The 243,793-nt window shown below is 51.5% G+C and overlaps 6 protein-coding genes, 3 long non-coding RNA genes and 1 pseudogene across 9 annotated transcripts in view; 7 read left to right on the top strand and 3 right to left on the bottom strand.

The window, feature by feature from the left end:
* The first annotated feature begins 13,498 nt into the window (after window positions 1–13,498).
* Window positions 13,499–215,308, top strand: LOC135291581 (zinc finger protein 23-like; annotated as a pseudogene).
* Window positions 26,757–30,108, top strand: LOC135291567 (serine/threonine-protein kinase pim-1-like). The gene is made up of 6 exons (XM_064405846.1): window positions 26,757–27,225; window positions 27,874–28,050; window positions 28,299–28,448; window positions 28,624–28,773; window positions 29,396–29,530; window positions 29,816–30,108. Exons 1-3 carry the CDS (start codon window positions 26,757–26,759, stop codon window positions 28,403–28,405), a joined length of 753 nt encoding a protein of 250 aa, XP_064261916.1. The 3' UTR covers window positions 28,406–28,448; window positions 28,624–28,773; window positions 29,396–29,530; window positions 29,816–30,108.
* LOC135291566 (olfactory receptor 14A16-like) lies at window positions 42,421–44,106 on the top strand. The gene has a single exon (XM_064405845.1). The coding sequence runs from the start codon at window positions 43,174–43,176 to the stop codon at window positions 44,104–44,106; it is 933 nt and encodes a 310-aa protein (XP_064261915.1). The 5' UTR covers window positions 42,421–43,173.
* Window positions 66,373–71,532, bottom strand: LOC135291565 (TOG array regulator of axonemal microtubules protein 2-like). Its single transcript, XM_064405844.1, has 4 exons — window positions 71,228–71,532; window positions 69,850–70,066; window positions 68,692–68,778; window positions 66,373–66,608 (listed from the first exon to the last, which is right to left on the bottom strand). Exons 1-4 carry the CDS (start codon window positions 71,297–71,299, stop codon window positions 66,373–66,375), a joined length of 612 nt encoding a protein of 203 aa, XP_064261914.1. The 5' UTR covers window positions 71,300–71,532.
* On the bottom strand, window positions 72,629–73,953 carry LOC135291626 (uncharacterized). The gene is made up of 2 exons (XR_010354394.1): window positions 73,842–73,953; window positions 72,629–72,908 (listed from the first exon to the last, which is right to left on the bottom strand). It is a non-coding gene; the product is annotated as an uncharacterized LOC135291626 (long non-coding RNA).
* LOC135291620 (uncharacterized) lies at window positions 93,626–95,320 on the top strand. The gene is made up of 3 exons (XR_010354388.1): window positions 93,626–93,714; window positions 93,848–94,005; window positions 94,489–95,320. It is a non-coding gene; the product is annotated as an uncharacterized LOC135291620 (long non-coding RNA).
* Window positions 106,671–112,044, top strand: LOC135291564 (serine/threonine-protein kinase pim-1-like). Its single transcript, XM_064405842.1, has 7 exons — window positions 106,671–106,738; window positions 109,301–109,407; window positions 109,935–110,041; window positions 110,413–110,526; window positions 110,668–110,779; window positions 111,427–111,603; window positions 111,851–112,044. The coding sequence occupies exons 1-7, from the start codon at window positions 106,671–106,673 to the stop codon at window positions 111,955–111,957; spliced, it is 792 nt and encodes a 263-aa protein (XP_064261912.1). The 3' UTR covers window positions 111,958–112,044.
* On the bottom strand, window positions 146,760–147,583 carry LOC135291625 (uncharacterized). Its single transcript, XR_010354393.1, has 3 exons — window positions 147,462–147,583; window positions 147,071–147,219; window positions 146,760–146,889 (listed from the first exon to the last, which is right to left on the bottom strand). It is a non-coding gene; the product is annotated as an uncharacterized LOC135291625 (long non-coding RNA).
* LOC135291563 (olfactory receptor 14J1-like) lies at window positions 185,824–186,588 on the top strand (the record flags this gene model as incomplete). The annotated part of the gene is made up of 1 exon (XM_064405841.1): window positions 185,824–186,588. A coding segment is annotated over one exon (765 nt), but the record flags the coding sequence as incomplete, so codon positions are not given.
* A 27,747-nt stretch (window positions 215,309–243,055) lies between the features above and the next one.
* LOC135291597 (zinc finger protein 3 homolog) overlaps window positions 243,056–243,793 on the top strand; it is a 3,183-nt gene continuing 2,445 nt past the window's right edge. Inside the window, exon 1 of the mRNA XM_064405878.1 lies at window positions 243,056–243,793. This exon is cut by the window's right edge and continues 1,112 nt beyond it. The gene's annotated coding sequence lies outside the window, so the exon portion shown is untranslated.

Raw genomic sequence — 243,793 nt, 5'->3', positions numbered from 1 at the left:
CTGGGCCACAGCCAAACTCAGCCCAGGCCAAAGCTGGGCTCAGCAGCCAGGGCTGCCAAGGGCTGGGCACAGAGGCTGGGCACTGACAAATGTCCTGGGCCCCCTCCCTGCTCTGTCCATGCCCCCAAGGGCACAGAGCAGCCTCCTCTCTGGGGCACTTGCCTCTTTTCAATGCCTTGCACAGACGCTGGCCCTGCCCCACACAGCCTGGGCTGAGTCCTGCCCCTGCACGCCCAGCCAGGCTGAGATGGACACGGATGGTTTCTGGGGCAGGTTCTCTGAGCCCAGCCCAGCTCCCTGCAAGCTCTGCCAGCTGCCCTGAGCTCTGGGCAGCACCAAGGGCCTCTCCCCAGCCCAGCCCAGCTGGCTCTGGCCCCACAGCTCTGCTCAGCCCAGGCTGCTCTGGCCACTGGCCCCACGGCCTCAGCCCCTGCCAAGGGCACAGCAGCAGCTGCAGCTCACACAGGACTCAGCCCCAGCCATGGGGGAAGGTGCTGGGCAAGGCCAAAGGAGGCTCCCTGGCTGCCCTGCTCCCCTCTGGCTCAGGTGCTGAGAGCTCTGCAGCCCCTGCTGCCATCCCATGTGCCCAGGGCAGCTCAAGAGCCCCGGCCTTGGGGCCCTCAAGAGCTGCTCCTGCTCCAGGCCCAGGGCCCATCCCAAAGCTGGCGTAGCCACAAAGCTGTGCCCATTGCTCTTCATTGCTGCTCTGATGGGGATGGATCCTCAGCCACTTGGAGGTTGATGATGAATTTTCCTACTCCAGAGTCCTCTTCTTTCTTGACCTCTTCAGTTCAGGAATTCAGTGAGAAAAGCTCATACATATTTGATCAACATGCCCAAAGAAGAAAAGCCATTTGGAATAACAGAAGTTTTCAAGTTTTCTGTAATTAATTAGACAGATATCTGAAGTGTATTCAAAGTGTATATACTGTCTTGAAAACAATGCAGAGAGAACAGTTTGTTCTGTTTAATTTTTTTCCTGTTTATAGATTGATATAAGCAATGTCCAGTTGATATTGACCCCCAGCACCTTCTAATGCAGACTGAATAGGTATGAAAATCAAGACCCTTCATGGCTGAGAGTCAATCAGACTGTGTCTCCTGCCCCCTCCCGACCATTTCCCTCATCCAACCCCTGGCACTCCTATGGACCAGGAATGGTGTCACCAGCAGGACCAGGAGAGCAATTCTTCCCCTGTGCTGGGCGCTGGTTGGGCAGCACCTCGGGTGCTGTGTCCAGTTCTGGGACCCCAAATTTAGCAAGAATGTGGAGGGGCTGGAGTGTGTCCAGAGAAGGGCAACAAGGCTGGTGAAGGGTCTGGAGCACAAGTCCTGTGAAGAGAGGCTGAGGGAGCTGGAGTTGTTTATCCTGGAGAAGAGGAGGCCCGGGGGAGACAAGGTGGTGTCAGGGCACAGGTTGGACTTGATGATCTCCAAGGTCTTTTCCAACCTTGCTGATTCTGGGATTCTCTGAAACCACCCTTGCAGCAGTTGCAGGATGAGCCCTGGGCCTCCTCTTCAGAAGCTCCAGCAGCCCAGGCGCCTCAGCTTCTCCTCCTAGGCCCAAAGCCCATCCTGTCAGTCCTGCAGAGCCTCTGCAGCTCCTCCTCATTGCCCAGAACAGGGAGCCCCACAGGCAGACACAGCAGCCCAGATGTGCCCCCCTGGCCTGGGGTGCCTCTGGCAAGGGAGCAGCACCAGGCACTGCAGGAGCCTGCAGACAATTCCTGCAGCACTTGGAGGATGATCCTGTTCCCCAAGGGATGTTCCCATGGTGCCAAGTCAGGAACTGCAATGGGGAGTGGGGCCAGAGAGGAAAGGGCAAACAGGGATGGGCTGTTTGCAGGGCAGGGAACAGGGCGTGGCAAGAGGAAGAATTTGGTACAAAAACAAAGGGGAAAAAAAAGCAAAGATGAAGCCAAGGAAATGCTGAGGGCAGTTTGGGGGTGGCTGCCAGGCAGCCCTGGCTCTGAGTAATAGCATCTGCAGTGGAAGAGGAATCTCCCATCTAATGGGAACAAACTTTCTGGCTGACTGCAGAGGCCAGGACAAAGCTGAGTGGTTTCCCTGGTGTCCCCCAGCCCTTGCTGGCCCCAGGGGCTGATGGCATTTGTGCTCCCTCAGGTTCATGTCCCCACAGCAGCAGCATGGGGGTGCTCCCGCCTGCTGTGTGCAATGCAAACAGGGGCTCCTGAGCCAGTGCTGCCGTGGCTGTGCCTGCAAGGATGCGGCACCTCTGTGAGCTGGGGGAGAGGCCAGGGCTGCAGAGGGGGGATGTTGTTGACAGCTCCATCAGAACGCTCTGGGACGCTGCCCTGGGCTGTGCAGCGCACTGGGGATGGATCAGCCCCTGCTCTGCTGCTCCTTCCCGTCTCCCCCAGGGCCCTTGCAGAGCCCCAGCCATGTTGTTTGCCCCCAGCCTGCCCACGGCCAGCCTGGGGCTTCTCACCCTGGGGCTTTTCTGTGCTGAGCATTGGCCTGGCCGTGTTCTTGAGAGAGCCTGGGCAAGGAGCCTGCAGCCCCCAGGGCCTGGCCTGAGGCGTCAGCGCTGCCCCAGCAGTGCCCATGGCCTGTCCCTGCTGCAGCCCCGGCACTGCCACCCCCAGGACTGTGCCCGGCCCCGAGAGCACTCAGGCCCTGCAGCAACACCAGGGCCACCAGGGCAGCGGGGCAGGGCCACGGCAGCAGCACTGCCAACACCAAGTGCTGCTGCTGCTGCTGGGCACAGCTGCTGTGCCAGCACTGATCTGCCCCAAGCTCTGCACACAGACATTGCTGCTGCAGCTCCAGAGATGGCAAGAATAGAGGGATCTCTGCAGAAAACTCTGCTGGGAGATCCTTTAGTTCCTTTTAAGCCACTGAGAATGCAGCCCCTCACTGTCAACGGTCTGTGGCCACAGTGAACGTGGAGAGAAACAAAATGAACAATGGCACAAACAATGACATTTCTTTGTGGAATAAAATATAAAAGTAAAACAAACAAAAAAAGGAACCTCCAAAATGAAACCAACAGCAATTGTCAAAGTTTATTTTTATTACAAATGATTTGTGGAAATTTGCCAGCAGTTAATGTTTCTGAAAGCATCGAGTTATCAGTACCCACACTGCAGCCTTGAGCTCCTGGTTCCTCTGACTGTAGATGAGGGGGTTCAGGGCTGGAGGCACCACTGAGTACAGAACTGACACCACCAGATCCAGGGATGGGGAGGAGATGGAGGGGGGCTTCAGGTATGCAATCCAAATAGTGCTGACAAACAGAGAGAGCACAGCCAGGTGAGGGAGGCAGGTGGAAAAGACTTTGTGCCGTCCTTGCTCAGAGGGGATCCTCAACACAGCCCTGAAGATCTGCACATAGGAGAAAACAATGAACACAAAACAACCAAGCCCTAAACAGGCACTAACTGCAACGAGCACAAGTTCCCTGGGGGAGCTGGAGTTTGAGCATGTAAGTTTGAGGACTGGGGACACATCACAGAAGAACTGGCCCAGGGCATTGCCATGGCACAGCGGCAGGGAAAATGTATTGGCTGTGTGCAGCAGAGCATTGAGGAAGCCACTGGCCCAGGCGGCTGCTGCCATGTGGGCACAAGCTCTGCTGCCCAGGAGGGTCCCATAGTGCAGGGGTTTGCAGATGGTCACGTAGCGGTCATAGCACATGATGGTCAGGAGGAAAAACTCTGCTGAAATGAAGAATAGAAAGAAAAAGAATTGTACAGCACATCCTTTGTAGGAGACGGTGCTAGTGTCCCAGAGGGAATTGTGCATGGCTTTGGGGACAGTGGTGCAGATGGAGCCCAGGTCGCTGAGGGCCAGGTTGAGCAGGAAGAAGAACATGGGCGTGTGCAGGTGCTGGCCGCAGGCTACGGCACTGATGATGAGGCCGTTGCCCAGGAGGGCAGCCAGGGAGATGCCCAGCAAGAGGCAGAAGTGCAGGAGCTGCAGCTGCCGCATGTCTGCCAATGCCAGCAGGAGGAAGTGGCTGATGGAGCTGCTGTTGAACATTTCTTCCCTCTGGGCATTGTGAGCTGTTCAAAGAAGACATTGACAATCTGGGACTAATTTCTTTGAGTCAATCCCATTGTTTTTGGTTTTTTTTATCCCATCAAAATTACTTCTCTTCCAGAGAGGGCAAGGTTCTTCCTGAACTTGGCTAAACATTTTGAGTTCGGGTTTGTACTGTTGAGCTACTGCCTTATCTTCAGCATTGTTGTCAGCCTGAACACTGGGGAGCCCAGAGGGAAAACAGGGCTCCCTGTGCCCCAGTGCAGTCAGACCTGCTAGAACAACACAGGTGCTCTTTCCTCATTTCACCTCTCTCTATTTCAGCCTCATCACACTTAAAACTTTCTTGAAAAAGGAAGTGGACTTTTTGAATTCTCCAGTTTAAAAATATTTTTCTCCAAACCCTTCTCTCTTTCCCTGTGCACCGGAACCAGAAGGGACACCAAAGGTTGGTCTGGCTGTCTGCTGCCTGCAGTTGTGCCTATTCGGAGCTGTTTCTCTCTACCCAAGCCTTGTCCCTGCCAGTGCTGCCAGAGCCCAGCCCAGCCCTGGGGGCTCAGCTCTGCCCTGCAGACCCCTCCCAGCACAGGGCACTGCCCAGGGGCATCTCCCTGGCAGCAGGGCCTTTAGGGCAGGGCAGACAAACAGAGATGCTGCAAGCCAAGGTGCTGCTGCTGCTGTCTGTAGGGAGAAGAGGCTCAGGAGGCAGTTTCAGAGGGAGATCTGAGGCACATCTGCTGATGTCCAGGCTGACAGTGCAGGAGTTTCAGTGATACAGCCAAAGCTGGCAGTCCTTTCCCTTCCCTTTAGGAGAAAGCTGAGAGCAGCCCTGGCCATGCAGCACCATCTCCACAGCAGGAGGAATCTGCCCTGAAGGGGGTCGCTCCTGCCACCTCCAACTTCTCCCCTGCAGTGTCCATGGGGAGCTGCCCCTGGCTGTCCATGGCTGAGACCTGCCCCTGGCAGGTGGCACATCCCCTGGGCTGGCCAAGAGCCCTGAGGGCTGCAGGCCCTGCTCTGCAGGACAGCCCTGGCAGCCCTGGCTGCAGCCCCAGCTTCACCCCCTGCAGCCGTCCCTGGCAGCAGGAGCCGTCCTGCCCTGTCCCTCTGATGGTGCCCAGGGCAGCCCCGCTCTGCAGCACATCCTCCCCCAAAGCAGAAAACAGCAGCAGAGCCATCCTTACAGTCACATCAGTCCTGTCCTGGGTCAGCTTTAGGAGATCCTGCAGCCAGAAACTGTGTCAGAAGTGGTGAAGATTTCTCCATGAATGAGCTCAGAATTGTCCTTGCTGCTGCTTTGAGCCTCTGTCTGCTCCACTGCTCTCAGGTACCTGCAGGCAGTGCCTTCAGCCCTGCTGGGCTGGGAGAGGAGATCTCCTCAGGAGAAATGTCTTTTTGAAGCTCTTCTTGGTTGCCAGGAGCTGCCTCTGTGCCAGGAGCCCAGCCCAGCTCAGCAGCACAGACACAGCACAAGGACTTTAATGACCCTCCGGCGACTTGAGTGTTGTTTACATCAGACTTAGTCCCTGAGAGAGTCTTCAAAGAACTTCTCAAGAACTCAAACTCAAATTAAAATCCCAAAGTTTCTTGAAGTTTTAATAAGTCCCTCTGAGAAAGTGTCCCAGGTTCCAGGCACAGCAGAACACTGGAGGCAGTGATGACAGCTGGGGACAAACAAGGCAAAGGTGTCTCTGGTGCTGAACAAACCTGGATGTGTTTCAGGAATGCAAAGGCCCAAGGCCTGAGCCCCAGCCCCTGGCCAGGCAGATCCTGTCCCTCCCTCATTGCTCAGGGCTCTTCCCGGGATGGGCTCTGGCATGTGGGGATGTGCAATGCCAAGGGCAGCACCATGGGGCGGCCCCCGCCAGGCTGCTGGGCAGGGACAAGCAGCCACCCTGTGATGTCACACAGCTCCTTGGATGTCACACAGCCATCTGTGATCTCATACAGCATCCTGTGATGTCACAGAGCACCCTATGATGTAACACAGCCACCTGTGATGACACAGCCTACTCTGGGATGTCATACAGCACCCTTGTTTTGTCACAGAGCCAATTCTGGGATGTCACCCTGGAATGTCATGCAGCTGCATTGTGATATCCCAGAAGACTCTGTGATGTCAGAAAGTTGCTTTGTGATGTCACAGTCTGTTCAGTGATGTCACAGTCTTCTCTATGATGTTACACAGCCACCTAGTGATGTCACAACCCACTTGCTCATGGCACAGTGACACCAGCTGTTACGTCCGGATCTGCTCTATGGCCTCATACCCTACTCCATGATGTCACAGACAGCTCTGTGATGTCACAACACCCTCAGTGATGTCACAAAACCCTCTCTGTGATGTCATGCTGCCACTCTCTAATGTCACAGCACACACTTTGACCTCAATCTCCTCTATAATGTCATACAGCCATGCCATGATGTCACAGCCTGCTCGGTGTTATCACACAGTCTCCTCTATGATGCTGTAGCTGCTCAGTGACCTCACACAACAAACTCTGTGATGTCATAGCTCAACCTGTGACCTCACACAGCCCACTCTGTGCTGTCACACAGCCCCTTGCTGACATCACAGCTGCTCTGTGCCTCTAGGACACAGCCACAGAGGTGCCGCTGTGACACAGCCCCCTCTGGGACATCCCCCAGCCCCTGCCAGTGCTGAGCCCCTGTCAGCTCTGTCTGTGCCCTGCTGGTGTCCCTGAGCTGCCCTGGCAGTGCCCCAGCCCTGCTGGGCTGTGCCCAGGAGCTGCTCCTGGCCAGAGCTGTCTCTCTGCAGCGCTGCCCTTGCCAGGAGCTGCCTCTGGGCCAGGAGCCCAGCCCAGCTCAGCAGCACAGACACAGCACCAAGACTTTAATGACCCTCTGGGGCTTTGTGCTCTTTGCATCAGACTCAGTCCTTCAGTGTGTTCTCAAAAAACTTCTCAGGGACTCAAATTCAAAGACCAAACTTTCCTTAACTTTAAGTGGGGCCCACCGTAGGACATAACTCATGTGAAAGTGTCCCTAGGTTCCAGATAGAGCAGAACACTGGAGGCAGTGATGACAGCTGGGGACAAACAAGGCAAAGGTGTCTCTGGTGCTGAGCAAGCCTGGATGTGTTTCAGGAATGAAAAGGGCCAAGGCCTGAGCCCCAGCCCCTGGCAAGGCAGATCCTGTCCCTCCCTCATTGCTCAGGGCTCTTCCCGGGATGGGCACTGGGATGTGGGGATGTGCAATGCCAAGGGCAGCACCATGGGGCAGCCCCTGCCAGGCTGCTGAGCAGGGACAAGGAGGCAGTGAGGCCCCAGGCCTGCAAGGGTCACTTGTCTCCTGCTCCTGGCTCAGGTCCAGGGCCAGCAGCCATGGCCAAAGTGCTGCCCAAGTTGGCTCTGTCAGGGCCTTGCAGCTGCTGCCCATCCCTGTGCCCTGTGCAGCCCAGGCTGTCCTACGGTGTCCCTGCCCTGTGCCTCTGTCCCTGCAGGCTGTCGTCATCCCCCTGGCTGCCCCACCTGGCTGGCCCCTTCCTTTGCTGACAGCTCTGCCTCCTGCCTGCCTCTGCCTGCCCACACAAAGCCTTGGGCTGCTGCAGGCTCCTTCTGGGGGATGTGTTGCACCACAGCCCTGCCCTGGGAGGAAAATTCCTTTCTCCTGGTGTCCAGTCTGGGCTTCCCAAGCTGTCCTTGGTGCCATTATCTCTTTCTCTGGCTGTTTTATACAATAAAGAAAAACTCCGAGATGTGTGAAACCACCCTTCAATCCCTCCCCAGCTACTCGTATTCTGTCCTCAGTCTCCACACCACTGAGCCCAGAGTCTGCCGCCTCTCACTGCTGGTTATGGGATGAAGCCTCCAAACCTCATCTTGAGAGGTTTTTGGATTCTCTCCAAGGTCTGTGAAAATGAAAACAGTGGTCAAAGTTATTTTCTCCCAAATCTTGCAGTGACAGAACAAGGCTCAATATCTTTGAACTGAATGAGGGTAGATTTAAAATTGTTTAAAGGCGAAAATATTTTACATTTATGAGAATGGCACAAAACTGCAACTGTTCTTCCAGAGAATTGGATTCCCCATCTCAGGAATTATCCAAGAGCAAGAGCTTTGTACAACCTGACCCAGTGAAACCCGCTCATCCCCAAGAACAGAATTCCTGTTGTGTGGGTTCTCTGCTGTGCTGGGTGCCCTCACAACGCTTCTGGCCAGAATGTCTGCTGAGGGCAGCCAGGCTGCTGCAGGGGCAGGGACCTCACAGCCATCACCATGGCAGCCCTGTTCCCTGGTCCTGGCTCTCCCCTCTCCTCTGCCCCTGCCTTGTCTCTGCTGGCATGAAGAGTTTTCTCATTCATATCTTGTCCCCAAGGTACTGGGGCCAATGGCTTCCCAGGCAGGCTCCTGGAACAGAAGTGGCTTTTCAGAGCCCAGGCAGAAATGAGCCCTGAGGCAGCAGCTCTGCAGTGCTGGCCACCAGGCCGGGCTGCCAAGGGAGGCTTCTGGCCATGGCCTGCAAACAGCTGCTGCTGCCAAGGTGCCTTTGGTGCCTCAGGCTCTGCCTGGCACAGCTCCCAGCACGGCACTCTGCCCTTGTGCCCGAGCCCTTCCCTGTGCTGGGGCTGGCCTGGGGCTTTTCCTGCAGCGGGACCTGCCCTGCTCCTGGCACAGGAAAGGCAGTTCCTGCTGGAGCAGGAGGCTCTGCCTGCAATGGGCTCCAACAACTCCAGCAAGGCCCCGTTGACTTCAAAATTGCTTCCTAGAACAGCATATTCTAATAATTGTTATAATTCCAGTACTGTGGTTAAGATCTTTCTGACTAATCATGATCACAATCCATCAGGGCTGTATTTATAGAAATTTATCTGGTATTCCATCATTAATCATGTGGGACAAATTGCATTAAGGTTCAATTCTACCTGTCCAATCTTTTATACATAAACCTTTGACAAAGTCTGGGGCTGGGATTGGATCCAGCCTCTCTCAGTCTCCTCTCTTAGAAGGAATTTTACAAGTCTAGGGGGTCCTGCAGGGGTTTGAGGTTCCGTGGTGGCTGTTGGAAGTAATTTCTCCACCTCATGTCTCAACAGGAGTTTCTGTAATAAAGAAATGAAGCTTTTGCCTGAAGCTCCCACTGTGCCCATGACAGGAACCCCTGTGAGTGTCTGGGACATCCTGGCTCTGTGGCAGCCTGGGGACTCCTGGGATATCACCATGGAATGGCTGTGACTGCTTCTGAGCACAGGGCTCTTTACCATCCCCAGAAACACCTGGGAGGTGTCCATGGAGCCCCTGTCTCTGCCTGTGACATTCCAGCACTTGAACAGCCTGGAGACTCTTGGAATGTCCCTATGGAACCCCTCTGAGGACCTGTGACAAATCTGATCCTTAGCAGGCAACCATCACCAGGACCCTGTTGCTATGGGTCATGGGATCCCAGATGCACAGAACTGGCTGAGCTGGGAGGGACCCATCAGGATCCTGGAGTCCAACTGCTGGCCCTGCACAGGACACCCCAACAATGCCAGCCTGGGCCTGGCAGCGCTGTCCAAGCGCTGCTGGAGCTCAGAGAGCCCTGGAGCTGGGAGCCTTCCCTGGGGAGCCTGAGCAGTGCCCCAGCAGCCTCTGGGGAAAAACCTTTTCCTGAGATCCAACCTGAGCCTGCCCCAACTCAGCTGCAGCCGTTCCCTCCAGTCCTGTCCCTGGGCACCAGAGGGAAGAGGTTCCCACAGCCCCAGCCAGGGACCCGCTCCCAAGGCTGTTGCCATGGCCAGCAGGGCTGGGACCAGCTGGGATGCTCGGTTTCCACAGTCTGGAGTTTAGGAATGGGATTCCCCAATTTCTTGCTCCTGCTAAAACCGCGCTGCCGCTCGCTGCCCTCCTGCCTCCCATGGAATGCACAAAAGGCAAAGATCCTGGGCTGGGATAAGAACAATTTATTGGGAACAGCAACGAGATAAAGGACAAACAGGAACAGAAACAATACTGCTAACAGAAGGGAAAAGAAAATCTATTTACAGGGAAAACCAAAACACAACTCACTGGGTCATCCTGGCCACATATTTCCTCCTGCCTGGGAAGGACAACCTTCTCTTCAGGGAGAGAGAGACCCTTTCCTGCCTCTGGCAATGACCTGAGGAGGGATTGGATATAATGACATGGCCCTGGCCAGAACCTCATGTTCTTCCATCCCACATCAGGTCATTTCCAGGGGCAGGAAAAGGGACAGGTGTCTTCCCAGCATGGATTACATTGAACATGGATCACAGGTCTCTTCCCAACGTGGGTCCTCCAATTGGGTATGAAGCTGGAGCCAGGCACAAAGCTCTCCCTGTAGTTGGGGCATATGCAGAGCTTCCCTTTTTGGTGCCTCTGTTGGTGTCTGGTCACGTGCAAGCTGTGGGTGAAGCTCTTCCCACACTGGGCACACTCGTAGGGCCTCTCCCCAGTGTGGATGCGCCGGTGGGTGACGAGGTGGGAGTTGTACTTGAAGCCCTTCCCGCAGTCGGGGCAGAGGAAGGGCCTCTCCTCTGAGTGAATCCGCTCATGCAGGAGGAGATTGGAGCTGGTGTGAAACCTCTTCTGACACTGGGGACACTCATAGGGCCTCTCCCCAGTGTGGATGCGTTGGTGGGTCACAAGGGTGGATCTGCAGCTGAAGCCCTTCCCACATTCCCCACACTCGTAGGCCCATTCCCCAGTGTGGATCATCTGGTGGCGGATCAGGGTGCTGCTCTGCCTGAAGCTCTTCCCACACTCCAAGCACTTGTGGGGCTTCTCCCCATCACGAAGCTGCTCATGGATCACCAGCTCTGATCCCTGGCTGAAGCTCTGTCCACCTTCCCGGCACAGGGTGGGTCTTTCCTCCTCAGAGCACCCTCGGCTGGGTTTGCAGGCCCTCATCCTGTGGGATCTCTTGGGCTTTACCTCCCCGTTCGATTCCTGTGCCATGGAGTCCTTCAAAACAGCTTCTTCCATGAGGTTCTGTTGTGAAGATTTGTCCTCTCTGGTCTCCGTCCTCATCTTCTTCTCTGGGGAAGGTAGGACAAGGAGAGGATGTAATTTGCCTCCATGCCAAAGGGAAAGGGAACGAGATACCCCCAGTGCATCCCCAGCAGGATGGCCAAGGCAGAGGGGCTATCCTGCAGCTACGGGCCATGCTGAGCTGGGAGATGGAGCAGGAGAGAAGGGGAAAGGGACACTGACTTCCTCCTCACCTGCCTGCATTTCTCAGGGCATCTTTCTCTTCCCTGCAGCCTTCTCCTCCACTGGGCCAAGGTTTGGGAATGGGAAAACCTGGTTTCGGGAAAAACAAGGGATGAGCACAGTGAGTCTGAAGGTCCTCTGCCCAAGTCCATTTCCAGAAGTCACCTGGTGTCCATAAAAACCTTCAAAAGGCAAAAGTGAATGAAAAAAGCCACCAGGAGTGTCCCATTTCCAGTCTCATCCCTCTGGGGCTCTGGTGGTGCCTCCTTTCATGGCTGCTGAGGATCCCTGGCCTCCCCAGGGATGAGAACGTCGGAGAGCCCCCCCAGGCCTGAGCACCTTCAGCGGTGAGCGGGACACAGAGCCCCTGGTTCCCAGCCCTGCACAAGCATTTCTCGAGGCCAGCGGGATGGAGACTCCCTCAAGCATCCTGCAGGACGAGGGGACGAGACTGCCCTGAGCATCCCCTTGACATGAGGGTGAGAGGGAGGGAAACCCCCCAGGCATTCCCTGGGGTGAGAATAATGGAGACGCCCTGGGGAATGGCCTGGGGTGACAGGGACAGGGACGCCCCCCTGGGGGACAGGGACACCCCCTCAAGAATGGCCTGGGGTGGGAGGGACAACGCCCCCCAAGCCCTTCCCAAGCATCCCCCAGGGCGAGAGGCGCAAAGACCCCTCCAGCATCCCCTGGGCACTGGACAAAATAAACTTGGCAGAAATTAAATTTAATACTGTATAAATCAGTTTTATGAAGATTTGATTTTGTCAGAAGTCACATGTGAGGAAAACACAAATAAATCCCAAACATTAATAAATGAACAATAGAAGCAATTCTGTGGCAATTCCAAGTTTCACGGTTCCTGCACAGCTCCAGCTCAGCTGCTGGAAGGTTCTGATTAAAAAAAAAAAAAAAAAGAAATGGAAGTGAAAATTTCACCCAGTAGAGATTATAGAAAGGAAGGAAAAATCTGTATAGCTGTGACAAAGGTGACAGGGACAATAATTGTTCTCACATATGGAAAAGTCCCCAAGCCTCAGAATGGTGGAGTTATTCGGGAATTTAGCTACTTGAGGTGGGCTTCTTCTAGGACTTTTAGCAGCCTTGTGCTCCTAACCCTGGGGTGAATGAACCTTATCAGTCTCCCTGGTAACATTTGCAACCTTTCCTCTGGTGATTTAACAAACTTTTAATGGAAGGATAACAAAGTATTTTCTTTACACTGGCCACCCACAACAGCCATTTTCCTCATCAGTTCTCCCCCAAGCCACTCAGAAGAATCTGCATTCAAGCTTCCAAGTTTCCTCTGGAAAGAAAGAGCCCTCCTCCCACAGAGGAGGGAACCATGCTGTTGTCTTGGTCAAAGAACAGTGCCTGAACTCACTGTGCCAAAATATTGTACACAATCTGGTTAAGAAAATTGTTAGAGATGCCTCTGCCCCAATTAAGGTGGTAAGGAGACCAAATGCAAAGTGGATTTTATTGAACAGTCAATGTGAGGTAGAGAGAGATGGAATAAAAGAGAAAAAAGGGGGAGGGCAAGAGAGTGACAGGGACAGAGACCTCCCCTGGGTCAGGGCAAGTGTGACATTGTCCCCCATGTGTGGCCTTCCCAGGGTGGGGGTTTTACACCTGAGCCAGTTAGGGTAGGGGGGGTGGTGTTCACCCCCGCAGTAGGGATTACCCCACTGTTTCAGGTTGCAGTCCAAGATGTAACCAAATGCATGTTTTCCATCTTCACCTTTAGAAACTGTTATAAACAGGTGGGGCAGTGTTCTTTATCTCTTCCATCACTCAGCCCTGATAACGCCCTCCAGGGGCTCTCTTCTGTGAATGGGCCATTGAGTGTCCCTGCAGGACTGGTAAAATGACATCATCCCATTGTGGGATGCTCCGCCCAGGGGGAGGAACCAAGCATTCCTACCTGGATATAAGCTGAGGCTTCTGGCACCAGGAGCACCTTGCCTACTGGATTCCCAGAGGACAAGAGCTCCATAAGCACCACTGGACTTCAGACGAGGACCAGACCCTTCTCCAGGATCACTGCTTTGACAGAATCACGATCATCACTGCAACAGGACTGCAGTCACCATTTAAGGGGACTGCTACCACCACCCTGACCAACAGGGTGTCAGGTCATATCCTGACTCTTTCCATTTAAGGCAGTGTTTCTGTATCATTGCCTTGATCTTAATTTTCTTATTAAATTGTAATTCTGGCTTAGACTCTCCCCCTAGTTTGCCCTCAAACCAGTACAAAACTCAATGCATTAATCTCTTGTTTTCCTCCCAAAACAGAATTTCCCATCCCCAAACCACTGCCAGATGGAGGAGAAGGCTGCGAGGAAGAGGAAGATGTCCTGGGACCACCAGGTAGGTGAGGAGGAAGTCACAGCTCATTTCCCTCTCTTTCCTGCTCCATCTCCCTGCACAGCACAGCCCAAGGCTGCAGGACAACACTGCCTTCAACGCCGTCCTGCCAGGGATGCACGGGGAGGATCTCCTTCCCCTTCCCTCTGGCACAGAGGCAAATCCCATCCTCTCCTTGCCCTGCCTTCCCCAGACAAGGAGCTGAGGATGGAGACCAGCGACGACAAATCTCCAGAGCAGAACCTTGTGGAAGAGGCTGTTTTGAGTGGCTCCATGGCACAGGAATCCAGTGGGGAAGAAAATTCCCTGAGATACTGCAGGAGGAGGGGCTCCAAATCCAGCCCAGGTGAGGAGGAAAGACCCACCCTGTGCCAGGAAGGTGGACAGAGCTTCAGGCAGGGATCAGAGCTGGTGATCCATGAGCAGCTTCATGATGGGGAGAAGCGGTACAAGTGCTTGGAGTGTGGGAAGAGCTTCAGGTGGAGCAGCACCCTGATCTGCCACCAGATGATCCACACTGGGGAATGGGCCTACGAGTGTGGAGAGTGTGGGAAGGGCTTCAGCTACAGATCCACCCTTGTGACCCACCAATGAATCCACACCGGGGAGAGGCTCTATGAATGTCCTGAGTGTCAGAAGAGGTTTCAGACCCGCTACAATCTCCTCAGGCACCAAAGGATTCACACCGATGAGAGGCCCTTCCTCTGCCCCGACTGCGGGAAGGGCTTCAAGCAGAATTCCCACCTCGTCACCCACCGGCGCATCCACACTGATGAGAGGTCCTTCCTCTGCCCTGACTGCGGGAAGGGCTTCAAGCGCAATTCTCAACTCATCACCCACCGGCGCATCCACACTGGGGAGAGGCCCTACGAGTGTCCCAAGTGTGGGAAGAGCTTCACCCACAGTTCTAACTTAACCAGACACCAACAGAGGCACCAGTAAGGGAAGCCCTGCAAGTTCCCCAACTGCAGGGAGAGCTTCATGCACTGCCTGCAGCTTCATCCCCCATTGGATGACCCATGCTGGTCAGAGTCCTGGTGATCCATGTTCCCAGTGATCCGTACTGGGAAGACACCTGTCCCTTCTCCTGCCCCTGCCGATGGCATGATGTGGGATTGATGAACATGAGGGTTTGGCCATGGCTGTGTCGTTACATTCACTCCCCCCTCAGATCATTGCCATGGGCAAGAAAGGGAATCTCTCTATCTTCCTACGAGGAGAAGAGTGTCCTTTCTTGGCAGGAGGAAATTGTGTCTGGGAAGAGTCAGCTGAGTTGTAGTTTTCCATTTTTCTTATCCCTTTTGTTATCAATATTGTTGCTGTTCCTGTTTGTTCCTGATCTTGTTGCTGTTCCCAATAAATTGTTCCTATCCTAGCCCAGGATCTTTGCCTTTTGTGCTTTCCATGGGAGGCAGGAGGCTAGCAACCTGCAGCACGGATTTAGCGGGACAAGGAAATTGGGGAATCCCATTCCTGAACCCCACCCTGTGGAAACCAAGCATCCCAGCTGGTCCCAGCCCTGGTTGCCATGCTAAGGATCAGATTTGTCACAGGCCCTCAGAGGGGTTCCATGGGGAATTTCCAAGAGTCTCTAGGCTGTTCAAGAGCTGGAATATCACAGGCAGAGACAGGGACTCCATGGACACCTCCCAGGGGTTTCTGGGGATGGTAAAGAGCCCTGTGGTCAGAGGCAGTCACAGACATTCCATGGTGACATCCCAGGGCACCTTGGGCTGCAAAGGCACCTATCTGTCTCAGGCACTCACGGGGGCTCCACGGTGACATTCCAGGAGTCCCCAGGCTGCCAAAGAGCCGGGATGTCCCAGACACTCACAGGGGTTCCTGTCATGGGCAGAGTGGGAGCTTCAGGCAAAAGCTTTATTTCTTTATTGGAGAAACTCCTGCTGAGTCATGAGATGGAGAAATGACACCCAACAGACACCATGGATCCTCAAACCCCTGCAGGACCCCTAGACTTCCAAAATTTATTTTATGAGAGGAGAGTGGGAGTGGCTGGATCCAATCCCAGCCCCAGACTTTGTCAAAGCTGTAAAAGATTAGACAGGTAGAATTGAACCTTAATGCAATTTGTCCCACAGGATTATCGATGGAATACTAGATAAATTGATATAAATACAGCTCTGATTGATTCTGATCATGATTAGACAGAATGGTTTGTTTACACCACAGATTAAATTTTAAAAAAGAGTTATTTACTCCACAGTATAGGAGCTATAACAATTATTAGCATAGAGTGATCTAGGAAGCAATTTTGATGTCAACAGGGCCTTGCTGGAGTTGTTGGAGCCCATTGCAGGCAGAGCCTCCTGCTCCAGCAGGAACTGCCTTTCCTGTGCCATCAGCAGGGCAGGTCCCGCTGCAGGAAAAGCCCCAGGCCAGCCCCAGCACAGGGAAGGGCTCGGGCACAAGGGCAGAGTGCCGTGCTGGGAGCTGTGCCAGGCAGAGCCTGAGGCACCAAAGGCACCTTGGCAGCAGCAGCTGCTTGCAGGCCATGGCCAGAAGCCTCCCTTGGCAGCCCGGCCTGGTGGCCAGCACTGCAGAGCTGCTGCCTCAGGGCTCATTTCTGCCTGGGCTCTGAAAAGCCACTTCTGCTCCAGGAGCCTGCCTGGGAAGCCATTGGCCCCAGTACCTTGGGCACAAGGTATGAATGACAAAACTCTTCATGCCAGCAGAGACAAGGCAGGGGCAGAGGAAAGGGGAGAGCCAGGCCCAGGGCACAAGGCTGCCATGGTGATGGCTGTGAGGTCACTGCCCCTGCAGCAGCCTGGCTGCCCTCAGCAGACATTCTGGCCAGAAGCGTTGTGAAGGCACCCAGCACAGCAGAGAACCCCCATGACAGCAATTCTGTCCTTGGGGATGAGAGGGTTTCACTGGATCAGGTTGTACAAAGCTCCTGCTCTTGGACAATTCCTGGGATGGGGAATGCAGTTCTCTGGAAAAACAGTTGCAGTTTTGTGCCACTCTCATCATTGTAAAATATTTCCTCGTTTTAGCAAATGTAAATCCACCCTCATTCAGTTGAGTGATATTGACTCCTGTTCTGTTACTGCAAGATGTGGGACAAAATAATGTTGACCACTATTTTTCCATTTTCACAGACCTTGAAAAGTAACCAAAAATCTCCCAAGATGGGGTTTGGATGCCTCATCACATAACCAGCAGGTAGAATGTGGTGGCTCTGGGCTCAGTGGTGTGGAGACTGAGGACAGAACAGAAGCAGCCTGAGAGGGATTAAAGGGTGGTTTCAGAGAGACTGGAGTTTTTCTTCATTGTATAAAACACCAAGAGAAAGAAATAATGGCACCAAGGGTGTGGAGTTCCCCCACCCCAGGAAGCAGGCATTCTACCCAGACAGACAGCATCGGGTGAGGGGCGTGATTTAAAGAGGATTCCGCTCCTCCACCCTGTCGGGCATGCCCCTGCAAGCCCAGGAAAAGACACTCCACCCCATCTGGTCAAATAAGGAGTGGCCACAGAACATTTTTCCTTTTCTGTACTCTCATTGGTTCAAATTCTACTGCAAAGTCCCTGCCATAGATTTTTCCATTGGTTGTCCTCCTCGATTCACTCCTTTGCAGTGCCCTGCTCCATCTGCTATTGGACCCCGACCCTAAACTCCACCCCTACCCTGTCATATAAAACCCATGACAAGCCACCACCCCCTCTCCCCCTTCATTTCTTGTCTTGGTCCCTGGCACAATAAAGGATCCTGTGCTTTTCTAAACTAGTACCCATCCTGTTGCCTTCCTTTCCCTGTTGGTCATCGATGCCTGCCTGAGGTCTGAGACTCTGGGGCCTGGGGGAGTTGTTTTGCTACTTACTGCAGTGGAACACAACACAAGGGCAGCTGGCGAGGCCCAGACTGGACAGCAGGAGAAAGGAATTTCCTCCCCCAAGGCAGGGCTGTGGTGCAGAAGGAGCCTGGAGCAGCCCAAGGCTTTGTGTGGGCAGGCAGAGGCAGGCAGGAGGCAGAGCTGCCAGCAAAGGAAGGGGCCAGCCAGGGGGGGCAGCCGGGGGATGACGACAGCCTTCAGGGACAGAGGCGCAGGGCAGGGACACCGTAGGACAGCCTGGGCTGCACAGGGCACAGGGATGGGCAGCAGCTGCAAGGCCCTGACAGAGCCAACTTGGGCAGCACTTTGGCCATGGCTGCTGGCCCTGGACCTGAGCCAGGAGCAGGAGATAAGTGACCCTTGCAGGCCTGGAGCCTCATTGCCTCCTTGTCCCTGCTCAGCAGCCTGGCAGGGGCCGCCCCATGGTCCTGCCCTTAGCATTGCACATCCCCACATGCCAGTGCCCATCCCGGGAAGAGCCCTGAGCAAGGAGGGAGGGACAGGATCTGCCTGGCCAGGGGCTGGGACTCAGGCTTTGGCCCTTTGCATTCCTGAAACACATCCAGGTTTGCTCAGCACCAGAGACACCTTTCCCTTGCTTGTTTCCACCTGTGATCACTGCCTCCAGTGTTCTGCTCTACCTGGAACCTGGGAACACAGTCACATGAGTTGTGTCCCTCCTTGGGACCCATTAGAAGTTAAAGAAAGTTTGAAGTTTGAATCTGATTTGGAGTTCTTGAGAAGTTCTTTGAGGATACTCTGAGGGACTGAGTCTGATGCAAAGAGCACCAAAGCCCCAGAGGGTCATTAAAGTCCTTGTGCTGTGTCTGTGCTGCTGAGCTGGGCCGGGCTCCTGGCCCAGAGGCAGCTCCTGGCAAGGGCAGCGCTGCAGAGAGACAGCTCTGGCCAGGAGCAGCTCCTGTGCACAGCCCAGCAGGGCTGGGGCACTGCCAGGGCAGCTCAGGGACACCAGCAGGGCACAGCCAGAGCTGACAGGGGCTCAGCACTGGCAGGGGCTGGGGGATGTCCCAGAGGGGGCTGTGTCACAGCGGCACCTCTGTGGCTGTGTCATGGAGGCACAGGGCAGCTGTGATGTCAGCAAGGGGCTGTGTGACAGCACAGAGTGGGCTGTGTGAGGTCACAGACTGGGCTGTGACATCACAGAGTTTGTTGTGTGAGGTCATAGAGGGGATTCTGTGACATCGCAGAGCAGGCTGTGACTTCATGGCATGGCTGTATGACATCATAGGGCAGGCTGTGAGGTCACAGTGTGTGCTGTAGCATTTAAGAGTGCCAGTATGACATCACAGAGAGGGTTTTGTGACATCACTGAGGGAGTTGTGAAATCACATAGCTGTCTGTGATATCATGGAGTAGAGTATGGGGCCATAGAGCAGATCCTGCCATCATAGAGGGTGGCTCTGTGGCATCAGAGAGTGGGTTGTGACATTCTAGGTGACTGTGTAACATCATAGAGCAGGCTGTGACATCACATGGTGACATTGTGACATCGCAGACTCTTCTGTGACATCTCAGTGCAGCTGCATGACATTCCAGGGTGACATCCCAGAGTTGGCTCTGTGACACCAAAAGGGTGCTGTGTGACATCATAGGGGGCTCTGTGACATCACATGATGCTGTGTGACATCACAGGCTGACTGTGTGACTTCATAGGGGGCTCTGACATCACAGGGGCTGTGTGATGTCACTGGGGAGGTCACTCTGCCCCAGCTCCCCTCACAGTTCCCCCAGAGCAGTCCAACGCTGCTCGTGCACAGCGGGGTCCCCTGTCCCCCCGGGTCCCCCCGCTCCCGGTGCTGCAGCCTCCCCCAGAGGATGTTCCACGAGATCGACCCCAGAGCCTGACACGGGGTCGGGGGGCCGGGGCCCTGGGGGGTGGGACAGGGGGACAGGGACCCCCCGGCAGCATCCCTGTGTCCCCCAGAGCCAGAGCCTGGGCCAGGGCTCCTTCACCCTGTTCTGAATGAGGGTTTGAGAGCGCTGAAAATATCCCCAGCAAGGGAGCAGCAACAACCAGATTTAATATTAAGGGACAGCACCACAAACTTCCTTGGCAAGACACATTGTTGACTGGACACTTCAGGCACACCAAAGAAACAAAGCAACAAAAAAACCAAACAAAATCCAGGCAATCGAACCAGAGATGAACTGAGAACTGTCCCTGACTCTGTGTGTGACACAAGGACAGTGAGGGCAATGGTAAAAGGAATACGGCCTAAAAGCGTAACAGAGCTCAAACGTAACAGGACTTAACTTGTACCTCAACCTTAAGTGATAACTTCAGCTTCACAATTTAGCAAAAGAACAGAGCTTAACAGTATTTAACCTAAATTATAACCTATGATTTTTCAATTTAATAGAGGAATAACACTTAATGATGTTCAGCTTAGCTTATAACATATTAAACATAACAACTTAGCAAAAGAACAACTCTTAGCAGCATTTAATGTCACTTAGACCTTGTGACTTAACCTTTCTTACAGGCCTGACTGACTCAGCTATCCAAGGCACTCAAACCCCTCCGAGAGCAGCATTTCTGCCACATTTCCCCAGCACATCAGGTTTGTGTCCTTTGAGGGACCAGGAACTGGTGAGACTAGAGGCACAGGAAGGTTTCTCTTCATGGAAAACAAAAAATGTCAACATGATAAAATTTAATAAACATCAAAGCCTTCATTCAGTTTCTTGTGACATCCCAGCAACATCTGACATGTGCACCATCCACAAGGGATTGCCATACAGGAAGGATTTTAGACAAAGACATAAAAAGAGGTGATAGAAAAGATAAAACTACAACTAAGATGCTGACTAAGGAGGTATTTAAACTTCTGAAAGATTGGGCAATTCCCTGATGCTCAAATCATGAAGCCAATCAAGGATGATACATTGGAATCAGCAGAGAGCATCTGGAGGAAGACTTCTGGGAGCAATGTGAAGGACAAGGATCCAGCTGCTCTAAATGAAGAGATGTCCTTAGACATGGCCATTTCAAAAGGAGAGCTGGAAACACGTAAAGGAGGGGGTCATGAAATATTAGAGTGAATGATGTTCATGGCAAAGATAGAGGGGAAGATCCGTATTTCTCCACTTGCCATAAGTAGAAGAATCTAGTAGAATCAGGAAATTTCTGCTCCTGGTGGGAAAACTTGGCCATTTCTTAAAAGTACTCAAATGACCCAGATAATAAAGATTTCCTTGTATATTATGAAATGTACAAATATTAAAACCTGTCCCCTTTCCAGGCAGACATCAGCTGTGTGCCCATAAACAGGCAGTGCCACTTGTGCCCTGAGGTGTCCAGCTGGGATTGCATCCCTCCAAGAGCACCTGAGGGAGAGCAGAGCACCTTGCAAGCTGCAGATTGTCCCTGCCAGCCCCACAGGGCTCCTGTGCCATCAACATCTGCTCTGCTCCAGTCTGAAACAGGGCCCAGCATGGTGCCGGGATCATCAGAGAGCTGAGGTGTGTGCTGGAATTCAATGCCCTCCCCATGCTGCAGCAGCCCTGCATTTCCCTGCTCCAGCCTGGGTCTCCAGCACAGCCATGGAGGCTCTTTGGGCTCCTGAGTGTTCCTGCAGCCCCCAAGGGCAGCTGAGCTCTGCCTGTGGCACAGTCAGCCCTGGCCAGCGCAGGCCATGCTCAGCAATTGCTTGTGTGTGCCTGGCCTTGCTGTCAGCCCCGGCAGCGGCTGCGTGGCCCCTTGGTGGCCCTGTGCTGGCCCAGCCATGGTGGCCCAGCCCCTGTGCAGGCCCAGCCCAGGCCAGGAGCATTGCGGCTGGGAACGGCCCCTGTGGCGTGCTGCCCACGGCAGCCTTGGGGCTCTGTGCCCCATGGCCTCCCTGCTGGGCAGCCTCTGCCAGCTCCTGCACAGCCCCTGGCACCTGTGGGCCTGCACAGACAGCCCTGGCCCGGGCTCTGCCGGCCTCTGGGCCAGCAGAGAGGCCGGCCAGGGCGGGCCATGGCCGGGAACAGGCCCTGAGCCCTGCAGGAGGATGGAGCTGGGCCACAGCCAAACTCAGCCCAGGCCAAAGCTGGGCTCAGCAGCCAGGGCTGCCAAGGGCTGGGCACAGAGGCTGGCACTGACAAATGTCCTGGGCCCCCTCCCTGCTCTGTCCATGCCCCCAAGGGCACAGAGCAGCCTCCTCTCTGGGGCACTTGCCTCTTTTCAATGCCTTGCACAGGCGCTGGCCCTGCCCCACAAGGCCTGGCCTGAGTCCTGCCCCTGCATGCCCAGCCAGGCTGAGATGGACACTGATGGTTTCTGGGGCAGGCTCTCTGAGCCCAGCCCAGCTCCCTGCAAGCTCTGCCAGCTGCCCTGAGCTCTGGGCAGCACCAAGGGCCTCTCCCCAGCCCAGCCCAGGCCAGCTGGCTCTGGCCCCACAGCTCTGCTCAGGCCAGGCTGCTCTGGCCACTGGCCCCACGGTCTCAGCCCCTGCCAAGGGCACAGCAGCAGCTGCAGCTCACACAGGACTCAGCCCCAGCCATGGCGGAAGGTGCTGGGCCAAGGCCAAAGGAGGCTCCCTGCCTGCCCTGCTCCCCTCTGGCTCAGGTGCTGAGAGCTCTGCAGCCCCTGCTGCCATCCCATGTGCCCAGGGCAGCTCAAGAGCCCCGGCCTTGGGGCCCTCAAGAGCTGCTCCTGCTCCAGGCCCAGGGCCCATCCCAAAGCTGGGGTAGCCACAAAGCTGTGCCCATTGCTGTTCATTGCTGCTCTGATGGGGATGGATCCTCAGCCACTTGGAGGTTGCTGATGAATTTTCCTACTCCCAAGGCCTCTTCTTTCTTGACCTCTTCAGTTCAGGAATTCAGTGAGAAAAGCTCATAAACATTTGTTCAACATGTCCAAAGAAGAAAAGCCATTTGGAATAACAGAAGTTTTCAAGTTTTCTGTAATTAATTAGACAGATATCTGAAGTGTATTCAAAGTGTATATACTGTCTTGAAAACAATGCAGAGAGAACAGTTTGTTCTGTTTAATTTTTTTTCCTGTTTATAGATTGATATCATCAATGTCCAGTTGATATTGACCCCCAGCACCTTCTAATGCAGACTGAATAGGTATGAAAATCAAGACCCTTCATGGCTGAGAGTCAATCAGACTGTGTCTCCTGCCCCCTCCCGACCATTTCCCTCATCCAACCCCTGGCACTCCTATGGACCAGGAATGGTGTCACCAGCAGGACCAGGAGAGCAATTCTTCCCCTGTGCTGGGCGCTGGTTGGGCAGCACCTCGGGTGCTGTGTCAAGTTCTGGGACCCCAAATTTAGCAAGAACGTGGAGGGGCTGGAGTGTGTCCAGAGAAGGGCAACAAGGCTGGTGAAGGGTCTGGAGCACAAGTCCTGTGAAGAGAGGCTGAGGGAGCTGGAGTTGTTTATCCTGGAGAAGAGGAGGCCCGGGGGAGACAAGGTGGTGTCAGGGCACAGGTTGGACTTGATGATCTCCAAGGTCTTTTCCAACCTTGCTGATTCTGGGATTCTCTGAAACCACCCTTGCAGCAGGTGCAGGATGAGCCCTGGGCCTCCTCTTCAGAAGCTCCAGCAGCCCAGGCGCCTCAGCTTCTCCTCCTAGGCCCAAAGCCCATCCTGTCAGTCCTGCTAAGCCCCTGCAGCTCCTCCTCATTGCCCAGAACAGGGAGCCCCACAGGCAGACACAGCAGCCCAGATGTGCCCCCCTGGCCTGGGGTGCCTCTGGCAAGGGAGCAGCACCAGGCACTGCAGGAGCCCGCAGACAATTCCTGCAGCACTTGGGGGATGATCCTGCTCCCCAAGGGACATTCCCATGGTGCCAAGTCAGGAACTGCAGTGGGGAGTGGGGCCAGAGAGGAAAGGGCAAACAGGGATGGGCTGTTTACTGGGGAGGGAACAGGGCGTGGCAAGAGGAAGAATTTGGTACAAAAACAAAGGGGAAAAAAAATCAAAGGTGAAGCCAAGGAAATGCTGAGGGCAGTTTGGGGGTGGCTGTCAGGCAGCCCTGGCTCTGAGTAATAGCATCTGCAGTGGAAGAGGAATCTCCCAGCTAATGGGAACAAACTTTCTGGCTGACTGCAGGGGCCAGGACAAAGCTGAGTGGATTCCCTGGTCTCCCCCAGCCCTTGCTGGCCCCAGGGGCTGATGGCATTTGTGCTCCCTCAGGTTCATGTCCCCACAGCAGCAGCATGGGGGTGCTCCTGCCTGCTGTGTGCAATGCAAACAGGGGCTCCTGAGCCAGTGCTGCCGTGGCTGTGCCTGCAAGGATGCGGCACCTGTGTGAGCTGGGGGAGAGGCCAGGGCTGCAGAGGGGGGATGTTGTTGACAGCTCCATGAGGACCCTCTGGGACGCTGCCCTGGGCTGTGCAGCACACTGGGGATGGATCAGCCCCTGCTCTGCTGCTCCTTCCCGTCTCCCCCAGGGCCCTTGCAGAGCCCCAGCCATGCTGTTTGCCCCCAGCCTGCCCACGGCCAGCCTGGGGTTGCTCAACCTGGGGCTTTTCTGTGCTGAGCATTGGCCTGGCTGTGTTCTTGAGAGAGCCTGGGCAAGGAGCCTGGAGGCCCCAGGGCCTGGCCTGAGGCGTCAGCACTGCCCCAGCAGTGCCCATGGCCTGTCCCTGCTGCAGCCCCGGCACTGCCACCCCCAGGACTGTGCCCGGCCCCGAGAGCACTCAGGCCCTGCAGCAACACCAGGGCCACCAGGGCAGCGGGGCAGGGCCACGGCAGCAGCACTGCCAACACCAAGTGCTGCTGCTGCTGCTGGGCACAGCTGCTGGGCCAGCACTGCTCTGGCCCCACCTCTGCACACAGACATTGCTGCTGCTGCAGCTCCAGAGATGGCAAGAATAGTGGGATCTCTGCAGAAAACTTTGCTGGGTGATCCTTTAGTTCCTTTAAAACCTTTGAGACTGCAGCCCATCATTGTCACAGTCTGTGGCCACAGGGATGGTGGAGAGAAACAAGTCAGAGATGGCAGAAACAATCGTCTAGCTTTAGGAAGAATATTTAAAAAGGCAAACGACAGGGAAATCAAAGAACCAAAGCAAAAGAGCTATAAATGATGACTTTTATTACAAGTGATTTGCCGAAATTGGCAATCAGTTTAATGCTTCCTAAGATGTCCAGTCATCAGTCTCCTCACTGCAGCCTTGAGCTCCTGGTTCCTCAGGCTGTAGATGAGGGGATTCAGGGCTGGAGGCACCACTGAATACAGAACTGACAATGCCAGATCCAGGCATGGGGAGGAAATGGAGGAGGGTTTCAGGTAGGCAAGTACTGCAGTGCTGAGAAATGCATTTCTCCTGCATTTTCCCTTTTCAGATTCTTTCAGTCATCTCCTGAGAGGTACAGTTTATTCTGGTGCTTTTAATGAACTGATTGTACTCTTGATTTAGATGGAGACTGTGGAATTGTTTTCAGATGTAGAAGTATCTGAACTGAAGACAGAAACAAACTCCCTGTCAGGCCATTTTCATCTTCTAGATAATTTTCAAGATGTCCTTGGGGGTGTTGGAATGATTATCACACAGCTCTCCACTTCTGGCTGCAGGCTCTGCAGATTGTTTCTCTGCATTCAGTCAGGCTTGCATTCCCTAAGAGTTCTTGGTAGCCTGTCATGTTTTCTTAGGGTAGAACAGTAACAATGAAAACCTTACCAATGGCACAACTGCCCAGCCCACAAGGAAAAGAAAAGAACAAGCTCTCAAATTCTTCAAATATTTCTCCTGCTTTGCTGCAAGAGTTGTGCTGCACACACAGTGTGGAAAGCTGCAGTTGGTGGCACACCTTGTGACAGAAGCTGCACCTCGTTCACCAGGAAAGGTTCTTGGAAAAAGCAAACAGGACTGAGGAGAAGATTCTGGAAAAACTGAAAGAGCTTTTAAGAAATTAAATGAAAATTGAAACAATTCAAGACGTTTTTCTCAATTTATTTTTATGCTCCCCTTTTCCATCTTGCACTAGTTGTCCATCCCATTAATTCCAAACAGATCTCACCGCTAAGATCCACGAGTTGGCAAGTTTTAGACATTTTAAAATACCATGACCTGCACACAGTTTGACTTCCCCTGTTTTTCTTGGAAAGCAATGTTGGAGAGGTAAGTGCAGTGTTTGTGTCAGGTACAAATTCTGCAATCAGGGAACACGCTCTGAGAGTGTTTGACCCTCAGCAGGGACAATGCACAGCAGGGACCGAGGGGATTCCTGAGCCACTGTGCAGGAGTCCAGACTCTGGATGAACTCGGCAAAGTTCCCGTGTTTGGACAGGCTCAGGGGCTGCCCTCGGGGAACGTGGGGCTCGGGGCGGGGGCGAGCGGGCAACGGACAAACGGACACGGGGACAAACGGCCCCGGAGCTTCAGTTGCAGCAGCGGCAGCAGCGGCAGCAGCAGCAGCAGCAGCAGCAGCGGCAGCGGCAGCAGCAGCAGCGGCAGCAGCAGCAGCAAGAGAAAAAACTTTAGATTCCGTTCTCCTCTCCCTCTCTCTCTCCCTCTCCCGCTGTCCCGTACCTCTCCCGCTCTCCCTTTCCCGGTCTCCCCTCCTCTCCCCACCTCCCTCTCCCCGTGCCGGGCCGGGCCATGCCCCCGGCCCGCCCCCGGCCGTCCCACCGAGGTCTGGTCCCCGCCCGGCTCTGGCCGTGCTGGCGCTGGCGCTGCTGGGCGGGGTTCAGTGCCTGGGGCGGCATCGCCGGCTTTTGGCTCCGCCTGGCCCGACCCCGGCCCCGGCCCCGGAACCGGCCCCGGCCCCGAGCCCGACCCCGGCCCCGGCCCCGGCTCCTCCTGGGTCCCGCGGAGGACACACGCGGCGCGGCCGCTCCCGCCGCCGCCGCTGCAGCTTGCCCGGCCCGAGCTCCGCCGCTCGGCAGCGCGGCCCCCGGCCCCGCGGCTCCCGGGTCGCATTGCAAAGAGCGAACGCCGGGGGATGGCCGGGCCGGGGCGGGTGAGGGGCGCTCGGGGGCCGTTGCTGGCCCCGGGCCGAGCGCTGACAGCCGCGTCCCGCCCGCAGGGAAGGCGCAGGAGGCCCTGCAGGAGCGGTACCGGCTGGGTTCCCTGCTGGGGTGCGGCGGATTCGGCAGCGTCTTCGCAGCAACGCGGCTCTCGGACGGCGCCCCGGTGAGCGGCGGGGCCGGCGGCGGGCGGAGGAGGAGCGGGCGCAGGAGGAGGAGGATGGGGCTGGGCAGGGGCGGGCGTTGAGCTGAGCCCGCTGCTCCCCTTGGCTTGCAGGTGGCCATCAAAAGGGTGCCTCGGAACCGCATCTGGCATTGGAGCGAGCTGGTGAGTGAGCCAGGACAGCGGGAGAAGCCGGGCTGTGCCGGTCGGGGATGAGCCGAGCCCCGGCAGGGTGGGAGCCGCCAGGACGTCTCGAGGGGGAGCGGGCATGGGGCCATCGCAGGGCGCAGAGCATCCCGGACTGGCTGAGGGGTTGCCCAGCCCTGGCCCAGCATCGGCCCACACTGACGGCATCGTGCTCCTCCCGCAGCCCGACGGCACCAGCGCTCCCCTGGAGGTTGTGCTGCAGGACAAGGTGTCCACAGGCTTTCCCGGTGTCGTCCAGCTGCTGGAGTGGCTTGAGCTGCCCAGCGACATTGTGATGGTGCTGGAGCGGCCAGAGCAGTCTCAGGACCTCCTGCATTTCATTCGGGCACGGGGGTTCCTGCGCGAGGAGGTGGCGCGGCAGCTGTTCCGCCAGGTGCTGGAGGCCGTGCGGCACTGCACCAGCTGCGGGGTCCTGCACCGCGACATCAAACCAGAGAACATCCTGGTTGACCTGGCCACCGGGCAGGCCAAATTGATTGACTTTGGCTGTGGCACCTACCTGCAAGAGACAGCCTACACTCACTTTGCAGGTGAGCCTACACAGGACTGTGCTCCTGCTCCTGGCATCTCACGGCCCAAGATCTCACAGCCCAAGCTGGGTGTGGCAGCGGGGATTCTCCCTTTTGCTGCCACTCATGGGACTGAATCTGCAGCTGAGTTGCTTTAGAGCAGGGCTGGGTGGGGAGCCATCTTCCAGCCCTGCTGGCAGCCTTTGCCCACCACTGTGCCCAGGACTGGGGCTGGGCTGGGGCAGCCAGCCTGACAAAAACAGTCGTGGGTCAGGGTAGCAGAGAGGGAGGTCAGAACCTGTGCCCCAGCCGGTTTGGTGTGCAGGCAAGAGGAAAGGCTTGGACTGCTCCACTTGCCCTGTTTGTCTTGCCTTTATAATATGTTTGGGGCAATGCAGACAGGGAGAATGAGGGCATGGTTTTTCCCCAGCACGCAGTGGGTATTTCCTTTGCATGTCATGGTCAGGCCTAGCCAGGGCTTCCACTGTCCCCTTCCCACACCAGTGGCTTCTTTTGCAATCCCAAGTTTGTACACCAGTCCCAGATGCTGGTGAGAGGACAGTGGTCACCCTGTGTGCCACTGATGCAGCCCCCACCCGCCCAGGGATGCTGGGGCCAGGCTCTGGGAGCAGCAGCATCCCCCTGATGAACTCCATCTGTATTCCACAGGAACACCATCATACAGCCCCCCAGAATGGACCCGCTTTGGCTGGTACCATGGCGAGCCAGCTACCATCTGGACCCTGGGCATCCTGCTGCATGAGATGGTCTGCGGGAAGATGCCTTTCAGGAGGGGCTGGAACTTCAGCTGGGGCCAGCTCTCACTGCCACAACGGCTCTCTCCAGGTGAATCCTCATCTCTGGGCACGGGGGGAATACCAGTGCTGGGAGACAGCAGCGGGCTCGGGAGCATCCCGCTCTGGCAGCTGCTGAGGAGGTGGCACATGTCCTGCTCTCCCCCAAAACCAAGAATTGATGGGAAAGTTCAGGCCCATCTCTGAGCGCATCCAGCATGGCCTGGGCATGGGAATAGTGGGGCAAAGCAGACAGGAGCCTTCTCCAGCTGACGGGCAGTTTCTGGTTTCTCTCCCCAGAGTGCCAAAATCTGATTGGGTGGTGTTTATCCATGCACCCCTTGGCCAGACCCTCATTAGAAGAGGTGTTCTGTCATCCTTGGATGCAGGATATTCATCTGCCCTAGAAGAAGGGAGAGAGCCACAGGCACACTTTGATCCAGGGCCCTGGTAAGTTACATCTGCACACATGCCTTGGCAATGAGAAGCAAAGGAACCCAGCCTGTGTCACTGCACCAGGGTCATGGGATGGGAACACGCAGCCCTTGTGCTGGAGCTGAGCTGCTCTGCCCAGCCCTGGTGGCCACCATCCAAGCTGATTTTGCTTGTCCTGGTTCCCTGACAGCTGGGGCCCTGGACAGAACCCTGACAGCCTGGTCTGAGCCCAGGGAAGGAGAAGGAGCCCCCAGAGAAGCTGTACCGGGTGGGGCTGCTGCTGCAGGAGACAGCGAGGATCACATCAAGGATGACAGCCTCTTCCTGGACCTGGCCACTGGTAAGCTGATGGACTTCAATTCTGGCACCTTCTTCAAAGCCTGGCTGCACAGCAAATTTACAGATGAGTCCACATGCAGGGGCATGCTCCCAGATTTGGGCATTGCACAGCCTGGCCTCAAAATAAAAGTTCCCACCCCACTCATTGCTGGGATGGATGCAACTGATCCTTCAGTCAGCTGTCCAGCTGCTTTTGGCAGGGCTGGGGGCATGGGCTGGGGTGGGTATGAAATGGGAGTGGGCTCCTGGCCCTGCCAACAGCCCCCAGCACCCACCGTGCCCCAGGCTGGGGCTGGGGCAGCCAGCCCGACACAAACAAACCCCTGTGGTGGGCGCAGAGGTGGGACTCCCAAATCTGTGCACAGGTGCTTTGCTGTGCAGGCAAGGAAGGGCTTGGGCAGCTCCACTGCCCTTGTTTGCTTTGGGATCATGGTTATTGTGGGGGACAGTGCAGGGGGAAGGGAGAAAACCTGGGCATTGCTCACACATGGCTGGGTTTTTCCCTGGCATGCAGGGCTTGGGCCTTCCTCAATCCCCTCACAGACATATGATTTTTCCCTTTGTTCTTTTTTTCCCTTTTTGTCTGTAATCTATTTTCAACAATTTGTTGTTTGTTTTTCTAGAGGAAGCATTCTGGTTGGTCCAGTCTGGATCAGGAAGTTCTTGGGAGCAGCTGCGGCGTGGATGGGCCGTGTCCTTGGAGCAGGCTGAGGACATCGTCTGGGACCAGCTTTTCTTCCAGCCATGGATGGCATGAGGTGGGTCCCCGTCTGCTTGGCAGGGTGGGATCAGAGCTTTTGGGAGATGGCAGCGAGCACAGGAGCATCCTGCTCTGGGCAGCTGCTGAGCAGGTGGATGTGCCATGGCTGGCTGCAGGCTGGGCACACGTCCTGCCCTCCTGCCCTGCTCCCAAAGGCAGCACTGATGGGCAGCTCTGGGCACTGCTCTGGGCACAGCCAGCATGGCCTGGGCACCACGGGCAGCTGGGACAAGGGGACAGGAGCCTTCAGCTGACGGGCAGTTTCTGCTTTCTCTCCTTGCAGCCAGGCTCTGCGGATGCTGAGGCTGCTCTGGGCTCTGCCAGGGCTCTGCTGGAGCTCAGCACCGGGCCGGAATCAGCCAAAGAAGAAATGGTGTCACCTGCAGCACAGACTTGCTTGAGCATTTTGGCAACACAGCTCAAGTTTGCAGAGTGACACCTCCCAAAAATTAAACTTGTTCAATACCTTCTGAAATCAAATCAATCTGGGATGACTCCAAATGACATTTTTCAGCTTGCTCAAGATGTAGCTCAGCCCTTCTCTGAACAGTTCTCTCCCCCACCTGCCTTTTACTTCTCAAATGCTCCCTTTTTTTCCCCAGTGAATTCCCAGCCCATTGCTGTCTCCATCACTCTGTTGCCTTCCTTGATGCCCCTGACCACAAGGAGGGCTGAACCCCAGGTTTAGGGACTCATGCTGTCACTGGCTGAGGAGCAGCAATGTCTCAGAGGTCCAGTGGGATTTTAGTGTCATTCAGAGCCACTCTCCAGCCCTCAGCTCTCCTCACTGCTGAGTTCCCACTCCCTTTTCCTTGTCCTTGCAGCAGGATGAGCTCTGTGAATCCCCTTGAGCCTCCCCACTCTTCCCAGCCCACGCACCCACCTCAGTGAGGCTGAAGCTGAAGCTTCTCTGTCTCCTCTGGCACACCAGTCCAGTCCCCTGTGTGGGGAGCCCCAGCCCCAGAGCACAGCACACAGCAGTGCAGTCCAGGCTGGAGCAGCTGCGCTGCAGCCCTGGCTTGGCTGTTTGTGGCAGCTGAATGCTCCCTGTTTCCAGCTGTCCCTGCAGGATGGCCCCAGGGCAGAGCCCAGCCGGGCTCCCACTGCAGCCCCTGGAGCTTGGGGCAGACAGTGCTCCCAGAGCTGAGGTTCATGGGGAGCACCCGGAGCTGTGCCTCGCACTCAGTGCTGGCAAGTGTTGTGTTCTCATCTCCTGCAGCCTGAGGGGAAAACAACCTGTGCTGCCAGGCCAGCACTGCCCCTCTGGGCAGGGAGAAGGCTGAAGAGCTTTCCCATTCCAGAGGATTCTGCACTGAGCCTTGGCAGGGCCTGGCAGGGCTGGAGCCGGGTCTGGCCTGCTGTCCGGGACTCGCTGCCCACCAACCACCCCCACCCACCACGCTCCATCCTCTAGAGACAGAAGGGTCTGTGTGTGCCAGGGGCTCTTGGATGTCTCTGTATCCAGGGACAGAAGGGTCTGTGTGTGCCAGGGGCTCTTGGATGTCTCTGTATCCATGGACAGAAGGGTCTGTGTGTGCCAAGGCTCTTGGATGTCTCTGTATCCAGGGACAGAAGGGTCTGTGTGTGCCAGGGGCTCTTGGATGTCTCTGTATCCATGGACAGAAGGGTCTGTGTGTGCCAGGGGCTCTTGGGTGTCTCTGTATCCATGGAGAGAAGGGTCTGTGTGTGCCAGGGGCTCTTGGATGTCTCTGTATCCAGGGACAGAAGGGTCTGTGTGTGCCAGGGGCTCTTGGATGTCTGTGCATCCATGGACAGAAGGGTCGTTGTGTGCCAGGGGCTCTTGGATGTCTCTGTATCCAGGGACAGAAGGCTCTGTCTGTGCCCGAGTTTCCATAATGTCTCTGTACCCATGGGTATGGGATGAACATGGACAGTGAAAGTGTCAGTACCGTTGCTTGCACACTCCTTCCTTTGTGTACAAGACACATCCATGCACACCCCCACATATTGGTATATTAATAGGATAGGAATGGATAGAGACTTCGCACAGAGCTCTAACTTTGGCATAACTCACCCTTTAGCCAGAGACCAGATTTTTTTCCCAGCTCTGTGTGAGAAGGTGTCCAAGACCTGAAGGAGCAGCATTCAGAAGCAGTTTCAGGATTTCTACACTGGAAGTAGAGCTCACAACCCTCCATATAACTTGCCATATTCATCGGGATGGGCTGCTGCTTCTTTAGGAATATGGCCCAATGCAGACATGAGACTTGGAAAAATCCCAGCTCTCTGTGGGTTTGTGCAAAAGGGGGAGCAGCACAAACACTTTGTGCCTGCCTGGGGGCACAAGGTCCAAGGAGCTTTGCTGGCAGAGGGTGACCTGGGCTGGTGGCAGGTGAAGTTCCATTCCATGACATCTCAGAGTGGCACAGGACAAAGATCCAAGTACCCCCAACCCCACTGATGAAGTCCTTGGAGTGCTGCACATCCTCTAGGAAAAGCTGCTGTCACACAATCCATTGGGATTTATAACTTTCATTTGCAACACTTTAAATCCAAATTCCAAACTGCAATATTTTTACACTCAAGACACAGTCATGCACAATCCATCTTTCAATTTCCTATTGATTCAACCACAATTTAAAATTACTTAATATTGCAAACAAAACCCAGAATCTTTTAAAAAAGTGATGCTGAGGTCAGTAATATGGATCCATGCCATCAGAACCTTTACAAAGTAACTGAGTTCTCTTTTTAAAAAGATCAGTTCCCTCTTAATCCAAAGTTAGAGAAGATTTTCACTACACATTTGTTTTTTGTTTTTATCTTTCATATTTTTCTTTTTTCCTTTTTTTATTTAACAGAGAACTCGTAATAAAAAAGGAATGTACAGCAAAATGAGAAACATTTCTGATAAACAATTAAAATGTAGGCTCGTCCTCTGTTTACTTTTCTCTGGGAACCCTGAAGAAAAAAAGCTAGCAATTATGAGCAGAGGTGTGAAGTGTTTCATTTGGACTGTGCTGGAGTTCAGCACTGCTGACATCCTGATCCAGTCAAGAGCTGCAGAATTCTTTTGCAGATCTCGAACCCTGTGTTTGCAGGCACAGCACCTGCAGTGCTGACGCACCAATGCACATGAATAACTCTGTTATTCCCTCTCAGAATCTGGGCTCTGCCCCAGCACGAGGTGCTGCAGCCCTTTGCTCCTGGTTCCCATGTGGAGCAGCTCCCTTCCTGCTGGCTGAGCTGCTCAGGCAGAGCTCGGCAGCTCCTGGCCCTGCAGGGCTGAGGCTTTTCCCCACTGCTGGGCACAGACTGATGGAGCAGCACTGCTGAACACGGGCACACAGAGGGACCAGCAGCAGCTGCCTTTGGCCACCTGAGACTCCAAGGCCCAAACTCTGAGCAGCCAGGGCTGGAAGAGACTCGCAGGCTCCCTGGTGGCTGTGCTGCCCCACTTGTGCCCGGCCCAGCTTTGCCTGGGGCAGAGGGAGAACAAGGGGCAGCTCCCTCCCAGCCCAGCCCAGGGACCCCTCCAGCCCCGGGGCTTGGGGCACTGTCAGCACCTGCTGCTCCAGCCACCGCTCCTGCTGGCCCTGACAGCAACACCCAAACTGGGGCTGATCCCGAGGGAGCAGCAGCAGGGCCTGGATCTGATCCCTGACTCTGGGGCAGGCCTGGACAAATGACCCCACAGCAGCAGCAGCAGCAGCAGCACATGGAGCTGACTTTCAGCACAGCCCCTGCCACTCTTCCCTCCTGTGTGCAGCAGTGTCACAGCAGCCTGAGGCACCTGGGAGCCCCCAGTGCCAGCAGGGACTTGAGATGGCAGCCCTGGGCTCCTGGAGGTTGTGCAAGGAACAGAGCTGGGGACTCCCTGTCCATGGGGAGCTTCCAGATGGAAAAGGCTGCTGTGCCCAGGCAGCTCCAAGGCCACAGCAAGGAGGGTCTCGACCACTGGATCTGTGCCAGTCCCACAGTCCTAGGCAGCAGCCACTGAGCCCTGGGGGAACAGAGGGCACAGCAAGAGGGACAAAACCAGGCAAGGTCAAAGACTGGAGAGAGCCAGAGCCGGGAGCAGGAGCAGCTGCTCCATTGCACTCTTGGAACAAGCTCCTGGCTGGTTCAAAGTGCTGAAAGGCGTGAAGGGCAGAGAGGAGGCCACAGCAAACAATGCTCCTGTTTCCACACCCTCTCCTCTCTGTGTCCCAGAAGGAATTGCATGGACTGTATTCATCTCTCCAAGTCGTCTCGTTCAGCATGAGCAGCTTAGCACCAGGAGCTGAAGGAGATGAAGCCTCAGGCCACAGGAGCTGAGCAAGAGGGAACTTTTGGAGCGAAGTAATGCTGCTCAAATAGACATAGCTGAATGCAGTGGATATAATAATGGAATCACAGCATCCTTTCTGTTGGAAAAGACCTCTGAGCTCATCCAGTCCAGCCGATCACGCAGCAGTGCCAAGCCCAGCACTAAACCACGTCCCTGAAGTGCCAAGGCCTGGACAACAGCCCTGAGTGAGGCCTGAACAGCAGGCCCTGAGGCAAATGTGACTTCTGGATGAACCTTCCAACCAAAGGTTATCTTTGTATCTGCTCACTGAAGAAATATGCATGGTCTTTAGCACTGTGATAGATGTAGCCACTCCTTAGTGACACATGTATTGATCTTTTTGTATTTGCAAGGCAGACAAGGCCATGAAATCTGACATCTGGCCTTGTTTGGGGCTGAAGGATCAAAGTCACCTCCCTTGGTTCCTCCTTGAGCCCTGGCCAGGCTTTGGGAGGAACCCAAGAGGAGGATGAAAGCAGATGTTCCCACACTAGAAGTGCTGTCAGTTTGTTCATTCAGCACTGTCAGAGCTGGGCCCTCTCACAGCGAGGTTGGAGCCTCACCTGTGGCTGGAGGCACCTGCAGGAATTCCCAGTGTCCAGGAGTGGCTCTGCAGCCCTTGGCTGTGACAGCTTCCCCCAGCTGCTGTGTGGATCTGGGGGATGGTGAAGTCTGAGGGTAACTGGTGCTGGATCTTTCTGCAAGCAGTCTTTGGTTCTGATGGTTGGGTGCATTGCTGAGGTGCTCCTTTTGTGATTCTTTGCTGCTTTGAGCTGCAGTAAACGACACTGATTCCTTCAGTTGCAGTCTGTGTCTTGGTGCTGACCCTGCCCACTGGTTAAACAAAACTGGCACAGTCTGGCCAGATCACAGCAAAATGTCTCTTTTTAAATGTAAATGTGAGGAATCAGTGCCATCAGAAATTCCCAGATGGGAAGCCCTTCCCTGGAGTTCCCTGGCTCTGGAGTGGGCTGAGGTCGCAGCACCGTGTGAGCAGTGGGGCAGTTGGTTAAAAGAAGCTGAACCCCTGGATGTCTTAAAAGGCATCCAAAAATTGCATACAGAAAAGGAAAAGAACTTGTGGGTTTGGGCAGACAAAGATGAATTTGTTAACAGTACATTGGAAACAGCACCTTCAGGAGGGACAGTTCTTGTTGGAATGCTACCACATGGAGCAACAGAAGAAGGTTTTAATCTTGAGCTCTGATGCATTTGTGCAAGTGAAATATTAATATAATAAATAACTATGTACATATTTGTAGTGTAATAAGACCTTAATATATATATTGATATATATATATATATTATATGTATGTCTATACCTATCTAGCTATATCTATATTTCTATATCAATATCTATATCTACGTATAAAATAGTAATAATGTGAAATAGTGCTGACAATACTAATTTGGTAGCTTTGGCTGCCCAGGGATGTAACATTAAACACTCTACAGAAAAGGATTGGCCAGGACCCTAATGTCAGAGGTCAGCTTTGTGAGATTGTATACAATGAAAAAAGGAGGAGGGGATAGAATTGTCTATTTTTACAGGGTTTGCTGATACTGTGATGCAGAGTGCTTTGTCTGTTACTGTGAAAAACACTGTGAGTAAGACTGCAGGGTTTTTCATGTGCCAGACTATCCTCAAGCTGCAGGATTTGTTGAATGGGTGAAGGGGTTGTTAAAAGAGCAGTTGAACAAATGAGGAGATGGGAAGCTGTCCCCATGGAGAACCCATCTCCCAGATGTGCTCCATACCCTTAACAATGGCCCACTGGGGAAATGGAAACCCCTGGCTGTGCACAGCTGCACCCAATTTGCAACTAAACCATGGGCAGTGAGACTTGGACTGCCTGGGAAATTGTTGTGGGTGTGATGGCCCCTGGCAGGGCCAGCCCAGAGGCTGCAGGGCTGGACCTTCATGCATTGGAATTAATTAGGATAAATCCAAAGCAAATGAGAGCTGTCAATACTGAGACAGGAATTCAGATTCCTCCAGGACACTTTGGTTTGGTAACTGCTTGCTTGGAGCTTGGTCTTGCAAAGTGTTAATGTCATGGCAGGAGGAAAGGAGGAATTGATGTAGAATATAAAGGAGAAATTGCAGTAATTCTGTTAAGCAATTGTCAATAAGATTGGGTTATTCAACCCCATGACAGGGTAGCACAATTATTGATAATGCAATTTTAAGCACAATTGTGAAAAATGGAGATCCACCTCCAGTCATTACCATTTGTGGAGATAAAGGGTTTGGATCCAGCAGTCCTAACAATGGAGTCAGAGTGTGGGCCCAGAGGCCAAGAGGCCCTCCTGAGGCAGCTGAAGGAACAGCTCTGGGGAAAGATAATATTGAATCCTGAAACCTGGGCAGGAACAATGGGAATATGTCCCTGCAGCCAAGTGTTCGGTGTGAGAACAAATAGATGTTACAGGATACTGTGTTACACATCCTGCCAGACCAAATCTCCCTGTTTGCCCCAATGGCCCCTTTGGAAAATGCTCTGACCCACAGGGCTCCCTGTGAAGGCTGCTGTGACACTGAGGGACTTGCACACAAATTCTATCCAGGAGCCTGGGTGCCCTCAGGGACTGGGACCCGGCCCCCTTCCAGCCAAAGGGGAAGGGGCCCCACCAAGCCTTGTTAGCCACAGACACCGTGCTAAAGCTGAACAGCAAAGGACCTTGGAGCCATTGTTCTGGAATTAAAAAGGCAACAGCTCCATAGACAACACAATTTTTTTTCCTAACTCGAATGAGATTGAGCGAAAAGAATGAAGAACAGTGTCACTAAAGTACTATTGATGTCTGGAGGTTGTACCTTGATAGTCAGCCAGAATCTTTGTTTGCCACAAAGACCTCCAGTGTTTCACCAAGGGATTATTCATCAAAATTTAATGATTAGTTCTGCAAATTTCAAGATCAGGGTAGCTAAAGTACTCCATGTCACTAATTGCTGGGTATGTTCTCAGCTGAAGTTGGGAGGAATGGGGTTCCCTTGGAGGGCCCACCGTGTGGGGTGGCCAGAACTCAGTCCATGGGCTCTGACTTGTAACTGTCAGTGAAGGGACAGTTCAAGAAAACACAGGAATACAATGATCCCTTTGACAGGACTCACTAAGATTTCCCTTCAGGAGAAACCCAAGCCTGTTCTAGTTACAGAGGCCACAGTGTGAGAGGATTTCTGTGCTTTACCATCACTCCCAATGTCAGTAGAGCTTGGGCTGCTGGAGCTGGTCGGTGTCAGTGTTACCCCACTCCTGGCTGCAGGGCCACCATTTAGGGTCCTTCAGCAACAACCACAAGGAAGAGTTGGGACCCAGAGAACATTTTCCCCCCAAGGAGTGCCTTGGGTTTCAGAAAGCAAAAGATTCTGGTTCATCCTGTGCCCCATGTGTGCTGCTCCGTCCTGTGGAGTTGACTGGATGGATTATTAGAAGTAGCAAATGATGCTGTTAAAACGTCCAGTAGCACATCCTATGGGCTCCAACAAACACAAATGGGGACTCCACAGAACCGCATGGCCTTGGATTATCTGCTTGCTGGCCAAGGAGGAGCCTGGGTTGTCATGGCACAGGAATGTTGCACTGCTGTCAGTGATGGGTTTGAAGGCCAACAGTCAGCAATCACCTTGACTGAAAGAGCAGGAGAAGAGTGGCAGAAAGAAGAAAGTTCTTCTTGGTGGGATTGGCTTCATGGCTGCCAAACTGGAGGCTGCTGTGAAATGCATTTGTGGCAGTGTCTGTCATCATTGCAATGTGTGCGCTTGGTGTGCACTCTAACATTCCATGTTCGAGTTGTTGTGACACTTTGTGCTGGGAAGTGGAGTATTGAGACTTGTCTTAAAAGAGACAGTCTCAAGAAAAGAGAGCATTTCATAAATAACGGAATAACAGCAACTCTTTAGGCATGTTTGAAAAGGAATGTGAATAGCTCTGAGTAATGAAATTTAACAGCACTTAATTGAAGCACAAGAGGAGATGCCTTTATACCTAATATCTAAATCTAAACTGTGTTATTGAAATAATTGTTATGAAGCTTGTAGTTCATTGTAGGTCTCAGGACCCATCCAAGTAGCAAGACCTGAACAGGCTGGGATCAAGGCCTGAACAGGCCTGAAGGCAAAGTTCATCTCTAGATGAACCTTCCAACCAAATATTATATTTTTATCCACTCCCTAACAAAGCATTATTAACAACATGATCAGTGGATGTGTTCCTTGATAAAACATGGATTTCTCTTTCTGTATTCAGAAACCAGACAAGGCCCCATCTGGCCTTGTTTGGGGGTGAAGGATCAAAGTCAACTCCCTTGATTCCTCCTTGAGCCTTGGCCAGGCTTTGGGAGAAACCAATCAGGAGAATGAAACCAGATGTTCCCACACTAGCAGTGATGTCAGCTTGTTTGTTTGACAGTGTAAAAGCTGTGTCCTTTCACAGAAGGCTTGGAGGCTCCTTGCCTGCAAAGGTGGAGGCACCTGCAGGAATTCCCAGTGTCTGGGAGTGGCTCTGCAGTCCTTGTCTGCCCCAGCTGATGTGTGGATCTGGGTGATGGTAAAGTCTGAGGGTAACTGGTGATGGATCTTTCTTTAATCACTGCAGGCAATCTTTGGTAGTAATGACTGGATGGATTGCTGAGCTTCTTTTGTAATTCTTTGCTAATGATTATGTGCTTTGCTGAGATTATCCTTTTGTAATTCTTTGCAGCTGTGCATGATATAAATTACAGGATTCCTGAAGTTGGTGTCTGTCTTCGGTACTGACACTGCCCACTGGTGAAACAGGGCCCCCTCTTGCCTAAGAGTTACCTGGGAAGGCAAAAACCCCCACTCCAACATTCCCTCCTTCCTCCTTGTTCACCTAACTTCATACACTGAGCATGATGTCCTGTGGTCTGGGGTATCCCTGGGGTCAGTTGGGGTCACCTGTCCTGGCTGTGTCCCCTGCCAAGCTTCCCCACAGCCCCAGCCCCTGCCCAGGGTGGCTGGAGGAGGGGCAGGACAGGCCTTGGCTCTGTTGCAGCTCAGCAAGAACAAAACCATCTCTGCGTGCTCAGCCCTGTGCTCAGCACCCGGCCCAGCCGTGTCTCAGTGCCAGTGTCTGTGCCCTCAGTCCCTGCCAGGGCTTTCCATGGACACTGCCAGGACAGGTGACCCAGGTGTCACCCCCAGTGAGGGCTGCCATGGAAACAGTGCCAGCACTGCCCCTTTCTGTCTGGCTGACCTGGCCTTTGGCCCTGGCAGTGCCCTTTGCTGCTGGTTCCTGGTGCCTGAGCGGCCAGCGCGGCACAGGGCAGGTGGCCATGGCACAAGCCCCCAGCCAGGGATCCCCTCTGGCCCTGGGCAGTGACAGCATCCCTGAGCAATGGGCTGGCGTGCTGGGGTTGGTGCAGTGTCCATCCAACAGTGTCTTGCAATGGCCCAGTGCAGACTGGGATGATGATCCACCCTCACAGCTGGCCCAGGGCAGCTCTGCAGTGCCCTTCCCCACAGCCTGTCTGCACAGAAGCACTGGCTGGGTGCTCTGCATTTCCCTTCCCTCACTTCTGCGTCTCTCCCACACCTCCCAACTCGGAGCTTTCAGCTGCAAGGAGTTCAAAGCTGGTCTGTCCTTCAGGAGTTGGTCTAATTCTGCCCTGAGCAAACTCTGGATTTGTGTTTATTGCAGAACTTCCTGTGTGTCTAAAATATTCCTTGCAGGGTTCTGCCTTAGGGAAGGGGAACCTCCTTGGTGGCAGCTTGGGCTTGGCACCCACTTGAGGAGGATGTCTGTTTTCAATGGGGAAACTCAGGAGTTTTAGATTGGTTCAAAATACAAAAGAAGATGACCCCTCTTTGGCTGTGTACAGCCAGTTCTCTGAGCAAAGCAGGTCCCAGGTGAGTGAGGAGAGACAAAATGGGCATGGGGAATGTGGAGCAAGGTTGTCCACGCTGCGTCAGACCTCAAGGCACAGCTTCTCTGAGCAGGCCAGAGCTCCTTAGGAGAGTCCCTGCTGGATCAATATCAGTCACTGAATGCTGCAATCACCTGTTGTGTAATAAGAACAGCAATAAAAGACACCCTTTAAAATAGGAATACATACTTGCTAGAAGCTCTTTGAAATATTTCTCCATAACTGAAAAAGGAAACCCTCCTAATGAACTGCACTAGAGTGGAGGTAAATCAAGGCAGAGCCATGGTTTGTCAGGACTTGCTTGATGCTAACAAGCCCCATGGTGCATTTGGAGCTGAGCCCTGGAACCTCAGGACCTGAGAGGAGATTGTACAAACCTGTCCAGGAGTCCAAGTCAGAAGAAAACCTCAAAGTATGTCAAGGCATGAATGGGTCCCACTGAGGTCCATCCCAACACAGGCTCCTCATGGACTCGTTGGAGGAGAGAATTGGGAGCCAGGATGGCACAAAAACTTCTCAAAGACTCGGTGTGAAAAGGAAAATCCGAAGTAATTTAAAAACCTTGAGTACCTCAAAGTATTAATGAGCCCCACAGAGTGTCAGTACAAAGATCTCAAGGGACTCGTTAAAGCAGATAATTGGGGCCATGATTGCACAAACCTCTCACAGAATCTGCATCAAAAGGGAAACATCGAGTACCTTAAAATAACTGAAGTACCTTGAAGTATTAATGAGCCCCACTGAGTGTTGTTACTGACAAAGCCTCTCCAGGGACTAATTACAGCAGATAATTGGAGGCCATGATTGCACAAAACTCTCAGAGACTCCAAGGCAAAAGTAAAACCCAAAATTCTTGGAAAAAACCTGCAGTCCCTGGGAGCATTCAGGAGCCCCCAGGGCCATTGCTGAGCAAGGCTCCTCAGGGATTCCTTCCAGCAGATCCTTGAGGCCACTGGGATGTGGGCTAGGGAGGGATGCTGAGGGCAGGACAAGGGGCTGACAGTGCCCAGCCTGGCTGGGGCTGTGCCAGGAGGCCCCAGGGCCTCAGGACAAGGTGTCTCCTCCCTGCCCTTGGTGGCACAGACCCTGCTGTGCCCCAGGCCACCAAGACTTGGCTTCTCTTTGTCCCCACCTGTCATCACTGCCTCCAGTTCTCTGCTCTGCCTGGGGCCTGGGGACACTTTCTCATTCGTGTCCCTCAGTGGGACCCATTAAAAGTCCAAGAAACTTTGGAGTTGGATTCTGCCTTGGAGTTGTGGAGAGGTTTCTTCAGCTGCCTCTCAGGGACTGATGTTCAGGGCCTGAGCACAAAGCCCCAGAGGGTCATTAAAGTCCTTGTGCTGTGTCTGTGCTGCTGAGCTGGGCTGGGCTCCTGGCACAGAGGCAGCTCCTGGCAACCAAGAAGAGCTTCAAAAGCACATTTCTCTTGATGAGCAGCTCTTCTGCCAGCCCAGCAGGGCTGGGGCACTGCCTGCAGCCAGCCCGGGCACAGCCCAGAGGCACAGAGAGCTTCAATCAGTCAGGGCTGGGAAGGTGCTGAGAAGTGCCTGGGGCAGAATCACTGCCAGCCCTTGGCACAGGAACCTCTGGCTGCAGGAGAATGCAGCTGCAGCTCCTGGAGCCATCTCCTAAAGCTGGAACATCCCAATGCCTACAGACCCTGTGAGTACAACTCTGAGTATTTCTGCTGCAGGGGAGGTGAATTGCTCCTGAATCTCTGACATGCTGGGGGCTTCCTATCAGTCACAGAATATTTCCAGGACAAGGATTTTGATAAATATGAGGAAATTTCTTGAGACTTTGCATTCAGTTTCATACTATTAGAGAATGGAAGAAAAGGGAGATCAATATTAAAGGTTTATTATGAATTATATTATGAGTTAGGAATTATTGAATTATTATGAATCATTAATTAAATATTAGTTATGAATTTTGACAAGTGCTTGAGACATCCAAACTGTTACTTTTAGTGATCAGTAGGTTCACAACAGATCCATAATGTTCCTTCAGCCACTCTGTCCATGGACAACACCAGCATCACCTTTGCTGGACCCATCAGGCTCAGTCTGAGCTGTCCTTTCTCCAGGCTGCAAACAGAATCTGCCCCCAGCCAGTGCCCTGCAAACAGGCAGGATTCTGTCAGGCCAGGGAGAGTGCACAGAGATTTGGGGTCTGTGAGTGCTGGCAGGGAGAGATCAGGCACAGGGAAACACCTGCAGGAGGAAAATCTCCAGGAAGCAGAGAGAAAATTGGGGAAGGAGAGAAAACAAAACCCAGCAATGCTGTGGCAGGGAGAGTTTACAGATGTCCACAGGAGCCCTTCCAGTGCAGCCCCTCCCTCTGAACAAGCCCCCTCCCTCCTGTCCCCCAGCCAAGCCTCTGCCCTCAGGGCCGGGGCTCCAAGGTGTGAAGCCCCTCCTGTGCAGGCAGAGCTGCAGCAGAGCCGTGGGGCAGCTCTGCAGCCCCGGGCCCAGTTCCCTCTGCCAAGCACAGGGCTGGGAGCAGCTGCCCGGCCCTGGGGGCTCTGGGAGGGGGCACAGCTGGCTCAGGGTGACGCTGTGCCCAGTGCCCGGCTCTGGGCAATGCTGTCAGTGCAGGCAGGGAAGGAGCTGCATCTGCCTTCATCCAGTGCCAGCATAAGGACACTTGGAAGTCTCCCTGAGATTTCCTTCCGAGCTCTGAGCTTCAATCCAGGATGCAAACCTGTCCTGTAGCATCTCTGTGTTATCTGAAAGCCCCAGGGTGAGACAGAGAAGGTCTATGATGAGAAAATGCTGTTGGGTTGATGACATGAGCCCCGTGTGTCCTTGGGTACAAATGTGGGGCTGAGACCTTGAGAAGGGGATGGAGATTTGGTGGACTCTGAGGATTCCATGTGCTCTCAGCAGTGTCAGGATGGTTTTTAAAGGAAACATTGTAGGGTGATCATCTAGTTTCTAGGAATGGTGAAAGCCCAGAGAATCCTGGAGCAGGACAGGGAGATAGACCTCCTCCCCTCACTCTCCACTCACTGCCTCGCCTCAGAATACTCACTCTCTTCTCCCTCAGGGCAGCAGAAATGGAGAGAGGTTCTGACATCCAAAACTAGTCAGCAGGAGAAATGAAGAAAAGCTGTAAAACTCTAGTACAGGGGAGTGCAGATGCTGACAGGCCCTTCTGTGTTAACAGGGTTTCAAAGTGGAACAATAGGACAGGTCGATGTCCCCATCCCATGTCTGCACAGCAAGGCTGAATTAGAAAAACCCTGTGTATAGCTGCCCTGAAGCTGCAGTCCCACTAAACAGCACCAACCAGGGTTCCCCACTTGGAGCTGAAGGAAAATCTCCTAGAAAATCTAAAGCTCTCAGAGTGTTACAGGTGAAGGGTCTGTGGGAAAAGGCTTTGATATTGCTGGAAGAAGTTTCTCCTAACATGTCAATGACTTTTTTACATGAACATCTCCCAATGGCCAGAGACAGTAAATGTCCAACAGCAGCTCCATCAGCCACTTCCTCCTGCTGGCATTGGCAGACACGCGGCAGCTGCAGCTCCTGCACTTCTGCCTCTTGCTGGGCATCTCCCTGGCTGCCCTCCTGGCCAACGGCCTCATCATCAGCGCCGTAGCCTGCGGCCACCACCTGCACACGCCCATGTTCTTCTTCCTGCTCAACCTGGCCCTCAGCGACCTGGGCTCCATCTGCACCACTGTCCCCAAAGCCATGCACAATTCCCTCTGGCACACCACCACCATCTCCTACAAAGGATGTGCTGCACAGCTGTTTCTGTTTGCCTTTTTCATTTCAGCAGAAGTTTCCCTCCTGACCATCATGAGCTACGACCGCTACGTGTCCATCTGCAAACCACTGCACTATGGGACCCTCCTGGGCAGCAGAGCTTGTGCCCACATGGCAGCAGCTGCCTGGGCCAGTGCCTTTCTCCATGCTCTGCTGCACACAGCCAATACATTTTCCCTGCCCCTGTGCCATGGCAATGCCCTGGGCCAGTTCTTCTGTGAAATCCCACATATCCTCAAGCTCCTCTGCTCCAAATTCTACCTCAGGGAAGTTGGGTTCCTTGCTGTTAGTGCCTGTTTAGCTTTTGGTTGTTTTGTGTTCATTGTCTTCTCCTATGTGCAGATCTTCAGGGCTGTGCTGAGCATCCCCTCTGAGCAGGGACGGCACAAAGCCTTTTCCACCTGCCTCCCTCACCTGGCTGTGGTCTCCCTGTTCCTCAGCACTATCATGTTTGCTCACCTGAAGCCCCCCTCCATGTCCTCCCCATCCCTGGATGTGGCCCTTTCAGTTCTGTACTCAGTGATGGCTCCAGCCCTGAACCCCCTCATCTACAGCCTGAGGAACCAGGAGCTCAAGGCTGCAGTGAGGAGCCTGATGAATGGACGATTTCAGAAACACTGAACTGCTGGAAAATTTCTTCATATCACTTGTAATAAAAATCATGTTTGATACATCTTGTTGGTTTTATTTGAATGTTCTTTTTCTTTGTTTTACTTTTTAATATTTTCCACAGAAAAATACTATGGTTTGTACCATTTCTCATTTTGTTTCTCCCCACCTTTGCTGTGACCGATGCACTGTCAATGAGGAGCTGTACTCTCTAAGGTTTTAAACAAAGTAAAGGATCTCCAGGAAAATTTTCAGAGGAGGTCCCCTTTTGAACCTTGTCTGGAGCTGCAGCAGCAATGTCTGTGTGCAGAGCTGGGGCAGATCAGTGCTGGCCCAGCAACTGTGCCCAGCAGCAGCAGCAGCACTTGGTGTTGCCAGTGCTGCTGCCATGGCCCTGCCCCGCTGCCCTGGTGGCCCTGGTGTTGCTGCAGGGCCTGAGTGCTCTCGGGGCCGGGCACAGTCCTGGGGGTGGCAGTGCCGGGGCTGCAGCAGGGACAGGCCATGGGCACTGCTGGGGCAGCGCTGACGCCTCAGGCCAGGCCCTGGGGGCTGCAGGCTCCTTGCCCAGGCTCTCTCAAGAACACGGCCAGGCCAATGCTCAGCACAGAAAAGCCCCAGGCTGAGCAGCCCCAGGCTGGCTGTGGGCAGGCTGGGGGCAAACAGCATGGCTGGGGCTCTGCAAGGGCCCTGGGGGAGATGGGAAGGAGCAGCAGAGCAGGGGCTGATCCATCCCCAGTGCACTGCACAGCCCAGGGCAGCGTCCCAGAGCGTCCTGATGGAGCTGCCAACAACATCCCCCCTCTGCAGCCCTGGCCTCTCCCCCAGCTCACATGGGTGCCACATCCTTGCAGGCACAGCCACGGCAGCACTGGCTCAGGAGCCCCTGTTTGCATTGCACAGAGCAGGCAGGAGCACCCCCATGCTGCTGCTGTGGGGACATGAACCTGAGGGAGCACAAATGCCATCAGCCCCTGGGGCCAGCAAGGGCTGGGGGACACCAGGGAAACCACTCAGCTTTGTCCTGGCCTCTGCAGTCAGCCAGAAAGTTTGTTCCCATCAGCTGGGAGTTTCCTGTGCCACTGCAGATGCTGTTGCTCAGAGCCAGGGCTGCCTGGCAGCCATCCCCAAACTGCACTCAGCATTTCCTTGGCTTCACCTTTGCGTTCTTTACTTTTCCTTCTACAAATTTCTTCCTGTTGCCCAGCCCTGTTCCCTCCCCTGCAAACAGCCCATCCCTGTTTGCCCTTTCCTCTCTGGCCCCACTCCGCATTGCAGTTCCTGACCTGGCACCATGGGAACATCCCTTGGGGAGCAGGATCATCCTCCAAGTGCTGCAGGAATTGTCTGCAGGCTCCTGCAGTGCCTGGTGCTGCTCCCTTGCCAGAGGCACCCCAGGCCAGGGGGGCACATCTGGGCTGCTGTGTCTGCCTGTGGGGCTCCCTGTTCTGGGCAATGAGGAGGAGCTGCAGAGGCTCTGCAGGACTGACAGGATGGGCTTTGGGCCTAGGAGGAGAAGCTGAGGCGCCTGGGATGCTGGAGCTTCTGAAGAGGAGGCCCAGGGCTCATCCTGCACCTGCTGCAAGGGTGGTTTCAGAGAATCCCAGAATCAGCAAGGTTGGAAAAGACCTTGGACATCATCAAGTCCAATCTGTGCCCTGACACCACCTTGTCTCCCCCGGGCCTCCTCTTCTCCAGGATAAACAACTCCAGCTCCCTCAGCCTCTCTTCACAGGACTTGTGCTCCAGACCCTTCACCAGCCTTGTTACCCTTCTCTGGACACACTCCAGCCCCTCCACGTTCTTGCTAAATTTGGGGTCCCAGAACTTGACACAGCACCCGAGGTGCTGCCCAACCAGCGCCCAGCACAGGGGAAGAATTGCTCTCCTGGTCCTGCTGGTGACACCATTCCTGGTCCATAGGAGTGCCAGGGGTTGGATGAGGGAAATGGTCGGGAGGGGGCAGGAGACACAGTCTGATTGACTCTCAGCCATGAAGGGTCTTGATTTTCATACCTATTCAGTCTGCATTAGAAGGTGCTGGGGGTCAATATCAACTGGACATTGATGATATCAATCTATAAACAGGAAAAAAAATTAAACAGAACAAACTGTTCTCTCTGCATTGTTTTCAAGACAGTATATACACTTTGAATACACTTCAGATATCTGTCTAATTAATTACAGAAAACTTGAAAACTTCTGTTATTCCAAATGGCTTTTCTTCTTTGGACATGTTGAACAAACGTTTATGAGCTTTTCTCACTGAATTCCTGAACTGAAGAGGTCAAGAAAGAAGAGGCCTTGGGAGTAGGAAAATTCATCATCAACCTCCAAGTGGCTGAGGATCCATCCCCATCAGAGCAGCAATGAACAGCAATGGGCACAGCTTTGTGGCTACCCCAGCTTTGGGATGGGCCCTGGGCCTGGAGCAAGAGCAGCTCTTGAGGGCCCCAAGGCCGGGGCTCTTGTGCTGCCCTGGGCACATGGGATGACAGCAGGGGCTGCAGAGCTCTCAGCACCTGAGCCAGAGGGGAGCAGGGCAGCCAGGGAGCCTCCTTTGGCCTTGCCCAGCACCTTCCCCCATGGCTGGGGCTGAGTCCTGTGTGAGCTGCAGCTGCTGCTGTGCCCTTGGCAGGGGCTGAGGCCGTGGGGCCAGTGGCCAGAGCAGCCTGGCCTGAGCAGAGCTGTGGGGCCAGAGCCGGCTGGGCTGGGCTGGGGACAGGCCCTTGGTGCTGCCCAGAGCTCAGGGCAGCTGGCAGAGCTTGCAGGGAGCTGGGCTGGGCTCAGAGAGCCTGCCCCAGAAACCATCAGTGTCCATCTCAGCCTGGCTGGGCGTGCAGGGGCAGGACTCAGGCCAGGCCGTGTGGGGCAGGGCCAGCGTCTGTGCAAGGCATTGAAAAGAGGCAAGTGCCCCAGAGAGGAGGCTGCTCTGTGCCCTTGGGGGCATGGACAGAGCAGGGAGGGGGCCCAGGACATTTGTCAGTGCCAGCCTCTGTGCCCAGCCCTTGGCAGCCCTGGCTGCTGAGCCCAGCTTTGGCCTGGGCTGAGTTTGGCTGTGGCCCAGCTCCATCCTCCTGCAGGGCTCAGGGCCTGTTCCCGGCCATGGCCAGCCCTGGCCGGCCTCTCTGCTGGCCCAGAGGCCGGCAGAGCCCGGGCCAGGAATGTCTGTGCAGCCCCACAGGTGCCAGGGGCTGTGCAGGAGCTGGCAGAGGCTGCCCAGCAGGGAGGCCATGGGGCACAGAGCCCCAAGGCTGCTGTGGGCACCACGGCACAGGGGCCGTTCCCAGCCGCAATGCTCCTGGCCTGGGCTGGGCCTGCACAGGGGCTGGGCCACCATGGCTGGGCCAGCACAGGGCCACCAAGGGGCCATGCACCCACTGCCAGGGCTGACAGCAAGGCCAGGCACACACAAGCAATTGCTGAGCATGGCCTGCGCTGGCCAGGGCTGACTGTGCCACAGGCAGAGCTCAGCTGCCCTTGGGGGCTGCAGGAACAGTCAGGAGCCCAAAGAGCCTCCATGGCTGTGCTGGAGACCCAGGCTGGAGCAGGGAAATGCAGGGCTGCTGCGGGATGGGGAGGGCATTGAATTCCAGCACACACCTCAGCTCTCTGATGATCCCGGCACCATGCTGGGCCCTGTTTCAGACTGGAGCAGAGCAGATGTTGATGGCATAGGTGCTCTGTGGGGCTGTCAGGGACAATCTGCAGCTTGCAAGGTGCTCTGCTCTCCCTCAGGTGCTCTTGGAGGGATGCAATCCCAGCTGGACACCTCATGGCACAAGTGGCACTGCCTGTTTATGGGCACACAGCTGATGTCTGCCTGGAAAGGGGCACAGGTTTTAATATTTGTACATTTCATAATATACAAGGAAATCTTTATTATCTGGGTCATTTGAGTACTTTTAAGAAATGGCCAAGTTTTCCCACCAGGAGCAGAAATTTCCTGATTCTACTAGATTCTTCTACTTATGGCAAGTGGAGAAATACGGATCTTCCCCTCTATCTTTGCCATGAACATCATTCACTCTAATATTTCATGACCCCCTCCTTTACGTGTTTCCAGCTCTCCTTTTGAAATGGCCATGTCTAAGGACATCTCTTCATTTAGAGCAGCTGGATCCTTGTCCTTCACATTGCTCCCAGAAGTCTTCCTCCAGATGCTCTCTGCTGATTCCAATGTATCATCCTTGATTGGCTTCATGATTTGAGCATCAGGGAATTGCCCAATCTTTCAGAAGTTTAAATACCTCCTTAGTCAGCATCTTAGTTGTAGTTTTATCTTTTCTATCACCTCTTTTTATGTCTTTGTCTAAAATCCTTCCTGTATGGCAATCCCTTGTGGATGGTGCACATGTCAGATGTTGCTGGGATGTCACAAGAAACTGAATGAAGGCTTTTGATGTTTATTAAATGTTATTATGTTCACATTTTTTGTTTTCCATGAAGAGAAACCTTCCTGTGCCTCTAGTCTCACCAGTTCCTGGTCCCTCAAAGGACACAAACCTGATGTGCTGGGGAAATGTGGCAGAAATGCTGCTCTCGGAGGGGTTTGAGTGCCTTGGATAGCTGAGTCAGTCAGGCCTGTAAGAAAGGTTAAGTCACAAGGTCTAAGTGACATTAAATGCTGCTAAGAGTTGTTCTTTTGCTAAGTTGTTATGTTTAATATATTATAAGCTAAGCTGAACATCATTAAGTGTTATTCCTCTATTAAATTGAAAAATCATAGGTTATAATTTAGGTTAAATACTGTTAAGCTCTGTTCTTTTGCTAAATTGTGAAGCTGAAGTTATCACTTAAGGTTGAGGTACAAGTTAAGTCCTGTTACGTTTCAGCTCTGTTACGCTTTTAGGCCGTATTCCTTTTACCATTGCCCTCACTGTCCTTGTGTCACACACAGAGTCAGGGACAGTTCTCAGTTCATCTCTGGTTCGATTGCCTAGATTTTGTTTGGTTTTGTTGTTGCTTTGTTTCTTTGGTGTGCCTGAAGTGTCCAGTCAACAATGTGTCTTGCCAAGGAAGTTTGTGGTGCTGTCCCTTAATATTAAATCTGGTTGTTGCTGCTCCCTTGCTGGGGATATTTTCAGCGCTCTCAAACCCTCATTCAGAACAGGGTGAAGGAGCCCTGGCCCAGGCTCTGGCCCTGGGGGACACAGGGATGCTGCCGGGGGGTCCCTGTCCCCCTGTCCCACCCCCCAAGGCCCCGGCCCCCCGTCCCCGTGTCAGGCTCTGGGGTCGATCTCGTGGAACATCCTCTGGGGGAGGCTGCAGCACCGGGAGCGGGGGGACCCGGGGGGACAGGGGACCCCGCTGTGCACGAGCAGCGTTGGACTGCTCTGGGGGAACTGTGAGGGGAGCTGGGGCAGAGTGACCTCCCCAGTGACATCACACAGCCCCTGTGATGTCAGAGCCCCCTATGAAGTCACACAGTCAGCCTGTGATGTCACACAGCATCATGTGATGTCACAGAGCCCCCTATGATGTCACACAGCACCCTTTTGGTGTCACAGAGCCAACTCTGGGATGTCACCCTGGAATGTCATGCAGCTGCACTGAGATGTCACAGAAGAGTCTGCGATGTCACAATGTCACCATGTGATGTCACAGCCTGCTCTATGATGTTACACAGTCACCTAGAATGTCACAACCCACTCTCTGATGCCACAGAGCCACCCTCTATGATGGCAGGATCTGCTCTATGGCCTCATACTCTACTCCATGATGTCACAGACAGCTATGTGATTTCACAACTCCCTCAGTGATGTCACAAAACCCTCTCTGTGATGTCATACTGCCACTCTTAAATGCCACAGCACACACTTTGACCTCACAGCCTGCCCTATGATGTCATACAGCCATGCCATGAAGTCACAGCCTGCTCTGCGATGTCACAGAATCCCCTCTATGACCTCACACAACAAACTCTGTGATGTCACAGCCCAGTCTGTGACCTCACACAGCCCACTCTGTGCTGTCACACAGCCCCTTGCTGACATCACAGCTGCCCTGTGCCTCCATGACACAGCCACAGAGGTGCCGCTGTGACACAGCCCCCTCTGGGACATCCCCCAGCCCCTGCCAGTGCTGAGCCCCTGTCAGCTCTGGCTGTGCCCTGCTGGTGTCCCTGAGCTGCCCTGGCAGTGCCCCAGCCCTGCTGGGCTGTGCACAGGAGCTGCTCCTGGCCAGAGCTGTCTCTCTGCAGCGCTGCCCTTGCCAGGAGCTGCCTCTGGGCCAGGAGCCCGGCCCAGCTCAGCAGCACAGACACAGCACAAGGACTTAAATCACCCTCTGGGGCTTTGGTGCTCTTTGCATCAGACTGAGTCCCTCAGAGTATCCTCAAAGAACTTCTCAAGAACTCCAAATCAGATTCAAACTTCAAACTTTCTTTAACTTCTAATGGGTCCCAAGGAGGGACACAACTCATGTGAATGTGTCCCCAGGTTCCAGGTAGAGCAGAACACTGGAGGCAGTGATCACAGCTGGAGACAAACAAGGGAAAGGTGTCTCTGGTGCTGAGCAAACCTCGATGTGTTTCAGGAATGCAAAGGGCCAAGGCCTGAGTCCTAGCCCCTGGCAGGCAGATCCTGTCCCTCCCTCCTTGCTCAGGGCTCTTCCCGGGATGGGCACTGGCATGTGGGGATGTGCAATGCCAAGGGCAGCACCATGGGGCGGCCCCTGCCAGGCTGCTGAGCAGGGACAAGGAGGCAATGAGGCTCCAGGCCTACAAGGGTCACTTATCTCCTGCTCCTGGCTCAGGTCCAGGGCCAGCAGCCATGGCCAAAGTGCTGCCCAAGTTGGCTCTGTCAGGGCCTTGCAGCTGCTGCCCATCCCTGTGCCCTGTGCAGCCCAGGCTGTCCTACGGTGTCCCTGCCCTGCGCCTCTGTCCCTGCAGGCTGTCCTCATCCCCCGGCTGCCCCACCTGGCTGGCCCCTTCCTTTGCTGACAGCTCTGCCTCCTGCCTGCCTCTGCCTGCCCACACAAAGCCTTGGGCTGCTCCAGGCTCCTTCTGCACCACAGCCCTGCCCTGGGGGAGGAAATTCCTTTCTCCTGGTGTCCAGTCTGGGCCTCCCCAGCTGCCCTTGTGTTGTGTTCCACTGCAGTAAGCAGCAAAACAACTCCCCCAGGCCCCAGAGTCTCAGACCTCAGGCAGGCATCGATGACCAACAGGGAAAGGAAGGCAACAGGATGGGTACTGGTTTAGAAAAGCACAGGACCCTTTATTGTGCCAGGGACCAAGACAAGAAATTAAGGGGGAGAGGGGGTGGTGGCTTGTCATGGGTTTTATATGACAGGGTAGGGGTGGAGTTTAGGGTCGGGGTCCAATAGCAGAAGGAGCAGGGCACTGCAAAGGAGTGGATGGAGGAGGACAACCAATGGAAAAATCTATGGCGGGGACTTTGCAGTAGAATTTGGACCAATGAGGTTACAGAAAAGGAAAAATGTTCTGTGGCCACTCCAAATTTGACCAGATGGGGTGGAGTGTCTTTTCCTGGGCTTGCAGGGGCATGCCCGACAGGGTGGAGGGGCGGAATCCTCTTTAAATCACACTCCTCACTTGATGCTGTCTGTCTGGCTAGAATCCCTACTTCCTGGGGCAGGGGAACTCCACACCCTTGGTGCCATTATTTCTTTCTCTTGGTGTTTTATACAATGAAGAAAAACTCCAGCCTCTCTGAAACCACCCTTCAATCCCTCTCAGGCTGCTCCTGTTCTGTCCTCAGTCTCCACACCACTGAGCCCAGAGCCACCACATTCTACCTGCTGGATATGGGATGAGGCATCCAAACCCCATCTTGGGAGATTTTTGGTTACTTTTCAAGGTCTGTGAAAATGGAAAAATAGTGGTCAACATTATTTTGTCCCACATCTTGCAGTAACAGAACAGGAGTCAATATCACTCAACTGAATGAGGGTGGATTTACATTTGTTAAAACGAGGAAATATTTTCCAATTATGAGAGTGGCACAAAACTGCAACTGTTTTTCCAGAGAACTGCATTCCCCATCCCAGGAATTGTCCAAGAGCAGGAGCTTTGTGCAACCTGATCCAGTGAAACCCTCTCATCCCCAAGGACAGAATTGCTGTCATGGGGGTTCTCTGCTGTGCTGGGTGCCCTCACAACGCTTCTGGCCAGAATGTCTGCTGAGGGCAGCCAGGCTGCTGCAGGGGCAGTGACCTCACAGCCATCACCATGGCAGCCCTGTCCCCTGGGCCTGGTTCTCCCCTTTCCTCTGCCCCTGCCTTGTCTCTGCTGGCATGAAGAGTTTTGTCATTCGTATCTTGTGCCCAAGGTGCTGGGGCCAATGGCTTCCCAGGCAGGCTCCTGGAGCAGAAGTGGCTTTTCAGAGCCCAGCCAGAAATGAGCCCTGAGGCAGCAGCTCTGCAGTGCTGGCCACCAGGCCGGGCTGCCAAGGGAGGCTTCTGGCCATGGCCTGCAAGCAGCTGCTGCTGCCAAGGTGCCTTTGGTGCCTCAGGCTCTGCCTGGCACAGCTCCCAGCACGGCACTCTGCCCTTGTGCCCGAGCCCTTCCCTGTGCTGGGGCTGGCCTGGGGCTTTTCCTGCAGCGGGACCTGCCCTGCTCCTGGCACAGGAAAGGCAGTTCCTGCTGGAGCAGGAGGCTCTGCCTGCAATGGGCTCCAACAACTCCAGCAAGGCCCTGTTGACGTCAAAATTGCTTCCTAGATCACTATATGCTAATAATTGTTATAGCTCCTATACTGTGCAGTAAATAACTCTTTTTTAAAATTTAATCTGTGGTGTAAACAAACCATTCTGTCTAATCATGATCAGAATCCATCAGAGCTGTATTTATATCAATTTATCTAGTATTCCATCGATAATCCTGTGGGACAAATTGCATTAAGGTTCAATTCTACCTGTCCAATCTTTTACAGCTTTGACAAAGTCTGGGGCTGGGATTGGATCCAGCCACTCCCACTCTCCTGTAATAAAATAAATTTTGGAAGTCTAGGGGTCCTGCAGGTGTTTGAGGATCCATGGTGTCTGTTGGGTGTCATTTCTCCATCTCATGACTCAGCAGGAGTTTCTCCAATAAAGAAATAAAGCTTTTGCCTGAAGCTCCTGCTGTGCCCATGACTGGAGCCCCTGTGAGTGTCTGGGACATCCCAGCTCATTGGCAGCCTGGGGACTTCTGGGATGTCACCGTGGAGCCCCCGTGAGTGCCTGTGACAGATTGGTGCCTTTGCAGCCCAAGGTGCCCTGGGATGTCACCATGGAATGGCTGTGACTGCCTCTGACCACAGGGCTCTTTACCATCCCCAGAAACCCCTGGGAGGCCTCCATGGAGCCCATGTCTCTGCCTGTGACATTCCAGCTCTTGAACAGCCTGGAGACTCTTGGAAATTCCCCATGGAACCCCTCTGAGAGCCTGTGACAAATCTGATCCTTAGTGGGCAACCACCACCAGGCCCCTGTTGCTATGGTCAGTTTCCATGGCATCCATCACCAGGCCCCTGTTCCCCCAGATCCACAGAATTGGCTGAGCTGGGAGGGACCCATCAGGATCCTGGAGTCCAACTGCTGGCCCTGCACAGGACACCCCAACAATGCCAGCCTGGGCCTGGCAGCGCTGTCCAAATGCTGCTGGAGCTCAGAGAGCCCTGGAGCTGGGAGCCTTCCCTGGGGAGCCTGGGCAGTGCCCCAGCAGCCTCTGGGGAAAAACCTTTTCCTGAGATCCAACCTCAGCCTGCCCCGACTCAGCTGCAGCCGTTCCCTCCAGTCCTGTCCCTGGGCACCAGAGGGAAGAGGTTCCCACAGCCCCAGCCAGGGACCTGCTCCCAAGGCTGCTGGCATGGCCACCAGGGCTTGGTTTCCACCGGCTGAGGTTTAGGACTTTGGGTCCCCAATGTCCTGCTCCTGCTAAAACCGCTCTGCCCTCACTGCCCTCCTGCCTCCCATGGAAAGAACAAAAGGCAAAGATCCTGGGCTGGGATAAGAACAATTTATCGGGAATAGCAACAAGACAAAGAACAAACAGCAACAGAAACAATATCGATAACAGCAAGGAATAAGAGAAAGGATTTGCAGGAAAAGCTACATTACCACTGACTGCCTCTACCCAACCATGTTTATCCTCGCTCCCGGGAAGGATACCCTTCTCTTCAGGGAGACAGGGAGTCTCTTTCGTGCTCCTAGCACTGACTAGAGATGGGAGTGAATGTAAGGACAGGGCCATGGCCTGACCCTCATGTTAGGCCCACATCATGTTGTTGGCAAGGGTAGGAAAAGGTACAGGTGTCTTCCCAGCATGTATCACAGGGACCATTGATCACCAGGGCTCTTCCCAACGTGGGTCTTGCAGTGGGGGATGAAGCTGCAACTGGGCATGAAGCTCTTCCTGCAACTACGGCATTTGCAGAGCTTCCCTTACTGGTGCCTCCGTTGGTGTTGAGTCAAGTGAGAGCTCTGGGTGAAGCTCTTCCCACACTGGGGACACTTGTAGGGCCTCTCCCCAGTGTGGATGCTCCGGTGGGTGATGAGGGTCGAGTTGTGCTTGAAGCCCTTCCTGCAGTCGGGGCAGCGAAATGGCTTCTCCTTGGTGTGAGTCTGCTCATGCAGGAGGAGATTGGAGCCGGTGGGAAACTGACACGATCCGTCCTAAGGACGTGATTCGTGTAGGTTCTTTTTCACTGATCTCAGGGTGCAAAAAACTGACACGACAAGGGGATTTGCAGTAAAATCAAAATACATGTACTTTTATTAAATAGCCATAGAGAAGATGCGTTAGAGAGAAGGGGAAAGAAGAAAGGGAAAAGAATAAGGAAAAGAAAAAGAAGAGAGGGAGGGCAAGGAGGTATATAGCTACCAGACATGCGGATGACAAAGTCTCTCGAAGTCCGGTCGACGAAGAGGCCTGTCGTCTTCACGTCAGGGGAGATCTCGAAAGGTATCAGTCAGGTCTAACCTTTTTTATAGTCCTTTTGAAATGGGGGAAGGGGACCCATTTCAAAATAGTCTACAAGGAGTCCATCAGTAGTCCATCAGGAGCAGGTGTCGTCAGCAGCAGATGTCGTAGGCAAGAACCATTGTCTTCTCGGTCCAGTGGTCGCTTGCAAAACTTGCTCCGGTCCCCACGCACACCTTCCCTCACCCTACGGTGGGGATTTCAGTCTCAGTCCTTTTGGGAAGAAGAGGGGAACTTTTCCATGTAGGGGTCGCATGTCTCAGTCCTTGAGGGAGAACCTTCTCCCATCTCAGTCCATCTGTCACGGTGGTTGATGTACGGTAAATGGAGGGTCCTTTTGTGGTGACCCCCGGGAAGGTCATTCCAGAGAGAAAGTCCAGCCAAGTCAGAAGGGTGGAGAAATTCCAGCACTAGCGTTGCTAGGTGATGCAGGTGAAGGAGAACACACTGCCCCTTCTCGGGTGCAGTGTTCCATGAGTTGAGCAAACACACCCGTAGGCAATAATCTGGCTTGATGGACCAGACAGACCTGGATTTTCAGAACACGATCTTTCCCTTTCCCCGGTGGTCTTGGCTTTCATGACGATCGAGAGGCAAAAAATGAGGGAAGTTTTGGACAGACACTCACACGACCCCGTGACTCACGATTGTCTTGAAAGGGTCTTCATCAGCAGGTCTCAAGTCTCCTTCACGCTGGTAGCATACCTCAGAAAACAGGGACAGTATGACAGAGAGAGAGGAAAAGAGAAGGAAAGATAAGAAGAAATAAAAGAAGGGCGAAAAAGAGAAGCAATTAGCAAAACAAAATCAAAACAATTTTTTAGCAAATAATTAAATAATAATTGAAAATTATCAAAATAATATTATAGCTTGAATAATTGGAACAAACTCACAAATTATTATAATGGCATTATAGCTTAAATAATTTGAAAAATCACAAATGGTAATAATCAATCAAATAATCAAAATAAAATCACAAATGGCCAAAAGTAAAAGCAATAATTAAGTAATAAAATGAATATAAATTTAACAAAATCACAAGATGGAAGGTAAAAGGTTTTTCAAAACACATCTACTGATTCATAATCGCCTTGTGTCAATTGTCTTGGGGACGTCCATAGTAAAAAGGACATCAGCCAAATTGTGTGCATTAATTATGGACCTCAGTCTTGTTAACCGTTTCATCATTCTCCAATTCATGACAAACAAGATTGCTGACAAAACAAAACCAATTGAAACCAGGATCAAAAGGACAACAATAGGATGACACATGGTGTTCAGGACACTTGTGGCAGTTGGTGACCACCCAAAAAGAGTATCCCACCACTTGTGTTCAGCATCTCTCTTTACTCTTTCCATGACACGATGTATTTGTTTTACATTGTGATGAACAGTTACCAGGGTCTTCTGCCCATCTTTCTTGATCTTTCTCAGAATCTCAGCCAGGTCCTGGTGGAGCAGCAACTGCATTACCAAAGTGAGGTTCATCCCAATTGGAGTAGGTATCAATTTGTGAATCAGGGTGTAATTGGATTGCAAAAGCTGGTGAGAGGTAACTGGAGCTACATAAGAAAAATCATATCATACAATTCTGGTAAAATTACAAGCGCAGAAATTTGAATGATTCCTAGTATCCACTACTACATTTTCTACAAATACAAGATCACAGGCAGTTCTAAAGCATGCACATCCATTGCCTATGTATATGAGAACTGTTTCAGAAGTCTCGTTATGATGTATTTCAAAGTGACAGATATTCTGCTCTGTGTCCAGACAGATATCCTGGGCTATGATTCCATTGCTTTCACAGATGAACCCTTGTTGTTCACGGACAATACAAGATTCCAGATTGACAGTTTGCCATTTGTTGTTAATCTGACGGGCCCATTCCCTATGCTCCGAAGGATAGAGAATAGCTCCGTCATGATTTATCCCTAATGCTATAATAGGAAAAACCAAATGCACTGAAGCACTGCGTATGGTTAACACAAAAGCCGTGGCCACGTTTGAAATGGGGTCATAAGTGAAATTTACCAAATTCCACCAGGATTGGAATTCTCTTTCAAAGTCAGCAGCACTGTCCCAGATTATTTTTCAAATTTCAGTGGGAAAAGTGCCTTCTTCACCTTCTTTTATAATTGAGGCAGCAACTGACTGCATCCACAACTGAGCCCGAACACAGCTGAGAGCCAAGGAAACATTATTTTGTGTGGCATTGAGTGCATCAATCACCAATTTGTGGTTGTTTACATTTACCTTTTCCCAATTTGGTAGTATGTTTGATAGCAGCCACTGATGTGTTAAGGATGATTGCAGTGGTTGCTGTAATTTGGTCAGATTTTTACTTGTAGCAGCCAATTTGTTCATTATTACTTAATTTACTTGTTAAGTGTAATGTTATCACTTTGTGTTACCATAAAGGGAAGGGAAAACATTATATTTGTTGTACAATGCTAGTGTTATCATGGTTTCTCAGGTCTCCATGTCCCACGGAGTTCTTCTGTAAAAATAAGCACAACAGAATCTACTACGAAGAGGCAGAAAGAGTTAGAACAATGGGGTTGTCAGAGAGGTTTTTAACACCAGTGGTACTTCCCCTACAATAGGGGGTGGTCCACCAAAAAGAGGTTGTCCAGGGTAATGTGCTGGGTTCTTGAAATCATCTGGTCCGTGTAGTGAAGGAATTATGCTTGGAGCTGTCGGGCAAAAAGCAGTGATTTTAGGACACCCATCTGCCCCCCATCTGTCGTAAGGGGTGTGAGAAGTCCATTCAATCCCTTCACCTTTTGCCCAATCCTGCGCACTTTTGACAGTAAAGTGAGAAACATTATCAGATTGAATTTCCTGTGGGCTTAGGAAAATTCCAAACCATCCCTGTATTGCTTTAACGGTATTATTTCCTGTAGTTCTTTTAAAAGCATTGGCCTGAAACAACACAAATACAAGTGCAGCATAGGACTTGATGTTAATACAGACAAGAAAATAATTCTGTCCCTCACACTGGAAAATACTACAAATGGTTAACAGTTCCTCTGCCTGAGCACTGCCTTCTCCCTCTCTGTTAGCAGAAGCAGGGAAGAAAGGAGGGGTTGCTTTAATCACAGAGGCAAGTTTGTTTTGGCTGCTACCCAAGCTCTCAGTTTCTTGTATCGCTAAGTTTTTTTCTACTTCTATGAGAGTTAAGCCAACCACGGACAAACCTCTTTCCCAGGTAGAGTGTCTTCTCTCATCATCTTTGAAACCATGGGAATAAAAACCAACGGGCCTTGTTGGACCCTCGGGAGCCCGCTGCCCAATGTGTACTGATAGCCCTGAGGAGGCAAATCCCCACTCTACCTGAAAGGGATCTGTAGGATGGATAGGGTCCAGTGCTTGGTGAGCTGTTGCTTCAAAAATCAGCGATTGCAGTGCTTTCTCTTGAGAAAGACTCCAATCCCATTTTATCCCTTTTCTCGGCAAGTCATAAGAGGGAACAAATGGGTTATTCTGGTTAGTAAGAAGTTTATCTGGTGTTTCTATAGGGGACATAGCTGCTATGGGTTTTTGAGGGAAAATTGCTATAGGTTTAAGTGTTTCTGTAAACCTTTGAATTAAAGAGGTCATAATTTTAGACTTTACAGGTGATTGCATTGGTGACTCATAGTTTGTAGTTGGTTTTCTTTCATGCATTATTTGCAAGCAGGCAGCTTTTTGAATGTTTTCCAGGAGTTGGTCAGGGGTACCGGCTATGGTTAAAAGGTTTCCCCTTTCCGAGGGGTTAAGCCCCTCTGTCCAATAAGCTATATGCTGAATTAGGGACCATGGGATGCGTCTGTCTCCCGTTGTTAAGAACACTCCATGTCCCCAGTACCCACCGGCTTCTTGTTCTGACAAATGTGTTTGAACTTTCCCAGTGAGAGATTTTGTTTCAGTTTTGTGGGAGAGAAGCCCATACTGCTTTGCAAGTTTTGTTAATTCAGTAGCAGTGTATGGGATTTCTTTAGTGATTATATGTGGGTCAAAATCCTCATCATTAATATAGTTGCATTCTGTTTTAATTTGAGGTTTCATGCTATTGCAACAACAGTGTTCCCCAAAATTTTTCATCAGAAGTAATTCTTTTTGGGGGTAATTTTGATTAAGGTGAGAAGTTTCCTTCTCCTCTGTTTCTTTTGAGGAATCAAAGTTCTGTGAATTTTTAACATGCACCTCTCTCAAGGCAGCCCGTAATAAATTATTTTCATTTCTTTCTTCATTTAATTGTTTTTGCAAAACTCCAACTAAGTTTTGAAGGGAGTCTATTATAGCATTTTCCTCACTTCTTCGCTTAGAGCGAGTTTCTATGGCTGCTGTGAGGCAGGCTCCCAAAACTGAGCAGAGGATGGTTTTATTTCACCAAGTTTAAATTTTGTTTCATGTTGCACAGAACATATTCTACCAACAACATTTTCTAAATTAAACCAATTGCTCTTTGCCCAGGCCTCTCCGCCTGGTGAAGGTTTTGCATTGTGTTTAGCAAGTAGTGTGTAAAAATCAGTTTTTGCCTTGGCACCAAAATCTTCATTCATCTTGTGAAGGGACTAGGGACCACAACAGAGAGGTGTTTTCGGTTACACAATCACACACTGTGTATTCCCTTCACTCAACTTTTTCCCTGGGTGGCTGAAGAGACAGAGTCAATCTGGGAGGCCCTGCTTAGTTTCTTCAGGGTGTCTCTTCCTTCCCAGACAGTTAAACACACACACACACAGTTGAAGAGACAGTATCAATCTGGGAGGCCCTGCTTAGTTTCTTCAAGGTGTCTCTTCCTTCCCAGACAGTTAAACACTCTTAGAACAGAAACAGTTTTTTTCCCCCTTTTGCACCAAGAGATCTTTTGTGATATTCTGGAGACAGAACCCTCAAAAAGAGTTTGGAGGATGCTTTTTCCGCCTTGGTTGGTGCAGTATGCGGGAAATTCGAATCACAGCCCTTGCTTTCTAAATCCGTTCAACCCCTTTCGGGAAAATTGACGGTTTCGGTGCGGCTGCCGTGAAACGTCCTTCCCCTGTTACAAACTACACGTAACCTGCAGACTCCTCTGTCCCCAGAACCCAAGATCCGTGACGCCAATTTATGACACGATCTGTCCTAAGGACGTGATTCGTGAAGGTTCTTTTTCACTGATCTCAGGGTGCAAAAAACTGACACGACAAGGGGATTTGCAGTAAAATCAAAATACATGTACTTTTATTAAATAGCCATAGAAAAGATGCGTTAGAGAGAAGGGGAATGAAGAAAAGGGGAAAGAATAAGGAAAAGAAAAAGAAGAGAGGGAGGGCAAGGAGGTATATAGCTACCAGACGTGCGGATGACAAAGTCCCTCGAAGTCCGGTCGACGAAGAGGCCTGTCGTCTTCACGTCAGGGGAGATCTCGAAAGGTATCAGTCAGGTCTAACCTTTTTTATAGTCCTTTTGAAATGGGGGAAGGGGACCCATTTCAAAATAGTCTATTGATAAAGGGTACAAAGAGTCCATCAGTAGTCCATCAGGAACAGGCGTCGTTAGCAGCAGATGTCGTAGGCAGGAACCATTGTCTTCTCGGTCCAGTGGTCGCTTGCAAAACTTGCTCCGGTCCCCACGTACGCCTTCCCTCACCCTACGGTGGGGATTTCAGTCTTAGTTCTTTTGGGAAGAAAAGGGGAACTTTTCCATGTAGGGGTCGCATGTCTCAGTCCTTGAGGGAGAAACCTTCTCCCATCTCAGTCCATCTGTCACGGTGGTGGATGTACAGTGAATGGAGGGTCCTTTTGTGGTGACCCCCGGGAAGGTCATTCCAGAGAGAAAGTCCAGCCAAGTCAGAAGGGTGGAGAAATTCCAGCACTAGCGTTGCTAGGTGATGCAGGTGAAGGAGAACACACTGCCCCTTCTCGGGTGCAGTGTTCCATGAGTTGAGCAAACACACCCGTAGGCAATAATCTGGCTTGATGGACCAGACAGACCTGGATTTTCAGAACACGATCTTTCCCTTTCCCCGGTGGTCTTGGCTTTCATGACGATCGAGAGGCAAAAAATGAGGGAAGTTTCAGACAGATTCTCACAATTGGCAACATTCACATTATTACTTACTGCTTGGTTAAGGAACAACATGGGGAAAAAAAGCAAGAAACAAAATTCAGTCAATCAAATGAGAAACATTCTGAGAATTCTGTGTGTGTGTGTGTGTGTGTGTGTGTGTGTTTAGGTGCATTTGAGAAAGGGACAGAAAGGACAAGGATCAGAAGGAATACGGCCTAAAAGCTTAACAGCACTGGAGCTGAGCAGTGGTTAAACTGGAGCCTCCAGGAGTGGGGCTCTTGGCCCAGGATCCATGGCTGCTCAGTCATGCTGCCAGTGCAGCAAGCTTGAGAGTGCGCTGGCCCTGCGAGGCCCCACTCAGAGGGAGGTTGCTGCTGGCACCTCTGGGCTCCAGGAGAGCCCCAAGGGCCTCCTTTGGGAGCGCTGTTCATGGGCCACAGGCGAGGGGCCTCAGCCATCAAGGCTTCATCGTGGCCGCACTGTGGGTCAGCAGCCTGGCTCTGAGAGTGGGAGAAGGAGGATGTCATGCCATTGAGGCAGGAAAAGCGGTTTCCAAGGCAGTTCACAGGACACCCCAGGAGCTGGTCAGACAGCACAAGTGCCTGGCAGCGCTCGGTGTCTCTGGGAAGCTCAAGAGGAGCTGGGCCCAGGGGCTGCTCAGCAAGGCCCAGGCCTGACAAGCGTTTCTCAGGTCACCGTGTGGCCGGACAAGGCCAGGGCTACTCACCACCACAATCTGAAGCACGAGGTTTTGATGTAGGGTAAAAAGGCATGGCCCAGTGGAAGTGGGCTGTGTCCTCAGGCCTGTGGGAGAATCACAATGCAGATCCTTGTGCTACTGATTCCATCTCTCCCATTTTTCTGAGTTCTTGGTGGCAAGGTCATTTAGGTCACACAGCTCTCTGAAGCTTTCTGCACAATGAATTAAAGTGAGATTACACATCCCAGATTGTGTTCTGTTACAGTTTAACTGATTGATTTAAGGAATTTCTGGAGCAGAAAACTTGCTTCCTCAGATATTTACTGTGTGTGGCACCAAGCACAGAGGAGAGATTTAATGTCAAAGGCATGGCCCAGGCAATGCTCTTTTGACAAGTTCTGCCCTGAGCTTTCCTGAGGAAGATCTGAAAGGTTCGATGTCACTGGCACAAGCTCCTGCAGTGGCTGCTGGCCAGCGGAGCAGGGCCGGCAGCTGTGCAACAAGTGTTGCCACAAGCAGCAACTCAGCCAGGGCAGCAAATCAAGAGCTGGGAAGGAGCTGATCTGAAGGCCAAATTTAGCTCCTAAAAGAGTTGGAACAGTTCCTCATTCCAATGAGGTGCAGTGTTGGACACGGCTCTGTCTGAACACTGGACACAAGTTGCTCCCACTGAGTGCTGTGATGGTTTCTGCAGGAGCTCTGGGCTCCTGTGTGTGCTGGACACAATGAGGAGAGAAGGAGCCAAGTGCACTGACACACCTTTGCCTTGAGCATGACCCGGCCTGGACCAAACACACTGCAAGCTTTCCCCTTTGGCCCATGTCTCAAAATGTCAGGTCAGCTGTTGGACGACTCAGGTTGGTTTGGTGTCAAAGAATTCCCCTCAGAAATACTGGGTTTGTCTTCCTCTGTGCCTTCCCCTCAGCAGCCTTGGGGCTGCTCCTGTGTGAAGCCATGTGTCTCACACAGTTTGGGAGAACTTGATACAGGACACTCTGCAATGAGTCGTCTCCTCTAAAGTGTTCCAACAATCCCCTTCCAGTAACAGGAAATGAATACTAATAGATGAAAGTGGAAAAAAATTGCAACAGTTTATTAAGAAGTGGAATGGCTGAAAAGCAAGCAAAAAGGCCAGTGAGTTCTAGATATCAAACTGCCAGACCTCACCGTCCCCCTGCTGGGACAAAGACCCAGAATGCCGGAGGAAAATCCCCCCAGGACACGCGTTACAAGGTGGTGCTGGGTTCTCCCTCTGGAAGAACAGGAGCTGTCACGGAGCAGCTCCAGCAGCAGATGAAAGCTCCATGCTTGTCCAGCGCCGACTTTCTCCCAGAGGCAGAGCTCTGTGGAGCGGTCACGGCAGGTGAAGCAGCTGGGCTGGAGCCCCTCCGTGTCTTTTCTCCCCGGCGTGGCTCAGCTCACGCTCTCAGGCTGGGAGCGGGGCTGCTCCACTCCTGCTGGCACCATGTCCCTGGGCTTGGACAGTTTTCTGCCAGGAGAGCCCAGCATGCTGTTACACAGATCTCTCATAAAGGCCCAAACCAACTCCAAACACTCTGCCTACAGCAGCGTTTCACAAAGGGCTGCAGAAATCCAGGACAGCTGCAAGTGAGTGTCAGACGGCTTTTGTCTTGTTCTTGCCAGCAGAATTCTTGATGAACTGATGCAATTGTATTCAGATGTAACACAGGAGCTGTGATTTTTTATTGAAATATTTCATGAGGAGTAACAAGCCTTGGGAGCATGAGGTACAGGTCTGACGTGTGAAAGCATGAGCATATCCTCCAAAGTCACCAGTTTAATTGTCCATTTTATTACCCTTGTATTTATTCCACACTAATAAGCAAACTCAAGCTTTGCTTAGATATAAAACAGACACGGCATACCCTATGGTCTCTTGTAGGGTCCCCAGGGCTGGCAGTGACAAAGCAGGCAGTCTGCTTCATTGGGAATCACTACAGATCTGCATCACAATGTGTTTTTAAGTAGCATGGTATTATTAAGATCCTGTTTTCTGCACGAGATACAGAAAGGAGGTTCCCAAATGATTTCCATGCAATCAGGCAGTAAAGAACTGACCCTGCTATCCTAACAAAGCTTTGGCTTTGGCAATTGCACTCTTCCCATTCATCTTTTGACGCAGACACTCCAGGTTTTCCCCACACCCCTGCAAGGCTGGCAATCACTGTTTCCCTTTTACTGTTCTTCCCTGGAGCAAGTACAGTGGCTGCTTTGAAACTAAAAGCCCTGAGATCTGGGCATCTTGAAGGAGCATGAAATGCTAATTAAGTGTTCCCATTGGTAATACCCAGGTCTGCACTTCCCAGAGCTCTGAAGCAGCAGCAGGAGGGCCATGCATCATTCCTGTTGGTGGATGTTCATGTTTCTGGTGTGCAAGAGCAATGCCTTTGAGGAGGGACAAAAATGCCCCTATCCAAACAGTGATTGTGCAAGGGTATGTGAAGTTTCACTGCCTTTTTCAGGATATTTTAGAAAGATCTAAGAGAGTACTGTGGCATGGAGCAGGTCCCTAATTTTGTCTCCAGAGAAATCCCCAAAGGACACATCGGCTCTGCTGGTGATGGCAACCCCATAAGCTCGTGGACTTGTTTTCCCTGCAACATGCCACCCTGCCTGGGCTTTACTAGGCCAGGACTAGACCCATAGCTATGCCAACACATGCAGCCACGTGACACAGAGTCAGACAGAGTTCTCCTTCAGAAAACTCAATTAACACAGTCACATGCAGTTTCTTCTAGAACATCAGAAGCTGGCAACCATGAGGACTTTGCTGTCACAAGGTTACAGTTTGCACTGGGCCCAGAAGTATTCTTCCCTAAGGCAAAACAAATTGAAATGTGAAGTTTAAATCTTCAAATGACTATGAAAGGAAACTGTAGAATAATTTCTGGAAAGGCAGCATTGTCAATGTTCATGCAGCCCACCAAGAGCTGGAGCGGAATCCAGAATTGCTTTTTCCAGCTATGCAGGAATTCATTACCCTGGCAAGCACTGGTCCATGGCAACAAATGATCCCATAGCCCTGGGCAGAAGGGCACCCAGGCTGGAGTGGAAATAGATTTGAGGAATCCTTGTCACTTGCTATTGGCCTCACAGCCCACTCATCCCTTGGCAAGCAAGTTGCAAAAAACACTGTTGGACTGCTGTCCTGGGTAAATCTACATACAGATGACTATTCCAAAGCAGGGCATCTTTTCCCAGTGAAATACACATCCTCTTCTTACCTATGAAATTGTGCCTGAAGTCACCTGTGAGCCAGATCTGTGTGAGATTGCAAAGGAGCAAAGCTTTGGCATTTGGGCACACTTCCCTTGGTTTCTTTGCTCAGGGCTTTGTTGAGCACAGAACACATCCAGGTAGAAAACTTTTGACCATACAGGATCTTTTGTTTCCATTGTCCCCCAAACATGTGAAGAGGTGGTGCTGTTGTAATGCCAATTTAAAAAAAGTAGCACAAATGACACAAAAAAGACAAAAGAGGAAGAGGAGCAGCCCAGTGAGGAAAGGATGTGGTGAGACACTGGCACATGGAGTGAGCTGCACTCCCATAACCTCTGGGCTAGCAGGTCCTGGTCACACATTCTCCTCCTGGTTTATTTAAATTTTTTTTTATTTATTTATTTACCTTTTCAAAAAACATCAAAATAAAATATATACAATTAAAAATATGTCATCAAAATTTAAAGATACAATCAAAACACATTTATTCAAAACTATATTTAAAGATCAGAACATATGTACATCTCTAACTATGTAGACTAATGCATAAATCCTATTCTTGAAATACTCTTCATGCAGGCGGCAGCTTCTTCCTGAGCTTGGAGGAAAGAGAGCTCTTCTGAATGTGAGGGTAGGAGATAATGGGAAGTCAGCCCAGAAAACCTGTTGGTAAGAGTGTAGGCAGTCAGATCTGCAAAGTGGAGACACAAAGTACAGCAGAGGCCACAGTGCAAACCAAACACTGCCAAAGCACCATATTTCATGGGACATATTTCCTGCCAAGATCTTTTATGGGACATGATTTCCAATAGCTGCACAGGGAAACATGGTCCTGCTGGCAGACACTTGAGGCAGGCCAGGGTGCAAAACCCTGCCCCACTTCCACAGAGCTGCCCCAGGAACAGCCTGGCCTCTGGGCTGCCCTGGGACAGCAGGGAGCCCAGAGCCCTGTGCTCTCCAGCAATGGCTCAGCTGCACATGCACCCTCCTGCTCCTCTCCCTGCCCCACAGCTGAGCAGCCCTCCAGCTGCACGGGGCACTGGCAGCAGCACAGCTCATTGCAGGGCCACATGCAGGGCACAGCTGTTCCCTGGCAATGTGCACAGCCTGGCTGGGCTGCCACAAGACCCTTCCTCCCAGCAGAGAGCGGCCCAGCTCCCCCCTCACCTCTGTGTGAGGCTGAGCCAAGCTTGGCCTTCACCTTGTCCTCGGTCTGGAGTTGCTTCAGGCCCCACACGCCATGACTAAGAAGAGCGATGGAGAGAGCAGGGGCAGATGCACACCCTTCCTTAGTCTTTTGTCATTTTTGGCACAGCTAAGAAGTCACATCCGGAGGTGTCTAACTCAGCTCTTGGTCAGCTTTCTGGAGAACATGATGGCTTCACCAGCCCAAAAGGCTGTTGAGGTTTTCCCGCACGTGGGGAGGCTTGCTGGCAGCACACTTCCTCAGCTGGGTGCCCATCACCTCGCAGAGGGCACAGGCCAGCTTGGTGAGCACAGTGCGGACGCTGGCACTTCGCACCGGCAGCGCCTTGTTCTCCAGGCAGGACCAGAGCACGGGCAGGGCGCAGCGCTGGACCACTGCAGGGCTCCTGGCATGAACCCACTCCACGAGCACTGCCGGGAGAGAGACACAGCTCTTTACCCACCAGCCTCAATGCAAACAGGGATCTGCCTCTGCTTGTGCTTCTTGGGAGCCTCTCTGGCTAAGGTCAGTGAAACAGCACACAGAGCCCCATGACCCAGAAATGGGCAATGCAGCTGATCATCCTGGAAACAGAACCACCAACCCCTCAGGACTAATTTCTCCAACCAGAGCCTTGTCCCTGTGGCAGACTGTGTACCTTTCCTAAAGCATTTCACAATCTGTTTCTGCAAGAACAATGACTGAAATGTCAAATTGCTTTTTATTTCCATTAAGAAGTTGTCTAAATCCACACTGAAGATTTGGAAATGCACCCTAGAGAGGCAATTGAGAGATTTCTAATAAGAGGGATGATTCAATTTCTGTAACTTTGATGTCAAGGGCCAGAAGTCTAACCTGGCTCTCCCCTTTGCTCAGTGGTGGAAAGCAAAGGGCAGCATTAGAACCCACTTCAAAACTCCAGCCCACCAGAGATGAGTGCTGCCTGACAGCTGGATGAGAAACACCAGTGACTAGCTGGTGTCTTTGGCAGAATGCTTTTGAGGCTTCCAACAAAATGCTGTTTCAAACCTCAGGGTGTCTTAGAGAATTACCCAGACCCCATTGCTGTGGCATTAGGACATCTCCACATTTTAATGGCATTTCCACTCCCAGTGTTAATGCCATTTTTTCTTATAATGTCCGCTGAAATAGGGCATAGCGGGAGAAAAATGCTGCACAGCGGATGGAAATTTAACCAAAACACAAGTGTTTTCTCACATTTTTTCTGAAATTTGCACTCTGCTCATTTTCTGAACTGAACCATATCAAACACAGACAAAAATTTACTACCAACAGGCTTCTTGCATGGCAAATTTGGCTGGGACATCAAAACCTGAAGTGGTCTGGAGACCATTCTTATTTTCTGATCAGGCAAAATGTTATGTAGTAGCCATTTATTATCCTGTGCTGGAAGAGACTTCATTTTCTCTATGCTGTTAATCCACCAGCACCCTAATGCAACAATTCAACATTGAAACAGCTCCTGAAAGACCCCAAACCAATTCTGCTAAGCAGGGAAAGGATTATGGTACCCCTTTCTAAATGGGAGTTCATTTGAGTTTAAATGTAATTAAAGACATTGGTGACTATTGAAGGTGAGGAACAGCTGTCTGTTCCTACTAAATCTCAGAGAGAACATCTGCTCTTTCTAAAGTAGTCCTAATTTATGCTTAATTCCTTTATTTGAAAAAGAGATCAAAAGAACTGCAGAACTAATTTCCCTATTATTTAGGGATATTTAGCATTTAAAGATGCTGCCATAATTAGCAGTGGATTTAGCCCCAGCTAATGCAAGGCTAACAATTGTCTTCTCTGCTATATATTGAGATTGTAATTTTTCCATTCTTTGGCTACTGCTGACATAGCAAGCTCCTCTGAGGAATCCATTAACAGCTGCATTTGCAGCATTTTGGACAGTGCAGACACAGGCAGACACTGTTTGCACACCCTGAAATGCTCACTCCAATGCCACTTGGATTTCAGCACAGGCAGGGAGCCCAGCACTCTGCTTCTGCCCCTGTGCCCCCAAAGGCTGCCTTGCACTAAATCCGTGCCTCTAAGACGTGTGTTGAGTTTTGACCTAAGATGTGACCCCCAGGCTCTGCACGGTTCAGCCTCAAAACTTCCCAAGAGAAAAACAAGAATTCTGTGAGAACAAAACAAACCGATTCCCTGAAACAGCGTTTGCCACCATTTTCCCTAAAGGATCACAGATGTCCCTGAGCTCCCAAGAGAGGAGCCAGCTGGGGTATTTGAGCCCCTCCCTTTCCTGCAGGTGGGTTCTGAGATGCCCCAGTGAGGGCTCAGCCCTGAGGCCGAGCGCTGCCCCATCTCAGGTGCTGCACAGCTCTGCAGCAGCCAGGGAAACCTGCCAAATACACCTGCCTTGGCTGCTGGGCAGGAGGGACAAGCTCAGCACCTCCTGGTGTGGAGGAGCTACTCTGCTGTCTGCTCACAGGCATTCCCTGTAAATACTCCCTCGGAGACCTCTTGGCTTAGAAGGGGAGGCCATACCTGCGATACTCCCGGTGACATCCAGCAGAGCTTGGCCACTCAGATGACTCCATTGGTGGCTGAACTCTTTCAGCAGTGATACTTTATCTACAAGTGAAACACATGTTTCTGCTCACTTGTCTGAGGTCATAGGAGAAAGGAGAGTGGGGAGGGAAAGGGCAGGGGCAACCCCATTTTATCAAAGAAAGTAAATTTCTGCTGATTTCTGAATCGTTATTGACTTTCCTTCCTGCCTACTTGGCAGGGTTTAAAATTCCAAAAGAAAAGCTCTCCTTTCACATTTGCAAATCCCAACTCATCTCCTGTACCAGGAGCTATGTTAAAGCATTTCACATCAGGGACCTCAAGAGGAGTTCAGTCACATGTAAGAAGCAGTGGAAAGGTTTTGCATCCCAGAGCAAAAAGGAAGAAGCCCATCCTTGGCACACAGAAAGGCACTAAGTCAGGCAGTTCATGACTTCACAGAGCAGCTGAGGTGGAGAAAGTGCAAACTCCCCTTGAAGATCTGCCTCCTCAACACTCCATTTTTCAGGCATTTTCAGAGCTGACATAAGTCTATGTGGCAAAGGAATTTAGGGCAGCCCTTGCCTATGTAGTTCTTTGCTATTGTCATCTTGCCCCACACAAAACAACATGTAGAACAAGGCATCGTTGCAGCTGGATTTAGACTTGCTTGTTACAAAGAAATTAACTTGGTGAATCATAAGTTCCCCTTTGAAAAAAGAAGAGAAAGAAGAAAGGTAGAACATAGGCAGCTAATGCCTATAATGTAGAGCCTGCCAGGTGGCTGCTCTGCAGAAGCTCTGATGGGCCAATGTCCCTGCATGCCAACAGCAAAGCTGTTCATTTGGGAATTCAAATGGGGACCAAGAAAACTGCAAAACCCCTTTCCCTCTGATTTGTAGCAAAGCTGTAGTCCAGGACTTGCTCTTCAGACCTGCAGCACAGAGCCAAGGGCTGCTGGGACTGTTGGGCAATGCTGCTGCACATTCCAGCCTGTTGGGGACTGGTGCATAAGGACTGCACCTGCACAGCTTCTGGTGGCTGCCAGCTGGAGCCTTCCACAGACAACAGCAGCTACCAAGGCACTCAGCGTTCTCTTGTGTGGGAGAGACAGAGGCACAGGAGAGGAGAGTCCGTGCCAGGGCTCAGCCTTACCCAGATGAGCAATGGATTCTTCCAGTGCGTTCACAGCTGCGGCATGAACCCCGGGATCCTTTGAGTTCAGGTTCTTTGTTATTCCCTGCACCAAAGGGATCATCACCGGGTTCAGGGCATCTTCCAGGAGGCCGATGATTTCAGCCAGCACGTCCAGAGCCTTCTGCTTCACTTTCTTGTGGCTGTCAGATATTCTCAGGACAAAATAATCAAAAATCTGTGAAGAGAACAAGCAACATGAAAGCTGGATTAGAATGTCTGTTTGAAGAGTGGATATAGCACTCAGCAATGTAAGAGATGAAAGTGATCCTCTCTCTCAGGTCAGCACTTGCTTGCACAATTGCACTGTTTTCCTGTGGGCCACTCACTGGAATGGTAGCGCAACCTCATGCTGCTTGAAAGATTTTCTTCTGTTTTTAAGAGGTTTGGTTGGGGACAGATTAGTTCTATTGTATTTCTCTCCATCTAGAAATCATTAAATCAATTCCATTTGTTAATGCAAAAGGCTACCTTTGCTTTGCAAGTATGTAAGCAGATATTTACAATGCCCATTTTTCTATACAGTTCCCTCAAGTACTGAGGGCAGCTATGATTTTGGCAAAACTATGGCTGGAGAAGATCTAAGTTTGATTTTGTCTGTCTCAAAACTTGTGTCTGGAGAAGGGCAGGGCTCTGATCAACTCTTCCAGGATCCAGATCATTTCTCTAACTAAGAGGGAGACTTCTGAAATGAAATGTGCTGTACAGCTCTCCTTAGAGCAGGTTCAGTCCCTTGACAGCCACAGCATCAGGCACCATATTCTGGAAAAAGAAGCTACTGGGAGGAGAAAGGATGGATCTGTCCTTAGCTGTTTTCTTCCTTTCCAAAGAGAACAAAAGGCCCCCCAAGAAGGGTGAGCACTGTCTTTACCAAGAGGAATATGGACAAGTGGAAATGAGTTCCAGAGTTGTGCCTGAGCAAAACAAGATGGAGCTTACAGAAAAATTCTTTAAAAAAAAACTGGCTTTAAACCAACCCAGCCTAATACTTCTCTTCCCCGTGCAAATCCATCATTTCTCTAGAGAACAACAGCCATGCTTTCAGTGGCTGGATTCCCTTCACTTAACCCAACTAGCAGTAGGAGTCAGCAGCAATTACAGCAGCAGAAAATGCTGCCATCATCTGATGAACAGCATCAATGGGCACCGGCCAGACAAATACAGCTGGACTAAAAAAACTTTTTCTGAAGCCTGAACCTGGTATAAATTTGTCTGGGTAAGAGGGACCAGACTGTCCCAAACAGCCAGGATGGAGTGCCAAGACTCACTGAATTAACTTTACTTCTGCAGCCTTAGGAAAGGAGCTAAAGGAAAGGGACAATGAAGACACCCTACATACTTGGACAATGTTAGTGGAGATGAGCTGGGGGCTGGTTTTGCACAGGTCTAGGAGGAGTGCCACTCCTTCCATGCGTGTCTGAAACCCCTTGGCCTCCAGGAGATGGTAAAGCTTCTGGAGCGGCTCCGTTTCTTCCACAGCTGCAGGCAGCGTGACCTGGGCTTTGGCACGGTGTACGAGGCGTCCATCAGAGGTAGGTTTCACCCTGGAAAATAAATCCAAATTAGGACCTGTTGGTGACAATGCCTTCAGTTAATTGTGAGCAAAACAGCTTGAGGAGCTTTCCTAATGATGTTATTTCCAGCTAGAAAATCATGAGGCTCGGAAGAACAACATGGACCTTGTGACTATCATTATGGGAGACAATCTGCAAGGAACATTCTCCCAGTACTCACTCAGGAAAACCAAGGATGAGATGCATCTGATCTATCTTCAGATGGCTTCCAAGGCACACAGGTTACATTGCTTTGTGGGGAAAGAGAGACACTACTTCCAAGTTTAAATGCCTCTTCATATGGGATGTGTGTGCCTTATAATAAGGAAACTCATCACTCTGGAGAAGTGTCTCTACAACCAGGCATGACAATCTGCAAAAGCAGCTCAGATGCATCTGAACAGATGAACAGGGGCATATCTGAAGGATCCAGAAAATCAGTAACAGAGATAAAACCAGAAGCCAGACATCCCAGAACTATGCTCACATTTTGTTTGCTTCCCTAGAGACTAGATGCACAACTCAACAACCCCACAGGGAACAATTCTCCTGGATCAACCTGTCTCTTCCACAAGCATGGAAAGATGCTAGAGCCATGCTACTGAGGCATGTGGTCATGTTCCTGCCACTGCTGAGCATGACAGAGCTAAATAAATCCCCTCTGTTATCAGAGGAGCATAGGTAGCTCTGCCACTGGCATGAAGAGACAGCAAGGACCAAATTCCTGTCTTAAATGCTGATTGCAGCACAGGGGGAAATAAACCAAACACGCTTTCCATCAAGCAACATATACGAAGGACAGGAATATCAAGACAAAAAGTCCACCTTGAGGCAGCTGTTGACCAAAGCTGCAAAGGAATTGCCTTGCTACTTCCTACTCAAACTTGGTACTGTCTGAGGGTAAGAAAGCCATGACTCAGCCAGGCCAAATCACATGGATGAGACCTGCATCTTTGTGGAATGGCACCTTGCTTCTAGTCTGGGACTCCTCATCAAAACACCCATCTGAAAAAGACTCCACTCAGATTAAATAAAAAACCACTCTAGTTCAATTTACTTGTCCCAAGTCAGGCAGCAGCAAAGTGGACCTCTCCTAGCCTCCACAACCCTGCCCTTGCCACTGCACTGGATCATCTGAGCTGCCACCAATGGATGTCTTTTTGTCTCCCCATTTTTTGTGGAAAGCCCTCCAGAGAAGTTGTGTTCAGCGTAATGCAGAAGTAGACATTTTTTATCCTAGAGCATTTGTAGGGAAAGGAAACAATCTCTGGCACTGGTCATCTCTGCCAGAAAGATTTGCCTGAGGAAGAGGCATGTGAAGCTTGCCATGGGCTTTGTCACATCTGACAAAAGTGCTCAGTACCGTTTGCTAGAAGGCAATGTGGCCTGGGGCTTCTTGGAGCCATCGTTCCTCTTCTCCACCGGCTCCTTGACAGATGGGCATTCACCCTTCTGGTTTTCCATCCCCTAGAGAGACATAAAGAAACCCCATCAATCTTTAGGATATAAAACACAAGTTAGAACCAGAATCACTGCTACCAAGGCCTAGGGAAACATTTCCTAACTTACAGAAATAAACAGACCAGAGATTCAGTGATGCCAACTCTTTGTTTTCAATAGCCCAAGGCAGGTTATGGGTGCTACCAGACTGAGCAGCAGTCTAAAATCCCAAATTCATTAGTCCTGAGCACAAATGGGAATAATGCAAACTGGTGGGCAATGAGTGGTCTTAAAGGAAGCAGCAGAAAAAGTTGGACTCTTTGGGGGTTGGCCCATTGTGTTGGAAGTTGATTTGGTTCAACACTCAGTCTCCCTGTGCCTGCACAAAGGTACACTCTATAATGTTGATTAAAAAAATAAAATCCCCCTCCTAACAAACAAAGGATTTTTCACTGGATGCTGCTGAATTCACCAAGCTTCTTCCAGCTCCACAGGGCTTGACAGCAGGGCAGTATTCCCAAAAGACAGACAGTAATTGTAGTAACTAGGATTGACTTGGACATCTTTTGTAGATTTGGAAGTTTTCTTGGTACTACTGCTTCCATGTCTTTTGCAAAGACTGTTATCTTCAGACTCTGTTATGTTCAATTCTCACTTAATTGCTTTACTGGGGGCAGAGCAGGGAGAACGTGGTGGGGGCTTACTCTTAAAGGTAAACCCATTTTCTCCTCTTTCCCTTTCCTCTTTGTGACCCATATTCAAAGTATTCAAAACCCCACTTATTCCCTAATAATAGCAGTTTCTTTGCGGCCTGCAGATGAACAGGCTGAGGATTAACAGCTCATTCCCAGGAGCAAAATGATTCAGCAGAAGAGAAATGAGATAAAGACACATTGGGTATGCTTGACCTAATGTAAGCATACTAGCACAAAGGAGACATTTCTCGTGTCAAGCACTTACTTTCTTCTTAATTCTTGTCAGAATATCTTCCAGATCACGCGTGGAGAGAGATTGTTCCAGAAGCATTTTAAATTTTTGATGGCTCAGCAACATCTTCACCATCTCCTGTCCATAATGCCTGAGGAAGGATAGAAGGAAGGGCAGGAGAAAGGAAGACAGGTAGGGAGGGAGGCAGAAAGGAAGGCAGGCAGGAAGGAAACAACAGTGAAGAAAGGGAGAGTGTTAACAGAAGAGGCTGACACCTTAAACTCATCAGTGCAACCCCTGCATGAGAAGGCATTACCTACTCAGCAAAGAGGGAGATTTACCTCCACTTGACACTGCACAGTGCTGTCAGCTGAACACAAGAGGCAAGAGGAGAATGTGGGGCCACAGAAAAATACCATTTCACTCTGACATTGTGGGTGTTCCCAGGGAATAAGAAAAACACACCTGCTTTGTTGTCAGAGCCTATTAGCAGTGTCTTGCTGCCATTGCACAAAACTTTGCCTTTCTTTAACTGGCAGGGAAGCCGAGACAAAACACCTCCTGCATCCTGTTGCTTATTCTATACTATATGTATGCACAGGGGTAGCTAGTTGCTCTGGTGATCTTGGCAGCTATTAATGGGAATTTCATCATCAAAGTAAGGGGATTTTGGTGGTTTGGGTTGATTTTGCCACCAGGAAACCACAGTTTTCTTCAAGAAGAAATTTGGAGGTTGTTGAACCACAGATAACAGTATTCTAGAAATCTGCAGAAGGGGTTTTAGAAAGAGTGAATACATTGTCTAAAGACCCCTGAAATATTTCTAGGAATGTCTTAAGTTAATGAGAAACAGATGTTTGGGATCCTTCAGTGATGAATATTAGCCAACACTTTGGCTTTGTGCTTTGCACCTAAGGCAAATCAAAACTGTTGGACTGGCTAATCTGAGCTCTTTTGAACTCAGTAAAGAATCCTTCAAGTCACAGGAAGCTGGCAATGCTCCTTGCTGGCCAGCCTCAGGTTACCCAGTACAGTCATTTCCCCAGGCATTCCAGAGCAGTGGTCACAGCACCAAGTCTGACTGAACTCAAGAAGCATTTCAACAATGCTCTCAGGCACATGGAGTGACTCTTGGGGTGCCCTGCTGTCCTGGGTTGACTATATGATGCTTTTATCCCCAGTCGTCTTGTTCTGTTTATACTAAATAATAAGTTTTACACCTTTAAGACTCTCTTCCAGACAGTGAAGAGGGGAGGGAAGAAGCGCGCAGTTTGTTTTCAGACTGCTCTCACTCCTCCACATTCCTGCTCCTGGACTGTGTTGTCTGTGGATGGACAGACAGCAGGACAGAGCTCCTTTTTCCGTTTTTTGGGGTTTTTTTTGCTTTTAGTTAGTTTTAGCTAGCTGAGGCAAAGAAGTTCCCTGGACTGTGATTTTTTTTCCTTTTTCTTGGACCTGTTCAAGCCTGCTCTGGACTGAACACCCAGAAGAGCACCGGCAGCTCCACCTGTGGCCCCCCTGGCCGGGCCTGGGCCGCAGCGTTTCCAGCACCAGAGAGAATGATCAGAGACTGAGTGAGCCGAGCTGCAACCCGGGGAGAGGACTGTTCTGAATTTGCCCTTTTTTTGGAGCAGTGAGAAGTTTTATTGTTTAATATTGTTTGGGTTCTATTGTTTAACAAACAGGTTTCTTTCCACTTTTTCTCCAAGGAGATATTTTCTCCTGAACCGGTTGGAGGGGGGAGGGGCAATTGAATCTGCTTTTGTAGAGAAGCCCCTCTGGGGGTTATCTCCCAAACTTGCCCTAAACCAGGACATGGCTGGGAGCTGGACTGGATGACCCTGATAGGTGCCTTCTAACTGGGCATATTCTGTGATTCTATGACCCTTATCCACACAGTGAGGTCACTTATTATTTCCTTGAGTTTCCACTCTTTTCTGGTTTTACCTTTAAAGCCAAACACAAAACGGTTTTCCTGTTTCAGGAAGTGAAATGAAGATCATTACCTTGTGTCCTGGTGACAGTCCTGAGCAAGCGTCCCTGCCACCTGTGCCAGCCTCTCAGCCCTGGCTGTGCCTGCCAGCTTCGTGACTCCCAATTTCTGCATCAAGGACTGGAGGAGTTGGGCCGCACACTTCCGCACCTGGGCGTGGCAGCTCCTGGGAAGGAGAGAGCAAACCCTGGGGCACGGGGAGAAGGAGCAGCAGCAGCACAGGCCTTGGCCAGAGCCTGCTCCCTGTCCTTGCTGGGGGAAGGGGGCCTGGCTTCTCCCTGCAGCTGCAGACACCTGCAGAAGGTTCTGTCCTCAGATAAACACAAAGTTAGCATTGGGCTGCTCTGTGCAATGATCCTGCTGATCCTGAAGGGCCCCTTCCAACTGGCCATATTCTACAGTTCTGTGATTCTGAGAACTAATAGGCTGCAGGAGGGCAGAAATAGGTGACAAGAGGAAAGAAATGAGGTTGATCAGAGAATGAAGTCGCTGAGTTCCCAGACGATGCAGGATACAGGACCCTTCCCTCCCATCATTCCCATTCTTTCCCTCATCCCTTCCCCCACCCACACACTAGACGCTGAAGAACATCACTGGAAGAAGAAGAACCTACTTGACTCCCCTGTCCATGAGAGCAGCCATTGCTCGTGCAGGAGTCACATTCTCTACCATCATCCCCAGGCTCTGACAGGCTGCCTTCTGAACAAACTCTGGGGAGTTCCACACCATCTGGAGAAGGACTGCAGCAACCTCATCCGCCTCGCAGTCCATGTCCTTCTTCAAGGTCACAAAGAACTCTCCCAGAGTGACGACTGCAGAGTAGGACACCTTGGACCGGAGATTGGTCACCTGGGGAAGACATGATAGGAAACATAAGAATCACCTTGAACAGAAAACCAGTTGCCTTCAGCAGAAATCCCAAGAAATGACAACACATCCCACTGTGTCCAGAGGAACATAAAAGCACAGTAAGAGCAGGAAGATACAAACACTGAAAGGCACTTACTCTGGAACCAATTTCTGACCTCAGACCTGCTTACTGCAAACCAAAAAAAAAACAAAAAACCAAAACCAAAATTCACTAAAGCTTCCTACCTAACCCTTCTAAAATGTCCACTGCCATGATTTTAGGCCCTTTCACTAGAAAATTAAATCAAGGGCTGCTTTCAAATCATAAAGACACAAGTCATAAAAATAGAAGAGTCAATTGCTCCTGTTCAGAAAAGCTACACCAGCAGCTGAAGCACTCAGCCAGGAAACAGAAAACACAGGCTCAGATCTACAGACTCATTTGCAGTGTTGAATTACAGCTTGGGCAGAGATTAGGACTCTGGCAAATAACGTCATTAGTGTCTTGATTTTGCCATTTGCACATTGCATTGTAATGGCACCTCACTCACAGACAAGTGTCAGATATTCGACCTACCAGTAAATACAGGTACATGTGCACACAGATCCTACAGACAGCTGACAGACATGGGAAATAGAAGGTCTCAAACCAGAAATGGAGGCACACCCTGAGCACACATGGAGATGAACAAGCACATACCTACTCTGCACATCCTGTATGAAGTATGGGGAACAATTCAAAACAATGTTCTCACCTCGCTGGTAACTGCCAAGCAAATGTCATGAAGTCTGGACAGCAGGACTTCTGAATGGGACTCAGCCAGGTGGTTGATGTTGAAGAGTCCCTTCTCCTTCAGCTCCCTGAAAGGCATGTAACAAAAAGATTGATTTTTCTCTCTGCCCAAGAAGTAGGCAGCACCCTCCGAAATGACCAGGCTGGCAGCTCAAGCCATGGGAGGTGCTTTTCAAGGAGTACTTAATGAAATCGTGGAATGCGTTGCCACAGGATGCTGTAGCTGTCAAAAGCATGCACAAATCCAAGAGGCAAAGAGAGGGCTTTCAGAGGCTTCATTCGTGGCTGTTTAAGAAGACAGCCTTCCTGAAATCTCTGGCACATGAAGTCCCTCTGTCACTGCTTCCTAGAAGCTGTGAGGCTGGGCCATGCTGCTGTTTCTTCTCAGTTCCCTGTACCTGTCCCTGAGACACAGTCCCATTGGGCTGTTACTGGGGCATTTTCCTTCTTTGTCTGCCCCAGCAGGCAGTTCAGCACTGAGAGTCTGCACTGGCACTCTGGAGCTGAGTTTCCACTCTTCAGTCTAGGCCTGTGTGTCTCACCCACTCCACCCCACCTCACAAATTCCCAAAAAAATCAGTAGGATGCCCCAGAAGATTCCAGCCCTGGGCAAGAACTGTTGAAACTCTGGCTTACTCAAAACCCCCCTACCTAAAACAATTTGCACAACAGCCACATGTTATTTCAAAGCTGAAAACAACTCCATCTCTCAGCACTTGCTTTGTGCAGGCCCTCAGCTCCAGGAAGGAGTGTGAGGCATCAGGGCTGCAGCACAGGGCTGGCGACCGATCCCACAGGCACCCCTGAGCCTCATCAGGACACTCACAGCTGCAGAAGCTCTCTGCACCTCACAGGGCACCAAAGAGAAATGGGGAAGAGAAAGCAGAAGAGAAAGGGCAAAGCAAAGGCCACTGCAGAAGGAGATGAACAGTTGGAGGTTTCTTATGGTTCGCCCAATATGAATGGAGGCCTTACCCCTGTGTGAATGAAGCATCCAACGGGGAGTGATCAAAAAGCCATCAGAAAGACAACCAATATTACCTCACATTTGTAGGCTTGTAACTTCTGGGCCTCCTTGTACCTGTGTATAATTTTGGGACACACTGGCAGTACTGACAAAATATCTCAGGCCCATAGGAAGCAGTGAGAAGGAAAAAGTTAACTTCCAAAAGTGCAAGATTCCTAGAGGATTTTATTTCTTTTTCCTTCTCTTCTGCCATGAGCCCCTCAGGAGTAATGACAGGCTGAGGGACTTGAAAGCACAACTCAGTCCATTGCTCAGAAAGAGGAACTCCCTGGAGCTGCTTCTGGGACTCACATGCAGGAGATGACAGGGAGAGCCTGTCACCTGCCCTTGCTGTCAGCAGTGGGAGCAGAGAGAAATCTTACTCAGTCCCACTGGGCCAGTGGCCCAAGGCACCCAAATCTGTACACTCAAAACTGCTGCCATCCTGCTTCTGCCTTCAGCCAGCAAATCATCTCTTTGCACAGCTTTCTCTCTTCCCTCAACATTTCCTTTGCAGCTCCATGGAGCAGCTGCCAAAGCCAGGAAACAGCACGGACCTGCTGCAGCTGGAGCGGTGCTGCAGAGCAAGGCCAAGAAAAGGCTGCTCTCCAGTCTTTATCCTCTCACTGCTCTGCAGAGGTTTCAGCAGTGCCCTTTGGCCCTCTGGGCTCTCGGGGCTCAGAGGCACCAGCGAGACACGCTTCTGACCAACCCGAATGCTGTGAGGGACACAGAGTGATGGGGCCTTTCTTACCAGTCATCGCTGCCCAGCAAGGACAGTGCCTCCTGCAAGGACTGCTGTGGATCTGGAGAGGCTCTGTCCTTCTGCCCATGCCCACGGAGCGGCTCCTCTTGGCGCTGGGCACCAGTGGCCATCTGCAAGGTCACTGCAAGGAGAGGGTCGGCCATGGGCGCTGCGGCCCGGGCAAGGCACCCGCCATGGAGCGGCCTGCAGCCCATCTTCCAGCCAGGGTTCCCTGTGGCACACACTGCCACTGGGGCAGAGACTGCCCTGCTCTCTGCCTCCTGGGGCTCCTTGCTTGCTCCCAGCCTTCCCCAGCTGGGCACAGCTCCAGGCTAAACCTGACAATTGCCCCGCAGCCCCAGCTCCCAAGGGCCACAGGTGCCACGGCCAGCGGCAGGTTCCTGCGGCCGCAGAGCTCCCGCTCCCTGCCAGACAGCGCTGACCAGCAGCACTCGCTGCCCAGGAGGGAACCCCTCAGTGCCCCTCTTGTCTCAGCACCCTGATTTCCCCAGCCCTGAGGACAGGGGCACTCTGCAGCTCCCTGAGGAAAGACCTGCAGCTGCCTCGTGACAGCCCCAAGCCAAGCCTGAACAAGCCAGCCCTGCTGGGCCCGGCTCAATCCCCATGGAGCAACGACCAGGGAACAGCCATACCTGACCCTTCACACCTGACAGTGCCTCTGTTTCCATTAACTTCACATATTCTAGACAGAGGCAGCTGACTGCACATACATTTAGCCTATTGTTGGGAAGGCAGTGATTTATGGATTTTGTTCTTTCCAAGCATTGTGAAACTTTGCTCTTTCAGAGGTACACACTGGCTGTATTTCAAAGATGCTATGGGGAAATGTATTTGTCATCTAATGGCTGTATTTGCAAACTCAGACATTTCTAAACTTTCTCCTGTGGAAAAATGCAATTTCCAGACTAGACAGTTGATAAAAAAAGCCTTCCAAATGCGTCCTGGGGATAAAAACAGGCAAATACAGATGCACATTGTTGGCACATGCACTCTGTTGTTAATCAATTGGCCTGGGTTTGCCTTAATTGAATTTCTTGGTAAAGAAAGGAATTAACAAGGTATGAAAAAATCAGATGGTAAATGCATTTCTTATGAAACCCATCTGTCATCAAAAGTACTGTCAATCAAAAATTTCACATCATGTACTCAAAAGCTCATTTCCTCTTGTGTAGATTAAAACATTTCAGCTGTCTAAAAGGATGGAGTATAAATATTACACAGAATCTAGACAAACTGCTCTAGACTTTGTAGGGCTTTTGTGCTACCTTGCATGTTCTCACAAAGTATGGAGGAACCCAAACATCAGAACTATTCAGGCAGGAGCTAATCTGGGTGTCACTGATGTACCTCAGCCACTGACACCAGTGATAGCACTGCAGAAGTATGTAGACATACACACATCTAGATTCACTGTGGATGGAGAGCCACATCAGGCTAGTTCTGGTCAATTCTGAACATGGAATAGCATCACTAGCAAAGAGCATTGAAGTATCATTCCTAGCTGCCTTCTTCTTATCTCGCCCTGCTTGGCATCACAGCACAGGCAGGCTGCCCACAAAGGAGAGACAAGAGCCACTGGGGACTATCTGCTGTGCATTTCCTGCAGGCAGCAAACAGCCTGGGAGCAGCAGGCAGCCCCTCCTGGCTGTCACCTGCTGCACACAGCCACTGTCTTTGCTGGGTGACACAGGAGGCACTGCTTGTTCCCTCTTGGCACTGCAGGCCCTGGATGGCGGCAGCCAGGAGCCATCGGGCACTGCTGGGAGCAGAGGCACAGCTGCACCAAGCCACTGACGGCCCTGCAGAGACAGCCCTTGCTGGACAGCAGAAAAGCTGGCTGCAGAGCCGGACTGCAGACAGGCAGAGGGCCCACATGGTGAGTGGACAGCAGATCATGGTGGCACTTGTAGGTGCACGGTGAGCACAGCCTGGCATGCTGCCCCATAGCTCATCGCTGCAGTCACAGCTGCCTCCTGGCACCAGTGCTGTAGTTTGGAGTATTAGGATGGGCAAAAGCCAGAGCTTAGGCCTTCAGCACGGACTTTATTCAGCCCCACTTTCCAATGGATCTCTAAGAACCAACTCTCTAGTGCTACCAAACTGGAGTAACTGAAAAGTAGAATTGCTGCTCATTCTCAGGACAGCCTATAGCCCCAAGATCCCAGCTGTGCTGGCTGAGGCAGGAGACACTTTGTGCTCCTTGTGCAGGGAAAAAGCCATGCAGGGAAAAGCTTCCATGGAGCAGGCTTACCTGAGGAGTTGCGTGGGAAGCTGCCATCTCCAAGGATGGTGGGCTTATTGGGCAGTAAGGACACGTTGTCCTGCTTTGTCAAGACCTTCTTCTTCAAGGCAGTACCAGGGTCTTTTCTCTGCACCCTAGGAGCTGTGCCATCAACAGGTGGTAAGCTGAAGGCTGCAGGAAGCAAAGAAGAGCTTGTAAGTGGAGGGTGCTGGACAGGTTGACAACAAAAGTTGCTGGAGCTGGGCAACATCTCTTTGTTATCCCAAAGAACTTCAAGTATAACAATGGTATACCACTTTATACCAAGATAACACTAACAAGGGACAGTGATCACAGAATCCTAGAAGAGTTTGGGTTGGAAGGCACCTTTAACCACCGTCTAGTCCAAGCCCTGTGAGCAGGGATATCTTCGTCTAGATCAGGGTCCACAGAGCCCCATGTAAACTGGCCTTGAACACCTTCAAGGATGGAGCAACAACAGCTTCTCTGGGCAAACCTTCCAATTTTTCATCCCCTTCATTATAGAAAAAATTCTCCCTGATATCTAGTCAAAATCTACCCTCTTCTAGTATAAAACCAACCTGCAGTGATGCTTCCTCGAAGAAACAAGGAAAAGCCAGTATTGCCTTGCTTTTGTTCTCCTGTTCCAGACACTGGCAGGGGAAGTTACCCAAGAAAGTGCAGCTAACCTTGCGTGCTGCCCTGGGGCTGAGTGCTGCCTCCTGAGGGCCCCGCTGCCGCCCTCGGGCAGCGCTCACAGCCCTGCAGGCAGAGCCCGGCCGGGATTCAGTCGGGAACGCTGCTTGCTCCTGGGGCTGCAGCAGAAGCACTGCCTGGGGGCTTCAGCACAGCTCTACAGCATCAGCTCCTCAGCAGGGAGCAGCAGGAGAAGGATCTCTGGTGTTTTCATGAGAAGGAATGGAGCTTTGTTTCGTCCAGGTGGAATCCCAGTTGAAAAGCAGTCTTTTGGCCTCGCCTTCCCTGGAGGCTGCTCTCCAGGAGAGAGTCTGAAGCCCCAGTGTATTTTGCAAGACAGAATTTTCTACTCTGAAAGACTTTAGAGGTGAAGGTGGGAAGCTGATATTCTGTTACTGACTCAGGGAGGCCATGGGCAAGACTCTTCATGCCTCTGCATTTTATTTTGGGAAACAGAAACAAATAAGCAAGCTTCTACTCAGATGCAAGCAGAACAGCCCCCCAGTCTGACTGCAGCCATGTGCAAGGGGCAAGCAAGTGGTCAAAAAGGACCACAAGTGTAGCCACCACTTACTTGCTTCAGCTGCGTCCCTGGTCTCAACTGTCTCAGGAAGAAGCTGCAAGAATTTTTTCTTTTGTCTCCTTTTCTTCATCTCTTCCACAAAATGCTTTGTGTCCATTGGCTCCAAGTTCTCTTGAGCCAACTCCCACAGTGCAGCACGGATCTAGGTGCAATGGAAATACATCACAGACTGTAAGCAGAGACACACAAACCAGACACAACATCTCATCAGGAGCACAGAGTCCACAGGGTGCCATAGGCTTCAATGCAGCTCCATATCCATTCCAATAGTTTCAGAGGAATGTCTCCTGTCCTCACCTTGGCAATTACACACAGTGAGGTGGAACAGTTCAGTGCCATGACCTTCCACTGCTGCAACTGCAACCTATGTCAGGAAGCCCTGCTTGAAGCATGAATTCATAGGAGTGCTCCAAGACAGACGAAGAGCTCACATGACAGTGAGCAGGCAGTTCAGTTCCTACAGGCCATGGCAGCAGAATAAAAACCATGTGCAATGCCCAGCAAGGAGTGGTAATGAGCTGTTGCTTAACACTCACGGCCAGGAGTTGCATCTATTTCTCACTTCCTGGCTTCTGAAGGACTCAGCTCTGAAGGACTCTGAAGGACTTGGTCTGTGAGAACACGAGACCAAAAGGAGGACTCGTGTGAAAACAAGTTGCAGAAATGCTGAAGTTAATGAGCAGAAAACTTGAGAATGAGAGGGCTGTGAGATACAGCCACAAAGGTAACCAGGAAAAGTCAAACTCTCCCATTTTACTTTCCAGCCTTGCTTACACTCAACATTAGAGTCTTTGCTTCTCTGCTTCTGAGGGTGCACTTTGCCCACATTCACTGATGTGTAGCTTGCTCTGTCATTCAGAACTTCTCTAAAACAGCTTTTGCACATAAAGATTGCTTCTGGCGTGACCTTAGCACCATGTCCAAGCTAGTGACCTTGGCACCACTGGAAATAGCCAAGCAATTGCTCTGGAGCTGTCAAATATATTCCCAAGAGAATCCCCATCTCCCAGGGCGGGGGGAAGATCATGATTTTCAGTGACATTTTGGGCCAAGCACTAAACAGCCACTGGAAAGGAAGTCTGCTCATCCCTGTCCTTGTCCCTTACCTTTCCAAAGCCGTCCTTCAGCTCTCTGTCCCTCGTAAGACCAGGACTGCTGGGATGATCTGTCTCCTTGGCCTGGCTCAGGGGGAGGCCTGGGAATGGAAGCAAAGGTTCCTGTAAATCTCTGGCAGAGTTCAAGCCCCCAAAAATGCCGTGCTGGGCAACAGGCAAGACAGGTTCCAGGTTGCAGAGCTCTCATAAAACACAGAGATTGGGACTGAGAGCAGCAAGGTCCACATGCCTAGACCCTCTCGCAAGGATGGGCTACTGGCAGCAGACATGACATTACTCTGCTGGCCAGCAGACTGAAACCTGCTGCATGGTGAAGGCCAGAGCCCCTGGATGCTGGAGAGCCTCTGTGCCTGATAGAGAAGGGCAGAGATGGAGATTGCTCTTGACGGAGATTCTTATCTGCCCTTATTCATGCTGATTTTAGTAAACATCTTCTTTCCAGCTCCTGGAAGAAGTCACAGGTACTAATACATGTATGCACTTGGATTTACATTTTCTTCTCTTTGTTGGACTGTTTTGGAGGACATTCAAAGAAAAGCTCAGCATTGCAGGAGTGTTACCCAAACGTGAACTGTGTCCTTGAGACTAGATATTTCATTTTCCCCAAGGATGTTCATTCTAAACTGTATGAGATTGGGCCACTTTCAAGCTAGTCTGACCAAAGACTGATTTTCTAATTTCAAGTAGAACAATGGAGCTCATTCTGAAATACTCTCCAACAGAGCTGTTAAAATTCAGAGAACTAATCATTCTATACAACAGCTTCACAGAGGACAAAATCAAGTGGCAGCACAGTAGGAAAAAAGGAATTCTTAAATCAGAATTTTTTGCTCCTGCAGAATGGTCAGCTTAACAATAAAAAAGGAGAGTTAGAAATGGGCTTTGAGGAAGGTAGGGAATTCAGGGTGGAAGGCAATGCCTTGGAAGGTAAAAGCATTTGGGAAGTTGGCAGGGAAACTCCTGATCCCAGGGTAACCTCCTTGGAACCACTGCAGTCATTCAGGTCAGAAAAATGGACACGCAAAAGGTAACAGAGGCCACAATGCAAACCTAAAACATCTGAAGCTCCATATTTCATGGGACACATTTCCTGGAAACTTCTAAAGAGCTGGACAGGGAAGCATGGTCCGACGGGCAGACACTGGAGACAGCCCAGGGGAAAACCCGGCCCCACTTCCACAGAGGCACCCCAGGAACAGCCTGGCCTCTGGGCTGCCCTGGGACAGCAGGGAGCCCAGAGCCCTGTGCTCTCCAGCAATGGCTCAGCTGCACATGCACCCTCCTGCTCCTCTGCCTGCCCCACAGCTGAGCAGCCCTCCAGCTGCACGGGGCACTGGCAGCAGCACAGCTCATTGCAGGGCCACAGGCAGGGCACAGCTGTTCCCTGGCAATGTGCACAGCCTGGCTGGGCTGCCACAAGACCCTTCCTCCCAGCAGAGAGCGGCCCAGCTCCCCCCTCACCTCTGTGTGAGGCTGAGCTATGCTCCTGGGGCTCCTGGGCCAAGGCCCCCTGAGCCGGCCGGGAGCCCAGACCTCCATTCCCAAGGTCGGGCTTCGGCACATAGGTCTCCAAGCCAAACAGGTCAGCCAGTTTCCTTGGGAACAGAGGCATCCCAGGTCCTATCTTGCACCAAGAGCTCTTTCCCTTCTTCCTCTGGGTGTTTGCAGCAGGCTCAGAAGAAGCTGTAATTCAGGTACAAGAGAAGAAGTGAGTTAATTGAACTCATGCCTTTACAATCAACCCATCTAATGGGTGAGGCATTCAAAGCACATTTTAGTTACTGAAAAGATTGGTTGGTTTCTTATTTTACATGAAACCAGCATCAGTTTAATTTCTCTGAACAATATGGAGCTGGCAAGCCAGGAGAGAAGGGTTCTACTATTTATGTGTTGCCTGTTGCCTCCCCACTACTACAGGATCCCTTTCCTTCCAAACAGTTGGAAATTCACAGTGGTCTCTAGAATCGGACACTGTCAAGGAAATCATTGTTTTCAAAAGTAGCTTTCTAGGCCTTTGTTTCTGTAGGTCCCACTCAATTTGAGGTCGGGTTTTGCACATTTGGGATTTTTATATTACTCTTTACAACAAAGGAAGTGCTGGGACACAAACAATGGCACCACGTGTTACACATAAAAGAAGCTTTGCTTTCTCCATTAGATGTGCCCAGTATTCTGCGAGCCTGTATTTGTAGGGAACAAAGTGGTCATCCAAAAGTGCCAATTCTGCTCTACTTGCCTCTTCCTGGGGTTCATTCCCCGCTTTTTTTTCAGCAGAGTCACCCAAACCCAACATAAACATGGCCTGCCTCAAAACATTTCTGATCTTGGCTGATATGGTCAATTCAAAATTTTCCTAATGGAAATAGCAGAGGGCAGATCATTCTAAAATACTCTCCATCAGACCTGGAGGATCATTCTAAAATACTTTCCATCAACATGTAATTCTTTACATGGCTTCACGGAGGATAAAATCATATGGCATCCAAGCAGAATGAGTGTCTTAAAACTGGATTCTTTCACCCTGTAGAATGCTGGGGTCAGTAATAAAAGTAAAACAGGCAGGGTTTAATAAGATAGGTACTTTCTAGTCCAGAACTGATCCAGCAAAAATGTCACCTAACTTACTGAGCAGTACTACTCCTGAGCTGCATTTAGCACTCCAGCTGCATATCAGGAAATAAAGAGTCATTCCAAAGGGGCCACACCCAGGATTTGGCAGACCTAGCTCTGATCCCCAAATGGACCAGGGGATCTGATCCCTTTTTCTGCATCAGCAGAATTATTTCTCCAAGTCTCATCTCTCCTAGCATGACACGCCCAGAGATGGCAAAGGAACAACAACAGTGTCACTGGGGCTTTCAACTTGAAAGCATTGGCTGAGCCAGATGCACCAGAGACTGCATTTTGTCTGGCACATTCCACTTGTCAGGGATCAGGCAAGGCAGGGACAGGGACAAGGCAGAAGGCATCTCCTCCCCCAGCCTCAGCCTGCAGCACTGACACAGGCAGAGACAGCCAGGGAAGAGATTTGTCATTGTGAACCTGCCACGGGTGGCTTTGTTCTTGTGCTCTCAGAGGATGACAAACTCACACCCTGCCTAAGCTGCATCCACCTGGAAGCCTCCTTCTCCTTCACTGGAAAATTCAAAAGGACTTTCTGTCATAGGAGCTTTCCCTATTTCTGCCAGTGCAAAACCAGGCAGTGCCCATGAATCTCCTCCAGATCTCAAAGGGTTCAGCTCAGAAACTGCCCCAAGGAAAGGTATTCTCCTTCAAAAGCAGGAGAAAGGAGTGGTAACATTTCTCATTTCATGCTAAATGACTTCATTTTCCCTACTAAGTGTGATACTAGGAAGGCTTCAGGAAGATAAAAGGCATGTGCAGGAAAAAGAGGAATGTTTCCTTTTCCTGCACTGCATTTCCAGGGCCCCAAGCCACCACTCCAGCTCTTGCCACCCAACACTTCCCACTGGAGGAATTTTCACTGCACCACCAGAGCACACTCGCAGGGACTGGACTCTGGGAGACTCCACTGAACCCAACAAGGAATTGAAATTAATTTAATGAAATTTTGAAAAGAATGGGTTTTAACCAAGCTCTCCAAATGTCACCTCTGAGGCAAGACTACAATGATCATTTTAGGACAGGCATGCCCTCTACCTACCTGCATCCTCAGAGCTGTTCTCTTTGCTTCTGCTGCTGGGTCTTGGCCTGGAGAAAATAGAGGACAAAAGAACATATGAGGAGGTAGAAAGAGAAGGGAGGGAAAGGGCGTACCATGAAAGGAGGCAAAGTTATTAGCATGGTCACTGTGATGAAGGGGGAAATGCAACACATAAACCCAACAAGATGCCAAGCTGATTAACTGTCCTTGGGCTTTCTGTTTCTGGAGTCACACAGAGCTGGCCAAGCTCTGGCTGAAACACAGCAGTCATTCTTCAACTTGCATCAAAACTCCCCAAGTCTGCTGCCTCTCCTTTTGGAGCCAAGTGGTTCCTAGAGCCTCTCCGAAGCAGCAAGAGCTGCTGAGCTGAGACACGAGTCTGTATGGAGGGCAGCTACTTTTGTACTGCTGCCAAAGCTTGACTTTGCCTGCTCCTGCATTACCCTGGTGACAGCCTTGTTCTACATGTGGTCAGAGCACTGCTGGCTCCTTAGAATATTACAACTCCTTGTTTTTTCAAGAAGAAGGATCAGATTGAAAACCTTGGGTATGACATTGTGCTACGTCATTATAGGTGTGCAAAATGGTGAAAACACAGATGTTTGCATAAACACTGGGGACAGCTGACTGTGCAAAATAATCACACGAGATGGGAGGAGTGAGGTGAACAGCACACTGGAGCAGCAGACACCTTGGCTTACCTCATCTCCCGGGACTCCTGGGAATCCAGCTGGGGAGAGCTTGGCAGGGACCCCGCAGCACTGCCCACAGGGGGACTTCCTGCCTTGCGTACTGGGGGGACCAAAGGCAGTCCCAGTGACCCCTTCTTCATATCCCCACCAATGGAATGCAGCAAGGCAGCCTGGAAAGAGTAGAACACAGGACCCAGATCAAGCATCCAGCCTTGCCCCCCTTCATGCCTCAAGGCATCTAGATATGCCCTCAGCTGGGACCTGGCAGGAATAGTCAAACTGATGGTGCGGTTGGCCGAGGATGGGGAATGGAAAGGGAGGTGGTGAGGGAGAGACCATGCCCCAGATTTGCCACCCCTTCCCTTGTGGTGACTTCTCTGCAAGTGTGGCTACATTCCCAGCTGGCATCCACAGGTGTGACATCAAGGTGTTCTGGGCTGCCACTGCCTCCACTGGCCTTGTGGATGGTATTGGAGTGTGTTTAGATCACGGTTCTCTCTCTGACCCTTAGGCACCTTACAGCTGCTCTTGATCTCCAGCACATCCCCACAAAGCCATTCTGCAGGATGACAAAACCTGCTTTTCTCAAGCCCCTCTCTTCTGCTGCTGCTGCCCTTCCCTCCTACACTTCCCCAGCAGCCTTTGAGCCCAGATGCTGCTGCTGAGCTCTCGGGATGCTTGCTGCTCTCCAGCTCCCATACATCCATCATCTCAGGCTCACTGGCATTTAGGAAGTCCAGCAGAGCTCCTTGCCCTGCTGCTCTCTGGAAATTATCTGCCTGCCCAAGTTCTTCCTGAGCCCCCATGCCATGGCCAGGAAGGGGGGTGGAGGCAGCAGGTGCATAGGCACCTTTCCTTCATATCCCATCATGTCTGGCCCAGCTAAGGATCCAAATCGGGACCTGTTCAAACTTCAGTGAAAGGGTCACTTCCTGTCAGCAAAAACATCTCAGAGTTCTACCTACAGCAAAGAAATTGAAAATTTACCACACAGGATTAGCTTGGTCTCTTTACCTTATGGCCTTTTCTCTCTGAGCTCAGCTCCTGTATTTTTGCCCGGTGCTCGTCACAGCCACTGCCATTTTTCCCATTCTCCTGCTCTCCACTGCGTGTCTGACTTGGTGTGGTAGAAGGAGAGCTCTTCTGGATGGGAGGCAATGGCTTGGAGGGAAGGAGCATAGAGGGATTTGCCAGAGAAAACCTCTTGGCGAGAGGGTAGCCAGTCAGGCCTGCAAAGTGGAGACACAAAATGTAACAGAAGCCACAATGCAAACCTAAAACATCTGAAGCTCCATATTTCATGGGACACATTTCCTGGAAACTTCTAACGAGCTGGACAGGGAAGCATGGTCCTACGGGCAGACACTGGAGACAGCCCAGGGGAAAACCCTGCCCCACTTCCACAGAGGCACCCCAGGAACAGCCTGGCCTCTGGGCTGCCCTGGGACAGCAGGGAGCCCCGAGCCCTGTGCTCTCCAGCAATGGCTCAGCTGCACATGCACCCTCCTGCTCCTCTGCCTGCCCCACAGCTGAGCAGCCCTCCAGCTGCACGGGGCACTGGCAGCAGCACAGCTCATTGCAGGGCCACATGCAGGGCACAGCTGTTCCCTGGCAATGTGCACAGCCTGGCTGGGCTGCCACAAGACCCTTCCTCCCAGCAGAGAGTGGCCCAGCTCCCACCTCACCTCTGTGTGAGGCTGAGCCATGCTCTCAAGGGAAGAAGTGAGTTATGTGAAGGCCCACTTTTATCATCAACACATCTAATAGGTATGGCACTCAATGGGAATCAATTTTAATTATTGGGAAAATTTCTTTGGTTTTCTTTTTCATGAAACTACTCTGCGTTACATTCCTCTCAACAGTATTGAGTTAGCAAGTGTGAAGGGAAGGGTGAAAGGCTCCAAACATAAGAGGGGAAAAAAAATTCCTTCTTGAGGCTGGCCTTCTGGGAATCCCTAGGAAAGACCCACACAGCTGTGACTGCTATTTCGGAAAACCACAAAGACCTCTCAGCAAGCAGGCAGGCCTTATTGGTGTTTCTGTATCACCATAATACCATCCCCTGGGTGGGACCCCATCAGCAAGCAGAGGAAGAACAGGAATTTTTCTGTACTGAGACCCAACAGTGATGGTAAAGAAATCAACAGGACTTGCATCTCATGGCCAGTTTGTGGGCAGCTGTGGCCACAGTCCCTGTCCTGGCTGACAGTATGAGTGATTTGGCTACTGTCAAACAGGAGAAAGCAGAGTAAACTAATGACAGAATGTTGTGATTCCATGGGCGCCCTTGCAGGATCCTCTGTAGCTGTCAGCCACCTACTCTGACAAAGAGCCAGCACTGACCACCACGGAACAGTTTTCCCTGAAATATGGTGGGATTTGTTTTCCATTTGGCTTCAGCCTTTCAGCTACTTCCTATCCTCACCTTTTCCTTCAGAGGTTTTTCCTTTTCCACTAAAGTCCATCTTCAAATCTGTGCTTCTGCCTGGCAGAAGGATCTGGGTTTGACTCTGGGAACACTCTCAGAGCTGACAGCGACAGGAGCTTGGTGCCCAGCCTCAGAACAAGGCCGGGTGACTCCGATCGCCAGCGCTTGGCACAGAGAGGCAGAGCCAGACACGTCTGCTGCCGCTGCGGCCGTGCCAACCACAACCTGCACAGCCTTCACAGCCCCAGCGTGGGGCTGCCCCTTTGTGATGCAATAGCCCGTGGTTCTCTCATTTCCATGGCTGCAAAACCCCACCCCAACTCCATCCCCTTCCCTTCCCAAGGGCAGCCAGCCCTGAGCCCAGCCTGGCCAGGCCTGAGGCTTTCACACTGTCTAGGAAGTAAACCCTCTCCAAAGCTACTTTTCAAGTCCTTTATTTCTGTAAATTCATTTCTGTAATTTATTTCTGTAATTCCCACTCAGATCTGGGTTGCAGCTGGTTGGTGTGGGAATTGGTTAATTTCTCTTCACATCAAACAAAGTGCTGGGACACAAAGAATGGCACCGGGCCATGGAAGTAAAAGCAGCTTTGCGCTCCCCAGTAGATGACCCTAGAATTCAGCTGGCCGATAGCTTTAGAGAACAAATTGACCATCCAAATATTCCACTTTTGCTCTGCTTCATTGTTCTAGGGGTTTATTCCCTGCTTGCTTTTTTGCATAAACACCCAAACCCAACATAAATATGATCTGCCTCAAAACTTTTCTGATCTTGGCAGTTCCTGACAATTCAAACTTTTCATGATGGAAATAGCACAGGGCAGGTTATTCTGAAAAAAGTGGATAAAACTAATCCTGCTTGATTTGGCAAAACTAAGCCTGAGCCATGGGACCAGTGGGTCTGATCCCTTTTTCTGCATCTGCAATATTATTTCTTCAAGTCTCATGTCTCCTGTCTATTCAAAGAAGCTTTGCACTCTGCATCAGATGCCCCCAGTGTTCAGTGGGCCCATATCATCAGTGTATCTGTAGGGTGTAAACTGGCCATGCAAAGTTCTCCCTCATTGTGGCAGGGGTTTATTCCTGCTTGCTTTCCTGCAGACACACCCAAACCCAACATTGCAACACCTGCCTCAAAACAATTCTCATTTGGACTGTCTCTGAAAATTCAAACCTATACTCAGAGCGTTTCCCTGTCCCCAGGGCCAGGCTCCAAGGCTGGCCTCTCTCCTGCACAGAATGAAGAAGAGCTGCTGCCCTTGCCAGCGGCTCCGGGGTCTGGTGATCAGCGCTCTGAAGGCAGCTTTGTACACATCCTGCCCCTGAGCTGAGCAGCATTCCTGGGAATTGGCACCACCTCTGCAGCCAACATCCTCCAGGACAGCTGCAGCAAGGAGATTGCAACAAGTGCTGGCTGAAGGAGTCTCCAGGCTGTGGCAGCCCTTCACCTGCTGGAATCATCTTGTGCTGCCATGGGGAGCAAAGGGGGTGATGGGCTCTTTGAAAATGAGGGTGTCCTCCATGTGCTGCTGCTCGCTGGGCTGATACAGCTGCTGCTGCCTTCCCCCACAGCTGTGTCAGGAGCCTGCCTGGGAAAATAACACTGCCAGTGCCAGCCACTGATCCCTGCCATGGCCCTGCCCACAGGGCGTCCTGCCCACCAAACCGCTCCAGTCAGGTGATGTCAGACAACATCAAAATACATTCAAACGATGAATTTCCCACTTTCTGGCAAAATCATGGCCATACAGTCCATGTGTTGGAGGCAGACTGCTGTTGGCAGAAGGGGGAAGCCCCAGCAGCTGCTCTCCCCATGGCTGGATGGCCATGGCAGCAGAGGCAAGCCTCCCACCATGCCCACTGCTGTAGAACCCAGTGCTTTGGAGTTGCTCCCACTCAACTCAGGCTGCTGCTACAGCAGCAGCATCACTTCACACATTTGATAACAGACTTGGAATGGCACACAGGACTTGCCCCAAGAGGTACAAAAATTTTTTTTTTAAGTGGAGTGGGCAGGAGAGTTAGAATAGTTTGCTCCTTTTCAATACAAGCATACCTGATTTAAGCAGGGACACTGGGCTAATCATACTGGGGACCGGTTTGTAATTCTTGTCTCTAGCAATTCCCACCAGTTTGCAAGCATTTTTCACTAAGGGGTAGATAAGATTTTACAGCACATCCATGAGCAAGTCTGAGCCTGAAGTCAAAGCACAAGAAAATACTCCCAAATCTGCCACCCATGGGAAAAGGAAGCAGAAAAGCAGATGAAACAAGTGCCATTGCAGCTAAATTGCCTGTATTTATCCCATGGTCCAACCTTCCTGTACAAAAGCACCTCAATTCAAACACACAGCTTAAGATCAAGGAATAAAAGTGCTTTGAGAACATTTAAAGCCTGATTCCTATTACTTTCAAGGAGAGGTCAATGCTAAATTCCTTAAAAACACAAATGCAGGTCTATTTGGGACTGCATCCTTCAAAAGCACAAATGGAGGTTTAGAATTGCAGAACTTTTTCCATTGGAAAAGACCTTTAAGATCATAGAGTCCTTCCAATAATCTGAGACTGCTGACACTGCCAAGGCCACCCCTAAAGCCTATCCCAGGACGGGATGCTATTGGCATTCTTGGCCACCTGGGCACCCTGGCTCTCAGCCACTGCCAACCAGCACCCCCAGGTGCTCTTCTGCTGGGCGGCTTCCCAGCCACTCTGCCCCCAGCCTGTAGCCATCCATGGGGGTGCTGTGGCCCCAGTGGAGGACGGGCACTTCACCTTGTTGAACCTCACGCAAGTGGCCTCAGCCCATGATCCAGCCTGTCCAGATCCCTCTGCAGAGACTTCCTGCCCTCTGGCAGATCAGCACTCCCACCCAGCTTGGCATTGTCTGTAAACTGCCTGAGGTGCCCTTGATCCTCTCTTTCCCATCGTTGGCAAAGATGAGAAACACAACTGGTCCCAGTGCTGAGCCCTGGGGAACACCACCTGTGACCAGGCACCAGCTGGATTTAATTCCATTGAATTCCACCCCTCCCTGGGCCTGGCCATCCTGACAGTTTGTACCCAGGGAAGAGTGCACTAAGGTCTTCAGTCTTTTCCTCATCGTTTGTTCTGTGTTTCCACCCACATCCAGGAAAAAACAGAGATTCTCCTTAGCCCTCCTTTTGTTGCTGATGGATTTACAGAAGCATTTTTATCCTCTTTGCAATTTTCTAGGAAGAAATTCTCTACAGTGAGGCTGTTGAGGCACTGGGAACAAGTTGCCCGGAGGAGCTGTGGATGCCTAAGGAAGGGTTTGCATCTGCCCCTGCTCTCTCCACTTCCCTTCTTAGTCATGACATGGGGGCCTGAAGCAACTCCAGACTGAGGACAAGGTGAGCATGGCTCAGCCTCACACAGAGGTGAGGGGGGAGCTGGGCCGCTCTCTGCTGGGAGGAAGGGTCTTGTGGCAGCCCAGCCAGGCTGTGCACATTGCCAGGGAACAGCTGTGCCCTGCATGTGGCCCTGCAATGAGCTGTGCTGCTGCCAGTGCCCCGTGCAGCTGGAGGGCTGCTCAGCTGTGGGGCAGGCAGAGGAGCAGGAGGGTGCATGTGCAGCTGAGCCATTGCTGGAGAGCACAGGGCTCGGGGCTCCCTGCTGTCCCAGGGCAGCCCAGAGGCCAGGCTGTTCCTGGGGTGCCTCTGTGGAAGTGGGGCAGGGTTTTCCCCTGGGCTGTCTCCAGTGTCTGCCCGTAGGACCATGCTTCCCTGTGCAGCTATTTAGAAGTTTCCAGGAAGTCTGTCCCATGAAATATGGAGCTTCAGATGATTTTCTTTTGTATTGCTGGCTCTGTTGCATTTTGTGTCTCCCGTTTGCAGATCTGACTGCCTACAGCCTTACCAAGCAGTTTTCTCTGGACACTTCCAATGTTCTCTTACCCACAAAGTCTTTGTCTCCCATCCAGAAGAGCTCTAATTCCTCCAAGCTCAGGAAGAAGCTGCTGCCTGTCTGAAGAGTGTCACAAGAATAGGATTTAGGTGTTCGGCTTCATAGTTAGAGATGAATTTATATTCTGATATTTAGATGTCATTTTGAATAAAGGTTTTGATTGTATCTTTCAATTTTGATAAAATATTTTTAATTGTATATATTTTATTTTGATGATTAGGAAAAAAATATTAATTGAAATAAGCCAAAACGAGAATGTGAGACCAGAACCTGCTAGCCTAGAGATTATGGGAGTGCAGCTCACTTCATGTGCCAGTGTCTCACCACATCCTCTCCTCACTGTGCATCTCCTCTTCCTCTTTTGCCACGTTTTCTTTGTGTCATTAGTGCTACTGTTTTTAAATTGACATTACAATAGGGCTACATATTGACATGTTTGGGGGACAATGGAACAAAAAGATCCTGTATGGTCAAAAGTTTTCTACCTGGATGTGTTCTGTGCTCAACAAAAACCTGAGCAAAGAAACCAAGAGAAGCGTGCCCAAATGCCAAAGCTTTGCTCCTTTGCAATCTCACACAGATCTGGCTCACAGGTAGCTTCAGGCACAATTTCATAGGTAAGAAGAGGATGTGTATTTCACTGGGAAAAGATGCCCTGCTTTGGAAAAGTCATCTGTATGTAGATTTACCCAGGACAGCAGTCCAACAGTGTTTTTTGCAACTTGCTTGCCAAGGGATGAGTGGGCTGTGAGGCCAATAACAAGTGACAAGGGTTCCTCAAATCTATTTCCACTCCAGCCTGGGTGCCATTCTGCCCAGGGCTATGGGATCATTTGTTCCCATGGACTGGTGCTTGCCAGGGTAATGAATTCCTGCATAGCTGGAACAAGCAATTCTGGATTCCACTCCAGCTCTTGGTGGGCTGCATGATCATTGACAATGCTGCCTTTCCAGAAATTATTCTACAGTTTCCTTTCATACTCATTTGAAGATTTATACTTCACATTTCAATTTGTTTTTCCTTAGGGAAAAATACTTCTGGGCCCAGTGTAAACTGTAACCTTTTGACAGTAAAGTCCTCATGGTTGCCAGCTTCTGATGTTCTAGAAGAAACTGCATGTGAATGTGTTAATTGAGTTTTCTGAAGGAAAACTCTGTCTGACTCTGTGTCACGTGGCTGCATGTGTTGGCATAGCTATGGGTCTAGTCCTGGCCTAGTAAAGCCCAGGCAGGCTGGCATGTTGTAGGGAAAACAAGCCCACGAGCTTATGGGGTTGCCATCACCAGCAGAGCAGATGTGTCCTTTGGGGATTTCTCTGGAGACAAAATTAGGGACCTGCTCCATGCCACAGTACTCTCTTAGATCGTTATAAACTATCCTAAAAAAGACAGTGAAACTTCACATCTCCTTGCACAGTCACTGTTTGAATAGGGGCATTTTTGTCCCTCCTCAAAGGCATTGCTCTTGCATACCAGAAACATGAATATCCACCAACAGGAATGATGCATGGCCCTCCTGCTGCTGCTTCAGAGCTCTGGGAAGTGCAGACCTGGGTATTGCCAATGGGAACACTTAATTAGCATTTCATGCTCCTTCAAGATGCCCAGATCTCAGGGCTTTTAGTTTCAAAGCAGCCACTGTACTTGCTCTAGGGAAGAACAGTACATGGGAAACAGCAATTGCCAGCCTTGCAGGGGTGTGGGGAAAACCTGGAGTGTCTGCGTCAAAAGATGAATGGGAAGAGTGCAATTGCCAAAGCCAAAGCTTTGTTAGGATAGCAGGGTCAGTTCTTTACTGCCTGATTGCATGGAAATAATTTGGGAACCTCCTTTTTGTATCTCATGCAGAAAAGGAGATCTTAACAATACCATGCTACTTAAAAACACATTATGATGCAGATCTGTAGTGATTCCTAATGAAGCAGACTGCCTGCTTTGTCACTGCCACCTCTGGTGACCCTGCAAGAGACCGTAGGGTATGCCGTGCCTGTTTTATATCCAAGCAAAGCTTGAGTTTGCTTATTAGTGTGGAATAAATACAAGGGTAATTAAAGGACAATTAAACTGGTGACTTTGGAGGATATGCTCATGCTTTCACACGTCAGTCCTGTGCCTCATGCTCCCAAGGCTTGTTACTCATCATGAAATATTTCAATAAAAAAACACAGCTCCTGTGTAACATCTGAATAAAATTGCATCAGTTCATCAAGAATTCTGCTGGCAAGAACAAGACAAAAGCCATCTGACACTCACTTGCAGCTGTCCTGGATTTCTGCAGCCCTTTGTGAAACGCTGCTGCGGCCAGAGTGTTTGGAGTTGGTTTGGGCCTTTATGAGAGATCTGTGTAACAGCATGCTGGGCTCTCCTGGCAGAAAACTGTCCAAGCCCAGGGACATGGTGCCGGCAGGAGTGGAGCAGCCCTGCTCCCAGCCCGAGAGCGTGAGCTGATCCACGCCAGGGAGAAAAGACACCGAGGGGCTCCAGCCCAGCTGCTTCACCTGCCGTGACTGCTCCACAGAGCTCTGCCTCTGGGAGAAAGTCGACGCTGGACAAGCATGGAGCTTTCATCTGCTGCTGGAGCTGCTCCGTGACAGCTCCTGTTCTTCCTGAGGGAGAACCCAGCACCACCTTGTAACGCGTGTCCTGGGGGGATTTTCCTCCAGCATTCTGGGTCTTTGTCCCAGCAGGGAGACGGTGAGGTCTGGCAGTTTGATATCTAGAACTCACTGGCCTTTTTGCTTGCTTTTCAGCCATTCCACTTCTTAATAAACTGTTGCAATTTTTTTCCACTTTCATCTATTAGTATTCATTTCCTGTTACTGGAAGGGGATTGTTGGAACACTTTAGAGGAGACGACTCATTGCAGAGTGTCCTGTATTAAGTTCTCCCAAACTGTGTGAGACACATGGCTTCACACAGGAGCAGCCCCAAGGCTGCTGAGGGGAAGGCACAGAGGAAGACAAACCCAGTATTTCTGAGGGGAATTCTTTGACACCAAACCAACCTGAGTTGTCCAACAGCTGACCTGACATTTTGAGACATGGGCCAAAGGGGAAAGCTTGCAGTGTGTTTGGTCCAGGCCGGGTCATGCTCAAGGCAAAGGTGTGTCAGTGCACTTGGCTCCTTCTCTCCTCATTGTGTCCAGCACACACAGGAGCCCAGAGCTCCTGCAGAAACCATCACAGCACTCAGTGGGAGCAACTTGTGTCCAGTGCTCACACAGAGCCGTGTCCAACACTGCACCTCATTGGAATGAGGAACTGTTCCAGCTCTTTTAGGAGCTAAATTTGGCCTTCAGATCAGCTCCATCCCAGCTCTTGATTTGCTGCCCTGGCTGAGTTGCTGCTTGTGGCAACACTTGTTGCACAGCTGCCAGCCCTGCTCTGCTGGCCAGCAGCCACTGCAGGAGCTTGTGCTAGTGACATCGAACCTTTCAGATCTTCCTCAGGAAAGCTCCGGGCAGAACTTGTCAAAAGAGCATTGCCTGGGCCATGCCTTTGACATTAAATCTCTCCTCTGTGCTTGGTGTCACACACAGTAAATATCTGAGGAAGCAAGTTTTCTGCTCCAGAAATTTCTTAAATCAATCAGTTAAACTGTAACAGAACACGATTTGGGATGTGTAATCTCACTTTAATTCATTGTGCAGAAAGCTTCAGAGAGCTGTGTGACCTAAATGACCTTGCCACCAAGAACTCAGAAAAATGGGAGAGATGGAATCAGTAGCACAAGGATCTGCATTGTGATTCTCCCACAGGCCTGAGGACACGGCCCACTTCCACTGGGCCATGCCTTTTTACCCTACATCAAAACCTCGTGCTTCAGATTGTGGTGGCGAATGGCCCTGGCCTTGTCTGGCCACACGGTGACCTGAGAAACGCTTGTCAGGCCTGGGCCTTGCTGAACAGCCCCTGGGCCCAGCTCCTCTTGAGCTTCCCAGAGACACCGAGCGCTGCCAGGCACTTGTGCTGTCTGACCAGCTCCTGGGGTGTCCTGTGAACTGCCTTGGAAACCGCTTTTCCTGCCTCAATGGCATGACATCCTCCTTCTCCCACTCTCAGAGCCAGGCTGCTGACCCACGGTGCGGCCACGATGAAGCGTTGATGGCTGAGGCCCCTCGCCTGTGGCCCATGAACAGCGCTCCCAAAGGAGGCCCTTGGGGCTCTCCTGGAGCCCAGAGGTGCCAGCAGCAACCTCCCTCTGAGTGGGGCCTCGCAGAGCCAGCGCGCTCTCAAGCTTGCTGCACTGGCAGCATGACTGAGCAGCCATGGATCCTGGGCCAAGAGCCCACTCCTGGAGGCTCCAGTTTAACCACTGCTCAGCTCCAGTGCTGTTAAGCTTTTAGGCCGTATACCTTCTGATCCTTGTCCTTTCTGTCCCTTTCTCAAATGCACCTAAACACACACACACACACACACACACACACACACACACACACACACAGACACACACAATTCTCAGAATGTTTCTCGTTTGATTGACTGAATTTTGTTTCTTGCTTTTTTTCCCCATGTTGTTCCTTAACCAAGCAGTAAGTAATAATGTGAATGTTGCCAATTGTGAGAATCTGTCTGAAACTTCCCTCATTTTCTGCCTCTCGATCGTCATGAAAGCCAAGACCACCGGGGAAAGGAAAAGATCCTGTTCTGAAAATCCAGGTCTGTCTGGTCCATCAAGCCAGATTATTGCCTACGGGTGTGTTTGCTCAACTCATGGAACACTGCACCCGAGAAGGGGCAGTGTGCTCTCCTTCGCCTGCATCACCTAGCAACACTAGTGCTGGAATTTCTCCACCCTTCTGACTTGGCTGGACTTTCTCTCTGGAATGACCTTCCCGGGGGTCACCACAAAAGGACCCTCCATTCACCGTACATCAACCACCGTGACAGATGGACTGAGATGGGAGAAGGTTTCTCCCTCAAGGACTGAGACATGCGACCCCTACATGGAAAAGTTCCCCTCTTCTTCCCAAAAGAACTAAGACTGAAATCCCCACCGTAGGGTGAGGGAAGGCGTACGTGGGGACCGGAGCAAGTTTTGCAAGCGACCACTGGACCGAGAACACAATGGTTCCTGCCTACGACATCTGCTGCTAACGACGCCTGTTCCTGATGGACTACTGATGGACTCTTTGTACCCTTCATCAATAGACTATTTTGAAATCGGTCCACTTCCCCCATTTCAAAAGGACTATAAAAAAGTTTAGACCTGACTGATACCTTTCGAGATCTCCCCTGACGTGAAGACGACAGGCTCTTCGTCGACCGGACTTCGAGGGACTTTGTCATCCGCACGTCTGGTAGCTATACACCTCCTTGCCCTCCCTCTCTTCTTTTTCTTTTCCTTATTCTTTCCCCTTTTCTTCATTCCCCTTCTCTCTAATGCATCTTTTCTATGGCTATTTAATAAAAGTACATGTATTTTGATTTTACTGCAAATCCCCTTGTCGTGTCAGTTTTTGCACCCTGAGATCAGTGAAAAAGAACCTTCATGAATCACGTCCTTAGGACAGATCGTGTCATAAATTGGCATCACGGATCTTGGGTTCTGGGGACAGAGGAGTCTGCAGGTTACGTGTAGTTTGTAACAGGGGAACGACGTTTCACGGCAGCCACACCGAAACCGTCAATTTTCCCGAAAGGGGTTGAACGGATTTAGAAAGCAAGGGCTGTGATTCCAATTTCCCGCATACTGCACGAACCAAGGCGGAAAAAGCATTCTCCAAACTCTTTTTGAGGGTTCTGTCTCCAGAATATCACAAAAGATCTCTTGGTGCAAAAGGGGAAAAAAAAACTGTTTCTGTTGTAAGAGTGTTTAACTGTCTGGGAAGGAAGAGACACCTTGAAGAAACTAAGCAGGGCCTCCCAGATTGATACTGTCTCTTCAACTGTGTGTGTGTGTTTAACTGTCTGGGAAGGAAGAGACACCTTGAAGAAACTAAGCAGGGCCTCCCAGATTGACTCTGTCTCTTCAGCCACCCAGGGAAAAAGTTGAGTGAAGGGAAAACACAGTGTGTGATTGTGTAACTGAAAACACCTCCCTGTTGTGGTCCCTAGTCCCTTCACAAGATGAATGAAGATTTTGGTGCCAAGGCAAAAACTGATTTTTACACACTACTTGCTAAACACAATGCAAAACCTTCACCAGGCGGAGAGGCCTGGGCAAAGAGCAATTGGTTTAATTTAGAAAATGTTGTTGGTAGAATATGTTCTCTGCAACATGAAACACAATTTAAACTTGGTGAAGATAAAACCATCCTCTGCTCAGTTTTGGGAGCCTGCCTCACAGCAGCCATAGAAACTCGCTCTAAGCGAAGAAGTGAGGAAAATACTATAATAGACTCCCTTCAAAACTTAGTTGGAGTTTTGCAAAAACAATTAAATGAAGAAAGAAATTAAAATAATTTATTACGGGCTGCCTTGAGAGAGGTGCATGTTAAAAATTCACAGAACTTTGATTCCTCAAAAGAAACAGAGGAGAAGGAAACTTCTCACCTTAATCAAAATTACCCCCAAAAAGAATTAGTTCTGATGAAAAATTTTGGGGAACACTGTTGTTGCAATAGCATGAAACCTCAAATTAAAACAGAATGCAACTATATTAATTTTGAGGATTTTGACCCACATATAATCACTAAAGAAATCCCATACACTGCTACTGAATTAACAAAACTTGCAAAGCAGTATGGGCTTCTCTCCCACAAAACTGAAACAAAATCTCTCACTGGGAAAGTTCAAATACATTTGTCAGAACAAGAAGCCGGTGGGTACTGGGGACATGGGGTGTTCTTAACAACGGGAGACAGACGCATCCCATGGTCCCTAATTCAGCATATAGCTTATTGGACAGAGGGGCTTAACCCCTCGGAAAGGGGAAACCTTTTAACCATAGCCGGTACCCCTGACCAACTCCTGGAAAACATTCAAAAAGCTGCCTGCTTGCAAATAATGCATGAAAGAAAACCAACTACAAGCTATGAGTCACCAATGCAATCACCTGTAAAGTCTAAAATTATGACCTCTTTAATTCAAAGGTTTACAGAAACACTTAAACCTATAGCAATTTCCCATCAAAAACCCATAGCAGCTATGTCCCCTATAGAAACACCAGATAAACTTCTTACTAACCAGAATAACCCATTTGTTCCCTCTTATGACTTGCCGAGAAAAGGGATAAAATGGGATTGGAGTCTTTCTCAAGAGAAAGCACTGCAATCGCTGATTTTTGAAGCAACAGCTCACCAAGCACTGGACCCTATCCATCCTACAGATCCCTTTCAGGTAGAGTGGGGATTTGCCTCCTCAGGATTGTCAGTACACATTGGGCAGCGGGGTCCCGAGGGTCCGACAAGGCCTGTTGGTTTTTATTCCCATGGTTTCAAAGATGCTGAGAGAAGACACTCTACCTGGGAAAGAGGTTTGTCCGTGGTTGGCTTAACTCTCATATAAGTAGAAAAAAACTTAGCGATACAAGAAACTGAGAGCTTGGGTAGCAGCCAAAACAAACTTGCCTCTGTGATTAAAGCAACCCCTCCTTTCTTCCCTGCTTCTGCTAACAGAGAGGGAGAAGGCAGTGCTCAGGCAGAGGAACTGTTAACCATTTGTAGTATTTTCCAGTGTGAGGGACAGAATTATTTTCTTGTCTGTATTAACATCAAGTCCTATGCCGCACTTGTATTTGTGTTGTTTCAGGCCAATGCTTTTAAAAGAACTACAGGAAATAATACCGTTGAAGCAATACAGGGATGGTTTGGAATTTTCCTAAGCCCACAGGAAATTCAATCTGATAATGTTTCTCACTTTACTGTCAAAAGTGCGCAGGATTGGGCAAAAGGTGAAGGGATTGAATGGACTTCTCACACCCCTTACGACAGATGGGGGGCAGATGGGTGTCCTAAAATCACTGCTTTTTGCCCGACAGCTCCAAGCATAATTCCTTCACTACACGGACCAGATGATTTCAAGAACCCAGCACATTACCCTGGACAACCTCTTTTTGGTGGACCACCCCCTATTGTAGGGGAAGTACCACTGGTGTTAAAAACCTCTCTGACAACCCCATTGTTCTAACTCTTTCTGCCTCTTCGTAGTAGATTCTGTTGTGCTTATTTTTACAGAAGAACTCCGTGGGACATGGAGACCTGAGAAACCATGATAACACTAGCATTGTACAACAAATATAATGTTTTCCCTTCCCTTTATGGTAACACAAAGTGATAACATTACACTTAACAAGTAAATTAAATAATAATGAACAAATTGGCTGCTACAAGTAAAAATCTGACCAAATTACAGCAACCACTGCAATCATCCTTAACACATCAGTGGCTGCTATCAAACATACTACCAAATTGGGAAAAGGTAAATGTAAACAACCACAAATTGTTGATTGATGCACTCAATGCCACACAAAATAATGTTTCCTTGGCTCTCAGCTGTGTTCGGGCTCAATTGTGGATGCAGTCAGTTGCTGCCTCAATTATAAAAGAAGGTGAAGAAGGCACTTTTCCCACTGAAATTTGAAAAATAATCTGGGACAGTGCTACTGACTTTGAAAGAGAATTCCAATCCTGGTGGAATTTGGTAAATTTCACTTATGACCCCATTTCAAACGTGGCCACGGCTTTTGTGTTAACCATACGCAGTGCTTCAGTGCATTTGGTTTTTCCTATTATAGCATTAGGGATAAATCATGACGGAGCTATTCTCTATCCTTCGGAGCATAGGGAATGGGCCCGTCAGATTAACAACAAATGGCAAACTGTCAATCTGGAATCTTGTATTGTCCGTGAACAACAAGGGTTCATCTGTGAAAGCAATGCAATCATAGCCCAGGACATCTGTCTGGACACAGAGCAGAATATCTGTCACTTTGAAATACATCCTAACGAGACTTCTGAAACAGTTCTCATATACATAGGCAATGGATGTGCATGCTTTAGAACTGCCTGTGATCTTGTATTTGTAGAAAATGTAGTAGTGGATACTAAGAATCATTCAAATTTCTGCGCTTGTAATTTTACCAGAATTGTAGGATATGATTTTTCTTATGTAGCTCCAGTTACCTCTCACCAGCTTTTGCAATCCAATTACACCCTGATTCACAAATTGATACCTACTCCAATTGGGATGAACCTCACTTTGGTAAGGCAGTTGCTGCTCCACCAGGACCTGGCTGAGATACTGAGAAAGATCAAGAAAGATGGGCAGAAGACCCTGGTAACTGTTCATCACAATGTAAAACAAATACATCGTGTCATGGAAAGAGTAAAGAGAGATGCTGAACACAAGTGGTGGGATACTCTTTTTGGGTGGTCACCAACTGCCACAAGTGTCCTGAACACCATGTGTCATCCTATTGTTGTCCTTTTGATCCTGGTTTCAATTGGTTTTGTTTTGTCAGCAATCTTGTTTGTCATGAATTGGAGAATGATGAAACGGTTAACAAGACTGACGTCCATAATTAATGCACACAATTTGGCTGATGTCCTTTTTACTATGGACGTCCCCAAGACAATTGACACAAGGCGATTATGAATCAGTAGATGTGTTTTGAAAAACCTTTTACCTTCCATCTTGTGATTTTGTTAAATTTATATTCATTTTGTTACTTAATTATTGCTTTTACTTTTGGCCATTTGTGATTTTATTTTGATTATTTGATTTGATTATTACCATTTGTGATTTTTCAAATTATTTAAGCTATAATGCCATTATAATAATTTGTGAGTTTGTTCCAATTATTCAAGCTATAATATTATTTTGATAATTTTCAATTATTATTTAATTATTTGCTAAAAAATTGTTTTGATTTTGTTTTGCTAATTGCTTCTCTTTTTCGCCCTTCTTTTATTTCTTCTTATCTTTCCTTCTCTTTTCCTCCCTCTCTGTCATACTGTCCCTGTTTTCTGAGGTATGCTACCAGCGTGAAGGAGACTTGAGACCTGCTGATGAAGACCCTTTCAAGACAATCGTGAGTCATGGGGTCGTGTGAGTGTCTGTCCAAAACTTCCCTCATTTTTTGCCTCTCGATCGTCATGAAAGCCAAGACCACCGGGGAAAGGGAAAGATCCTGTTCTGAAAATCCAGGTCTGTCTGGTCCATCAAGCCAGATTATTGCCTATGGGTGTGTTTGCTCAACTCATGGAACACTGCACCCGAGAAGGGGCAGTGTGCTCTCCTTCGCCTGCATCACCTAGCAACGCTAGTGCTGGAATTTCTCCACCCTTCTGACTTGGCTGGACTTTCTCTCTGAAATGACCTTCCCGGAGGTCAGCACAAAAGGACCCTCCATTCACCGTACATCAACCACCGTGACAGATGGACTGAGATGGGAGAAGGTTTCTCCCTCAAGGACTGAGACATGCGACCCCTACATGGAAAAGCTCCCCTCTTCTTCCCAAAAGAACTAAGACTGAAATCCCCACCGTAGGGTGAGGGAAGGTGTGCGTGGGGACCAAAGCAAGTTTTGCAAGCGAACACTGGACCGAGAACACAATGGTTCTTGCCTACGACATCTGCTGCTGACGACACCTGCTCCTGATGGACTACTGATGGACTCCTTGTACCCTTTATCCATAGACTATTTTGAAATGTGTCCCCTTCCCCCATTTCAAAAGGACTATAAAAAAGGTTAGAGCTGACTGATATCTTGGAGATCTCCCCTGACGTGAAGACGACAGGCTCTTTGTCGACCGGACTTCAAGGAACTTTGTCATCCGCACGTCTGGTAGCTATATACCTCCTTGCCTTTCCTCTCTTCTTTTTCTTTTCCTTATTCTTTTCCCTTTCTTTATTCCCCTTCTCTAACGCATCTTTGCTATGGCTATTTAATAAAAGTACATGTATTTTGATTTTACTGCAAATCCCCTTGTCGTGTCAGTTTTTGCACCCTGAGATCAGTGAAAAAGAACCTCCACAAATCACATCCTTAGGACGGATCGTGTCAAAGGGAAACAGCCCTTAAAACACAGGGTTCCAGGAAGGATGAACAAACTTCAGCAAAGAAACCTTGATGGAGCAAGAGTAGGCTGTCGCTTTGTGCAGAAAGATGACCCAGAGTAGGGGGAAATGACTGGCCTGGCTGGGCATGGAGCTTTTGCAGGAATTTAGGGGTTAAAAAGAGGGTGCATCACCTTTGGACATAGAGGGAGGTAAATCAAGAAATGTTTACGGACGTTGTTAGGTTGTGCAGATAGAAAAATTAGAGAGCTGAAAGATCAATTAGGACTTAATTGGATACTTCTGTGAAGGATAATTATTATGTATTTATAAGCACATTAATGGCAAAAGGAGGGGTAATGATAACCTGCATTTCTTATTGTGAGGGATATGGTTACCAAAGATGAAGAATGGGCTGAGGTACTTCACCCTTTCTTTGCCTCAGTTTTCAACAATAAGACAGGCCATCCTCAGGACAAGTGTTCTCCTGAGCTGGTAGATGGGCACAGGGAGCAGAACAGCCCCCTGGAATCCAGGAGGAAGCAGCTGGGGACCTGCTGAGCCACTCAGGTGCTCACAGGTGTCTCTGGGAGCAGAGGGGATCCATCCTAGAGGGCTGATGGAGCTGGTGGATGATCTCCCCAAGCTGCTCTCCATCATTTACCATCAGTCCTGGCTCAGCAGGGAGGTCCCAGAGGAGTGGAGGTGCCAATGTGAGCCCATCCCCAAGAAGGGCTGGAAGGAGGATCTGGGGAACTCCAGGCCTGTCAGCCTGACCTGGGTGCCCGGCAAGGTTATGGAACAGATCACCTTGAGAGCCATCACAGGGCACCCACAGGATGGCCAAGGGATCAGAGCCAGCCTGGCGTGGATTTCAATATCTGCACTGATGATCTGCATGAGGGGATTGAGTGCACGATCAGCAAATTTGCAGATGACACCAAGCTGGGTGTGAGTGTGGATTTGCTGGAGGGCAGGAGGGCTCTGCAGAGGGCCCTGGACAGGCTGGATCCAGGGCCCAAATCCAACAAGGTGAGGTTGAACAAGACTAAGTACCAGCTCCTGATCTTTGGCCACAACAACCCCTGCAGCACTGCAGGCTGGGGACAGAGTGGCTGGACAGCAGCCAGGCAGAAAGGGACCTGCAGGGACTGATGGACAGCAGGCTGGACATGAGGCAGCAGTGTGCCCAGGTGGGCAAGAAGGGCAATGGCTTCTGGCCTGGATCAGGAATGGTGTGGTCAGCAGGAGCAGGGCAGTGATTCTTCTCCTGTGCTCAGCACTGGTTGGGCAGCACCTTGAGTGCTGTGTCCAGTTCTGGGCCCCCCAAATTAGGAAGGACATGGAGGGGCTGGAGCGTGTCCAGACAAGGGCAACAAGGCTGGTGAGGGGTGTGGAAGACAAGTCTGGTTGAAAGCACATGAGGGAGTGGTGGTTAAGTTAACTGGATGATACCCTGGGTAGACAAGGTAGTGTTAGGGTGCAGGTTGGACTTGATGATCTCAATTGTTTGTCACAATAAACCTGCGTGGTTTCCTTGCCGTCCCCCAGCCCTTGCTGGCCCCAGGGGCTGATGGCATTTGTGCTCCCTCAGGTTCATGTCCCCACAAGCAACAGCATGGGGGTGCTCCCGCCTGCTCTGTGCAATGCAAACAGGGGCTCCTGAGCCAGTGCTGCCGTGGCTGTGCCTGCAAGGATGGGGCACCTGTGTGAGCTGGGGGAGAGGCCAGGGCTGCAGAGGGGGGATGTTGTTGGCAGCTCCATGAGGACGCTCTGGGACACTGCCCTGGGCTGTGCAGCGCACTGGGGATGGATCAGCCCCTGCTCTGCTGCTCCCTCCCGTCTCCCCCAGGGCCCTTGCAGAGCCCCAGCCATGCTGTTTGCCCCCAGCCTGCCCACGGCCAGCCTGGGGCTGCTCAGCCTGGGGCTTTTCTGTGCTGAGCATTGGCCTGGCCGTGTTCTTGAGAGAGCCTGGGCAAGGAGCCTGGAGCCCCCAGGGCCTGGCCTGAGGCCTCAGCGCTGCCCCAGCAGTGCCCATGGCCTGTCCCTGCTGCAGCCCCGGCACTGCCACCCCCAGGACTGTGCCCGGCCCCGAGAGCACTCAGGCCCTGCAGCAACACCAGGGCCACCAGGGCAGCGGGGCAGGGCCACGGCAGCAGCACTGGCAACACCAAGTGCTGCTGCTGCTGCTGGGCACAGCTGCTGTGCCAGCACTGATCTGCCCCCAGCTCTGCACACAGACATTGCTGCTGCAGCTCCAGAGAAGGCAACAAAAGGGCATCCCTGAAGAAAACTCTGCTGGGAGATTCTTAATTCATCTAAAGCCACTGAGTGCACAGCTCCTCATTGTCACAGTCTGCGGCCACGGTGAATGTGGAGAGAAACAAAGTCAGAAATAGCAGAAACAATGATCTAGATTTAGGAAGAATATTAAAATAAAAAAAAAGACAGGGAAATCAAAGAACCAAACCAACAGAACTATCAAAAATTAATTTTGTTACAAGTGATTTGCAGAAATTGGCAATCAGTTTAATGCTTCCTAAGATGTCCAGTCATCAGTCTCCACACTGCAGCCTTGAGCTCCTGGTTCCTCAGGCTGTAGATGAGGGGATTCAGGGCTGGAGGCACCACCGAATACAGAACTGACACTGCCAGATCCAGGCATGGGGAGGAAATGGAGGAGGGTTTCAGGTAGGCAAATACTGCAGTGCTGAGAAATGCATTTCTCCTGCATTTTTCCTTTTCAGATTCTTTCAGTCATCTCCTGAGAGGTGCAGATTGTTCTGGGGCTTTTCATGAACTGATTGTACTCTTGATTTAGATGGCGACTGTAGAATTGATTTCAGATGTAGCAGAATCTGAAGTGAGCACAGAAACAAACTCCCTCTGTCAGCCCATTTTCATCTTCTAGATCACTTTCAAGATGTCCTTGGGGGTGTTGGAATGATGATCACACAGCTCTCCACTTCTGGCTGCAGGCTCTGCAGATTCTTTCTTTGCATTCAGTCAGGCTTGCATTCCCCAGGAGTTCTTGGTAGCCTGTCATGTTTTCTTAGGGTAGAACAGTAACAATGAAAACCTTACCAATGGCACAACTGCCCAGCCCACAAGGAAAAGAAAAGAACAAGCTGCAAAATTCTTCGAATATTTGTCCTGCTTTGCTGCAAGAGTTGTGCTGCACACACAGTGTGGAAAGCTGCAGTTGGTGGCACACCTTGTGACAGAAGCTGCACCTCGTTCTCCTGGAAAGGTTCATGGAAAAAGCAAACAGGACTGAGGAGAAGATTCTGGAAAAACTGAAAGAGCTTTTAAGAAATTAAATGAAAATTGAAACAATTCAAGACGTTTTTCTCAATTTATTTTTATGCTCCCCTTTTCCATCTTGCACTAGTTGTCCATCCCATTAATTCCAAACAGATCTCACCGCTAAGATCCATGAGTTGGCAAGTTTTAGACATTTTAAGATACCATGACCTACACACAGTTTGGCTTCCCCTGTTTTCCTTGGAAAGCAATGTTGGAGAGGTAAGTGCAGTGTTTGTGTCAGGTACAAATTCTGCATTCAGGGAATGCGCTCTGAGAGTGTTTGACCCTCAGCAGGGACAATGCACAGCAGCGACCGAGGGGATTCCTGAGCCACTGTGCAGGAGTCCAGACTCTGGCTCTTGGCTGAACTCCGCAAAGTTCCCGTGTTTGGACAGGCTCAGGGGCTGCCCTCGGGGAACGTGGGGCTCGGGGCGGGGGCGAGCGGGCAACGGACAAACGGACACGGGGACAAACGGCCCCGGAGCTTCAGTTGCAGCAGCGGCAGCAGCGGCAGCGGCAGCGGCAGCGGCAGCAGCGGCAGCGGCAGCGACAGCGAGAGAAAAAACTTTCGATTTCCTTCTCCTCTCCCTCTCCCGCTTCCCCGTACCTCTCCCGCTCTCCCCTTCCCGGCGTCCCCCTCCTCTCCTCTCCCCACCTCCCTCTCCCCGTGCCCGGCCGGGCCATGCCCCCGGCCCGCCCCCGGCCCCGGGCGGGGCTGCCCCCTGCCCGCCCCCGGCCGTCCCACCGAGGTCTGGTCCCAGCCCAGCTCTGGCCGTGCTGGCGGTGGCGCTGCTGGGCGGGGATCAGTGCCTGGGGCTGGGGTGGTATTGCCGGCTTTTGGCTCCGCCTGGCCCGATCCCGGCCCCGACCGCGGCCCCGGCCCCGGCCCCGGCCCCGGCTCCTCCCGGGGCCCGCGGAGGACACACGCGGCGCAGCCGCTCCCGCCGCCTCCGCTGCGGCTTGCCCGGCCCGAGCTCCGCCGCTCGGCAGCGCGGCCCCCGGCCCCGCGGCTCCCGGGTCGCGTTGCAAAGAGCGAACGCCGGGGGTTGGCCGGGCCGGGGCGGGTGAGGGGCGCTCGGGGGCCGTTGCTGGCCCCGGGCCGAGCGCTGACAGCCGCGTCCCACCCGCAGGGAAGGCGCAGGAGGCCCTGCAGGAGCGGTACCGGCTGGGTTCCCTGCTGGGGCGTGGAGGATTCGGCAGAGTGTGCTCGGGGACGCGGCTCTCGGACGGCGCCCCGGTGAGCGGCGGGGCGGGCGGTGGGTGGAGTAGGAGGGGGCGTAGGAGGAGGAGAAGGAGGATGGGGCTGGGCAGGGCGGGCGTTGAGCTGAGCCCGCTGCTCCCCTTGGCTTGCAGGTGGCCATCAAAAGGGTGCCACGGAACCGCATCTGGCACTGGAGCGAGCTGGTGAGTGAGCCGGGACAGCGGGAGAAGCCGGGCCGTGCCAGGCGGGGATGAGTCGAGCCCTGGCATGGTGGAAGCCGCCAGGACATCCCGAGGGGGAGCGGGCGTGGGGCCAGCGCAGGGCGCAGAGCATCCCGGGCTGGCTGAGGGGTTGCCCAGCCCTGGCCCAGCATCGGCCCCCCTGACGGCATCGTGCTCCTCCCGCAGCCCGACGGCACCAGCGCTCCCCTGGAGGTTGTGCTGCAGGACAAGGTGTCCACTGGCTTCCCTGGTGTCGTCCAGCTGCTGGAGTGGCTTGAGCTCCCCAGCGACATTGTGATGGTGCTGGAGCGGCCAGAGCAGTCTCAGGACCTCCTGCATTTCATTCAAGCACGGGGGTTCCTGCGCGAGGAGGTGGCGCGGCAGCTGTTCCGCCAGGTGCTGGAGGCCGTGCGGCACTGCACCAGCTGCGGGGTCCTGCACCGCGACATCAAAGCAGAGAACATCCTGGTTGACCTGGCCACCGGGCAGGCCAAATTGATTGACTTTGGCTGTGGCACCTACCTACAAGAGACAGCCTACACTCACTTTGCAGGTGAGCCTACACAGGGCTGTGCTCCCGCTCCGGGCATCTCTTGGCCCAACATCTCACAGCCCAAGCTGGGTGTGGCAGCGGGGATTCTCCCTTTTGCTGCCACTCAGGGGACTGAATCTGCAGCTGAGTTGCTTTAGAGCAGGGCTGGGTGGGGAGCCATCTTCCAGCCCTGCTGGCAGGCTTTGCCCACCACTGTGCCCAGGACTGGGGCTGGGCTGGGGCAGCCAGCCTGACAAAAACAGTCGAGGGTGGGGGTAGCAGAGAGGGAGGTCAGAACATGTGTCCCAGCCGGTTTGTGTGCAGGCAAGAGGAAGGGCTTGGACTGCTCCACTTGCCCTGTTTGTCTTGCCTTTATAATATGTTTGGGGCAATGCAGGCAGGGAGAATGAGGGCATGGTTTTTCCCCAGCACGCAGTGGGTATTTCCTTTGCGTGTCATGGTCAGGCCTAGCCAGGGCTTCCACTGTCGCCTTCCCACACCAGTGGCTTCTTTTGCAATCCCAAGTTTGTACACCAGTCCCAGATGCTGGTGAGAGGACAGTGGTCACCCTGTGTGCCACTGATGCAGCCCCCGCCCGCCCAGGGATGCTGGGGCCAGGCTCTGGGAGCAGCAGCATCCCCCTGATGAACTCCATCTGTATTCCACAGGAACACCATCATACAGCCCCCCGGAATGGACCCGCTTTGGCTGGTACCATGGCGAGCCAGCTACCATCTGGTCCCTGGGCATCCTGCTGCACGAGATGGTCTGTGGGAAGATGCCTTTCAGGAGGGGCTGGAACTTCAGCTGGGGCCAGCTCTCGCTGCCACAACGGCTCTCTCCAGGTGAATCCTCTTCTCTGGGCATGGGTGCAATACCAGTGCTGGGAGACAGCAGCGGGCTCGGGAGCATCCCGTTCTGGTAGCTGCTGAGGAGGTGGCACATGTCCTGCTCTCCCCCAAAACCAAGAATTGATGGGAAAGTTCAGGCCCAGCTCTGAGCGCATCCAGCATGGCCTGGGCATGGAATAGTGGGGCAAAGCAGACAGGAGCCTTCTCCAGCTGACGGGCAGTTTCTGGTTTCTCTCCCCAGACTGCCAAAATCTGATCGGGTGGTGTTTATCCATGCACCCCTTGGCCAGACCCTCATTAGAAGAGGTGTTCTGTCATCCTTGGATGCAGGATGTTCATCTGCCCTAGAAGAAGGGAGAGAGCCACAGGCACACTTTGATCCATGGCCCTGGTAAGTTACAGCTGCACACATGCCTTGGCAATGAGAAGCAAAGGAACCCAGCCCGTGTCACTGCACCAGGGTCATGGGATGGGAACATGCAGCCCTTGTGCTGGAGCTGAGCTGCTCTGCCCAGCCCTGGTGGCTGCCATCCAAGCAGGTTTTGCTTGTCCTGGTTCCCTGACAGCTGGGGCCCTGGGCAGAGCCCTGACAGCCTGGTCTCACCCCAGGGAAGGAGAAGGAGCCCCCAGAGAAGCTGTACCGGGTGGGGCTGCTGCTGCAGGAGACAGCGAGGATGACATGAAGGATGACATGAAGGATGACAACCTCTTCCTCAACCTGGCCACCAGCAGTTGAAGGTGATGCACTTTGATTGTGGCACCTTCTTCAAAGCCAAACTCCACAGGGAGTTTGCAGATGAGTCCACACCTGGGGAAATGCTCCCAGATTTGGGCATTGCCCAGCCTGGCTGGGAAGCAAAGGTTCCCCCCTTTGCGGGGGCAGATGCAGCTGATCCTTCAGTCGGCTGCCCAGCTGCTTTTGGCAGGGCTGGGGGCATGGGCTGGGGTGGGTATGAAATGGGAGTGGGCTCCTGGCCCTGCCAACAGCCCCCAGCACCCACCGTGCCCCGGGCTGGGGCTGGGGCTGGGGCAGCCAGCCCAACACAAACAAACCCCTGTGGTGGGAGCAAAGGTGGGACTCCCAAATCTGTGCACAGGTGCTTTGCTGTGCAGGCAGGGAAGGGCTTGGGCAGCTCCACTGCCCTTGTTTGCTTTGGGATCACGGTTATTGTGGGGGGCAGTGCAGGGGGAAGGGAGAAAGCCTGGGCTTTGCTCACACATGGCTGGGTTTTTCCCTGGCATGCAGGGCCTGGGCCTTCCTCAATCCCCTCACAGAGATATGATTTTTACCTTTGTTCTTTTTTTCCCTTTTTGTCTGTAATCTATATTCAACAATTTGTTGTTTGTTTTTCTAGAGGAAGCATTCTGGTTGGTCCAGTCTGGATCGGGAAGTTCTTGGGAGCAGCTGCGGCGTGGATGGGCCGTGCCCTTGGAGCAGGCTGAGGACATCGTTTGGGACCAGCTTTTCTTCCAGTCATGGATGGCATGAGGTGGGTCCCCGTCTGCTTGGCAGGGTGGGATCAGAGCTTTTGGGAGATGGCAGCGAGCACAGGAGCATCCTGCTCTGGGCAGCTGCTGAGCAGGTGGATGTGCCATGGCTGGCTGCAGGCTGGGCACATGTCCTGCCCTCCTGCCCTGCTCCCCAAGGCAGCACTGATGGGCAGCTCTGGGCACTGCTCTGGGCACAGCCAGCATGGCCTGGGCACCGCGGGCAGCTGGGACAAGGGGACAGGAGCCCTCAGCTGACGGGCAGTTTCCGCTTTCTCTCCTTGCAGCCGGGCTCTGCGGATGCTGAGGCTGTTCTGGGCTCTGCCAGGGCTCTGCTGGAGCTCAGCACGGGGCCGGAATCAGCCAAAGAAGAAATGGTGTCACCTGCAGCACAGACTTGCTTGAGCATTTTGGCAACACAGCTAAAAAGTTTGTAGAGTGACACCTCCCAAAAATTAAACTTGTTCAATATCTTCTGAAATCAAATCAATCTGGGATGACTCCAAATGACATTTTTCAGCTTGCTCAAGATGTAGCTCAGCCCTTCTCTGAACAGTTCTCTCCCCCACCTGCCTTTTACTTCTCAACTGCTCCCTTTTTTCCCCCAGTGAATTCCCAGCCCATTGCTGTCTCCATCACTTGCTGGCCTTCCGTGTTGCCCCTGACCACAAGGAAGGCTGAGCCCCAGGTTTAGGGACTCATGCTGTCACTGGCTGAGGAGCAGCAATGTCTCAGAGGTCCAGTGGCATTTTAGTGTCATTCAGAGCCACTCTCCAGCCCTCAGCTCTCCTCACTGCTGAGTTCCCACTCCCTTTTCCTTGTCCTTGCAGCTGGATGAGCTCTGTGAATCCCCTTGAGCCTCCCCACTCTTCCCAGCCAATGCACCCACCTCAGTGAGGCTGAAGCTGAAGCTTCTCTGTCTCCTCTGGCACTCCAGTCCAGTCCCCTGTGTGGGGAGCCCCAGCCCCAGAGCACAGCACACAGCAGTGCAGTCCGGGCTGGAGCAGCTGCCCTGCAGCCCTGGCTTGGCTGTTTGTGGCAGCTGAATGCTCCCTGTTTCCAGCTGTCCCTGCAGGATGGCCCCAGGGCAGAGCCCAGCCAGGCTCCCACTGCAGCCCCTGGAGCTTGGGGCAGACAGTGCTCCCAGAGCTGAGGTTCATGGGGAGCACCAGGAGCTGTGCCTTGCACTCTGTTGCTGTGTGTCACAGCACAGGCTGGCTTGTACTGTGTGACGGTACCAGCCCCTGGTGTGACTGACAGGGCCTCGCCCAGTCACATCTCTCCCAAGGCTGCAGCATTTCACTGCCCAGAATCTGAAGGGGCGTAGAGATCAGATCCATGACATTTTCCAGACTGGGTTTTTCAAAGGCTCTTTATAATGAAGGGCTTGAGAATAAGCGCTCTCTGTTTGCAGAGATGAAAATCAGGGTGAGTGGTCTCTTTGTCTCCAACCCACTGCCACCCCCGGGCCAACGTTAGAGCCACCCAGTCCCTCACCCACCCGCCTTGTGCCTTCCCACTGCCTTGTCCTGTCAGGGCTTCTGCTGCCCCTCATCCCTTCATGGCCTCGTCCCCTCAGGGTCTCCCCCAGCCTGGCCAAGCTGCCCGGCAGCAGCGCCGCAGGCCTCCAGGAGCTCCAGAGGAGCCCCATCCAGAGGCACCTGGGAGCCCTCAGCAATGCAGCCAGCAGCACACAGGAAGGAGGACACAGATGGCGGTTCCTGCCTGGGACAGGGCTTGTGGCCATCTCCAGGTACCGGTCTCACAGGGATCCCTGCAGCTCCGGCCTCTGCCCACCTGCTCTGTTGGCAGCACAAAGGCTTCAGCAGACCCACCAAAGGCCAAGGGGCTTCTGGCCATTTTATCTGCAACACTGCACGCCTAAGCAGCTTGTTGAGCCCAGACACCCTTTTCCCCCTCTTCCCCTATGCCCTGCAGAGCCTGGGCAGCAAAAGAAAGCTCCTGGGAGTCTGTTTATTACAACACATCCTATATTCATATACTAAAGGAAAAAACAAGAAGAAGAAAAGAATAATCTGAAAGAAATGGAAAATTCCTGCTGGCTCAGGTGAGCCCAGCAGACAGAGCCTCTGGGATCAGCTCTCTGCAGAGCTCCAGCAGCACAGCCAGCGGAGCCCTGACAGACGAGGCCGTGTCCTCCATGCCCTGCAGAATTGATTTTGCAGCCTCTGGAAGACGGAATATCGCCCACTCTGTAGTGCCCGGAGGACATACAATGTTTGAAGTGCTGCGTCTGACACGGCACTGCTGATGTCTTCTGTCAGGTGTTCAAGGGCTGAAAGAGAGAGGAACAGAGCAATGGTCAGATCCTGGATCTGCAGGGACCTGAGGAGAGCCCCCTGCTAGGGCCATCCCAGCCCACTCTAGCCATGGCCAGGAGGGAGCAGGGAGCAACGGGATCAGCCCGAAACTGCTGGCCACGAATGCCCCAATGGCCCTGAAATGTCTGTGTGCTCTGCCCACGCTGCCCCTTGTCCGCACAGGGAGCAGAGCCCTTGGCAGCCGGGGCAGGGCTCGCAGCTGGCCCCGCCAGCCCCCACTGCCAGCCTGCTGCCCTCACTCACCACTGCAGATGAGCTGGAGCTCTTCACTCTTCCCCCTCAGGTGCCGCCCGGCCATGCCTGGGAACACAGAGCCTGTCACGGCCCCAGCGGCACAGCTCCCTGCCAGCAGCGCTGCCGGCGCTGTGGCCACACGCCCTGCTGGCCCGGCAGGGCTCAGCCCGGGCCACGTCGCACGCTGCCGCCCGAGGGCACGGCTGCCAGAGGGCAGCAGCAGGGCTGAGCCCAGGCAGGGCTCCATGGCACCAGGCCCGGACGGCGCTGCCGGGGCAGCGGGCGGGGCTGGGGCCGAGCTGCGGCGGGCCGGGGAGGGAGCCCGGGCTCGTGGCTCACCCATGAACCTGATGGCCGCCTCTCGCAGGGACTCCTGTGGGTTCCGCAGGTACGGCAGGGCCCGGCGCAGGTGCTCGGCCACTCGGCTTGTGTCCTCTGCCAGCTGCAGAGAGCGGCAGCAGGGAAGGCTTGGCGCGGGCTCAGCCCCTGCCCGCACAGCCCTGAGGCACGGCCAGCAGCCGCTGGTGCCGGGCTCTGGAGGGGGCAGAGGGCCGGCTGCTGCCCGGGGAGCCGCACTGCCATCCCATCCCGCAGCCCCGCCAGGCCAAGGCTCCATCGGCCCCCGGCTCGGGCCCATAGCATCCTGGAGAAGAGCCCGCCCGGCCTCTGGGTGCAGCAGCGGGCAGGGGCACAGCTGCCAGCGCCGCACACTGAGCACCGCGCTCAGGGGCCTTCTCCAGGCTGAGGCTGGGGCTTCCAGCCCGTCCTTACCAGGCACTCAGTGAACTTCCACAGCTTCTTGTCCTTCACCAGTTTTTCAAGATCGCTTCTCTTCAGGAACTCCACCACACAAAGCAGCGTTTCCAGAGAGGCCTGGGGAGCAGCAGAGACGCGGAGATGGCCCCACAGCCCAGGGTGCAGGACCCGCATCCCTGTGCCAAGGCCTGGAGGAGGCTGCAGCCTGGCAGGCGCCAGGGCAGGAGGCAGCCAAGCCCCCTGCCAGGGGGACAGCAGCAGCCCACGAGTCCTCACCTCTGCCACACGCTGATTCTCATTGTGGCAGTGGAAGAAGAGTGGCAGCAGGCTCTGGCGCAGGTGTGTCTTCAGGGCCTTTTTTTCCTTTTCCTGTGGAAGAGTCACCAATGTTCGGAAGAGCAGTATGGAGAGCAGCTGCACCTGGCTATTCTCCTGTATGAAAGGAAGAAAAAAAGACCTTGGCATCAGCTGCACAGGGCTCAGCTTGGCGCAGCCTGCAAATCCACAGGGCAAAAAGTGTCTGGGCAGCACCCAGTGGCCGTGGCTGGGAGCAGCAAGCCTTACATGGTCAAAGAGTGGCAGGAGCGCCTCAACCAGCTGCAGTGCCATGGGGCTGGGTATCAGCATGTCATTGTCCAAGATGATAAAGCTGAGTAGCATGACTGTCATGCTGACTATCTCTCCATCTGCGTCCCACAGGAGCTCCACAAGACTTTCAGTCAGGCTCCACATTTTTTTGCTCTATGCAGAACACAAGTTTGTGAATCACCATCCATCCTGCTGCCACAGGGCTCAGAGGCTAAAGGTCTGTCCCGAAGCACTCAGGCAGCTGAACCGGGAGGCAAGAGAGCTGGGAGCATCTGCCCCAGTTCCCAGAGCCCAGCCAAGCCCAAGAGATGTATTTTCTAGCTCAGCCTCAGGCGCTGCCCCTTTCTCACCATTGAGGGATCGTCAATGATCTCAAAAAGGACCCTGAGTGCCAGGCGACGCCTCTCCCTGCACTCGCTCCGCAGCTGCCTTGACAAGATTTGCTGGAGTCTGTTAGCACCATGTTCACTCAAGTCCAGCAACTCGAGGACCTGAAAGGCACAGGGCAGTGTCAGGGGACCCGGCCGGCAGGAGCCCAGAACCGCACAGGGCTGGGCCCAGGCAGCACCACAGGGCGCGGGCAGCTGTGGCTATGAGAGGGCAGAGAGCTGGGAGGCAGCTCAGTGAGGCAGCACTGGCCATCAGGCTCACCTCCGCAAGGAACGCCAGGGCAGGCAGCTCCCAGTGTGGCTCCTGGGTGCTGAGCAGCCGGAGCAGGTAGCGAATGATCTGGGAACGCAAGGGGATGGAGACACAGGACATCTCCCTGGCAGGAGAAAAAGTAACCAAGACTGCGGGCTGGGGGATAGACCTCTGCCAGGACTGACTCACAGAGGTCTGGTCTTTCCCCAGCATCCTGCACGGGGCCCTGGGCTATTTGGGAAAGCGGCTCCTTATGGGCACCCTCCTCTCCCAGCCTTTTCCACTCTGCTTGGCTGTCCCTCAGTGACAAGGCCCTGTGGTTCATGACCACAGGGACTGTGTGGGGCTCCCTGGGCACAGAGCACGAATGTCAGAGGCAGCGGGGAGAAGGGGGTCTCACCTGGCCAGCAGACCCACGGCATAGTGGTGGGTGTCAGCACACAGCAGCGTGTCCCAGCCACACTTGCGTTCCATTGCCACCACCACATCCTCGTGCTGCATTCGGCAGAGCAGGGACATCAGGGTCCGCACTGCAAACCTGCGTGCAGAGCAAAGCCCAGGTCACGCTGGAGCACTGGCTCCTGCCCAGGGATGTGGCAGGGACAGGAGGAGTGGGATGGAGCACCTGTTGGGGCTGATGGCAAGGCCGTATTGCTGCTGGCATCCCTTCCAGAAGGTATGGACCTCCTCTGGCATATCCAGAGTGCTGAAGAGCACTTGGAAGAGCAGATGCACAAAGAGGCGGGGGAAATACACCATCACAATACGTGGGATACAGGGCACCTGGAGGATCTTCCACATCACCACAGTTGCCTGCAAAGCCCCCCGAGACAGCGCTCAGTGCTGAGGTGTCCATGTGGCAGGGCCTGAGCAGGGGAGGGAGAGGCCCGGAGAGAGGCAGGGGGAGCACCGGGCCTGGCGCCCCTGAAGCTGCCCCGAGGCCAGGTTTCAGCCCAGCGCCTGAGGCAGGGAGATGCAGTGGGGGAAGGAGGATGGAGAGCTGCTGGAGAGGCGGCTTTGGGGCCAGCAAAGGCCAGTTGCAGAAACTCACAGCCAGGACAAAGACACCTGGTTTGTACCCATCCGAGGTGCACGTGCTGTGCTTGGGCCATCTCCTCAGCACATCCAGGAGTATCAGCAGCGCAGGCTCCGCAGTCCTGGACGAGCACATGATGCTGTTCCACATGGTCAACGCAGCTCTGTGGGGTTAGAGCTCTGTCTCAGGGGGGTCTCAGACACAGCACCATGGCTTGGGCAGCAGTGGGGACCTGAACTGGCTGCCAGCTCTGCCTCTGCCCACTGTCCCTGGCCAGCAGCAGCCAGGCAGCCCAGCCCTGTGGGGACAGGCCCCTGAGGGGCAGCGAGGGGGCATGGCAGCAGGCTCGGGGACTGACGTGCCAGGGTGGCAAAGGGAGCAGCCAGAGAGCCCTGGAAGTCTCTGTTGGTCAGACACCTTGGAGAGGCTGTACAGGCTGATGGGCTGGGGAGCCCTGAGCCCTCTGGGCAGGTGGGCCCATACCTGTCACAGGATGGGGCCACACGCAGGAGTGTCATGACTACATCAGCTGGCTGTGCTTTGGTGAGATACAGCAGGGTCCTGTTCAGCCGGTGCTCTACAAACTGATTGGCCATGAGCCACTGGTGGATGTACCTCACCATGGCGGGCACCTGGAGAAGGCACAGGGAGACTTGGAAAGCTGCCAGAGGGAGGAATGTTGCCAGCTTCCCCAGGGAAGTGCTTCCCTTCCCACCACACTGCCATGGCCTCAAAGGCGTCCAGCGACCAGCGGGTGTGGCTTGGGAGGCCAAGCACTTCCTGGGAGCATCAAAACCTGGCCACAGGCTGCTTACTTGCTTTGGATTGCAAAACCCCTCCTGTACGAGCATACTCAGCAGGGCAGCACTGGTCTTGGTTTTGAAGATGTGCGAATATGCTCGGAGCCCAGTGCCCATGGTGCTGGTCTCTTCCTGCCGAATTCTCTTGATGAATTTGCAAACCAGCTGTAGGAGAAGGGCAAGAAGCCAGGGATGTTCCACAGAATGCTCCAAGCATGGTGACAGCAGGCCCAGCCCAGGTGGGGATGGCTGCAGGTACCTGTGCTGTTCTGCGGAAGCGGCCACGGGCAGGGTCCTGCTCTTGTGTGCGCCCCATGGCTGCATCTGGCAAAGAGCGAGTGCAGCCAGAGCTGAGGGGCTGCAGGAGAGGCCAGAGAACACAGCCCAGCCCTGCGCTCCCGAGGCAGGGACAGCCCTGGGATGCCCCAGGGGATGGAGCATGGCTGCTGTGGGGTGTCTGCCTGGCCCCTCTTCCGTCCTGTCCATGGGCATGTCCCCAGGGGATGGGATGGGATGGGATGGGATGGGATGGGATGGGATGGGATGGGATGGGATGGGATGGGATGGGATGGGATGGGATGGGATGCCACGGGATGCCAAGCTGGCTTCAGGCACCAGTTCTCTGGCCCAGCTCTGCCACTCACCCTCCTGTGGCAGCTCAAATGGCACCACCTCTTCAGTCTCCTGTGCTGGGGCAGCTCCAGGGCCTTCTTCCTCCTCCTCCACCCAGGCCAGCTTGGGCACTTTTGGGGGTCTCTGCTCCATGTCAGTGACTGGATTTGTGGCTGCTTGCAGTGGAGATGCCTCGGAAAACCTCAGAGTCAGCAAGTCCTGCAGTCGTGCCTGGAAGGCACCTTCAAGAGAGAAGCCTCAGGAAGGCTGCAGGACAGCAAGTCCTGCACTCTGGTCTCTAGGGCTCCTGCCACAAGGACAGGAGACTCCTGTCAAAGATTGTGGTCTGCCCTTGAGGGCACCTGCAGAAGAGAAGCCTCGGGAAGGCCAGGGGTCAGTAAGTCCTGTGGTCTGGCCTCGAGGTCATCTGCAGAAATAACGTCTCGGAAAGGCTCCGGGTCAGACACGAACGAGTGTGCTGTGCGGGGGCTCCTCACAGCACCGCTCTGTCCCGTCCTGTCCCGTTGTGTGCTCCGAGCACTGTGGCGTGGTCTTGCCACCTCCAGCTCCTATGTCACCACGTGTCACAAAGAGCTCTTGGACACCTGTTCCATGCCACAGTGACCATGCTGCACTGTGTCACAAAGGGCCCCTGCACACACCGCACCCTGCCCTGGGGCCACCCCCAGCCCACCCAAAGTGGTCCAGGTTGGAAGGAATCCCTGGTCCCAAGTGTCTAATGCAGCCCGACAGAGTCTTTAGGAATGGCTCAAACCATCAGCAAACACTGCCCTGCTCTGCGGGCTCAGGGCAGCAGAAGGAGCCCCCAGGGCTGCTGACACAGCCATGCTGGGAAGGGCACGGGGCCTTCCACAGAAGCTGGCACGGCCTCCCTGGGACACGTCCCGGCTGGTGGCCATCCTAAACCCACGGGTGTGACCCAGACAAGGAAAGTGTGGGCCAGGGCACAAATGCTGCTCTGACCCCTGGGGCCAGGGGAGCACTGACATCAGCAGGTGTGGCAGAGTCCCTGCCCAAGCATACCTGCTACCCCCTGAGCCCTGGCAGTGCTGCTGTCCCTCTCCTGCCCCAGAGACCTGTGCCCCCGGGGGGCTTCTGTGCCTGGGGCAGCATGAGCCCATGTGCACTGGGGGCTGTGCTCCTTCCTGCAGGGGCTGTTGGCAGGAGCACCCAGAGCAACTGCTAGCAACACTTGGTCTCAATCAGAAGCCCTACATCCTGAAATTATTTTCTCATTGAAGTAATTTCCTTCAGCACAAAAACACCTTAGTGGGGTAGGCACAGAAGAATCTGGCATTTAACAAGCCTCACTTCAGGAAAGCTTTACTTCCCGTTGCTCAACTCAAGTAGTTCCAAAAAGTTGCAAACTTCCCAAATTGATTGGGATGACCTGAGAAGGTGAAGAGTTGGAATTTTGCTTCCCATCAAAGCAGCAACTCATTTGCCTTAACCTCATCCACTGAGAGTCACTTTACAGAACATAACACTACACAGAGGCAAAAAAAAAGGGCCATTCTTTTGGTTTGCAAACAGTTTTCTGTGAAAGGATGATATTATCCAAATTCTCTTAAGGAATAAAAGCTCTCAAGAAATGAAAGTCCACTGAGTGTTACAAAAGTAGCCCAAACAAATGAGTAGATGGCAAAAGGGCTAATCCTCCCCCTGGTACAGTTATCTCAGTGACCAGTAAAGTACAGCTCTCCCCTCTTGTTCCCTGCAGGAGAATCAGGACCATGAAGAGGAAAAGTCACAGATAGTCTTTCTGCCCTCCGTAACCAAAGCTGTGCCAAGCCACAGATGCTGCCTTCAAACTGACTCAAATTCCAGCCAAGACCTCTCACCTTCCAGACGACGCCTTCTCCAACACCCCACCAACACCAACTCCCCAAACTCCCCCACAGAAGCTGTTAACAACCCGCCAGGACCCCCAGCTGTCCCCGTCCCTCCGCAGAGCTTTCCCACCCTCCAGCAGATGCCCTGGTTCCCTGCACGTGCCGTGGGATGGCCCTCAGGAGGATCTGCTCCAAGGCCTTCCCCGGTGGCAGCTCAGGTTGCCAGGCCTGTGGTTCCTGGATCACCCTTCCCACTGAGCCTTCCTGTGCACGGCTGTTCCATTGGCACCTTTGCTCAGCTCGGACTTCTCCACTTAACCAGGACTGTTGGTCAGGGATCCAGAGCAGCCTGGCAAGCTCTTTCTCCAGCTTCCTCTTTACTCTCAGGGCAGGTAGAACATTCCACAGGAAAGCTACAGGTGCCACAGGGAGCAGGCGGCCTCAGGCACCTTTGGCAATGAAACAAGGCCTTTGTTTGACATAAGTAAGCACAAGGCATTCACATTAGTAAACAAGTAATTAGCACAGACAGACATAAGTACTTAGCACCAATTAGCATAAGAAAAAACTGGCTGGCCTAACTTGACATGAGAGTGACTTGGGAAAAAGCTTTAGACATAGTCTACCAGAAGAACTAAGGGGAAATACAGAATCAGCCCAGTGCAGAGAAGGCATGAGGAAGACTTTGTGCTTTTTAGGGCATCGAGACTGCTTCTGGCCAGTATCTGGACATCAGCTTCAAGTATAGGAATCTGACACAGTGTATTTTGAACCCCCTGCCAATCAAATCATCTCAGCAGCATAAAGATGGATGGTATGTTTGATGCAATTCCTACATCAACCCACTGAAATTTATACGTGGCAGAGAAATATTTTAGTGGGGGGCAGACTCCTGCCCTCCTGCCAGGTCAGTAAAAGGGCCAATTTCTTTGAATGGGAGGGAGACCACTCAGGACTGCTGTATCCTGAGGGAACACCTTTGGCCTTGACATGTAGGCACCTGCACAAGCTTAAAATCAGCTGCCTCAGCTTCCAAGACCTCTCTTGGCCAGCATCCTGATGTGGATGCAGGACTGCTGCGAGGCACTGCTGGGACCCAGCGGGACAGGACCGGCTGTCTCGTGTCCACGTAGCACCCTCTGACACAGCCAGGGTCATCCCAAAACCAGACAAACGCTCATGAGTCAGCAGAGGGGAGCAAGGAGCACTGGGCTCCTCTCAGGGTATCTCAGCTGGGCTCGCTCCACAACACGGCCCCGGTTTAAGGCCTGCTGATGCCCAGCTGCCAGAAATGCCTACCTTGTTCTCTCCAAGATGCACAGGGAGAGCCAATGAGCAGAACACCTGGGAAGGCAAACCTTCCAAGCCTTTTCTGAGGCCAGGGACACACCAAGACTTGCCATGCTGCCTGACCCACCCAGCCCAGCTCTGTGCTGGCCCTGGGCCACAGCAGCTTCCACCAAGCTAGAGGCAAATGCATCTTGCCAAGAGTTGAAACACAGCAGACAGGGAAGATGTGAAAAGTGTGTGCGTAAAGGCCTTTTAATTCACAGCTCTCAAAGAGAGCTTTGGGGCTCGTGGCTGGACAGAGATGCTCCTGCTCACACCTCTGTCCAAAGTGGGGGAACACACCCTGCTGCAGGTGCTTGGCTTGGTCTCCACAGGTCCAGGCAGATGCCAAACCCGCTATTCACAGCCTTCTCCCTTGCCCTGCCCCTCTGCCAAGTGCAACAGGCCTCAAGGACTGAAAGGAGCACAGAGAGCCAAAAGGGGATACTTTTACCTACCTCACTGGGAGCTCCCTGGCAAGCACTTTCCTTAAGAAGCAAGCCCCTTTCCTCCAAAGGCATTTCCCCAAATGTGTAGCTTTCCTGGAGAACACCAACACACTCTTAAGAAAAGCTGGCAAGGCTGAATGACTTCAGGTCCTTTGAGGACAGGCACTCCAGCTCTAGCTCGTATTCCCCAAGTCAGTTTCCAGGTGGAGGTTCAGGCGTGCAGCCCCAGGCCCTCTACAAACACAGGCTGCTCGCTGCCTCTTCAGCTGCCTCAACTCCTGCCTGTGGTCACAGCAGCAAAACCAGGCTTTTCCAGCCAGACAGCAGAGCCCTGTCCCCGCAGGATGCTCTTGCCAGCACCTTCCAGGACTCTCTGCTGTGCACACAGTGCTTTTCATGCCTGCACCCAACAGGCTTTGGAACACAGAGCACAACCTGGCTGGCTCTGCCAGCAGCACACCCCAAACACAGGCGGAGGAAGAAGCAGCAGGGGTTGTTTGGCGGCCATGCCCCAGAGAAACTGGAAAGGTGCCCTCCCTCTGGTCTCACTTGCTTGGATTTCTGACTGAGTCTGAGGCTGGGGCTGCCATTCCTCAGCTGTGGGGACCAGAACCACACCCAAGATTCCAGCACTGTCTGACAGGGCTCTGTGCACTGGCACGGTCGCACTTCTGAGTCTCGGGCACAGTGCTGCTGCTTCATTTGCTCTTAGGCACACCCAAAGCTCTCTTAAGCTCGGATGGTCTCTGGTTCTGCCCTCTTCCTGATCCTGTGCAGGGATGGAGCACTGCTGTGCTTTCAGGAAGCTGTTCTTGAAACCATCCAGCATTTCCAAGCTCCTTTGCCCTCTGTGGATGCTTGCCATGGAATCCCTCACAGCTGGGTTCAGAGCATCCTCAGGTTGGCTCTTCCAAAGTCCAGGGGCTCCAGGGTGCTCAGCAAGATCTGTAACTGCACAGTGTTGTGGAACTGGACCTTCAGCACAGGGATCTTTCCAGCCTGATCTGCCCTCGTTCCTCTGTGTGCACAAAACACGGCGTGGAAGAGAACAGCAGGAGGGGCCTGTGTGTCCCAGGGCTCTGGATTTGTATTGCATCAGTTCCACAGAGATGCAGGCAAAGCGAGGAAGGCAAACTGTTTATTAATGGAAGGTGAAGCAAAGGGATGAGCTGGGAAGGAAGAAAGGGGATGGGCAGGGTCTGAGGGCTGGAGGGAGGCAGCTGTCAGCAGGGAGGGAGAAGGCAGGAGCTATGGGAGCTTCCCACAGGCTCAGCTGTGCCAGTCGTCAGCTGTGCCTGGAGCTCCAGCTGGTCTCCTCTGGTCTCCAGGTGGTCTCACCTTCCAAGGGATCTGGAGGTCTTAAAGAGACACAGGCTCTTCTGAGCCAGCAGGTGAAAGTAGTTCTGCAGCTCTTCCCTGGAACATCACCTGAACAAATATGCTTATGTGGGAGGGTCTGTTGTTTTCACTCAGGGCTTGAGGGGCTGGAAGAGAGAGGAACAGAGCCACTGTCAGAACCTGGATCTGCAGGAATCCAAGGAGACCTTCCTACCAGGGCCATCCCACCCAGCTCTTGCCATGCCCACAAGACAAGAGCAGCCAAGGGGATCAGCTGCAAGGTGCTGGCCATGAATCCCCTCACCCATGTCCCTAAAATCTCTGTGTGCTCTGCCCACACCACCCCTTGTCCACAAAAGGAGCAAAGCCCACCGCAGCTGGGGCAGGGATTGCAGCTCCCTGCCCAGGCATTGCAGCTCACCCGGCCAGCCCCCACTGACAGCCCGCTGCCCTCACTCACCCTCACAGAGGGCCTGGAGCTCTTCCTTCTGCCCCATCAGGAACACCCCGACATCCCTGGGAACACAGGCTAACCATAGCTAAGGCTGCTGTGGCTGTTATCCAGTTTGCTTTATGGGTTAATAAGGTGAGGATTTAATGGATCTTTAACTTCCACTGCAAGGCAGACACATGGATTCAGAGCTATCACATGCTAACTATGTGGTTTTTGGGGTTACTTTAAAAATGGTATGTACTGTGTGTGAGAGTCTGTCCGAAACTTCCCTCATTTTTTGCCTCTCGATCGTCATGAAAGCCAAGACCACCGGGGAAAGGGAAAGATCCTGTTCTGAAAATCCAGGTCTGTCTGGTCCACCAAGCCAGATTATTGCCTATGGGTGTGTTTGCTCAACTCATGGAACACTGCACCCAAGAAGGGGCAGTGTGCTCTCCTTCGCCTGCATCACCTAGCAACACTAGTGCTGGAATTTCTCCACCCTTCTGACTTGGCTGGACTTTCTCTCTGGAATGACCTTCCTGGAGGTCACCACAAAAGGACCCTCCACTCACCGTACATCAACCACCGTGACAGATGGACTGAGATGGGAGAACGTTTCTCCATCAAGGACTGAGACGTGCGACCCCTACATGGAAAAGTTCCCCTCTTCTTCCCAAAAGGACTGAGACTGAAATCCCCACCTTAGGGTGAGGGAAGGTATGCGTGGGGACCGGAGCAAGTTTTGCAAGCGACCACTGGACCGAGAAGACAATGGTTCCTGCCTACGACATCTGCTGCTGACGACACCTGCTCCTGATGGACTACTGATGGACTCTTTGTACCCTTTATCAATAGACTATTTTGAAATGTGTCCCCTTCCCCCATTTCAAAAGGACTATATAAAAGGTTAGAGCTGACTGATACCTTTGAGATCTCCCCTGATGTGAAGACGACAGGCTCTTCGTCAACCAGACGTCGAGGGACTTTGTCATCCGCACGTCTGGTAGCTATATACCTCCTTGCCCTCCCTCTCTTCTTTTTCTTTTCCTTATTCTTTTCCCTTTCTTCTTTCCCCTTCTCTCTAACGCATCTTTTCTATGGCTATTTAATAAAAGTGCATGTATTTTGATTTTACTTCAAATCCCCTTGTCGTGTCAGTTTTTGCACCCTGAGATCAGTGAAAAAGAACCTTCATGAATCACGTCCTTAGGACAGATCGTGTCAACTGTGACAAAATGATACCAGGGCAAATTTTCTCTCAACCTGTCATAGCTTAAGAAGGAAGTGAGTTTTTTGGGAGGTTGTGGTCAAACCAATCAGTGCTTGGATTGGAATATTGGCACCTGGTTTGGCCACTGAAGGTGTGGACCGCCTCTGAGAACACAGGGGGTTAAAAGCAAGAACTCCCAGGAGAGCTCTCTTTTGGTCCCGGTCAGTGGAGGAGCTCAGAGCTTCCCTGCCCAGCTGGGGCTGGCTGGGGGAGGGAAGCCATGCGGCTGGGTGAGGTAGGCTGGAGCCTCGGGCAGAGGAGGGGGGTGAAGGCCTTGCAAGATGGAAGGGTGGAGGAGCCTGAGAAGCATCGGGCCCCCCTCCTACCCCCCTGGAGAGAGATAGAGAGAGAGAGAGAGAGCCAGTGCCTGTGCTGCCTTGAAATTCGGTATCATGGACTGGCAGCACGGCCGGCCAGAAGTGGGGGATGCATCGAGAGAAGGTTCCTGGCAGCTGTGGGAGTCCTGGGCAGACAGAGGCAAAGATTTTAACCCCTTCCTTGAATAGTGGAAACCTTACAAATACCGATCCTCCTGAATCTGAATGAGACGAGAGAGAGATGAAGCCAGAAGAAATGGGCAAGTGTGAAGAAAGCTGGTGCAAGTGAGAGATCTTAGAAGAGGTGAGAAGAGTCCTAGGTGGGAGGAGGTGATGGAGTGGCCTTGAGCTGGACTCCTTCTTGTTTGGTCATGGACAGACCCATGTTTTTCCTGTCACACAGAGACTGCATTTAGGGGGAGGCAATGCCTTGGAGCCAAGAGTGAAGCAGTGGAGTGAACAGAGATGGCTGAGGAGGGTGTGGGATGCCCTGTGTCTTCTGTGGAGGGGAAGATCTCTGTTCACAAGACCCCTCGGCCCCAGGGGGTAAATCTGGGGAGGACTGGTGTCCCGAAGTTGAGAGACTGCTGCTTTTGGAACTGGGTGGAGCATCCTTAAACAAGGAACCCTAAAAGCAGTCCTGGTCCATGTGCAGTGGTGAGAGCACTGGACATGGAGGGAAGAAGTCAAAAGGGCAAATGTTCTCCAGGCAGTGCCACGAGTGACATGGAATCACAAGAGGTTTCAATTGTGTTTCCGGGGGAAGCCTATGGTGCAAGGGGGGGGACTCTTGTCTCCCTGATGGACTTCAGAATTGATTATTTGAGTGGTGATGATGGACTCAAAAGTTGCTTATCTGAGAGATGATGATGGTGTGGAAATTTATGGTTATTTCATTGTTATGTTTCAATTTATTTCATGTTGTGGAGGAAAAGGAGGGAGAGGAGGAGAAATGTATTTGGAGGGGTTTCATTCTTAGTTTTGTGTCTGTTCCTTTTTAGATGTTGTAGTTAATAAAGTTTGTTTCCTTTATTCCTAAGTTGGAGCCTGCTTTGCTCTGTTCCTGATCACATCTCACAGAAGCCACTAGGGAAAGTATATTTTCATGGGGGGCACAGGCATTGTGCCAGCCTCAAACCATGACACGAGTACAGCCAGAGTGTGAGCCCTCTCTACCTGGTCACCTGCAAAAAGAACGATTTCCAGTGGGGCCCTGAACAGCAACAAGCCTCTGCCCAGATCAAGCAGGAGACCACTCATGCAGTAGCCCTTGGCCCCGTCACGATAGAACCGGAGGTAAAGAATGTGCTCTACTCTGTAGCCAGGAGCAATGGCTTGTCCTGGAGCCTTTGGCAGAAGGTGCCTGGGGAGACTCGAGGCAGACCACTGGGATTCTGGAGCCAAAGTCACAGAGGATCCGAAGCCAGCTACATTCCCACAGAGAAGGAAATCTTGGCCACCTATGAAGGAGTTCAAGCGGCCTTGGAGGTGATTGGCACAGAAACACAACTCCTCCTGGCACCCTGACTACCGGTGCTGGGGTGGATGTTTAAAGGAAAAGTTCCCTCTACCCACCATGCCACCAATGCCCCATGGAGCAAATGGATTGCCCTCATCACACAGCATGCCCCTATTAGAAACCTGAATCACCCTGGGATTTTGGAGGTAATTACAAACTGGCTGGAAGGTAAGAACTTTGGTCTCACTGACAAAGAGGAGCAGGAACAAGTGACATGGGCTAAAGAAGTTCCACCATACAACCAACTACCAGCAGAGTAAACACGCTATGCTCTTTTCACTGATGGTTCTTGTCACATCATAGGGATGAACTGGAAGTGGAAAGCAGTCGTGTGGAGCTCCGCATGACAGGATGCACAAGCTACCAAAGGAGAAGGTGGATCAAGTCAATTTACTGAACTCAAGGCCATTCAGCTGGCCCTGGACATTGCTGAAAGAGAGGTTGCCAAAGCTCTACCTTTATTCTGATTCGTGGATGGTAGCCAATGCTCTGTGGGGTTGGTTAGAAAGGCGGAAAAGGCCAACTGGCAGCATAGAGGAAATCCAATCTGGGCTGCTGATGAGTGGAAAGACATTGCCACAGAGGTAGAGAAGCTACCTGTGAAAGCCTGTCATGTAGATGCCCATGTCCCCAAGAGTGAGGCTAGTGAGGAACACCAAAACAACAAGCAGGTAGATCAGGCTGCAAAGATAGAGGTGTCGTAAATAGGCTTAGATTGGCAACATAAGGGGGAGTTGTTCCTAGCTCCATGGGCCCATGATGCTTCAGGTCATCGGGGCAGAGATGCCACCTCTAAGTGAGCACAAAACTGAGGGGTGGATCTAACCATAGACAGTATTTCTCAGGTTATCCATAACTGTGAGACGTGTGCTGCCATCAACCAAGCCAAGGGGGTGAAGCCCCTATGGTATGGTTGTTGGTGGTCCAAGTACAAGTATGGGGAGGCCTGGCAGATTGGCTACATCACACTGCCCCAGACACGCCAAGGCACGTGCTCACAATGGTAGAAGCCACCACGGGATGGTTGGAAACCTACCCTGTGCCTCATGCTATGGCCCGTAACACCATCCTGGGCCTTGAAAGTCCTGTGGAGGCATGGTACCCCTGAGAGGATTGAGTCAGACAATGGGACTCATTTCAAGAACAGCCTTATCAACACCTGGGCTGGGGAACATGGCATTGAATGGGTGTACCATATTCCCTACCATGCACCAGCTGCAGGCAAAGTGGAGAGGTACAATGGACTACTAAAAACCCAGGTGAAAGCCTTGGGTGGGGCATCTTTCAAAAATTGGGAGCAGCATTTAGCAAAGGCCACCTGGTTAGTTAACACTAGAGGTTCTACCAGCCGAGCAGGTCCTGCCCAGTCTGAGTCCCTGAATATAACAGATGGAGATAAAGTCGCAGTGGTACATGTCAGAGGTTTGTTAGGGAAGACCGTGTGGATAAATTCTGCCTCGACTACAGACAAACCCATTTGTGGGGTTGTCTTTGCTCAGGGACCAGGTTGCACATGGTGGATAATGCAAAGAGATGGAAAAACACAATGTGTACCTCAGGGAGATCTGATTGTGGGGTGAGGATGAGTATAGCTTGTAATTTTTGGGGGGAACAGATGGAAGTTTTATGTCAGTATGTTGACGATATGGGGATAAGGGGTGGAATGTCCTAGGGTGAGGTTATGATGCTTGTATCCCCAATCGTGTATTCTGTTAATGCTGGATATTATGTACTGTGCCTTCAAGACTGGCTCTGAAGAGCAAGGTTTGTTTTGGTTTGTTATCAGCCTGCTCCCCCATGGCTGGCGGGACAGAGAGACGGGGAAGTACATAGTGTAGCTTTTGCTTTTTGGCTTTGGTTTTTGCTTTTGCTTTGCTCTTGCTTCTTGCTGTGCTCCTGCTTTGCTTTTGCTTTTTGCTTCTGCTTGTTAGTTAGTTCACCTAAGCAGTCCACATTTTTCCCTGGACTGTTTTTTCCTTTCCCTTTTTGGAACCACTCAAACCTGCTCCGGACTGGGATCTGGGAAACACCAAGAGTTTGTATCCTGTGGCTGCAGCAGCTATCCCCAGAGCCAGAGGGAGTGACAACAGAGCGATCACTCCCAGGAAAGACTTTCTGAATTTGTCATCCTTTTCAGATCAGTGAAGGAGTGTTGTCATCTAGTATTTGTAATAAAGAGGACAGGAGATCTTTCTCCTTTTTAATGCCTTTGTTAAAAAGAATCAGCTCAGGTGGGGAGAAATTGACGGGTCGCACCCACGCTGCCGCTGCTCCCAGGAGTGGCACGGAGGAGGAGAGGAGGTTGCAGCTTTGTCCGCTGGTCTCCAGGCAGAGCTGGGGCCTCCGTCCTCACAGGAGATTAGGAGATTCCACTTTTTCAGTCTAACATTCCAGGTCCTCTTTCTAGTTAAGACCCTTTCAGGTTAGGGTGAGAAGTAAAAGGATCTTAGCAGATATTTAGCAGTTCCTCATCTTCAGACATCACTTAGGTCTCTTAATTCCACATTGGCTAGTTGTTTTTAGGGTTTTTTTCCTGGAACATTTCAAAGCTACTCAGCTGCCCCGGAGCCATGTCCCTCTGTGGCTTCACAGTAGGGACCTCGGCACAGTGTTCAGCTCCTGCCTTGGCAAACCGCTCCAACACTTTATCACTCTTTCTGTAAAAAACTTTTCCCTAAAATCCAACCTATATTTCCATTGGTGCAGCTGAAGACTGTGTCCTCTGGTTCTGTCAGTCGTTGCTGGAGAAAGAGACCAACCCACACCTGACTACAACCACCTTTCAGAAAACTGTAGAGAGGGATAAGGTCACCGCTGAGTCTTCTTTTCTGAAGACTAAACAACCCCAGCTTCCTCAGTTATTCCTCACAGGACTTATGTTCCAAGCCCCTCACCAGCCTTGTTGCCCTTCTCTGGACACACTCCAGGCCCTCAATGTCCTGCCTAAATTGGGGGGCCCAGAACTGGACATAGCACTCGAGGTACGGTGCCAGTCCAGGGGAATAATGCCAAGTACACCAGTGCCAAGTGCAGGGGAAGAATGAGCTCCCTGCTCCTGCTGGCCACACCATTCCTGATCCAGGCCAGGAGCCATTGGCCTTCTTGGCCACCTGGGCACACTGCTGGCTCATGTGCAGCCGGCTGTCGAGCAGTACCCCCAGGTCCCTTTCTGCCTGGGCACTGTCCAGCCACACCATCCCCAGCCTCTGGCATTGCAGGGGGTTATTGTGGCCAAACTGCAGGACTTGGGACATGGAGTTATTAAACTTCATCTTATTGGACTCTGCCCATCCCTCCAACCATTCCAGGTCGGCCTGCAGAGCCCTCCTACCTTCCACCACGTGGACACACGCTCCCAGCTCAGTGTCGTCTGCAGATTTACTAATGAAAGACTCAATCCCCTCATCCATGTCATCAATAAAAATATTGAACAGCCCTGACCCCAGCACAGAGCCCTGAGGGACAGCACTGGTGCCTGGCTGCCAGCTGGATGCAGCAGCGCTCACCAGCACTCTCTGGGCCGGCCATGCAGCCAGTTCTGAACCCAGCACAGAGTGTTCCTGTCCCAGCCCTGGGCTGCAGCTTTTCCAGGAGTGAGCTGTGGGAGACAGTGCCAAAGGCCTGGCTGGAGTCCAAATAAACACATCCACAGCCTTTCCTGCATCCACCAGGAGGTTCACCTGGTTATAAAAGGAGACCAGGTTGGTCAAACACCACCTACCCCTCCTGAACCCCTGCTGGCTGGGTCTGATACCCTGGCCATGCTGGAAGTGCTGGGTGATGACACTCAGTATAAACTGTTCCATTTCCTCACTGGGTACTGAGGTCAGGCTGACTGGCCTGTAATTACCAGGATCCTCCTTCCCACCCTTGCTGTGAATGGGTGTCACATTGGGCAGCTTCCAGTCATCTGGAACCTCCCCAGTGAGCCAGGACTGCTGGTAAATGATGGAGAGTGGCTTGGCAAGCTCATCTGCCAGCTCCCTCATCACCCTGGGGTGGATCCCTTCTGGTCCTGTGGATTTATGAACATCCAAGCAACTCAGAAGTTCTATGACTGCCTCCTCCTGAATAGTGGGAGCCCATTCTCCTCCCTGATACCATCAACCAACCCAAGAGGACAGTTCTCCTGGGGACAAGCTGTCTTCCCACCAAAGACTGAGGCAAAGAAGGCGTTAAGCACTTCTGCCTTCTCCTCATCTGCAGTTACTAAGTTCTCTCCCTCATCCAATATAGAACAGAAGTTGGTTTTACCCTTCCTTTTACCATTGATATATTTGTAAAAACATTTTTTATTATTCTTTACAGAAGTCGCCATCTTAATTTCAAAATGAGCTTTGGCCTCCCTGAATTTTTTACTACACGCTCTAGAAACCCTCTTAAATATTTCGTGAGAGACCTGACCCTCCTTCGAAAGATGATTCATTCTCTTTTTATTCTTAAAGTTTTCCGAAACCTTCCTCCCCTCTAGGCTGGGCGATTGCCTCCTCACCTCATCTTTTGGCACACAGGGACAGTCTGTTCCTGTGCCCTCAAGATCTCTGTTTTGAAGCACGCCCACCTTTCCTGAACTCCTTTGCTTTTAAGGTCTGCTTCCGAAGAGACTCTTTGAATAAGCCTCCTAAATAGGCCAAAGTCTGCCCTCTGAAAGTCCAGTATAAAAGCCTTGTTGATGTTCCTCCCGACTTCACCAAATATCAGGAACTCCATAATTTCATGATCACTCTGCCCCAAGTGGCCTCCAACCACCACATCTCCCACCAGCCCACCTCTGCAAACAACAGATCTAACATAGTCCATCCCCTGGTCAGCCCACCCACCAGCTGCGACAAAAAGTTGTCCTCTACACACACAAAAAATTTCCTGGACTGCCTTTTTTCTTCTGTATTATGTTCCCAACAGTTGTCTAGGAGTTTGAAGTCACCTACAAGAACAAGGGTTGATGATCCAGAAACATTCTCTAGCTGCTTACAGAATGAGTTGTCCACCACTTCTTCCTGCCTGGGTGGATGGTAACAGACTCCCAGTAGGGTGTCAGCCTTGTTGGCCTTCCCTCTAATTCTCACCCACGGGCATTCAACTTCATCGTCATTAGTTTCAATACCTCTGGTGTCCAAAGCCTTCCTAATATAAAGGGCCACCCCTCCACCTCTTCTCCCTTCCCTGTCTCTCCAGAAGATCTTGTAGCCATCCAGTGCAGCACTCCAGCCATGTTTCTGTGATGGCAATTACACCACAGCTCTGCTGCTGGACCATGGCCTCCAGTCTTCCTGTTTGTTACCCATGCTGCGTGCACTGGTATCCATGCACCTCAGCTGGGCTGCTGATTTCACCCCTAACTCAGGCTTACCACCCTTGGGCCTGCTTCCAGAGAGCCCAGCTGCATCCCCTTCCCCCTTCAAACCTAGTTTAAAGCCCTCTCAACATCTTCTGCCAGTTCATGAGCTAAAAACCTTCTGCCCTTTACAAAGAAATGGAGCCTGTTATGAATAAAAATAGTTATCAATTTTTTTAAGGTTGCAAAGTTAAAGAAAAAAAAAAAGTTGAACCAATTGCTGTTAAATTGAAGGTTACCTACATGTTGCAGCCACCTATCATTAAAAGAGTTCTTCTCCAATTACCTGTTAATGGTTCGTGATTAGCCATTGTCCCCTCTAATGCTTGCCAGGGGGGATACCAGACCCTGCAGGCAGCAGGGGAAGGAGAGTGACATCAGAGCTAGTATGCAGATGAGAATGCATTTTACCTGTAAATTTCAGGAAAAAACCCCTAAAAACAACGAGCCAACATGGAATTAAGAGACCTAAGTGACGTCTAAGGATGAAGAACTTAATCCAGTATCTGCTAAGATCCTTTTACTTCTCACCCTAACCTGAAAAGTTCTTAACTAGAAAGAGGACCTGGAATGTTAGACCAAAAAAGCGGAATTTCCTACTCTCCCACGAGGATGGAAGCCCCAGCTCTGCCTGGAGACCAGCGGACAAAGCTGCATCCTCCTCTTCCTCCTCCTGCCACTCCTGGGAGCAGCGGCAGCGTGGGGGTGACCTGCTGGCTTCTCCCCACCTGAGCTGATTCTTTTTAATAAAGGCATTAAAAAGGAGAAAGATCTCCTGCCCTGTTTATTTCAAGTGGCATTTATTGCTTGGGCACAGACTGTGTTCTGACAACTGCACTCTGTTATTCGGACTGAGAGAGATTCTAAGTAACTGGGGAAAGAATACAACAAAACTAACACGTTGTTGGCCTCTCTGCTGCCAAATGGGGTCCTCCCACTGCTGTTGCATCAGTGGCACAAATTAAGAGGGTTTGTGCACTTCTGCGATATTCCTCTGAATGCTGAGCTGCTCTTATGTAGGGTACTGCCTCATCACAGGAACTACTTACTAATTCTCATAGAAGTCTGGGCATCCTGAATCTTTAAAAAAGGTGCTGAGGACACAGGAGAGGTCACAGATGTTGAGATCCAGCCTAAAGCATAGTTTAGGAAGGTGGTTTTCTCTGCCATGCTAAATTCCCCTATATTCTCACTTGTACCTCAGCACAAGTGAACCATAAACGCACAACCTTGAGATATCTCTTTTGTTTACCCCATTCTTGCTTTCTTTGTACAGACTTTTCAGGCTACTATAAATCAAATAGATAAGCTGGTATCCTTATGGTAGTCCTATATTTCAAAAATTTTTTTTTCCCCTTTCTCCATTTCCAAAGGTACAGAAAGAATGTTAAAACCACTATTACCAAGAACAATCACGCATTTAGGCTGCTCTCAGAGGTGAGCTGGGCTCTTACCAAGCCACCTTTCTTTCTGAGGATTCTTTATGGAGTTGCTCAGAATGGATTCCTGGTATCACAAAGGGAGGACCTGGAGTTGTTTCCAAGGGCCCATCACTGTAATATTGCCAGGACATTCTGCAGGCAAGAATGGGCACACACCACATACAGTATAGAGTGTTTGAGCAAGAGAGAAAGGACAGAACAAAAGGAAGACAGCTGGGAGAGAGGAAGGATTACATTGTCAGTACTTCACAGTTTCATACAGAAAAACCTTCATTTACTGAGTTTGAGGGGTAGAAAGTTCCAATTCAGAGTTTGATAGCCATTATTACTTTTTAGCTTGGGTGACTTGAGTATAAATTGGTGCTGGTGTTATTTGCCATGATGCCTCAGAGGGTGATGAGGATAAAAACTCAGCACATCTCAGAAAAAAACAGATTTTTTTCTGGCCACCTGCTCAACCACCAACTGCTCATACTTTTTTTTCCTCACTTTTTTAAGCAAATGTGCCAAAGGATATCAAAACATATTTATCAGAACAGTAAAATAATAAACTATAACAAGGTGTCAGATTAAACAGGAAATGTAGTGGAAAGATATATTAAAAAGGTTTGAAAAACACTCCTCTTGCTTCTGTCCTTGAAAGGTAAGTTAATCCCTCCAGTATTATTTTCTAGTTCAGCAGCTCCCTGCAGCTTCCTGGGTTTTATAGCCACAGAAACCCAAAGCAAAGGCTCCCTCCTCCTGCCACCTTGAGACTTTTGCTCCTGGTCCTCCTCTTTCCTCTGCTATTCTCACATCCTCACATCCCCCAACACCTTTCCCTGCTGCACACATCACCAGATGGAAGCTGCTCCCTTCCCTCCACAGCAACCACATTGCCCAGGCCTTTCCCTCTTGCCCTCACCCCAACTCAAAGGTCACACAGAGTCCTTGGGCACAAACTGGAACAAACCAACCTAAAACCACATCCTTTTTGCCACTCTGATATAAGGGAGGCAGCTTCATTTATGCAGACCTACAGAGTGTAGATATCTGAAATGGATTTTTCTCTTCTATGGAAAGAATTTCTTTCCTGCTATTTTTACTATTTAAATTCAGAATGAAATAGAGAAAATGCAGCTTCTAAGTTGACAGAAGTTTTTACCCACTTAAAATAATTCAGAATATGCTACAGCATATTTTCTGCGTGGAATAAATCAGCACATTGGGTATTTTAAATACACATTGTTTTTTTATTAAAATATACATGATTTCAAAGGACGACTCAAGCATCCTATTTTAAAAATGCCTTTCCTTTTGTTTTAATAAATTTCTCTTACCGCTTTCCTTATAAGGGTGACAATAATCTAAATTTAGTTCAGGAGAGAAACAGAACGCTTTCAACAAGCAACAATTCCAATTGTTTATTATGTTAAAAGCAAAAAACATCATAATAAACTCTGCATCCAATACTCATGAGGAAATTGCTAAATTTATATGGTAGGTTATGATTTTCAGAATCAGTGGCTGTTTTCTCAGAATTCCTAAAAATTAGTCCTCCTTTAACAGGAGACCTGAAATTAAGTCTGTTTCTTCTCTTTTCTCTTCTCCTCCCCCACTATTTTTAGCAATTTGTTTTATTTTCAAGGTGGAATACTTGCTTTTATTCAAGGCATCTTTCTCTGCCGAGGGCTTCCAGGATTAAACTAAAAAGCTGCATGTTTAATATAGTGCCATAGAGTCTAACATTCCGATTGTGATATCTCATCAAAGACTCATGGGGTAGGAAAAACGGTCTTACAAATTTTCAGCAGGGAAATGTAACTTCTTGTACAGGCTTCAAATATGTACAGGCCATGTGTGACAGAATCTTGTAAACTTGTACAGGCCAAGTGTGACAGAATTTTGTAAATTTCTTTGATTTCTGAGTGCTAGAGAAGAGTCCCCTGTGCTGCATTCCCTGGCAAAGGCCACCAGTAATCCCCAAACTGTCTCATACTGGAGCAGTGGAAGCCTTTATTTGATGGTACAGTCTGAAGCTCAGCAATTTTCTAGTTTTAAGTTCTAAGTGTGGAAAACCGAGCCCGAGGCTACTATCCATGCTGTACTCCAGCTGATACCAGACCAGTGAGGGCTTTGATTATTTCTTTTTGGAGATGTACTTGCAGAGAATCTCCAGATATGTTAAAAGCTCCCCTTTCTGGGTGACAGTGCAATCTGTGTCTGCACCACTCAGCTAAAACATCCCATGGCTATGGAAACAACCACATTCTTCCTGGGATCACACAGGGCATGGTCAGCAACAGCACCAGCATCCCCGGCTTAAAAATGGAGCCTGGGAGGAGTTGCTGAAGCGCAGTATCCTTCATTCATTCTTTCTTTTGGTGATAGTTTTTCCTCATGCTGATGTAAATTAAAATGCCCTCACAGTCATATGTTGTTATCAGCAGTGCTTCCTCCAGCCTATCAGGTTGGTCACGGGGATGTTTCCTAATCTGCTGTGGAGTTTAGAGTTTACAGCAGTCAAGTCAAGGTAAATGTGGTTAACAAAGATCTATTTATTAAATTCCTAAGTAAATCTGATTTTGAACCTGGCAGCCAAAGAGCTGAATGGGAGACCAAAGTACAATATCCAGAGGAGGTAAAAAAATGTCAGACAGCTAAAGGACCTTAAGCTCTGCATTTAACACAGGGGTAGATACCTGTGGATGCTGCCAGGTCTGCCAAAATTAATTTTTCCCTTCTTCAGGAAATTATGGATATTCTCAGGCAAATCATTGTAGTTCTCCCCTCCCCTGCATTCTCAGAGCACATTTCTGATGATACAAGTATGGTTTCTTGAGTGTATTATCAAGGTGCTTTGTTGTATGTAATAAAAAAGGAGGCCAAAAGGAAGCAAAGCAAAAAGGTGTTCCAAGACATCTCAGATCCCAGCAGAAGTCCAGTGTTTGTAATACCTGAATTCCCTCTCAATGACACCCATGATGATTTGTTTGAAGAGAGGTGGTAAAACACTACACTGAACTTGGGAAGAATTTTGTGCAGCAACAACAGCAACAGTCCAGCTGCTGCTTTTACAAGAAAAATGGCTTAATTATTTATAATTATGCAAGCTCTATAATGGATTTTTTTTTTTCTGGCATTCATCCCTCCCACAATCTGTCATATAAAGCTGCTCAGAATTAAAATCCATATCCCTTCAGCACCTCAGCAAAGTGTCACTGGCCAGGGCTCTTGTTCTGATGGATGATACCAGTGACAGCTGCCAGAAAACACACTTAAATTGCCCACAGATACCTCGAAGGTGTATGCAGCAACATATATCACCTAAAAAGAACCAATATATATCTTCCTGCTCATCAGTTCTGTACTTGTACATTCTATTCCTTAATACCAACCCTTAAATCCAGTTTCTCTGGAGTTAGTTATTCAGACATCACTGGTATGATTAATAAAAACAGAAGTTGAATTGACAATGGCTAGATTAAAACACCAAGCCCAACCATCAGAAGCTCTGAATTGGTAGAGATGTATTGACAGAAGTATGCCAAGGGTTTGGGAACTGTTAATTTTAATGCCATTATTTCTGTATCATATATGTACTGGCAGAATATTCACCTCCTAAACCTTAGTACTGAAATAAGCCTATAATTTTAACTTTTTTTTCCCCTAAACTGTGAGCTGATTATGGATGGGTTATTTTCTTTTTTTCGTCTATTGTTTTTGGCTAGCCAACTGTATGTACTTGATTTGTAGTGAGGCTGATTAATCCTAATTTTTTAAAGCAGGCACAGCCTGCACAGAGCTTAAATGGATCTGTGGGACTTTCTGGACATGGCCCATCAATGGATTTTGGAAACACAGCTTCCAGTCTCCTGGGAATTTGTATTTTTTTTTCAGCTTTGGTCAAATGAGACCAACTGCTTATTTTTACTGTATTCAGCTAATTTTGAATTTAATTAATCTGACCAGTTTCGGTCAAAACATTTCTAATCAGCTTTAATAGAAATGACAAAATCTGTTTTTCTCAAATTTATGGTTATCATCAACAACCTTCATCTCTGCACAAGCTTTTATAGTATTGACAGTGTCAAAAACCATGGTTGAAAACAGTGTTCAGAAAGTAGAAACACTGGGGAGAAGTGGCTGAGATCAACCTTCAGGCCAGCTGAAGAGGCCCCAGATGAGCACAGGTCTCTGGTCTGGGGCCAGAGCTGGCTCTGATAAGCATTGTAGACATCCCCTTCATTAATGTCAACAATATTTACCTGCTTAAAGCTGTGACCACAGTTACAGAGACACACTGAGGTTCCCCTTGAAAATCCAGGTTGTTATTTTATAATTAGCATAGTATATAGACACATTGGACAGCCTCAGCAACAGATTTAATTCAGCAGCTAAGCCTTGGCAAGCAGGATATACATCTTAGCACTCTAAAGCTGTTGATTTTGCTCCTGTTAATTTTAGCATGGAAGAAGCAGACCACATTTGTTTCATGGTGCTGCTGTATCCCCAGCAGGTTCTGCGCTTTCTTGGAGATATATTATCTATTTTTAAGGTTTCCTTTTTAATATTTTAATAAATATTTAAATAAAACACAAATAACATCTTCAGTCAGTACAACATAGGCATCATATATTAAAGTATTCCCATCTCCAAAGATCTCTAACAAAAAAAGGATGTGCAAAACTGTCCCTACTTGAACTGTGCCATTTCATGCAGATGTAGACATTTAACTCTATCTATTTGGGGTCTCCCAACCTCCCCCAAATATAATATATTGTTTAATAGATTTCCATTTATGTTATTTAAACAACCACAGAGCAATCAGGATTTGCAGTGGCACAAAAATAATGTCATTAAAATAAAGTTAATTTGGACTGGATTTGCCTGACATGAACATGCCATACTGGAAGACAAAAAATTCTGCTCTCCTCTTCCCTATTTATCATTAAAGTGGCTGACTCACACTTTGGGAAAGGGCCAAGATTAATTCACCTTTCTATCTGTTAAAATTAGAGGAGAGGGTTTTGGCAGCAAATTAATCGCCATCAGTGATTTTTGAAAAGTTTATTAAGAGATTAAGTATTATGAATTGATAGAAGAGCAATTTTAAATAAAAAAACCCCACAGATTGGTTTGATAGCAATGCAATAAAATATTTGATTAAATGGTAGCAAAATAACTGTTACTTTGAGAGGTGGACTCAGTTTCTTTACAATATTTATGTCTCTTATATCACCTATTCATAAAATACTTCTAAATATTAAAATATGCACACAATTTTTGGAAGAAGCTTCCTTTTAATAATTGTGTAGCTTGACTTTCATTGTTTGAAGATGAAATTGTGGGCTTTGGGGTTAGCTTAGTTTAACTCTTACTTCTTTTCTAGACAAGAACTGAGCCTAATATTTGTTTTTATTTCCTTTCTATCCAATATTCATACACAGAGAATGTTTCTCAATGAAATCATGGAGCATTGGCATTTACACCAGTGTGAGCTCAGGAGTGTGAGAGCAGCAAAGACAGAAAGCTACCTGAGCAAACTGAATAATAGATTGTAATATACTCAATTACTTTCCTTAAATTACATGGTGGGCTAAAAAGTTTCTTTCTGCTTTTAATAAATTTGTTAATGATTGAAAACTGCTAAAAATGGTTAGGCTTAAATTTGGATTCTACTCAAAAAGGTGAGATATTAAACAGCCCAGATAAGAAAAGCTGCAGCATTTTTTGTTTGATGAACTTGTCAGTCGTGTAGTAGGAAGAGGCAAAATAAATTAAAAAGTTACACAAAGCACATTTTCATGTTTAAAAATAGTTGAAAAACAAGGACCAATATAGTATGTTCCAAACATGTGCAATTACCACGTGCTGTTTTCTTTGTTTGTATGTGGACTATTTTGAAATTCCCTAATAAAACAATTTGCTCAGTTCTCATTTCACATTATGGCAGACTGGAATAAACTTGTGAATCATCTTGGTACAGGTATTGCTGAAACAAATTTTCAATTTCTGGTTTTTATCCTCACTTAGAATTGTATTTACAAAGTAAACGTTTCTGGCCAAGTATGGATTGGATTTGGAGCCATGAGAGATGACTCTTAAAAACAGTGAATTTTTTTTTTTTTTTGTCAAAAGTGCTTCAAAAGCTTGAAACTTAAACTTACATTCAAAGTTGACATGAACTAGAAGTATTAAATTAATCATCAAATAAATCAACTTTAGGTAATATATTAAACTTTGTAAACACTAATCAAAAGATCAAGGTGAAATCTTAGCCTCTTTTTTCCCCAGTGACAAAATTCAGTGAGGTCTGTGGAGGATTTAGGACTTATAAGTGGGTGAAACTAAAACTCCTCCCCAAAGCTCTGTAGGAAAGACAATTAAATGCCCTAGACTGTGATCTAATACCATATTTCACATGTAAGATCCTGCATAAAGAAATGCTTACATTCCTGGATATGATGTAAGAAAACTAATTTCCCTGGCTAAGGAATCTGATTATAAAAGCCTGAAATACAGTTTAAGAAGCCGGAAGAAAAGCTATCTTTTTTTTTTTTTTTTTTCTGTATTAAAGTTATTTCACTTGTAGATTAAAACCAACTGCTCTGTCTTTGAAGCGCAGAGCCCAGGGCCATGCTATGCTTGACATTGATGTGTGGAGACACCTGAAGCAGTTCTGCAAGTAGATATGATCAGGCTTGCTGATGCTGATGAGATGCTGCATCTGGCCTTCCTACCTAATCCCAGTGAAAAACAGAGTACTTAAACCTGGATGTCACCCCAGCACTTGGTCTGCTTGGTGACAGAGGGACTTCCTGAAGAAAGGCGTACTTCCTTTGGGGTGCTTCCCATAGTAAGGGCTTTAAAGATGGGACTTAGTTATCTTTGTAAAGGTGACATAGAAAGATTCCAGTATCCAGGCCTTGCCCTAAAGGCAGATCATGGATTCCCAAGTTTTTACTAACCAAGGTGTTTAACAAGAGCCTTCACAGCAGTCCCAGCCAATTTATTACTTATTACAAACCATCTGAAAGGAAGCTCAAAGATACAGAAGGGAAATTAAAATTCTGCGTAGAAACCTCAGACAGGTGCCTTGGGGAAACCATTACCTACTCTAACACTTTTGTGAATGCTGTTTATATAATTCTTGAAATCCATATGCATTTTATATGTGATGTATATACAAAAGAAAGAGCAACGTGCAAAAAAAACCAGTACCTGGTATTGCAGATCACTTAGCCACCAATCCTAGCCTTGGGCTGCTCGTTCTAGCTGACAAAGAAAAAGAGTATCCCTGCCCAAGGACTGCCTCTTCTTTTATGTAGTGAGTGCAACTTGCCAGGAAAAGAATGATCAACAGGGGACCAGTGTTTAGAATTCCTTCTGATAGGAAGTATCAGCAAGACTTTACTAAAACCATGGAACTGAAGGAAGAAAGAAAAATTTTACACTTATTTGTGGGTAACTGTCTGTAGGTACAAGAGGCCTGGCAGAAAAAGAAGTAAGATTGTACTGCGGAGAGCCCAGCAATACAGGAGGCTCACAGCACAGGCTGAAATGGGATCCCTCACGGCTGCGTTCAGAGCATACTCAAGCTGGCTCTTCTAAAACCCAGGGTCCTTGTTCCCTTCAGCGTGCTCAGCACCACCTTTAACTCCACGGTGCTGTGCAACTGGAGCAGCAGGGCAGGGACCTTTGCAGCCTGAGCTGCCCTTGTTCCTCTCTGTGTGTGCACAGAACGCAGCACAGAAGAGAAGAGCAGCAGGGCCCCGCGTGTCCCCGGGCTCAGGATTTGCGCCGCTTCAGCTCCATGGAGACGTGAGTAACGTGAAAAAGCCAAAATTTATTAAGGGAAAGAGAAGGGAAGGGGTGAGCTGGGAGGTAAAACAGGGGATGGACAAGGCCTGAGGGCTGCAGGGAGGGAGATGCCAAGAGGGAGAGAGAGGGCAGGAGCTCCTGGAGCTTGCCACAGGCTCAGCTGTGAGCAGTAAGATCTGTGCCTGGAGCTCCAGCTGGTCCATTCTCCTCTGCAGGTTCTCTCATCTCCAATTGGATCTGGATATCACCGAAAAACGCAGGTTCTTCCAATCCAACAGACAAACAAAGTCCCGCAGCTATTCTTTCGAATGTCATCTGCACCAGTATGCTCATGGAGGATGGGCTCTGATCTTCCCTGAGGGCTTGAAGAGCTGGAAGAGAGAGGAACAGAGCCACGGCCAGAGGCCAGATTGAGGGAATGCAAGGAAAGCCTCCTGCCAGGGCCATCACAGCCGGCTCTTGTCATGGCCAGGAGGGAGTGGCAGACAAGGGCTTGGGCTGGAAGGTGCTGGCCTCGCATCCCGCACGTGTCCCTGAAAGCTCTCCGGGCTCTGCCCCCGCCGCCCCTGGTCCGCACAGGGAGCAGAGCCCTCGGCAGCCCGGGCAGGGATTGTAGCTCCGGGGCCGGGATGTGCAGCTGCCCCGGTGGTCCCTGCTGGCCCGCGGCTGCCCACACTCACCCTCACTGAGGACCTGGAGCTCCTCCTTCTGCCCCATCATGAGTGATCCGGCCACCCCTGGCAAGACAGAGGCTGTGGGGCCCCAGGCAGCACAGCTGCCTGACACGGGCGCTGCCAGCCCCGGGGCCGCACGCCCTCCTCCCTGGGCAGGGCTCAGCCCGGGCCCTGCCGCTCGCTGCCGCCCGAGGGAGGGCACGGCTGCGGGAGGGCGGCAGCAGCACCGAGGGCGGGCGGGGCTGCAGCGGCCGGGCCGGGAGGCGGGGAGGGACGCTGGGCTTGTGGCTCACCGATGATCCTGATGGCCGCCTCTCGCAGGGGCTGCTGCGGGCTCTGCAGGCGCGGCAGGGCCCAGCGCAGGTGCTCGGCCGCTCGGCTCGCGTCCTGCAGCAGCTGCGGGGAGCGAAGGCTCGGCGTGGGCTCTGCCCCTCGGCCGGGCGCTCCCTGCGCCCAGCACCGGCCGAGCCGGCCCGCATGGCCCAGGGCAGGGAGCAGCGTGCAGGGCGCGGGCTGGCAGCCCCGGGTGCGGCGCTGGGCAGGGACACAGCTGCCAGCCCCCCACACTGAGCACCAGGGGCAGAGGGCTTCTCCAGGCTGTGGCTGGGGCTCCCGGGCTGTCCTTACCAGGCTCTGGGCAAACTTCATCCGCTGCTCCTTCATCAGCAGCTCCTCGAGGTCCGTCCTCCTCAGGAAGCGTGCCGCACAAAGCAGGGCTTCATGAGAGGCCTGGAGAGCAGCAGAGAGCCGCAGGTGGCACCAGAGCCCAGGGCACAGGACCCGTGTCCCTGTGCCAAGGCCAGGGGGAGGCTGGAGCCCGCCAGGCGCCAGGGCAGGAGGTGGCCGAGCCCCTTCCCAGGGATGCAGCAGCATGCCACAAAACCTCACCTTGGCCACGTGCAGGTTCTCATCGTGCCAGCGCAGGAATAGAGGGAGCAGGCTCTGGCTCACGATTCTCGTGAGAGGCTCTTCCCCCTCTTCCACTACCAGCTCCAGCACTTTGCTGAAGAGCTGAATGGAGAGCAGCTGCATCTGGCTGTTGTCCTGGAAGGAAAGGAAAAGTCCTAAGCACCAACTACTCCAGGCCCACTGGGGTAAAGGCCCAAAACTGCAGAGAGCACAAAGTTTCCAGGCAGTGTCCAGTGCCCTTGGCTGGGGGCACAGAGCCTTACATTGTCAAAGTGTGGCAGCAGGGGCTCAGCCAGCTTCAGGGCGGTGATGCTGGGTATCTTGAGGTCTTTCTTCTGGAGCACATGTGTGAGCACAGAGAGGGTCATCCAGACCATCTCTGCATCGGGATCAGCCAGCTGCTCCAGCAGGTGTTGATAGAGGCCACGTATTTCTCCGCTCTGTGTGCAAGACGAGGCTGTGCTGTGAAGCTGTGAGTGGCTGCAGCACCAAGAGCTGCTTGGGGCACTGGGGCAGCTGAAGCAGGAAGCAGGAGAGCTGGGAGCAGCTGCCTCTGCTGGCCCAGCCAAGGCCAAAGGTCTGTGTTCCCCAGCCCCACGCTGCCAGCGCGGCTTCAGCCACTGCCTCCTCTCACCAGCGAGGGCTCCTTGCTGAGCACCACGAGGCCTCTGAGCTGCAGGCGCAGCCTGTCCCTGCACTTGCTCGGCAGGTGCCTGGATACGACCCACAGGGCACTGGGACCGTGTTGGCTCAAGTCCAGACACTCCAGGAGCTGAAAGGCACAGGGCAGTGACAGGGGACATGGCCAGCAGAAGCCCGGAGCCGCACAGGGCCGGGCCCAGGCAGCAGCAGCAGGCACGGGCAGCGTCCCAGGCGGCTGCAGCTACCAGAGGCCAGAAAGGTGGGAGGCAGCTCAGCCAGGCAGCGCTGGCCATCAGGCTCACCTCCACCAAGAACGCCAGGGCAGGCAGATGACAGCGTGGCTGCTTCCCGATGAGCAGGCTGAGCAGGTGCGAGGCCATGTGGGGACACAAGGGGGTCAACCCATGGCGCATCTCCCTGTCAGGGGAAAAAGGCACCCAGGCCCTGAGCTGGTGGGCAAACCTCTCCCGGGAGTGACTGACAGAGGTCTGATCTTTCCCCAGCACTCTGCATGGGGACACAGGCCCCTTGCGAGGCGGCTGCTCCTGGGCATCCTCCTCTGCCAGGCTTTTGCAGTCTGCTCGGCCGTCCCTCGGTGGCAAGGCCCTCTCACTTACAACCGCGGGGTCTGTGTGGGGCACTCTGGGCACAGGGCACAAATGCTGTCGGTGGTGGCGGGGAGAAGGGGGTCTCACCTGGCCAGCAGGCCTGCTGCATACAGCTGGGTGTTGGCACAGAGCAGGGTGTCCCAGACCTGCAGGTGTTCCAGAGCCACCAGCTTCTTATCAAAGCCCAGTCGGGAGAGCAGAGCCTTCATGGTCTGCGCTGCAAACCTGTGTGCCGAGCAAAGGCCAGGTCACGCTGGGAGCACGGGCCCTGGCCACAGGGGGCATGGGAAGGAAAGGGTGACTGAGACCTTTTGGGGTTGCTGCGAAGGCCGTGTTCCTTCCGGCATGCTCTCCAGAAGTTCTGAACATTCTTTGGCAGCTGCTCTGTGGTAGTGAAAATTTGCAAGAGCAGATCCACAAGCAGCTGGGGAGAATAAATGAGCATTGCGTAGTGCCACTCGGACGTGGGGGCAATCCTCCACAGCACCAGAGTTGCCTGCAAGAGACAAAGCACCCCGAGGCAGCGCTTAGTGCCAAGGTGTCATGAGGCAGGACCCGAGGGGAGACGCAGGGCGAGCACCCAGCCTGCTGCTCCTGAGCCTGCCCTGAGCCCAGCTTTCAGCCCAGGCCGGGAGCTGCAGCGTGGCGAGAGCATGGAGAGGTGCTGGAGAGGTGACCTGGAGGGCGAGCAAAGGCCAGCTCCAGAAACTCACAGCCAGGGCAAAGACGGCCTCGTCCCCGCTGCAGAAGATCCTGCTGCATGGTGGCTGCTTCTCTAGCACAGAGAGCAGTGCTGGAAGCACCTCCTCCGCAGCTACTTCCGAGGTGCCCATGGCCCTCCACATCAGTGTGGCATCTCTGTGGGACCAGAGCTGTGGGTCAGCACCCTGCCCCGTGTAGCTGCGTGGGGCCGGGGGACAGAGCCCCGGTGCCCTGAGGGGCCGGGAGGGAGCATGGCAGAGGGCTGGGGAAACAGAGGGGCCCGAGGGGCCCTACGGGCTGGTGAGCACTGAGCTCTCGAGGCAGTTGTGCTCCGTACCTGTCACACAGTGGGGCACAGCACAGGAGGATCATCACCACGTGAGCAGGGTATCTTTCAGTCAGGCTCAGAATGTCCATTTGCAGCTCGGCGTCCACAGTGTCGCAGGATGTGAGTCTCTGTAGAATGTCCCTGACCATGGCTAGCACCTGGAAGAAGCAGCATGGGGAAGACTTGGTGTGCTGTCCTAGGGAGCAACTTCCCCAGCTTCCCCCAGGAAGTGCTTGCCTTCCCACCCCAATGTGATGGCCCCAAAGGCTGAGTGGGCCTAGCAGATATGGCTGGAGGGGCCACATGATCCTGGGAGGCCTCCCACCCTAGCCCCAGGCTGCTTGCCTGCTGCGGAGAAGAAACACCCTTCTGGAAACTCCAGCCTGGGTGCAGGACTCACAGTCAGTGAGATCATGGTGTCAGTATCTGGGATGGCCTGAGTCTGGCTGTTTGAGCTGGCCATGCCCTCAGTCAGGGCCATGTCAGCCTCCGCCCTGCCCTCGGCCGCTGCCCGGTCAGAGGTTGCAGCGAGCTCAGCGGACGCTGTGCTGGCAGCAGGCTCTGTCTGCAGCTCGCTGGGCCTGGAGTTGGGCTCAGCCGTGCCCTCGGTGGCTGTGGCTCTGGTCTTTCTGCGCCGAACGTGCAGGAACCTCTGCAGTGCCTGCAGCAGAAGGAAGGGTGGGAAGAGAGGGATGTTCCATGGTCTGCTTCAAGCGCGGGGCTGGGCCGAGCAGTGCCAGCAGGCCCAGCCCAGGTGAGGATGGCCGCAGGTACCTGCACCGCTCTGCGGAAGTGGCCACGGGTGGGATCCTGCTCTTGAGTCTGGTCCTTGGCTGCATCTGGCAAAGAGAGAGCAAGCCAGAGCTGAGGGGCCACGGGAGAGGCCAAAGAACACAGGCCAGCCCTGCGCTCTCCAGGAAGGGACAGCCCCCTGCGTGCCCGGGGGATGGAGCACGGCTGCCACTGGGGGCCAGTCCCAGCCCCCGTCCCATCCTGTCCGTGGGCATGTCCACAGGGATGGGATGGGATAGGATGGGATGGGATGGGATGGGATGGGATGGGATGGGATGGGATGGGATGGGATGGGATGCAATGGGATGCAATGGGATGCAATGGGATGCAATGGGATGCAATGGGATGGAATGCAATAGGATGGGGCCAGGCTGGCTGCAGGCACCAGCCCTGCAGCCCAGCTCTGCCACTCACCGTCCTGCAGTGGCTGCAACTGCTCCAGTTCTGCAGGCTGCTGCGCTGGGGCAGCTTCAGGGCCATTCTTTTTCTTCCCCCGAAGCCTCCTGAACAGGCTGAGCACTCTGCTCGCCATCCCGCTGTCCGACCTCGAGGGCACCTTCGAGACAGATGCCTCAGCAAAGGTCCAAGTCAGCGATGCCGCAGTTGCGCCTTGCAGGCACCTGCGACAGGGAGGCCTCAGGAAGATGACAGGACAGCAAGTCCTGCACTGTGTTCCTGAGGGCTCCTGCCACAATGACAGGAGACTCCTCGTGAACGATGGATGTCACCAAGTCCCACGGCCTGGCCACGAAGGCACCGGCCACAGGGATGGGGGATGCCTTGGAAAAGCTCCAAGTCAGTGAGTCCCGAGGTCTGGCCGTGAGACCAGCCACAGGAGTAATGCCTCAGAAAAGCTCTGGATCAGCAAGGAACGAGCCGGCTGTTTGGGGGCTCCTCACAGCACCGCTCTGTCCCGTCCTGTCCCGTTGCGTGCACCGAGCACTCTGGCCTGGCTGCGACGCTGCCGGCACCTGTGTCAGCACGTGTCACAAAGGGCTGCTGTGACACCCTGTCCCACTCTGCCCCACGGTGACCCTGCTGCAGCGTGTCACAAAGAGCCCTTGGAGATGCTGCCACGTGCCCCGGGGCCACCCCCTCCCCAGGCAAGGTGCCCCCGGTTAGAAGGAATCCATTGCCCCGAGTGTCTAACACAGCCCTGGACACACCAAAGCCGGCCAAGTGCTCAGGGAAGGACTCTCCACCTCTGTGCCTGGCCCGCACAGCCCAGCTCGGTGCTGCCCCTGGAGCAGAGCAGCTTCCAGCAAGCAAGAAGCAAATGCATCTTGCCGAGAGCTAAAACACAACCAGATAGGGAAGATGGCATTAATGTGTGCATAAAGGCCTTTCAATTCACAGCTCTCTGAGAGACATTTGGGGCTCTTGGCTGGAGAGATGATCCGGCTCTGTCCTATGCTCAAAGGGCGAACACACCCTACCACAGGTGCTTGGCTTTGTCTCTCTGCAGGCCCAGGAAGATGCCAAAGCTGCTCTTCACAGCCTTCTCCCTTCCCACGCCCCTCTGCCAAGTGCAAGGGGACTCAAGGACGAAAAGGAGCGCAGGGAGGCAAAGGGAGACAGCTGCACCTACCTCACTGGGGGCTCCTGGGGAAGCACTTTGCTTGAGAAGCAAGCCCCTCTCTTCCAAAGGCATTTCCCCAAATGTGCACATTTCCCAGACAACATCAACACACACGTAAGAAACCCTGGCAATGCTGAATTCCTTCTGCTCCTTGCAGCATAGGCACTCCAACTCGAGCTCCTCTTGCTTCCCCGAGTCTGTTTCTACGGGTCCCTTCTGGTGCGCAGCTCCGGGCCCCCTATAAACACGAGCTGCCCGCTGCCTCTTCATGTGCCCGAACTTCTGCCTGCACTCAGGGCAGCAAAACCAGGCTGTTGCCAGCCAGGGAGCGGAGCCCTGTTCCCGCAGGAAGCTCTGGTGAGCCCCTTACCCACTGTGCACGCAGCACTTCTTCTGCCTGCCCAGAACGCTCCTGGGAGAGCAGAGAACAAGCTGGCCAGCTCTGGGCTCGGCACACCCCAAACACAGGCGCAGGAAGACGCAGCCGCTGTTTTGCAGCCATGTCCCAGAGAGATGAGAAGGATCCCCTGCCCCTGGTCTCTCTTGGTTGGGTTTCTGACTGGCTCTGAGGCAGGGGCTGAGCTTCCTCGCTTGTGGGGAGAGCAGAGCCACTGGAACCACACCCAGCGTGCAGGCACTGCCTGACAGCGCTGCAGCCACTGGGACGCTCGCACCTCGGAGCCTCAGCCACTCTGCTGCTGCTGCTGCTGCTTCATTTGGCTTTAGGCACACCCAGAGCTCACTGCTAGGCCACAGTGGTCTCTGGTTCTGCCCTCTTCCTGTCCCTGTGTAGGGCTGGAGCACTGCTGTGATTTCAGGAAGCTTTTGTGAAAACTTCCAGCATTGCAAGCTCCTTTGCCTTCGGTGGATGCCTGCCATGGAATCCCTCATGGCTGGGTTCAGAGCATACTCAAGCTGGCTCTTCTAAAACCCAGGGTCCTTGTTCCCTTCAGCGTGCTCAGCACCACCTTTAACTCCACGGTGCTGTGCAACTGGAGCAGCAGGGCAGGGACCTTTGCAGCCGGAGCTGCCCTTGTTCCTCTCTGCCCGTGTACAGACGACGGCATGGAAGAGAAGGGCAGCAGGGCCCTGCATGTCCCTGAGCTCAGGATTTGTGCCGCTTCAGCTCCACGGACAGAGCCATGGGTCAAGTGAAAAAGCCAAACTGTTTATTAAGGGAAGGCAAGGCGAAGGGGTGAGCTGGGAGGCAAAAAAGGGATGGGCAGGGCCTTAGGGCTGCAGGGAGGGAGCTGCCAAGAGGGAGAGAGATGGCAGGAGCTCCTGGAGCTTGCCAGAGGCTCATCTGTGAGCAGCAAGATCTGTGCGTGGAGCTCCAGCTGATTCCCTCTGCTCTGCAGGTGGTTCCATCTTCAGTGGTATCTGGGGGTGGTCAAAGGACACCGGTTCTTCTGAGCCTGCAGACGAAGTTTGGCAGATCTCCTGGACAGGGACAGCAGATGGGACATCTGGGAAGCAAAGGGAACACTGAGTCAGTATGTGGACCTTTCCCTTAGCAGCAGCTGTACTTCCATCAGGGAAGAGGAAATGTCAGAGCCTCCCCAGGAGGGTTAGAAAGAGAAAGCAGCCGAGCGGGCCAGACTGTGGTGAGCACAGCCGCAGCAGGACCGTTCAGGAGCCCTGGCAGCCTGGCAGAGCCAGCACAGCTCCTGGGCCCTGCCGGCAGAGCTGCCTTGCCCAAGGACAGCCCCTGTGCCAGCCGGGGCAGCTGCGCTGAGCAGCCCCAGCACGGGCAGGGCCCACAGCCACAGCCCACGCCAGCCTCAGCCCCACCCATGCTCTCGGCAAACCCCCAGCCCCCTTCAGCTTCTTCAGCCCCTCACAGTCCTCTCACCTCCCTCAGTCCCTTCTGACCCATCCCGTCCCCTTAGACCCGCCACCCCCTCAGCCTGTGCCACTTGCCTGTCACCTCAGTGCCACCATGGCCCTCAGCTGCCCCACAGCCCTCAGCCCCAGCAGCAGCTCAGGGTCAGCGTCCCTTCAGCACCACCGCCCCTTCAGCCCCCTCAGTCTCACTGTCCTTCAGCAGCTCCTCAGGGGACAGTGCCTGGGGCCACCAGCAGCTCCCAGCGCTCCAGGGACACCTGGGCTGGAACTGCTGCTGCGCCCGGCCCGGTCACCAGCTCGGACCCAGCACAGGGAGAGGGGACAGAGGGGGCACGGGGGAAAACACGAGGTGAGGGAGGAAGCAGAGCCAGGAAAGAGGTTAAAAAAAGGGGTATAGAGATATCAATCTATTTAGCTAAACCTCCATATACAAATATAAATATGCATTTACAAATGTATATATGTAAATGTAACTATACACTGGTAAAAATGCAACTGTGCACATCTGTAACTATAACAACCCATCTAAAGCTATAACAATAACAATATACATCTAAAACAAAAAAAAAATTAACTGCACAGATCTCTATCTATATAGATAAATATAATTACACAAATCTATAAATACAACTACCTAGATAAATAAACAGAACTATACTATACTAGAGACAGAGGAATTCTACCTGCCCGATGGTCACAGGCTCTCCCTCTGTCTCTTCCTGCCACACAGGGCAGCCCTCCTGCAGAGGTTGATCACACAGAATCTGGGAAGCAAAGGGAACACTGAGTCAATATTGGCGCTTGTGCACGTGTTCCTTGAGCACCAATTGTCCTTCTATCAGGGACTGTCAAAGATGGCCTGAAAGGCAAACTCTCACTTGGCAATTTGAAACCTGCTCTTTAAAGAACAGGGATCCTTCCAAGTGCTCAAAACTGAATTGTGTAAAGTGTTTAAGTATCCTGATAAAGTCTTAGCAAAGGCTTGAGCTTGAAACACAGACAGTCTCAGTGACAGAGAGACCTCAGTCCTCACTGAAGTGGCTGAAGCTGAAGGCTGCTGGGAGCTGATTTATGAACCAAACTGGGACACCCAGCTTGGTGACACAACTGCCACAAGGTGAGCTTTATTCCCTGCTCTCTTGCCACAGCAGTGGACTCGGTGTCAGCGTCTCTGGAGAAGCATGGAGGGCAGGGCTCGGGGAGGCTGTGCCAGTGCAGGATTTGAACTAAAGGCACCAGGAAGCACCAACCCTGCAGACAGGAACTCAACTCTGCTCATCTCCCTTGCTGCCAGAGGCAGGCTCAGAGCAGCCATCTCACACCTCTCTAAACCAATGGGGGCTCTGTCCTTACCAAGCTCCTCAGGCTCTGGGGAACTGTTCCTGCAACTCTTGGTGCCAGATGAGGCTTCCTCTGCTGCAGCCTGGTTCACAGGCTCGCCTCCGGAAGACTCAGGCACAACATTAATATTGCCCTTGAAAGAACAATGGAAAGAAGGAAAACTCAAGATCATTTGGTATTTTCTTGGAATCACATCAAGGGTGCAGTTTCTCTCCTTCTCCATGTAACAACTTTCAATAGCTCTCAGCCCAGCTTCTTCCTTTCCCCTCCAATGGGGTGACCTGAGCAGAGGGAGACCTTTCAGGCAGTGATCTCCTGATCTCCTGGATCATTTGCTCAATGGCAAAGCCAAGATCCACTGGTGGAGACTGCTCTTCCCCAGGTGCGTTCTGTGTGGAGCTGGAGGCTGTCAATGCTGCACAACCAGCACTGCCAGCTGGAGTGCTGGATGCTGAAGTGCCTGGGGTGGCTGCAAGAATCCAAACATATTGGTCAGGCTCCACAATGTGGCTCTGGGACACAGATCTCTATTGCTGCCTTGGATCAAACATCACAGGAAGCATGCAGGAAAAGAAACAGGCAGAGAATTGTTTGGCCTTCTAGGTTCCCCTTCCTAATAGACTTGACAATTTCTGGCTGAGAATGACAGGGCCTTGTGGAAAAATACTTCAAACGGTCACTTTTCATTATGTTTCGGAAAAACAAGGCTACAACTCTTTTCCTACTTCATGGGTTGAAGGCTGGGGGCTGCTGCTCCCTGTGGAGCTGCTGGGAGCCGCAGGGCGGGCACCTGTGGCACTCCTGGTACGCTGCCGGCCGGCGCTTGATGCGGAGCAGGAGGTCGGGACGGTCGCGGCGAAAACAGGGGTTGCTGTGGTGCAGCCAGCCCCCGGCATCACCCAGCACAGCCACGCCGAGCCAGCCCGGCACCTTGCGGAAGCCGTAGTGGTAGAGCTGGCGCACAAAGCTGTGGAACTGCGTGGCCCTGAAGGTGCACGGCACCAGATCTGCCCCAGTGCCACCGCCCCCGGGGTGTGGCCTGGGCTGAGCAGCTCCCGCTCGGAGAGGGAGCGCTCAATGAGCAGCTCCTGGGCCCGGCTGTCCCAGTGCACGGAGTGGACCCGGGGGCTGTTCACCAGGTGCCACAGCTTGGCGGGGCGGCTCCTGGGGCTGGCCGGGCTCCACACAGCACGGCATGGCAGGGCAGGTTACAGCAGGACTCGGCAGGCAAGGCAGGCAGGGAAGGGCAGGGCAGGGCATTGAGAGCAGCGGTGGGCTCTGTCCCTACGCTGCATCCTCTGCCTGGGTCACCATTGGTGACAGAGAGGAAGGACATTGCTCTGTCTTGGCTGGGGAAAGGATGAAAAGGGGGCATTAGAAAACATTCATTTGATCTCCTTTTCAGCAGACTAGCTCTTTTTATCTCACCATGTCTGCCTGTCTTTGGCAGAGTTGGCACGTTTCTCGTGATTTGGAGTAAGCTACAGCAGCAGGAAGGGGCAGCAATTTTGTCTGCATTGTCATCCAAGCTAAAGTGCTGGCCCATGGATGGATGTTACTTTACCCAAGGAATTATAATGCCTGGGCAATAAGATAATGTTGCCCCATCACCCTCCCTGGTTTGCCCCCTCCTACTTTGCTTTTTTTTGGTGCCGAGGCAATGAGGAAATGCTTGAGCTATGCTAAAAGCTGTAGCTGTGCTGAAATAAGCATTTACTTTGTATCAGGGGATGGGAATGAAGCGCTTTTTAGAAATCAGCATATTTAGCAGAACATGCTAACTGCACATGGTAACCACTGGCTATTTGAGCAGACAATCTCATAGACTGTGCAGAAATGATAGGTGAGAAATTCAAGCCTGAGGAAGTCTTCTGAGCCTTCATCCAAAACGACCAGCAGGAGAGTGATGACCACCTCGTGCAGAAACTGCAAGTGTACCACGAGGGCTTTTTAATTGTGTAATTAGAAAATATGCTGCAAGATGAAGGTTAGGAAAGTATAATGTGCCAAATAAGTAAAAAATAGTATAAAACTAGTACTGTGTGAAGAACGGGCGAGTGAGTTTGTGGTGGAGCTATCCCCCTCGCTGCTGGTGATGAACAAACAGATACCTGCCCTATGGGCCCCACACTATGGAGCACTGTTTTATTACCTACTTTTTGGGCATCAATTAATGGCCTAGCGTTGTGGGAAACTCATGCTGGTGTCTTCCCAGATGGTGATGCACTTTTCTTTCCTCAGGAATCCCCTCTTCTTCCCCCTATCTGGGGAGAGTTCCAATGCAAATGCCTCCTGCAGGCAACTTTTGCCACTGTAGACTGGCAAAGGAGACCTTGCAATGGAGAGAGACTCCCTAGAGCTGCTGTGGAGAGCTGAAGGGGGAAGCTTTGTCCCTTAGCCTTGAAGTCTTGTTGGGGAGCTGCTTGTGCTCTGGGGGACGCACACCAATGATGTTTATCCAAGCCCTGCGGGTTCATTCCTGAGCTTCCTGATACACCACTGAGACTTTGGGGCTGTCATGTTGAGACACAAATTTCAGTCTGGGAACTTTTTGAAATGTTTCAATTATTCTTTTTCTTTTTACTTTTCTGCATAAATATTGCCATAATCTTTTGCTTCCAGAGAATCTTTTCCATGTCTCTAGGAAAATTCCCTCTGCTGGGCTCCCAGATCAGGCCAATTCCCAGGTTCCTTCCCAGACTGGGGTGTAGCCCGTGGTCTCCACTCTCCAGCTGGAACAGAAGAAAGCAGAGAGTTTGCTGTTGTGGGAGATGAGCTTCTCTTTCCTGCCTGCTTTCCCTTTGGGACAGGTTGGTGTGTGCTCATTTGATAAAGGCATGTTTAAACTCTGGAGGATGTGTTCCAAACTGCTCCCTCCTCGAGCCCCTCTGTGGGTATCCTTGGACAAAAGGCCTCTTGGTGAGAGCTCCCAGTGGCAGGTTAAGGAAGGAGGTTGATATTTCAGGGCTGTGACTGCTGAAAGCAGCTGGTTTCCAGAGGTGTCCAGAGCTGGGAGTGCCTCCTTTTCTCACCTGCCTGAAGGAAAGGAAGTTGCAAAGTGGGAATTTCATTTGCAGAGATGGCCATCAGGGGTGTTTTCCAAGAGATGGGCTGGCAGAGAGGCAGCTAAACTGGCTGTGTGTTTTGTTTTGATGGTGGGGAAGGTCAAAGATGCAGACACAGACACCAGCTGGAGGAATCATGTCATTTACTGTAATGCAAAAGTGCAAGAAAGAGTCAGAACAGGAGAAGCTAAGCAATGCACCTCAGCATTATTACAAAATGTTGCCTCTAGTGATTAAGAAAGATACATCACCAGATACCCCAATGCTTTGCCCTTCATGCAGAGCTGCACATCAGCTGAGGGAAGCTGTCCCAGCCAAGCCCTGGAGAGCCATGGCCGGGAACTGGGAAATCCTGTGGAGCCTCCACCTTTGCTGGCCACTGCGCTGTGAGAGTAGCCTGGCTTTGACAGTGCTGGACAGGCAACGTGACAGAGCTTCTGCTGGGGGACATCTGATTTCATTCTCCTCTTGGTTTTCTCCCTGAGTTTGCCCAGGGCTCAAGGAGGAACCAGGGCCAGGTGTGGCCTTGTCCATTTTCCTAATGCAGAAAGGTGCAGATGTGTTTCACCAGTGAATGGATGCACTGATCCTTTTGATAGCAATACTCGGTTAAGGAGCAGATACACAGAACATTTTTTTCCAAGGGTCATGTGGAGGGCAGCTTTGGCTCAGGTCCTGTTGTTGAGGCTTCAGCCAGGGTCTGAAGTTCAGCCTTCAGTCCTTCAGTATTTTGTGGTGCAAATCATTGCTGTGCAGAGCTGGTAACAAACAAGTCTGACTTTAGCATTTGAGATGGGGAACAGGATTAGCCCTGCAAGGCCAGGCTAGGGCCAAGAGCAGAAGGCCAGCACCCTGCACTTGCCCCCAGGGAACTCTCCAGAGCAAGAAGCCACTCCTGGCCAGGGGCTGAGGTACCTGAAGCTGCCTCCCCGCTGTGCAGCTCTGCAGAGCCCGCGCAGCGCTGGGTCCTGGGCAGCTGGGACAGCCCGGCTGCCCTGGAGCACAAGGAGTGTCCCAGAGAGAAGCTGCTGCCCTTTGCTTTGAAACTGTTTGGAGATCTTGTCACTAATCCACAGTGTCTGATATGTTTTCCTTTCCTCTCCCAAATTTAACACAGCTTTTTGAGAAAATTGACTGATGTAGATTCTGCTAGTGGTGGTGCATTTGTCTGCAGGAGAGGGCAGGTGATTTGAACCAAGGACGGAATCCACTGTTAACATCCCAGCCTTGCCAAGTCAAGGAAAGCACTCGCAATTGGACTCCTGGTGCTGAGCAGTTTTCCTAGTTTTTGGAAAGCTATGACCTTAAGAAACCCAACAGATTTTCCTCCATGAGGATACCAGCAATAACATGATGCCAATTTTTTCCACCTCTTCTCTGTGTCTTTGGTGTTTTTAAGAGTTCCTCAGTGCCCAGCAGGAATGAAAGGACCTGTGATAATGTGATTTGAGAGCCTGTTGTTCCTTGCCACATGATTGTTCATGACAAGCTGGACATCCCACTCGTGGCTCTGTTGAGTTAAATTCATCCCAATTCTGTGCAAACAGCAGCCCCGAGGTGCTGAGAAGAGCAAGGACAGTGGGTGGGTGTGCATGCACACACCCGGGGCTGACTGCTGTGTGGGCAGAAGGTTTTGGACTGCTGTATATCTTCACTCTCCCAAGCTGGAGGAATATATCAAATGTATATGAACTAAAAATATTTATTAAAATATATCAAAATGTATCACATGACACATATGAATTTATGATAGATGTAATTTATCATCTATATACTACATATTATATATTTTAATGTAGATACTATAATAAATAGAATATATAAAATATAGACTTGATCTTTTCCTAAACCATTGCCTGTGGGTCCTACAGACCATCTCCTGGTGTTACTGCATTTGTGTATTTTGATACTACTTATTATAGCATCCTTGTCCCTGGGAGTTCCTTCAGGGAACTTCACACAAAGGGCTTCCATCATTTCAGTGCTTGTCAAATCTTGTTGCTTCCCAGTTCTCCAGCCTCCTTCTGCATTTTGGAGCATCTCAGCACTTGTGTCCATGGCCCTTCCTTCATCCCCAGCCTGCAGCAGTCACAGTCACTGTTGCCTCCGCCTTGCTGCAGCTCATTTGCCAAAGTGCTGCCAACGGCAGTGGAGCTGGCTCAGGATCCCTGTTGGCTTCTGGGCTCTGGGATGAGCTTCAGGGGGACACCTGGAGCTCTTCCTAAAGAGCTCCCGTGGGGTGGGGGGTGGATTTGTCCTTCCCAGGTGGCTCCTGCTTGGAGTTCTGCTCTCAGTAGAGTCCTGGAATTTTCTCAGCAGGCCTTTGCAGTGAGTTCTGAGCCAACGTGTGGCTCTGCTGCCATCCCAAATCTGCGCTTCCCGTGCCCAGCCTGAGAGCAGGTGGGGCGTGTGCTGGGCATGGCCGGAGATTTTCATGGCCCAAACCCTCCAGCATTTCCATGGCTTTGGGTAGCACAAATCTACCCTTCTTTCAATTGAATCATTGCATTTATTGCAGATAGTTACACCTGCACTAGTAATGAACAAATATGCAAAACCCCTTAAGTTTAAAAATTAAATTTGCTTTAATTTGCTACCCTTGTGCTGCCAATGTAGAAACATGCACATAATAAGTTTAAAATCTAATTTTTTTTGAGAATTGTGATTTTTAAATATATACAAATATCAACTTCAGTTAAAAAATTATTTTATTGCAACTCTATGCAACTCACTATACACAAATATGAATTGAAGTTTTACAATTAAATTTTTTGCATATTACTACAACTCTACGGCCCATATACAAATACAGGAATATCAATATCCTTCTCTAAAGAATCTCAGATTCAGAACTAAATAAATACTATTTTAGAACTATGCAACTCCATCTATATTTAAGTAGAAGTAAATATAAATATATCCATAAGAATTTATAGATGTAAATATGTATTACGTATTTCATTCCATATATGACATGTAGAACACACATAACAAACCTATCTATAAATATACAAATTTCAATGGACCAATATAAAACCCCAGCAATAGAACTACACCGCTACACAACTGTACAAGTATGTAAATATAACTACAGATGTAAACACTTCAATATACATGCATCAGTATAACAATATACATATGTAAATTCCTATACAAATATCAGTCAAGGTATGTAAATATCCCTACACTTGTAACTATCTAAGTCTAACTCTACCCATCCATAAACAGAACCAGATCAGGAGGGATTGCAGCCGCCGATGTTCCCAGGCTCTCCCTCGGTCTCCTCCTCCCGTGCAGAGCAGCTCTCCTGGACAGGGGCAGCAGATGGGACATCTGGGAAACCAAGGGAACACTGAGTCAGTACGGGGACGTTTCCCTTGGCAGCAGCTGCACTTCCATCAGGGAAGAGGAAATCTCAGAGCCTCCCCAGGAGGATCAGAAGGAAAAGCAGCCGAGCGGGCCAGGCTGTGCTGAGCTGTTCACTTCCTTCAGGCAGCCCAGTTGCTCTGGGGGAACTCCCTGAACTCCCTCATGTCACGTTATTGAACCACCTCTGCACTTATCAAGACTGTGGCCCCCAGTTCAATCAGTATTTCTGTCTCCAGCTGCTTGCACCAATGACAGGGAACATCCTCTGACAGAGCTGGGACACAAAGTTACCTTCCACAGCTCATCTGACAGGGCCTTGTTCTTCCTCTGCTTCCTCTCTTTCTCCTTATCTTCCACATGGAACTGTTACAGCATTTCTTTTCCTTTCCCCTTGATCAGTGTTAAAATGAATGTTTCTGTTCCAAGCTTGAGTTTGTTTAGTGATCCGGTCAAGCATTTTCTCAGAAGCTTTTATCGTGCAATTGAGTGTTAATTTCAGCAGTTTTGGTGATTTTCTGTGTGATTTATGCAAGTCTCCAGTTCATTATGGCACCACTTAGGAAGGTACAAAGAGAAAAAGGATGTTTCTGTATGTCAGTTCACTAGTGGAATATTCATGGATAGAGAGAGTGATTAGCTGCATTTTAAATGTGCTCCTAACCTGAAAGTGCATTTCTGATACATCACTTCCTGTCTAGTAATTTCATTTTATCCTGTTCTGTTGTTATGCTAGACTCGTATGTTTTATTCTAAGTGCACTCATGTTTTCTTGAATGTGGAAGTTTTATATTGCAATGCAATCATTCACCTCTTTCATGAAACTCTTCATTAACATTAGCAGAAGTAACTCTGTGGTTCCTTTCTGCTTTGTAGAACATTTGGGAAAATCAAGTCCTGCTCAGCTACAAAAAACATTTATGGTGCTTGGTAATTCTTCTATGAGCTGAAGTTAATGGTAAAGCAACAGCAGCTGCTTGTTCACTTCACAGAAATTGGGAGAAAACACACTGCAGATACTGAGGAATGCAGTCCAAGGATGATGGGCATCCCTCAGTTATCCCGGCAGATTGATATCACTGGCAAAATTCCCTCTTTTCCAAAGGGTTTTCATTTGCTTTGGCTGTATTTTGTATGGCTGCAGGTCACATTTCCGGTGATTTCATGAAGTATCTGGGCAGTTATTCTTGGTAATATATCTTGGTAATTCCCCCCCTGGAGGAATTACTCAGTTCCGCAGTCCTCATTATATGCCCTGTTCTAAAAGACTTTTATGCTATTTTCCCTCTCTTGGTGTTTTCTCACTTGTTCAACAAGGTTTCCTTTTTAAGAAAGTGAATCACAATATCCCAAAGGATTAAAAAATGCTTGGGTATTTGTTCCCTAAGTATTTACAATATAAGAATAAATTACAAAATCTGTATAAATCCTGGATATAAAATGGAAATAAAAATAAACTTGAGAGTTTTTCCAAAAACCTTGTTATATTTGTCCAATTATCCAATTTAAAAAAAAAGCAAAAAAAAAAAGCAAAATTAAATGTAACAGCAATTTTAATTAAGTAGCTTAATATATATAAAATTGAATACACTCAAAATATTGACAATACAATTTGGGTAAAATAAGGAATAATTTGGTTCTGGTAATACCATATAAGCAAAACTAACCACATGGGGTAGTGCAGGGTACAGAGGGCAGGGCTTGACCCCTGTCACCTCACGTACTTGTCAGGCCAAAATTCCGTTTTTATGCTCTATGTCATTACCATCTCCTCCCATTTTCAATTTGTCACACTTGTATCACCACCCTCATCACCTTTACCATACATCCTCCACCATTGTTTTAGGGGGTCGTGCCCCTCTTTGGGGTTCTTCTTTGAAGAAGGCCTCTCCTCTACCTTGGTGTCCTTTAGTTCACCTTTTGGATTACACGTGTGCACCAAGCTGGTATAGTACAAACCAATATTATATTCTAACATTAAAGCACCAGATCTCATATAAATAACATTTTCCTGGTGTCCAACCAAATTTTACTCTCGTCCAACCAAATTTTACTCTCTTCCAACTAAATTTAGTAATATTATCTCTTGTTTCTTCCTGTTCTGAACATCTGCAGGAGAAGGGGGGCGGGGGAAGCCCTCGTCTCCCTTTCTTTCCTGGCATTACACCTTCAACTGTTTTATTATTTCCAAATATAAATTACTGTATCAATATTGATTATTGTTTGAATTTTATCAGCACAAATCATACCTATTTATTACATTTCTTTTCTAAGAATATGAACCACAATACACCAAAGGATTAAGAAATGTTTGGGTATTTATTCCCTAAGTATTTACAAAAGAAGAATAAAAAAATCTCTACAAATACTGGTTGTAATATGGAAATAAAAATAAACTTGAGAGTTCTCCCAAAAACCTTAAGAAAAAAACCCCCATGTATTCCATAAATCCATATAATTCATCTACAGAATACAAAAAGGGACATGTTCTAGAAGAGAAAAATTTGTACCACAGTGCTGCACAGAATTCTATGCTTTCAAGCTTTTTGCACTTCAGGGGCAGTATCATTCTCTGCACTGCAGTGCTCTGAGCATGTTCTGCTCACCGTGGCAGCTTTCTGCTCTCCCTGGTACAGATCATCCTCCCAGCCAAGGCTGAGTGCAGCCACCACAGCTCGCAGCACCTTCCCACACAGCAAGAGCCAAGTGAGAGAGATGGCTTACACCAGCTGCTGTGTGTTCTAACAATGCCACCTCGCAGCTGCTGAAAGCCTCAATTCCTGTGTTGCGGCGTGTTAGTTTATTGAGTTGCATGTTCCTTTACCTTGTGGTATGTTCAGGTGCTCCCCGAGTTATTACAGTTAGTTTCTCCCCTGTGTCATGTCCTCCTACCCAACTGTCCCTCCAGGAATCCCCTCCCTCCTTCCCAGCTTTTTCCCTGTCTGTCAAGACAACCCGGCCCCTTTGCCCTGTCCATCAGCCCAAACTCTACCCTTTGTTCCAGAAAGTTCCCTGTCCCTCACCCTAAGATCCAATCCTATCCCAACCCTCTCTCCTCCCCTTATTCTGATTTGTTGTAGCCCTAAAAACCACACCCCAAGACTTGCTTACTGGTTACTATATGGTGTCTACCCCCAGTTTTGAGAGATTTTAAAAACCCATGCACAGGGCTGATGAGGGGTTTTTTGCTTGTGTTCCGGTTTGGCAGTTCTCTGCTGTGTACCCTCCCACTGCCTCTGCTAATAAATTTACTGGACTTTGCACTGCAGAAGAGCCTCCTCTGCCTCCTTCACTCAGTGCTCATGGCTCCTCCAGGCCTCTCTACTGCTGGGCTGGCTTAGAGGTTCTGGCTCAGGCAAAACCCCAGTCTAGCCACTTCCCTGCTCTCGCCATTGCCCCTGGAGCATCGCAGAGCTAGCCAGGGCTCCGGAGGACAGTGGCAGTGACCCATGCCCTGGCATGTCCCAGCCCCCAGAGCCACACCTGCCAAGCCACGAGCCCCAGCCTTGGTCCCCACTGCCGGCCTCAGTGGCTCCTGGCCATCCTCACCCTGAGTGCAAAGCCACCCCCAGGAGCCCCCCAGGGCGCTCTGGATCCAGGCTGAGACACCCTAAAGCCATCACTGAAAGGGACATGGATGGGGACTGCAGCTGGATCTTCCAGTGCTCACCACCCCTGACTGTGCTCCAGGTGAACCCAAACCTCAGCTGCTGCACCTTGAGCACATTGACCCTTCTTGCCCATCCTGGAATTTGGTATTCCCACATCATACATGAGCCCTTTGCAGGGAGTGACCAGCTCCCAGCTGATCTGCTACCCTGGCCTTAACTTTCTGTTTCCCAAATGGATACACTTATGAGAATCCCAGCACAGCATTTGCTTCTCAGGAGCTCTTAGGTAAAAAAACTCCACTCATCACTAGTTTTTGCACAGAGAAGGAGGTGCTGACAAGCATAAGGCACAGACAGGGCCCTGACAGAAGAATTCCTGAGCCATAGGATTCCACACGTTGCTGTTCCCAGCTGCTTTGCTCATATTTTATAGCCAGTTCTGGACATGGGCTGCTGCTGACAGGGTAGGAAAATTTGGAAAAATAAAGGTGCAGGACACAACCAAAACCAAGAGGGAAAACACTTAGAAATACGGAGCACAAGAGAAGACCTTGGAGATGGTTCAATAGAAAATGCCACCAGCAGCGCCCAGAGCCCGGAGCTGCTCACTGCCACCACAGGGGCTCCTCAGTGCCCTGCTGGTTTGTGTCTGATCCCTGCTGGACTCCCTCTGCCCCTCCAGCAGACACAGTCCTGCCTGGAAAGGGCTCCGTGCTCTGGTGTTCTCAGCTTGCTGCAGGCTACATTCTTAGCAGCACTGAAAGAAGAGGTGAAACAAAGAGCTCTTTCTGTGCTGCCTGCAGCTCGGAGTGCCCGGAGCCCGGGCCCGTGAAGAGCTGCTCCTGGCGCTGGCTGTGCTCAGCCCGCTGTGCCGAGCAGCCGCGGCCATGGAGACACAGGTGGGAGCTCTGCCAGAGGCCGGCAGCGGCCAGGCCCGGCTCGCAGCTGCGAGGACGCCGGCAGTCTGTGCCTGAGCCGAGGCCATGCGGGGGGTTTGCGGGCAGGGCTTTTGCGAGCCGGCCGGAATGTGCCACCTCCCGTGTGGGCCCGGCTGCGGCAGAGGCAGCGGGAGCGCGGCGGGGCCGGCAGCGGCGGGCAGAGGCCGCGGAGAGCAGCAGCCCGGCCGGGCCCGCTGCGGACCGGCACGGAGCTCCCGGGCAGCCCTCGGCCGTGTCTGTGCCCGCCGGGCAGGAGCCGCGGCAGGAGCCGGCCATAGTGGCAGCTCGCCGTGCCCGGGGCCGCGGCCGCAGCTCTCCCCGCCCGGCCGCAGCAGCAGCTGCTCGCCTCCGAGGCTCCAGCGCTTCCCGAAGAGGACGGGCCCGGCCCCCGGGACGCGCTGGAGCCCCGCGGCGAGAGGAGCCGCCGGTGCCGCAAACGGCAGTGCGGATGGCGCGGCCTGAGGAGGAGCAGATGAGGCTCTTGCTGGGCCACGCTGTGGCAGCTCTGCCCTCTCGCCTTGAGCCCTTTGCTGCTTTTCCCTGAGCCCTGATCCCCCATCCTTGGCCAAGGGCCCCCGGAGCCCTTTCCAGAGCTGCAGGGAAAGTTCCCTCAGTCACAGAATCACTGGGTTGGAAGACACCTTCAAGATCATGGAGTCCAACCCATCCCCTAACACCTCAACTAAACCATGACACCTAGTGCCACATCCAGTCTTTTCTGAAACACTTCCAGGGATGGTGACTCCACCAGCTGCCTGGAGGGGTCTGTCCCAGGAAGAACCAAGATAGCACTGGGGCCTTCTACCTCCCCCCTGGTAGTGCTTGGAGCTCTGGAAGTTTGTCTTTCTGCTTAGGGAAAGGCCGTGGAAAAGTATTGGGAAAACTAGTCACTAATAGAGTAGTCCACAGAGCTACAAATATATGTGCAAAGAATACAGAAAACATAGAAAAGAAAAATGGCAAAACCCAAACAGCATCAGCAAGGTCTTGGGCATGAACACATAGATCCAAATGGTCTTGTCAGCCCTATATCTGTGTATTTCTGAGAACCAAAGGAATCTTGTTTGAGCCTGTGGGGAGATGGGTTTGGGAGGTACAAGTTCATTCATTTTTTTTCTCCTTGGGGCAGCTCCTGTTCCTAACATCAGCCGAGCCTGTCTCCAGCCTGATGCCTCTGATGGTTGCAGCCAAACAATTCATGGCAGGAAGAAGACACTGACACTTCCAGGAACATGACTTTCTCCAGTGCTAGCTGTGAGTGGGAGTCAGAATAAAAACTACAGAAACCACAACTCCATTGGAAAATTCCCTTCCTTTTCATTCTGTAAATAAGTTCTGTATCCACTTCTGAATTGTCAGTTGTTTGTTAAGGATGGGAAGTTCTCTTTTACGAATTTTTTAATGTGGTTTGCATAAGGGTCTCCTTCCTTCACAAACTCCAGCCCAAACTGCCTTTGGAATATGGCCCACTGGGCAGTTTTTGCCAAGCCATGGTATGTCTGGATAAGAAAGCAAGGGCAATGGTATTTGCAGCTAAAAGCCAACAAAGCCTGGGACAGCCAAAGCATCCTGTGGAGATCCAGGCCTCCAGCTGTTACTAGAAATCAGCAGAGTTCCAGCCAAATGGTTCTGTATCACTAAGTGCAATCTCTTTGCCTGGATCAGAGCCTTGCTCAACTGAAAAAGCAGAAAGATCAGCAAGGGTGATCCCAAAGGCCCACAACAGCGTTGTTATTTTGCTCATCTTGTTTAAGTTTGCAACTAAATGTTGAGCTGATGGCGGGGGAGGGGCAGGTAAGAAAAGAAAAGAGGCTTATGACAGGGCCATGACATTCCAGGAGAGGAATCACTGGTGTGCATTTCCTCGACCTGTCATCTCCGGTTTCAGAGCAGCCATGCTGCTGTCAGACCTGGAGATGAACAAACTGCCCCAGCTCGAATTCCCAGGTTCAACAGAATAGATTCCCCCAGGTACTGCTGCTGCAGCAGGTTTAGTGCCAGAGCCCATGTAGGTGTGCTGAACCTGTAGCATTTCTGGTGGGGACAGTTCCTGTGCCTCACACCAACCTTGGGGCCCTTCATTGCCAGTTGTTTTCTGGAAGTCTGCAGTCTGCCAGGTGAGATGTCAACACTTGCAGGAAAACAGCTTTGAGGGGAAAAAATCCCATATCTGGAGGGGGAAACATCTCTGCCTGTTCAGAACTGGTACACGGAACATGTCTCTAATCCTCTCCTGAAAGGGATGCTTTAGGTGAGGTTTGCACCTCCAACATCCTTGGACCAGAGATGGGAAGATTCAATTATGTAAAAGTTACATAGATAGATAGATAAATAGATAGACAGACAGACAGGTAGATCTCACTACTATAATCTCTCTTTACTGTCATCTCTCACATCAAAACTTGGTAGGCAGTGCCCCCACTCAGCAGCAATCCTGAGATTGCTGTCCTGTTGCTTCAATAAACCACACTCTTGGGGAATCTGGCAGGTAGGTACTTATGGAAAACGATCTGACCCAGAGCATTGCACTGAGAACTGCACTCTTTCTGCATCTGTGCTTGAGCAAGTTCTTCTCTTGGACTCAACCACACTGACACTGCTGAAGTGGCTGTAATCAGAAATGCTGCCCAGCCCCTCCCAGTTCCTCTGATCTCTGAGGACCAGTTGGAATGAAAGGCCATTGATATCCTGCTCAATTCCCAAACACAAAACAAACTGATTCCCTGGGCTGCAAAAAGCCACAGGCATTGATAACCTGAAAGTGATCTCAAATACCAAACTGGCTGGCCTAGAAATACACATTTTCATCTGCACCAAGGTGCTAGCACTAAATGATGTCTTGTCATGCAAAACTATTTCATTCTACAGCAGTGACACCTTAGAAATTAAAATTCTAGCAGAACCAGTACCAGTCCTGTAAAAGGGAAGAAAATAATGAGGAAAAGCAGCATGGATGGGAAAAAAGGAAAATGAAGAAGCTTCATTCTCCAAGCAAAGAAAAAATAGCAGTTAAGAAAAAGGGGGGGGGGGGGGAAGTAACTACAAAAAGTGGCTAAAATAGTTCAATGGAGAGAGTAGAAGCTGAAAGTCCCTCATGAGACTCCCATTATCCAGGATAAACCTCCCTCAGCACCTCGTCACTGGGCTTGTGTTCCACACCCTTGCCCAGCTCCCGTGTCCTTCTCTGCACCTGCTCCAGCCCCTCAGTGACGTTCTGCTTCACAGGGCCCACAACTGCACACAGCACTCACTGCAGCTGTGGCCGCAGCGCTGCCCAGCACAGCCGACACTCAGTGCCCTGGTCCTGCTGCCCCTCTGCTGCTGACACAGGCCACCATGCCCTGGGCCTTCTTGGCCACCTGGCCACACGCTGCCTCACGTTCAGCTGCTCTGGACCGGCAGCACCCCTGGCTCCTTTTGGCCCATGCAGCTCTCCAGGCACAAAGTTGTCCATCTGACTTCAAATACTGCATCCTCCATTTCAACACACCCCTCCTGTGTAGAGCAACACAAGACCACACTCAAGGACTTGCAGCTTCACCCCCACTCCAGGCTCCAAGGCACTTTCCAAAGCTGCAGACTTCAGTGCGAAACAGATCCACAGAAACTCGCCTTTTGCATGACAAGAAGGCTTCGCAACTGCGCGGTTCCTTTCCTTGGCCACACGGGACAGAAATGGCCCCCCACAGCTTCAGGGACAGCACAATCATCTCCTTGCAGCTTATCAAAAAGCAAAAGACAGCTGGGCCAAAAGAATCTGTACGAGTGAAGAACTCATCAAGAATACTGCAGAACACTTCCACAAGCCAACCACACCTTTCCACAATGGAAAAACCAACATAGCCCTGGGACCTCCAGCACTGCCATGTGTGCCCTTGGCCAAAGCACTGCAGAAGCCCAGAGATAGAGCTTCACTGAGTCAGGCAGCCAAAGGGTCATCCAGAGCCCCCAGCTCTTTGGTGCCTCAGCATGACAGGTTAAAGGCCAATTTTGAGCTGTCAGTGCCTGCAGGAAATGGCTACATTGGCTACATCCTGCAGGACTCCAGCACTCGGCATCCTCGGCCAGCAACAGCAAGTGCTGGCTGCTCAGAAACTTGCACCTCTGCCTTGCACTAAAGACAGCAGCACCCACAACTGGCACTTAGTCTCTTGGAATGATGGGGCTGTGCTGTGAGCACAGCTGGACGCATGTGGTTGTCCTGCTCACTTTGCTCCTCTTTGGCTTCTTTTCCAGGAGCAGAGGGAACCAGGGGAGAGACGGCTCTTGCTTTTGTCGTCTGTGGCAAGAGAGAAGCATGAGGGACAGGCTGTTACCTATCATTTCTAACCTCATTTCTCCTCGCATCTATAACCAGAGCTTCTAACTCATCAACTGTGTCACAATGGCCGCTTGGTTCCATGACACTCCAAAGCATCATAATGGTCTCCACATTTACATGAGGTCCCTTGGTGTCACAATGTACCTTCTGTAGATGGGGCCTCACAGTGTCACAATGGCCTCTACCTTCTATGGAGCCACACAGCTTTAGTATGGTCCCCCTGTTCCATGAGGCAAGCGAAATATCACAGTGCTCTCCACGATTCCATGAAGCCCCACAGTGTCACAATGGTTCCTTGGTCTCCCAGGGCCCCACAGTGTCACAATGGTCCCTTGGTCTCCCAGGGCCCCACAGTGTCACCATGGTCCCTTGGTTCCATGGGCCCTGTGCTGCTGCATTCCCCCCTCCCCTTCTCAGGCTGCCCTGCCAGCTGAGAAATGCTCCTTGGGCCCCGGCCTTGGCCAACAGCCCCTGGGCTCAGCTCCTCTCTGTAGGAATCCATAAAATCAGAGGGTTTTGGGAAAGCTGCAAAAGGCAAGCCTCAGAGATAGCAGAACTGTGATTAGAGCTAAGCAGTAGCCATAAGACAGGTCAACAGAAAATTATGTAAGAAGTACAAAAATAAGCACAAATAGAACAATGGTCTGTGTATTAACGCTTGGCTGGAATAACTCCCTAAGCTGCAGAAAAGTATATGTAGTGAGATATTAGGAAGTTCTAAGCTAAATAATGGAGCTCTGTGCATTGTATTTTAAGGCTTACAAGCAGGTATTGTATTTGAAATAAGCAAGCATTCTTTACGTTATGCTGCAAGCTCAGAAATGCTCGTTGGGCCTCGGCCTTGGCCAACAGCCCCTGGGCTCAGCTCCTCTGCAGCTCAACACAAACACTGTCTGCTCCAGGCACTGCTGTGCCCAACCAGCTCCTGGTTGCTGGAGGAGCAGCCCTGGGAACTGTTTGTGTTCCCTCAGTGGCACAACATCCCTGTTCTCACACTGCCAAAGAAAGCTGTTGATTAACCATTGCTGTGACTGCAGCCCCTCTCTTGGGGCCCTACAAACAGCGCTGCAAAAGGAGCCCCTTGGAGCTCTCCTGGGCCAGCGACTCCCTCTGAGTGGGGCCTCTCCCAGCCGGGAACTCTCCCGTTTGCTGCACTTGGGGATCCTGAACAACGAGGGAGCCTGGGCCGATCCCCCCACTCCTCCAGGCTCAACTTTTCACCTGCTGGGGAGATGCCAAAGCATCCACAGGGAGCATTTCCTGCCCTCAGGGGAATTTCTCACAGGTGCCTTGCACTGACTCTTTGTGTCTGTGTGCACACAGGAGTGCCTGTGCTGGGGAAATGGGGCAGAAATACTGCTCTCGGAGGGGTTGGAGTGCCTTGGATAGCTGAGTCAGTCAGGCCTGTAAGTGAGGTTATGTCATGACGTCTAAGCTAAGTTGTTATAAGAGTTGCTGCTAAGAGTTGTACTTCTGTTAAGTTTAATATAAGTTATAAGCTGATATAAATATTGTTAAATGTTATTCCACTGGTACATTGCAATATCATAGGTTATAAGTAAGGTTAAATAGTGTTAAGTGCTGTTCTTTTGCTAAATTGTGAAGTTTAAGGCAGAAATTTAGGTTAAGGTATAAGTTAAGCCCTGTTAAGTTTGAGCTCTGTTAAGCTTTTGGGCTGTATTCCTTTTGTCGTTGCCCTCGCTGTCCTTTTGTCACACACACACAAACACACACACACACACACACACACACACACACACACACACACACATAGGGACAGTTCACGGTTCAATTCTCATTTGACTGCCTAGATTTTGTTTGGTTTAGTTGTTGTTCATTTGATTGGTGTGCCTGAATTGTCCAGTCAGGAGCAGAGTGACTCTTGCCAAGGAACTTTGTGGTGCTGTCGCTGAATATTAAATCTGGTTTTTGCTGATCCCTTGCTGGGAATTTTTTCAGCGCTCTCAAGCCCTCGTTCGTAACAGGGTAAAGGAGCCCTGGCCCAGGCTCTGGCCCTGAGGGACACGGGGACGCTGCCGGGGGGACCCTGTCCCCCTGTCCCACCCCCCAGGCCCCGGCCCCCCGTCCCCGTGTCAGGCTCTGGGGTCGATCTCGTGGAACATCCTCTGGGGGAGGCTGCGGCGCCGGGGGCGGGGGGACCCGGGGGGACAGGGGACCCTGCTGTGCACGAGCAGGGTTGGACTGCTCTGGGGGAACTGTGAGGGGGGCTGGGGCAGAGTGACCTCCCCAGTGACATCACACAGCCCCTGTGATGTCACACAGCACCTTTGTGATGTCACAGCTGCAACTCTGGGATGTCACCCTGGAGTGTCATGCAGCTGCCCTGTGATGTCACAGAAGACTCTGTGATGTCACAAAGTCACCCTGTGATGTCACAGTCTGTTCTGTGGTGACACAGCCTGCTCTATGATGTTGCACAGCCACCTGGTGATGTCACAACCCAGTCTCTGATTTCACAGAGCCACCCTCCATGATGGAAGAGTCTGCTCTATAGCTTCACACCCTACCCTGTCCTGTCACAGCCAGCTCTGTGATGTCATAAGCCCTTCAGTGATGTCACAAAACCCTCTCTGTGATGTCATACTGCCACTGTCTAATGTCACAGCACACACTTTGACCTCACATCCTGCTCTGTGGTGTCATACAGCCATGTTATGATGTCACAACCTGCTCTGTGATGTCACACAATCCCCTCTATGATGCTCTAGCTGCTCAATGAACTCACACAACAAACTCTGTGATGTCATAGCCCAACCTGTGACCTCACACAGCCCACTCTGTGCTGTCACACAGCCCCTTGCTGACATCACAGCTGCTCTGTGCCTCTAGGACACAGCCACAGAGGTGCCGCTGTGACACAGCCCCCTCTGGGACATCCCCCAGCCCCTGCCAGTGCTGAGCCCCTGTCAGCTCTGGCTGTGCCCTGCTGGTGTCCCTGAGCTGCCCTGGCAGTGCCCCAGCCCTGCTGGGCTGTGCACAGGAGCTGCTCCTGACCAGAGCTGTCTCTCTGCAGCGCTGCCCTTGCCAGGAGCTGCCTCTGGGCCAGGACCCCGGCCCAGCTCAGCAGCACAGACAGAGCAGCAGGACTTTAATGACCCTCTGGGGCTTTGGTGCTCTTTGCATCCGCCTCAGTCCCTCAGAGTGTGCTCAAAAAACTTCTCAGGGACTCAAAAGGGAGTGAAACACTGAAGTTTCTCATATTTTAAATAGATCCTCCTGTGGGAAAGGGGTGAGAAAATGTCCCCAGGTTCCAGGTAGAGCAGAACACTGCAGGCAGTGATGACAGCCTTCCATGGAAAGCACAAAAAGGAAAGATCCCAGGCTGGGATGAGAACAATTTACTGGGAACAGCAACAAGATAAAAAACAAACAGAAACAAAAATAATATTGACAACAGAAGGGATATGAAAAAGCGAAAACTGCAACACTGTCTCTTCCCAGCCACAACTTCCTCCTGCCTGCAAAGGACACCCTTCTCCTCGGGGAGAGAGAGAGACCCTTTCCTGCCCCTGGCAATGACCTGAGGTGGGAGTGAATGTATTGACATGGCCCTGACCAGACCCTCATATTCTTTGATCCCACATCATGTCATTGGCAGGGGCAGTAAAAGGGACAGGTGTCTTCCCAGCATGGATCACAGTGAACATGGATCACCATGGCTCTTCCCAACATGGGTCCTCCAATAGGGGGATGAAGCTGGAGCAGGGCACAAAGCTCTCTCTGCAGTTGGGGCATTTGCAGGGCTTGCCTTAACTGATGCTTCTGTTGGTGTCTGGTCAAGTCAGAGCTCTGGGTGAATCCCTTCCCACATGTGGGGCACTCATACGGCCTCTCCCCAGTGTGGATGCGCTGGTGCTTCATGTGGTAGGAGTTGTACTTGAAGCTCTTCCCACAGTCAGAGCAGTGGAAGGGCCTCTCATCTGTGTGAATCCGCTGGTGGCAGAGGAGATTTGAGCTGGTGTGAAACCTCTTCTGGCACTCAAGACACTCGTAGGTCCTCTCCCCAGTGTAGATGCATCGGTGGGTGACAAGTTCTGAGCTGCAGCTGAAGCCTTTCCCACATTCCCCACACTCACAGGCCCATTTCCCAGTGTGGATCATCTGGTGGCTGATCAGGGTGTTGCTCTGCCTGAAGCTCTTCCCACACTCCAAGCACTTGTAGGGCTTCTCCCTATAAGGAAGCTGCTCATGGACCACCAGCTCCGATCCCTGGCTGAAGCTCTGTCCACCTTCCTGGCACAGGGTGGGTCTTTCCTCCTCAGAGCACCCTGGGCTGGGTTTGAAGCCCCTCCTCCTGCGGGATCTCAGGGAAATTTCCTCCTTGTTAGATTCCTGTGCCATGGAGCTGCTCAAATCTGCCTCTTCCAGGAGGTTCTGCCATGGGGATTTGTCCTCCCTGGTCTCTATTCTCAGCTTGTTGTCTGAGGAAGACAGGGCAGGGAGAGGATGGGATTTGCCTCTGTGCCAGAGGGGAGGGGAAGGAAATCCTCCCAGTGCATCCCTGGCAGGATGGCATTGCCAATGTTGTTGTCCTGCAGCCAGGGGCCATGCTGGGCTAGGAGATGGAGCAAAGAAAAAGGGGAAAGGGGCACTGATTTCCTCCTCACCTGCCTGCATGTCCCAGGGCATCTTCGTCTTCCTCACAACCTCCTCCTCCATCTGGAAAAGGTTTTGGCATGGGAAATTCTGGTTTGGGAGGAAAACAATGGATGAGTACATGGCGTTTAGTACTGCTTTCAAGGCAAACCACAGGGAGAGTCTAAGTCAGAATTACAATTTAAAAAGGAAATTTAGATCAAGATAATGATACAGAAACACTGCCTTAAACCGACAGAGTAAGGATATAACCTGGCACCCTCTTGGTCAGGGTGGTGCGAGCAGTCCCATTAAATGGTGGCTGCAGTCCTGTGGCAGTGATGAATGCGATTCTGTCGAAGCAGCGATCCTGTAGAAGGGTCTGGTCTTCCTCTGATGATCGAGTGCTGGTGATGGAGCTCTTGTCCTCTGGGAATCCAGTAGCCAAGGTGCTCCTGGTGTTGCAAGGCTCAGCTTATATCCAGGTAGGAATGCTTGGCTCCTCCCCCTGGGCAGAGCATCCCACAATGGGATGATGTCATTTTACCAGTCCTGCAGGGATACTCAATGGCCCATTCACAGAAGAGAGCCCCTGGAGGGCATTATCAGGGCTGAGTAATGGAAGAGATAAAGAACACTGCCCAGCCTGTTTATAACAGTTTATGAAGATGGTGATGGAAAACATGCATTTGGTTACATCTTGCACTGCAGCCTGAAACAGTAGGGTAATCCCTGCTGGGGGTGTGAACACCACCCCCCTTACCCAAACTGGCTCAGGTGTAAAACCCCCACCCTGGGAAGGCCACACACACAGGGGACAATGTCAATCTTGCCCTGGCCCAGGGAAAATCTCTTTTCCTGTCACTACATTGCCCTACCCCCTTTTTTCTCTTTTTCTCTTTTTCCATCTCTCTCTACCTCACACTTATTATTCAATAAAATCCACTTTGGATTTGGTCTTGGTAGCACCTTAATTGGTGCAGAAGCATCTCTCTAACCATTTTCTTAACCGGATTGCAACATTATTTTGGCACAGTGTGTTTAGGCACTGTTGTCTGACCCCAAGAGCCTTTGATAACAGCATGGTTCCCTCCTCTGAGGAGGTTGTAGTTCATTTGGGAGGAAATCTTGGAAACTTGGACACATCTTCCCCTAAGCGAGTTATGTGAGAAAATGGCTGTTGTGGGTAGCCAGTGTAAAGAAAATATTTTCTTGTTCTTCCTTGAAAAGTTTGTTCAAATCACTGGAGAAAACGGAACAAATATTATCAGTGAGGCTGACAAGGTTCATTGACCCCAAGGTGAGGAACACAAGGCTGCTAAAGTGCCACAGGAAGCCCAGCTAAGGTAGCCAAGTTCCTGAATAACTCCCAAATTCGCAGGCTTAGGGGCTTTGCCAAATGTGAGAATCGTTATTCTCTTCATCCCTGTCACATTTGTGATAGTTACACAAAACTTTCTCTTGCTTTTAATAATCTGTACTGGGCTGAATTTCCACTTTTCTTTTACGAGAACCTGCCAGCAGCTGAGCTGGAACTGTGCAGGAACCGATGGAACTTGGAATTGCCACAGAATTGCTTCTATTGTTGTTTTATTAATGCTTGGGATTGGTTTGCGTTTTCATCACATGCCACTTGTGGGAAAATCAAATATTCATCAAAGTGGTTTATGCAGAGTTGAATTTGATTTCTGCCAAGTTTATTTTGTCCAGTGCCCAGGGGATGCTCGAGGGGTCTCTGTTCTTGCCTCTCATCCTGGGGGATGCTTGGGAGGGGCTTTTGGGGGCTGTCCCTGTCACCCCAGGCCATTACTCAGGGGCTGTCCCTGTCCCTGTCACCCCAGACCATTCCTGAGGTGGTCTCCATCATTCTCATCCCAGGGAATGCCTGGGGGTCTCCCTCCCTCTCACCCCCATGCCAGGAGATGCTCGGGGCAGTCTCTGTCCCTCTCAGCCCAGGGGATGCTCAGGGGTCTCTGTCCCCTCACCCTGGTGGTTGCTCAGGGGTCTCTCCATCCCGCTGGCCTCAGGGAATGCTTGTGCAGGGCTGGGGACCAGGGGCTCTGTGTCCCGCTCACCACTGAGGGTGCTCGGGGCTTGTGGGGCTCCCCGACCTTCTCATCCCTGGGGAGACGAGGGTGGTCTCTGTCCCTCTCAGCCCTGGTATGACCCCAACCAAACATCATCGGGGTCAGAGGGACAGAGACACCCCCAAACCCCCAGAAGGGCTGAACCTGGGATCATGCTCATATCCTCTTCATCTGTTTAACCCAGAAATGAGTTCTGCACCTTTAAGGCTGGTTCTGAGACCGAAGGGAGGCAGGAAGTGAGCAGGTTTTTTAAGAAACTGCACTCCTCCATATTCCGGCTCCTGGACAGACAGATTGCAGGACAGGGTTCTCCTTTGGTTTTAGTTAGTTTTTAGCTCTCTAAGGCAGATAAGTGCCCTGGACTGTGGTTTTTCTTTTACTTTAGAGCTGTTTAAACCTGCTCTGAACATCCAGGAGAGCCCTGGCAGCTCCACCTGTGGCCCATAGGCCTGGGCCTGGTCCACAGCATTTCCAGTGCTGGAGAAACTGATAAGAGACTGAGTGAGCCGAGCTACAGCCCACAGAGGGACTTGCTGAGTTTGTCATCTCTTTTGGAGTGGCAAAAGGTTTTATTGTTTAATATTGGTCATTTTCTGTGCTCATGAATGCTTTGTCTGTTAAATAACCAGGTTTTTTCCACTTTTCTCCAAGGAAATATTTTCCCAAACTGTTTGGGGGAGAGGCTGCTTGAATTTGCTTTCTAGGGGAAACCCCTTTTGGAGGTTTTCTCCCAAATTTGCCCTAAACCAGGACAGGGTGGTGGGGAGAGGAGAGAGCCCCAAGTGGCTGGACTGGGGGGAGGCTGGAGAGAGGGACCCTGGAACCCCAAAACCACCCAGCATCCCTAAACAGGACCCTGGAGAGGGGGGATCCCCAGGACCCATGGGATCCTTGGCAGCCATGAGAGAGGGGACCACCAGAACCCCAGAGGGATGAGAATGGAAATGAGATGCTCCTGGTGGCTTTTTTTGATTCACTTTTGGATTTTGAAGGTTTTTACCAGGTGACTTCTAGAGATGAACTTGGGCAGGGGCCTTTCAGACACACTGTGCTCATCCCTGGTTTTTCCCCAAAGCAGGTTTTCCCATTCCCAAACCTTGGCCCAGTGGAGGAGAAGGCTGCAAGGAAGAGAAAGATGCCCAGAGACACTCAGGCAGGTGAGGAGGAAGTCAGTGCCCCCTTCCCCCTCTCTCCTGCTCCATCTCCCAGCCCAGCATGGCCCCTGGCTGCAGGACAACCCCACTGCCAATGCTGTCCTGCTGGGGATGCACTGGGGGATCTCCTGCCCCTTCCCTCTGGCACAGAGGCACATTCACAGGCTCTGGGGCAGGAGGGGGAACTGTGGGCGGTTTGGGGTGCGTGGCTCTGCTGCTCCCGGCGCGGTTCCCCCGAGCCCCCGGCACGGCTCCGCCAGGCCCCCCCACCACGGCGCTTGCTGGAGGTTTTTTAACAGAAATGCTGGTAAATTGACCATCTGGAATGACACTAAATACAATTTCAAGAAGCTGCTGGTTTGCTGGGCAGTTTGCCACATTCCACATTATTGTTTCTTTCAGTAAAACTGCAGTTTAAATGGTTTTAGTAAATTTATGCTTGCATAAAATTTGTGGCTACCATGGGCTTCTCTCAAAACTAATTTACATAAAATCATGACACACACCTTATATCCTTTTAATCCCTCCAGTAAATCCATCATGCTGTTATTTCAATCCCAGATTGTTCAACTTTTCAGTACCTTATTTCCATGAATAGCATCAGAATAAGTTAAATTTTGTTGTATGTATAACTCCTAATGATACTAATTTTTGATTCTGTGATGTTTAATTTAATGCAAATTCAGGGTTGATAAGATTAAGCAAAATTGAACTTCATTATTGTTAGATTTGAGCAATGTTAAGATACATTCTATTAATTTGAAATCCTGTTGTTCTGGATTGAGAGATAATGTGTGTATTGTATTTACCATCTGTCAGAGGTAGGGCAGTTATTTTCTGTTAATTGGGCAGTTTTCTTTATCTCTTCAACAAATCAATCCTCCCTCCAGGGAGATATCTTTTGTTAATGGGCCATTGAGTGTAACTGCAGGACTGATAAAATTGCATAATCCCACTGTGAGGTGCTCTGCCCAGAGGGAGGAGCCATGCATTGCAGACATGGTGAGGCTGGGGGTGAGGAGCAGCTTGTCCAAACAGGGTCAGCCCTCAAGGGGCTCATTCTTCTACATGCCCAGACCTCCCAAGGAGACATTCAGCATCAAGATCTACTGGGGAATGCTTCTATCAGCTCTTCTCTGAACTGGAACCTAAAAAAAATACTTGATTAAAGAAAAAAAATAATAATGAGGTGCACTTTGAAATCTTTCATCCTTAAACGAACACCACACTGACTCCAATCAGCTGCATAAGATCTGGACACATGAAGAGCACTGAAGAAAGAGCCCTCAAGAGCTTTCTGTGTTTTGACGATCCTCATGTTGGATTTGGGGCTGGGTCCAGGAGCCTAAGGCACTAAGAGAAGGATGAAGAAGCTGCTCAAGGAGTCATAAGCAAAATTCCAAGTGCCTTGGAGCATGGCTGGGCCCCAGTGAGGGCAGGGAGTGCCAAAGGCTCCCCAGGGACTGCTGAGAGCAGATCCTTGAGGCCAGGAGTGCAGGGAGCCCAAGGCTCTGGGCAGGGAACTGCAATGCTGAGCAAGGCCTGGGCTGGCTGGGGGAAGCAGAAAGGCCAAGCCCTGAGCCAAGCCTGGGCCAGCAGGGCCTGTCCCTCACGGGTGGCTCGGGGCTCTCTGTGGGGCAGGGGGATGTGAGGGGCAGCAAGGACAAATGCCATCAACCTGTGTGACACTCCAGATCCTCAAGGAACCAAGGAGCCAGTGTGACACACCGGGGCCTCATGGAAACAGGAGGCCATTGTGAGCCTGCAGGGCTGGAACACCCCAGAACACTCAAATGCTGGTGTGATGGACAATCCTGTAAGTTAAGGCCATTGAAAGTGTTACTGTTAAATGTGAAGTTTCAATAAGTTAAGTGTGTTAATTATGTTGTTGTTAAGATGTAAAACCTCTAATGTTACTGTTGATTTGAAGTTGTAATAAGCAGAGTTGTTGTTACAAGGTTGAACCTGTTAGTTACCTTCACTGTTAGTCCCTGCAGTTCACACCCACCCTTGTTACCTCCGTCAAGTGCTGCCTCCACTGCTCTCTAAAATGGCGCCGAGGAAACCTCCCTGGGAAATATGCAAATCAAGAGGAAGTCAAGGGAATCTAACTAAAGACCCTGAAACCGACAAACAAAACCAAAATTTAAGAAACTAAGTGAATGGTTCTGCTGGCAAAAGGTACTCCTATTCAATTAGTGAGGTTTTAGAACTCACTGTAATTTCAACAGAACAGAGTTGAAGTGAGGACCCTAGACTTCAAGCCAAACAGTAGACTTCCTGGGCACATTCGTGAGGACGGAAGCCCCAGTTCTGCTGTGCAGCAAAACTGCGTCACCTCCTCCTCTGCGTCGCTACCGGGAGCAGTGGCGGTGTGCGCGACCCCTCGGGCCCCCAATTAGAGCTGGAATAGCACCGCCCCTGCTGTGTGATTGACAGCTCTGCCAGGCCAGGGCTGGGGACGGGGCTCTGTTCCCCCACAAACCAAGGCCTGACCCGGCCCTGGCCCCACACTGGCATTCTGAGCATCCTCAGGTGTCTCGGGACATCGATCTCATCCAGCCTCTGACAGCGACCGCGGTGACACTGCGGAACCTCATGGAACCAAGGGTCACTGTGACAATGCAGGTCCAAGGACGCCACAGTGATACTACAGAATCTCATGGAACCATGGGTGAGTTGTAACAATGGAGATCCAAGGAAACTATGGTGGGACTGTGGAACTTCATGGAATCAAGGAGACCACTATGCAGCTCAGGGGCCCTATGGAAGCAAGGGTCAATGATCAAACTGTGGGGCCCATAGAAACAAGGAGCCATTGTGACACAGCAGGGCTGCATGGGGCCAGTGGACCTTTGTGAGTCTGTTGGGGCTCATGAAACCAAGAAGCCATTGTGACATTGCCAGACTTCATGGAATCAAGGAGACCATTGTGATGGTGTGGGGACCCATGATAGCAGTGGAACATGGAACAGGTCTGCCTGGTTTGGCCTCCTGGGGCCTGTCTGACAGGTCCTGCTGAATTTGACATGTCAAGGGCCACTTCCCATCTGACTGTGAAGCACTGGGGCTCCGTGCTTTCCTTCCTATGGAAAAGAACTATCTTTCTTGTCTAGGCTCCCATGGTTTAAATCAGGATTCCACCTCTAAAATTCCCTATATCCAAGGCTTTCTCCCAGACAAAATCTGCCAATGCAGTCAAGTCTGGCTAGCCTTGGCCTCTGGTGACTGCCTCTCATCTGCCCCTGGGGCTCGGCTGTTTTCTTCCTGTGGAGACCACTGAGACACTGCGGGGCGTTGTGGAGCCAAAGGGCATTGTTACACTGCAGGAACTTGTGGAACCAAAGGGATCATTGTGACAATGTGGGGTCTTGAGGAACCATGGGATCATTGTGACACTGTGGGGTCTTGTGAAATGCAGGGGCATTGTGACACTGCAGAGTACCATGGATCCAAGGGACCATTGCGACAGTGTGGACCCTCACAGAACCAAGGACATCATTGTGGTTCTGTTGAACCGCATGGTCTCAAGGGGCCAGTGTGAAGCAGCAGGGCTTTGTGGAACCAAGAGGCCATTGTTGCATTTCAGGGCCTCATGGAGCCAAAGGTCCGTTGTGATCCTGTGGGGCACCATGGATCCATGGAGACCATTGTGGCACTGCAAGGACCCGTGGAATCATTGTGACACTCTGGGGCGCCACAGAACCAAAGAGCCATTGTGACCCTGCAGGGCCTCATGGAGGGAAGGGGTCATTGTGACATTGTGGGAAGCTGTGGAACCTTTGTTGCACTACTGGGCCCCAACAGAACCAAGGGGCCATGGTGACACATCAGGGCTTCATGGAACACAAAGACCATTATGACATTGTGGGCCTTTTGGAACCATTGAGACCATTAAGATCCTTAAGCACTTGTGTAACCAAGGGGCCATTATGATGCCACAGGACATCATGGAAGCAAGAGAACCACTGTGATGTTGCAAGACTTCATGGAAGCGTAGAGCCATTGTGACACTTCAGGGCCCTATGGAACCAAGAGAACACAAAATAGATCTGGCTGTCTTGGCCTCCCAGGAGTCACCTGACAGGTCTGGCTGACCTTGGAATGTGGAAGGCCTCTCCCATCTACCCCTGAAACACTGGGGCTCTGGGCTTTCCTTTGTATGGAAAAGAACTGTCTATCGTTTCCAGGTATCCATGGCCAAAATTAGGATTCCACCTCCAAATTTCTGTGTATCCAAGGATTGCTGCCAGACAAAAGCTGCCAGGACAGACAGGTCTGGCTGGTCTTTAATTCCTGAGTGCCAGCACTGACCTGTTTTCCAAACACTGGAAAGGGCTCTATGCTTTTATTTTTGTGGAAAAAATCATCCTTCTCCAGGCACAAATGTCTGAAATTAGGATTCCACATTCATAATTTTGAATATCCAAGGGTTGCTCCCAGACAAACCTGCCAGGACAAACAGGTCAGGCTTGCCTTAGCCTCTGGTGGCTGCCATTCATCAGCTCCTGAAACATGGGGGTTCTGTGGTTTCCTTCTTATGAAGACCAGTGTGACACTTGGTGGCCTTGTGAAATGCAGGGGCATTGTGACACTGAAGAGCACCATGGATCCAAGGGACCATTGTGACACTCTGGAGCCTCGTGGAACCAAGGACATCACTGTGGCTCTGTTGGGCCCCACGGTCCCAAGGGGCCAGTGCAAAGCAGCAGTGTGGGAGTTAGCCCGGCTGTAACTCGGAGTCAGACAGATTTTACCCCAAAAGAACCCAGCGTGAGGTTCAAGCCCTGGGAATCATTTGTTTAACTTAGGATGAGCTTGGGAGTTCTCCCATAAGCCTTTAGTGTTGTTAAGTTGTCCAAGTTCTGCTTCCCTACTGGTTACTTGTTTCCTCTATATGAGTATTGTTCTAGCTCTCTAGCCCCAAGTGTATATGTTGTTGCTTTCCCTTTATCTCAGGTCTTTGGATCCTGCCCTTCATGCTGTGCTCAACTTCTCCATGTTTATTGTTTTTCACCCCATTATTGAAGTTCTTTTTGGGCAATTCCATTGAACCCACTCCTTTTCATTTTTGCCAACTTCACTCTTAAGTCAGGGAACCAGAGAGGTTTGTTGCAGCCACCCTCACTGTGACATCTGGCCCCTGAGCAGGGACCCTGACATTCAGTTACATCAGCTGGGGTTAGCTGAGAGATAGGCCAGTGCTCCCCGGGATTGTGGGCCCAGTGGATTTCCCATCACTTTGAGGGACCTTAGCCAGCATTGGTGGGGACGATGACGGTTTCTTCCTGTGGAGGATTTCAGGTGGGTTTGGGAAAATGCAGGACATTTATCGCCTATTTTGTCACCGTGTTTTTCAAATACGGATCCACATCCCATAATTGATTTGGGGCGTTCCGGTGGCTGTTCCCCCCGAAGTGGAGAAGGAGAAAAATGGGTGGTCTGTTGTCCAAAGTAGAAAGGAGCTTCTATGGACACTTTAAGTTAATTCTCACTGATCATGACAAAATATTTTCAAAGAACAAATTAAAATCAACCGTGAGGTGGATCATTCAAAATTTTCCAGACACTTATGCTGACGATATCCATACTACTGAATTTTGTGACTCTGTGGGATTTAAATTGTAGAACCTTTCGATCAAAAGGGACCCTGTTGCACCCCGCATGCTCCCCTACTTCTACACCATCCTTGAGACCCTTCATCAGCAAGCTCTGAGTTGAAAACTTGATCCATCAGTCACTCCTAACCCGGGACCTTCCCTGAAGCCTGCCTTTCTTGGACTTTCCATGATGGTCCAAGATGGAAATGGCCACGCTGTCTTGGAGCATCAGGCCCTGGAGACCCAAGATGGAAGAAGCCCGAATGTGGCTCGGGAGCCTGGCCATCCTCCCTCCATCTTGGCTCCTCCACCTCCTGCTACCACAACCTTCTCTTCCACTCTGAACGAACCTCCAGACTCCACCCCCGTGACTGCAGGTCACGCCTCCACTGTCATTCATTCCACCTCCACCCTGGGCCACAGCTCCAGAAAATGACAAAATGGCAGCGCCCTTTACTCACCCTCCGGCAACAATATAAACCCCATGGTCAAGGATACTAAGCCAAACTGTCACACTATTTCTAATCCAAGTGTTTCTGCTCCAAGTTATTCTTCCTCCCCAGAAGACAGTTTGGATTCCCCAGAGCCACCTCTCCCCTCAACCCTAGAAGATCCCTGGGAAAGGATCTGGAAGGAAGCAGTTAAGGAAGGAGACTGGCAAATAGTCTTGAAACTCCTCATTGCCCCAGGACATGATGAAAGAAGGGAGCAGAATCCCAGGTATCAGCCATTGGTTTACGGGGAAATCAAGGAGCTGTGTAGGGCAGCTAAAGACTAGAGGCAGGACTCACCTTGTTTTAATAGCCTAATGAGGGCCATGTTCACAGCACATGTAACCCCCTATGATTTAAAATATATTATGACCATGTTTTTATCACCTACAGAATACACCCTGTGGGAAAGGGGAATGGAAGTGTTTACTGAATCAATTAATAGCAGACTATGCTAATAATGAGGCAAGGGCGCAATTGACAATCAGCTATCTAGCTGGAAAAGGACAACACAGCCTGCCAGATGATCAAGCAGCAGGTATCCCCAGAGAAGTACTGCATGATATAAAAGAGATGGCTTTGAAAGCTTTAATCCAGGTACCGGATGGTAGCACCCCCAGTTTGGACTATGTAAACATAAGACAAGAACCCAGAGAGCCCTGCATGAAATTTATTGAACGCCTTAAACAGGCACTAGAGAAACAAGTCCGGGATGAAAAGACTCAAAATGAATTACTAAACTCATTTGGGGTAGCCAATGCCAACCTGGAATGTAAGAAAGGGCTGCGTGCCCTTCCACTAGAGATGGAACCCACACTCCTGCAGATGATTGAGGCTGTAATTGCCTCAGGACAGCAGAACACATAGTGGCCGTACAAGCCCAGGCCATTGGGCAAGGAGTTGCAGAGGCCCTAGTGGCCATGCCATTCCCTTTTAAGGGTCCCCAGCAACAATTACAGGGCCCAAATATATGTTTCTGGTGTGGTCAACAAGAACATTTTAGAAAATATTGTCTCTGGGGTAGGGGGGTATCTGGTCCCTAACAGAAATCAACATCAAACTAAGCAGAATTTCTCATTTTGCAATGGCCCACTGCAGGTTGGGATGATGATCCACCCTCACAGCGTGCCCAGGGCAGGCCTGGAGTGGACTTGTGGCACCTTGGTGGCACCTTGGGCTTGGCACAGACTTGAGGATGGTCTATGTTTTCAACAGAGAAACTCAAGAGTTTTAGAGTGCTTCAAAACATTAAAAAGACAAAACCCCTCTTTGGCTGTGTGCAGTCAGATCTCCAAGCAAAGCAGATCCCAAGTGAGTGAGGAGAGGCAGGATGGGGATGGGGAATGTGGAGCAAGGTTGTTGACACTGGGTCAGATCTCAAGGCACAGCTTCTCTGAGCAGGCCAGACCTCCTTAGGAGAGTCCCTGGATCAATATCAGTCACAGAATGCTTCAATCACCTCTTGTGTACTAAGAAAAATAATAAAAGATATCCTTGAAAATAGGAATACATATTTACTTGAAAATTTTTGAAATATTTCTCCAGCAGGAAAACTTCATGATGAACAGCACTAGAGCAGAGGGAAATCAAGGCAGAGCCATGGTTTGTCAGGACTTGCTCGATGCTAATGAACCCCATGGTGCATTTGGAGCTGAGCCCTGGAACCTCAGGCCCTGAGAGGAGATTGTACAAACTTTTCCAGGAGTCAAAATCAGAAGAAACACCCAAAGTGTGTCAAGGCATGAATGGGTCCCACTAAGGTCCATCCCCAACACAGGCTCCTCATGGACTCCTTGGAGGAGAGAATTGGAGGCCAGGATGGCACAATAAACATCTCAGAGATTCAATGTGGAAAGGAAAATCCAAAGTACCTTAAACATCTTGACTACCTCAAAGTATTAACTAGCCCCACTGAGTGTCAGTACAAAGCTCTCAGGGGACTCATTAAAGAAGATAATTGGGACCATGATTGCAGAAACCTCTCACAGAGTCTGTATCAAAAGGGAAACACCAAGTACCTGAAAATAACTGAAGTACCTTGAAGCATTAATGAGCCCCACTGAGTGTTGCTACTGACAAAGCCTCTCCAGGGACTAATTACAGCAGATAATTGGAGGCCATGATTGCACAAACTTCTCAGAAAGTAAGGTAAAAGCCAAACCCAAAGTCCTTTGAAAAACCTGTAGTCCCTGGGAGCATGAAGGAACCACCAGGGCCATTCCTGAGCAAGGCTCCCCAGGGACTCCTTCCAGCAGATCCTTGAGGCCACTGGGATGTGGGCTAGGGGGGGATGCTGAGGGCAGGACAAGGGGCTGACAGTGCCCAGCCTGGCTGGGGCTGTGCCAGGAGGCCCCAGGGCCTCAGGACAAGGTGTCTCCTCCCAGCCCTTGGTGGCACAGACCCTGCTGCTGTGCCCCAGGCCACCAAGACTTGGCTTCTCTTGGTCCCCACCTGTCATCACTGCCTCCAGTTCTCTGCTCTGCCTGGGGCCTGGGGACACTTTCTCAGTTGTGTCCCTCAGTGGGACCCATTAAAAGTCCAAGAAACTTTGAAGCTGGATTCTGACTTGGGGTTCTGGAGAGGTTTCTTCAGCTGCCTCTGAGGGACTGATGTTCAGGGCCTGATCACAAAGCCCCAGAGGGTCATTAAAGTCCTTGTGCTGTGTCTGTGCTGCTGAGCTGGGCTGGGCTCCTGGCACAGAGGCAGCTCCTGGCAACCAAGAAGAGCTTCAAAAGCACATTTCTCTTGATGAGCAGCTCTTCTGCCAGCCCAGCAGGGCTGGGGCACTGCCTGCAGCCAGCCCCGGCACAGCCCAGAGGCACAGAGAACTTCAGTCAGTCAGGGCTGGGAAGGTGCTGAGAAGTGCCTGGGGCAGAATTACTGCCAGCCCTTGGCACAGGAACCTCTGGCTCCAGGACAATGCAGCTGCAGCTCCTGGAGTGATCTCCTAAAGCTGGAACACCCCAATGCCTGCAGACCCTGTGAGTACATTCTCTGATTCTCTCTTGTGCAGAGCAGCCAGGGGTGCCCAGGGCTGTCCTGCAGAGCAGGCTCCTGCAGCCCAGGGCGCTGTGCTGGGGCAGGGACTCTGCTGCCTGCCAGGGACAGCTCTCAGCCAGCCCGGGGAGCTGCTCCCAGCACTGGGGGACAAGATCTGGGAGGAAGGAGACAGCTGGTAAGGGTTGGAAGTGTTCTCCTTGTGTGGTGAGGATGCTGCATTGTTTAGAATTGTTCTCAGCATGGCGTTTAACTCCAGAACATTTCAAATGAGGTTACATAGGAAGCAGAACAAGTGATGGGCTGCATAAAAGGGAAAATCCTGCTTTTTAAATCTCTTTTTCTGGGTTGCCTAGATGGGAAATTGCACATAGATATTCATCTCTATGTTCAGTTGAGAAAAATAAAAACATTTTTTCTCAGTTGGTAATTAAACAGGCAGAGAAAAAAATCAGCACAGGGCCCCTTCCAGGCAGCATCAGTGTCACTTTTCCAGCATCCTCAGGGTTGTTCTGATGTTGCCATCAGAGCCTGCAGAGCCAGAGCTGCCCCTGGGCAGTGCCTGAGCTGGGAGGGGTCTGCAGGCCAGAGCTGAGCCTCCAGGGCTGGGCTGGGCTCTGGCAGCAGTGGCAGGGCTCAGCCCTGGGCACAGGGAAGCAGCTGCTGGCAGGGACAGCTCCAGGCAGCAGAGCCCTGGGCAGGCAGTGGGGGGAAAGTGCCCCCAGGCTGTGCTGGGATATTTAAAGTCCTCTCCTAATTCAACTATTCCATGATTACTTTTTTTACAGATCCCCTTGCCAAGGAACAACAAATGTCCAACAGCAGCTCCATCAGCCACTTCCTCCTGCTGGCACTGGCAGACACGCGGCAGCTGCAGCTCCTGCACTTCTGCCTCTTGCTGGGCATCTCCCTGCCTGCCCTCCTGGGCAACGGCCTCATCATCAGCGCCGTAGCCTGCGGCCACCACCTGCACACGCCCATGTTCTTCTTCCTGCTCAACCTGGCCCTCAGCGACCTGGGCTCCATCTGCACCACTGTCCCCAAAGCCATGCACAATTCCCTCTGGAACACCACGACCATCTCCTACACAGAATGTGCTGCACAGATCTTTCTCTTTGTCTTTTTCATTTCAGCAGAATTCTTCCTCCTGACCATCATGTGCTACGACCGCTATGTGTCCATCTGCAAACCCCTGCACTACGGGACCCTCCTGGGCAGCAGAGCTTGTGCCCACATGGCAGCAGCTGCCTGGGCCAGTGCCTTTCTCACTGCTCTCATGCACACAACCAATACATTTTCCCTGCCCCTGTGCCATGGCAATGCCTTGGGCCAGTTCTTCTGTGAAATCCCCCAGATCCTCAAGCTCTCCTGCTCCAAATCCCACCTCAGGGAAATCGGGATTTCTGTTTTCACTACCTTCTTAGCATTTTGCTGTTTTGTGTTCATAGTTTTCTCCTATGTGCAGATTTTCAGGGCCGTGCTGAGGATCCCCTCTGAGCAGGGACGGCACAAAGCCTTTTCCACCTGCCTCCCTCACCTGGCCGTGCTCTCCCTGTTCCTCAGCACTGTAACATTTTCCTACCTGAAGTCGCCCTCCATCTCCTCCCCATCCCTGGATCTGGCCCTGTCACTTCTATACTCGGTGGTGCCTCCAACCCTGAATCCCCTCATCTACAGCCTGAGGAACCAGGAGCTCAAGGCAGCAGTGAGGAGATTGATGAATGGATGGTTTCAGAAACATTAAACTGGTGGCCAATTTCTGAAAATAATTTGTAATAAAATCATCTTTAATATGTCCTGTTGGTTTCATTTTGGAAGTTCTTTTCCCTTTGTTTAGATTTTTAATCTTGTCCACAAAGAAATGTCATTGTTTGTGCCACTTCTCATTTTGTTTCTCTCCACATCCCCTGTGGCCACTGACGGTGTCAATGAGGGGCTGTGCTCTCAGTGGCTTTAAAGGAACTAAAGGATCTCCCAGCAGAGATTTCTGCAGAGATCCCTCTTTTGTTGCCTTCTCTGGAGCTGCAGCAGCAATGTCTGTGTGCAGAGCTGGGGCAGATCAGTGCTGGCACAGCAGCTGTGCCCAGCAGCAGCAGCAGCACTTGGTGTTGCCAGTGCTGCTGCCGTGGCCCTGCCCCGCTGCCCTGCTGGCCCTGGTGTTGCTGCAGGGCCTGAGTGTTCTCGGGGCCGGGCACAGTCCTGGGGGTGGCAGTGCCGGGGCTGCAGCAGGGACAGGCCATGGGCACTGCTGGGGCAGCGCTGAGGCCTCAGGCCAGGCCCTGGGGGCTCCAGGCTCCTTGCCCAGGCTCTGTCAAGAACACGGCCAGGCCAATGCTCAGCACAGAAAAGCCCCAGGCTGAGCAGCCCCAGGCTGGCCGTGGGCAGGCTGGGGGCAAACAGCATGGCTGGGGTTCTGCAAGGGCCCTGGGGGAGGCGGGAAGGAGCAGCAGAGCAGGGGCTGATCCATCCCCAGTGCGCTGCACAGCCCAGGGCAGCATCCCAGAGCATCCTCATGGAGCTGCCAACAACATCCCCCCTCTGCAGCCCTGGCCTCTCCCCCAGCTCACAGAGGTGCCGCATCCTTGCAGGCACAGCCACGGCAGCACTGGCTCAGGAGCCCCTGTTTGCATTGCACAGAGCAGGCAGGAGCACCCCCATGCTGCTGCTGTGGGGACATGAACCTGAGGGAGCACAAATGCCATCAGCCCCTGGGGCCAGCAAGGGCTGGGGGACACCAGGGAAACCACTCAGCTTTGTCCTGGCCTCTGCAGTCAGCCAGAAAGTTTGTTCCCATTAGCTGAGAGATTCCTGTCCCACTGCAGATGCTATTGCTCAGAGCCAGGGCTGCCTGACAACCACCCCTGAACTGCCCTGAGCATTTCCTTTGCTTCACCTTTGCTTTCTTTACTCTTCCCTTGTACAAATATCTTCCTTCTGCCCAGCCCTGTTCCCTGCCCTGCAAACAGCCCATCCCTGTTTGCCCTTTCCTCTCTGGCCCCACTCCCCATTGCAGTTCCTGACTTGGCACCATGGGAACATCCCTTGGGGAGCAGGATCATCCTCCAAGTGCTGCAGGAATTGTCTGCAGGCTCCTGCAGTGCCTGGTGCTGCTCCCTTGCCAGAGGCACCCCAGGCCAGGGGGGCACATCTGGGCTGCTGTGTCTGCCTGTGGGGCTCCCTGTTCTGGGCAATGAGGAGGAGCTGCAGAGGCTCTGCAGGACTGACAGGATGGGCTTTGGGGCTGGCAGGAGAAGCTGAGGCACCTGGGCTGCTGCAGCTTCTGAAGAGGAGGCCCAGAGCTCATCCTGCAACTGCTCCAAGGGTGGTTTCAGAGAATCACAGAATCTGTAGAGTTGGAAAAGTCCTTGGAGATCATCAAGTCCAACCTGTGCCCTGTCACCACCTTGTCTCCCCCGGGCCTCCTCTTCTCCAGGATAAACAACCCTACCTCCCTCAGCCACTCTTCACAGGACTTGTGTTTCAAACCCCTCACCAGCCTTGTTGCCCTTCTCTGGACACACTCCAGCTCCTCCATGTCCTTCCTGAATTGTGGGGGCTCAGAACTGGACACAGCACTTGAGGTGCTGCACAAGCAGTGCCGAGCACTGAGTAAAAATCACTGCTCTGGTCCTGCTGGCCGCACCATTCCAGATCCATATGAATCCATGGGCTTGGATGAGGGAAATCTTGGGGATGGGATGGGGACAAAGTGTTCTTCACTGTCAGCCATGAAGGTTCTTGATTTTCACATCTGTTCAGACCGCATTAGGAGGTGCTGGGGATCAATATCAATTAGATATTGCTGATGTAAATCTATAAACAGGAAATGAAAACAACAAAACTGTTCTCTCTTCATTGTTTTCAATACTGTATATTCATTTTGAGTACACTTCAAAATCTGTCTAATTAACTACAGAAAAATTTGAAATGTCAGTTATTCCCAGGGGTTTTTCGTATTCAGGTATTTTGACCAAATATTTATGAGCTTTTCTCACTGAATTCCTGAATTGAAGAGCTCAAGAAGTAAGAGGCCTCTGGAAAAGTAAAATTCATCATCAACCTCCAAGTGGCTGAGGATCCATCCTCATCAGAGCAGCAATGAACAGCAATGGGCACAGCTTTGTGGCTGCCCCAGCTTTGGGATGGGCCCTGGGCATGGAGCAGGAGCAGCTCTTGAGGGCCCCAAGGCCGGGGCTCTTGTGCTGCCCTGGGCACATGGGATGGCAGCAGGGGCTGCAGAGCTCTCAGCACCTGAGCCAGAGGGGAGCAGGGCAGGCAGGGAGCCTCCTTTGGCCTTGGCCCAGCACCTTCCCCCATGGCTGGGCTGAGTCCTGTGTGAGCTGCAGCTGCTGCTGTGCCCTTGGCAGGGGCTGAGGCCGTGGGGCCAGTGGCCAGAGCAGCCTGGCCTGAGCAGAGCTGTGGGGCCAGAGCCGGCTGGGCTGGGCTGGGGAGAGGCCCTTGGTGCTGCCCAGAGCTCAGGGCAGCTGGCAGAGCTTGCAGGGAGCTGGGCTGGGCTCAGAGAGCCTGCCCCAGAAACCATCAGTGTCCATCTCAGCCTAGCTGAGTGTGCAGGGGCAGGACTCAGCCCAGGCCGTGTGGGGCAGGGCCAGCGCCTGTGCAAGGCATTGAAAACAGGCAAGTGCCCCAGAGAGGAGGCTGCTCTGTGCCCTTGGGGGCATGGACAGAGCAGGGAGGGGGCCCAGGACATTTGTCAGTGCCAGCCTCTGTCCCCAGCCCTTGGCAGCCCTGGCTGCTGAGCCCAGCTTTGGCCTGGGCTGAGTTTGGCTCTGGCCCAGCTCCATCATCCTGCAGGGCTCAGGGCCTGTTCCAGGCCATGGCCAGCCCTGGCCGGCCTCTCTGCTGGCCCAGAGGCCGGCAGAGCCCGGGGCAGGGCTGTCTGTGCAGGCCCACAGGTGCCAGGGGCTGTGCAGGAGCTGGCAGAGGCTGCCCAGCAGGGAGGCCATGGGGCACAGAGCCCCAAGGCTGCTGTGGGCACCACGGCACAGGGGCCGTTCCCAGCCGCAATGCTCCGGGCCTGGGCTGGGCCTGCACAGGGGCTGGGCCACCATGGCTGGGCCAGCACAGGGCCACCAAGGGGCCACGCAGCCGCTGCCGGGGCTGACAGCAAGGCCAGGCACACACAAGCAATTGCTGAGCATGGCCTGCGCTGGCCAGGCCTGACTGTGCCACAGGCAGAGCTCAGCTGCCCTTGGGGGCTGCAGGAACACTCAGGAGCCCAAAGAGCCTCCATGGCTGTGCTGGAGACCAAGGCTGGAGCAGGGAAATGCAGGGCTGCTGCGGGATGGGGAGCGCATTGAATTCCAGCACACACCTCAGCTCTCTGATGATCCCGGCACCATGCTGGGCCCTGTTTCAGACTGGAGCAGAGCAGATGTTGATGGGACAGGAGCCCTGTGGGGCTGTCAGGGACAATCTGCAGCTTGCAAGGTGCTCTGCTCTCCCTCAGGTGCTCTTGGAGGGATGCAATCCCAGCTGGACACCTCAGGGCACAAGTGGCACTGCCTGTTTATGGGCACACAGCTGATGTCTGCCTGGAAAGGGGCACAGGTTTTAATATTTGTAGATTTCATAATATACAAGGAAATCTTTATTATCTGGGTCATTTGAGTACTTTTAAGAAATGGCCAAGTTTTCCCACCAGGAGCAGAAATTTCCTGATTCTACTAGATTCTTCTACTTATGGCAAGTGGAGAAATACAGATCTTCCCCTCTATCTTTGCCATGAACATCATTCACTCTAATATTTCATGACCCCCTCCTTTACGTGTTTCCAGCTCTCCTTTTGAAATGGCCATGTCTAAGGACACCTCTTCATTTAGAGCAGCTGGATCCTTGTCCTTCACATTGCTCCCAGAAGTCTTCCTCCAGATGCTCTCTGCTGATTCCAATGTATCATCCTTGATTGGCTTCATGATTTGAGCATCAGGGAATTGCCCAATCTTTCAGAAGTTTAAATACCTCCTTAGTCAGCATCTTAGTTGGAGTTTTATCTTTTCTATCACCTCTTTTTATGTCTTTGTCTAAAATCCTTCCTGTATGGCAATCCCTTGTGGATGGTGCACATGTCAGATGTTGCTGGGATGTCACAAGAAACTGAATGAAGGCTTTTGATGTTTATTAAATTTTATCATGTTCACATTTTTTGTTTTCCATGAAGAGAAACCTTCCTGTGCCTCTAGTCTCACCAGTTCCTGGTCCCTCAAAGGACACAAACCTGATGTGCTGGGGAAATGTGGCAGAAATGCTGCTCTCGGAGGGGTTTGAGTGCCTTGGATAGCTGAGTCAGTCAGGCCTGTAAGAAAGGTTAAGTCACAAGGTCTAAGTGACATTAAATGCTGCTAAGAGTTGTTCTTTTGCTAAGTTGTTATGTTTAATATATTATAAGCTAAGCTGAACATCATTAAGTGTTATTCCTCTATTAAATTGAAAAATCATAGGTTATAATTTAGGTTAAATACTGTTAAGCTCTGTTCTTTTGCTAAATTGTGAAGCTGAAGTTATCACTTAAGGTTGAGGTACAAGTTAAGTCCTGTTACGTTTGAGCTCTGTTACGCTTTTAGGCCGTATTCCTTTTACCATTGCCCTCACTGTCCTTGTGTCACACACAGAGTCTGGGACAGTTCTCAGTTCATCTCTGGTTCGATTGCCTGGATTTTGTTTGGTTTTTTTGTTGCTTTGTTTCTTTGGTGTGCCTGAAGTGTCCAGTTAACAATGTGTCTTGCCAAGGAAGTTTGTGGTGCTGTCCCTTAATATTAAATCTGGTTGTTGCTGCTCCCTTGCTGGGGATATTTTCAGCGCTCTCAAACCCTCATTCAGAACAGGGTGAAGGAGCCCTGGCCCAGGCTCTGGCCCTGGGGGACACAGGGATGCTGTCGGGGGGTCCCTGTCCCCCTGTCCCACCCCCCAAGGCCCCGGCCCCCCGTCCCCGTGTCAGGCTCTGGGGTCGATCTCGTGGAACATCCTCTGGGGGAGGCTGCAGCACCGGGAGCGGGGGGACCCGGGGGGACAGGGGACCCCGCTGTGCACGAGCAGCGTTGGACTGCTCTGGGGGAACTGTGAGGGGAGCTGGGGCAGAGTGACCTCCCCAGTGACATCACACAGCCCCTGTGATGTCAGAGCCCCCTATGAAGTCACACAGTCAGCCTGTGATGTCACACAGCATCATGTGATGTCACAGAGCCCCCTATGATGTCACACAGCACCCTTTTGGTGTCACAGAGCCAACTCTGGGATGTCACCCTGGAATGTCATGCAGCTGCACTGAGATGTCACAGAAGAGTCTGCGATTTCACAATGTCACCATGTGATGTCACAGCCTGCTCTATGATGTTACACAGTCACCTAGAATGTCACAACCCACTCTCTGATGCCACAGAGCCACCCTCTATGATGGCAGGATCTGCTCTATGGCCTCATACTCTACTCCATGATATCACAGACAGCTATGTGATTTCACAACTCCCTCAGTGATGTCACAAAACCCTCTCTGTGATGTCATACTGCCACTCTTAAATGCTACAGCACACACTTTGACCTCACAGCCTGCCCTATGATGTCATACAGCCATGCCATGAAGTCACAGCCTGCTCTGCGATGTCACAGAATCCCCTCTATGACCTCACACAACAAACTCTGTGATGTCACAGCCCAGTCTGTGACCTCACACAGCCCACTCTGTGCTGTCACACAGCCCCTTGCTGACATCACAGCTGCCCTGTGCCTCCATGACACAGCCACAGAGGTGCCGCTGTGACACAGCCCCCTCTGGGACATCCCCCAGCCCCTGCCAGTGCTGAGCCCCTGTCAGCTCTGGCTGTGCCCTGCTGGTGTCCCTGAGCTGCCCTGGCAGTGCCCCAGCCCTGCTGGGCTGTGCACAGGAGCTGCTCCTGGCCAGAGCTGTCTCTCTGCAGCGCTGCCCTTGCCAGGAGCTGCCTCTGGGCCAGGAGCCTGGCCCAGCTCAGCAGCACAGACACAGCAAAAGGACTTTAATCACCCTCTGGGGCTTTGGTGCTCTTTGCATCAGACTCAGTCCCTCAGAGTATCCTCAAAGAACTTCTCAAGAACTCCAAATCAGATTCAAACTTCAAACTTTCTTTAACTTCTAATGGGTCCCAAGGAGGGACACAACTCATGTGAATGTGTTCCCAGGTTCCAGGTAGAGCAGAACACTGGAGGCAGTGATCACTGGTGGAAACAAGCAAGGGAAAGGTGTCTCTGGTGCTGAGCAAACCTGGATGTGTTTCAGGAATGCAAAGGCCCAAGGCCTGAGCCCCAGCCCCTGGCCAGGCAGATCCTGTCCCTCCCTCCTTGCTCAGGGCTCTTCCCGGGATGGGCACTGGCATGTGGGGATGTGCAATGCCAAGGGCAGGACTATGGGGCGGCCCCTGCCAGGCTGCTGAGCAGGGACAAGGAGGCAATGAGGCTCCAGGCCTGCAAGAGTCACTTATCTCTTGCTCCTGGCTCAGGCCCAGGGCCAGCAGCCATGGCCAAAGTGCTGCCCAAGGTGGCTCTGTCAGGGCCTTGCAGCTGCTGCCCATCCCTGTGCCCTGTGCAGCCCAGGCTGTCCTACGGTGTCCCTGCCCTGCGCCTCTGTCCCTGCAGGCTGTCGTCATCCCCCGGCTCCCCACCTGGCTGGCCTCTTCCTTTGCTGACAGCTCTGCCTCCTGCCTGCCTCCTGCCTGCCTCTGCCTGCCCACACAAAACCTTGGGCTGCTCCAGGCTCCTTCTGGGGGATGTGTTGCACCACAGCCCTGCCCTGGCAGGGAAATTCCTTTCTCCTGGTGTCCACTTCGGGCCTCCTCAGCTGCTCTTGCTGCCATTATCTTTCTCAGGATCATTTAAATATGAAGCTCCAGCCTCTCTGAAACCACCCTTCAATCCCTCCCAGGCTATTCCTGTTCTGTCCTCAGTCTCCACACCACTGAGCCCAGAGCCCTAAGCCCCTCCCTGCTGGTTTTGTGATGAGGCCTCCAAACCCCATCTTGGGAGATTTTTGGGTCCTCTCCAAGATGTGTGAAAATGGAAAAATAGTGGTCAAAGTTACGTTCTCCCAAATCTTGCAGTGACAGAACAAGGCTCAATATCTCTAAACCGAATGAGGGTGGATTTACATTTGTTAGAAAGAGGAAATATTTTACAGTTATGAGAGAGGCAGGAAACTGCAACTGCTTTTCCAGATAAGTGAATGCCCCATCCCAGGAATTGCCCATGAGCAGGAGCTTTGTGCAACCTGACCCAGTGAAACCCTCTTATCCCCAAGGACAGAATTCCTGTTGTGTGGGTTCTCTGATGTGCTGGGTGCCCTCACAACACTTCTGGCCAGAATGTCTGCTGAGGGCAGCCAGGCTGCTGCAGGGGCAGTGACCTCACAGCCATCACCATGGCAGCCCTGTGCCCTGGGCCTGGCTCTCCCCTTTCCTCTGCCCCTGCCTTGTCTCTGCTGGCATGAAGAGTTTTGTCATTCATATCTTGTGCCCAAGGTGCTGGGGCCAATGGCTTCCCAGGCAGGCTCCTGGAACAGAAGTGGCTTTTCAGAGCCCAGGCAGAAATGAGCCCTGAGGCAGCAGCTCTGCAGTGCTGGCCACCAGGCCGGGCTGCCAAGGGAGGCTTCTGGCCCTGGCCTGCAAGCAGCTGCTGCTGCCAAGGTGCCTTTGGTGCCTCAGGCTCTGCCTGGCACAGCTCCCAGCACGGCACTCTGCCCTTGTGCCCGAGCCCTTCCCTGTGCTGGGGCTGGCCTGGGGCTTTTCCTGCAGCGGGACCTGCCCTGCTGCTGGCACAGGAAAGGCAGTTCCTGCTGGAGCAGGAGGCTCTGCCTGCCATGGGCTCCAACAACTCCTGCAAGGCCCTGTTGACTTCAAAATTGCTTCCTGGAGCACTATATTCTAATAACTGTTATAATTCCAGTACTGTGGTTAAGATCTTTCTGACTAATCATGATCACAATCCATCAGGGCTGTATTTATATAAATTTATCTGGTATTCCATCGTTAATCGTGTGGGACAAATTGCATTTAGGTTCAATTCCACCTCTCCAATCTTTTATACATAAACCTTTGACAAAGTCTGGGGCTGGGATTGGATGCAGCCTCTCCCAGTCTCCTCTCTTAGAAGGAATTTTAGAAGTCTAGGGGTCCTGCAGGGATTTGAGGTTCCATGGTGGCTGTTGGAAGTAATTTCTCCACATCATGTCTCAACAGGAGTTTCTCCAATAAAGAAATAAAGCTTTGCCTGAAGCTCCCACTGTGCCCATGACAGCAACCCCTGTGAGTGTCTGGAACATCCCGGCCCTTTGGCAGCCTGGGGACTCCTGCGATGTCACCGGGGAGCCCCTGTGAGTGCCTGTGACAGATTGGTGCCTTTGCAGCCCAAGGTCCCCTGGGATGTCACCATGGAATGGCTGTGACTGCCTCTGAGCACAGGGCTCTTTACCATCCCCAGAAACCCCTGGGAGGTGTCCATGGAGCCCCTGTCTCTGCCTGTGACATTCCAGCACTTGAACAGCCTGCTTGGGGCATAGTGATCATGAAACTATAGAATTCTCAATAATTGGTGAAATAAGGAGGAATATCAATAAGATCTCTACACTGGACTTCCGGAGGGCAGACTTTGGCCTGTTTAAAAGACTTATCCAGAGAATTCCTTGGGAAACAGCCTTTAAAAACAAAGGAGTCCAGGAGGGATGGGTGTGCTTCAAAGCAGAGATCTTGAGGGCACAAGAACAGACTGTCCCTGTGTGCTGAAAGATGAGTAGACGAGGCAAACGTCCAGTCTGGATGAGGAATGAGGTTTTGAAGGAACTTAGAAATAGGAAAAAGATGTATCATCTTTTTAAGGAGGGAGTGATTTCTGAGGAATTATTTAAGGGTGCTGCCAGGGCATGTAGAAAAAAAATTAGGGAGGCCAAAGCTCAGTTTGAACTCAACTTGGCAACTTCTGTTAAAAATAATAAAAAAAGTTTTTTACAAATATATTAATGGTAAAAGGAAGGGTATAACCAACCTCGGTTCCTTATTGGATGGAGCAGGCAAACTAGTTACTAAAGATGCGGAAAAGGCGGAAGTGCTTAATGTTTATTTCACCTCAGTCTTTAGTGGTAAGACAGCTTATCCTCATGACAACTGTCCTCAAGGGTTGGTAGGTGGTGCCAGGGATCAGAATGGTCCTCTTATTATCCAAGAGGAGGCAGTCAGAGAACTGCTGGGACACTTGGATATTTATAAATCAACGGGACCATATGGGATCCACCCTAGGATGATGAGGGAGCTGGCAGATGAGGTTGCCAAGCCGCTCTCCATCATTTACCAGGAGTCGTGGCTCACTGGTGAGGTTCCAGATGATTGGAAACTGGCCAATGTGACACCTGTTTACAAAAAAGGTGGGAAGGAGGATCCTGGTAATTACAGGCCAGTTAGCCTGACCTCAGTACCAGGTAAGATAATGGAACGGTTCATACTAAGTGCTATCACACAGCACTTACAAGATGGCCGGGGTATCAGACCGAGTCAGCATGGGTTTATGAAGGGTAGGTCATGTCTGACCAACCTGGTCTCCTTCTATGACCAGGTAACTCGTCTGATGGATGCAGGAAAGGCTGTGGATGTTGTCTATTTAGACTTCAGCAAGGCCTTTGATACTGTCTCCCACAGCACACTCCTGGAAAAGCTGGCAGCCCATGGCTTGGATAGGAGCACTCTTGGCTGGGTTAGGAACTGGCTGCATGGCCGGGCCCAGAGAGTGGTTGTGAATGGTGCTGCATCCAGATGGCGACCAGTTACCAGTGGTGTCCCTCAGGGGTCTGTACTGGGACCAGTTCTATTTAATATTTTTATTGATAACATGGATGAGGGCATCGAGTCCTTCATTAGTAAATTTGCAGACGACACTAAGCTGGGAGCTTGTGTTGATCTATTGGAAGGAAGGAGGGCTCTGCAGGGAGACTTAGATCGGTTGGATGGATGGGCAGAGTCCAACAGTATGAAGTTTAATAAGTCTAAGTGCCGAGTTCTGCATTTTGGCCACAAAAATCCCCTACAGCGTTACAGGCTGGGGACGGTGTGGCTGGACAGTGTTCAGGCAGAAAGGGACCTGGGGGTGCTGGTTGACAGCCGACTGGATATGAGCCAGCAATGTGCCTTGTTGGCCAAGAAGGCCAACGGCATCCTGGCCTGCATTAGGAATTGTGTGACCAGCAGGAGCAGGGAGGTCATTCTCCCCCTGTACTCGGCACTGGCACACATCTTGAGTACTGTGTCCAGTTCTGGGCCCCTCAATTTAGGAAGGATATTGAGATGCTTGAGCGTGTCCAGAGGAGAGCAACGAGGCTGGTGAGGGGCTTGGAAAACAAGCCCTACGAGGAACGTTTGAAGGAACGGGGGTTGTTTAGCCTGGACAAGAGGAGGCTTAGAGGTGACCTTATTGCTCTCTACAACTTCCTGAAGGGAGGTTGTAGACAGGTGGGGGTCGGTCTCTTCCACCAGGCAGCAACTGACAGAACAAGGGGACACAGTCTCAAGCTACGTCAGGGAAGGTATAGGTTAGATATTAGGAAAAAAATTTTCACTGAAAGAATAATAAAGCACTGGAATGTCTTCCCAGGGAGGTGGTGGAATCACCATCTCTGGATGTGTTTAAAAAAAGACTGGACATGGCACTTGGTGCTATAGTCTAGTTGAGATGTTAGGGCATAGGTTGGACTTGATGATCTTAGAGGTCTCTTCCAACCTCATTATTCTGTGATTCTGTGATTCTGAGACTTTTGGAAAGTCCCCATGGAACCCTTCTGAGGGCCTGTGACAAATCTGATCCTTAGCAGGCAACCATCACCAGGACCCTGTTGGAATGGGTCATGGGATCCCAGATCCACAGAACTGGCTGAGCTGGGAGGGACCCATCAGGATCCTGGAGTCCAACTGCTGGCCCTGCACAGGACACCCCAACAATGCCAGCCTGGGCCTGGCAGCGCTGTCCAAACGCTGCTGGAGCTCAGAGAGCCCTGGAGCTGGGAGCCTTCCCTGGAGAGCCTGGGCAGTGCCCCAGCAACCTCTGGGGAAAAACCTTTTCCTGAGATCCAACCTGAGCCTGCCCCGACTCAGCTGCAGCTGTTCCCTCCAGTCCTGTCCCTGGGCACCAGAGGGAAGAGGTTCCCACAGCCCCAGCCAGGGACCCGCTCCCAAGGCTGTTGCCATGGCCACCACAGCTGGGACAAGCTGGGATGCTCGGTTTCCACAAGCTGGGTTTAGGAATGAGATTCCCCAATGTCCTGCTCCGCTAAAACCGCACTGCCGCTCGCTGCCCTCCCACCTCCCATGGAAATAACAAAAGGCAAAGATCCTGGCCTAGGATAAGAACAATTTATTTGGAACAGCAACGAGATAAAGAACAAACAGGAACAGAAACAATATTGACAACAGAAGGGTTTTAAAAAAGGGAAAACTACTACACAACAGTATCTTCCTGGCCTTAATTTTCTCCTGCCTGGGAGGGACACCCTTCTCCTCAGGGGGAGATAGAGAGAGAGAGAGTCCCTTTCCTGCCCCTGGCAATGACCTGAGGTCAGAGTGAATGTAATGACACAGCCCTGGCCAGACCCTCATGTTCTTCAGGCTCACATCATGTCATTGGCAGGGGCAGGAAAACGAACAGGTGTCTTCCCAGCATGGATCACAGTGAACACGTATCACCAGGGCTCTTCCAAACATGGTTCTCCCATGGGGGATGAAGTTGGAGCAGTGCACAAAGCTCTTCCTGCAGTTGCAGCATTTGCATGTCTTCCCTTACTGGTGACTCTGTTGGTGTCTGCTCAAATGAGAGCTCTGTCTGAAGCTCTTCCCACCCTGGGGACACTCGTAGGGCCTCTCCCTGGTATGGATACGCTGGTGGGTGACAAGGTGGGAGTTGCGGTTGAAGCCCTTCCCGCAGTCAGAGCAGCGGAAGGGCCTCTCATCTGTGTGAATCCGCTGGTGCTGGAGGAGGTTGGAGCTGGTGTGAAACCTCTTCCCACAGTCAGGACACTCGTAGGGCCTCTCCCCAGTGTGGATGCGTTGATGCCTGACAAGTTCTGAGCTGCAGCTGAAGCCCTTCCCACACTCCCCACACTCACAGACCCATTTCCCAGTGTGGATCATCTGGTGGCGGATCAGGGTGCTGCTCTGCCTGAAGCTCTTCCCACACTCCAAGCACTTGTAGGGCTTCTCCCCATCAGGAAGCTGCTCATGGACCACCAGCTCCGATCCCTGGCTGAAGCTCTGTCCACCTTCCTGGCACAGGGTGGGTCTTTCCTCCTCAGAGCACCCTGGGCTGGGATTGAAGCCCCTCCTCCTGCGGGATCTCAGGGAATTTTCCTCCTTGTTAGATTCCTGTGCCATGGAGCCGCTCAAATCTGCCTCTTTCACGAGGTTCTGCCATGGGGATTTGTCCTCCCTGGTCTCTATTCTCAGCTTGTTGTCTGAGGAAGACAGGGCAAGGAGAGGATGGAATTTCCCTCCATGCCAGAGGGGAGGGGAAGGAAATCCTCCCAGTGCATCCCTGGCAGGATGGCATTGGCAGTGGGGCTGTCCTGCAGACTTGGGCTGTGCTGGGCAGGGAGATGGAGCAGGAGAGAGGGGGAAAAGGGTCCTGACTTCTTCCTCACCTGCCTGAGTGTCTCGAGGCATCTTCCACTTCCTCACAGCCATCTCCTCCATCTGGCAGTGGGTTTGGGATGTGAAATTTTGTTTTGGGAGGAAAACAAGAGATTAGTACATTGAGTTTTGTACTGGTTTGAAGGCAAACCAGGGGGAGATTTTAAGACAGAATTACAATTTAATAAGAAAATTAAGATCAAGGCAATGATACAGAAACACTGCCTTAAACTGACAGAGTCAGGATATCACCTGACACCCTGTTGCTCAGGGTGCTGCGAGCAGTCCCATTAAATGGTGGCTGCAGTCCTGTTGCAGCGATGATCGTGATTCTGTCAAGGCAGTGATCCTGTAGAAGGGTCTGGTCTTCCTCTCAAGGTCCATTGCTGGTGATGGAGCTCTTGTCCTCTGGGAATCCAGCAGGCAAGGTGCTCCTGGTATCCGAAGCCTCAGCTTATATGCAGGTAGGAATGCTTGGCTCCTCCCCCTGGGCGGAGCATCCCATAATGGGATGATGTCATTTTATCAGTCCTGCAGGGACACTCAATGGCCCATTCACAGAAGAGAGCCCCTGGAGGGCGTTATCAGGGCTGAGTCATGGGAAGATAAAGAACACTGCCCCGCCCGTTTATAACAGTTTTTAAAGGTGGTGATGGAAAACATTGCATTTGGTTACATCTTGGACTGCAACCTGAAACAGTGGGGTAATCCCTGCTCGGGGGGTGAACACCACCCCCCTTACCCAAACTGGCTCAGGTGTAAAGCCCTCTCCCTGAGAAGGCCTCACACACAGGGGACAATGTCACACTTGCCCCACCCCAGGGGAGGTCTCTGTCCCTGTCACTCTCTTGCCCTCTCCCTTTTTTCTCTTTTATTCCATCTCTCTCTACCTCACATTTACTGTTCAATAAAATCCACTTTGCATTTGGTCTCCTTAGCACCTTAACTGGGGCAGAGGCATCTCTCTAACAATTTTCTTAACCAGATTGTGTATAATATTTTGACACAGTGTGTTTACGCAGTGTTGTCTGACCCCAAGTGCCTTTGTCAGCAGCATGGTTCCCTGCTCTGTGGGAGGAGAGCTCTTTCTTTCCAGAGAACCTCTTGGAAACTTGGATGCAAATTCCTCTGAGCAACTTGTGGGAGAACTGATGAGGAAAATGGCTGTTGTGGGTGGCCAGTGTAAAGAAAATATATTGTTGTCCATCTTTGAAACATTTGATCAAATCACTGGAGGAATGTGAGCAAATGACACCAGTGAGGCTGACAAGGTTCATTCACCCCAAGGTGAGGAACACGAGGCTGCTAGAAGTGCCCAGCTCAAGGAGCTAAATTCCCAAATAACTCCCAAATTCAGAGGCTTGGGGACTTTGCCAAATGTGAGAATCATTATTCTCTTCGTCCCTGTCACACTCATGACAGCTCCACAGTGCTTTCCCTTCCTTTTAATAATCTGTATTGGGCCACATTTCCACTTTTCTTTTTTGGGAACCTGCCAGCAGCTGAGCTGGAGCTGTACAGGAACCGATGAAACTTGGAATTGCCACAGAATTGCTTCTATTGTTGGTTTATTAATCTTTGGGATTTATTTGTTTTCTCCTCTAATGTTACTTGTGAAAAAATCAAATCTTCATCCAAGTGATTTATGCAGCGTTAAATTTAATTCCTGCCAAGTTTATTTTGTCCAGTGCCCAGGGGATGCTGAAGGGGTCTCTGCGCCTCTCGCCCTGGGCCATGCTTGGGAGGGGCATGGGAGGGTTGTCCCTGTCCCTGTCACCCCAGGCCATTCCCCAGTGGGTCTCCATTATTCTCAGCCCAGGAAGTGGGGTGCTCACCCCCATGCCAAGGGGGTGCTTGGGGCAGTCTCTGTCCCTCTCAGCCCAGGGGATGCTCAGGGGTTTCTGTCCCCTTGCCCTGGTGGTTGCTCTGGTGTCTCTCCATCCCGCTGGCCTCAGGGAATGCTTGTGCAGGGCTGGGGACCAGGGGCTCTGTGTCCCTCTCACCGCTGAGGGTGCTTAGGGCTGGGGGGGCGCTCTGACCTTCTCATCCCTGGGGAGGCCGGGGATCCTCAGCAGCCATGACAGGAGGCACCACCAGAGACCCAGAGGGATGAGACTCGAAATGGGACACTCCTGGTGCCTTTTTTTTTTTAATTCACTTCCGCTTTTTGAAGGTTTTTATGGACACCAGGCGACTTCTAGAGATGGACTTGAGCAGAGGACCTTCAGACTCACTGTGCTCATCCCTTGTTTTTCCCCAAACCAGGATTTCCCATTACCAAACCTTGGCCCATGTAGGAGAAGCCTGCAGGGAAGAGAAAGATGCTCTGAGAAACTCAGGCAGGTGAGGAGGAAGTCAGTGCCCCTTTCCCCCTCTCTCCTGCTCCATCTCCCAGCCCAGCATGGCCCCTGGCTGCAGGACAACCCCACTGCCAACGCCATCCTGCTGGGGATGCACTGGGGGATCTCCTGCCCCTTCCCTCTGGCACGGAGGCACATTCACAGGCTCTGGGGCAGGAGGGGGAACCGCAGGCGCTTTGGGGTGCGTGGCTCGGCTGCTCCCGGCGCGGTTCCCCCGAGCCCCCGGCGCGGCTCCGCCAGGACCCCCCACCACGGCACTGGCTGGAGGTTCTTTAACAGAAATGCTGGTAAATTGACCATCTGGAATCACACTAAATACAATTTCAAGAAGCTGCTGGTTTGCCGGGCAATTTGCTGAATTCCACATTGTTTCTTTCAGGAAAACTGCACTTTAAAAGGTCTTAGTAAATTTATGCTTGCATAAAATTTTTGGCTACCATGGGCTTCTCTCAAAACTAAATTACATAAAAACATGACATACTTATTACATCCTTTTAATCCCTCCAGTAAATCCATCACACTGTTATTTCAATTGCGGATTGTTCAACTTTTTCAGTGCCTTATTTCCATTAATAGCATCAGAATAAGTTAAATTTTGTTGTATGTATAACTTTTAAGGATATAAATTTTTGATTCTCTAATGTTTAATTTAATCCAAATTCCGGGTTGATAACACTAAGCAAAGTTAAGCTTCATTATTGTCAGATTTGAGCAATGTTAAGTTAAATTCCATTAATTTGAACTCCTGTTGTTCTGGATTGAACGACAATGCGTGTATCGTATTTGCCATCTGTCAGAGGTAGGGCAGTTATATTCTGCTAATTGGGCAGTTTTCTTTATCTCTTCAACAAATCAATCCTCCCTCCAGGGAGATATCTTTTGTTAATGGGCCATTGAGTGTAACTGCAGGACTGATAAAAATTACATCATCCCACTGTGAGGTGCTCTGCCCAGAGGGAGGAGCCACGCATCGAGACATGGTGAGGCTGGGGGTGAGGAGCAGCTTGTCCAAACAGGGTCAGCCCTCAAGGGGCTCATTCTTCTACATGCCCAGACCTCCCAAGGAGACATTCAGGAGCTGGGCTGGGGGCTGCAGACGTGGCTGTGGAGCATTGCCTGTGCTGTGCCAGGGACTGGCAGCCACTGCTGGGCTGGGTTAGAGGCTCTGGGGGGATTGGGGTTGCAGAGCAGGGCAGTGCTGAGGTTCCAGGGCAGGGCAAGGCTGGACCTGCCCCTTCCTCTGCTTCAAATGAAATGTTTTGAGCCAACAATCTCCTTCAGTCTGTCACAGTAGGGAATGTTGGAGATGAAATCCTGACTCTGGCCATGGGCACCTGGACAAGAAGGACAGTTCTTTTCCATAGGAAGGAAAGCACAGAGCCCCAGTGTTTAGAACACAGGTGAGAGCCTCACTAGTCCAAGGCCATCCAGCCTTATCAGGAATGGCAGATTTTGTCTGGGAGCAGTCTTTGAATTTTAGGAATTTTGGAGGTGGAAGCCTCTCAGCCATTGGGGCCTGGAGAAGCAGGAGAGTTCTTTCCCATAGGAAGAAGAGCACAGATCCTTCCCCAGTGTTTTGGGGACTGATGAGAAATCACTGCCAGCAAGATTTGTCCTGGCAATATTCCAATGGGAACAATCCCTGGATATAAGGAAATTTGGAGGTGAAATCCCAGTTCTGGGCATGGGTGCCTGGAGAAGAAGGACAGTTCTTTTCCATAGGAAGGAAAGCACAGAGCCCCAGTATTTGAAAAGCAGTTCAGAAGAGACCCTTAACCTGCCAAGATCAGCTGTCTGGCAGCCCCTGTGAGGCCAAACCAGCCAAACCTGTCCCATGTTCCCTTGGTTCCATGAGCCCTGCAATGTCATAATGGACCTCTGGATCCTGGGAGTTTGAAGTGTCACAATAGTCTCCATTAGCTCCACAGTGTGACAATGGACCTCTGATGACATAAGGCTCCAGTGTCACCCTGGAGCTTTGGTTCCATGCAGCCCTGCAGTGTCACAAAGGCCTCTTGGTTTCATGAGGCCCCACAGTACCACAATGGTCCTCTTGGTTCTGTGGGGATCCCCAGGGTCACAATGGTCTCACTGGTTCCATAAAGCCTTACAGTGTCACCATGCTTTGAATATTTCCTGGGCCCTCATAGTGTCACAATGGTCTCCATGATCCCATGAGTCCCCTCAATGTCACAATGTCTCCACGATTCTATGGTGTGCCTCAGTGTCAAAATGGCCCCTTCGTTCCATGAGGCTGTGAAGTCTCTTAATTGTCTCTCCATGATGCCATAATGCCTTGCAATGCCTCGATGGACTTTTGTCTCCATGGAGTCTCACAAAGTCACAATGGCCTCCAATGGTTCCATGACACCCCAAAGTGTCATAATGGTCCCCACAGTTCCAGGAGGCCCTGTGGTGTCACAATGGCCCCTTGCTTTGATGGGGCCTCACAGTATCACAATGATCCCTACATTCCATGGAGCCACAGAGCGACAGTACGGTCCCCTTGGTGCCATGAGGACCAGCAATGTCACAGTGCTCTCCATTATTCCATGAGACCCCACAGTGTCACAATGGTGCCTTGGTGTCACAGGGCCCAACAGTGTCACAATGGTCCCTTGGTCTCACAGGGCCCCACAGTGTCACCATGGTCCCTTGCTTCCATGGGCCCTGTGCTGCTGCATTCGCCCCTCCCCTTCTCAGGCCGCCCTGCAAGCTCAGAAATGCTCCTTGGGCCTCGGCCTTGGCCAACAGCCCCTGGGCTCAGCTCCTCTGCAGCTCAGCACAAACACTGTCTGCTCCAGGCACTGCTGCTGCCCAACCAGCTCCTGCTTGCTGGAGGAGCAGCCCTGGGAACTGGTTTTGTTCCCTCAGTGGCACAACATCCCTGTTCTCACACTGCCAAAGAAAGCTGTTGATGCCAAGTGCGGCCAGGATGAACCATTGCTGTGACTGAAGCCCCTCTCTTGGGGCCCTACAAACAGCGCTGCAAAAGGAGCCCCTTGGAGCTCTCCTGGGCCAGCGACTCCCTCTGAGTGGGGCCTCTCCCAGCCGGGAACTCTCTCGTTTGCTGCACTCGGGGATCCTGAACAACGAGGGAGCCTGGGCCGATCCCCCCACTCCTCCAGGCTCAACCCTTCACCCGCTGGGGAGATGCCAAAGCATCCACAGGGAGCATTTCCTGCCCTCAGGGGAATTTCTCACAGGTGCCTTGCACTGACTCTTTGTGTCTGTGTGCACACAGGAGTGCCTGTGCTGGGGAAATGTGGCAGAAATGCTGCTCTCGGAGGGGCTGGACTGCCTTGGATAGCTGAGTCAAGTCAGGCCTGTAAGTGAGGTCAAGTCACAAGGTCTAAGCTAAATTAATTGCTTCTAAGAGTTGCTCTTTTGCTAATTTGTTAGGTTTAATTTAAGTTATTAGCTAAGATGACTATTGTTACGTATTATTCCGCTGTTAAATTATTTAGTCATAGGCTATAAATGAGGTTAAAGACTGTTAAGTGTTGTTCTTTTGCTAAATTCTGAAGTTTACGGTAGAAGTTAAGGTTAAGGTATAAGTGAAGTCCTTAAGTTTGAGCTCTGTTCAGCTTTTAGATCATATTCCTTTTATCCTTGTCCTCACTGTCCTTGTGTCTCACACACACATACACAGGGACAGTTCTTGGTTCATTTCTGCTTTATTTGCCTGGATTTGGTTTGGTTTTGTTGTTGCTTTGTTCCCCCGGCGTGCCTGAAGTGTCCAGTCAGGAGCAGAGTGACTCTTGCCAAGGAACTTTGTGGTGCTGTCGCTTAATATGAAATCGGGTTTTTGCTGATCCCTTGCTGGGGATTTTTTCAACACTCTCAAGCCCTCATTCGTAGCAGGGTGAAGGAATCCTGGCCCAGGCTCTGGCATTCGGGGACATAGGTACACTGTCAGGGGGTCTCTGTCCCCCTGTCCCACCCCTCAGGGCCCTGGCACCCCGTCCCCGTGTCAGGCTCTGGGGTCAATCTTGTGGAACATCCTCTGGGGGAGGCTGCAGCGCTGGGGGCAGGGGGACCCGGGGGGACAGGGGACTCCGCTGTGCACGAGCAGGGTTGGACTGCTCTGGGGGAACTGTGAGGGGGGCTGGGGCAGAGTGACCTCCCCAGTGCCCTCACACAGCCCCTGTGATGTCACACAGCACCTTTGTGATGCCACAGCCCTCATTATGATGTCACAGTTAATCTTGTGATATTACACATCCTACCCTGGGATGTCACACAGCCATTCTATGATGTCACAACCCCTCTGTGATGTCACACAGATACCCTGTGATGGCAGAATCCATTCTATGATGTCCAGACTATGTTGTCACAGAGCCTACTTTATGATGTCACAGGCAACTCAGTGATGACACACACAACTGCTCTGTGATATCACAGCCTGCTCTGGGATGTCACAAAGCCCCTTCATGATATCACAGGGCCAGTGCTGGAATATCAGTCTGTGATATCATAAAGCTGCACTGTGATGTCACAGAAGATTCGGTGATGTCACAATGTCACCATGTGATGTCACAGTCTGTTCTATGACATCACAGCTGGCTCTATGATGTTACTCAGCCACCCAGGGATGTCACAACCCACTCTCTGATGTCACAGAGCCACCTTCCATGATGGCAGAGGCTACTGCATGGCCTCACACCCTACTCTATGACATTGCAGACAGCTCTGTGATGTCACAACACCCTCAGTGATGTCACAAAAACCTCTCTGTGATACCATACTGCCACTCTGTAATGCCACAGCACATACTTTGACCTCACAGCCTGCTCTATGATGTCATACAGCCATACCATGAAGTCACAGCCTGCTCTGTGATGTCACAGAATCCCCTCTATGATGCTGTAGCTGCCCAATGACCTCACACAACAAACTCTGTGATGTCATAGCCCAACCTGTGACCTCACACAGCCCACTCTGTGCTGTCACACAGCCCCTTGCTGACATCACAGCTGCTCTGTGCCTCTAGGACACAGCCACAGAGGTGCCGCTGTGACACAGCCCCCTCTGGGACATCCCCCAGCCCCTGCCAGTGCTGAGCCCCTGTCAGCTCTGGCTGTGCCCTGCTGGTGTCCCTGAGCTGCCCTGGCAGTGCCCCAGCCCTGCTGGGCTGTGCACAGGAGCTGCTCCGGGCCAGAGCTGTCTCTCTGCAGCGCTGCCCTTGCCAGGAGCTGCCTCTGGGCCAGGAGCCCGGCCCAGCTCAGCAGCACAGACACAGCACAAGGACTTTAATGACCCTCTGGGGCTTTGGTGCTCTTTGCATCAGACTCAGTCCCTCGCAGTCTGCTCAAAAAGCTTCTCAGGGACTCAAAATCAAAGTCCAAACTTTCTTTAACTTTAAATGGGTCCCACTGAGGGACACAACTCATGTGAAAGTGTCCCCAGGTTTCAGGTAGAGCAGAACACTGGAGGCAGTGATGACTGCTGGGGACAAGCAAAGGAAAGGTGTCTCTGGTGCTGAGCAAACCTGGATGTGTTTCAGGAATGCAAAGGGCCAAGGCCTGAGCTCCAGCCCCTGGCAAGGCAGATCCTGTCCCTCCCTCCTTGCTCAGGGCTCTTCCCGGGTGGGCACTGGGATGTGGGGATGTGCAATGCCAAGGGCAGGACCATGGGGCAGCCCGTGCCAGGCTGCTGAGCAGGGACAAGGAGGCAATGAGGCCCCAGGCCTGCAAGGGTCACTTGTCTCCTGCTCCTGGCTCAGGCCCAGGGCCAACAGCCATGGCCAAAATGCTGCCCAAGTTGGCTCTGTCAGGGCCTTGCTGCTGCTGCCCATCCCTGTGCCCTGTGCAGCCCAGGCTGTCCTACAGTGTCCCTGCCCTGTGCCTCTGTCCCTGCAGGCTGTCGTCATCCCCCGGCTGCCCCACCTGGCTGGCCTCTTCCTTTGCTGGCAGCTCTGCCTCCTGCCTGCCTCTGCCTGCCCACACACAGCCTTGGGCTGCTCCGGGCTTCTCCTGTGGGATGTGTTGCACCACAGCCCTGCCCCGGGAGAGAAATTCCTTTCTCATGGCGTTCAGGCTGGGCCTCCCCAGCTGCCCTTGGTGCCATTGTTGCCTTCTCATGCTTATATCCTATATGAAGAAAAGCTCCGGCCTCTCTGACACCACCCTTCAATCCCTCTCAGGCTACTACTGTTCTGTCCTCAGTCTCCACACTTTTGAGCCCAGAGCCACCACCTTCTACCTGCTGGTTATGTGATGCGGCCTCCAAACCCCATCTTGAGAGATTTCTGGGTCCTCTCCAAAGTCTGTGCAAATGGAAAAATAGTGGTCAAAGTTACGTTCTCCCAAATCTTGCAGTGACAGAACAAGGCTCAATATCTCTGAACTGAATGAGGGTGGATTTACTTTTGTTAAAAGGAGGAAATATTTTTCAATTATGAGAATGGCACAAAACTGCAACTGTTTTTTCCAGAGAAGCGGATGCCCATCTCAGGAATTATCCAAGAGCAGGAGCTTTGTGCAGCCTGACCCAGTGAAACACCCTCATCCCCAAGGACAGAATTCCTGTTGTGTGGGTTCTCTGATGTGCTGGGTGCCATCACAACGCTTCTGGCCAGAATGACTGCTGAGGGCAGCCAGGCTGCTGCAGGGGCAGTGACCTCACAGCCATCACCATGGCAGCCCTGTGCCCTGGGCCTGGCTCTCCCCTTTCCTCTGCCCCTGCCTTGTCTCTGCTGGCATGAAGAGTTTTGTCATTCATATCTTGTCCCCAAGGTGCAGGGGCCAATGGCTTCCCAGGCAGGCTTCTGGAACAGAAGTGGCTTTTCAGAGCCCAGGCAGAAATGAGCCCTGAGGCAGCAGCTCTGCAGTGCTGGCCACCAGGCCGGGCTGCCAAGGGAGGCTTCTGGCCATGGCCTGCAAGCAGCTGCTGCTGCCAAGGTGCCTTTGGTGCCTCAGGCTCTGCCTGGCACAGCTCCCAGCATGGCACTCTGCCCTTGTGCCCGAGCCCTTCCCTGTGCTGGGGCTGGCCTGGGGCTTTTCCTGCAGCGGGACCTGCCCTGCTCCTGGCACAGGAAAGGCAGTTCCTGCTGGAGCAGGAGGCTCTGCCTGCAATGGGCTCCAACAACTCCAGCCAGGCCCTGTTTGCAAAGCCCCCAGTGGGAAATGAAGGAGGAGGGTCATGTTGCTTTTAGGGTGAATAATGCTGAAAGCAGACTTCTCCATCCCAAAATCCTGAGAGGGAGAGGAAGCTGTGGCAGGGATGGAATAATTCACAGAGAAAGGAACAACCAAGGGACAGCACTGAGAGCTTCTGCAGAGCTGCTGAACTGGCCCAGCCTGGGCACATCTGACTGACAGGGCAGCACTTCAGACTAGAGAAGCCCCGTCCCAGATTTTAACAGCAGCGTCTCCTGACATTTCCCTGCTTGGGGGTGTGGAGATTCCTCCCTACAGTGGGGACGCCCCTCAAGGTCACTGTTCCAGGCTGAGCCAAAGGAATTTGCCCACAATCATTAGTCTTGGGGAGTGACATTAATCTCTCTTAAATAACTGGTTTTGCTTTAACACAGTTGCTTTGAAATCACTTCCAAGTACTCTATACATTATAATATGTTATAGCTCTTATATATTGGTGTAAATATTTCTGATTAAGACAATTTTGTCTCATCACTGCTATAATAGATATTTATATAAAAATCTCTGGTTTGCCATCCTTAATCCTGTGAAACAAATTCTATAAAGGTGGTTTGACCCTGGCACAATGCCAGTGCTCCCATGAAAGGTATATTTGCAAAATGGTTACTGTGAGATGGGACTTGGAAACAGAACAAAGCAGGCTCCAACTTGGGAATGGAGCGGAAAAAAAAAACCAAAAACCAACACTTTATTAATCTACAACATAGAGACAAAAGGGGAAAAAAGGAAAAAAAGAAATTACACACGACAATCCACAATGGAACACTTCCAAAACACTCTTCCTCCTTCTACCTTTCTAACACTCAATCCTCTCTAACACTCACTTCTCAGTCCAATATCATCTCTCACACAACCTCCCCCAGTTCATCAGGAGAGAGGAGTCTCCCTCTTGCACCATGGGCCTCCCCACGAAACACAGTTGGAACCTCCTGTGCTTCCGTGTCACACGTGGCAGCCGCCCGGAGAGAATCTGCCATGGTGACTATCTTCCTTCCATGTCCAGTGCTCTCACCACCGGCCATGGATCCAAACTGCTTCTTAGGTCTTTTTAAGAATGCTTTACTCAGTTTCAGGAAGTGGCAGCCTCTCACTATTTGGGACACCTGTCCCCCCCTTATTTCACCCCTTGGGGCCGAAGGGCCTTGTGAACAGAGATCTTTCTCCTCTGAAGGCAGAGGGCTCCACCACACCCTCCTCATCAGTCTCTGTTCCCTCTACTTCTTCTTGCAACAGCTTTGTCACTTTTGGTTTTTGGCCAACCGCCTCCCCCAAGGTACAGTCTCTACATTACAGAAAGAAATTGGTTCTGTCCCATGGCCATGTAAGAGAAAAGTCTAGCCCAACAGTCCACTCCATCATCTCCTCCATCTACGGCGCTTCTCATCTGCTGGCATTTCTTTATTCACTCAAACCTTCTTCTCATTTGCTCATCCTTTGTTCCCTCTCAATTCTCAGCTGGGGAGGATCAGTGTTTTTACAGCTTCCCTTGTTTCAGTACCAAAGGGGTTAAAACCTCAGCCATGGTCTGCCTGCGGCTGGGCACCTTGCCCCCCCTTCTTCTCCTGGCCGTGGTGCCAGCACAAGACATCAAATTTCCAGCCAGCACAGTCTCTATCACTCTTTCCCGGGGGGGCTGCCCAAACATCCCAGGTCTCCTCCACCCTGCACCTTGCAGGGCTCCAGCCTCCCTCCCCACAGGCCACATGGCCTCCCCTGCCCCACCCAGACGCAGCTGGGCAGGGGAGAGGTCAGATCAACTCATCGCTGGAGTCAAAATAGAGAGTCCCTCTGGGAATCCTCTGCTTTTAACCCCTGTGTGTTCTCAGAGGCGTATCCAGGCCCCCAGTGGCCACACCTGGTGGCAATTTTCAAATCTGGCCACTGATTGGTTTGACCACAACTTTCCCAGAAACTCACTTCCTGGTCAAACCACAACAAAATGTTAATTCCACCTCATTAATTCTTTACACACAAACGCTTGAAAAGTCTGGGGCTGGGATTGGAACCAGCTGCTCCAAGGCTGTTCTCACAAAAAGAGCTTAGAAAGCCTGGAGGTTCTTGGGGGTATTTGGGTGTGGATATGACAGTCCGGTCAGAGACAGAGAAAGCAAGATAAGCTTTCCCATGAATTGGTCTGGGAACTTTTAGGAAGCTGGAGAGAAAGAATTGTAACTATCCACAGGTGGTATTTGGAATAAGTTGGTTTTTTTTCCAAAAAGTTGTTTAATGGAAGGTGTTTTCTTCATTAGCCAATCATGTGAAATGTGTTGATTAAATGACCAATGAGGTCCACTTGTAGCAAACCAAGGTATAAAAGAAGAGGAGTGAATAAATGGGTGGCTTTTAGCTCTCAGCCTTCCTACCTGAGTCTGTGTCATCTCTGACTCCACAGTGACATTTGGGGATCTGTGGGGGCTATTTGGGATCCTTTCTGCACCTCGTGACCTAACAGGAGCCTCTCCAATAAACTTTCCCTGAAGCTCCCACTGTGCCCATGACAGGAACCCCTGGGAGTGTCTGGGACATCCCGGCTCTTTGGCAGCCTGGGGACTCCTGCGATGTCACCATGGAGCCCCCGTGAGTGCCTGTGACAGATCGGTGCCTTTGCAGCCCAAGGTGCCCTGGGATGTCACCATGGAATGGCTGTGACTGCCTCTGAGCACAGGGCTCTTTACCATCCCCAGAAATCCCTGGGAGGTGTCCATGGAGCCCCTGTCTCTGCCTGTGACATTCCAGCTCTTGAACAGCCTGGAGACTTGGAAAGTCCCCATGGAACCCCTCTGAGGGCCTGTGACAAATCTGATCCTTAATGGGCAACCATCACCAGGACCCTGTTGCTATGGGTCATGGGATCGCAGATGCACAGAACTGGCTGAGCTGGGAGGGACCATCAGGATCCTGGAGTCCAACTGCTGGCCCTGCACAGGACACCCCAACAATGCCAGCCTGGGCCTGGCAGCACTGTCCAAATGCTGCTGGAGCTCAGAGAGCCCTGGAGCTGGGAGCCTTCCCTGGGGAGCCTGAGCAGTGCCCCAGCAGCCTCTGGGCAAAAACCTTTTCCTGAGATCCAACCTGAGCCTGCCCCGACTCAGCTGCAGCCGTTCCCTCCAGTCCTGTCCCTGGGCACCAGAGGGAAGACCAGGGGTCACACCAGGGCTGAGAGGGACAGAGACCCCCACGGCCTCCCCAGGGATGAGAAGGTTGGAGAGTCCCCCCAACCCCGAGCACCCTCAGTGGTGAGAAGGACGCAGAGCCCCTGGTCCCCAGCCCTGCACAAGCATTCCCTGAGGCCAGCGGGATGGAGACCCCTGAGCATCCCCCAGGGCGAGGGGACAGAGAATGCCCTGAGCACCCCATTGGCATGGGGCTGAGAGGGACAGAGAGCCCCCAGGCATTCCTTGGGGTGAGAATGATGGAGACGCCCTGGGGAATGGCCTGGGGTGACAGGGACAGGGACGCCCCCCTGGGGGACAGGGACACCCCCTCAAGAACGGCCTGGGGTGAGAGGGACAACCCCCCCCAAGCCCTTCCCAAGCATCCCCCAGGGTGAGAGGCACAGAGACCCTTCCAGCATCCCCTGAGCACTGGACAAAATAAACTTGGCAGAAATCAAACTTCAATCTGCATAAATCACTTTGATGAAGATTTGATTTTCTCACAAGTCACATGTGAGGAAAATACAAATAAATCCCAAACATTAATAAACCAACAACAGAAGCAATTCTGTGTCAATTCCAAATTTCATCGCTTCCTGCACAGCTCCAGCTCAGCTGCTGGAAGATTCTGATTAAAAAAAAAAAAAAAAAAAAAAAAAAAAAAAAAAGAAAAAGAAAAAGTGAAAATTTGACCCAATACAGATTATTGAAAGGAAGGAAAAAAATCTGTGTGGCTGTGACAAAGGTGACAGGAACACAGAAAATAATGATTCTCACATTTGGCAAAGTCCCCAAGCCTCAGAATTCTGGAGTTATTCGGGAATTTAGCTACTTGAGCTGGGCTTCTTCTGGGACGTTTAGTAGCCTTGTGTTCCTCAACCTGAATGAACCTTGTCAGCATCAATGGTAACATTTGCTCACTTTCCTCCAGTGATTTAACAAACATTTCATGGAAAGACAACAAAATATTTTCTTTACACTGGCCACCCACAACATCCATTTTCCTCATCAGTTCTCCCACAAGTCGCTCAGAGGAATTTGCATCCAAGTTTCCAAGAGTTCCTCTGGAAAGAAAGAGCCCTCCTCCCACAGAGGAGGGAACCATGCTGCTGACAAAGGCACTTGGGGTCAGACAACACTGCCTAAACGCACTGTGTCAAAATATTATACACAATCTGGTTAAGAAAATTGTTAGAGAGATGCCTCTGCCCCAATTAAGGTGCTAATGAGACCAAATGCAAAGTGGATTTTATTGAACAGTAAATGTGAGGTAGAGAGAGATGGAATAAAAGAAAAAAAAGGGGGGAGGGCAAGAGAGTGACAGGGACAGAGACCTCCCCTGAGTCAGGGCAAGTGTGACATTGTCCCCTGTGTGTGAGGCCTTCTCTGGGAGAGGGTTTTACACCTGAGCCAGTTTGCGTAAGGGAGGTGGTGTTCACCTCCCCAGCAGGGATTACCCCACTGTTTCAGGTTGCAGTGCAAGATGTAACCAAATGCATGTTTTCCATCACCACCTTTAGAAACTGTTGTAAACAGGCGGGGCAGTGTTCTTTATCTCTTCCATGACTCAGCCCTGATAACGCCCTGCAGGGGCTATCTTCTGTGAATGGGCCATTGAGTGTCCCTGCAGGACTGGCAAAATGACATCATCCCATTGTGGGATGCTCCACCCAGGGGGAGGAGCCAAGCATTCCTACCTGGATATAAGCTGAGGCTTACAGCACCAGGAGCACCTTGGCTATGGATTCCCAGAGGACAAGAGCTCCATCACCACCACTGGACCTTCAGAGGAAGACCAGACCCTTCTACAGATCTGCTTTGACAGAATTATGATCATCACTGCAACAGGACTGCAGCCACCATTTAATGGGACTCCTACCAGCACCCTGAGCAACAGGGTGTCAGGTGATATCCTGACTCTGTCAGTTTAAGGCAGTGTTTCTGTATCATTGCTTTGATCTTAATTTTCTTATTAAATTGTAATTCTGTCTTAAAATCTCCCCCTGGTTTGCCTTCAAACCAGTACAAAACTCAATGCACTAATCTCTTGCTTTCCTCCCAAAACAGAATTTCACATCCCAAGCCCACTGCCAGATGGAGGAGAAGGCTGCGAGGAAGAGGAAGATGCCCCGAGATACTCAGGCAGGTGAGGAGGAAGTCAGGGCCCCTTTCCTTATCTCTCCTGCTCCATCTCCCTGCCCAGCACAGCCCAAGGCTGCAGGACAGCCCCACTGCCAACGCCATCCTGCCAGAGATGAACTGGGGGGATTTCCTTCCCCTCCCCTCTGGCACGGAGGGAAATTCCATCCTCTCCTTGCCCTGTCTTCCTCAGAAAACAAGCTGAGAATAGAGACCAGGGAGGACAAATCCCCATGGCAGAACCTCATGGAAGAGGCAGATTTGAGCGGCTCCATGGCACAGGAATCTAACAAGGAGGAAAATTCCCTGAGATCCTGCAGGAGGAGGGGCTGCAAACCCAGCCCAGGGTGCTCTGAGGAGGAAAGACCCACCCTGTGCCAGGAAGGTGGACAGAGCTTCAGCCAGGGATCAGAGCTGGTGGTCCATGAGCAGCTTCCTGATGGGGAGAAGCCCTACAAGTGCTTGGAGTGTGGGAAGAGCTTCAGGCAGAGCAGCGCCCTGATCTGCCACCAGATGATCCACACTGGGGAATGGCCCTACAAGTGTGGGGAGTGTGGGAAGGGCTTCAGCTGCAGCTCAAAACTTGTCAGGCATCAACGCATCCACACCCGGGAGAAGCCCTACGAGTGTCCTGAGTGCCAGAAGAGGTTTCACACCAGCTCGAATCTCCTCTGCCACCAGCGGATTCACACAGATGAGAGGCCCTTCCACTGCACTGACTGTGGGAAGAGCTTCAAGTACAACTCCTACCTCATGAAGCACCAGCGCATCCACACTGGGGAGAAGCCCTACCAGTGTCCCCAGTGTGGGAAGAGGTTTCACATGAGCTCCACTCTCCTCCAGCACCAGCGGATCCACACAGATGAGAGGCCCTTCCGCTGCTCTGACTGCGGGAAGGGCTTCAACCGCAACTCCCACCTTGTCACCCACCGGCGTATCCACACTGGGGAGAGGCCCTACGAGTGTCCCCAGTGTGGGAAGAGCTTCAGACAGAGCTCTCATTTGAGCAGACACCAACACAGTCACCAGTAAGGGAAGACATGCAAATGCTGCAACTGCAGGAAGAGCTTTGTGCACTGCTCCAACTTCATCCCCCACGGGAGAACCATGTTTGGAAGGGCCCTGGTGATACGTGTTCACTGTGATCCATGCTGGGAAGACACCTGTCCCTTCTCCTGCCCCTGCCAATGACATGATGTGAGCCTGAAGAACATGAGGGTCTGGCCAGGGCTGTATCATTACATTCACTCTGACCTCAGATCATTGCCAGGGGCAGGAAAGGGACACTCTCTATCTCCCCCTGAGGAGAAGGGTGTCCTTCCCAGGCAGGAGAAAATTATGGCTGGGAAGATACCGTTGTGTAGTAGTTTTCCCGTTTTTAAAACCCTTCTGTTGTCAATATTGTTTCTCTTCCTGTTTGTTCTTTATCTCGTTGCTGTTCCAAATAAATTGTTCTTATCCCAGCCTGGGATCTTTGCCTTTTGTGCTTTCCATGGGAGGTGGAGGGCAGAGAGCAGCAGTGAGGTTTTAGTGGGAGAGGACATTGGGGAAACCCAATCCTAAACCCCGTCCTGTGGAAATCGAGCATCCCAGCTTGTCCCAGCCCTGGTGGCCATGGCAACAGCCTTGGGAGCAGGTCCCTGGCTGGGGCTGTGGGAACCTCTTCCCTCTGGTGCCCAGGGACAGGACTGGAGGGAACGGCTGCAGCCGAGTCGGGGCAGGTTCAGGTTGGATCTCAGGAAAAGGTTTTTCCCCAGAGGCTGCTGGGGCACTGCCCAGGCTCCCCAGGGAAGGCTCCCAGCTCCAGGGCTCTCTGAGCTCCAGCAGCGTTTGGACAGCGCTGCCAGGCCCAGGCTGGCATTGTTGGGGTGTCCTGTGCAGGGCCAGCAGTTGGACTCCAGGATCCTGATGGGTCCCTCCCAGCTCAGCCAATTCTGTGCATCTGGGATCCCATGACCCATAGCAACAGGGTCCTGGTGATGGTTGCCTGCTAAGGATCAGATTTGTCACAGGCCCTCAGAGGGGTTCCATGGGGGCTTTCCAAGAGTCTCTAGGCTGTTCAAGAGCTGGAATGTCACAGGCAGAGACAGGGGTTCCATGGACACCTCCCAGGGGTTTCTGGGGATGGTAAAGAGCCCTGTGGTCACAGGCAGTCACAGCCTTCCATGGTGACATCCCAGGGCACCTTGGGCTGCAAAGGCACTGATCTGTCACAGGCACTCACGGGGGCTCCATGGTGACATCCCAGGAGTCCCCAGGCTGCCAAAGAGCCGGGATGTCCCAGACACTCACTGGGGTTCCTGTCATGGGCACAGTGGGAGCTTGAGGCAAAAGCTTTATTTCTTTTTTGGAGAAACTCCTGATGAGTCATGAGATGGAGAAATGACACCCAACAGACACCATGGATCCTCAAACCCCTTCAGGGCCTCTAGACTTCTAAAATTCCTTCTGAAAGAGGAGACTGGGAGCAGCTGGATTGAATCCCAGCCCCAGACTTTGTCAAAGGTGTAAAAGATTGGACAGGTAGAATTGATCTTTAACGCAATTTGTCCCACAGGATTATCGATGGAATACTACATATATATATATATATATAAATACAGCTCTGATAGATTCTGATTATCATTACACAGAATGGCTTATTTACACCACAGAGTAAATAAATAAAAAAAAAAAAAGTTATTTACTCCACAGTATAGGAGCTATAACGACTATTAGAATATAGTGCTCCAGGAAGCAATTTTGAAGTCAACAGGGCCTTGCTGGAGTTGTTGGAGCCCATGGCAGGCAGAGCCTCCTGCTCCAGCAGGAACTGCCTTTCCTGTGCCATCAGCAGGGCAGGTCCCGCTGCAGGAAAAGCCCCAGGCCAGCCCCAGCACAGGGAAGGGCTCGGGCACAAGGGCAGAGTGCCGTGCTGGGAGCTGTGCCAGGCAGAGCCTGCGGCACCAAAGGCACCTTGGCAGCAGCAGCTGCTTGCAGGCCATGGCCAGAAGCCTCCCTTGGCAGCCCGGCCTGGTGGCCAACACTGCAGAGCTGCTGCCTCAGGGCTCATTTCTGCCCGGGCTCTGAAAAGCCACTTCTGCTCCAGGAGCCTGCCTGGGAAGCCATTGGCCCCAGCACCTTGGGCACAAGATATGAATGACAAAACTCTTCATGCCAGCAGAGACAAGGCAGGGGCAGAGGAAAGGGGAGAGCCAGGCCCAGGGCACAGGGCTGCCATGGTGATGGCTGTGAGGTCACTGCCCCTGCAGCAGCCTGGCTGCCCTCAGCAGACATTCTGGCCAGAAGTGTTGTGAGGGTACCCAGCACATCAGAGAACCCACACAACAGGAATTCCGTTCTTGGGCATCAGAGGGTTTCAATGGGTCAGGTTGCACAAAGGTCCTACTCTTGGACAATTACTCTGATGAGGAATGCAGTTCTTTGGAAAAACAGTTGCAGTTTTGTGCCACTCTCATCATTGTAAAATATTTCTCCTTCTAACAAATGTAAATCCACCCTCATTCAGTTGAGTGATATTGACTCCTGTTCTGTTACTGCAAGATGTGGGACAAAATAATGTTGACCACTATTTTTCCATTTTCACAGACCTTGGAAAGTAACCAAAAATCTCCCAAGATGGGGTTTGGATGCCTCATCACATAACCAGCAGGTAGAATGTGGTGGCTCTGGGCTCAGTGGTGTGGAGACTGAGGACAGAACAGGAGCAGCCCGAGAGGGATTGAAGGGTGGTTTCAGAGAGGCTGGAGTTTTTCTTCATTGTGTAAAACACCCAGAGAAAGAAATAATGGCACCAAGGGTGTGGAGTTCCCCTGCCCCAGGAAGCAGGCATTCTACCCAGACAGACAGCATCGGGTGAGGGGCGTGATTTAAAGAGGATTCCGTCCCTCCACCCTGTGGGGCATGCCTCTGCAAGTCCAGGAAAAGACACTCCATCCCATCTGGCCAAATAAGGAGTGGCCACAGAACATTTTTCCTTTTCTGTAACCTCGTTGGTTCAAATTCTACTGAAAAGTGCCCGCCACACATTTTTCCATTGGTTGTCCTCCCCAATCCACTCCTTTGCAGTCCCCTGCTCCTTCTGCGATTGGACCCCGACCCTAAACTCCACCCCTACCCTGTCATATAAAACCCATGACAAGCCACCACCCCCTCTCCCCCTTCATTTCTTGCCTTGGTACCTGGCACAAAAAAGGATCCTGGGCTTTGCTAAACCAAGACCCATCCTGTTGCCTTCCTTTCCCTGTTGGTCATCGATGCCTGCGTGAGGTCTGAGACTCCGGGGTCTGGGGGAGTTGTTTTGCTGCTTACTGCAGTGGAACACAACACAAGGGCAGCTGGGGAGGCCCAGACTGGACATGAAGAGAAAGGAATTTCCTCCCCCAGGGCAGGGCTGTGGTGCAGAAGGAGCCTGGAGCAGCCCAAGGCTTTGTGTGGGCAGGCAGAGGCAGGCCGGAGGCAGAGCTGCCAGCAAAGGAAGGGGCCAGCCAGGTGGGGCAGCCGGGGGATGACGACAGCCTGCAGGGACAGAGGCACAGGGCAGGGACACCGTAGGACAGCCTGGGCTGCACAGGGCACAGGGATGGGCAGCAGCTGCAAGGCCCTGACAGAGCCAACTTGTGCAGCACTTGGGCCATGGCTGCTGGCCCTGGGCCTGAGGCCACGAGGGGACAAGTGACCCTGGCAGCCCTGGGGCCTCATTGCCTCCTTGTCCCTGCTCAGCAGCCGGGCAGGGGCCGCCCCATGGTGCTGCCCTTGGCATTGCACATCCCCACATGCCAGTGCCCATCCCAGGAAGAGCCCTGAGCAATGAGGGAGGGACAGGATCTGCCTGGCCAGGGGCGGGGGCTCAGGCCTTGCCCCTTTGCATTCCTGAAACACATCCAGGTTTGCTCAGCACCAGAGACACCTTTGCCTTGTTTGTCCCCAGCTGTCATCACTGCCTCCAGTGTTCTTCTGTGCCTGCAACCTGGGGACAGTTTCTCAGTTGTGTCCTTCAATGGGAACCATTAACCCTTCAAGAAAACTTCTGTGTTTCAATCTGACTTTGAGATGTTGACAGGTTTTTGAGCACACTCTGAGGGACAAGTCGAATGCAAAGAGCACCAAAGCCCCAGAGGGTCATTAAAGTCCTTGTGCTGTGTCTGTGCTGCTGAGCTGGGCCGGGCTCCTGGCCCAGAGGCAGCTCCTGGCAAGGGCAGCGCTGCAGAGAGACAGCTCTGGCCAGGAGCAGCTCCTGTGCACAGCCCAGCAGGGCTGGGGCACTGCCAGGGCAGCTCAGGGACACCAGCAGGGCACAGCCAGAGCTGACAGGGGCTCAGCACTGGCAGGGGCTGGGGGATGTCCCAGAGGGGGCTGTGTCACAGCGGCATCTCTGTGGCTGTGTCATGGAGGCACAGAGCAGCTGTGATGTCAGCAAGGGGCTGTGTGACAGCACAGAGTGGGCTGTGTGAGGTCACAGACTGGGCTGTGACATCACAGAGTTTGTTGTGTGAGGTCATAGAGGGGCTTCTGTGACATCGCAGAGCAGGCTGTGACTTCATGGCATGGCTGTATGACATCATAGGGCAGGCTGTGAGGTCAAAGTGTGTGCTGTAGCATTTAAGAGTGCCAGTATGACATCACAGAGAGGGTTTTGTGACATCACTGAGGGAGTTGTGAAATCACAGAGCTGTCTGTGACATCATGGAGTAGAGTATGAGGCCATAGAGCAGATCCTGCCATCATAGAGGGTGGCTCTGTGGCATCAGAGAGAGGGTTGTGACATTCTAGGTGACTGTGTAACATCATAGAGCAGGCTGTGACATCACATGGTGTCATTGTGACATCGCAGACTCTTCTGTGACATCTCAGTGCAGCTGCATGACATTCCAGGGTGACATCCCAGAGTTGGCTCTGTGACACCAAAAGGGTGCTGTGTGACATCATAGGGGGCTCTGTGACATCACATGATGCTGTGTGACATCACAGGCTGACTGTGTGACTTCATAGGGGGCTCTGACATCACAGGGGCTGTGTGATGTCACTGGGGAGGTCACTCTGCCCCAGCCCCCCTCACAGTTCCCCCAGAGCAGTCCAACTCTGCTCATACACAGTGGGGTCCCCTGTCCCCCCGGGTCCCCCCGCTCCCGGTGCTGCAGCCTCCCCCAGAGGATGTTCCACGAGATCGACCCCAGAGCCTGACACGGGGACGGGGGACCGGGGCCCTGGGGGGTGGGACAGGGGGACAGGGACCCCCCGGCAGCATCCCTGTGTCCCCCAGGGCCAGAGCCTGGGCCAGGGCTCCTTCACCCTGTTCTGAATGAGGGTTTGAGAGCGCTGAAAATATCCCCAGCAAGGGAGCAGCAACAACCAGATTTAATATTAAGGGACAGCACCACAAACTTCCTTGGCAAGACACATTGTTGACTGGACACTTCAGGCACACCAAAGAAACAAAGCAACAAAAAAACCAAACAAAATCCAGGCAATCGAACCAGAGATGAACTGAGAACTGTCCCTGACTCTGTGTGTGACACAAGGACAGTGAGGGCAATGGTAAAAGGAATACGGCCTAAAAGCGTAACAGAGCTCAAACGTAACAGGACTTAACTTGTACGTCAACCTTAAGTGATAACTTCAGCTTCACAATTTAGCAAAAGAACAGAGCTTAACAGTATTTAACCTAAATTATAACCTATGATTTTTCAATTTAATAGAGGAATAACACTTAATGATGTTCAGCTTAGCTTATAACATATTAAACATAACAACTTAGCAAAAGAACAACTCTTAGCAGCATTTAATGTCACTTAGACCTTGTGACTTAACCTTTCTTACAGGCCTGACTGACTCAGCTATCCAAGGCACTCCAACCCCTCCGAGAGCAGCATTTCTGCCACATTTCCCCAGCACATCAGGTTTGTGTCCTTTGAGGGACCAGGAACTGGTGAGACTAGAGGCACAGGAAGGTTTCTCTTCATGGAAAACAAAAAATGTCAACATGATAAAATTTAATAAACATCAAAAGCCTTCATTCAGTTTCTTGTGACATCCCAGCAACATCTGACATGTGCACCATCCACAAGGGATTGCCATACAGGAAGGATTTTAGACAAAGACATAAAAAGAGGTGATAGAAAAGATAAAACTACAACTAAGAGGCTGACTAAGGAGGTATTTAAACTTCTGAAAGATTGGGCAATTCCCTGATGCTCAAATCATGAAGCCAATCAAGGATGATACATTGGAATCAGCAGAGAGCATCTGGAGGAAGACTTCTGGGAGCAATGTGAAGGACAAGGATCCAGCTGCTCTAAATGAAGAGATGTCCTTAGACATGGCCATTTCAAAAGGAGAGCTGGAAACACGTAAAGGAGGGGGTCATGAAATATTAGAGTGAATGATGTTCATGGCAAAGATAGAGGGGAAGATCTGTATTTCTCCACTTGCCATAAGTAGAAGAATCTAGTAGAATCAGGAAATTTCTGCTCCTGGTGGGAAAACTTGGCCATTTCTTAAAAGTACTCAAATGACCCAGATAATAAAGATTTCCTTGTATATTATGAAATGTACAAATATTAAAACCTGTGCCCCTTTCCAGGCAGACATCAGCTGTGTGCCCATAAACAGGCAGTGCCACTTGTGCCCTGAGGTGTCCAGCTGGGATTGCATCCCTCCAAGAGCACCTGAGGGAGAGCAGAGCACCTTGCAAGCTGCAGATTGTCCCTGACAGCCCCACAGGGCTCCTGTGCCATCAACATCTGCTCTGCTCCAGTCTGAAACAGGGCCCAGCATGGTGCCGGGATCATCAGAGAGCTGAGGTGTGTGCTGGAATTCAATGCGCTCCCCATCCCGCAGCAGCCCTGCATTTCCCTGCTCCAGCCTTGGTCTCCAGCACAGCCATGGAGGCTCTTTGGGCTCCTGAGTGTTCCTGCAGCCCCCAAGGGCAGCTGAGCTCTGCCTGTGGCACAGTCAGGCCTGGCCAGCGCAGGCCATGCTCAGCAATTGCTTGTGTGTGCCTGGCCTTGCTGTCAGCCCCGGCAGCGGCTGCGTGGCCCCTTGGTGGCCCTGTGCTGGCCCAGCCATGGTGGCCCAGCCCCTGTGCAGGCCCAGCCCAGGCCCGGAGCATTGCGGCTGGGAACGGCCCCTGTGCCGTGGTGCCCACAGCAGCCTTGGGGCTCTGTGCCCCATGGCCTCCCTGCTGGGCAGCCTCTGCCAGCTCCTGCAGAGCCCCTGGCACCTGTGGGCCTGCACAGACAGCCCTGCCCCGGGCTCTGCCGGCCTCTGGGCCAGCAGAGAGGCCGGCCAGGGCTGGCCATGGCCGGGAACAGGCCCTGAGCCCCGCAGGAGGATGGAGCTGGGCCACAGCCAAACTCAGCCCAGGCCAAAGCTGGGCTCAGCAGCCAGGGCTGCCAAGGGCTGGGCACAGAGGCTGGCACAGACAAATGTCCTGGGCCCCCTCCCTGCTCTGTCCATGCCCCCAAGGGCACAGAGCAGCCTCCTCTCTGGGGCACTTGCCTCTTTTCAATGCCTTGCAAAGACGCTGGCCCTGCCCCACATGGCCTGGGCTGAGTCCTGCCCCTGCCCGCTCAGCCAGGCTGAGATGGACACGGATGGTTTCTGGGGCAGGCTCTCTGAGCCCAGCCCAGCTCCCTGCAAGTTCTGCCAGCTGCCCTGAGCTCTGGGCAGCACCAAGGGCCTCTCCCCAGCCCAGCCCAGCCGGCTCTGGCCCCACAGCTCTGCTCAGGCCAGGCTGCTCTGGCCACTGGCCCCACGGCCTCAGCCCCTGCCAAGGGCACAGCAGCAGCTGCAGCTCACACAGGACTCAGCCCCAGCCATGGGGGAAGGTGCTGGGCCAAGGCCAAAGGAGGCTCCCTGGCTGCAGAGCTCCCCTCTGGCTCAGGTGCTGAGAGCTCTGCAGCCCCTGCTGCCATTCCATGTGCCCAGGGCAGCTCAAGAGCCCCAGCCTTGGGGCCCTCAAGAGCTGCTCCTGCTCCAGGCCCAGGGCCCATCCCAAAGCTGGGGTAGCCACAAAGCTGTGCCCATTTCTGTTCCTTGCTGCTCTGATGGCGATGGATCCTCAGCTACTTGGAAGTCGATGATGAATTTTCCTACTCCAAAGGCCTCTTCTTTCTTGAACTTTTCAGGAATTCAGTGAGAAAAGCTCATAGACATTTGTTTAAAACACCCACACAATAAAAACCCCTGATAATAATTTAAGTTTTTTATTGTTCTCTGGTTAATTTGACAGATTTCAGAAGTGTATTCAAAGTGAATATACTGTATTGAAAGCAATGAAGAGAGAATTGCTTTGTCCTGTTCAATTTTCTTTTCCTGTTTATAGATTGATATCAGCAATGTCCAATTGATATTGACCCCGAGCACCTTCTAACGCTGTCGGAATAGATATGAAAATCAAGACCTTTTATGGCTGACAATCAATCAGACTTTGTCCCTATCACTTCCCCACTGTTATGAATGACGTTCTATATGCCTAATTCAATAAACAACAAAGTTCAATTTAGCAGCAATTTTAATTGAGCAGCAATCATATATAAAATAATACCATCAAATACAATCAAGCAGGTACAAAAAAATTTGGCAGTGGTTCCCATAAAGGATAAGCAAAACCAATTGATCAGGGCATGGGCGGGGTTTTTCTCACCCTGCCTCATGTACAAAAAGAATAGGAATCCAAACACAATTTATATCCTGTATGCTAATACATATTCATCACTTTTTTCCCTGCAAATCTCCTCCTATTTTCTATTCTTGAAATTTATGTCACTATACTGCACAGCACATGCTCTGCTTGTTGCTCAGGGGTCTTCTGGCTCTTTGGTGCTCACATCCGATGAAGGCTTCTCCTCATCATCACTGTCCTTTGAGCAACCCCACTCATTGCACATGTGCCCCAAGTCTTGTGTTATAGAAGCCAGCATTATATTCCAAAAAAAAGCCTTATTATTTAGTAGATACCTGGAATCATCCCATTTTCAGCCATTTCAAGGCTGATTCTCTAGTTATCCTGAGGCCTATTCCATTTTGGAATGTTCCTTATGTCGAGCTACATCCAGGATCCTATTTTCTCATTAACATCTGAAAACATTTGTTTTGTGACACTAATAACATATCCTTTTCCTCTATTACTTCTTCTAAAATTTAAGTATTGTTAGCACTACCCATATTCATTTATCACACTGACATTTCCCTCATCCAACCTCTGGAACTCAGAGCAGCTGAGGAATGGAGTCACATCCAGGGATGTCCCCAGGGCGCAGGACTGGGGCCAGGTCCATTAAATCTCTTGTATCAGGATGCTCATCCTGGAGTGGGGGCAAAGCAGCTCGAAGAATTCCTGATTTGCAAAGCTGTCAGTGGTGGATGGAGAAGGGGCTCAGGCTGCTTTTGGTGTTGAGGAAATGCTGAAACCAGCCTGATTCATTTCATCTCCTCCTGTCCTGGCTGATCTCCCCTCTTTCCCCTTCCACCCATTGGCTTTTGTCTCCCACCAGGCCCCCGGTGAAGAGCCTGGCTCTGTGTTCTCCATCCCCTCATGGCTGGCACTGCCAGGTTGGGATGAGGAGCCCCTCAGCCTTCCCTGCTCCAGGCTGGACAAGCCCAGCTCCCTCAGCCTCTGCTCACAGCCCAAGGGCTCCAGCCCCACCTTGGAGGCCCTTCCCTAACCCTGCTCCAGCTGCCAGACATCTTTCCTGCCCTGGGAAACCCAAACCCGGTCACAGTGACCTGGATCATCCACGTCCTTGATGTCCTGGTCACACAGCCCTGGCCCCTTGTCCCCATGTCAGGCTCTGGGCTGGATCCTGTGGAACATCCTTTGCTGGAGGCTGTGGCTCCAGGTGGAGCGGGGGGATACCAGGGGACAGGAACCCCGCTGGGCATGAACAGCATTGGACTTGTTGGGAGAAACTGTGAGGGGGAGCTGGGGCTGAGTGAGCAACCCAGTGACCTCACACAGCCCTCCTGGGATGTCACACAGCCCCTCTGGGATGTCACAGCCTGCTCTGTGAGGTCACAGCTCATTCTCTAATGTCACACAGCTGGTCTCTGATGCCACAGCCAACTCTGTGATATCACAGTCTGCTCTGTGATGTCAGACCTCTGCCCTGTGAGGTCACTGCTGGCTCTGTGATGTCACAGAGATGGCCTATGATGTCATAGCTGCTCAATGACATTGCATTTCCCCCCTCTGTGGTGTCATAGTCTGCTCTGGGATGTCAGACCTCTGCTCTGTGATGTCACTGCTGGCTCTGTGATGTCACAGATGCAGTCTATGATGTCAGAGTTGCTTAATGATCTCACATAACCCACTCCGTTATGTCATAGCCCACTCTGTGACCTCATGTTACCAGAGGATAAATTGTGAGCTCATGTGAGCTGACACCTGGAGCTTGTTCTCCAAAACCCCAGGCCTGTGGAAAGCACACAGTGCCCGTTGTGTGAGAAGGGGAACTGGAAGCTCACCAGCCTCAGTGTCCTGCCAGCTCAGCCAGGCCCACAGGAACATTGGGGTCCAGACCACCAGGGACCACCAGAGAGACCCCCAGGGCAGAAGAACACATGGGTAAAGAGGAGGGGAAATATGTCAATGATTTTGGGGAAATGATTATCATATGTGTGTTTAGTCTGGGACAATCAATTAATATGTGTGCAAAATACAGAAAATAAACAGAAACTTTCCTGTACTCAGCATGCAGGGCTTTGGGAGGAGCTCTTCCCCCATGCATGCAGCTGAATAAAGAATGCTGCTTCTTCATGCTACATTGGGCTTAAGGAGTTTTCTGTTTTACGCATTTTTGGTAACACTCCATAGGCCAAGGAAAGCTCTGTCTGCTGCTGCTCACAAACAGAGGAGGGCTGGTGGCAGATGTGGTGGTCAGAGGCTGCCTGGGGCACCATGACCATGAAATAATCAAGTTTTCAATATTCTGGGTAAGCAGGAGGGGCAGCAACAAAACATCTACACTGGAATTAGGTAGGGCAGACTTTGGCCTATTTAGAATGCATATTTGGGGAGTATCAAATCAGTTACTGATCTTTTAAAGGGAAACAGCCCTTAAAAACAAAGAGGTCCAGGAAGGAGAGAGACATTTCAAGAAAATAATCTTAAAGAGGGAGAAGCACCCTGTCCCAGTGTGGAAAAAGATGAGCTAGTGAGGAAAATTACTGTCCAGGATGCCCATGGAGCTTTTGTGGGGACTCAGGGGAAAACATTATTTAAAACTCAGGAGGTCTCCAAAGATGATGTTAGGTTACACAGAAAAAAAAGGGGAGAGGTGATAACTCAGTTAGAATTTCATGTGGCGGCTTGTATTAAAAAAAAAAAAAAATTAATGGCAAAAGGAGGGATAAGGAGAACCTCTATGTTTTATTGGATGCAGCAGAGAATAAAATAACTAAAGATAAGGAAAAGACTGAGCTCCTTAATACCTTGTTTGTCTCAATGTTCAATATTAGGACAGGTTGTCCTCAGGACAAGTGTTCTCCTGAGCTGGTAGATGGGCACAGGGAGCAGAACATCCCCTGCAATCCAGGAGGAAGCAGCTGGGGAGCTGCTGAACCACTCAGGTGCTCACAGGTGGATGGGATCGGATGGGATCCATCCTAGGGGGATGAGGGAGCTGGTGGATGAGCTCCCCAAACTGCTCTCCATCATTTACCATCAGTCCTGGATCAGCAGGGAGGTCCCAGAGGAGTAGAGGTGCCAATGTGAGCCCATCCCCAAGAAGGGCAGGAAGGAGGATCTGAGGAACTCCAGGCCTGTCAGCCTGACCTCAGTGCCAGGCAAGGCTATGGAAGAGATCACCCTGAGTGCCATCACAGGATGGCAGAGGGATCAGAGCTGGCCAGAGTGGATTTGAATATCTGCATAGATGATCTGGATGAGGGGATTGAGTCCAGCACCAGCAAATTTTCAGATGACACCAAGCTGGGTGTGAGTGTGGATCTGCTGCAGGGTAGGAGGGCTCTGCACAGGGCCCTGGACAGGCTGGATCCAGGGCCCAAATCCAACAAGGTGAGGTTGAACAAGTCCCAGTGCCGGGTCCTGCACTTTGGCCACAACAACCCCTGCAGCACTACAGGCTGGGGACAGAGTGGCTGGACAGCAGCCAGGCAGAAAGGGACCTGGGGGCACTGATGGACAGCAGGCTGGACATGAGGCAGCAGTGTGCCCAGGTGGCCAAGAAGGCCAATGGCTCCTGGCCTGGATCAGGAATGGTGTGGCCAGCAGGAGAAGGGCAGTGATTCTTCCCCTGTGCTCAGCACTGGTTGGGCAGCACCTCAAGTGCTGTGTCCAGTTGTGGACCCCCAATTTAGGAAAGACATGGAATGGAGGGGCTGGAGCGTGTCCAGAGAAGGGCAACAAGGCTGGTGAGGGATCTGGAGCACAAGGCCTGTAAGGAATGGGTGAGAGAGCTGGGGTTGTTTATCTTGGAAAAGAGGAGGCTCAGGAGGGACAAGTTGGTGTCAGGGCACAGGTTGGACTTGATGATCTCCAAGGTCTTTTCCAGTCTTGATGATTCTGGGATTCTCTGAAACCACCCTTGGAGCAGTTCCACAATTAGCCCTGGGCCTTCTCTTCAGAAGCTCCAGCAGCCCAGGTGCCTCAGCTTCTCCTGCCAGCCCCAAAGCCCATCCTGTCAGTCCTGCAGAGCCTCTGCAGCTCCTCCTCATTGCCCAGAACAGGGAACCCCACAGGCAGACACAGCAGCCCAGATGTGCCCCCCTGGCCTGGGGTGCCTCTGGCAAGGGAGCAGCACCAGGCACTGTAGGAGCCTGCAGACAATTCCTGCAGCACTTGGAGGATGATCCTGCTGCCCAAGGGACGTTCCCATGGTGCCAAGTCAGGAACTGCAATGGGGAGTGGGGCCAGAGAGGAAAGGGCAAACAGGGATGGGCTGTTTACAGGGGAGGGAACAGGGGTGGGCAAAAGGAAGAAATTTGTGGCGGGAAGAGTAAAGAAAGCAGAGGTGAAGCAAAGGAAATGCTCAGGGCAGTTTGGGGGTGGCTGCCTGGCAGCCCTGGCTCTGAGCAACAGTGTCTGCAGTGGGACAAGACACTCCCAGCTCATAGGATCAAACTTTCTGGCTGACTGCAGAGGCCAGGACAAAGCTGAGTGGTTTCCCTGGTGTCCCCCAGCCCTTGCTGGCCCCAGGGGCTGATGGCATTTGTGCTCCCTCAGGTTCATGTCCCCACAGCAACAGCATGGGGGTGCTCCTGCCTGCTCTGTGCAATGCAAACAGGGGCTCCTGAGCCAGTGCTGCCGTGGCTGTGCCTGCAAGGATGCGGCACCTGTGTGAGCTGGGGGAGAGGCCAGGGCTGCAGAGGGGGGATGTTGTTGGCAGCTCCATGAGGACGCTCTGGGACGCTGCCCTGGTCTGTGCAGCGCACTGGGGATGGATCAGCCCCTGCTCTGCTGCTCCTTCCCGTCTCCCCCAGGGCCCTTGCAGAGCCCCAGCCATGCTGTTTGCCCCCAGCCTGCCCACGGCCACCCTGGGGCTGCTCACCCTGGGGCTTTTCTGTGCTGAGCATTGGCCTGGCCGTGTTCTTGAGAGAGCCTGGACAAGGAGCCTGGAGCCCCCAGGGCCTGGCCTGAGGCGTCAGCGCTGCCCCAGCAGTGCCCATGGCCTGTCCCTGCTGCAGCCCCGGCACTGCCACCCCCAGGACTGTGCCCGGCCCCGAGAGCACTCAGGCCCTGCAGCAACACCAGGGCCACCAGGGCAGCGGGGCAGGGCCACGGCAGCAGCACTGGCAACACCAAGTGCTGCTGCTGCTGCTGCTGGGCACAGCTGCTGGGCCAGCACTGATCTGCCCCAGCTCTGCACACAGACATTGCTGCTGCAGCTCCAGAGATGGCAACAAAAGGGCATCTCTGGAGAAAACTTTGCTGGTAGATCCTTTAGTTCCTTTAAAACCACAAAGAGCACAGCCCCTCATTGTCACAGTCTGTGGCCACAGGGAAGGTGGAGAGAAACAAAATGAGAAATGGCACAAACAAGATATTTCTTTGAGGACAACATTAAAATGTAAAACACAGAAAAAGGACCTCCAAAATGAAACCAAGAATTATCAAGGAGAAGTTTTATTACAAGTGATTTGCAGAAATTCACCAGCAGTTTACTGTTTCTGAAACCATCCAGTCATCAGTCTCCACACTGCGGCCTTGAGCTCCTGGTTCCTCAGGCTGTAGATGAGGGGGTTCAGGGCTGGAGGCACCACTGAGTACAGAACTGACAGGGCCAGATCCAGGGATGGGTAGGAGATGGAGGGGGGCTTCAGGTAGGCAAACACTGCAGTACTGATGAACAGGGAGACCACAGCCAGGTGTGGGAGGCAGGTGGAAAAGGCTTTGTGCCATCCCTGCTCAGAGGGGATCCTCATCACGGCTCTGAATATCTGCACATAGGAGAAAACAATGAATGCAAAACAGCACAATGATAAACAGGCACTAACAGCAATGGGCCCAAAATCCCTGAGATAGGATTTGGAGCAGGAGAGCTTGAGGATGTGTGGGATTTCACAGAAGAACTGGCCCAGGACATTGCCATGGCACAGGGGCAGGGAAAATGTATTGACTGTGAGCAGCAGAGCAGTGAGAAAAGCACTGGCCCAGGCAGCTGCTGCCATGTGGGCACAAGCTTTGCTGCCCAGGAGGCTCCCGTAGTGCAGGGGTTTGCAGATGGACACGTAGCGGTCGTAGCACATGATGGTCAGCAGATAGTACTCTGCTCCCATGAAGAACAGTAAGAAAAATAGCTGTGCAGCACATCCTTTGTAGGAGATGGTGGTGGTGTGCCAGAGGGAATTGTGCATGGCTTTGGGGACAGTGGTGCAGATGGAGCCCAGGTCACTGAGGGCCAGGTTGAGCAGGAAGAAGAACATGGGCGTGTGCAGGTGGTGGCCGCAGGCTACGGCGCTGATGATGAGGCCGTTGCCCAGGAGGGCAGCCAGGGAGATGCCCAGCAAGAGGCAGAAGTGCAGGAGCTGCAGCTGCCGCGTGTCTGCCAATGCCAGCAGGAGGAAGTGGCTGATGGAGCTGCTGTTGGACATTTGCTGGTGCTGCACATGGGGATCTGTTCATGGAGAAAGGACAGTGAAGGGTTAGAGGAGATGCCTGTAAGCAAAATCAAAGGCATTTTCCAGACACTTTCCTCTGTTACCCACACAGACACTCTTCAGTGTTTAAGAGTTCTGAGGTTTTCTTTTTAAGCTCCTCCCATGTCTCTCCTGCTATTCTTGGATATCAGAAACCCTCAGCATTTCTGTTTCACTCTGGTAGAACACAGTGAGTTCCCCTGAGAAAAGATTATGAGTGGAGATTGCAGGGAGATGGTCTCTCACTTGACTGTGTTTGGAGTTTCTCTGGACTTTCACTTTCCTCAGTTGGAGGATTTGTGCACTCCTATGTTATTTGTAAAGGTCACCAGGCACTGCTGAGAGCAGATGGATCCACCACAGCCCAGCTCCACATTTGTAGCCAAGGACTCACTTTGCTCATTTCACCAATCCAGCAGCATTTTCGGTGTCAGAACACCTCTGCCTTTCCCCATCCATCTTACCACTCAGAGATGCTCTAGGACAGGTTTGCACCCTGGATTGAATCTCCCAGCTTGGACTGAAATCTCAGAGAGACTTCCAAGTGTCCTTATGATGGCATTGGATGAAGGGAGATGCAGCTCCTTCCCTGGCTGCACTGACAGCATTGCCCAGAGCTGGGCACTGGGGACAGCGTCACCCTGAGCCAGCTGTGCCCCCTCCCAGAGCCCCCAGGGCCGGGCAGCTGCTCCCAGCCCTGTGCTCTGCAGAGGGAACTGGGCCCGGGGCTGCAGAGCTGCCCCACGGCTCTGCTGCAGAGCTGCCCCACGGCTCTGCTGCAGCTCTGCCTGCACAGGAGGGGCTTCACGCCTTGGAGCCCCGGCCCTGAGGGCAGAGGCTTGTCTGGGGGACAGGAGGGAGGGGGCTTGTTCAGAGGGAGGGGCTGCACTGGAGGGGATCCTGTGGACATCTCTCAACTCTCCCTGCCACAGCATTGCTGGGTTTTGTTTTCTCTCATTCCCTGATCTTCTCTCTGCTTCCTGGAGATTTTCCTCCTGCAGGTGTTTCCCTATGCCTGAGCTCTCCCTGCCAGAACTCACAGACCCCAAATCTCTGTGCCCTCTCCTTGGCCTGACAGAACCCTGCCTGTTTGCAGGGCACTGGCTGGGGGCAGGTTCTGTTTGCAGCTTGGAGAACGGACAGCTCAGACTGAGCCTGATGGGTCCAGCAAAGGTGATGCTGGTGCTGTCCCTGGGCAGAGTGGCTGAAAGCACATTAGGGATCTCCTGTGAACCTACTGATCACTAAAAGTAACAGTTCAGATGTCTTAGGCACTTGTTCAAAATTCATAATTAATAATTCATAATCATCATTTATTGTTTATCTCCCCTCCTTGCCATTCTCCAAGAGTAGGAAACTGAATAAAAAGTCTTAAAAAATTTCCTCATTATTATAAAGATCCTTGTTTTGGTAATATTCTATGGCTGATCAGAACTCCTCAGCATGTCAGAGCTTCATGAGCATTTCACCTCCCCTGCACCAGAAATACTCAGAGTTGTACTCACAGAGTCTGGAGGCATTGGGATGTTCCAGCTTTAGGAGATGGCTCCAGGAGCTGCAGCTGCATTGTCCTGCAGCCAGAGGTTCCTGTGCCAAGGGCTGGCAGTGATTCTGCCCCAGGCACTTCTCAGCACCTTCCCAGCCCTGACTGATTGAAGCTCTCTGTGCCTCTGGTCTGTGCCCAGGGTGGCTGCAGGCAGTGCCCCAGCCCTGCTGGGCTGGCAGAAGAGCTGCTCATCAAGAGAAATGGGCTTTTGAAGCTCTTCTTGCTTACCAGGAGCTGCCTCTGTGCCAGGAGCCCAGCCCAGCTCAGCAGCACAGACACAGCAGCAGGACTTTAATGACCCTCTGGGGCTTTGTGCTCAGGCCCTGAACATCAGTCCCTCAGAGGCAGCTGAAGAAACCTCTCCACAACTCCAAGTCAGAATCCAACTCCAAACTTTCTTGGACTTTTAATGGGTCCCACTGAGGGACACCACTGAGAAAGTGTCCCCAGGCCCCAGGCAGAGCAGAGAACTGGAGGCAGTGATGACAAGTGGGGACAAAGAGAAGCCAAGTATTGGTGGCCTGGGGCACAGCAGGGTCTGTGCCAGCAAGGGCTGGGAGGAGACACCTTGTCCTGAAGCCCTGGGGCCTCCTGGCACAGCCCCAGCCAGGCTGGGCACTGTCAGCCCCTTGTCCTGCCCTCAGCATCCCCCCCTAGCCCACATCCCAGTGGCCTCAAGGATCTGCTGGAAGGAGTCCCTGGGGAGCCTTGCTCAGCAATGGCCCTGGGGGCTCCCAAATGCTCCCAGGGACTGCAGGTTTTTCAAAGGACTTTGGGTTTTGGTTTATCTTGACTTTCTGAGAAGTTTGTACAATCATGGCCTCCAATTATCTGCTGTAATTAGTCCCTGGAGAGGCTTTGTCAGTAACAACACTCAGTGGGGCTCATTAATGCTTCAAGGTACTTCAGTTATTTTCAGGTACTTGGTGTTTCCCTTTTGATACAGACTCTGGGTGAGGTTTGTGCAATCATGGCCCCAATTATCTGCTTTAACAAGTCCCTTGAGAGTTTTGTACTGACACTCAGTGGGGCTCATTAATACTTGAAGGTACTTAAGGGTATTTAAAATACTTTGGATTTTCCTTTCCACACTGAGTCTCTGAGACTTTTTTTTGTGCCATCCTGGCTTCCAATTCTCTCCTCCAAGAAGTCCATGAGGAGCCTGTGTTCGGGATGGACCTCAGTGGGTCCCATTCATGCTTTGAGACACTTTGGATGTTTCCGCTGACTTTTGACTCCTGGACAGGTTTGTGCAATCTCCTCTCAGGGCCTGAGGTCCAAGTGCTCAGCTCCAAATGCACCATGGGGCTTGTTAGCATCAAGCAAGTCCTGACAAACCATGCCCCTGCCTTGATTTCCCTCTGGTCTAGTGCTGTTCATCAGGAAGGTTTCCTGCTGGAGAGATATTTCAAAGATCTTCTAGGAAATATGTACTCCTATTTTGAAGGATGTCGTTTATTATTTTTCTTATTATACAAGAGGTGATTGCAGCATTCTGTGACTGACATTGATCCAGGGACTCTCCTAAGGAGCTCTGGCCTGGTCAGAGAAGCAGTGCCTTGAGCTCTGACCCAGTGTCAACAACCTTGCTCCACATTCCCCATCCCCATGCTGTCTCTCCTCACTCACTTGGGATCTGCTTTGCTTGGAGATCTGACTGCACACAGCCAAAGAGGGGTTTTGTCTTTTTACTTCTTTGAAGCACTCTAAAACTCTTGAGTGGCTCTGTTGAAAACATAGACTCTCCTCAAGGCTGTGCCAAGCCCAAGGTGCCACCCAGGTGCCACCAAGGCCACTCCAGGACTGCCCTGGGCCAGCTGTGAGGGTGGATCATCATCCCAGCCTGCACTGGGCCGCTGCAAAAAGCCAAATTCTGCTTAATTTGATGTTGATTTCTGTTAGGGACCGGATACCCCCACTACCCCAGAGACAATATTTTCTAAAATGTCCTTGTTAACCACACCGGAAACATATTTTTGGACCCTGTAATTGTTGCTGGGGCCCCTTAAAGGGGAATGGCATGGCCACTAGGGCCTCTGCAACTCCTTGCCCAATGACCTGGGCTTGTACTGCCACTATGTGTTCTGCTGTCCTGAGGCAATTACAGCCTCACTCATCTGCAGGAGTGTGGGTTCCATCTCTAGTGGAAGGGCACAGAGCCCTTTCTTACATTCCAGGTTGGCATTGGCTACCCCTAATGAGTTTAGTAATTTATTTTGAGTCTTTTCATCCTGGACTTGATTCTCTAGTGCCTGTTTAAGGCAATCAATCAATTTCATGCAGGGCTCTCCGGGTTCTTGTCTTATGTTTACATAGTCCAAACTGGGGGTGCTACCATCCGGTACCTGGATTAAAGCTTTCAAAGCTATCTCTTTTATATTGTCCAATACTTCTCTGGGGATACCTGCTGCTTGATCATCTGGCAGGCTGTGTTGTCCTTCTCCAGCCAGATGGCTGATTGTCAATTGCGCCCTTGCCTCATGATTAGCATAGTCTGCTATTAATTGATTCAGTAAACACTTCCATTCTCCTTTCCCACAGGGTGTATTCTGTAGGTGATAAAAACATGGTCATATATATTTTAAATCATAGTGGGTTACGTGTGCTGTAAACATGGCCCTCATTAGGCCATTAAAACAAGGTGAGTCCTGCCTCTAATATTTAGCTGCCCCACACAGCTCCTTGATTTCCCCGTAAACCAATGGCTGATACCTGGGATTCTGCTCCCTTCTTTCTTAATGTCCTGGGGCAATGAGGAGTTTCAAGACTATTTGCCAGTCTCCTTCCTTAACTGCTTTCTTCCAGATCCTTTCCCAGGGATCTTCTAGGGTTGAGGGGAGAGGTGGCTCTGGGAATCCAAACTGTCTTCTGGGGAGGAAGAATAACTTGGAGCAGAAACACTTGGATTAGAAATAGTGTGAGAGTTTGGCTTAGTATCCTTGACCATGGGGTTTATATTGTTGTCGGAGGGTGAGTAAAGGGCGCTGCCATTTTGTCAGGTGTTGGGGAGGAAGGACCTTGATTTAGGATGGAGGACTTTTGGGGTGGAGTTCTGGAGGCATGGCCCAGGGTGGAAAGGATGATTGACAGTGGGAGCATGGCCTGCAGTTACAGGGGTGGAGTCTGGAGGTTGGTTCAGGGCAGAAGAGAAAGTTGTGGCAGCAGGAAGTGGAGGAGCCAAGATGGCAGGAGAACAGTCGGGCTCCTGAGCCACATTCAGGTCCCTTCCATCTTGGGTCTCCAGGGCCTGATGCTCCCAGACAGCATGGCCATTGCCATCTTGGACCTTTGTGGAAGGTCCGAGAAAGGCAGATTTCAGGGGAGGTCTTGGCTTAGGAGTGACTGACAGTTTTTCACTTACTGCTTGCTGGTGAAGGGCCTTAAGGATAGTGTGGAAAAGGGGGAGCATATGGGGTGCGATGGGGTCCCTTTTGATCAAAAGGTTGTACAATTTCACTCCCACTGAGTCCCAAAATTCAGTGGTATGGATTTCATCAGCAGAGGTGACTGGAAAAATTTGTAATGATTCACCTCACGACTGATTTTAAGTCGCTCTTTGAAAATATTTTGTCATGATCAGTGAGAATTAACTTAAAGAATCCATATAAGCTCCTTTCTACTTTGGACAACTGACCACCCATTTTTCTCCTTCTCCGCCTTGGGGGGGACAGCCACTGGAACGCCCCAAATCAATTATGGGATGTGGATCTGTATTTTAAAAACACGGTGGCAAAATGGGCGATAAATGTCCTGCATTTTCCCAAACCCACCTGCAATCCTCCACAGGAGGAAACCATCATCATCATCCCCACCAATGCTGGCTCAGGTCCCTTGAAGTGATGGGAAATCCACAGGGCCCAGCACAATCCACAATCCCAAGGAGCGCTGGCCTATCTCTCAGCTAACCCCAGCTGACGTAACTGAATGTCAGGGTCCCTGCTCGGGTGCCAAGTGCCACAGTGAGGGTGGCTGTGACAAACCTCTCCGGTTCCCTGACTTCAGGGTGAGGGTGGCAAAAATGAAAAGGAGCGGGTTCAATGGAATTGCCCAAAAAGAACTTCAATAACGGGGTGAAAAACAATAAACATGGAGAAGTCAAGCACAGTATGAGGGGCAGGATCCAAAGACCCGAGACAAAGTAACAATATATACACTTGGGGGTAGAACACTCTAGAACAATAACCATATAGGGGAGTAGAACTTGGATAAGTTAACATAACAACACTAAAGGCTTATTGGGGAACTCTCAAGCTCGCCCTAAGTTAAACAAATGATTCCCAGGGCTAGAAACTCACTCCCAGTTCTTCCAGGATAAAATCTGGCTCACTCCAAGTTACAGCCGGGCTAACTCCAACACTGCTGCTTTGCACTGGCCCCTTGGGACCATGGGGCCCAACAGAGCCACAGTGATGTCCTTGGTTCCATGAGGCTCTACAGTGTCACAATGGTCCCTTGGATCCATGGTGCTCTGCAGTGTCACAATGGCCCCTTCATTTCACAAGACCACCAAGTGTCACATTGGTCTCCATAGGAAGGAAACCACGGAGCCCCCATGTTTCAGCAGTTGGTGAATGGCAGCCACCAGAGGCCAAGGCAAGCCTGACCTGTCTGTCCTGGGAGGTTTGCTTGGAGCAGCCCTTGGATATTTAAAATTATTAATGCAGAATCCTACTTTCAGACATTTGTGCCTGGAGAAGAAGGATGATTTTTTTCATTAAAAAAAAAAAAGCATAGAGCCTTTTCCAGGGTTTGGAAAACAGGTGAGTGCTGGCCCTCAGGAGATAAAGACCATCCAGACCTGTCTGTCCTGGCAGCTTTTCTCTGGGAGCAATCCTTGGATAAACAGAAATTTGGAGGTGGAATCCTAATTTTGGCCATGGATACCTGGAAAAGATGGACAGTTCTTCTCCATACAAAGGAAAGCCCAGAGCCCCAGTGTTTCAGGGGTGGATGGGAGAGGCCTTCCACATTCCAAGGTCAGCCAGACCTGTCAGGTGACTCCTGGGAGGCCAAGACAGCCAGATCTATTTTGTGTTCTCTTGGTTCCATAGGGCCCTGAAGTGTCACAATGGCTCTATGCTTCCATGAAGTCTTGCAACATCACAGTGGTTCTCTTGCTTCCATGATGTCCTGTGGCATCATAATGGCCCCTTGGTTACACAAGTGCTTAAGGATCTTAATGGTCTCCATGGTTCCAAAAGGCCCCAGAGTGTCATAATGGTCTTTGTGTGCCATGAAGCCCTGATGTGTCACCATGGCCCCTTGGTTCTGTTGGGACCCAGTAGTGCAAGAATGGTTCCACAGCTTCCCACAGTGTCACAATGGCCCCTTCCCTCCATGAGGCCCTGCAGGGTCACAATGGCTCTTTGGTTCTGTGGCGCCCCAGAGTGTCACAATGATTCCATGGGTCCTTGGAGTGCCACAATGGTCTCCATGGATCCATGGTGGCCCACAGGATCACAACGGCCCTTTGGCTCCATGAGGCCCTGAAATGCAACAATGGCCTCTTGGTTCCACAAAGCCCTGCTGCTTCACACTGGCCCCTTGAGACCATGTGGTTCAACAGAACCACAATGATGTCCTTGGTTCTGTGAGGGTCCACACTGTCACAATGGTCCCTTGGATCCATGGTACTCTGCAGTGTCACAATGGCCCCTTCATTTCACAAGACCCCAAAGTGTCACAATGATCCCATGGTTCCTCAAGACCCCACAGTGTCACAATGATCCCCTTGGTTCCACAAGTTCCTACAGTGTAACAATGCCCTTTGGCTCCACAACGCCCTGCAGTGTCTCAGTGGTCTCCACAGGAAGAAAACAGCCAAGCCCCAGGGGCAGATGAGAGGCAGTCACCAGAGGCCAAGGCTAGCCAGACTTGACTGTATTGGCAGATTTTGTCTGGGAGAAAGCCTTGGATATAGGGAATTTTAGAGGTGGAATCCTGATTTAAGCCATGGGAGCCTAGACAAGAAAGATAGTTCTTTTCCATAGGAAGGAAAGCACGGAGCCCCAGTGCTTCACAGTCAGATGGGAAGTGGCCCTTGACATCTCAAACTCAGCAGGACCTGTCAGACAGGCCCCAGGAGGCCAAACCAGTCAGACCTGTTCCATGTTCCACTGATATCATGGGTCCCCACACCATCACAATGGTCTCCTTGATTCCATGAAATCTGGCAATGTCACAATGGCTTCTTGGTTTCATGAGCCCCAACAGACTCACAAAGGTCCACTGGCCCCATGCAGCCCTGCTGTGTCACAATGGCTCCTTGTTTCTGTGGGCCCCACAGTTTGATCATTGACCCTTGCTTCCATAGGGCCCCTGAGCTGCACAATTGTTTCCTTGATTCCATGAAGTTCCACAGTCCCACCATAGTTTCCTTGGATCTCCATTGTTACAACTCACCCATGGTTCCATGAGTTTCTGTAGTATCACTGTGGCGTCCTTGGACCTGCATTGTCACAGTGACCCTTGGTTCCATGAGGTTCCGCAGTGTCACCGCGGTCACTGTCAGAGTCTGGATGAGATCGATGTCCCGAGACACCTCGGGATGCTCAGAATGCCAGTGTGGGGCCAGGGCCGGGTCAGGCCTTGGTTTGTGGGGGAACAGAGCCCCGTCCCCAGCCCTGGCCTGGCAGAGCTGTCAATCACACAGCAGGGGCGGTGCTATTCCAGCTCTAATTGGTCCAGCTGTCAATGAATCACACACTAAAAACTGGTGCCATCCCTGACTCTGCCACTGGCAGTCCCACCGCAGGAGTGGGCCCAGGAAGGTCCAGGGGGTTAAAAGCCGGAGCGCGAGGCCAGCCCATGCTCTGGATCCTGGGATTCCTCTGTCAATGGTGCTGGAACCTGATCAGTTGGTACCTATGTGTCTGTCTCCTTATAGATTTTCTGTCGTTCTGGTGTTCTCTATTTCTTCTCTATCTAATCCTACTTACCTGGAATGTTTTGGGGTATCTTAACACCTTAAGGGTTTAGAGTTTTTGGTAAATGGGCTAAGTGAAGTTAATGCTATGGTAAGAGTTTTATGTTGAAGTGGATGTTGTATTAAACTCTTTGCCAAAGTTCCTTGTTTGTCTATATTTTGCCAGTAAAATTTGTGTCATTTTGACCTCTTAACTCAGTTGGTTAGAGCATGGTGCTGGTATGACTGAGATTGTGGGTTCAATCCCTATGTGGCCCAATCACTTAAGAGCTGGACTTGATGATCCTTGTGGGTCCCTTGCTGCCAAGAATATTCTTTGCATCTGCCCATGTTGAGAATATCTGGTTGGTGTTTCTCCTGCGCACCAAACTCAAGGAAAGGAGCCTTTGGTTCCCCCCAGTGATATAAATGGGCAGGAGATCTTTCTCCTTTTTAGTGCCTTTATTAAAGGATCAGCTCTGGGTGGGGGCCCGAGGCGTCGCGCACACCGCCACCACTCCCGGTAGCGACGCAGAGGAGGAGGTGACGCAGTTTTGCTGCACAGCAGAACTGGGGCTTCTGTCCTCACAAGCGTGCCCAGGAAGTCGACTGTCTGGCTTGAAGTCTAGGGTCCTCACTTCAACTCTGTTCTGTTGAAATTACAGTGAGTTCTAAAACCTCACTAATTGAATAGGAGTACCTTTTTCCAGCAGAACCATTCACTTAGTTTCTTAAATTTTGGTTTTGTTTGTCGGTTTCAGGGTCTTTAGTTAGATTCCCTTGACTTCCTCTTGATTTGCATATTTCCTAGGGAGGTTTCCTCGGCGCCATTTTAGAGAGCAGTGGAGGCAGCACTTGACGGAGGTAACAAGGGTGGGTGTGAACTGCGGGGATTAACAGTGAAGGTAACTAACAGGTTCAACCTTGTAACAACAACTCTGCTTATTACAACTTCAAATCAACAGTAACATTAGAGGTTTTACATCTTAACAACAACATAATTAACACACTTAACTTATTGAAACTTCACATTTAACAGTAACACTTTCAATGGCCTTAACTTACAGGATTGTCCATCACACCAGCATTTGAGTGTTCTGGGGTGTTCCAGCCCTGCAGGCTCACAATGGCCTCCTGTTTCCATGAGGCCCCGGTGTGTCACACTGGCTCCTTGGTTCCTTGAGGATCTGGAGTGTCACACAGGTTGATGGCATTTGTCCTTGCTGCCCCTCACATCCCCCTGCCCCACAGAGAGCCCCGAGCCACCCGTGAGGGACAGGCCCTGCTGGCCCAGGCTGGGCTCAGGGCTTGGCCTTTCTGCTTCCCCCAGCCAGCCCAGGCCTTGCTCAGCATTGCAGTTCCCTGCCCAGAGCCTTGGGCTCCCTGCACTCCTGGCCTCAAGGATCTGCTCTCAGCAGTCCCTGGGGAGCCTTTGGCACTCCCTGCCCTCCCTGGGGCCCAGACATGCTCCAAGGCACTTGGAATTTTGCTGCTGACTCCTTGAGCAGCTTCTTCATCCTTCTCTCAGTGCCTGAGGCTCCTGGACCCAGCCCCAAATCCAACATGAGGATCGTCAAAACACAGAAAGCTCTTGAGGGCTCTTTCTTAAGTGCTCTTCATGTGTCCAGATCTTATGCAGCTGATTGGAGTCAGTGTGGTGTTCCTTTAAGGATGAAAGATTTCAAAGTGCACGTCATTAATTTTTTTTTTCTTTAGTCAAGTATTTTTTTATGTTCCAGTTCAGAGAAGAGCTGATAATAGCATTCCCCAGGTGATCTTGATGCTGAATGTCTCCTTGGGTGGTCTGGGCATGGAGAAGAATGAGCCCCTTGAGGGCTGACCCTGTTTGGACAAGCTGCTCCTCATCCCCAGCCTCACCATGTCTGCAATGCGTGGCTCCTCCCTCTGGGCAGAGCACCTCACAGTGGGATGATGTAATTTTTATCAGTCCTGCAGTTACACTCAATGGCCCATTAACAAAAGATATCTCCCTGGAGGGAGGATTGATTTGTTGAAGAGATAAAGAAAAGTGCCCAATTAGCAGAAGATAACTGCCCTACCTCTGACAGATGGCAAATAGAATACACACATTATCTTTCAATCCAGAACAATAGGAATTCAAATTAATAGAATGTATTTTAACATTGCTCAAATCTAACAATAATGAAGTCCAACTTTGCTTAATCTTATCAACCCTGAATTTGCATTAAATTAAACATCACAGAATCAAAAATTAATATCATTAGAAGTTATACATACAACAAAATTTAACTTATTAAATGATGCTATTAATGGAAAAAAGGCACTGAAAAGTTGAACAATCTGGGATTGAAATAACAGCATGATAGATTTACTGGAGGGATTAAAAGGATGTAATGAGTGTGTCATGATTTCATGTAATTTAGTTTTGAGAGAAGCCCATGGTAGCCACAAATTTTATGCCAGCATAAATTTACTAAGATCTTTTAAAGTGAAGTTTTACTAAAAGAAACAACAATGTGGAATTTGGCAATCTGCCCAGCAAACCAGCAGCTTCTTGAAATTGTATTTAGTGTGATTCCAGATGGTCAATTTACCAGCATTTCTGTTAAAGAACCTCCAGCAATCACCGTGGTGGGGGGGCCTGGCGGAGCCGCACTGGGGGTTTGGGGGAACCGCGCCAGGAGCAGCCAAGCCATGGACCCCAAAGCGCCCGCGGTTCCCCCTCCTGCCCCAGAGCCTGTGAATGTGCCTCCGTGCCAGAGGGAAGGGGCAGCAGATCTCCCCAGTGTATCCCCAGCAGGACAGCATTGGCAGTGGGGTTGTCCTGCAGCCAGGGGCCCTGCTGGGCTGGGAGATGGAGCAGGAGAGAGGGGGAAAGGGGCACTGACTTCCTCCTCACCTGCCTGAGTGTCTCAGGGCATCTTTTGCTTCCTTGCAGTCTTCTCCTCCATTGGGCCAAGGTTTGGTAATGGGAAATCCTGCTTTGGGGGAAAAAAAGGGGATGAGCACAGTGAGTCTGAAGGTCCTCTGCCCAAGTTCATCTCTAGAAGTCACCTGGTGTCCATAAAAACCTTCAAAAAGCAGAAGTGAATAAAAAAAAAAAAAACCACCAGGAGTGTCCCACTTCCAGTCTCATCCCTCTGGGGTTCTGGTGTTCCCCCCTCTCATGGCTGCTGAGGATCCTATAGCTCCTGGGGATCCCCCCTCTCCAGGGTCCTGCTTAGTGATGTTTGGGGGTTTCAGGGTCTCAGGGTCCCCATCTCCAGCCTTGTCCCAAATCCAGCCACTTGGGGCTCCCCCCTCTCCCCACTGCCCTGTCCTAGTTTAGGGCAAATTTTGGAGAAAACCTCCAAAAGGGGTTTCCTCTAGAAAGCAAATTCAAACGGCCCCTGTCCCAACCAGTTCGGGAAAATATTTCCTTGGAGAAAAGTGGAAAAAACCTGTTTATTTATCAGGCAACGCATTCACTAGCACAGGAAATGACCAATATTGAACAATAAAACCTCTGGCTGCTCCAAAAGAGGTGACAAGCTCAGAACGTCCCTCCATGGGCTCCAGCTCTGCTCACTCAGTCTCTTATCAGTCTTTTATCAGTTCTTCCAGCACTGGAAATGCCACGGTCCAGGCTCGCCCCCATGGGCCACAGGTGCCAGCTGCTGGTGCCCTTGTGGCTGTTCAGTCCAGAGCAGGTTAAAACAACTCCAAACAAAAAGAAAAATCATAGTCCAGGAAACTTATCTACCTCAGCTAGCTAAAAACTAACTAAAGAGAGCCCTGTCCCACCAGCTGTCTGTCCAGGAGCCAGAATGTGGAGGAGTGAGTGCAGTTTCTAAAACAAACTGCTCGCTTCTTCCTCCCTCCCTTTGCTCTCAGAACCAGCCTTAAAGGTGCAGAACTAATTTCTGAGCTAAACAGACGAATGGGGGTACCATCATGATCTGAGGTTCAGCCCTTCGGGGGGTTTGGGGGTGTCTCTGCCCTCTGAGCCCAATGATGTTTGGGCGGGGTCACACCAGGGTTGAGAGGGACAGAGACCCACTGGCCTCCCCAGGGATGAGAAGGTCGGAGATGCCCCCCAGCCCCGAGCACCCTCAGCGGTGAGAGGGACACAGAGCCCCTGGTCCCCAGCCCTGCATAGGCATTCCCTGAGGCCAGCGGGATGGAGAGACCCCTGAGCATCGCCCAGGGTGAGGGGACAGAGACCCCTGAGCATCCCCTGGGCTGAGAGGGACAGAGACTGCCCCGAGCATCCCCCTGGCATGGGGGTGAGAGGTAGGGAGACCCCCAGGCATTCCCTGGGGTGAGAATGATGGAGACCACCTCAGGAATGGCCTGGGGTGACAGGGAAAGGGACAAAATCCCCCCAAGCCCCTCCCAAGCATCCCTTAAGCATCCCCTGGGCACTGGACAAAATAAACTTGGCAGAAATCAAACTTAACACCACGTTAAATGCCTTGACGAACATTTGCTCTTGCCACAAGTCACTTGTGATGGAAATGTAAACAAATCCCAAACATTAATAAAGCAACAATAAAAGCAATTCTGTGGCAATTCCAAGTTTCATCGGTTCCTGCACAGCTGTAGCTTGGCAGCTGGCGTGTTCCAAAAAAAAAAAAATTATGGAAATTTAGCCCAAGATTACTAAAAGGAAGGAAAAACTCTGTATAGCTGTGACAAAGGTGACAGGAACGAAGACACCTATGATTTTCACATTTGGCAAAGCCCCCAAGCCTGTGAATTCGGGAGTAATTTAGGAATTTAGCTACTTGAGCTGGGTTTCTTATAGGACTTTTCGGAGCCCTGTGTTCCTCACCTTGGGGTGAAAGAACCTTGTCAGACTTGCTGGTATCATTTGCTCCCTTTCCTCCATTGATTTCAATAAAATTTTCAAGGAAGGACAAGAAAATATTTTCTTTACTCTGGCCACCAACAGCCATTTTCCTCATCAGTTCTCCCATATGTCTCC

Source organism: Passer domesticus, assembly GCF_036417665.1.
Source record: "Passer domesticus isolate bPasDom1 chromosome 8 unlocalized genomic scaffold, bPasDom1.hap1 SUPER_8_unloc_1, whole genome shotgun sequence".
In the NCBI taxonomy this organism is placed as follows: domain Eukaryota; kingdom Metazoa; phylum Chordata; class Aves; order Passeriformes; family Passeridae; genus Passer; species Passer domesticus.
Note: the sequence above shows the minus strand (reverse complement) of the source record. Positions and strands in the feature narration are given on the sequence as shown.

Bases quoted from the DNA above. Each gene is read 5' to 3' on its own strand.
- LOC135291567 (XM_064405846.1), top strand. From the start codon at position 26,757: ATGGGGCCATCGCAGGGCGCAGAGCATCCCGGACTGGCTGAGGGGTTG. The intron at 27,226-27,873 runs GTGAGCCTACAC...TGTATTCCACAG, and splicing joins AGCCTACACTCACTTTGCAG to GAACACCATCATACAGCCCC. The intron at 28,051-28,298 runs GTGAATCCTCAT...TTCTCTCCCCAG, and splicing joins GCCACAACGGCTCTCTCCAG to AGTGCCAAAATCTGATTGGG.
- LOC135291566 (XM_064405845.1), top strand. From the start codon at position 43,174: ATGTCCAACAGCAGCTCCATCAGCCACTTCCTCCTGCTGGCATTGGCA.
- LOC135291565 (XM_064405844.1), bottom strand. From the start codon at position 71,299: ATGGAAGGAGTGGCACTCCTCCTAGACCTGTGCAAAACCAGCCCCCAG. The intron at 70,067-71,227 runs GTATGTAGGGTG...TTCTCTTCACAG, and splicing joins TCTCCACTAACATTGTCCAA to ATTTTTGATTATTTTGTCCT. The intron at 68,779-69,849 runs GTAAGGCTGAGC...TTTCACTTGTAG, and splicing joins AGAATCCATTGCTCATCTGG to ATAAAGTATCACTGCTGAAA.
- LOC135291564 (XM_064405842.1), top strand. From the start codon at position 106,671: ATGAGGCAGCAGTGTGCCCAGGTGGGCAAGAAGGGCAATGGCTTCTGG. The intron at 106,739-109,300 runs GTCAGCAGGAGC...CTTCAGTTGCAG, and splicing joins CCTGGATCAGGAATGGTGTG to CAGCGGCAGCAGCGGCAGCG. The intron at 109,408-109,934 runs GTACCTCTCCCG...TCCCACCCGCAG, and splicing joins TCTCCCTCTCCCGCTTCCCC to GGAAGGCGCAGGAGGCCCTG.